Source organism: Lepeophtheirus salmonis, chromosome 5 (genome assembly GCF_016086655.4).
Source record: "Lepeophtheirus salmonis chromosome 5, UVic_Lsal_1.4, whole genome shotgun sequence".
Lineage (NCBI taxonomy): Eukaryota > Metazoa > Arthropoda > Copepoda > Siphonostomatoida > Caligidae > Lepeophtheirus > Lepeophtheirus salmonis.
In genome coordinates this window covers 18,049,600-18,337,957 of record NC_052135.2, presented here as the reverse complement: position 1 = coordinate 18,337,957, position 288,358 = coordinate 18,049,600, and the positions used below count along the sequence as shown (strand labels likewise).

Below are 288,358 nucleotides of genomic sequence, written 5' to 3'. Positions count from 1 at the left end.
TTTTTTCAATAGATTGCTTTGCTTAATCCCGCCAGTACCTGGAAAATAAGTCACCTCAAAGTAGCCTTCAAAATTACAGATGGGGTGTAATTGATCAAAAATTTAAGGCATCATGGACATTAATACATTTATTTATCTAGTATCTTGTAAAGTTATCAATCAATTTGTGGATGGGAAGTACATCAATTTTAACCCGACATTATCAGGTTGAAAATCTTTATTTCCGAGCAATATGAAAGTACTTTGTATATATATATTTTTCAATTGTAGGTATTTAAAATATCAACTTTTGTACTTTAGTGTATTATGTAAGTCCTAAAAATTTTATAGAATTCTTTTGATTTTTGGGAAAGTTGTGTTGTTTTATTGAAATATCATCATATTAGATTACAGATTTTGCTGTAGGTAAAAACATAAACATTAGGAATTAATTATAAAATTGGTCATAACTCCCTTAATATTGAACTTAGAGACATGATTTTGGTATCATAATGGTTTTTTTACTATCAACTATGATATAAAACAGTTTTAAAAGGAAAATATTGAATTTGATTTTGACATACCTATATAATATATATATCTATAATTTATTAATCAAAGAATCAAAGTTATTTCCAGACTACCTAGACACATTATAAATCATGTCTCAATCACGATCCTTTCATGTCATATTATATAGATATGTATTATTTTAGGTTTATCCTAGTGGAATGGAACGTTTTCCCGTCCTTGACATTCAAAATGCCATCCATGTATGACTACAAGGTCCTTGAACTCTTGGGCGGGAAGATTCATTAGCCTTTTTTTTCTCTATCTATCTTCAGTTTCATGAATTTATTATAATTTATTCCATTTCGAGTAATCTCCAAGATCAAGAAAAGTATTTATGGAGGTATGCACTGTGTACTAAGGATTTTTGTTGCGAGGTGTGACGTTTTATGTGATATATTATGAACTTTTAAAAAACACGACAGGTCTTTGAACTTCATCGGAAAGACAAGGCCGATCGAAGCATTTATCCCTTTTTACAGATATTTTAATCTATATAATGGTAATTCGTAATTAAAATGCTCAGTGCATATTTTTGAAAATATGTATACCACATATTATAAAGCTCTTGACGTGAGTCAACACTCTCTTGTGGCTGATCTTTGAATAGAGATTATGCTATTTATTCACGATCCCATTGAAGTTTTTGAAATAAAAAAAGCCATAGTGTAATTTCCATGTCGAGATGAAGTTGACACTAGTGGTGGGTTTCGGTCTGGAAATCCTAGACCGGTCTGAGACCGTTACATTTTTTGTTGGACCGAATTAGTTCGGCCCAGTCCATTTTTAACATCGGTCCTTAGGATTGTTAATCTTTGGGACCTGTCCTTAAGACCACCGGTCCTTGGAATTTTTCATAAAAATGTCCATGGTTTATTAAGACAAATATGATGTATGAAATATGTATTAAGATTATTGCACATATCATGCAAAAAATATTATTTTTTTATTATTATACGAATATATTATATTATTACTTGGTCATATCATTTATTCTATTACGTGACAGAATAATTAAAAAAAAGGTAAAATACTCTCATTGACGTCACGAGGGATCGATTTTACCAACAAATAGGTCTGGACTGGACTGGAACGCGGACCTCGGTACTAAATAACGACCAACACAACACTTGTCTGGACTGGTCTCCTAGAAAAATTCAGTCTAAATCGGTACGAAGGAAAATTTCGGTCTAGATTGGTCCAAAGGAAAAATTCTGACGAGTTCAGTCCTAAAAAAATCGGTCTAGATTAAACTTTTTATAACATGACATCATATGTACACTATCAAGTTCAATGGCGTCATACGAATTTTAAACAGAGATTATTCGGATGATTTTTAATCCCATTGTCTCGTATAGGTATGTATACAGTATTTGTTCAAGAACATATCGTGTAGTTTTCATATTTTGTTGAAAAAATTAATGACGGTTGATCCAAAGAAAAACAAAATTTGGTCTCTCATAATGTATGAAACCGAAAATATCGGTCCACAGGGTAAGACCGAAAAAAATCAGTGCGCGGTATAGACCGAAAAATACCATTTTATTCAATTTGCATGCCTTAAAAGAAGTGTAATTTGCTTGCATGCAAGACCCCTTTTAGATCCTTTAATTATACATTTAATAAACACAACTATAGAGTCTTATTTTTGTGCAATTATTTAAGGAGTAATTAGAAAAGGTTAAAATATTTGGGGAGGATGATTAACAGAGCAAAATATATATATATATATACATACACGCAAAAAAGAGATGTTGAAATATCTAAATTGGCAATTATTAGAAAAAAGAATTCAACTCTTTCATTTCTCTTTGTCTTTTTTAAAAAATCATGGGAGAAATCCTTGACATCCCGATTTGAGCCTCCGATAAGAAGAGTGTGTAAGAAGCAAAATCAATCCGTATGAGAATATAAAAAAACGAGCAAACGTGGTCGCCACGTTCAAAATCCATTTTATTTCTATATTAATAGTATATTTGGCTTTCAGTCTCAAAATACCAACTCAGGGGCGTCCACAGGATTATATTTTGTTTGGTCCAGGGGGTTGGTATATGGATTTTTTTTTGAAAAAAAATCCAAAAATTTAAATTTTTCGGAAAAAATTTCAAATATTAATTTTATTCGAAAAAATATTCTCAAATCTACAGCTGTAAACAAAAATTATTTTCTTTAGAAAAAAACTTCAAAAATTCAATTTCAAATAAAATTTCACATATGTTCACAAAAAATGGCACAAAGTTAAATTTCAATAATCTATAACTAGTCACAGAAAATTAATTTTTTTGAAAAAAAAATTCAAAAATTAACAGCTGTTCAATTTAATTTCAAAGACTAACTTCTTTTTTTGTCCCCTGCAGACGTTACAACTTTTAGTAGATCGAACTCAATTGTTCCTTTCAAGAAGTTTGGTCTGAATCAGTCTCATTTAAAATTCGGTATGGACCAATTATATTAATGAACCGTTAATGACGTCACTTTCCTTCATAATTATGAATATAGGTACAATAACGTAATATGCTTTTGAATGTGTTGTATAAATTATATTTGTACAACTCATAAATCAGAATAGGGGAAAAAATTTCTCCGAAATTTGAAACCAAAAGTTGATTAAAAATGATTACATTTGGAGCGAAATATTGGCCTATAATAAATCAACTAAGATTGAACAGGTAAAAAATTGGTCTCGAATCGAGTTTGAACTCTAATAAATACTGTAAAAACTGGGAACAAGTCATCTATAGAATTTTAAATGAGACCGGTTTTTTTGTAAGACCGAACTGAATCTAAAAATACCGGTGTTATACCAGTCTAGGATTTTCAGACCGAACCCCAACACTAACATTGTTTATGAAATGTTGTATAAAGAGGTTAACGTTAGGGTAAAAACTTGATGGATGGGAATGAATTAATTCATTTTAAGATATTTTTAGGGGGGAAATGGATTCAGAACTTGACACACTCCTTCGAGAAAGGATTGTTAATCGAGTTCCGGGGTTCTACTCAATTAAATAATTATTAATTAGATCTATGATGATGATCTTATTACAATGTGAAGCATCATATTGCTGATTTAAGTAGGAGAGGAGATAGAAGAGATGATGATGGTTAAAGCCAAAGGATGTGCCTAGATGTAAGAGGAGTGATGATGACTCCATTTCCTTTCATTGTTTTCATAAGAAGACACACGAAGACATCTTACGTAATAATCCACTTTAATTCACATCATGACAGAAAGAGATTGAGGAATAAATAATTTGGATCTAATTCATGATCCATACAATTCTAATTCATAAACATTGCGTGATGAACTAGAGGTAGGATAGGATGTATTGTGGACTCATGATTCATAAAACAAACGTCAACATAATAATATGAAGGGTGTTCTTAGAACATTGCTAGACCCTTTGTCTTATTTATTATGTACGTCATGAATTATTATTTTGGTCAAATTGAGTCCAAGAACGTAATTACCTCTCCCCCCCCCCTCTATCATTATATAGAGACACTTAAATCCCCGATGGATTACATAATGATATATATAATTCATTTCAAATCCATAGGAAACTTTAACTCAGTCATGGATTGATTTATAGCTATTGTGCACAATTTGATTGCTTGTACAAGTAACAAATTGTACGTTTCATATTACAACACATTCAATATATAAACACCAGTTATTGTAACTACCCTAAAAAATTCAATTCTCAACGCTAACATATAGCTAGCTTAAATATGCCGAGCTTTTAAAAATTAATCTGTTGATATCTACTTTCAAGCATTCAAATGCTCACCAAAAAAACTACTAAATGTATGGCGAACATACGCGAAATAATGCTTGCATAAAGTTGTCAAAACGGAGTGCTAATTCATAACCAAAGAATATAGTTACTCAGCTATATACCAAAGAAAGGTTTTCTGGCTACCATCAATGACTTGATGCAATCATTCCATTATGATCTATTAAAACTACTGACATAATTTGCAAGGTTGTTCCCTTATTGGTCTAGAGGAAAAGCGGTTCCGGTTCCAGAACCGGAACCAACAAAGGTGAACCGAGACTGCAATATACTGCTTATCGGTTTCGGTTTTTGTGTTTTTGTTCCTATATAGAATAGATAAAGAAAATACAATATATATTATAAAAAATAAATTAGCTTTAATCAATACGTCATTTTTTTTATTTTTTTTTTAAAGGACATTCTCAAAAATTACTTCGATGTAAGTCCTCAATCCTCCTGTGAGTCCAACAAGGACCTACAATTATAATTCCACAGTAACCCCTCAAGTTTACTCTCCGTACAACCAAGAATGTTCAATCAGTTTTTAAATATAATTGAATGTAATTGAAAAGAAAGTTGATTACTCAAGATAAACCATGATGACAACAGCTTAAGAAAAAATATTCATTCCTTGGATTATCAATTCTAATAAAAAACAGGGAAATAAAATAATATACAAGATTTTCATTACTCTCTATGACCATTGAGAAAGAAAAAAATAGAGTCGATAAGTATTAGTACTTATCTGCTTGGCTTAATTAGACACATAGAGAATAAATATGTTGATCTCGGAAATTTAATACAGCTGTCTAATATTTTTATGAAAGTCTGGAGGGGGAAAATCCGGCAATTAATTTATGGTTATTTCGGCAAAATACTATTACTAAAGCGCATTGAAGTGAAGGCAATGTATCAGTTTTCACATACTTTGTCTCTTCTATATTTTTCTTTATCTATGGTGTCTTCATATAAGTAAGCTTATAGTCCATTTGTTTCTAAGAAAATAGTTTTTATAATCTTCAAATCTCAAGAACTCTCTCTTTCAAAATGAAAAGGTTCTGTAGTTTAAAATTTGTCTTGTTTGTAGGAGTGAAAATACCAGGATATATGTATATTAAAAACGTAGGCCCTCTACGTTTTTACAAAAAAAAAAAAAATTCAGAGTCGGATTAAGTATTTCTACCATATGATTATTTTCAAAGCAGTTATTCAGTGATTTTTTTTATTATTTAGTCACACATTGTTTATATTTTTAGACTTCCGAGTCTCTCTGGTTGATCTGAGGAATATTTGAATATATTTTAACTATATAGTGGTCAAATTTAATCCAGTTAGAATGAATTGCAATAGTCTTAGTGTCAACTGCAAGATATATTTTTTAGTATTAGTGGTGTTCTGTCAATGTTTTGAAATTCGATGCGCCATCTAGTGTGCAAATGGACTAAACAGCCAAATAGTCATGAAAGGTGTGACGATTAAGGGAATTGAAAGGTTTTAATTTTTTCCCAAGAAAAATTGTTATTACTCCCTGTATATCCAACCAGGTAAGTTAATTTTGGCATCATTGCATTTTTCAGCTAAAATTAAAAATATACATACATATTATATACAAAATTATGATTTTTTGTCAACATACCTATGACATTATAATATGTATATATCTGATATTTTGGAACCACGAAAATTACACATAAGACATTTTCTCTACTCCAAACAGGAACAATTCTAAATCACAGAACCTCTTAATTTTTCATTTTCATTTAGGAAGATCCAATTATTATTGTATTATCCCTCATCACAATTATACTCTAAATTCTTTATTTGAAATGATGTATCTCATTTTTTGGTTGCAACTTGTACACAGCATATATAAAGAAAAACTCCCGTAACACCTTGTAATACCAACAATACTTTCATATATGTATTGTTTCAAATTGATTTAATAGTCGTGATGAATTGATTACTCTGTATATATCAACCACAATTCATGAAATTAGACTGATGGTTCTGCTAATAATTGAATTAGTCTTTTCTAAGGACATAACACATGCATAGATAGATAGATAATTGTATCCTCCAAACATAATACGAAGAAGAGCAAAGCTTTTATTACTACGTCCTAGATTAATCGGACTTAGTTGTTCTCGGTTTGCTGGGTCCGGAAAACTCTTGTGGAATATAAAAAGAGTTAAATGTTTGATAAGTGAGAACACATTGTATGACAGGGGCGTCCGCAGGATTATATTTTTGGGGGACTTGGTTTTAGGATTTTTTTTTTTTGTAATCTAAACAAATTCAAAATTTTACATAAAATAAATTAAGTTTTTCGTTTGAAAAACTTGAAAAGTCCATAGCTATTCTCAAAAAATTAAATTTTTTCGCAAAAAAATTCAAAAATTATATTTTAGATATAAAATTTTTGGTAGAAAAATTTCAAAAATGCATAGCTACTCAAAGAAAATTAAATTTTTTGGGCAAAAATTCAAATTTTAAATATTTTTGTAAACAGAAAAAAATCCTTAATTTGGGGGAGGGCTACAGCCCCTCCAACCAACCCTTGTGTATGCCCCTAGATCATTGGTGACGGAACCATGGGGCCATAAGACTTTCTACTTTTTTAGACTAAATATAATAGTTATATAATAAACTTTTAAGGTTAATGAACTATGACGTCACCATTATATAATTTGCCTCTCCCCAGTACTAATGCAATTGTATCTTCAAAATTAACTGTTAGCTATCCTTTTCAGGTGACGTTAGCATTATTGACTAATTTCAATCCTTTTAGGAACATTAGCAATCAAATTTGATAAGTATAAAAACCTTTTTTTTTATATTAAGATAAGAGAAAATTACTCCCGTGTAATTGGATGGCAAAATGGGACTGGCAAATAAAAGAACATCTAAAAAAAAAACCTGAAAATCAACATGGTAACCCTGACAATTTAAAGATTGTTTCGGAAAAGAGCAGCCTGACTTTCTATTGAAAATATATCCCTCTAATGCCTATATTTACTATATGTCAGAAGGTATTAAAATTATGTTATTAAATCGTTATACAATTATATTTCCTTAGTGCAAACATAAATTACCTATTACAAGGGAAATAATAAGATATTTTTCTCCACCTATTCTTCTTTAATCAAATAGATTAGCAGTAACTATTACTTTGATTCAATTCAAAATACACTTTGGCTTAAAGTAATATTCAATTTGGTGTTAGCCCCTTAAGCCCGTATGTGACTAATTCGTCATACAATAAGAAAAACATATATCAAGAATAAACAAAAAAGTAAAGCGTAAAGCTAACAAACAGAAGGAGGCTGGTAGATAAAAGGTTCTGTTTACGTTCAAGTTAGTGATTTTAGAAGAGAAGATAAGTTTTAAAATGCTCAGAAATTAGGCTGGCTTCATGATGAAGCCTAATTTTAGAATATGTCAAAATAATACGTTTTTGTAATTTAAGGATATGGTAATTTAATGGTGAGCTGTCAAGACTATGAGATTCAAGTTCCTTAAATATCTAGGATTTATAATTGCATATTTGTAGGACACGGCTGGTAATAGTGTTTTGTATCACAGTAGCTTTGGTCTTGAGAGCTCCTTGAATTTTGAGTCTCAAGAGACATTTTTCAGTTTCTATACATATTTCCAATACACTTTTTGATGGATAAAGAAGGCCTCCATTGCATTTCCTCGCAATTAAAGAATTGCATTAGTTACATGGATTACATGGAAGCCACAGTAAAGAGCTTCTAAGCACTCAGGGAAACTGACCTTACTACATATCCACTGGTGTAAGCAACCACGTATTTTTTGAATTGTGTAAGGCTTTGCACAAAAGGAGGCACATCGCAATAGTCGTGGTCTTGGAAAAGTAAATGTTTTTCTTCGAGACCATATTTTTTAATCAGGGATAAATCTTCATCATCCAGGTATGATATGACTTCTGATTCTGTCCTCTTGTTCTTAGATGTAGTAAAGAGTGCAACAGTACCATCGAACCTTATGCAATTTCCTCTGCCGTCGGAAACATGATGTCTGACTAATAGCCACTTATATACAATGGAAAAGTTGGGTTATTATTATTCCCTCAATGCGATTGTATGGCACAGAAGAAGAATTCGATATGATCCAGAAAAATAATTACGAATAAATAGGGTTTAAAGTGAAATTAATATGTATAAATAGGATGAGCCGACCGTACCGAGTATTATAAAAACGAAAATGTATTTAATTTAAATACCGGAACTTTACAACGTCCAGAGTCCGATTGAATGATTCCAGAGAAAAATGTTCTGAACTGTGTTCTGCGACTTGGTTTTTAGACATAACCCGTCCTACATGTTTTGTGTATAGGCCTGAAGAATTAAAATCCGGGTTAAAATAATAATGAATCAAGAAACACGTACCTAAAATATGATAACTCCCTCGATCAAAAAATGTCTAGAGATGGGACATATTTGTAAAATGTGGAGGGAATAAAATTGTAATATTTATCTACATATATCCCATCCCTAACAATATGACGAGTCAAAAGATGTGTAAGTAGATAATTTTAAACGGCTATCAGTATTCAAGGTGATATTTTTTTCCTTTGATATTAGATTTCCTTAGATTCTCTTACATGTTGACATCTCTTTGATAATTTTAACACAAGACCTTTTTTTCGTATTGTGAATTAAAAAAATTACCAACAAACTTTCATAGCTTTTTACTCTGAGCCATTTTACTCGGAGGGTGTACTCATTAGCAGTTAGAGACAAAAGTAATTCGATGTTGCTAATTGATTATAACTATATTGTATTCCTTTCATGGTATCGATATCGACGGATTTTAGACGTATGAAATTAGAGTCAGCATCGGAATTAAGGAATCAAAAGCAGTAACATATATTTAAAAATGATTTTCCCAAGTAATTGTATCCAAGGCGGGTGCCATGGATACAATTGGAATAATTAAAAATGGAATCTTAGGATTAGTTTTGCAATGACTTAGAGTTATTTAACCATTTTGCGCGTTTGAAGAAAAATTTTAAGCAGTTTTTGAGGAAATCGATATTTTCTGTCCCATTTATTCAATAGTTCAAAAAAACAAGAAAAAAAAGTTTGAGATGCAATAAGTCGTCGATGACTACTCAAAGTTTGAGAAATGTTTATATAATCAATAATGTAGAGCTGCTTTATTACTCAGGGGCGTCTGCGGGATTATATATATATATTTTTTTTTTGGTTTTTCCAATATTTTTTTCAAAAATATTCAGAAATTTATATTTTTTGGAAATTTTTAAAAAAATTGAAAGCCATTATTTTCACAAGTACGACAGTCGTTTGAAAAGTCTTGCAAAATCCAAAAGATGGCACCACTGGTAACTATGTATGGAGGTTATGTTTAGTTTGTAGCATCTCTTGGAAGAACATGCATCAACTTTCGGCCAGATCGGTTTGGCATTTGTTTGAATCCAGGAAGTGGAGTGATTTTTAAAAAAAAGGATGAAAAATAATTTCGTGTGTTGATTGAACGTTACTTTATGAAAGGCAAATCGCCCCAGGAGACTAAAAAGAAGCTTGATAAACATTATAGGACTGTGTACTTTCGGTGAGAACAGTTTATAAGTGGATCAAAATTTTTGGAATGACCATATGGGCATAAGTTACGCTGAACGTTCTGTACGCCCTTTTGAGGTTACTACTCCAGGAATCATTGATAAAATCCATGATATGTTGTTAGATGACAGAAGAGATAAGGTGCATGAGATTGCTAGTGCTGTGGGTATCCCGAGTTGGAACTTTATTTCCATTAATGTTGTGACTACAACTGCTGAGGTGTAAACTGGTGCATTGCCGCGATGGAAAAATACTTTTTTGTTGGCCAATCGTTGGCTTTTTTCTTGTAGCTCGGTTTTTAAACAATGAAAAATATGCTCTTGTAATAGTTTTACCCTTTTCCGGATAGTCAATGATGATTGACTATTACGAATCCAAAAGACAGTCACCATAATCTTTTCAGCCGATCCCTTGATTCAAACAAATGCCAAACAGAAAGAAATAGACGGCTGTGGCTGAAAGTTGGTCTGTGCTCTTCCAAGAGATGCTACTAACAAAACATAACCACGATACGCGCCAGTAGTGTCATCTCTTTGACTTTGCACGGTATTTTCAAACGACCCTCCTACCTAATTGGTATTTTTTATTTTCTAAAATGATATAGAAATGAAAAATACTGTTGTAAAAAAAAACCGGACTGATCAAATCGAGAATATATATAGTATTGTTATATAATTTGCTGCTTAAATTCTCAATAATTGCATTATTTCAATAATATGTGGTCAAATAATGTTGGGCTATAAAAGCTTGAAACATGAGAAGAGTGGAATACTCTGCAATTTCATTTTCCGTTCATTGGTTACTGCAATGATTATTTGCTCTAATAATACACATTGGGATTAAAGAATCCAGGAACTATATGTATGTACATTGTACGTAGATAATATTATAAAATCTACAACATGCAACTGGCAGGATTTTGTTTTGTAAGAATGACCTTTTCAAGTGAATAATATAATCTTTTTATTTAATCATTTTACTCATTATTTGCTGAATTTAATAGTCTACATTTATCGGATTGGGACTTCCTAAATAGCCAAGATAATTGCATTGATGACAAGGTATCAGTTAGAATAAAGAACTCAATAATTATATGTACACTTATTATCTAACAGGGGCTTCCGCAGGATTATAAAGGTGTGCGCGTCCAGAACTGAACACTCCTTCAAATTTTACGCCATGCACATATTCTTGATTTTATTGAGTTGAAACCAGTTTATACTTCGAGGCAAGGGTCTTGACTAGTAACTCCAGCAAAATCTAAATAACAGCAGTGAAACAACAGCCGATAATATGGAGAGACGTCGAGTCGCAATTTTGGAACTTTCCGCGCGGGGAAAAGCTCCCACTGAAATTGCCAAGGTTCTGAACTGCAACCGCACCACCGTTTACAGTATATTGCCAAGGGACTCCTGAGGCGACCACAAGATCAAGGCCTCGAAGGTCGGACGAAATAGTTGCTGCCGTGAAAAAGTCTGTCGATGACAAAAGAGGCAAGGTCACCCTCAGCAGCCTCTCCAGGGAGTTCAACGAAAGCAAAAGGACCATGGACCGGCTAGTTAAGAAAGATCTTGTCCTTACGGTCTACAAGAGAACCCCTCGTCAAGCCCTCAAGCCGTAAAATTTAAAGGAGGGTTCAGTTTTTGACGCGCACACCTGTATATATATATATTTGGGGGAGGAATCCCAAAAATATAATTTCCAATATTAAATTTTTTGGAAGAAAATTTCAAAAATTCACATTTCTTCATAAAAAATAAAAAAGTCTTCGAAAAAATTTGAAAAATCCACATATGCTAAAAAAAAATTGAAAAAAAATTAAATTATTTGGAGAAAAAACTCAAAAATTCATAGCTATTTACAGATGATTTAATTTTATGGCAAAAAAATTGAAAAGTTAAAATTGGTTGGGAAAAAAAAATTGAAAAATTAAATTACATTTCAAATTTTCTAGTAAAAAGCAAAAATTCCTTTATATATTTGGGAGGAGGCTACAGACCCTCCAGCCTACCCCCTGCGGACGCCCCTGCCTAAGAAGTAGACATCTATGTTATTCATATAATAATTAACCAGAAGTAAATCATATGAGTGTTCTATTCAGGCGTACTGAATTATGATGAATTCGCTGAAGGCCCTGATTTGACGACTCGTACCCATTCAATGATATATTATGATCTCATTTTTCCCTTACTTCTTCGTATTGTCCTTGATATACATACATACCTACGTAGTCTATGATTCTATGACTTGGTTTGTATTTTGGGAGTTGAAGGCAATAAAAATGACTTCAATTGAACATTGTGGGTAACATATTGTGAAATTACATATTGTGTGGTAACATTGTGTGGGGTATGAATATGATGATGATTTCCTGATATTTCCTCAAAGGTAATATATATATAACTTAGCATTACTTCAATAACACAACATTTTAGAGTATTTTGTTGTCAGCTATCGATATATATGTTTCTTTCCCATTAATCAGTAATTTAAACGAGCTCTTGTTAAGCTGTGAACAATTGTTGGATAATCATTTAATAGTTGGAAATAATTGACTTAGAACTACCAACTGATTTTGGGCCTTTTCCTCCTGTTTGTTTTAGGATTAAAGGTTGCGTTATTTTAAAGGTAACGAAGTGAATACACATGGGATACACCATTAATAGTGATTAAAATCGTGTGTATTTTGGGCATGTTAAAAAAATAATCGGAAATCAACATGGTAACTTTGACAATTTAAAGAATATTTTTCATGAAAGCATGACATTTTATTGGATCAACTACAAGCAACTGTGACGAGGAGGGGGAGAAGGAAATAAACAAGCACAAGAATTACTCTCATGTCGATCCTCAATTATTTTCTTACTTACAATTATAACTCTGCAACACATCCTCAAACTTACTTTCTGTCTTTTATATGGACACAGGAATGTTGAATCAGGTTTTAAATATAATTGAATGCAGTAAAAAAGGAAGTTAACTTCTCAGAAGTTGAATTAATAACAGCTGAGGAAAAGACAATTAATTAATTCTTCAGATTACCAATTTAAAAAAAAAATGGACGAGCTCAAAAATATACCGGATTTTCATCCCAAACTATTAACATATTGTGTAATCCATTTCAATACTCGTACATAATATTGTTTTGACTCCGCCCAGCGTTATCTCGCAAACACAAAAATACCCTATGTATTTCGTTATCAGCTGTCAATTGCCCCTTCTCCCTTGATACATCATGGCTATTTCATAATTTATTATTTTTCATAACTACAAGAAGTAATAATTTATTCTATACATATTCTCCGTTTCCAAGAGAACAGGAATACAATTTCTTGTTGATCCCTTGTTGTTTATATAAAATAAATATTTTGCCATTTTATTATTTCTTTGAAGAAATTTTGGCTATTTCTTTATAGAAATAATATAAGATTACTCTTTTAATCAAATATTACTAAGTTAAATTATAGTACAGTATCAATACTATGTAGATTTTTAATAATATCTAATTTATTTTAAAAATTGGGAAGAAATAAATTGACCGTGATAGTCTACGAGTATACACGATATAAATAGTGGTTGGTACAACTGACTTATTTGACTAACTACCAAATGATTTTCAGCCTTTTTTCGGTTTCTTTTTGGAGGAAAGGATGTGTGATACAATAAAGATAACGACGTGTCGGTTGTTTCTTTACTTTTTTCTCCATATTTTTTAATTAATTAATCTTAATAAATAGCTCTGCGTTCTGCCTTACAACAAAAATGAAATTTCTAATAGCAATTATCAAATGTAAATAAACATGATGTGTCAATTTTAATATTATATTATGAATTAGAAAAAGTATTTGATAAATCAGCTGTACATCATGAATTATAAGATCTCTAACAAATAGGGATTTGAATCTTAAATATCATTCATAGTTACAAATGATTGGAAAAGGATATTTATAAAAACGTACATATATATTATATGTAATTAAATAATGTTGGTAGGAATTACATCTGGAAGATGATGGAGTATTTAAATCCATCAAGTTAAATAATGAGATATGATTGATCAATGTAATGACTACCTTAATTACAAGTAACAAACAATAAAGAATATACACTGAATCCATCAAGATGCGATAAAAGATCATGTTGTTCTTCTACCTCTAACTACAGCCCTCTTCCTTCATCATGAGATCTCGAGCAGTCCTAAGGTCCTTCAAAAGGGAATGAAAGGCATGAGGAGTGAGGGAAACGGGTAGGGAGGGCTCATGAGGGTCTAGTCCAATTATGGCAACTTCTCCACTTTTAATTAGCTCAACATCAAATACATAGCGATTGAATAAAAGGGAATCATTATCTGTGGTTTGTAATAATTGCCGGATCTCAGATCCTTTTTGGCTATAAATTTCAAGAATGATGGAGGAATGTTCCTTTGGAAGACCTAGCTGTTGAAGCTCTGTCATGAGAATGGAGCCGTTGACTTGAAACTATATAGAGGACAATCGGGTTGAGTCAAAATCATATAATAATATACAAAGTAATTTATACCTTCGATGCTGAAAATAGTATGTAGGTTAAAGCAGCAGAGATGGCTTTGACATTATCTTCTTCCATTTCTTCATCCTTGTTAATAATGGATTGTAATTTAGACCAGGCTTCTTCTCTTGAAATGTTTTTATCATTGATTTGCAGTTCAATGAGGCCGTGAGCCATGGAAGAAATTTTTTGCGCAGAAAACTTACTCATTGCATTGATTTCTCCAAGAAGCCAATCCGGGCAGTCCTTCCCACCACGAAAACGGAACTTCATCTATAAATAAGGGTGTTTATAAGTAGAGGATTTACTAACAACTCATTTTTAACATTTGATCCAAAGTATACAAATATATTGAGGATCTTAAACATATTGAATGGAAACTTTTGAATCATAATCTAGATAGAGCTCTTTCTCGCCCTTGATGTGGAATACTCCAGTTAGTATACAAAAGAAATACGGAAGTAAATAGGAGGGTCGATGAGGATGGAAAATAATAAGTTGTTTTCGACTTCCCCCTCCCATGGTTCTATTTTTTCATTCAGAAAGAAAAGAAGAAAAAGGATTATAGAGTTAATTTGACCTTCAATTTTGACTCCCCAACATATTTTGTGTAGACAAAATAGACTTAAGATTCATCCAATCTCAAGAACAAAGTCGATAAGGCAAAAAAAAAAAAATAATAATAATAACTAAAACAATTCAATTTAAAAATATATGAAATGAATCATGATAAAAAAAGGATTTGAAGTTATTTTTCGAAATGCTTTGTTCAAGGCTCGTTTGACACATTCAATGTATTCGAGATTCATGTAATAATATCCTTTACTTTAGTACCAATTTACCAATAGGTAAGAGATGATATTATACACATAATATTTTATAGTTCATCATTTGATTTTGATACATATTCTCATCCACTCGAAAAATTAAAAAAAAACAAATAAATTCACTATGGACACATAAAAATGAAAGAATATTCATTCATATAAGTTATAACTAATTCGATAAGACTTCATTTGGACATATGATTGCATTAAATTTTGGACCACACAGTATCTATGTTAGGGGGCATACATTTATGACATCCAGTTAACGGGGGGTACCGAATAAATATTTTTTTAGGTTGGGGCGAGGGAAGGGTTGTTGCCATTGGATAGTTTGGAGTCCACTACGTTGAGAACGGATCACTGTTTCACTGATCAACAAAACCTTTTCAATATGAAGTATATCAGTGGTTTTCAAGATAACCAAATTATTTTATTTACAAAAAGAATAACTTAAGTCAGTATGAATTTGATCAAAATTGATGGAAGTGTACTATCGAACTCATCCCCATTTAGAAAAGCAATAATGCAACAGGAGGAGTGGAACCGAGAGAAAGGGTCTCCCAAGGAGTGCCAGAACTTTGAACTAAGCTGGTGGTTTATTAACTATGAAAATACTACAGCCAATTTAAGTAGAGGTAATATCAAACATTAAAAGGTGGCTGGGGGCTAAAAATTTAGGACATCCAATCGGGGGGAGGGTATTAAGTTCTGAACAAACCCAGACAGGTGGGAGGGGGTGTCTAAAATTTTATATTTTTTTGGACGACATAAATGACCTCGGATGTTATTTATATATGTATCAATATGGACATAGGACGTGCAAAATACAAATACCTACTCGGAACATTTTGAAACAACAATATTAAAAACCTTTTTTCACTTTTTTTATAATATACATATATAAATACCCGCCTCAAATAAAAAAAATTTATTCGTTTAAATAACTAATATACATACATATTATATTAAATATATTATTCAAACTTCTTCATAAATCTTACTTTGAATTTTAAAAATCTCGAGAATAGCGAAAAGGAGCCGCAAAACGGAGATCTTCCAAAATTTTAGGTACAGTCACAACTCCTTCCCTACTAAAATTCTTGTGGAGGCGTGTTTGACATACGCACATACGTAAAGGGGAAAATAAAGAATGGATAGCTAAAATTAGTGATGATGCCTGTCCTTTTTTGTAAAAAGCTTTATATAAAAATCAATAATGTACTCTGACATATTATTGAGATTATATGAATCTATCTATCAATAATTAATAGTAGATTCTGGCTATGGAAAAAGAGCAATTAATAATTATCAGCATAGTATAATGTAAATAAAAAGACAGCTAGGTAGTAATAGTAGTAGAAATGTCGTGTTGGAGTTTAAGGGACTAGCTGCATCCAAAAAAATCTTTATTATGAATACGTACAAGTTGTCAAAGAAGTTTGTACAAAAAGTCACGTGACTTGTATGATGTAAATAAAGTTATAGCTGCTCTGTAATTTGTAGCCCATTATGTACAGTATGTATACTAACCAGCTATTTTCCTTTTCCTTTATTTTAGCTGCATAGCTAGTGGAAACCCGACTCCGTCACTATCAGCCGTCACACGACTAAAAACTGTCTCTAATCGGTTCCAAACTCTTCCATTATCAATTTTCACTGCTTGAAAGTTGACACAGATCATGATGTTAATGGAAGAGATTCCCAAGAAAGAGGAAGATGAGGTTGTTGGGGAGTCCTTGGTGATGAAGCCCATGAGGTTGGAGCTGTTGAAGCTAATAAAAGATGCACAACAGAAGCACGGGCTTCGTCACAATGACTATCAGCGCTATCGGAGCTACTGTGGACGACGGATAGCTCGACTCCGCAAGGCACTGAATTTTGTGCAAATAGAGAAGAAGAAATTCGTGAAGAAGGATGTGGATGGAGAGAGCCTCAAAGTCTCTGAAAAGTTTCTGTTAATTCCTCTGATGGATGCGGAGCGTGCCTGGTCTTATGGTCTTCAACTCAAGTTTGAAATGCAGTCTGAGCCTCGGAAGAAGTATCATATGATTGGACGACTCCGAAAGGCCGTTGAGCATGCCAATTTCCTCAAAGAGCTCGGAAAAGAGTCGTGCGATGCCCGTAGCAAGTTGGAGATTGAGGCCTACTCTGCACTTCTCTCAGGGACTCTTTACTTTGAAACAAGTGAATGGGAAAAGGCAGTGGAGGCCTACACCTCCGCTCGCACCCTCTATCATAACTTGTCTCTCACTCTAGATGAGGAAGAGTCTCGTATCTACAAAAAGAAGGTGGAAGAGATTGTGCCCAATCTAAGATTCTGTGCCTATAACATTGGAGATGACTCTGCTAGAAAGGATATTCTCTCCATGCCTCGTGCCGGAAGAGAGTTGGATGAACTCATCCATCAAACACTCCAATCATCCAAGCTCATTGACATTGAATGGAAAGGAAGAAAAATGACAATCAAACATGAAAAAGTTCGTGTCTTCTTTTCCAGAGAACAGCAATTTAAAGAGGAACTCTCAAATATATCTAGTAATGAAGAAAAGATTTCTGCTTATGAATCCCTTATGATTGATTGCAAGGATGCTATCCAAGTTCTTAAGGAGGATTTAAGTCAGGATCCACAGTTCCGTAATCGACAAACAACGAATACTGGGCCCGTGTCTCCGTCCCACTTCCTCTATACTTATCTCAATTATATTAAGTATGTTCAGTTACTCATTTTAAGAGATAGATATCTTCAATTCTTTTTTCTCCAATTTTCAGACATACGAAAGTAATTGAGAGAAATATCATTATGATTAACTCAATGAAGGACGTTATTGATGGAAAAGTTTCTCAAGCGAAGGGAAAAAGCCTATTAAGCCACAGGATCTTATTCGTATGTACGAGAACATCCTTTCTAATCTTAGTGAACTCCCTCAACTTGCGGGTCTAGAAGAGGATTCAGAGTTGAAAACAAAAATAGAGTCTGAGACCTTGTTTTACAAAGGATCCCGTTGCTTTTACATCGCCCTGAGCTTCTTAGGAGCAAAGAAGTGGCCTGAAGCCATGGCTTTGTTTCAACGCTCTGTTACTTATGCAAGCAAAGCTAAACAACTCAACAGTTCTACGGGTAAAGATACAATTAGTGTTGTTGTTTTTTTGCAAATTTTATAAAGAGATTCGTTTCTAATTCGCAGATGAAATACGCAAATCAGCTACTGACCTAATTTTGTCGGTCGAAAGGAAACAGTTTGTTGCTCATGCTAACTCAATACTTGATAAGGAAAAACTGACTGAGAGTCTTGATAGTCAAAGTCTAGACAAAACTCTGCCTCTTATTGAGCGTTTAGATCATTACTATGATGATCCTAGCCTCACATCAGGTGCGCATTTAAAATAATTAATTGTTGATGATGATGATTTAATGCCTCTGTTGTTTTCTCTTCGTCAGGTCATCCAAATTTGATAAATTTCCCTCCCGAGTATCAGTCCATTCCATGCAAGCCCCTCTTTTTTGATCTTGCTTTGGATCATGTTACCTTTCCATCATTTGATTCCAAGTTTGGTCAGACGGGTGATGGAAGCGGTCAAAAGGCGGGATGGTTTGGAGGTTGGCTTGGAGGCTGGGGTGGATCCAAGAAATAATATGTTGATCATGCATCTAAATAGTTGATGGCGTTAATTAAGTTTTATACTCTAGTTTTAAAACTTTTGATATTCCTTATTAATAATTATTATTGTTGTATTTATATTTATCCCAAAATACAAAATCAAGTTTACTACATAGAGAACATGTACATTTATTCCATATAAATGGTTATAAATACAAAAGAAAGTTTTAACATAAATAACATTCAGTAATTTTCTTTAAAAAAAAAAAGAAATAATATAAATAGCTGCACAGTATACATAACAACAAATAGACTTGCTTAAGGATTTGCAATTAGAATAAACAACATAATTATCTGATAAAGCTATCGGCTTCCGCCCAGAGTTCTTGTATTTTATTAAATTGCTGCATAAGAGGAAAATTAGAAATTTTTAAAAAAATATTTTGAAATATTATAATCAGACTCACTTGATCAAGCCAATCATCATTGGCTAAAAGCTCATTTAATAACAGAGTGGTATCCTTATTGGGGTTACTCCTGCTATTAACTTCCACCAATTTAGAGCAGACTTGAAACATTTTCTGCTTGTTATGCGATAGTCTATGATAGAGAGAGGCTAAACGACTGCAGGAGTTGCATATAGAGAAGTTCTATAATGAAAAAATATAGGAATCATGAATAATTTGGAGGAATATATTTTAATTACCCTATGCAGTCGAGCCTCTTCTTTTGGTAGAACAGGGTTTAATGAATTTTGATTATAGGGCTGGCCAAACATTTGGATCATTGTCTTCGCAGGCTCAACTTCACAAGAACCACAACGAACATCTCCAACTGCAGATGATCCGAGGTCATTAAAGCATGGCCATGTCATTATACCAGTAAGAAACCTTGAAGTAACCCTCACACCCGATGTTATTTTGTCCTTTCTCGAAGACGTGACCGAGTCGATTTTCTGGATATTTGAAACAAAATAATCATCTGAAATATTAGAAAAAGATTAGAAAACGTTACTTAAACCTTAGAATTAAGCATTACCATTTTCAGTGTATACTTCATTTAGAAAATTTGCGTCCAAGGATTGGGAAAGCAGAGCTTGCATAAATACTTCAAAATTATCCTGAAATTTACTAGTTTCTCCAATTGACCGTTTATGAAGCTCTCTAAAAAAACAACAATATCGAATGAGGAATACTACGCGTAGTAAGGAATAACTTACGGGTCCGATGGGCCCCTTGGTCTATAAATGACTTTCACAACATCTAATTTACCATCATGGATACATTCAACTACAATAGTGTTGTACATATCCTCAAGTTCCAGCTCTATAAAGGATCCTGTAGATCTATACATCCAATTATCATAATCATCTTTTCTTTCAGGAGAATATCTTTCAATTGATTTCTTAGGGCTGACTCGAAATATTGGAGGGATTTTTTGATCGAAGTCACCCTTCAGCATCAAAAAGTCACCTTCCCTGAACATACTACTCTCTATGAAATCGTTTCCCCTTTGTTTTTTTATTTTGTAAGAATATGATGAGGAGTTCCCTCCTTCATGCTCGAAAGACATTCTTTTCCCTCTTTTTCCATTTTTATCACTATAAGGAGTCCAAGAAACATCCTCATCCGATTCACTAACTCCTAATTCCATGCCTTCCTCATTCTCATCCAATAAAATTTTTTCCTGGATGAGTCTTTTTGAAAAGGAAATATCTTTGGCTCTTCTTGCTTTAGTCCCTCTTGTGGGATGATGTTGAGTCTCTAATAGGGAAAGGAACTTGCATAGAAGTGAATGCCTCTATAATATCAATCAATTAATTACCTCTATCTAAAGATTTTCCTCTTTTCTTCTTCTTTTTTGTTGATGGCGGCTTTGGTACTAAATTGTTATTAATATTATTACTACTGTTATTGTTATTTGATGTGGGAATGATTTGACTAGTATCGACAATTATTGGCAACTCCTCATTGGGGTTCAATAATTCATCTTTCCTCATATATAAGTATGCACTTGATATATTTTTACTCTTCGGAGTATACGGAGGTACATATGCTTTCTTTCCGGGTAGTTGAGCAACAGATTCATGGTCAGGAGTTGTGATTTGTTCAGAATTTGATTGATGTTCACCTAGATAGCCAAACGAGAAAAATGAAATAGAATGAAATTGTTTTTAGGAATAGCTATCAAGAAGAAGAAGATCAAAACCTTTTAAAAATTTAAGAAATGCAATTTGAAAGGGTGAGTCAGGTATCTTTCCTGACAAACCAATGCTGGAGGGCTGAAGTATCACATTACATGAGGGAGGTAAGTCCACTAGAAATCCCATTTCATCATCCGGTGGTTTACTAATCACTCTTTGACAATAATTCTTGTACTCTTGAGTTTTTGTGCAGAGTACACTGGAGGGATCTGACATACTTGTATGCCCATCATCCCCACCACAACTTGGAATAGCTGTGATATTTGGCCATTGCTGTGAATATGCGTTGGGCACTGCATTTTCTGAAGGAGTTAAAGTTATGCCAGAGTCCGACGCAGAACTGTTATCCCAAGGATGCATCACAATTTGAGGAACATATCCACTGTTATCAATATCGAAAGTAAGAATGGCTTTAGTAGGACTATTAACCGTCTTTAGGGTATCCAATACTCCACTCATTGGGGTAGAGTTTCCTTTGGGGAATAATCTAGAGCTACAGGTATCAGATGAGCCCAAATTTTTACTCTCACTGCCTTTATAGGTATTTTCTCTTTTAGATACATTCTCTATTCTTTTGAGTTTAGAATGATTATAATTGCTCGGATAGTCGAGTAGTTTTGAAGAGCCCTCCAACATATAAATATTGCCACTTGAATTACTATCCAAAGCTGACATGGCTGGTCCTCTCTGATGCCCATAGATATGAGCTTCTTGTTGAGCATATGTTTTCTGAAATGGACGAGGCAGTACAGTATTAGGAGTAGACTGTGCATAATGACAAAGAACTGGATTAGGTTTGAGGTTGGAGGTAGTAATGTGACTACTGACTTGCTTGTGTTTGCCATTTGGATGCGCCAGGGTTGAAGTGATGGAAGAAAGACTTTGTGATGAATAACGTGATGCGGATGAACGCGTTAGAGACGAGAGTTCCTTCTGATGATCAGGATGCGGGTATTCTCCTCTTTTTCCATAATGTTGAGGAAAAGATGGACTTTGATAGTAGATTTGAGATGGTGAAGCCGTGGAGACTAGGGGTATTTGAGAACTATTGTAACCCTGTATCTCAAAGCCAGAGTAGCCTTGGAATAGAGAACTACCCGTGCCTTCTAAATAGGGGTGTGAGCCATGCAAAAGAGGTAGTGAATGACTTGACTTGAGCTCAAGAAGATCTTTGGATCCTTCTGGATTCAGCTTGCTATCTAATAAAGGTCTACTCATCTCGTGATTGGCGAGTAAGAGTTGTGCCGCAGAGGTTGCAGAGACGGTGGCCGGATGGTAAGAGGCATCCTTGACAGGATAAAAAATGGAATTCTTTTTTCTCTCTGGGGCGATGACTGTGTCCTTGAGACTCAGAGTGGAGGAGAGGGGCATATCCTGGAGAGACTTGGCCTCTGTATTCATAACATCCCTGAGTTAAAAATAAATATGGATATCAATGACTATTTAGTATTTATGGGGTTGCGGCTCAAGTTATTATTATTTACTGTATTTCGTGTTTGAACCTGATTTGCTGATTTGCGAAAAGAAAAGTTCGTGAACTATCAGTAGCAGCAACATTAGTATTAGTATGAAATGAAGAAGTGGATGAGAAGGATGCGCGAGAGGAAGACCTAGAGGGGTCCTCCATTGGCGCAGTAGTAGGTTGAATTGAGTTGTAGAAGTTCCAGGGATCCATCATATTAGCAGCTGAGGCTATAAACTCCGTCAAGGAGAAACTCCACCTCCATTGATGATGAATTAATTCCAAGAAGAATTCTCATAATAGTCCTGGCTCTGAGCTCCGTCTCAGACACCAACACCATTCCGCTCCCGAGTTAGTTATCAAGAAAATATAAAGGAAGAGTAATCATTTCATTCTCTACACAAGCCCTTGCGCTTCTATCAAATTTCTTAATTCGCACGCTTTCATTAGGGGACAAAAAAAGAAGAAAAAAATCCTCTCACATAGTTAGTAGTTGCTTATTATTACAATCGTATTTATGCTGCCTATGAGGCTATAAAGGATGCAGTCTCTACCCACAGCATTATATTCTCCTATTAATGATAAATTTGATGATATACTTTTTATTATTATGACTATTTTCCATGTCTGATGGATCGATCGAGTCCTTAACGCGCACTCCTTCTCATCTTCGCTCCAAAAACTGTAAAAAGAGATAAAAGGGCTCAACAAGCTTCTTCCTTAAAAATATTGCACATACTAAATAGGAAGAGTACGGAAAATAAACTCATCCTTTCCTCTTTATAGCTAAGCTAAAAATAATTAAATATTTTCCCGTATTACTTATGTCAATGTGATATGTCCCTGTTAAGTCTAAGATCAATCATGAAATATAAGTGTGGCGCATCAATATAAAACTAATCTTGAACAAAAATCAAGAAAAAATGAAGTAAATCTTCATCTTTTCTTGATTTTTTATTTAATTTACAGTACAATATTTTATATTGATAGCCATTTTATTCCAATTTGTGGGATGTGTGAAAATAACAAAGAATGTTGCCTTGTTTATAAACTTTATTTGATTTAAGCAAGGGTGTCCGCAGGATTATATTTTGGAAGGGGTCTGATTTTTGTAGAAAAAAAAATTTTTTTTTTTTTGTAAATTAAAATTTTTTGAAAAAAAACTTCAAAATTAAATGTAAAAATTCATAATTAAATTTAGAATTTTAAATTTTTAGGAAAAAAATGTAAAAGTTCACAACTATTCATCAAAAATTTTAAAAAAATCTATTTTTTTTCCAAAATTCACAAATATTAACAAAAAATAAAAATTTTGAAAAAAAAAATCAAACATTAAATTTTTCAGAAAAAAACTTCAAAAATCAACAGCTATTCAGAAAAAATATTTTTTTATGACAAAAAAATTCATAATTAAATTTAGAATTTTAAATTTTTTTTGAAAAATTTCCAAAATCAAGACCTATTCACGAAAAATTAAGTTTTTGGGGAAAAAAAATCAAATATAGAAATTTCCTAGTAAAAAGCAACAATTTCTTGATACAGCCCCTTCAGCTACCCCCATGCGGACGCCCCTGTTAAGATACTTATATTAACCCCGACAACACCCCATTCAAACACATAAAATCTCTCAATTTCTCATTCATTTATAGTGACGATCAATTTTGGGCAATTAAAGTTCAATTTGCTCCGCTCCCAAAAAATTAATAAGAATTAACTTGATAGAAATCGACGATAATTATTCGTCCAAGATTACAAATGTAATCCAAACTCAATTTTGTACAAAATCCTTCTAGATTGTTTGTGTGTTGACGGACAGGATATGAAGTCTAGTCGACGTATTTTGTTATGTAAGTTACAGTAAATAGTAAATACATGCATGAATATTATAATATTGTGGACATTGATCACGTCTTCATATTTTCTCTTTCTTTTTTTCTATTTGAGAAAATGTAATTTGGACTATACGTCTTTTTGTTACTTACTTACTTATTTTCTATAATTATTATCTATTTATTATTTTAATAGACTGAGTTGTATGTTTAGGGATTATATCTAATGTATAGATACACACATATAATAAATAGTGTTGTTCTTAAGTGATCATTACTCAAATAATGATATTATCCCTTTAAAGTATGCACATAGATAGTGTAGTTTCTTATTTTTCGATGTATTTATTGAAGGATAATAAGTGGCCCGTCAACACAAAAGTAAGATAGAAGGATTTTTAACAAAATTGAATACAGATTACATTTCTATCCTTTGAGGAATCAGGGGCGTCCGCAGGGGTTCTATCCCCTCCAACCCAAATTAAGGAGCTCCTGCTTTTTACTGAAAAATTTAATTTTTGAAATTTTTTCACAAAAATTTAATTTTTTGTGAACAGGTGGGAATTTTCGATTTTTTTTCCCAAGTAATTTAATGTTTGAAACTTTATTTTTAAATTTTTTTCCTTAAAATTTAATTTTCTGTAAATAGCTATAGATTTTTTTTAATTTTCTCGAAAAATTTAATATTTCAAAGTTAATTATTGAAATTTTTTACAAAATATTTTAGTTTTAATAACAGCAGTGGATTTTTGAATTTTTTTTTCCAGAAAATTGAATATTTGAAATTAAATTTTCTGTAAACAGCTACGGATTTTTTCAATAAAAAAATCTGTAACTTGTTTTTCAGAAAACTTTAATTTATCATATTTTTTCCGCCATTTTTTTTTCTACAAAAATCCAAAACTAGGCCCCTTCTAAAATATATTTCTGCTGATACCCCGCTTAAATCAAATAAATGGTCTAAACTATAGCTAAATACTTTGTTATTTTCACACATCCCACAAATTTAAATACAAGGCCTATCAATATGAAATATTGTACTGTAAATTAAAATAATTAAATTTTTCATCTTTTCTTGATTTTTGTTCAAGATTAATTTTATGTTGACGCGCCACATTTATATTTTAGGATTGATCTTGGACTTGACAGGGACATATCACATAAATAGTAGGAGATTTAATTATTTTTAGTTTCGCTATAGGGAGAAAGGATGAGTTTATTTTTCGTACTCTTCCAAAACCAAGCCCCCCAAAAAAAAAAAAAAAAAAATATATATATAAATACGCAAAATAAACAATACGTCACAATAAACGAAAGATCCATTTTTATATGAAATGGACCATAATAATACCTCAATATACGTCTCTTAAATCAAATAAAGGTATGAAACTATAGCTAAGATTCTTAGGTCTCATAACTCATTCCACAAATTTGAATATAAATCTTAGAATTGACTTAAATATGTTAATGAAATATTGGGTTTTGTTAATAACTAGATGATCAACCATATATAATAACAGGGAGACTCGCTCTTCAGCTGTCGGCAGCCATTTTATGTATTCATCTATATCTGTTTATATTAATATATCTATCTAGAAAAATTTTCTATATAAACTTCATTTTGATCATAAGTGTTTTTATTAAGTATAATTATAATTTTGTTTCAATTACTTTTATAGATAATATTTAAAGCTTTTGAATCACTGATTCTTGAAAAGGATTTGCATTGAAAGGGACTTCCGGATAAGATCTGTTTTGAATTGTTCCGAGGTGTTGTTTGCTTCATTATTCAATCGAATTTTAGAGTAAATTAATTTATTTTGTAATTTTAGAACGTGGTTATTTAAATGTGAAAATTTAAAGTGTGCGGTTTAAGATCCTTAAATATCTATGACTTTTCATTACATTTTGTAATACGCAGCTGGTAATAGCGTTTTGAATGAATGTTGCCTTGGTTTTTAGAACTCCTTACATTTTTAGTCTCAAAAGGCTCTCTGTTTCTTTGCATATTTCTATTACGTCTTTTGATGGAAACAAAAGACCATCATTAGATTTTTTTGCTATCAAAGAATAATTATGGCTGTCCGTTACATAGCTGTAAAGAGATTCCAAGCACTCAGGACATACTAAATGCGTGGAGACTGATATGATAATATATCCACCAATATAAACAACAACACATTCTTTCAATTGAGAAAGACTTGGGACGAAAGGAGGCACATCGAAGTGACCATGGTCACAAATTAGTAAATTTTTTTCATCTAGGCCATACTCCTTGATCAATGGCAAATCTTCATCATCAAAGAATCGGAAAACTACTGATGGTTTCCTCTTGTTCTTTGAGGTAGTGAAGAGCGACACTGTATCATCCAGCCTTCTGCAATTACCACCGCTATCAGAGACATGGTGCCTAACTAATAGCCGCTTATAAATGGAGGAAAACTGGGACATGTTGGATTATTATTGCTTCCCAAATGAGACCTTATGGCACAAAAGAATAACTATATGATCCTGAAAAAGAATTAAAAATTGGAACAATATTAAAGTAGAATTCACATACACTAGGTAATATGTATAAATATCTACCTGAGATAGTTTGTAAGTTAGAAGATCCTTTTAGATTTAACTAGAGAGTCAAATATGCCGCAAATTGAAGTAATTGATTCAATGAATCCAACAAAAGCAGTTCTTTTACGCGTTTTGACCAAAGGCTTACCAAATTCATCCTTCAATTCAGAAAGATATAAAACCATATCTTGAACGATTGGTTTACAAAAGTCTTCATTTCCAATTCTCAGAGGAGATTTGAATCCTTTGGCCAATGGATTTTCGCTGTTGGTGAAATCAAAAAGTCTATCAAATCTTCTAAGAAACTCAACTGTTCCTTCAAGAATTTCTAAACTCCGGTAAATGAAGATCCTTTTTACAGAACTCGATCCCATCTGCTACAGATGAACTAATGAGTTGAGTAGCAAAGTTTACCTGTTGATATAAACAAATTAATTATTAAACATTTTTTCGTTTAACATTTTTCACATACCTTCATTTTTATATTATGGAAGTTAGTGTGATTTTTCCTTAGTTTATTTGCAGCTAGTAGTCCTTTTGACGTTTGAAGTTTTCCAATTCTTGTAGGTACTTCCATTCAACTCTTCTGCCGTCTTTATCAACCATAACTTTGCAAATGTATTCCTAACTAACTTTATAATGGCATGTGTCTAGTAGCATAAATACTTTTTGGTGGCGATCACTGGGGTGAAGGAAATAGGTCTGAAATCTCTTTCCCGGTTCCAAATTACCTCCCAATTCTTTCAACATTGCTTGGTGACAGAATAGGCCCGTCAAAAGTTAATGAAGTCCCTTTTATATTAATAGTATGGAGTCTCCTAAGACATTATTTTACAAGATTGGCTTTTTCGGACACAGTGAATGAAAAAATGAGCCACCGGAACTTTCCAATTCGAGTTTAAAGAAACAACCATGAATACAAGAACCTCAGATGCCGTCACAGTTTGACCAATTTCTTCTTCGTTAAGCCTCATGTTGATATATCCATTAAAGCCTTTCCTATTCCATTGAATTTTGACATTTCATCTAAGGTCAAATTTACAAAAAAATTCTTCTTCAGATTGATGGGCTTTATTGGCCTTACATTGTAGGATATCAAAAGAAGATTGAGTAAATCCTGGGTTACTATCTACATTAGAATACCAGTTTCTAATTGTACTGAGACTTAGTAAGCGAAAGTCGAATGTCTTCCTTACATAATTATAGGTTTTAGTCTAATAAAATGACAATGTCAAAGCGAACGCTCAAAGGTCATGAGAGTAGCTGCTACGACTTCCCTTTCCATTATTTCCGATTTGTCTCCTCTTCAAAAGATTTTTAGGTCCGTCCGACATTGTTTCAAGAATAGATGTCGCCTCTTCGGACATCCACCTCTTGGACTTCAATTCATTGACTACGTCAACTAAGGTTGATAACTCCTTACCTAACTTTTTTTTCCCCCATCTGGCCTTTTTTTATCTCGATGTGAGGTAGGAAATCATATTTCTCTGCCATTGGAGTTTCTTCTTGATGTTTTGATCTGATTAAAAGACAGTAGGGATGAACCAAACCTACATTATTTTGAGCTTGTAGGAACCTAATATCTAGCGCTGGCTCAGGAGACGTTTCACAACTTTGGTATATGAGGAATTGGTTCTAGCTAAATCTTCTTGAAGATAAGACGGAAATGCTTTGAATATCGTAGGCACATCCATAGTTCTATTAAAATACTCAGGATCAAAATGTTGGCAACAAATCCTTGAATACTCCTTTGGAGTAAAGTTCTTCAACTTGAGGTTCCTTACCCATTTCCGGCACTTCTCTGAATCCTTCAGAAATTGATAAAATGAAAATCCACTCCTAGCAACACATTCTATGCTATGATGCTATGTCATGTCAGAATAATTAATGATTCTGAGTTCTTGCACCCAAACGCAACACAAGACATAATTTGCAATTTCACTTTAAAGCTTAGCTATGAATAACTTAAGAATACATAAAATGCCTGCCGACAGCTGAGGGGCGAGACTCCTTTTTATTATTTGAGTTGTGCATCCAGTTATTACTTATTAATTATTATATAGGCCGGTGGTTGTATGTTTATGAAGGAACTTGACTCGAGAAAGTTAAAACATAAAACGACTTGATTGAGAGTTCTTTAATATCGCCAGACTAGAACAATGAACATGTACTATCTAGTTTTTATAGCTCATAATTATAATAATAAATAATATACTAGATCCCACCTAAAGAGACTATAATAGAAAAAGGCATCAAGAACGTTTTTTTCTTATTTTTAATTCTGATTCGTCTATAATTCAGTATATGCGCTTTATCATCTCTTGCGCAGTTCATTGTTATGTAACATAATTTGACTAAGATAAATTTAATGTAATTTGATAGAAGTTTTCTACGCTTCCGACAGGGTTTTGTATTTTTCTTTAGAATAAACCAGAAACATAAACTATTAATTAAAACTATAGTTTATAGTATCTGAATCATAATTATGCTCATGAAGGCCGGGTATTTATATTCCATATTTTTTTAATAGAAGTTACGTGAATCCTGAACATGCCTAGAGTCCTTCAGACTCCTTTATCCTTTTTTAGTCTTTTTAATCCCACCAGTATATGAAGTAAAAAAATAAACGTGGATTTTCTTGAATTGTGTTCAATATTATTTTTATGTTGATTGGCAAGGGTAATGAATCAATATCCTAGTATTTAATCCTGTTTTTGCTTTGCTGTCTATGCTATGATGCTATGTCATGTCAGAATAATTAAATGATTCCGAGTCGTGTACGATAAAAACAACTTAATACATCTTTTAGCTTTTTCCCCTCTAAACATTATACAATATTTTATGAACAAAAATCACTCAAATGTCAATTTTGAATATCACTTTATTGGCGTGTCTACATATTGTTATACAGAAAAAAATAAATAGTATCAATTATCATCATCAACAAACAGATTTTGTAGGATATATTTTCTATTATATAATGCTACTCCCTACAAATATATTTGAAAATGGATTTGGTAGTAGTAGTTGGTGTGTGTGTGTGAAAAGTATAATAATTAATTACTTAATTGTATAATTTATTATAGAGAAGGATAGGTTCTTTTTATTTTTTATAATATATATATAAATATATTTTTTTGGACAATCTTTCACTACAAAATTAATGTCTTTTCAAATATATACATACTATATGTATTTATGTTATTACTAACGAATAAAATTTTACTTTTTTAATAATATATAAAATTAACAGCTGAATGAAAACTTATTTTTTGATGGTTTCATTTAATTAATTGATAATAAACAAATGGAAAACAGAAACTAACAATTGAACAATCAAATTAAATCTTTTGGAATAAATTAACGTATTTTTTTTTTGTTTTGTTTGGATAATGATTAAATAATTATAATATATGTATATATTCTATAATAATATATATACAAAGAACTTGTATATTATTGACCTATGAAATAATAATTAATTAATTTTGGCATGATCATCACAAAATATATATGTAAAGTAATAACACTATTATTACGAAAAAATACAACGCAAGTCTTTGAGTAGTAAATAATAACTAATTGATTATAATAGTATATTAATTATAATTATAAGGTGCACTATGAATGTACTTTTCAACCGTAATTAAATTTCACAAAAATAAATAAAGGCTTTCTTCCAACAACTTTGATTCTATTTTTTTTTTTTTTTTTTTTTTTTTTGAAATCTTCCCATATAACAACATCAATAATAATAATTAATTAACTATCATTATTATCATCATCGTCATCATTATTATATTCATTCAAATCCGTCGTCTTGAAAGAAGAATAATAAAATCAAGAATAATCAGTCTTTTTGGATAAAAGCGGCATAGGATGACCTCTTTGAGTAAGGACCTCAAAACGTTTGAAAGTATAATTTATGAAAACCCAATCCTTGTAGCCAGTGTTACCCTCTTGAGGTGGATAAGCCGTAGGAATTTTAAGATCCACGTCTGGAAAGTCGTCAAAGTTTGATGTATCATCAATTGATTTTACTTCGACTTGTATAGCTGCAGGGCGCTCGCGAACATGTTCCCAATCCGTGCCTAGAAACACATAAATAATGAATACAAAAGAGAAATTAACAAACAGTAAAGAAAATATATATGTAAAAAAAAAAAGAAACGAATAAGATTAATTATTGCAGGTAAAACAATTACCTTTAAAAAAAGGTAAGGCTTTTATATCGTCAAGATTTTTCACTCTACGATCCGCTTCGTTACAAAACCTATCATACACAAATAAAAATTATACTCTCTCTCTCATGTTTTTTATGTATGTCATACTTGAGAATGGTTTCCTTGGCCTGCTCAGAAATGGGAACTTCGGGTGGAAATACGAGGGTGTCTTTCCAATGCATGATTTTTCTATAGGTATCTTGGGGATTTTCACTACAAAATGGTGGATATCCTATTAACATCTCATACATAATCACACCAAGACTCCACCAATCACAGCTTGAATTGTATCCCGTCTGAAATAATAAATAAATAAAGTATACAGTATATAAATATACTCAATATCTAGGATATAATATAAAGAGATATGTGCGGAAGTTTTTTCCCCCGCTGGATAGAAAATTTTCAGCTTTAAAAGCACGGTAATTAATTCACATTTCAATATTTTTTTTAAATAAGAGGAATAGCATCAATATCTTCTATTAGTATTATAATATACTTTTATCTACAAAAACTCGATTATTTCCACAAATAATACGCTAATTAAATAGCATGTTTAACAATAAAAAGTGCATATTAAATAATAAACATGGAAAAACCAGACAAGAAGCTATCAAACTAAGATGATACAAATTTAATGCATCACTCATCTTAAATTAAATCCCAAGCTACAGTTTAATTCATTATTAACTCACAACACTGGGTTGTGATGCTTTCAGTAAGTATGTTATGCCTTGTAATATCAAATATACAATTTTTTTAAATAAACATTGAAGTCTTGAATGATAGATAAAAAATCCTGTATTATAATGAATACCCTTGATGACATCTTGTTCGAGAATATCCTCAATTTGCGATATATATTAACAAGAAAATGTGGGATCTTCGATTCCGTTATGATTTTTTTTTTTAATTTGATGATTCAAATATATTTTGTCTGTAGTCTATATGTTTTTGATACAATAATATTTGATGGTTTTTTCAAGCCTATCTGCAAAAATCAATCACACTGTTTTTTTTATCGTTCCCTCTTTATTATATCCCAGTGTATGTATATAGAAAGACGATTGTACATAGATACATACATCCGTGAGTATGATGGTAACTAATATTATTATTATGCTTATAACTAGTATAAACATACATATACAAAAGGTATTTAGAACTAAAAGTACCTGTAAAAACACTTCCGGTGCGATATAATCGGGAGTGCCAACTGTCGAATAAGCCAACTGTCTACGGTTACGTTTCCAACTTTCTGCTCTTCTTTTAGAATCCATAGGATTACAAGAATTAAAGTCGGAGGCCCTCACTTGTGAAAGATCCCTGTAAAACTCTGTGCGGTGAGATTTTTTAAGGCCTGTACATAGACCAAAGTCAGAAAGTTTTATATGTCCTCTTGAGTCTAATAATAAGTTGTCTGGTTTGATATCCCTAATGAAAGATAGAAATGTATTAATAGACATTTCAAAATCATTTACAAAGATGAATGAGAACTTTAAGCTTGACAATCTTAGTGGCAATGATGATAAAATTGCTATTTAAAAGCCTAACAAAAACAAAACTAACCTATGAATGAAGCCTAATTTGTGAATGGATTCAATGGCAATAGCAGTTTCAGAGACGTAAAACTGAGCACACTCTTCTGACAATGTATCTTTTTTCATGAGGAGAGTCATCATATCGCCTGTAAGAAGACATTAGTATTATTAATTAGTTAAAGTATAATTATAATTAGCTTCGTTAAATCATATTTTAAAAAAAATGAATGCCTCAATAAATTATTCAATTCGTTAAAAAAAAGAAGGAGATTTGTTGAGATTTATTTTCTCTTATTATATTATTGTAACGATGATTATAATTCTTTGATTCATAAAAACCCGTAACAGATGTGTGCACAGCACATCTACAAGTTAATTTTTTGAATGAATAATAATCACTCACCCCCTGGCAGGAATTCCATAATAAGATAAAGGTTCACAGGATCTTGAAAGGAGTAGTACATTTTTACAACCCATTGATGATCCGCTTCGACTAAAATATCTCTTTCAGCTCGCACATGAGCAACTTGTTCTTTTTCAACCATATCCGCTTTCCTTAGAACCTTCATGGCGTATACATGTCCCGTATCCCGCTTTTGAACAAGTCTCACTTCACCAAAAGCTCCTCTTCCAATGACTTTGATGGGATCAAAGTCATCCACTCCCAGGCGCGATCGTTTAAGTCTCAAAAACTCTGTTTCTTTTACTGCATGTTGCTGTCGTTTCTCGGTTTTTTGAGCTTCTGGGATTGCATCATCTTTTAAAGACTCTTCTAATCGTTGAAGACTGGAATATAAATATAAATAAATATGTATTTAATCATTCGTTTTTAATCAGAGCGTGTGTAGCGTATGAGGAAGTAAAATTATACGGATATCATGTGTTTAATACATATTACAAATTATGTGGCACCTCAATATAAAAAAATCTTGAAAAAAAATCGAGAAAAGGAAAACACATCCCATATATATTTCATCTTCATATTATATTTACAGACAAACATCCCAATATTTCATGGACTTACCCAGGAATGTTTAGAACCTGTATTTGACTTAAGATACTAAATTTAGTCCCTTCAAATACAATTTTTCAAAATATAATTCTTTAATTGTGAGAATGAATTTTTTCAACTCTTAAGTATTGATACTTTCGACGCACCCAAAGGATTAGGTGCTCAGAATAATTTGTTGGTAGATATAAAGGATTATTAATTATTCGTCAAAGAATACAAAACATGTACCATCCCTATTCAACTATAGCTTGTTTTTGTGTTGATAGGCCACATGACATAATATGTATTAGCACTAGGCAGATATATTTATTTATATTAACGATTTATGACAAAATATAATTACATACATACCGATGTTTTCTTTCTTTGTGCTGAGAAATGAGATTACTATAATAATTTTCTAGGGTTACTTTGGCTTGTGTGGCTTTGTCAAGCGTATGGCCGGAAAATCTGATACTCATATTATCAGGAGTAGATATTGGACTAAGAACACCTAGAAGAAGGAAGAAAATATGCCATATGATTAAAAAAATAAATAAGTATGACTGATTGGAACTACACATACATAAATATAATAATCTTTCTCTCATCTTATTTATACATATAATGTGTTGTATAGCATAAGAAAAACATATGATATGAGAACAATCCTGAATTTGCTCCCTTTCTAAACATTTAGATAAAACTTTTCACTGACGTCATAGATTGCATCATAATTGAAGAAAACGCAATCTTGGGGTCTCAAGCTTGATATTTTTAGTACATCAAATGGACAAACTTCCAATAAATCATCATTTAACTCCTTTTAACGGCTTTAAGAATAAAAAAGACTTAATATCTTCTTGTAATAATACTTTGGGGCAATGATAAAAAGTGAAATATGGATATACTTCAGAGTAAATATACTAAAAATCCCTATCAAATGGTTAGATTCATCCGATTAATATTATTTTGATCGATTAGGGACGAGAAAAGTACGATAATTAGAGAAACATATCTTATCATTTCCTCTTTAATTGTCAACAATACTATGGAAATAAGATTGTATAACGACGCTATTCGAAATATTTAATAGATATTATTCTCTGATATGAAATAAAATTTGGCAATAGAGGGATACTTTTTTGATAAAAAGTTAAAGTTTAATTCCTTTTTCAAAAAATTGGTTTTTTAGTCCAATTTCGATCTCCAATGGTTTACTATTTTCCTTAATATTAATGAAAACAAAACAAAAATTGATTGTTATAAAACTAGGCCCTCGAAATGGCAGACATTCAAAATACTAACGTTACATGAATTGCTGTATAGACAGTAGTAGTACAAAGGGTATTAAAAATTTATTTGTATACGTTTCTCTTTCTTTTTCTACGTCTAAATAGACAGATTTTATTATTAGTTAGAATATATTTGAATTTATATCATCGCCAAATGGGTTTGTTCCCTTTCTAAGACGCATAAGGGTGATTGCGCAAAAAGAAAAGAATGAAGGAGGGAGAGAGGGGGGAGAAATATTGCAAAAATGGTTACTACATACATACAAAGATAATTGAACTACTTGCCCTGGATATTATTATTTTTATATATTTCTTCTTTCTTTCAGTTTCGTAGATAATGAATTATTAATTTAATCGAATGAATATGATCGCAAACAAAATTTAATAAGAGACACATGTATGGTCGAATAAAAAAGAAGTATCATTTAAATGGTTGTTTTTTTTTAAATATATATAAATATTTACCAATATTTTTTATTTATTTCCCCCAAAAAAAAAAAAGCATTATGATTTTTTTTTGTTCCTTAATTATGACATTTAGAAAGCTTTACATTCATAATGTATAATATATGCTTTAGAAAGGCGAATATGTAACTCAAAAAAGAAAAAGAAGCACCAAGAGAATGAATTCAGGTGGTAACTACTAACTACTTTATAAAAATAAGTAAAAATAATAAGAACCTTGGATATCACAATCTTCCACACTTCTTCCCCCCTGAGGGATCGACCGAATAACAGACGGAACTTGTAAGGATTGCGTTACGCGATTCCCTCTAATAGGAGATCCTCCTCCAGACGAACGACTTGGAGACTTTGAGGATCCAACTTGACTCTGTTTGGGCTTACGATGAAAGCTCATCTTACCCCAAGATGTCAAATGAGTTGTCATGACTTGTTATTCGATGATGAAAAAGGCAAACAAATGAACGCAAGGAGAGCTGAGAGATTCAAGGTCCCCCCTATTTGAATGCCGTTCTGTGGTTTTTTCTCTTTCACAAGAGTCTGTTATGATCCGTGCACAATTAATTAACTGATGAAAGCCGCTAAAGCGGAGGTAGTGGAAGAATAGCCATGAATATGTACTACTAGTAACAAAAACAACAGCAACATCAGGTCGTGAACCTTTTTTTGGAGGAGTTCCATCTAAGGGATTGTGTCTAGTGGATTCATACGGTGACGTTAGTTTAGTTTTGGGTAGACAAACGACAATAATAAAAACACATATTAACAAACTAAGGGGGACGATAATAATAACAACGGCACCAAGAACCAAGGCCGGAGGGAGAATGACGAAACAGAGAAAAACAACTACTAAGGAGAACACGAGAAGCAGACGTCATAAGAGAGAGAGAGAAAGAACGATAGAGAACTCTTTCTAGCTCCTTTCACTTTGAAAATCACAAGGAAAAGAGAGAGCTGAGCGCTGGAGAAAACTTCTTTTACTCTCTCTCTCTCTTTTCAAATAACGAAATCATTTCCATTCTGTAGATAGCTGGCTGACAAAGAGTTATGCACGTCTATACATACATAAATATTTTATTTACAATACAACCATGTCAGTCCATTCTCGAAAGTCGTAGTAGTGAATAACGATAAGGTAGATAGAGATCAGTTCCCTCTTTCTTCCTTTTTAAATGAATATACATAAAGTATGACAAGAATATTGAAAATCATCCCGGCTTTCCTTGAAGCGAGAAAAAAGAAAGGCCCTTTAAGCCCGAAACTTCCTTCATGACTATTATTATATATATTATTCTTATTATTATAAAAGGAAGAAAGTGCCAAGCGGCAACGTAACCTCAGCAGCTACGACACACATCCTTAGCTTATCGTTGTTATTTGATAGCATCCCTGTATGTATTGGAGATGATACTCTCATATTGTAGTAACATCTCTCTTGTACCATCCAATATGAGACGACAATGTAATGTAACCTTGATCTTTCTTATAATAGCAAAAATATCCTACCAAGGCACTTACATATTATGTATTATATAAATATATTCTTTCATAAAGAATAATTTGGCCTGTCTTTCCCAAGTCACGCATTAATGCTTCCTTACTACTATACATACTACATATTATAAGGTTCTTTGCCAAAATACATTTATATTTAATTACTAAAAGCATGAATGCTTTAAAGTAAGTTAAAATGTATATATAAAAGTATAATATTCATATGCGAGTTCAGGTGCGGGAGGGTATGGCCTATGCCAGGGAACACAATTCATTTCAGTGAATGCACTATAAGAGAGAGAGAGAGGGGGAAGAGAAATTTTAAGAAGAGGAAAAAAAAAAAAAGAGTCAAATGACGTACGTCGAGCTCTGAGGATAGTCGTATGATGACTATTGAATGTCACGTGATGATGAAACATTTGCAGAAAACACGAATTACATCCTCTTATTTAGAAAATAGAATAAATAATAACGTATTATAACTAAGTAGGTAGTATATCAATATATGTATACAAAATCATACTTATGATGTACACATATTAGCTATAAACTTTTATTACCAGTACGTACAAACCAGATTTTGAAGGTTAAAAGGAGAGAGAGAAAGAGAAGAAGAAAATAGAAAGAAAAGAAAGAAATTAATTTTTACTTGCAATGCCCTTTCTGCTACCACCGCAACTACTATTTTTCCTCTCTTCGCTCCCACCATTTTGTAATTTGGTCTTTTCTGACGAATGGGGGGACTCAGTGGTCATCAGTATGTTGTCAAGCATTCTATATACAAAAGAGGAGCAAGAGGTAGAGTCCTCTTGTCGGTAGTGATGGCGACGACAACGAGGGCGACTTCCTTCGTCTTCATTGAGAGTCACGAAATTAACTTTTCGTCCTTTTCCGATGGTCCCTCCACTAGGGTTGCAACTACCGCCTTGTTTCAGCATTGCTATTATGACAGACGCTTTTCTTCCTCCTCCTCAGAGTCGCACACACACACACATCCATGAAACAAAGCAAAGCTAAAAATTGCAAATGAAACAAAGGAACTACTAATTTATCTTCAACATCAGGTTTATTACAAAACACTGATAATAATAATAAGGACTGAAAATAGTACATGTTATTTTCTCCAATGTAGTATAATAAGGCACCTTTATTGATATTAAAAACTACATACATAGTTATTGATAAGGACTCCTTCCCTTCCTTCATGTTATAATAAATATAAAACGTAGCCCATAGGTTAGGTAGTGAGTTGAAATACGACAATATATTTAAAAGGAACGAAGAAGGGAACAGGCAAAAGGCGTAAGCGCTTACTTACTTACATACATGAAGAAACATGGATGATTTTTTTTAAATTTTTTTTTTGAAAAATTGAATCCCTACTATTAATGAGATCCCTAAAATGAGGAGCCTTTTTGCGAAATAAATAAACAGATAAAAATCCAACAGATGTCACTTATTCAATACGCAGTTACTAATTAGTAGTTACTCTACACACAGAATGTGTACGGGAAAATGGGTCATCCTAAGCAAACAAACGACTAAAAAGCTTGTAAATAAAATATGCATTCCTCAATATCATAATTCATAATGTATATAAACATATAGCAGGGCATAGGCACACAGATAGAATGAAGTAAAAAGTGAATGAAAAAACAATTACCGTTATAATGAACCAGGAATGGTTCAAAGAGTACTACAAGGGATAATAACGGATTTTTGTGTTTTTATGACTGAGTGTATAATTAATAATAATAATATATATTATTAAAAAGGAGTTCTAATAGTATTTTGACTCGTTATAATATTAAAACGTTTTTTTTATCACTTGTATGTTTTTGGTTACAGATGTTGTTCAATCAATGTGTTGATTTTCCTCTAACCAAATCATTTTGCAAAGAAAAAAACAGACCATGATAGAAAAAGATAATAATAAAGTGTAGTAAAAAATGGACCACAAAGAAATGGCGTTTTGCTCAGTACTACAAAAATACAATGCTATACGACCGCAATGAACGAGTGAATCAGAGAGAGAGAAACGATTCATAATTATCAGTGTACATACTACATATGAGGTATATAAAAACATACTTAATTACTACTTCGTAACATCCGTAGATGGAACGAATGTCATATGTTGTTCTTGTTGCTTCAACTGTTTCTACTTAGTAATGTAATCACGTTCACAAATGACGAACAATCTCTCTCTCTCTCCCTCTTATATACGTACATAGTACCAGACTTATTAAGAGTTTTTTTTTACTCAATGGATATCAAGGCCAACGGATATATTATGTATATGTCTTACTACTTAATAAAGCTCTAATTACTTCTACTGTCTTTAATTCTTTCCCTTAGAATGATATAAAATCATGTCTGAAGTTTACTCAACCATAAAACTTGTATGTTTGACAATCTTAATGACTTGTTGAATATTATCAACATCTATTTCATTGTAGATATCCTTACGCTATATAATTACAAATACATATATCATATGAAATCCTTTTCTATCATTTAGTCAACTCCCATATAGTATGTAATATGTGGGGTGTCAACATAAATACAATCTTGGACGAAAAAAAAGAGAAAATCCTAATTAATTTTTGTTTTTATAAATACAGCCCAATATTCCTTCGACATATTTGAGTCAATTGTAGAATTTGTATTCAAATCTGCGGGATGAGTTAAGATGTAAAAGAATGTTAGCTATAGTTTGAAACTTTTATTTGATTAAATATTGGCCCGGATATGGCCTATCAACCATAAAATTTCATTCTTTTATAGTAACGATCCTTTTTTGACTACTATAAGTGGAATTTGCGACGCCTCCAAACTAAGAATAATTTGTTGATAGAAATTGAGGAAATATCGTCCAAGAAAGAATAAAAATGTAATCCACGTTCAATTTCTATAAAATTGAAAATTTTAGCTTGATTCACATATTTACAAAAAACGAGAGCTATGGCATTATGATAATGACATAATGATGACAATGCTAATAATTAAAGGGATGATGATACCACTCTAATAAAGTGAAAATGATACAAAACCATGTCTGAAATTTACTCAACCATAAAACTTGTATCTCTGACAATCATAATGACTTGTTGAATATTATCAATCTCTCTTTTATTGTAGTTATAGATATATTCTACAATTACAAATACAATGTATATATCATATGAAATCCTTTCTATCAATTAATCAACCCTTCTCCAATACAGTATGTAATATGTTGTACGTCAATATAAAAACAATTTTGAACAAAAATAAAAAAAAAGAGAAAATCCTAATTTTTTTTTTTTTACTTTATAAAGACATACAGCCGAATATTCCATAGATATATCTGAGTCAATTATTTATAGGCTATATATTGTAATTTGTGGTATGATACCTAAGAATTTTAGCTATACCTTATTTTGAGGATCAATTTTGGCAACTCTAATTGCAATTTGAGGCGTACCGTAAGGGTTAACAATAATAGATTATTGATAGAAATTTAAAATAATTCGTTTAAGAATACAAGTGTAACCGAAACTCAATTTTGAGCCTTCTAGCTTAGCCACATATAAAAATATCTTCTCTTACTTGAAATAGGATCCGAAGAGGACGAAGAATAGGACTCATGAAGTGAGCAAAAGTTCTCTTTATCCTTAGAAGGTCCACCTCCGCCGTTGCTATGCTTCCGACGTTTGAGTTCATAAAATTTCATGACGGATACAAACTTCTTCAAAGTTATTATGATGCTAAAGAGTTTCTTTATAATATTATGTGTAGAATGTTGATCCGTGTTGTCGATGGTTGTTCCCGTCTTGGAACAATAGGTATTTTCTCAATTAATTAGACAAATATAACGTTTATAACCTCTATATAGTCACATGTGTATTATAACAGAGGCAAATTTTCTAATAAAAATCACATATCACTTATATAATATCACTGCTATTCCTTGTTGATAGAAAATTGTACGTAACTTCTTCCACGAAATCCAAAAGTTCGTTGATACATATATAATATAATATTATGTGCAGTTATATATTATATATATTCTAATAACCTGGAAGAGAGAGAAAAAACAGGATTTTCACTTTCTATATTAAATAGTACATTTTGAACCGGAAAATTGTCAAGAATCACATCGTGTAGAACGTTTGAATACAATATACTACATAAAAAATAGTCATAAGTGTAACATAAAATGAATCAATAATAATCCCTTGTGCTGTAGTCTGTATTATTCATAAGTAGTAATAAGGATCTTTGGAAATCCGATTGGCACAATTTTTTTTTCTTCCTCAAATTAATGCGCGACTCTCTCTTTTTGTATTTTATAATATTTATCCATAATGAATTCGTTATTTTGCTTGTTTTCTTGCTCTAAAAAGAAAACTTATTCAAGGTCTTTAACCCAAAAAGATGTGAAAAACAAGTTCAAGGAGCAAGCAAGCATTGGAAAACCTTTCTTTCCTTCAAAAATCTATAGAATAGTAGCGAAGGAAAAACTGTTCCTTATATATATTAGGGTGGTTCGCTCTTAAAAAAATAAATGAACTTTTATTTTCATTCTCTCACCCTCTCAATAGTGAAAATAATATTAACTTCCTGTGCCAAAAGTTGTAAGGTTTGAGCAACATTTATTCGTGACCTCTCATGCCTCATAAACTTTTTAATAAAACATTCAATTTTTCAGCATTTGCGTACGTTTTTATTTTCAAACACAAATGAAACGTAGAATAAATTAAAATTTTACATCCACCGAGAAGAAACGAGTGCACCAAATAATTGTTCGTTATGTGGATAAGTATTTTTTGATAGCATACATAGTAAATAATCTAATTGATCTTTTAATAGGAGTGGAATATCGGGATAAAATTTATTTGTGCTTATAGACAAAGATAGTATTGTAATTTTATTAGGAAAAAATAGGAGATATCAAATTGTACGGCTAATTTTTCAAAATAGAGCAAGGCACTAAGAAACATTAAATATCAATTTAAGTGAAAATTTTCCTCACAACGTAGTTTTATTATCTAAGGAACAAAATGGAAGGGCGAGACAAGGGTAAAATTAAAACATTAATTTTTAAGAGCCACCCTAATATATATTATGTATGTATAGAAAAGGCCTAATAGTAGCCTCAAGTTATTATTGCATGCATAGACAAAAAGTAAGTATCATAGGTATGTATTATAGTATTGTATATCGATGTAAGGAAGACACATAAAACAAGCTCCTGTCAAACTAGTCTCAAACATCCAAGACTGATAATACTTATAGAAAGTGAAATGCATATTTTATTTGTGAATCAACTATTATTATATTATACTTTTTTTTAAGTTGTGATGAAAAGGAAGAAGGATTCCATTCCAAGGGCTTGAGCATGGAGAAGGACGGGTTTGCATATACGGGGGCTCAGACATGAGCATGACTATCATAACTTAAAATCACTTCACAAGGGTTGTTTCACACAACAATGACACAAACATTGATATAAGTAACTGACTTAACTAATTAAATATGATGTAGTACGTATATACACAAACTAAATCAGTTGCTATATTAAACTGAGGAGTAATATAAATAATATTATTCTTATGATGTGTAGTAGTATCAGCTATCAAGTATGTCGTATGTAGTACTTAGTTATTCTGCATTATTATAAAATACACACACGTAAATTGGAAAGAAGTCTGCTGTAGACTGTAGTACTAGCTATCGTCTATGGAGGATTGCCGTGACTTGAATGTCCACCACGGCAGGGAGTGCGGAACAGTCATCATCATGATCCTTCATTCCGCTTCCTCTCTTAACTCTCTTTTTCCCAGCGAGCAAAGCACGACGTCGTTACAGCAGCACTAGCACCTGAAGAAGCCAGCACTCCGCTAGCTGTATACCTTCTCACTCCTCCACTATAATAATAAATACACGATAAATACTAATTTATATACTGTATGTGATTAATACTACACTTTCTTCTTCCGAGTTTATATAAATAGACAGCTCACAATACATACGTACATGTTACAATAATAAGACGAGGATCAGACCTCACTATCGAAAGACTTTTTCGTAGTAGTTATTCCTCTTCCTCACTCCTCCTGTAGGTCCCTCATTCTCTGAAAAAGAAAGAAAAATACATTCATCGTCATTACGACTCTGCAATTCTTTTTATTTTTTCTAGCTGCGTCTTCTCATAATATATCATTTTATAGATCCGTATTGTTAGCAACGTGGAAGATGTGTCAAACCTCTTTTTTTATTTCCCAGCAGCTCCGCTGAGGGAGCTTCACAGGAGATGTTCTGAAGGAAAAAGTTAAAAAACAAACAAACATTTAAATACTTTTTTATATTACTGTCCCCAGCATGGTCTCAGTAGTAGTTTGGCTACATGAGTCACACGTTGGTGTGCAAAAAATATAGGATGCCCTACTTATTATTTATTAATTATTATCCCCCTGCCTGACTGCAAATTTTAAAGAAATGTACTCACACACTTAACCTAAAGGACTCTAAGCACCTTTAACTTAACCTAACTTATTAGTAGCTAGGTGTATACAACAAAAAAATGTACTTTTCCTTTGTTCTCGACCTTTGTCCTTTGATTTCAAAAAATAAGACTTAGTAGAAGATAACGGCAAAGTATTTTGAAGAAGAGCTTGTAACTTAAGTAATAAGTAACAAACAATGGTTATTGTAGTGTAGTTAAAAGGAGGGTGTGATGCGATGTTTCCTTACTATTTACGCACATACACAACACAAGCTGTGGATCAACCTTTGTTTGGTACTTAAGTACATGGATTGAGCTAAATAATAACCAAAAAATACGTTCCTATCTTTACGTATTATAATTTTCTTTCTTGTTCCTTTAAGTGTATTATGTTATATGTATAACTCCACGTGCTGTGTCGGATAGAGGGGTAATAAAAAGGATATAATTTTGAAATGGTTTTCGCCTCCTGAATAATGGTGACATCATATCACGAAATAACTAGTTTCTAAAGTTCCTTTTTAAAGCTATCTGAGAGTTGTTTTTTTGATATTCTATACTAAGGAACATGTTACATGATCCCAATATATTCTAATCACTCCTCTACCCCACTAAATAATAATTAAAGCAGTATAAACTGCTTTATCAACCTATTATAAACAAAAATAGGTTAGATATTCATATACAATTTCATAGGTACTTATCAAGAACATATCAACTGAGTTAGTAACTAATAACTTAGTCAATAAGAAAATTTCACCTATATATTTTATGTAGGTTGACTTTGTATTTACTATTTCGCCTCTACTTCATCGACCAATGAAAATACATCAATAGCTTACTAACAACTAGAATACTATCCATGCCTTTGTTAAACTTGACAAAAAGTCCATAAAATGCCATGAATTCTTGGGCTGATTTCTTTCTTTTACTTCGTTGTAGTTTGTTTACAAGGGCTGTCCACAGGATTATATATATATATTTTTTTTGGGGGGGCTGATTTTTGGATTTTTTTCCTAATAATATCCAAAAATTAAATTTTTGTGCAAAAATATTTCAAAAATTAAATTTATAATATTTAATTTTGTTCAAAAACATTTCTAAAATGTACAACTCTACACAAAAAAATAAATTTAATGTAAATCATATTCAAAAATTATTCCTCAAATATAATTTTTTTTTCGAAAAAAAAGTCAAAAATCCACAGCCATTCACAAAATTTTAAATTTTTTCCAAAAAAAATGAAATTTTGAAATATTTGGAAAAAATTACAAAATCCATTGCTATTTTCAAAAAAAAATCAAAAATCCACTGCTGTTTATTACGATAACTTACTTCAAAGGAGCGTTTTCACATAGCGTCAGCATTGTTGGGGGCCTAAACAAGAGTTTTTTATTTTAAAAAAATCCAATAATGTAAACTATTGGATATTAACCACTAAATTTTAGGTAAGTTAAACGATAACCAAAAAAGTTATTTTTAAAGTAAATAATTAACGCTATTCGATGGTGCCCTTTCTACTGATTTCACTGATACCAATATTTCCTTAATTTATTCGATAGTGACGTAGTAATTTGAATTTTTCGACAAAAACTATGACTTCCTTTTCTCCGCTTCTTTTATTATATTGTAGGATTTTTCGGGATACAATATTCAAGGTCGTGCCCGGTTCAGTGGTTCTATCAGTCCCGATCTCGGTTCTTTCGTTTCAACGGTTTCGGCATAGATTAAACTTTAGCGGGCTTGGTTCAACTTTATCGATCTCGGTTCTAGTCTTCTTTCTCGGTTATTTTTTTATACAGGTTCAATTTGGTAACAGGCACATAAAACAAGAGGTGACAAAAGAAAATTCCGTCCACGAAATGATATTAGAGACAAACAGGGCCACAGCTACCTTATACGCAGAGTACGTATGTACTACCTCAAAAACTAAGGTTGATTAAGGGAATGGTTTTCAATGGGGGCCATGAGGGAGGCTAGGGAAAGGAAGATGGTTTACAAATTTGGCTAACTACCAGATGATTTTGGGCTTTTTTCTGTTTCTTTTAGGGATGAATGGTTGCATGATACAGTAAAAGTAAACAGGTGTTTCATTTACATAAAATTAGGTAAATTGAATATTAAGAGGTAATAAATATACCAAAAAATACAACTAACGAAAATAAGCACAAGAACCGAGACCGATAAGGAAAATGTTGCAGTCAGGTTCTACTGTGACGTTTCGGTTCTAGCGGTTCCTGTTCTTGAACCGCTAGACACATAAAGGTACCACCTTTCATCGGTCGGAGAATATGGATAAATTACCCCCTAAAAAATAAAGGAATTTTTGGTGGATGAAATTTTTTTATACTAAATTAGGATTAAACTTTAATTTTTTCTGAATAGCTATGGATTTTTGAATTGTTTCCCCCCAAAATTAAATATTTTAAATTTTTCTCCAATATTTAACTTTATGTGAAAAGCTATGAATTTTTGAATTTTTTTTCCAAAAAATTAAATTTTTCACATTAAATTTTTTTCCAAAAAATTAAATTTTCTGTAAATAGTTATGGATTTTTGAATTTTTTTTCAAAAAAAAATCATATATTGCTTTTTTTCAAAAAATTTAATATATGAAATATAATTTTGTATTTTTTTTTAAATAAATTAATATATTAAAGTTAATTTTTTGAATTTTGTTTCCAAACTTTGTTTTGTGAATCGCTGTAGATATTCGAAATTTTTTTCCAGAAAAAGTAATTTTTCTTAATAGCTATAGATTTTTGAATTTTTTTTTTTTTTTAAATCCAAAACCAAGCTCCCCCTCAAAAAAAATATTCTCCTGTGGGCGCCCCTGAACTAGTTTAGGGTAAATTAATTTTACTACAAGTTCCTTTGGGTTAACATTAAAAAAGTTACCTGACCTCTGGTATAGATGGTTAATATTAGCTCATTAAATTTTGTCCAAGTATAGTTGAAACATTTGTGTATGTGTACAAATTTCAATGAATAAATTACTTTAAAAAATGATAAAAATATTTAATATTATTTCAATCTTGAAATTTATAGAAAACACTTCCCTCTCCTTCAACAGGAAAAATTCTCTCCATGTTGGTAACATACTTAATGTTTACAAGGTCTTAAACTTTAATATCTATGAAAAATCTATCCTTCTTCTAATTCCTAGTTGAAGGGAATGCTTTTTAAAATTGCATTTAGAGGTTTTGTTGTTAAATAAATTTTCCCCCGAAAATACAAGTAAACAAAAAATTAAATTTTGATAATTGCCCTGGAATATAAAATTTTTTGAAAAAATGGAAAAACCCCAAAGGTGTTATCATAACTCTATTATAAGCTAGGCACACTTTCAAGGTCAATTGGCGATTGGAGGATGGAATTGAGTCTGATCGGGGGTCAGGGAGTTGAACAAGCAAAACAGTGAGAACTCCATGATTGGTCAAGGCTTTTTGGGAAAAAAATTGACGAAATCTACGAAGATCCTTACAAAAGCTGGTCCAGGATCACAATGTAAGTAAAACCACCATGACCAAGATTGTTAAAGATGTATTGGGAGTCAACTCTAACAAAATGCAGTATCGCAATCTATGGTCAAAGGATGCCATTTCAAAGAGAAAAAACAGATGTAAAGTTTGCTCATCTAGGATGCAGTATATAACATTTGTCATGATTTGTATGATGACATTCTTATATACTGCATCTAGGATGCAGTATATAAAAAAGTTATCATAACTTGTTGTGACAAAAAGTTATTTACTGTGAGCAAGAAATTCAACAAGTCAAATGACAGAGTCTTGGCAAAGACATATGACAGCATTTATTCCCGCCAAAAGCTTGCTTACAAAGTGCCAAAACCAAAGTCAATCATGGGTGAAGCGCTTTGGCTTCAAATGTGGCAAAATCACCTATATTCTGAATGCCCGATGGGGTAAGAATTAATCAAAAAGTTTATTTATACATTTTGAAGACAGAAGTGAAGCCTTGGATTGAAACAACATTTCCACGTCAAGAAATTTGCTTCACACAGGGTTCAGCTCCAGCTCATTGTGCCCCACTCAGTTCAAAACTGGCGTAAAACAAATCAAGCATTTTTGGGACAAGTCTATGTGGCCTCCTTCTTCACCTGGTTTAAATCCCCTGGACTTTTTTCATTTAGAGACTGTCGGAGAGGAGGTAAATGCTTATCCTTCAAGAAATAAAGACACTCTCATGGCAACCATTGAGAAGAAATGGTAACAAATTTCAGATGATGCAGTAAGTACCATTTGAAATGCGGGTTGAAAGAGTTTGGTTTATCTAAAAAATTGAATAAATTCATATTTTTAATATTTGTAATATTTAAATTAAATGTTTATTAAGATTTCAATAAATTTGGTTCTTGATTTAGAGCCAATTATTTATGGAATGATTTTAAAAAGCAACCCGGAATATCATACTCCAAAATGTATTAAAATTTAAGAATATATGTTATTGCATCGTTATACAATCTTATTTCCATATTGAAGATAAACATTGACTATTTCAATTGAAAGGATAAGATATTTTTTCATAATTATTCCACGATTCTCGCCCCTAATAAATCAAATAATAAATATAAAAAATGGTAGAAATTTAGATATTTCATAGGAATTTTCGGAATATAATTCAAAAATGACTGTTGATCATTGACATCAAGTCGTATTCAATGCAAGTGTTAAATTTTTATTTATTTTTTAGCTATTTGATGGAGTATAATCAAGATTTATTGGACATTTATGATATTTTATGTAGGAAAAATATCAACTTTGAGTCCCCAAGATTGTGTCTCCTTCAATTATAATGCAATTTGTCACATCAGTGAAAACGCTCTATTAAGCCATTTTGGGGATATGGATGTCTCGAATTGCTTGCGCTTAACCATTACTAAAATTACAAAATCATTTTAAAATACCAAATATTAATATGTAATTTGTGGGGGAGGAAGAATTTTTAGATAAGGAGAAAGACATATGTTATCAGTATTTATCAGTTGCCTGCTTTATTATGATTTTTGAGGGTATAACGAAAGTATTTATTAGTAAAATGTTTAATAAAGATATACTACTTATAATTGACTTTGACGGTTTTTACCTGTTACAGTAGATTTGAAAATGTCACACTCCATGAAATTGTATTCTCAGAATAATAACTAACTAAACGACAAAGTAAGATTTTTTCGAAATATATTTGAAGTTCTAAGTTTAAAAATGAAGGCTTTAATTAAATATAATCTACATAATAAAAAATATACCATCATACATTTATCTTAAATATACAAAATTAAACAATTAGAATCATATAACTAGTAATAACAATAAATTATAAGTACAGAATATTGAAATAATAGATTGATCCATATAATATTTTCTTGTTCTGACATCGGAATTCAGTTCAATATGTCATAAGCTAGGTTGCAAAACACAAGCCAGACATGGAGTTTAATCAAAAATATCATCATCCTTTTTTCCTCATGTGCAAGTTGCATATACAATTGTGCACAGGATAGATATATCTCTACCGATGATATCTTAATAATTATTAATAATAAAGTAAATGTCAAAATCATAAAATAATGTTAGATTTAAATCCATATCTTCTTCCAATCTTAGTACGAACAGCTTTTTGAATCCCACCTTCATTTATTTCATGTTTATCTAAAAAAAGAAAAGTTAATCCATGCAGTCAAATTTTAAGCCTTAATTACTTATCTTAGATATAAAAATAAGACTCTTTTATAACTGATAAGACAATTCAGGTAACCATTTTTGACTTAATGTAGTTTTGTAACATGACATCGTAAAGATTTAGAGCAAAAGCTAATTATGTAGTAATGTCCGGCAATATTACTCCTTATTAAGAGCATCAAAAAAGGATTTTGCCCTGGTTATTTATGCTTGTATAACAACATACTATTATCATGAAGGATACCCACAATTACTAATTATAAGGCTACACCCAATGCAACTATCCCTGTTGTTGTGACCATTTAAGCCGTTGTTTTTGCCTTTTTATGAGTTTTCTGAACACCATTTCTTGGAGCTTATGAACCATTGCTAATCCTTAAGTGACAAAAAAAGTAATACTTATTGCCTATGTAATATTAGAAAACCTAATGATCATACCCAAGTCTTTAAGTGAAGAAACTAGTGTCAGACAAACTAGTTGCAAACCATCCCAAGCTACTACCCCCGTTGTTGTGACTATTTAAACAGTTGTTTTTGTCATTTAATGAGTTGTGTATTATAATTCTTGATATGTTTAGCTAAAATATTCACCCATTTTACGGTTAGATTTAAAGAAAATTGAATACTTACTGTTAGATAGTCCAAATTTCAGAGTTCCATTTCGAAATTAGTAAATATTTTATACTTTTTACTGACAACTTGATCGTAATTTGGTGTGGATGACTCAAAAAAATGAAGAGAAATTAGCTAAGGTGAATGCCTGATTATTCCATGTGTCTATAATTCCCGTATTTTCTTCAATCTATGGTGTGAATTGTTTAAAAATGCGGAATAAAATAAATATATGTGAAGTAAATAGAATTACAATATTTTCTATGGACCATCTTGCTATTTTATATAGCAAGATGGTTCTCCTCTTCATATGTGTAATTCATTTTCTCCCTCCAAAGTCATATAACAAGCAGCTGATATTAACAATGGTCTTAATTACTTAATTAATAGTAGTACCATTTGTTTCGCTCCCTCCTTGCTCTCTTCTTTTCCTTACAAAAAAAATTCAACGCTTGTTATCACTACTGCTTCACCAAGGTTAATAGAAATACAATGTTTTACCATAAGGCGTGCGCGTGCGAATGATGTATGAGTTCAACCACACTTTTAATATTGACGTCATAGTGAATGAGTGGTGCCATTCTTTATCAAAATCTGTTTTTCTTGCCCAGCAGTCGGTACGATAAATTAAATTAAAAATTCTAGCAACAGTGATCATTGACTATGAGTGGTTGTGTGTTCTGTCAAAATCTGCCTATCTTGCCCAGCAGTCGGTATGATACATCAAAAGGAAAATTCTAGCAAGGCTGATTACATGATGGTCTAACATTGTATTTCTATTAACCTTGAGTTGGACAAGAGGAAAGAGTAACCTAACAATAGTTTATCCTTTTCTAGTTTCTAAACTTAGTTTTTTCTTTACAAAAATGTCAACTCATACGGCATAAATTCAAATAATATGAAATTCTGCCATGTTACAAAAAAAAGAAGAACCGTGTTCACCCTCACAATTTCAAGAATGTCTGGTAGGAGAGAAGCTTAGCAGCTGTCATGATGTTTGATTAAATTAGCTGGGAGAAGGTCTGAGATGAGACAAATAGGCAATAATCCCACTTTGTATCTAGCAATGATAGATATAGGTAGGAATCACTACAATGCCGATCCTCAATTCTACTCCGAGTCCAGCAACTCCAAAAGATATACTCAGCCTTATTCTTAGTTTTTGAAGCACTAATGATTACTTTAAACTTTAAAGTTCTCTGTTCAATAATAACATTTTGAAAAATTAAAAGATCTTTTTTATTTTGAAATTATAAAAAGAGCGCGATCTTCAATTTTTTATATTTTTTAACCTTTACAGATTGTTCATGCGATGAATTATTTAAATTAAATACAAATTGATGATTGATCCGTCTTTGTTTTTGAATTAGACTGATACAAAGACATTTCTTCGTACAGACTATCAATTATAATGATGATTACCTCAACAATATTTATTATGACCATTTCTTTTCAAATATAATTTAATTCTTTTTACGTAATGTCGTGGTTATTATGGAGGTTATGATGATTTACTAGGAATCATATTATTTATAAAATTAGCTAGTGGCAGATATTCACATTGATAAGGCATGTTCATTTGGGTGGTTCTGATTGTGTATTTAAAAAAAAAACTATGCTATTATTTTCATTCTCTCGCCCTCTCAATCGGTTCTTTCGATATGGCAATTTTTTTAGGGTATTTTTGACTTTTATTTCTTTCATGATTTTTAATTTTTCGAAAATAAATTTAGAGTATCTTGAAAAAAAAAAAAAAAAAACCCACTTAATTATCTATTTTTTTGTGAAAAGAGGACATTTTAATTTTTCAAATAACCTTTTTTGATAATATTTATTGAGTTTTCTTTTAACTTTTTGAAGTTCTGGTCTTTCTCATATTTCCCGGCTGTTAAAATATTCTTTGGTGGAGGGAAAAGCCCCACTGGCCCCTCTGACACTGCCCTTGATCCCAAAAAAAGGAATCAAAGGAATACTCCTAATTCTGAAAATGGGATAGTGAAATATTATTGACTGTTGGACATACATAGTTAGAGTTGTACAAAATATGAGTTTAAATAAGTGAAATTAAAATAGGTTTATATAAAATTCTACACAAATAACTAGTGATTAAAATCGCGTGTATTTCGGGCTTAGCTACCATAATGTTTTATTTGATTATAGGCAAGAATTACTGCGATGCCAATCTTCAATTATACCCTGATCTCAACAAGGACTTACAGTCCCGTACCAATCACCAGGGTTAATCTCTGTCACTTTATAGGTGGCAAATAATATAATGTAGACGTTATAGTTAGAGATGAGGTTTGTGTAATAGCGCAAACAGAAGGCGGGAGAAAAAATATATTATTATTGAAAATCCATTGTTCTTTTTAGCTGGCCCGTTAATTTAGTATTGGTAGTTTGAAGAAGGAATTTTCTTTTCCTTAGGACTTGTCATTATTATTTCTTTCTTGAGTAGTGAACATCCTTCATAAATAAATTCAATTATGTTAAAAACCTGATTGAACGTTCATGTGTGCTCATAAAAGACAGAGCGTCACCCTGAGGATTTGTTGCAGAGTTATTATTATAAGTTCTTGTTGAACTCAGAGTTGAATTGATCATCGACATAGGAGTAATTATAGCAAATGCCCTTGTTGATATCCTTTTCGCCTTCCTCCCTAGATAGAGCTCATTGAAGGTCATCTAATGAAACTTCATGAGCATTATACTTTCCACCCTCCAAAACATCTTCAAAATGTGAGGGTTAATATGTTGATTTTCAGTTTCTTTTTTTAACATGTCAATTCTACATTGGATTTTCATCATTGATTATTAATATCAGGTGCCTATTATGTTAATTTGGGGGAATGAATGACTGCTGTAAAGAAGATAACCTTCTACATTTAAAATAGCATTAGTGTATTAGTGTAGATAAAATATTATAATTATTTTTAAATTCATATACAGGGGTTGGTAGCAGAACGTGGACTGTTAATAAATGCTAATTATGTAATTAAAATTGGAAGGTTTAATTATTTTTCTTGCATATTCCAAATCTCCTGTCCTTTTTGTATAAGAAAACAATAATAAACATTTCTCAAATATTTCATCATAAGTGATCAAGAAGCAAAAAGGCAGAGGATCTCAGACCTTCTGTATGCCAAAATTGAGATGGCAGAGATTATGGACATTGTGAAGTGCTCCAAAAGCCTCATTTTCAAGGTGATCAAGATGAAAAATACTTCTCAAGGAAAGGAGGAAGTGGGAGACACAACATGAAAAGAGATTCTGAGTTTCTGGGGGACCTGAAGAAGAAGATTCAGGAGGACCGCACAAAATCCATGAATCGCCTCTCTAACGAGTTTGACGTGGACGAGGGGACAATCAGGAGGGCTGTGAAGGATAACTTGGAGTTGTCCTCTTACGCAAGGACCCCACACCACCAATTGACAGACACTCAGAAGGAAAGGACACTGCAGAGGGGCAAGAAAGTTCGTACATGGATCAAGGCAAATGAATCCACAGTAAAAAAATTATCTGACAACAAGATTTTCACTGTGGACCAGGTCCAAAACCATCGGACCAACCGTTGGCTTGGAAGATCACCAGAGGAGGTCAAGGGGGTGTTTTGTACAAAACATCCGGCCCAAACAATGGTCCTGGGTCGTGGTGTCCGACGGCAAGAAGATGCCTCCCTTGTTTTTTAAGGCTGGGTGAAAGTCTGTCATGAGGGCAACTATAAGGTAGTGAGGTTCACTATCCTGCTTGGCTCAAGGCCACCTACCCAGAGGATAACTAGGTGGGGACCCAAGATGGTGCACTCTCATACACCTCGGCCAAATGCTAGAAGTTCTGCGCCAACAACATGGCTGATTTTTGCCCTAAGGTCATCATATTCGCCGGATTTAAATCCGTTTGACTTTACTGTGTGGGGCACTTTGGAGCGGGAGACTAGCCGGACATCTCACCCGAACGTGGATTCCCTGAAGGCCACCATTGTGAAGGAGTGGAACAACTTGTCCGAGAAGTTCATCATCAACTCCTGCAAGGCTTTCCACCGCCGTGTGGAGGCGGTGATTGCTGCTAAGGGCTGTCATATTTAGTGAACATGTTTACAAAGGTTGTGTCTCAATTTTTTTCTTAAAAAAACTTTCAAAATTATTTATCAAAAAATAAAATTATGGATATTTTTCTAAAATCAGCATTCAGTCCACGTTTTACTTCGGAACCCTGTATAATTATATTATTATGCATTTTATATCAATTTTCACCAAAGATAGGCGAGGATTCTTCTTTTAGACAACTCTTGAAAATAAAAAAACCTTGCACAGATTCCAACGACAAAAAGTATCGCTCTTGTCAAAGATCATATTCTTTAATAGCATATATAGTAAATAACATATACCTATATTAGTGATGCGACGATTAATCGGAATCAGGCATTGGAGAATAGGGGGCTTTATCTGGAATCGGAATCGGCATCGGTAATTCTGATACTTATTTATTACTTTTCCAAGATTTGAGGGGGAAAAATAGCCCTCCCATTAACATTTAAAAGTTTTTTGCTTTTTACTAGAAAAGTTAATATTTGAAAATTGTTTTCCAAAATTTTAATTTAATTTTTCATATTATGTTTCTAAAAACTTCATTTTCTGTAAAAAATTATGTAATTTGAAATTTTTATGGAAAAAATTTTAAATTAAAAATTTAATTTCTGAATAATTTTTTTTTAATTCATTTTTTTTGAAGAACATATAGGAATTTTTGAAATTTTTTCCAAAAAACTTTTATTTTTTGAAAACACCTGCAGATTTTGGGAAAAAATTATTTTTTGTGTATAGTTCTTTATGTAAAAAAAAAAGATTAATATCAAATTGTATGTTTGAAATTTTTTTCAAAAATTAATATTTAAAATAAAAAATAAAAAAAATTAACAAATGTATTTCTGGTAAAAAAAATTAGTTAGACTCAAGACATATATATATATAATCCTGTGGACTCCCCTGATAGCAAAATGGTATTTTTAACTATTATTTAAAATATTAAAGAATTGTCATCGGGAATTTTTACTAGAATTGCATCGGAATCAGCATTGGATTTTTTTTTTTTTTGGAATCGCCCCATCACTAATATATATGTACAAGAGGAACCCTATTGCATAATGTCAAGGTCTTATTATGATGAGTAGAGTCATCATTATCATCGTACTCATACATATTATAACCGAGATAAGGTTTTTATAAATGAAGAGTAAAACCTTTAGATGATAAAATTCATTCTATACAGGAGAAATACTTGATTTTGAACTTTATTTATGAAAAAGCAGATTATTTATAATTTGAAAAAATGATTTTTTGAAGAAAAAGAATAATTAATTAAATTTTGAATATGAAAGTTTTTCAAAAAAAAAAAATTCAAAAATCCACAATACTTCACGCCCCTGAAAAGCCACAATTATCTCACTAATGAATTATTGGAGAGCATATGTGATTGTCAATATTAAAGCAAGCTGGAATGAAATATAAGAAATTCAGAAAAAATATTTACTTCGTAGGTGTGCCCCCCCCCCTCATTTCCATTGAATTATCTATGAAAATAAATTTATCAGCAGCCATTTTTGAGTTGAAAATAGATAGAGGTTTTTAAATTTAACTTTCACATTAAATGATAAAAAGTGCTGCTTTAACTCAATAAATAGAAAAAAACTTAGTAAAATACTACATAAAGACTGAATTTAATCCACCATTTTAGAGTATAGATTGATTCGTCCAAAAATAGTTCGAGCCTGATTTTATGTTGACAAGTCACATATGTACTTAATAGTTAATATATGTATGTATGGTCATGATACAATGAAAGCTTCTTGACTGATTCAGGGCTTCTTTCAATATTATTACGTCATTGTTCACGCGTAATTTAGTCTTCAGTTTCTATTTATAGTTTTTCATATATAGTTACTTAGTTATTAGATATAAGACCAAATACATATATTATATTAATTAATGATATAGCAGGGGGGGGCGTCTGAAGGATTATATAATATATATTTTTTTTTTGGGGGGGGGGGGAATATTTTGAAAAAAAAAATCAAAAATTATATTTTTCTTAATAAAAAATTTAATTATTTACGTAATAATTTCAAACATTAAATATGGATTTTTTTTTAAATCCAAGCTATTCAGAAAAAATTAATTTTTATGGGGAAAAAAATTCTAAACATGAGTTTAAAATATAATCTTAAAGGAAAAACTTTTCATATGTAAAATTTTTCGCTATTCAGAAGAAATAGCCTCTCCAGCCCTCACCTGCGGACGCCCCTGTATACATAAGTAATTGCATAGTGATTAATTCTTCACATGTGCCTATGACGTTCGCACTGAATCCAAATTTGATATCATTTTAACCTATACTCAATACATATTATAATAGTAATAAATAAAACTGGAACAGAGTTACTCATATCTATTGCGGGGCCCTATGCAAAAGGGGCATCCCTATTGGAAATACTGGCTGTACTCCCTCCCAAAAATTATATATTTGAAATTTATTTCAGTTTTTTATTTTTTTTACCAAAAAAATTAAATTGTCTGTGAATAGCCATGAATTTAATTTTAGAAATTTTTTATAAAAAATTTAAATTTTTGAGAATGGCTATGGATTTTCGAAATTTTTTCTGAAAAATGTAATATTTGAAAAAAATTTCCAAAAATTTCTAATTTTTGATTTTTTTTTTTTTTGCAGAAAACCTGAGAACCCCACCAAATTTTTGGGGTACAATTGGGAGGTTGTGAGTAGCTGTTAATTGTTTTTTAAAGTTTTGTCAGAAAGTTGCATCCCATTTTGGTACCCAGCAGTACCCGAAAACACCCCTAACATTCGGGGTACAATTGGAGGGGTTGTGATGGGCTCTTAGTTGTTACTCAAGAATAGACAGTACCCGAAAACACCCTAACATTCGGGGTACAAAATGATAATTCATAAAGTCTATTAAAGTTTCCTCATAAATTTATACAAAATGGTTTTATACGAAATGTCCTTATATGGAAATGCTTTATATGAATATGTTTTATACGAACTTACCGCACACCATTTTATAATTCACAGCACTACCCTGGACTGCAAAAGAAAAGAAACACACGCCGGATCCAAAGTGCGGCTGTACTTATTTACCGCTCTATTTTTTTTTTTTTTTTTTTTTTTTTGTATAAAAATATATTCATATAAAGTCTTGATTATAGTGATATTTACGGAAGTTCTGTGCCTCTGGATAGTGTTGTTTTGTCTGTCCCTATTTATTCCTTCTAGTCTTAGTGCTGGTGTTATTGGTCATTAGGACCGTTCCTTAAGTGGCCTTAAAATGTTTTCTAAAAATGTCGATGGTTTATTAAGCTAAATAATAAATATGAGAGATCTATTAGGAGCATTGCACATATCATGCAAAAATATTCCTGTTTCATTATAATGCAATATTACAATCAACTTAGTTATATAATTTATACAATTATATAACATAATAATTTAAAAAAGGAAAAACGTGACTTCGCGAGAAATCCATTTTAATATCTTTAAGGACTGACAAGTGGGACTGGATGTGACCGGACTGAACTGGACTGGGCTACGTGTTCATAAATAAAAACCGGCAAAACACCTGTCTCTACACTCAAACTCTATTCACCTCCATGACTACTACCATACAGAAAGAAAAGAACTGCCTGGTTGATAATATTAGACAAGAGAGCCGAACGGGAACGTCAACTGAAAGCATCCCAGCTTCAGTCAAGAAAGAGTGTCAATTTGTTTCCATTCTAATAATTATTGTGCAGTTTCATACTATTTTAATTCTTGAAACCACTGCTATTATCATACTATCATTTTTTAACTTTAGCACAATATACTTGGGATACCAATAAAATATATCCTTGTTGATGAAAAATAATTTTTATTATAACTTTTTTCACATTCTATATGGCGATAAATAAAAAATTGAGTTTAAGTATATTAATAATAGTGGTGGGTCTGAGACCGTTGTATTTTTTTTGTTGGACCGAACTAATTCGGTCCAACAAAAAAGCTCGGTTTGGACCAGTCTCATAGAAAATTCGGTCTAGATCAAGCAAAAGGAAAAGTTTGTTCTAGATCGGTCCAAATGAAAAATTCGGTCTAACTCTCTCCCAAAAAAATCGGTCTAGACCGATTTCAAAGATAAATTATTTATGACATGACATATATATATATATTTTCAAGTAAAATGACGTCATAGGATGTTTAAGCAGAGATAGATTGTTTGAATTTTAATCCCGTCGTCTCTCATGGAATACGGAATTCTGAATTTGAACATCTCTTGACTTGGATGATTAAGTTATAAGTATCTTCCTAGCATTCCCTCTATCTTTTGTTCGTCCTAACTCTTGAAGAACATAAAAGTCCACTTCTTCCGATCTTATTGCATATTGGGTACTTTTGAGATTTTTTAGAAAAATCAATTAATGAAGATCTAGAAATAGAAGAAATTTGTTCTCTCATATTATATGAGAACAAAAAAAAATTGGTCTAGAGGGCAAGACCGAAAAAATGGGTCCATAAATTGATAGCAAAAAAATAAGTCCATGATCTGAGACTGCAGTCTAGATAGAAGAATGGGTCCAATCGGTATAGAAAAAATCGTTTAAGACCGAACCGAAAAAAAAATAAATATCGGTGCTGGACCGAGTCTCATAACTAATTAATATGTACTGAAATTGTTGACTGCTCTATCGTACTTTGGAGCACGCGTATTTTTAGTATACTTTCCATGCAAAGCATAGAGAAGTTGATATATACCATTGTTCATAATTAGGGGTTGTAAAAATATGTTTGGTTTTTTTAGCAAAATATGTTGTCAACATGCTAAGGAAATACCCAATTCTTTGAAGAAAAGTGCCGAAATATAAGTTTTTGTGTACTCTATTTCATACATAACATTTTGAATTTATAAACTTCGACTAGGAACGATTTTACTTTTCCTTTCCAGATTTAATCTTGTGAATTCAATTAAACCTCTATGACCCAAATTATGTTTGAATTAGATTTTTAAATTTTTCTCGATTATATGCTGTATATTCTGTGTAACTAACACATATTTAGCATAAAAATAAAACATTTTAAAATAAATTTGGTACATCAGGCACATAGACATGTTTAATGATATGGTCAAATATGTCAGATTGGGCATAAAAATACAACATGTCATCATAATATGCACTTATTAGTCGATAATTCTTAAAATAATGATTACATGAGCATATAACTCATTGGATTCATAGCACAAAATTGTTAAAAGGATTAGGAACAATCAAAATACGTGCGCACCTATTAATTTTTAGTTGTAACTGAAATACCAAGTGTGTTTTTGCGCAATACACATGTCAGTGTGTATTGCTGTAAACGTGTAATTAACCTGTATGATAATTTTCTAATAGATGGATTCACAGTTATTTGATTTATAAGTAATTTTCCATATGTACCAAATTTGGCAGATTGGGTCATAAAGGGTTAAAATGGTAAATTCTTGAAGGTTGCAAGGTTATTCATGGTGCCCTTAGTATCCCTAGTGGACAAAAAGTACTATCGTAAATTTAGACAAAAATTCTACCTGATATCTTTGTTTAGCCCCTTTGGTTTTATAGTTTAGGTCAAGAGTGAAGTGAGGCAGCCTGTGTAGACTGGGTTAGTACAGTCACAAAATTATCCTTTCTAAATTAAATGTTTACAAATTTACTATGAAGGTCTAAATCAAATATTTTCTCCTCCAAAAGTGGAAAACATGTTTATTTTTTCCCTTAAAAGGAGAAAATATCTTCTGAAATATGGGCATTGGAATAACATATTTTTCTGGGGCTTACAGACGCATGATCAGTGATATCCAAATTATGCAAATAAGATTTTTCGCATTTAGTGCTCTTACTTGTATTTTTTTGCATTTTGGATATTTATTTGCATTTTTCCCGCCATTTTTATGTAAAAAAATATAGAGATATTTCAAGTAAAGGAAAGATTGAGTACAATTATTGGAGGAGGAAGAGAAGAAGAAGAAGAGTCCATTGGCACCATGAACTATAAAGGGTAAAGTACTCGGATATTCAAAAATATATTTTATCCTTCTTGCCACCCAACCTATTTCGATATTTTACAATCCGTTTTTTCTCTATAAATATAAGCAGGCATCCAGTAGAATTTATTTTCAATATATTTACATTCATTCGAAGTGAAAGACCAACTTTTTAAATTGACCATGCCCAAGATAGTGGACTCCTCAGTGCTCATTAAGGAGCTCAGTGTCACTGAATCCTGGACTTGTGTGACTGATACAAAGTATTTTCTATGCAAGCTTTGCAACATTAGCACTAAAGCCAACAGGAAGTGTGTCCTAGATAGTGCACCAGCCACTAAAAGAATGTAGATTTAAAGAACATGGGAGACAAAGGTACACAAAAGATGCTCAACGTCATCCCCTCCTACGATAACAGCAATGGCGTCTTCAATACTGAGCTATTGAAGGCATTGGTCACTGCATATATCCCCTTACCAAGATAAAAAAAAAAAGGGAGTTCAAATACTTCTTGGAGAAGTAAGCTAAGAAGACGATTCCTAGCCGCACCAGATGATAATTGAATGGAATATGGATTGAGAAATTTTAGTTATATATTTATTTTATTTTCTACCAGGATACATCCTATTTTACCAGATTTATTTCCATTTTAAATTTTGTGTTTTTATCAGCATTTTATTTGCATATTTAGCTTCATTTTTTTTTGTATTATTTGGACATCACTACTCTTAACTAATTCATAATCAATGAATTACAAACATCAATATACTATCATTTATCTTATAATATTAGCATGTATTATATGTGGGCAATGTCAACGACCAAGAAAACACCTTTTTACATCGGAGTGTCTCCGAAGCAATTATGATAAAATAAACACCTAAATATATCAATAGGTATACTAAAATATATATAGCCTAGTACACCGCTTCAACAAGTAAGTCGACGATATATTAAACTAGAATGTTCAATATTTTAGCATCTAATAAATTAAAGACATATAGCGGTTACGATAACATAGCTTCCTATATTATAATGCCTGGCAATCAGGCTGTAAAAGTAATAGCTGGTGGCCATGGTTTCAATATAGAGCTATGATTCTAAAGTTTTCTTGGAAATACAGTCAGTTGCTATAATGCTCTTGAGTTTTTATTGGTGCGATTTATGAAAATCAGTTATGGGGTTGAATTTCTAATAGTGATGGGGCGATTCTAGTAAAAAGTCCCGATGCCGATTCTTTAATATTTTAAATAATAGTTAAAAAATACTATTTTACAATCAGGGGCGTCAACAGAATTATATTTATACACATTATTATTATTTCATAATTCGGGGGGGGGGCATGATTATTTCAAAAATCTATATTTTTTCACATAAAAAATAGAAAGAATTAAATTTTCTAGTAAAAAGGAAAAATTCCTTTATTTTGGGAGGGGGGCTTCTATTTTTTTTTTTCATAACTTAGAAATGTAATAAATAGTTTTATTTTATTTTTATAGATATGATGCATTTATTAAATCTTATTAGGCATAATATGTGGTTAGTGGTATGTCTCCGGCTGAGAAGGTGTCCATGATTTTAATGAAGGTGGACACGAAGCTTTGAATTCTGGGTGGAATAATACCGTTTGTTTGCTTTGCCGTGTAGAGCATTTCCTGAACTTTGGAAATACTATTATCTATTTTTAGACACTCCGTATATGAAGGTGACGTGACGACAAGCCAATCCAGCTGGATGAGTCTCAATTTGAAGTGACGTCCTCCACCACTCTCAACATGGGTACAACCATTTGGCAAAATTAAAGAACATGAAATGAAGGCTCCATCTCCTTCTTACAGAATGAACACTTTCTATCCTCCGGACTCACTCCCGATTTATTGGTAACAAGAGAGGACGTTCATAACCTATAACATGCCATTTTTGGAGAGAATCGCCCAAGAGATTTTTCAAAATTACTAATGGGTCTACTTTTTTTCTTTCTTGGTCAAGTTTATTCATTCAACTCTTAACTAAAGTGGAGGGGTGCATGGCCGTTGCAAAATGATTATTTTATTATTTTAATAGAAACCGTTTCTATTAGTATATATGCCGGAGTTGGAGGCCCTGAACGATTCTTAAACGCTTTTTAAATCCGGAACAGTGACAGTCCCCATACAAGGTCTCGATCACTTTTTATAAGCAATAAATAATTAAATACCAGTAATAAATAAGAATCGGAATTGCAAATTAATCTTTATTTTCCGGATTCATTTTCATAGTTTGACATTTGCAAAATTCTGTGAATTCAAATAAATCTCCAGATAATAATGTTAAAGAACTAAAACTGGTACTATCAAATTCTTTGTTGTGCAAGAAATCAAACACTAGTACTCATTTTGGGAATTCTAAATCAGTTTTCAGAAATTTAGGACGTATACGACACCTTAGTCCCTGTCCAATGAAGAACTGATTGATCTAATGCTTGAAATATTTTGATAAAAAAAAAAATCAAAGGGAACATCAATTACAACCAAAAATAAACAATAACAACGTATAAGCATAATTCATTTATATATTTAGGGGTAAGACAATAAGTACCTCATTTATATATATTAAGGGGCAATATCCTTGAGGCAAAATGGATTTAAGGCGAAATTTCCTAAGAGTATATGGCTTAAGGTAAAATGTCCTGATGGAATCGCCATAGCTCATGGACAGCACGTTCGATAGTTATTTTCTTGAACTTGATGTGTGTGCGTTCGTGCTCCGGTGATTCCTAGAGAAGGAAATATACTTTATGGATATGGATTCCACCAAAAGATCCCTAGGTTAGATGGAGTAATTGTAATACTATAATGTTTACTTATACTTAATCACTGCAACTCCATCTAACCAATTAGATGTCCTGAGGTTAAATAGTTTAAGGCAAAAGTACAGGACACCCTTTGGAAGAAGAGCAGCTTAGCTGTCATTATGTTTCATTAAATTAGCTGCACGCAACTATGAGATGAAGGATATAAACACAAACCCCAGTCTGTATCTAGGAATGATATAAGCAGGAATTATAGTGATATCTATCCCTAATTCCTCTACGAATCCAACGAGGGATTACGCTTATAACTACGCCACAAATCCTGAGTTTCTCTTCGTTTTCCAAGTACTAGGGAATATTTTATACTTATTGATCTCTCTTCAAGTTTTGGAAAATAAAAAAATATCATTTTAGGTAGCAATTACAAAAAGAGCGCGACCTTCAAATTACATACTTTTTTAGACTCTGGACTGAGCTGTATAAAATATGTCTTAGAAAGCGGGAGCGGCTTTTTTTGTTGACAAGCTGAACTACGTTTTTTATTTTCTAAAGTTGTTTTCATTATGTTTAAGTTCTTGAGAATTGAACATAATGCGTAGGCTCATGAAAGACGGAGAGTAACAAAGTGGGTTATTATTGTGTTATTTTCTTCCTTTTTGGGCTACGTGCAGCGCATCTAATGAAACGGAGCTAAGCTCCACTCTTCCTTTTGAACTTGGAGTAGAATTGAAGATGGAAATTCGAATAATTCCAGCCTATATATCACTGGGTATAGATAGAGAGACACGTTCATTGGCATTGAATGTTATATCTTTTAATTATTCATTATATGTATTATTAGAGGTATTTATATTTTCTCAGAGTATAATAAATGTCTAAGGCAATTAATATATTCAGCTTTGTGTAACAGTATAATATTGAATATACATATTATTGGCTAATATTTTGCGTAGGGCGCAAAATTGAATCGGCTCGGCCCTGTTCGACTGCATGGTTGATCACAATACCATATAAATGAGATTTAAATACAAGAAGCAAGAGTAGGGAGAAGCGTCAAACGTCATCCATTACACTTTTTTTTTTTTTGATTTTTCAACTGGCTTTACCTGAAGCCCACAAATGAGTAACTAATTCTAAATAACTCGAAGATACAGCTATAAAATGAACTAGAATTATGTACTCAAAGACTCGCAACTGCGAAACTGTTTATGCTACCGGGTCTTTAAAACATATATCTCTCTCAAATTTTATTAAATAATTATCGGTGGGTAATTTCCCAAATATGTATATGAGGGTTTTATTTTATAGTGTTTTGGAGCTTCAGTAAATTAATTACCTTGGATTGGAGTTCACAATAAAAAATCTATATGTAAATGTAAATACTAAATTACATATAAAGTCTTCCCCAAGAATAGAGCAAATAAGGTAGGTATGTTTAGGGTTGTTGGAATCGTTGAAAAAGAACGATAGTATTGTATTAGTATTGTACTAATCATCAGCAAAGCAACTTCCCCTTACTGCTCTCTCGCGTACGTTCAAGATCATCATGCCGAAGAAAACTTACATTTTTTCATGGGTTTCTAACAACGGAGGTACTGATGAGTGGAATTATGATTTGGAAAATAAAAGTATATCTTACATTTTTGCTTGTTTCTCGTGCCCATCTCGTTCTTTATGGTAAGTAATCCGCCACTCCAAAACCTCCCATCACATCAAAAACTTAAAAAGTCTTCAAGGAGCACAAGATTCAAGGAGACGAAGGAAAATTAAACGCTTCATCATTCAATTTGGACGTAGTAAAGTTATTTGTGTCGGTTAATATCCCTTTAAATGTTCTGGATCATTCCAAAGAGAGTATTTACTGCTTCGTACGAAATTCCCCTCCCTCCATTACCAATTATAACAAGATAGGGAACTTGGTTAAAAGCAGTGGAGTACTACTACCATCACTTCGAGGTCTTCAGAGGATATTTAAACAGCCTTGATGAAGATTTGGCAGCAACCAGAAGAGCACAAAAAGTAATTAATAATGATTCCTTAAGAGAAGAAGTCGTATTGATACAGGAAAATTTTCGTCAAATACCTTTGGCAATAACTGCACTTGAGGAAAGATTGCCTCTTCTTACCAGCCTAACCATAGTAGAAAATCTGACTCAAGATTTGAAGGAAGAGATATTTAAGACCAAGTTAAATGAAGTGCTTCAAAAGAATCTTGGCTGTGACCAAGTGACAACCTTGTATCTATACAAAAATATTGTCAATTGTGATGCTGAGAGAGTTTTTAGTATGATGAATATCATCAATACGAAAAGGATGTCACAACTAAGTACTAAGAAATTGAGGGAATTGTTGATCACCAAATGGAATGAATGTTTCGTTGTCATTTAATTGTCAACACGTAAATATGAAAAATATTTTTTAAATAATTTGTTACTTAATTGCCTCATTTCTATTCTTTAGATTTCAAGCCAAAGTTATCTATTCATCCTTTATGGTCTGTGGTTACAAAGAAGTTACGAGTACACTTCCTGTAATGATGGGTTTATACAACAATCCCTCTTCCTTCATGTGTAAAGATATATTTTAAACGATACTCTTTTAATTGGGTTGGAATCCCTATCTACTTTGAACTCTTGATCCAGCGACAGATACAATTACACCGCTGTCATATATAGTTATTATATTTTTGAAGTAATTTCCTTGGACATTCAATGTATCGATGAGTAATTTATTCAGTTCAAATTTTTGAATAGACTTGATGATCGAAATAGAGCTTCCTTTTAGACAGCTGCATACTCTACAAATATTAAGACATTTTCTGGATAATATTATTTTGATTAAAATGTACCAAGTAAAGCTATATTTTGGTGAAGGAAAGATTCTATATGTAGTAAACTTTCAGATAAGTTGTAATGTTAAAAAAAAAAATCATAATTGAGATATCTTATAAGTATGTTCGAAATTACCCATCGGCCATCAAGTATGATTTATGAATAAAGGTTTGTTTATGTCCGAAAGAAAACAGAGGAGCCAGATAGTTGAAGTTGTATTTGCGGGCGCGCTTGCGCAAAACAATATTCCCACAAACCTAGGTATGTAAGAAAATGCCGATTAACGGAGAGAAAAAAAATTGTAGGAGGCGTGCACGGAAGTATAGAAGTGTTTTGGGGATCCCCATAGAAATACTGGATTTTCATTACATACTTAAAACGGGGAAATCAAATTCATGTAATTTATATTTAATTTCGATTAATGTTTAATATTTTTCCAATTCATTGCTTGGTTGAATTGCACCATTCACTGGAAAATAAGTCATGTCAAGATAGCCTTCAAAATCACAAATAGGTTGTAATGGATCAAATAAAATGTATAATGGATGTAAATGGATTTATTTATATAGTGTGTTGTAAGGTTTTTATTCAATCTGTCTGTGCGAAGTACATAAATTTTAACATGATATTAGCACCTTCAATCTTTATTACTGTGCCATATGAAAGTACTTTGTCTTAATTTTTAACCTCTCCATTTTTTTTTTCAATAACTATCATTAATTGTCTGGAGAGCGTGGGAAGATATTCATATACTCGAATTTCATATTATACAATTCAATTGTAGGTATTTAAAAATATCATCATTTGCAGAATACTGTACTCTGTACATAATTTCTGAAAATGTAATTCAATTTTCATCATATTTAAGAAAGTTGTGATGTTTTATTGAAATATCATAGTTTATTAAATCACAGATTTTTGGTTGTGTGAAATTTGAGTATGCTCTTTAGACAATAAATGATGATTATTTAAATAAAAAAGGAGAGGTTAAAAATTATAGAATGCATTTCTAAATTTATCTCTCGAGTCCACGTTTTCCTGCTCAACTATCCTGCAAGTTTATAACGTTTCATTAAACTAGCTGCGAGAAACTCTGAGATGAAGGAAATAAAGACACCTCTCCGACGATTGGGTTCCAAATACAGGAATAATTGATTACGCTAAATTTAATGTTAAAAATAAGGAATGAATTGAACATTCAAAGTTTAATTACTCGTCTTCAAAGTTTTTACATATCTTTCTATCCTTTTTATCAACTTTGTAATGAATAAAATAGAGGTGTGAGATATAAAATTTAAAAAAAAATCTTAAATTTATAATTTTAATGAATATATTGAATCAACGATAACGAGGAGACATTATATTATTTTTGTGATGCAAAAAGATAACTTTATTGTTCAATAGAACAAATATTTGATTTGAACAAATAAAACATTGTTTATTCTATTTCGCATTAATGATATTCTTGTTCATTGTATAAGTTTAATTAATATATTAAGGCAGGGTTGCAAAGAGGGCCAACTCTTTTAGCGTTACCTCAAAAAACTTGTAGTAAAATTAATTTACCCCAAACTAGTGGGAGTGTGTTAATTTTTTTATATAATTTAATACTAGAAACACTTTTTATTCGTTTCCCTCACTTGAAACATCCACTCATCTTACCCCCAACATTTTCTACCTCTGTCCCCAACCAGTGGCCTACATGATATATTTAGTATAACTGATGTATTAATTGTAATTCTTTAAAATAGTTAAGTACTATTTAATATGAGAACAACTTTCTGAACTAGACTTACAGAAATATATTGCAAATGACTTCAATAATCCAGTAGTTATCAACCAACTTCATATCTAAGGGTTAATTAGAAAACTGTCTTCTGGTTCATGGATGAATGAATTTAGGACCTACAAATAAAGTAGGTCTGTAAGAAAATGCCGATTAACGGAGAGAAAAAAAATTGAAGGAGGAATACAATGAAGTATAGAAGTGTTTTGGGGATCCCCATAGAAATACTGGATTTTCATTACTTAAAAGGGGGAAATCAAATTCATGTAATTTAGATTTAATTTCGATTAATGTTTAGTATTTTTCCAATTCATTGCTTCGTTGAATTGCACCATTCACTGAAAAATAACTCATGTCAAGATAGCCTTCAAAATCACAAATAGGTTGTAATGGATCAAATATAAGTTATAATGAACTTTGAAGTTTCTATTTAATCTGTTGATGAAACATACATCAATTTGCCACCATCAAAGATAATAATCATAATTATACCCATATTCAGAAAAAAAGATGTAGTAATCTTTGGAAAAAATAGTCAACAAGCTATTTCTTATAGATAATAAGAAAATGTACACCGTTCATATTTATATATAAATATATATTTACATTAATTAAACAGGATTTCGGCCAATTGTCCGCTCACGTTATTAAACAAATTAATTAATTAATGGAATTAAACATTGACAAAGGAAAGAAACATTAATATTAGTTATACACGTAATAAAGTTGGAGCCGGATTCTCATTCTGAATTGGAATGAATGAATATATAAAGTTGTATTAAACATATTGTTAGATAAGTATCACTGAAGTTTACTACATTCAAATGGCATTGTATCATATTATGAAATACTCTCAAAAATTCGTTGAAGGAGTAAATAATTCACTTGTTAAGGTCTCATAACTTGTTTTGAGATCCATTGGAGGTATGAATTCCCAGTTTTAGATATATAACTCCGGTGATTCAAGTCCCTTGAGGGACTACGTAGTGCAGCCTGCTTCGTATTCTTCAAATAAGAAAGACAATTAATAAAGAGACGAAGAACATTGTTCTCATCTCTCTAGATTTCAATTCTAGGTTGCTCCGAATGTACTGAGCTGTACATTTTTCCTCGCTTATGTCTTTCATTTCTTCGTGCTCTTCTACGATCCGACCTTTGAGTGCTTCCCCATACCCTATATGATTTGCATCACCACATCCAACCGCCTCTTCTTTCGACACATCCTGGCTCATAACGAAGTGGAAATCACTGCTTTTGCATAATCTAATGGCATGCTTGTTCGTCCATCCATGAGTATTTTGCAATATGAAAAAGACATCATGTCTAAAGTCTAATGATAATTGATAAATAAGTGATTAGCACTTCTTCCATTGGAATTATTATCGTGTTCGTTTATTTTTCTTTAATCATATATTTATTCTAAGAAGGCTAGATATATGTATCTAGCCTTCCTTGGTGAGATTATTATTTACCAAGGAAGGCGATACCCTTCTTATTTACATTAAATAAAAGAAGGCGAGTTTTCGGGGGAGCTTTATCCTATACGAATTTTCTCAGTGTGAGTAATCCGAGTAGAAACTTTCCCAATACAAATTTTCCGTAGGTGAGCTTTCCTAGATCGTTTATTTATATATTAAGGCGAACTATCCTTGAGGCAAAATGGCGTTAATAACAAATGTACTGAGTCATATCAGTTTAAGGGGAAAGTAAAGGTCAAATTTTTAATTGATATAACGGCGCGGTTTACAAATTTATTTTTTCTTGCCATTTTCTCTTCTAGTTATATTTTAAACCCCATAATCTCGCTGTTTTGAAAATAAGAATTGAGGTTTGAAGATTATAACAATATTTAGAGTTTAGGTCGTAGCATCCTTGCTTTAGTGATAAGTTAATTTGAATGCTTACTTTTTATCGTGTTCTCAAGAGGATGGTGTTCTATTTTTAAATATTTTCAATGGAACGATGTTCCGGCTCATTTTGACCACTGGGTATAAACATCATAAAAAAATGTAATATCAAACGTGTATCTAATAACTAATTAAACTCGTATTATTCTAGATTTTACAGCACATTTATTCTGTGGAGTGACAGTTTTAGAGGAGGGAATTTGCCTTGGCCCCATACTTGATTAAATATATACATATATATTTGGGCCCTGCACATAGTACTTTTTTTTTAGTAACAAAACATAAATTTATATCGAATAAATATTCCGCTTCCTAAAAACTCATTAAAAAAATAAGAAAATAACACCTTTAACTTTTCCTAAATGAAATATCCAGTTTTTAATTTGATTTTTAACCTTGACCTTGGATTTCCACAGGATTATATTTAATATTAAATATCAAAAATCCACAACAATTCAATTTACAAAAAATTATTTTTTTTTGGAAAAAATACAAATATTGCATTTTTTGGGGGAAAAAATCTTAATTAAATTTCAAATATTAAATTGTTTGAAATTTTTTTCAAAAATCCACTGCTATAAAAAAAAAAAAATTTTTTTGTAAATTTTTTTCAAATATTAAATTTTTGGTATTTTTTATTCAAAAAATCATTAATTTGGGGATCCCTATAGCCCCCTCCAACCCATCCCCTGGGGACCCCTGCTATAGCTCAATATTTTACAAAGCTATGATCAATCACGTATTTATAGCGTTTTGTACTACCTTGACCTCTCAAAATTTATTGGCTTCTTACTATGACCAATCTTTGTATCAAGCTTCATCAAAATTCATCTGTAACTTTTGCCGCAATCCTTGTTAGAAGTAACTAAAATATTACAGACTCATGGATGACACAATTTTTTCCGTGTTGCAGGATGGGTGCCATATTTTTCTTTTTTTAAAAGAATTTTCGATAATTTATATGCGATATATGAGAACAATCAACCTTCTATGTAATTTAACATGAAGGCTATTTGTTTCGTGGCCTCTGTATAATAAAACGCTAATAAATTAGTTTAAATTGTATTGATTAGAAAATAGTTTAATAATTTTGCTAGTTTTTTTACAATATATTTTTTTGTTGACTGAGATCACCATTAAGCTTTCTTGAACATTTTTTACCCATAATATTTAGTAATTGAATAGAAGAATGATACAATAAACTTTTCAAGGAATTATTATATGCACAATGACGACCTAAGTGATTATCGAGATTGTAAATTTTTACGAATGAAATACCAAGAATAGTTGTCGTTTATTTTGCCATTGGAAAATAATTCTTTAGATTTTTGAATTGTATACAAAGTTGATACACAATGTACATTTTCATAACCAGAGGAAAATATAAGTCTGTAGGAGAGTAGAGATCTCTTCTATTTATTTCCTCAGCAAGTTGGGCATTGGTATTGTTTTTACCAGATTCAGCGAAAGTAACTGAAAAACATTTTTTTGAAGATACAAAAGAATCCAAAACAATAATAGCATTTGAGCCTTGATATTTGTAACCTGGCAAAATATTTAGAAATTACAAAAAGAAGACTTTTTCACTTTTTTCTTGCTCATAAATCATTTCAAGTTCATCTATGAATGCCGATTTTTTTTAAATTGAACGGGTAATCTTGAAAATGTTATACTTCAATACTAACTGAATGAATGCCCCATATTAAGTCCTTCAAATTTTTGAAGGGAAATTATCATTATTTTCTTGTCAACACCAAGTACTTGTCTTACAAAAGTATAATAGTTGGCTCCAGAGAGCTGACAATACCAGCTAAAACTTGATTTAATAAAATCACTTTGTACTTCCTTAAGAAGTACGTATTTTAAGTCGCACTTTATTAAGAGATATTCATCAAGACTGAATGCTGCACTAAGTAGACTGTTTCACTGTAGTAGTACTCGTTTCTATTGTGAGACCCGTTTCGGGATTTTCTGTTTCTTCCTGCCAAGGCTTCAAACAGGTATTAACTTTGAAAGATACTCAAAATTTTCAAAGTATTTATTTGTCTAATTCCTGCTGAAGGTGTCTTGCATTTGACGATGTTCCAATAAGTTCTTACAGCAGAGATAAAGTTAACAGTTATTTACCATGTAGGATTTGATGTGGAGTAATAGTGAAGCGTAGCAATTGTACTTTCGCTGAAAATGCTTCAGCCAGTAAAACTTTGGTTTTTTGAATAGATGTTAGATACACTGATTTTGAGGTTATCATGTGAATAATTTTGAGGGCTTTATAATTTTCCATCTCATACAAGTCAATGTTAATGCGTTGAAATTTTCTTGATGAGAGGTGAAGCTCATCGAAATGAAGACATCTGAATATTATTCCTTCGGAAACGGTTATACGAGTAAAAGTTATTGGAGTTGAGTTATTACATTAAATCAGATTTTAAAAAGCACGAGTTGATTTGTAGCATTAAATCATAAAGATATCTTAGTTTAGGTTAACAATGGGATAAAGTGCACCTGTGTTTTCATAATTTGAAACATGTTAATTTTATAATGAAAACAAGCAAAGTGTTCGTTTTTTGACCTCTTCCCTATCCCATCAATCCTTCTTCAAAATACTCGACTCTTTGAGTAGTAAAAACTTTATCCACTAAGAGAACAACTCTCTTTTAGACATCTGATAATGTGTTTTCAGTCACTTCTCTGTACAAGATAACAGCATTTATACCAGCAAATTATTATAAAAAACTTGAAAAGGCCATCAGCTAAAATACATTTTGGTTGCATAAAGTCTTACCATTTGATCCAGAATATCAATTCCATACTCAGTTTTATTATAATACTGAATTGATTTTGGTAACCATCATTTTTTGTCCATCTGAAACTTTGACACTTTTTTGAACAGAGCTCAAAATTAAAACATTTATTTTCCTTTTCCTTCATAAAAAGTCAATTTTTTACCACAATTCACAAAAATTTGCTTGAGTTTAGTTCTTGTTTGGTAACTTTTATTTGAGGATGTATGTCTTTGCGAAACGATTCATACTTCCTAAAATACTCGTCCTATTTTTCTGATGTTCATTTGCATTTGTAAATAAATTATCTGTTGTAACATTCCTTCCAAATACGATTACATTAGCTTCATTACGACATATTTGGATAAATATTTAATAGATGGTATTTGAAAATATTTTCCCAAGTAAGGAAATCAATTTACCAAGTATTTGGACCATGCATCATATAGCAATTAGTTGTAGTATTTCTCGTTTGCTGGTCGTCCATACATCATTCTAAAGCATGGAACAAGCCTCAACTTTTGTATATTTTACAATGTGATCAATTATATAATTATCGATCAAGAGTTCAAAGCTGATAAATTTTATATATAAGGATGTTACAATTTGAAAATGATTATGGACTTCTTTCAAAATGATTTTTTTTCTTTTCTAAAAGGGTAAGAGTTGTTAATTCATGTATAAATTTGCTTGAGCCTGTTCATCCATTATTTGAAATGATTGAATAGCAATTATGATACCCACGTCTTTCTAGGTAGTTTTTACTACATATATCAACGAAAATATTACTAATTTTAATTTTGTTTTTTGTGGTTAATAAAATGAACTATGAAAATTCAAGAGCTTATTTACAAATCCAATCAAGAATTGTCTCACAATATTTCATTGAATCCCAAATTATTATCAAAAATGACCCTTCCTTTGATTCCAGTCTTGGCTGTATTAGGTTCTTGAAATAATCTTCGAATATTTTGTAATATTGAGTAAATAATTGAGGATTTGGTGAAAATGATACAAATGAGGAACAATAATGAATTTCGCTGCTACTCATAAGGAAATAATATAATGTGCAATTAAAAAAGCGTGCGAATAAGGGCTTCAGTTTTCCAATTGTCTAGAATTCCGTGAATAGGGCATTTAAATTTATTTGCCATAGACCCCGTTTACGGTCAAACCAGCACTGATTCTATGCACTGTGTAGACAACACAACTTTACATCGCTAACACAAAAATATCCTATTTATTTTGTTGTCAGCTGTGGATTATATCGTCTCACTTGATACCTGATGTCTATTTCTTAATTGAACAGGGAGTTCAAAGACTTCTTGGAGCAGTTCTCTAAGAAGACGATGCCTAGCTGCACAACTATGAACGAGACAATAGAGAAAACAAGCAAGGAGGTAATCTGACAAGACCATCTAAGGGATCAGATGATAATTCAATGGATAAATGACCTGTTTGATTGAGAAATTTTAACGAGAATACATCCTATTTTACTGGATTTATTTGCATTTTTGGGCTTTTTATACATTTTAATTTTTGAGTATTTTATTCGTGGACGAAAGTTATGCCCTGTGCAGTTTCACCTGCGGAAGTTTCCCTCTCATATACATATATTATAGGCAGCATAAATCTATCTTCCACATATAATTTAAGGTCTTCCTTACTTCAACTTGAAGTACATTGTAATTAATTATGAAATTATGGCATTTGAGATATGAAATAATTTTTTTTTATTATAATGAATTGAAACTGTTTGATCTGTTTTATTTTAAAATATATTAAAATTGAATTAAATGCACTCATTTTACAATACTGAATGCAAAAATATATGACAAATGACTTCAATTGGTGTATGTAGATGCATGTAGAAGATATATTTATGCTATAATATATGTATGAGGCGAAAGTTCTGCAGGGCGAAACTTCCCAGGGCAGAACTTCCCAGGGCAGAAACTACTCAGGTGTAACATCCTAGAACCTATTTTATTAGCATTTTTATTTGCATATTTTGCTCAATTTATATGCATTATTTGGACATCATTAGTTATAACATATATATATATATACCTATATTGACAATCCTATGATTTCCATTAAAATATTTTGGCTATCATATAGAAATAAAAATATAAAGCTACACTTTAAATAAAATATTACTATCCAATATCGAGTAAAATACAATGTAGGATTTTTAATATTATGAACTACTAGGATGCATCCATTTCGAATTATTTTATTATACACATGCTAAGAATACTAAAACAAACTCGATAATTCTCTTCTTTACCTTTATTACGAATTATCCTATTATGCATACGCTAAAACAAACTTGCTAATCATTCATACACACACCTACTATAATATAATATTATCGTAGGTATTAATAATTCATTTTAAAAATTGTGGAGAAATAATATGAGAATGATAAGTCTGGGTGTACTTAAGAGATAAATAACACTTATTATGATGGACTTATTTGGCTAACTAACAAATGATTTCATGTCTTTTTTCTGCTTATTTCTGGAAGAAAGGTTGCGTGATACAAATGAAGGTTATGATGACGTTACGGCATATAATTAAATCGAGGAACATAGAAGTGAACAGGGATGCATAAAATATTTCTTCCCAGTTTCTAATAATAAAAGAAACCGAAAATGAACGTCCATTTGAAGAATGTCTTGGAAGGAGAGCAGCTAAGCTGTGATGACATTGTATTAAATCATCTGCAAGCAGCCGTAGGATAAAGGAAATAAACACAAATCCCCCTCCGTATATAGCAAGGACATATAGCTTGTAATTACTCACATGTCGATCCTCAATTCTACTCCAAGTGTAACAAGGACTTGCACTTATACCATGTGGTACATTAAAATCTGAACACTTTGAATTTTAAACTTCAACAAGATATAATTTATTAATTAACAATAGAATTTCAACAAAATTAATGCTATGTGTATTATGTGTGTCTGAGCTCTCTTAATCATAAATATAGCCCCCCTTAAAGACAATGATGGATTCCAGGTGGCTGCAGAAGGCCTGGCTCCACTACGGATGTAGTCCTCTGTCATGGTGTCCCAATGCTTGGTGTAGTAGCTTTGATGCCTTGGTGTTTGGATGACAGACACTGGAGGCCTTCCCTCAACATACATTCAAAATGTGTAATCGGGGGGGGGGGTTGGCATCAGAGGCGCAAGGGAGCCAGAAGTGTCAAAAAAGACTCAAAAGACTCTTTCAAAACAGTCTTGCAACTGAGGAAATGGGATTATTTCATTGTTGGTGTCAAAATTGGCCTCTACACCCTCACAAGGCTTTTTCCATCCTCCTTTTTGATAGTTCTCTGGACAGTATCCTGTGAAATCCCGAGATCTCTTGCATGGACCCTCATGGACTTGAGAGGATTGGCCTAGGCTGTTTTTTTTTAAACTCCTCCTGAGCCAGTTTGGCTTTTTCGACAGAACCCTTTTTCCTCTCCAACGTTTCGGACCTGCTGACGGCGTACACAGTGGTCTTGCAGATGTTCAACTGCTTGGAGTGCAGGGTTGAACATTTGTCGATCACTTTCAAGGGTCATTTTTGTTTTGTAACTAATTACTTATGCTTTAATATATGGAAATATGAATTAATTTCAATCACTTCACCTTCATTAATTGAATTAGCAATTGTTTAGATTTCAATGGACTACATGGAACTTCCGAGAAACCCCTCATTATTACTCTGCGTCTTTCATAAGTATAAACACTTGTTATTACATTATACCTAGATGATCTGTCTTCAAGAATTAAATAAAAATGAAAACAGCTTTGGAAAGTAAAAACGCCAGATCAGATTGCCAACTAAAAAAAACCACTCCCACTTTCTAAGGGATATTTTATACACCTCTAGAAATGAATATTGAACAATATTTTCATTTGGCGTGCGTTTATTTTGAGATATGTGCAAAAAAAAAAAAAAAAAAAAATCACATTAATAAAGTAATTATGGATACCAGAAGATTTGAATTAGGTAAGCTGTTAATGTTGTTCTACAATTGACCAACATATTGTTTAAAACTGATTGACTTTGTTCTCAACAACCTGGCGTTATCATATTTACTTTATTATTAAATGAAAATTATTTACACTTCCGTCAATCACAAAAAAAAGTGCGTTCTATATTCTTTTGATTGTTCTCTGCTTAATGAATAATACTCCTTGTTATTTATATCAAATATTACAAACGATAATGCATTCTAACCAGTCTTGTAAACAGAATACAAAATTGAACAACGTTCCATGGAACGTGCTTTTAATGAACGGAACATAATATTTTTGAACGCTAAAAATGAGATTTGAGCGTTCTGTTCTAATTGTACTTACAAAAAATTCAAGAAATCAAAGTTTATATATTTTTTTAAATACTTTTTGAAGGCTCTTATCGAAAATGAAAGTTCTAGTGCTCTACCATAACTCGAACATATGAACTTGACCAGTTCCATAATTATGAATCATGGGGGCAAGGCGCATCATTTGTCCGTGAATGTAAGCAAATGGACCACTAAATTTAATAAATTCTACTGTTTGGTGTTACTAAGGTAGCAGTATAGTCCTGCTGGAACACATAGTGCCCCTTTGGGTAGTTGAACTTCACCCAGAGCAAGACCTCCTCCTTGACGACGTCCTGGTACTCCTTTAACCCGACTTTCAGACCTTTCGTGAACCTATACAGGAACATCCTTTTCCCGTTTGATGCCACGATTCCCAGGATCATCGCTGAGACCGAGAACTTAGTCTGGTTATCTTAGTTATCAAATACAGCTTCCCTGACACTATCAAAGTGAAAGTCCCAATTTGCTGTCGTACAGTGTATATCGTACTATCGCGGAACGGAACAAAAATAATGGCGGAATAATGATCGCTGAACGAATTAAAAAAATAGAACGGAACACTCATTAGGCCGATCTAACCTTTTTTACTTTTCTGATCGTAGAACTGTAATTTTTCTCTGCGTTTTGCCCATTCACTTACCTTAATCAGGAGAACCTTGTGACTAAGTAATTCATAGAATGTGACGAGTATTTTAAATTTCTTGAAATTTAATTCATGACATAACGTTTTATCAAAATGATTTGTGATTAAATTTACGTATGCCATTTATTTTTTGTTGCAACCATAGTTAAAAAGAGAATCACATGGAAATGTGATGAGATAAATGACTTTCCTATCTCAAAAGAATTGAAATGCATTCCTTTTTTCGAAATAATTAATTTCATTGTACACATCAATCTATCATATTATAATACATTATTTAATTATTTTTACATTTGTGAAATTGTAATTTAGTTGGATGATTCATAAAATACAAATTATAATCAAGCTTATGTAATTTTAAATCAGTATTATGAAACATTCTATTATGGTTGTAGCTTTGTTTTTTGAAGCTATCTTCATTCATTCAGAGTATTTAAATTAAAAATGTAATACTGGTCAACAAATACCTATGTATATATAGTTTAAAACCATAAATAAATTTAAAAGTTAATTTTATATTTCAATAGGTCATACATCAATTAATTAGTACATAGAAATATCATTACAATTTCTTTTTTTTCTTCTTCTTGAGGGATAGTGTGCAAAGATCATTTACAACGTCAATCACGTCTTTGGCATAAGACTCGATATCCACATTTTTAATGTCCTGTAAGCTACCGTCCTTTCCATTACATTCTGATGTAATACTATAGAATATATATAAAGAGAGTAATTAATTCCATCACAAAAACAGTCAGTTGTTTTTAGGTATAAAATGACTTCTTACTTTCCCAACAATCCCGTCAAAAATGGTGCTTTGTATTTTTCCCTCGTCCAACAGATAGGATGGTCCAAACAGCACCTCCACTGAGATCCTTGCAGTTATGATTTGAGTATGATTTCATATTTTTCTTGATGTCTTCAAAGATCTTCATTTGTCCAAAAGATGTACTACTGTCTTCTACGTATTTATGATTGTCATCTTCCTCTAAGGAAAAACGAAGCATTACATTTTATAGAGATAAATTTGGAATAGAATAGAAAAAATATTAATAATAATATGAATCTTGATTTTACTCATGGTAATCGAATTTCCTTCAAATAAAATATCCATTACACAAATATTTTTTTTTTCACCACAATTATCTTTATTCTGTACTGTATTCGCTATCCCTTCTACAATGGGATATTTGGGAGTATTCAATTCAGATAAAAACTCACAATTGCGTGAACAGTAGCTACGAGAGAAATTAACAGAATATCATAAGTTTGCAACATGGGATTCTGAATTTAATACAATTAAATATTAATACTCACCCCCAATCCTCACAATTGTTTGGAAGCCCGGATGAACATGTATAACACCATTTATCAAGACTTTGAACATCCGGATATTTTTCATACTTTTTCTTAATGTCAAATTTGGGATCTGGGCAAACGGCACCATCATCATAATTCACAATAAATTTGTCCTGATTTAATTTGGTAAATTCAATTTATACATTTATGTACAGTATAGGTACTTATTTAATTAGTAGGAATTACCTTGATTGTATTAGCATCCTTCACACTATTTTTATTGATATCACATGTTGAGTTTACTTTTTTGATTTTTTTTCATAGGGTCACCATCCTGGCATTTTTCACTTCCTTTATCGAAAAGACATGCTGCAAATGGTTTCATACCAAGTCCATTGGTTGCACATGTTTTCTCAAGTGGAACCCTTTGGATTCCAGTATAATGATAGTTCAGATCATCCCTTTCACAGTCCAGTTTCCCAGTCTTGATTTTACAGTTGGCAGACACAACTTTTTTTGCTTTAAACATATCCGGTGTTGGAAAGCAAATCGATTTATGGTTGGAATCTTTGGAAAAGTCGTCATCTTTTTTTTAATTTTAAGAGTCCAACATCATCTTGAAAATTGGACGTTTTAAAATTCTTATGGATGTAAAGTTTTTCTATTGTCAACTTTTTGTCTTCAGAATACGTTGGTATTATTACTGAGAGTTTAGTTGGGTCTTTTGAATAAAAATTTCCCATGGGTCCATCAGTACTTTTTAAAGGACAAAATCCCTTCATAAGATTGCACATACAGCTTGCAGATGTGATCAGAAACGTTGGACTTATGATGGAGGCTGAGCATGATTTCGTATCACCAGCAGTTGCTGTATCTTCATTTTGTACTAATCCTATCCAGGCTCTATTTTTTCCAGTCAAATCGGAATAGACACAGGGACATCTTTTGGTAGTTTTTTTTAGCAATTTCTGATATTCACTTCTTGTAAAAATGGGATGATGTATTTCTGGTAATGATGATCCATTTTGCATGATAACTCTTACATAATGACACCCTGGTGTTGTTGGTATAATGCAAAAAACAATAAATATTACAGATATTATAGGATAAAACTTTTTTAAATCTTTGCTCCTTTGCATTTTGATTCCGAATGAATATGAATATTGAGAGAAATAAAAGAAAACAATGATATTACTAGGAATCTTATTGTTCAAATTCATGATCCTCTTTAGAAATGCTATATTTTGCGAAAACAATGACAATTAATTATGAATGTTTATTTCAAAAAGAGACAAGCCTTTCAAGAAGTCAGTAATCATGAACAACCCATGGCTTCATTTCATTTGGATTGCTTTATTTTACGTTGGAAATGGAGAAACATGCCATTGGACAACACTAATTGTGCAGAACGGATCCATTTTTGATATAACAGGCATGGATCAATTTCAAGGGGATAATTCCAATGGCCAAAGATGTCCCTGTGTCTATTCCGATTTGACTGGAAAAAATAGAGCCTGGATAGGATTAGTACAAAATGAAGATACAGCAACTGCTGGTGATACGAAATCATGCTCAGCCTCCATCATAAGTCCAACGTTTCTGATCACATCTGCAAGCTGTATGTGCAATCTTATGAAGGGATTTTGTCCTTTAAAAAGTACTGATGGACCCATGGGAAATTTTTATTCAAAAGACCCAACTAAACTCTCAGTAATAATACCAACGTATTCTGAAGACAAAAAGTTGACAATAGAAAAACTTTACATCCATAAGAATTTTAAAACGTCCAATTTTCAAGATGATGTTGGACTCTTAAAATTAAAAAAAAGATGACGACTTTTCCAAAGATTCCAACCATAAATCGATTTGCTTTCCAACACCGGATATGTTTAAAGCAAAAAAAGTTGTGTCTGCCAACTGTAAAATCAAGACTGGGAAACTGGACTGTGAAAGGGATGATCTGAACTATCATTATACTGGAATCCAAAGGGTTCCACTTGAGAAAACATGTGCAACCAATGGACTTGGTATGAAACCATTTGCAGCATGTCTTTTCGATAAAGGAAGTGAAAAATGCCAGGATGGTGACCCTATGAAAAAAAGTAAACTCAACATGTGATATCAATAAAAATAGTGTGAAGGATGCTAATACAATCAAGGTAATTCCTACTAATTAAATAAGTACCTATACTGTACATAAATGTATAAATTGAATTTACCAAATTAAATCAGGACAAATTTATTGTGAATTATGATGATGGTGCCGTTTGCCCAGATCCCAAATTTGACATTAAGAAAAAGTATGAAAAATATCCGGATGTTCAAAGTCTTGATAAATGGTGTTATACATGTTCATCCGGGCTTCCAAACAATTGTGAGGATTGGGGGTGAGTATTAATATTTAATTGTATTAAATTCAGAATCCCATGTTGCAAACTTATGATATTCTGTTAATTTCTCTCGTAGCTACTGTTCACGCAATTGTGAGTTTTTATCTGAATTGAATACTCCCAAATATCCCATTGTAGAAGGGATAGCGAATACAGTACAGAATAAAGATAATTGTGGTGATGAAAAAAAAAATATTTGTGTAATGGATATTTTATTTGAAGGAAATTCGATTACCATGAGTAAAATCAAGATTCATATTATTATTAATATTTTTTCTATTCTATTCCAAATTTATCTCTATAAAATGTAATGCTTCGTTTTTCCTTAGAGGAAGATGACAATCATAAATACGTAGAAGACAGTAGTACATCTTTTGGACAAATGAAGATCTTTGAAGACATCAAGAAAAATATGAAATCATACTCAAATCATAACTGCAAGGATCTCAGTGGAGGTGCTGTTTGGACCATCCTATCTGTTGGACGAGGGAAAAAATACAAAGCACCATTTTTGACGGGATTGTTGGGAAAGTAAGAAGTCATTTTATACCTAAAAACAACTGACTGTTTTTGTGATGGAATTAATTACTCTCTTTATATATATTCTATAGTATTACATCAGAATGTAATGGAAAGGACGGTAGCTTACAGGACATTAAAAATGTGGATATCGAGTCTTATGCCAAAGACGTGATTGACGTTGTAAATGATCTTTGCACACTATCCCTCAAGAAGAAGAAAAAAAAGAAATTGTAATGATATTTCTATGTACTAATTAATTGATGTATGACCTATTGAAATATAAAATTAACTTTTAAATTTATTTATGGTTTTAAACTATATATACATAGGTATTTGTTGACCAGTATTACATTTTTAATTTAAATACTCTGAATGAATGAAGATAGCTTCAAAAAACAAAGCTACAACCATAATAGGATGTTTCATAATACTGATTTAAAATTGTTTGACAATTAATTGAGTGCCCTAAGATAAAATAAGAGGTACATAATATATTAAACATATTTATATAGACTTAACATATAAATATATATAATGTCCAAATCAAAATGTATCAACCTATTATGGGAAGTTTATCGAAAAAGGATTTAACTCCAGTTTGTATGCTTGTTAAAGGATTGGGTAAGCCAAAAAGTCCAGTATTTGAGTCTTCAGTGGAACTCTCTGAGTCTCCTGCCTTTTCATCAGATGATTTATTAGTATCTCCTTGATTAGATAATTTGATTGATAGTGGTTCACCGAATAGAGTAACATTTAACAGAGTTGGATTCTGTTCAACAATGGCAAATTGAACCTCTCGCGGTTGATACCCAGGAGCAAATATTTCCATTGTATATATTCCAGGTAGTAATATCCTCCAAAATTCTCCTTCTTTAGTAGTTTGAAAACCGACATCTCTTCCTTTAACTTTCATAGAAGCACCTTCAATAGCAGATCCCGATTCATCTTTAACGAAGCCTTTTACTCCCTTATGTGCTTCGCCTATAAATCTCAATAGTGAATTACGATTATCTTCCCAAAATTGAGGTAATTCGACAGAGGGAGGAAATTTACAGCATGAGAGCTCCAAAGTAATTTCCATGCATCCATGCCAGATGTAATTATAGTCTTGCATTCCACCTATGAGAAAAATAATTCAGTTAAAATTTGTAAATTTATTTAGAATGATTATCAACAGCATAACTAACCCGTGAGAGGATACCAAGCAGCACCGTTGGTTGTTCCATTACTAAACTTTGGTGCTCCAAACTTACAAGATTCACCTGAAAATTTCATGGTACTAATTTTATGAAATTATATTAATTCAAGTGCTCATATACCCAGGTACATTCTTCCGTGACTTATTGAGTAAGTTGTGGCGAGATGTTTAAATACATCATTGTCTGGTGCTAAAGAAGGGGAGCTAAGTAGTGAACTGAAAATAGAATTCGGGGTATTATCAAACGGATAAGAAGCTACCAGAGCTCCTCCATGAATATTTCCAGATAGTACAAATTGTATTTTTGAAATCCATTCTTTTACAGCTTCAGTTTCAGGTTGAGGGCGTTTGTTGTTGTGTTTAAAATAGTCTGGGAAGTTTCTATTAATATCAAATCCTCTAGCATTATATCTTGAAGAAATAGATTGAAAAAGAAATGAAACTTGAATATAAGTAATTCCAATGTTTAGAGTGGCGTCTATTCTTACCTGCCTTGTCCTCCCTCACAAGCTCCTTCACTTGCTACTTCGAATCCATCAGGATTCATAGATGGCATAATATGAATTCGCGTATTATCAAGAAGCCACCTAACATAATAATCTGATTCATATTGTTGAACTAAATATAAAATGAGATGAAGCATTAGCTCGCGTCCCACGGCTTCATTTCCGTGCATGTTGGCGACATATCTAATATCGAAAAGGATATTTTTAAATGATGAAACGGAAAACATATTCTAGTAAATTAAAATTACTTTACGTTGGGCTTCCCTATCATATGCTCATAAGGAGATCGTGAAACTACCATTACCCATAGTTCCCTTCCTTGAACCGACTGTCCGATAGAATAAAGAGCTGTTAAATTGGAATATATCGTAGAAATGTGCCTTAAGTAATTCGTCATTTCAGTGTGGTTATGATAATTAAAGGCAAGTCTTGGAGGCACTGGTTGATGGTTGTTCTGAGTCCGCCGTCGGTTCCATAAATCATTAGTTCTTCTATTAAAAAGAGCTGGATCCTCTCCTCGTACTCCACGGATATAATTGACTGCGTATACATAGAAATACACAAATGCCACTACAAAGCCACAGACGTACCACGTTCCCGTCTTCATTTTTACTTTAAACTGAAAGCGTCTTTAAAATCATTGGGAGAATATATAGAAACTATTGAGAGATTACGTATATTAATATATATAACGGTGCATTCATAATACGTATATGTTAGTAAAGGAAAAATTTACCTGGTGAAATGGTCGACAAGCAAGGAGACTGGAGAAGTGAAAACGGGCCTGTCACAAGGATAAAAGTGAAAGAAGAAGGAATTCTTATGGACTCACATGTAGGTAAAAATATCTAAGTATTAGTAGGTATTTACCAAACACTTTCTTCCAGTCTAGCTGAACGCACCATATTTTATACATGAATAGTCCCTTCGCTTTTACTCATGATGCAATATTCTTGGAGGAATAGTAGATAATTCATTATTATTAAGTAGTATAAGTAATTATTACTATAATCATCATATTATTTTCCACAAATACATCTAGTACTAACTCATAACGATACTCTTCATTTGTGGTCAAAGATGAGCAAATTTATTCATTTCAAAGATTTACATATATTTAAAGATTTTATTTACCAACCATAACTCCATCCATGGTGAAAACAATGCAATGAGCAAAGGTTGGATAATATTACTTCGTTGAGTAATAAGTTACTTATTACATAATACTTCCGTGTAAAAGTAATTTAGTTATACTACTTATCTATTACATAGAATCAAAAATCGCTTATTATTCGATATCCTCCCTTAAGAAATGAAAAATGCTATAATCATTTCAAAAGCGTCCGCAGAATCTTATTTGGGATTTTGAGCTACAGCCTAACCCCTACAAATAGGGGAGTTTCTTACATTGAGCAATGATGAGATGAATATTTTGTATACTTCATGAACGAATTTCTGCACTAGCATTTTTAAGTCATGTATCTTTTATTGTTCTGGATACTCTGAATAAAACTAAAAAATATAGTTTTTGTACTCGATTCCCTATTGAATAAAAACTTATTGTTTTTGGAAAACCTTTCTGATAAATTTTTTCTATGATACTAATTCAATCAGAGAATGAATTGCTTCGACTTTTTTGTTGCTCGTCTTCCGATTAGATTCAGTAATGATATATTAAATGAAGTAATATATAATAAGTTATTACATAGTGCTCAATTCAAAAGAAATATCGTTATACTTATAGTTACTAGAAAGGCAATGTTATTACTACCAAATACTGGTACCATCAATAAATAAATTACTTGTATTAGTAGCTTAAAAAATATATTATGTATTTCAGAAAGTTGAAGAAAGAAGGGGTATGAACGAAGACATATATGTACTTCTTAAAATTAGATTGATTAGGTGCCTATTACTATTGATAACATTCTCTAAAAGAATTCACAGCTTGCATAATCAATAGGTACTGATGGTTACATAGTCCATTAGAATGATGCCAATCCTTGTTGTTAGCTAATATTTCACTAGTTATATTCTCAATCCTGTCTTGGAAGTCATTCAAAGTAATTTCGTACTCAGTATTTTTCTGAGCCCTAGACTCTACCATTTTAGAATATAACTCTAATTCCTCCTAATTGAAATATGAATAATTATGGTATTATTAATGCATGTGTCTACAAATAAATTCAAGGGTTACACAAACCATTTTCATCTGTTTCTTCTTATTCCATTTGATTTCCTCATTCTTCAACTTTAAAATGTTTTCCTCCTTCTTTCGTTTCTTGAGAGCGATTTCCGAAAACACATCTTCTTTATTAGACCTTTTTTCTTTGACAGTCATTTGATATTGTTTTTTCTCTTGAACAGTTTTCTTGAGTTCTCGAGTCACATCTAAAAGCTGTTTAATAAGATGTATTTCGAACGTTGATAGCTTATCTTCTATCGTTTGTAAATTAACACTCAAGGTGGCCTTCCGACTACGATTCACAGACTGTACATCCCTGTAGTAAAAACATACTTAGAATTAGGTTGAAATAGTCTAAAACGGTTCTAGGTATTTTTCGCTGTATAATTGTTTGTCTCTTGGAGATTTTGCCGCATGACATATTCACCACGTTTCTATATTATATGCTCAAACTTTAATTTTAGTCTTTTTTGTTAATTCTCTCCCTTCTTTATATAGATTGAGTTTTTTTTGCATTTCTTCAGGTCTCAACTAAGATGACGATTATGAGTAAGGTGCCACTAGTCCTTTCAAAATATACTCATGATCCCGGATCTATTAGTCCTTTAAAACACTATTTTTTCTTTATTTCCTCATTACGATCCATTTTTCCTTCCCATATCTATAGCTGAGATATAACAGTAAAAAACACTAAAGGTATCTAACCTATAATGTAAAATGACGGCTAATATGTCATGGAGCAAAATCTCCAATAGGAGAAAACTTATGCGGCAAAATTACCAGTCACGTTCTACAACTCGTTGTATTATCTATATATATATGTAACACATTACCGAAGAGTATCAATTTTATCTTGAAGGGAAATGAAAGATTTTTTCAAATTTAAATTGCTCAATTCCTGTGACTTATTCTCATATTTGAGGTTTTCCTCTTTGATTTCATTCAAAATGTGATCGTTTTGTTTAGTAATTTCATTCGTTTCGTCAGATAATCGTTGAAGAATTTCACCTAATTCCTTAATATCCTCGTTCTCCCTCGCCATTTCGTGCTTTTCGATTCCTCTAGAGACACGCTTTGCCTATAAAAAAGAATATATATGCATATAAAATAATGACTAATGAGACATTTGAGCCAAGAGTGAGAAGGCACCTGAATGTCTGACTGATAACTATCAATCTCTAAGCCAAGATGTCTTTTTTCCTCTAGTGCCTTGTCAATAGTGACTTGAATGAGATTATCATGTTGAAAGATGTTGTTGGAATGAATGAAGTAGTTGCAGAGGGCCCAAAGGAATTTGGAGGTTCTACAAAAGAAAATGAGGAGAGAAAGACGGAATTATTGCTGCTAATGACTGAGTCACAATCTCTACCTATGAAGTGAGGGAGCAATCAAGTCGTTCAACTGAAATTCCAAATCTTCGGACTCGTGGCAAATCAAGGAAAGTAGGCAGTTGATTCCACTCAGTATATCCAGAACCTGGGGCTTAACGTTGAAAAGAGGATCTAAAGGGATCTCCCGAAATGAAAAGTTGAAATCTATAAGGAAGAGAGTGTAAATCTCCTTCACGCCATTGGGATGTCGGAGTGACTCTTTAGTGAAACGACGATTGTCAAAGATCTCCGTCAGCTTCTCCAGGATTTCCTGTAAAGACATCTTTGCCTCCAGCTAGTCAAGGAGGGAAATAACGACTTAATCACAATTGAACTTGATCACAAAAGAGATTTGAATTCAACTCAAAATTCAAAGGGAGGAAAGCAAAAGGCGGAGAGTTCCAGTAAGGGACGCAGACCAGTTAATTCACGCAACCTCGATATAACCATAGATGCGCATTTTGTAGGGATCAGCAGTCACGGATGATGGATTACTTTCTTTCTTACTTACTTACTCTCTTTCTTTCTCTCACACACACGAAGTCAGTGCAAAATAATTAGGACACGTAAATAATATCCTCGTAAATCTATTCTTTTCTTCTTTTTACACGTACAGTATTTATATGAATAATGAATTAATAATAATGATGATTATATAGTTCTTCTTCGGTCTAGTTGAAAGTGAATACAGTAGGGATTGAAATAGCTCTTTACAAGTCCTTTCTTGAACGGTGAGACGTAGGGAGAGGGAAAGAATAGTACAGAGAAAAACTAGGAAAGCAAAAAATACATAATCCTCAATAATGAAGACTCCTCACTCAAAGAAATAGTGAACTTCTACAATGTGCTAAGAGTAGGTGGGGATTTGAAGGATCGCGCAAAGCACAGGCAAACAAGAGAGATGAGAATGATTTAGTTGAGATGAAATGAGTTTCCGGAGTAGAGAAGAACAGGAGTTCCCTGTTGATCCGTGGTAATGGAAGGGAGTGCATTGGCTAGAACATCATCCGGGACATCCTCAAAGGTCTCTGGATGTGGTTTGTCCCCTTTGACAGCCTCTCTGTATTTTTGAAGGTACATTTTGAGTGGATCCACGTAGTTATCAAAGCCTAGAGTGGACATGGCAAAGAGGATGTCCTCTCCATTGATGGTTTTCCTCTTTTCTGCCTGACACCGGTCCGAAGCCTCGGAAGTGATGAAGGAGATGAACTCGGACACGCATTCCTGGACGCACTCTCGAGCGTCTTTCGCGATCTTCCCTTGAGTGGGAATTACTTTCTTCATAAGGCGAGCTACATTAGCGATGGGAAGGAAGCGATCCTGCTCACGCAGTGCGTTTCCGTCATCCCCGTCATCGTCCATCATTCCGCCGCGACCATCTACACCCACAAATTCACCACCCGCGCCCTCCATCGTAAATCCAGATAAATCCGTGTCGCGATCGCCATCCATAGCTACACTTGCACTAACTTACTACTCCACCTAGTCCAAGATTCCTAGTCCTGGAAGAATCTCTCCAAAACAAACAAACAAACAAACAATGATGAGCTGATGAGGATCCGGTCCGGCCTGGTCTGCAGCTAGCACCACTTCACTTATCTTTAATTCACTTCTTCCAATTTACTACCTACTAGCTACATACATATAGAGAAACAAGAGAAGAAAAACGATTCAAAAAGTAAGCTGCTCCAACAATTCTCTCTCCCAACCTCGACCCTCACATTTGCGACGTACTCTGCCATCCAGCTTTTCTCCTAGGGTCCTACGTTAAAATGTTAAAATATCCCAAACTTTTAGTATCGATGGCAATACGTTATCAATAATTCCGATTAATTATTTTATCAGCATCAGTACTTCATTTAATTTAATATAAAAATGATGGAAAATATGTAAATATTTTTATGTTATTGATTCATTTTTATTATCAGTCTTGGGTAGAAGCGTGTAGTTACTACTTAGTAATATAATGTATTACTCAACAGTAATCAAATTACTTTACTAAAGAAGTATTTGGACGATATTATTTTTGGATTGAGTAACTTATTATATATTAATTCATTTATTATGTCATTACTTACGTTATTAATCAAATGTTATAATATGATCGGACGACCAGCAACAAAAAAGTCAAGGCAAATCATTCTGTGATTGAAGTAGTATCATAGAAAACATTTGTTTTCAGAAAAGTTTTCGAAAAACAATTAAGTTTTTATTCAATGGGGAATCGAGTACAAAAACTATATTTTCTAGTTTTATTAAGAGGATCCTGGACCAAAATGATCGATGACTTTAAAAAATGTTCACCTCCTCAAAACTCAGTGAAAGAAACTTGCTGAATTGATTGTAGATAGCCTTGTTCATCATTTAAGGGGATATCGAAAAATAAGTAATATAAACTGAAAAATACTACTATTCTTGATTCTTAGTAATATACCTAACTAAATTATTTTTCCACGCAGTAATATGTAATAAATACCTAACTTATTACTCAAATAAGTAATATTGTCAAACTATTAGTTATTATTATACTAGTTGGTTGAATGCTTATTTTCTTATGATTAAACTTCAGTCATTATAATGGGCAGTAAACAACCTAATACCTTCAATTCAGTAAGTACAACAAATCAATAATAAATAAACCCTCAAATTGAAATTTTAAATTCCAGAATAACTATTTTAAAAGTATATTATTGTTTTTTTATTGCAAGTTAAAAATATTTAATTGTAACTTTATTCAAACTCAAAGTTCAGTAGAATCCAAATTTAATTAGGATAAGTAGATTTATCAGTCATAAAAATAGCATTTTATAGAAAGAAGATTAATAAAATAGCTAACTACATAATTCAAAACTAACTATAATTTGTATTAAAACGGTAATAGGTAACTTCGTATAAAACATATTCGTATGAGGACAATTCGTATTAGGATATTTCGTATAAATTTATGAGGAAACGCGGCATAGACTTTAAGAATTGTAATTTTATACCCCGAATGTTGGGAGGTGTTTTCGGGTAAAAGCGATGCTTAAGTAACTACTGAGAGTCCCTTACAACCCCCCCCCCAATCGTACCCAGAATGTTGGAGGTGTTTTGGGTACCGCCAGGTCTCAAAACGGGATGCCAACCCCCGCCGATACTTGAATAAAACTACTAAGAGTCCCTCACAACCCCCCAATTGTACATCCAACATATAGGAGGGGCTGCGAGGGTTCAATTTTTAAAATAGACAACGTGTTTTAAAACGATCGGGTACATTACTCATTCGTGCAAAAATTCTGAAAACGTGTATAACAGGATGGTGATGACCCACTGACGATGATTAACGAGAATCCTTGTGACTTGGAAGCGGACAAAATTTTCTTAAGTTCTGTTTTGTTGAGGAAAATAGACCAAAAAGTTTAGAAGAATCCCGGCCAATCGATGAATGCAATCACTGACAACATTGACTTAGAGTCCCGTTCAGGTGTGTCATCAATGAAAGACATACAGAATCACTGCTATGTTCGTCGCAAGACAGCCTCTAACCCTGACAAACAGGGAACCGTCCATAAATTAAGTCGGATTTTTTTTTCTTTCATTTTTTAACCTTCCCCTCCCCATGTCGTGGTATAACATCGTTTTCCAGGGCTCCCCCCTCTCAAAAACGATGTCGTTTTTTGTTAGATCTACCTCCCCCCTTTTTTGAAGCAATCATTATAATTAAATATTTTTCAAACCTTTAAGAAATTTGAATGTATAAAATAATTGATAAGATACAGGAGAGAAAATAAAAATCTATGTAGATTTCCAAGTTGATTGGAAATACGAAGTATAATGAATTTTTGTAGAAAACGAGTAATTTATATTTTTAATAAAACTGAAAGACGGTTTAAAATCTTTCCATCATAAATTCCCTAATTAAGAGTTGATCAAGGGTTTTATTTTAAATTGCGTTCTTTATAAATATTATATACATCAAAAAAGTCATAAAAAGGTTTTTAGGTACTGTACGAACTTTATTTCGACATTTACCACTATATATGAAAATCAATTAATTTTCTTATTAAGCTAATATTATCTATATTATTAAAGCAAAGTCTGTCTATACCCATCTGTGTATGTATGTATCTATGCTGAAAGTAAGTCATTGACGAGTGTAGGTACTTGGTCTAAGAAATAAAACTAGAAAATGAGCGTGCGCGTCATATTAAAAAGAAAAAAGAGAGTATTTGTATACAAACAATATGTAAAAATGAATGGAATCTCGCAGGTGTTTAGCTCAACTCATATTAAAAGAAAAAAGGAAGTACTTTATAAAAAACAAAAAATGAATATGACTTTAGATGAGGTTTAGTAGGGAAATAAAGTTCTTCCTGGACTCATCACGTCAATTACTTTTCTTTCAAGCTGTTATTCTTCTTTTTTAATTTTTGAGGAGAGAACATCTAAGTTTTGAGTAACATCGTGTGAGTGTGCTCATGAAAAACGGAGAGTAACATTGAGGATTTGTTGGGCAGTTATCTTCCATATTATTATCAAACTGTTCTTCGATGCCTGAAAACTCCAGGTAATGACGGATAGTAACGCTAGTACTAGATATAATCATATTAAAAAAAATAAAAAATTAATACATTTTCCGGGGCCATGCAACAGGAAGGGGGGGAAGATGATATTTTTTTCGAATAATAAAATCAATATGAAAACTTTAGGACCAATGTGATAGATTTAAACATTTCTTGGTTGTGCTCAAATTTTGTAGTTCCTATATGTTGAACAAAAGCAATGTTTTTGAGACATTAAGTATACTACTTTTCCCAAAAAAGTGTTGGAAGGACCACTCTAATATATATAGTGATAATTGCATCCAGGTGTACACTTTTTTTTTATGTAAATATAATTAATTTTTGATATACAGGGTGTGGAAATTTTAGGATAATGTATATTACACTTTATTGCCTAAAATTAATTCAGAAATTCACAAATCTTTTGCCCTTACATGTAAGGGTTCATAATAAAGTCAATCACTCAAACCAACCACCTCCATCTTCAACCACAGCCTCTAACCTGGACCTGGCACAGGTCTTGATGAGGAACTCCTTATCCCAGTTGTCCACTGACTAGAAAATGGAAGCTCACAAGAAGTCAACAGTGTTATGTGCACGTTTATTGGCCCTCCAAGGCATCACAGAAATAGTAGTACAAGGGGTTCAGATCTAGTGAGCTAAGAGACCACATTTCCTTCGAGAAAATGTATTACTGCTATAGAGAGAGGAAAAATTACATTTGACGATATATATAATTATTTTATTATGCATTTCAATTAGATAACACAAAAAGTAGACGGGAATCCATCATTCAGAGCGAGATATTAGCACCAACACGATCGATTAAAGAATGAACATATAGAAAATAGGACGAAACGGATATTTTTATCTACCTATTGTCCATCCCTAACTATATGATATTAGACAAAAGTTGCCTAATTGTATAACCAAGATAGTTCTACCAGATAGTGAATAAGTCTTGCACCACCTCTTTAAATGTATTTTTGAGGGGTACAGAGAGTTTCAATCATAAAGTTGCCCACATTAATAAAAAGCTGTTGTTTTTATCTTTTAAACGAGATAGATCGAACATCGTCAAGCAGCTTAAGGTCAACTACCACACCATCTACCGCGTTCACAAGGGCTTGGAAGATGGGCCCAGCCTCAAGGATTGTCGTCGAAGCGGTATGCCAGTCAAGCTAACCTTCAAAGCTGAATACACTTTTTTATACAAGTGTATGAGTGAGTCATTAAGTATTTCAAGATCTTAAGTGAACACAGTGTTACGACTTACCATCTTAAGATCAGTATTTGTTTCATCGACAACCTTTTTTTGGAGGAGTTTTTACCATGGAAGATAGATCGTATTTGGAGGTTGAGTGAGCATTGGTAAGGAAAACTTACGACATTTATATATCAATATGAGCTTGTCATCTGATGGAAACCCTCCCCGCTCAATATATTTACAAGCTCTGAACAAAAAATTAGGCATTAAGACTGTTAAAAGTAGACTTATTATTGAATATATTGATATTATCTGAAAAACAAGGACTCTCCATGAACCTATATGGAGACAAAAGGGAAGCTCCCTGCTGTTCTAACACACGCTAGAATATCTTTGATCCCTAAAAAAGGTGATAGGAAAAGAATAGACCATTGGAGGTCATTAACAATTATAAACAAATCAAATAAAATATTGGCCGGAGTATTGGCTAAGTCAATCGAACCTTTATTAAATTGGAAGCAACAAAAATGATTTCTAAGAAATAGACACATTTCTTACATTTCCCGGAATATGCAGGCTGTTATTGACTGAACAAGATTGAGGAACAAGTTCGGAGAAATTATTGCACTAGATTTCAGTAAAGAGTTTGATTTGATCAGTCATAAGTTTATCCTACAGGCTGTAAAAAAAAGTTACCAATACGTTACGTTTTCTTAATCCTATCCCTGCAGTTTTGTTCAATGAGATTTTTCTTGTTTACTGGAATCCAGAGTAGTCCCATAAAGTTGGGAAAAAGCTGCAGACAAAGGTGTCCTGTCCCCCGTCCCCCCCTTCTCTTTGTAACTGGAATGGGGAATTTAAACCATTACTTGAATCGTAAATACAGGGGGTTTGGGGTTCGTTTTGGTGTTATATGCAACTTGGTCGATTAAAACACAATAAACACATCTCTTAGTAGTTATAAGTGTAGTGTTCTACGAACGATGCCTAATATACAGAAGTACCGGACTGGAGGAAAAGCTAATAAAGGAGACGATTGGATTGGGAGTACAATCATACACTGAATTATATTTGTAAGGGATTACTTGTTTAAAAGGATGTTCATAGACTCTGATAATAAAATATATATACAAGTTGACTCTTTTTGATAAAAGGTACATACATGTATTCACTATTGTTAAGAACTAATCCCTACGTCATGTAAACAAAAATAAATAAAAAGACGCTAATACATAACAATAAGTGATTTATAGCCAATACAGTGGAACCAAAGAGGTTTGAGGAAAGGCTATTCTCAACTCAAAAACATCAACAATTCCGTATCTTCTTGATGAATTCAAATATCATGAAACTATGAATTTATTTGATAATAAACATTACTAGGTTTAAGAAAAAAATAAGGAAGTTAAGGATTTATAAAAAAATCGCCCTTTATTGTCAAAAAAACAAAAAATAATAATTTATGCTTAAGGACATTTAAATTTGTAGGTGAGGTTCTGGATAAGATTAATAAAGTACACTATCCAACCCAGTTTCTTTATTCTACGCAGCTACCTGGAATGCTTCAACACTAAAAGTTGTCATTAAACAACTGATTAAAAGTCGGTGTTTCAATAATTTTCTTAAGAAATATATATAGATGTTCATAAACTTTGTTAAGAAGAGGACATCTTCTGCTTGAGAAGTAACTATAACACTGGCCAACACAATTTTCCTTGCATGGGTTTTTTATAAAGAATTTAACTGTATTTTGGCTTCTGATTCTAAATGTGTCATTAGTTTTGTCTCTGACATCAAGTTTTTGAACAACAGGGTGATGAAAAAATACTAAAACACATAGCAAAAATCCTTAATTTACGAGTGAAAAATAATACATAATTATTATGTGAGGTTTTTGAAAAGGTTTTATTTTATTCCATTCTATTCCAGTGATCCTTGTCAGCTCTACTATCCCAGTAGCAAAGGAAACAAGGGTATTTTGTGTAACCTCCTTGTTGACCCAAAAGGAAGTTCACCATTTTTAAATTCATAAAGATTAACCACTGGTGATCGTGGTATTTCAATCGTTCAAGTACTATTTTGAGGCTTCCATACTCCTCCTTCATAGAGACTGAGTGTCCAATAGGGATACATCCATATATGTTACCATTGTGAAGTAAAACAGACTTTAAACTTATTTTTGAGCTATCAATAAAGAGTCTCCACTCACTTGAATGATACGCAGGTAATCCCACAGCCTTAAGAAGCCCTTAAATGTCACTCCAGTATACATAGTGATTGTCGGAATCAAAGAACTTCCTCAGTTCTGCATCTCTGTTACGATAAAATGTGATTCTTGTGCCGTGAGTCAGCATGTTTCGCTCTTGCTGTCTGGAAGCCAACAACTCAGCAGATTGTTTAGATAAATTCAAATCTCGAATCACCTCATTCAATTCAGGTTTACTATACAGAGAAGGTTGACAATGAACCTAATGCTGTGCAATTTGTATCTGCATCTTATTCATCATCATCATCGACTGAAATATGTGCTTCCTCATCAATATCTCTAACTTGGTAAAAACAGGTACAGGTGTTTCGTCGGAATGAGGAACTGGATGTATGGCAGAGGAGATGCTAGGGTATGAATATATTATATTTATGATATATGTATTCAGTTTTCTAGGCCAGAGTATAACGCGCTATCTCTTGAATTATTTTGAATCACGTTGTTTACATCTCACACCCCATTATTATAAACTGCCATGTCCTCAAAATATCGAAATCATAATATCTTCTTAATTACAAAATTATTATTGACCAGAATCGGATTCAATATTATGTAGGACGTCAAAGAACAATTTCATCGTCATCATCAAAACCCAAAAAAGACAACTCAAATTGTTTAAATGTATAATTGTGATGGATATTAACAAAGTTTGATTAAAAATTAAATAAAAATTATGTCAAATTTAAAAATAAAAGCTTATATTATTTTATAGGATGTCCTCCTTAATGTAAGATATAATTTATACACACTTCCATAAAATATAACGCGTATATTATACATAGGTAGTTTAATTTTTTTAAGTATATTTATTCTGAGATGCATTGGACATACAATTTCAATGTTACATACTTTTCTTATGAAGAATTCTAACGTGTAGTAAATATAATAAGATTATGAATGTAACAATGTAATTGAATCCAGTCCTGATACTTATAATTTAATGTCAGGTATGAACAAGATGCATGTCTCCTGCAACGTCTCACTCCATAATGATATCCATTGGAATCTTGTAAAATTTATGAAACTTTATACTGGCAAAGCTATTCTTTCTCGCTACACCATCACAAAGTAATTGGAGTCCATAAGTAAAGTAGTGTTGTCAAAGATTACGAAAGAACGTTTGGGAAATGATAATCTTCTTGTCTTGGACGAAACTATGATCAATGACTGCAGTATTGATTGGTCCTCTGTATCATCATTTTTAGGTTGCCCTTATTCAATAAACTTGAGAGATGTTAAAAGGGCTGACAATATAACAATTGAAGTTTAAAGTCTTGAAATCATTTTTGACTCAGATTTATGTGGCAAGAGACAAAAGTTTTTTATTATCAATGAGTAATGACACAGCTTACTGTATAAAATCAGTCAAAACCCTTAAGCAAATTTTCCAAATTATATTGAAGTTCACTTGTCTCGCTCATGGTCTGAACAGAATAGGAATAAATTTTTTGTTTCTTAATTCTGGTGATCGAAAAGGATTGATTACTACGCCTGGCACTTCAATTCATTCTCAATGGTATGGAGAAAAACAATGATGGAATCAATAAATCAACAGCAATAACATTTCCATTCAAAAGGCCTTTTCTATAGTGAAACTTGTACACACAGCTTAAATGTGTACTGATGAATGAGGCCTCTACAATTTTCGTTGAGGTTATCACCAATAAAACCTACATAGTACAATCAATATAAGAATCTAAATATTAAGATATAATAACTCGTATACTCCTATCTACCTAAATCTTCATAATTCCCATTAGTTATTTTGCATCTTCATTATAGATTCTCTTCATACTCCATAAATAATTATTAATTACTCATTCTAAATAGTACTAAATATAATTAAAGAAAAAAGTATAGATCCAATATTCAGAGCTGTAATAAAGTCTTTCTTTTCCGTATTCTGGTCAAGTCCGAGTCATCATGCTGTGGGGTTTTCTGGTTCCAAGTACATGTTCTCATGCTCCTTGTTCATGGAAAAATAAATAATGTCTGGATCTACCTGTAGTCTCGTCTATGACAAGATATCCTTATTTCCACAAGTCAAAGAGTAAGGCCTTAATCTAGGGCTTACTCTTATCGAGTAAAATACTATGTAGATTTTAATAAAATGTAATTAACTTTAAAAATGGCTAAGAAGTAATATGACAGTAATAGTACGAAAGTACATAAGAAATAAATAGCAGTTGGTATGATTGAATTATTTGGTAATCTACCAAGCGATTTATGGTATTTTTTCCTTTTTCTATATGAAAGAAAGGTTGCGTGATACATTGAACGTTAAGACGTGCTGTACGTAGACGGGTTGAATTCGAATTAGTCCTTGTTCAGCCGTGAAAAATTGCTTACAATTATCAATGAATAACAATTATACAGAGGGAAAGATTAATTTTCTCACCAGCAACTTACTTTAGACCTTTTCTTTGCACATTTTTGGAGGAAATGTTGCAAGATACAATTAAGATAACAATTTGATCACAGATCCCCTTTCAATAAAATCCAAAATTATATTATTGCCTGTATTGAATAATTAATTCGAGATTTTGCTCCTACTAATTGGTCAAAATCATGATCTCTAACGTGCAATGATGATATGTCCCAACATATTTTACATTTATGATAATAATTAATAATATCCGATTCATCAGATAATTAAATCTTAAATACTTACATATTTATTTCAATAGTTGTTTTATTTATTAAATTCAAATCATATTAAAAACAAAATGACAATTTTTAATTTAATTTGTTTAATTGTTCAAAATAGTATAATAAAGATAATTTTATAATTTTTACAATATTGATTTTGTAAATGTATTTGGTACAAACAGTCTCTTAGTGAATTAAATTCCATAACTCTCATTAATGGGATTGAAGTATATTATTGATAAGTTGATTGATGATTGGTTCAATACAGGGGTGACATTTAAGTGTTCCCAAACCATCAGAGTTAGACAAACAGTCACACACCTGACATTCTTGTGGATGTGCAGACTCTGCAACTCGACTCGCAAAATGGTTAAGATCCTGCTTCTTAAAGGAATTTGAGTCAAATACAATGCCTCCACTCTCAACTGCAAGTGTGGATATATAGTCTTTGTTCATCTTCAAGAATCGTCGAAGGGATTTATTGGAATTATCCCAGGAGAATATGACTGAATCCCTGTTGTAACCTAGGATACCTTTTTTCGTTTTACAATAGTCTTTATTTTTTATACAAAATTCCCCTGGAACGAGTCGATGAGCAACAATGCCATTACTTTTGAGTGAAATCAGAGCATTACTAAAAAAGGATCCATCCATATTGGGCTGATGGTCATCACAGTGTAACATGATGATTGATTTACTAGAGACTGGACTATAATTAAGATATTTAATAGCAAATTTGAGTCCTTCATAGAGTCCCGTATTTGTTCTTGGCATAATACGAGTGTTATAATTCTGTTTTAGCTTTACATTTTTAAAAGCTTTAGCAATGTGTTTATAAGTAGTAAATATTTTACCACTGGATGTATATGGAATGGGTATGTTCAAATCATTTTTTCCACCATAACCCACAATCGAGTATCTATTTTGTGTTATATTCAAAGAGGTGAGTGAGCTTTCAAGCAGATTTGGAAGATTTTTGAAAAGAAGAGGATTACATTTTTGACCAATGTCGATCAGGAAAACAATATCAGCACCGTAGTTTCGTTGGCTTGTTTTTTGAACTATTCGAGAAGATTCGCCAACTTGCATAATTTGAGCATCCTCTGCAGTTAAACAAGTTGAACAAGACGAGGGTATCCAAAGAGCTATTCCTTTGTTTTTACAATGTATTGCGTATGCTGAGGCGGATGGACAATATCCCCTTGTTTTATCTATTGAATTTTTATATTTCCTCATACTATGAACGCAGAGATCATGATACGGCGTTGTTTCCACATACTCAAAACAAGGAAATAAGGCGGATGTAGAAGAATGAAACAAGTTCCAGCATTGCTCATCTTCTACAGAACCATTGGTCGGCTGTTTCTTCATATCAATTAGCACATCATGTCCATGACATTTCGGGCCTGAACTCCAAGAATTCATGAAGCCCTTACCATCTTTTGATACTTGTCTATTTCTTTTCATCCAATCATTGGCAGGTTCGTTGTCATAGACTCCAAACAAGCCACCTACTCTTGCAAAATACCATCCAGATACAGTCGTAGAACAATAATCGTACTCTCCGTTACATTCAATTTTGAACCCTTTATTGTTGCGTAGAAGGATTCTTTTTTCAGAGATTTGGCTAATGAATGAATTTGCTCCAAGTGTAAGTGGAAGTTCCACGGTTCTTCCATTTAAGGTAACCTAAAGATAAATAATAAATAAATGAATGAATTAGAAGATAAAATAGGAATTTGAATGGGTTCTACATACTTTTTCAAAGCTGAGTGTATTGATGTTGATTTCATTGTTCTCTGTATAAACAGTCAAGGAAGTTCTTCGGCCGTTGACGTAATTAACAATAACTTCAAACCTTCCATATAAAAAATCACTTATGAGAATATAAGAACATGTTTGTGGGAATATTTCATATCTCTTTTTATCGAATGTCATGATCCCACCATTTCCAATAATAAGAGCAGAACTTGAAAAAGGTGGAATTAAGGAGTAAGGATCCGTAGAGAGAATGTTTCTAATGGCTTGAGACGTTTCAATGATGGTGTTTTGAAGTATCATCATGTTCCTATTCACTTTCTCTTGGTCCCTTCCCAATAGAAAATCAATAATCTCGGGTGTCTTTTTGAATGATTTCCAAGTAAAAGGTAAGTTCTGAGTTAGTTTAAAGGATCTATTATCATATGTAAAGCTATGCAACAAAAAATCATCAATATTTGCCAAATTTGATAAAATGGATGCAAGTATTTCAATTCGGCCCGTAAGGGAACCAATTATTTGCCCTGGATTTAATTCTACAATATTGGGCCCTATAACTCTTCTTACAGCATGCCCAAAGTTGGATACTATATATCCAATAACAGGAAAGTTATTTTCGATAGATGATACTGTTTTCCTCACATATGAATAAATTGTGGACGTCCACTTTTCATATATAGTTTGAAACTTGGTGATTTGATATGAAATAATGTTGACGTATCTAAACACAATGTACATAATATCAGCTCACTTTAACTGAAGATAGTTTCAGGTAGAAAAAAACACTTACCTCTTCAAATCACCATAGAGCTCTTTGATTCTTCCAGAAAATTCAATCTCTTCGAGCCAACTACGATAATCCAAATACAAATTTAATATCTCCTCAACAATACCCAATCTACGAAGAAAGATTAATGTGTCAGACAAATCTTCCTGGATTCCTTTGCTCATGTCTTTGAAGAGAGTTTGAACTTCTTTCCACGTTCCATTCAACCAGGCTTTGTATACTTGTATATATTTGTTAGTAATATGAATGCTCTTGCCCAAAAAACTTTTTAAACTTTGAAAGTACGAAGCAAAATGTATCTTTTGGAATGAACTTATCACAAACTTTGGAAATTCATATGAAATATTGACAACTCCAACCTCAATTAATTCAATAACTGCCTTGTTAAAATCAATGGCAATGTCTTTGAGGCTCTCCGCTATTATATCAAAATCCCGAATCCAGGTTTTACTATACAAAACGAATAGATACAATAATATAATTAAAAAAAGTATTTTGAAATCCATAATTTAAATATAGTTGAAGTGTATATATTATGTAGCATTTAATCATTAAAGCATCTTCAGTCTCTAAGGCAGTCGAACATGATAATGTAGGTAATGATATATATATTCGGTTTAGTAATCAAACTTGTGAGCTAGTCCTTCACAAACAAAAATCTTGCAGATGCTCCTATATATTATACACAATCATACGATATACACATTTATGCTGTCCCTCTCTAAGATAAAACATCCAATCTCTGGGAAAAAATTGTTTCACTCAATCACAGCAAGATAACTGGGATTTTATAAAAAAATTACAAAGCATTTATTTTTATCCTAAAAGTAAGATGTTCTAAGCAAAATTTATTTCCAAAATATAATACAATTAGGTAATTAGAAGCAACAATTATGTTTTGTATGAAAAAATAATTATTTTATTATCAACTAATCTGCTATATTTGAAAATTTCGTGATATAAAAACTTTTAGAATAATGGATTAGTTTTATCTTGAAATCTTATCCGTGAAGATTACTTAGAATTGATCTTTTTTGTTTCAATTTTATAAATAAAATAATCACACCATGTCCTCAATTGATAACACAGAAAGTAAAAAAACAAACAAACATAAAACACCCACGTAGCAAAAAAGCCTTGCATCTTGAGAGAACAATTGCATTTTTGCAAAAGCTCTAGTAATCATGTCGAGTTATTCTTATTTCAAGCTACTCAAAAGCCGTCAAAGTATGGTAAAATTAAAAAATCTAGATATACCAATGCTATTTAAATATTTAAATTACAGAGCTTAGAATAGGTGACCGGATGTTACATTACACAACATCATACGAAGAACCAGAATAATCTGGTTTTGATTAAATAAAAGTTTAAGTAAGTATTCATATTCAACCATTATAAACTGCTCCAAAAGGAGTTTATTTAATAAAGTAATAAAATTTATGTGTAGTTGGACAAGCAAAAATATATGTGGAAATAGATCCTATATCTAATTCTAATTATTTAATCTATAATGATTAATAAAGAAAAATATCTTGGATTGCCTGAAAATTCAACACTATTAATAACTATTCAACACAGCTATTTAATTAAAATTTATCTGGTGATTTAAAAGCTCTTAGCTATCAAAATTTTCAAATATGACAGATTTGTTGATCATTAGAAATCCATGAAGTTGTTATTTTCTCTTAGAAAACATAAACATAGTTTAATCTAATTACAGGGTATTTTACAATGAAATTTTCTTTAGAAAATGGTACTTAAATGACAAATATATATAGTAAAATCCTATTATTATGCTGTGGCTAAGTAATACAATTTTGTAAACAGAGATAACATCCTTTCATCAGACAAGGACAACTTATGTATCCTCATCCCTTCAATTTCGATCAACGAAATAGAATATTCTAGCCATTCCTTCTACACGTCGTTACCTTTATTCTATCTTGCAGCCTTTGCTCCAAAAAGAAAAGAGGAAAAAAGGGACAAAATCAGTTGGTAGCAGTTAGTTTCTAACTATGGAATTATAATTATTTAATAATTGTTGTGAATTGTTCACAGCAAGCTTAATAAGAGCTCATTCAAATTCAATCCATCAACGCTGTTCCGAACACTGATAATGGAGAAAAGAAGCAGAAAAAATACAGCTAACAGTAAAATACTGAGTAAACTTTTATGTTAGTGAGGTAACGCCGTGCCTAAGGAATTAAATTAGTAATAAAAATCGGAGATAGTAAGGAATCAAAATTTAATCAGTCTTGTTGATGACTGTTTTATCATCGCCATCCCAAAATAATTTGACAAACAAAATTTTTATTTTTGTTCGATTGACATTTTATTTCCTTACAACAGTATTAATAAATAACATTTTTTTAAATTAAAAGATAATGAGAAAGATACAGAGATAGAGAGAAACAGAATCATCATGAATGCATAATTAATTAATCTATTCCTTATAAATATCTATTAGTAACCTTGAACTCACCACAAGGACTCAATATAATTCAATTGTTTCAAAGTAAAGCTTCTCATTTTCTCATTAGGGATTCTCTGGCATGTATGTTTAAATGTTTCGTATAAATCCTTAACCCCCACCGGCTTAGTTGCATAAAGTATTTGATCCAATGACTCTTCGAAAAATCCTATCCATCTTTGCTTAAGTGCATGTCCGAAATCTCGTACATAATGTGTATCAAAATCAATTTGATGATAAGGTATATTGAAAAAGGAATCCCGGAGGTTGAGATCACTCAGAGATCCACTCATAGAAAGCTCTGTGCCGGTATGATCCAGAGTTGACATAGCAGTGAGGATTTGTCCAACGTCAAAGACAACTTTTTTATCATCCAAGAGCCCAATGGTGGCGTTTAATGGATCATTATTGATAATAAACAATTCATGGATCAGAATAAGATTGTATGGCTGTACTTCCATTTGTAGACTCACTAATTTGTCCTCAAACTTTGTGATGATAAAGTCTGTTCGATGGCGACCGTCTTCAAGAAGATGGGTGGTACTCTGAATGCATAATATATTTCACATGTACATAATTGTGTATTAAAATTATAATTAATAACTTACGAGTAGTTCATAGCTTGCTTCAGGAGACAAAACATTGATTCTAGACATTGACATTGTTTTCTTCGATAAAAATGAGAATTTCACATGGAAATCCTTCTTTGTGTGACCATTTTGAGTTTCGATGCTAAAGTGGCCAACGTCTTCCAAAAGAAGATTAATCTGAATAAAGGATCAAAATTTGAATAATGTGAATGTAAGAATATTTCTCATGATGATCCCTTACCTCTAATTTTAGATTTTCAGTTGGTTCATAAGTATTTTTAAATTTAATTCCAAGGGTTTTATGACTTCGTTTATGAATAATGAACGCTTCAAAATCATCCCAGATGTCATTTCCCTTGTGCTCTATCTTGATTTTCTTTGTTTCAAGCTCTTTGAAAATTGTGATACTCATTTCTCCAAATTTGTAGTCGGGAAGATCTCTATTATCCTCCCAAAAAAGGGATATTCCAAAACTACTATCATCCATGCTTACGGTGTGTTTCAAGTGTCCTTTTGACATCGAAATAATTATTGAATATACTTTAATATGTTCCTTGAATAAACTCTCAACTCTGAATAGCTCTTGAGATCCTTGAGAGAATGCAAAGTGAAAATCCATCAATCCATTAAATTTATAGGATACTAAAATCCCATTTCCACTTGCCTCTTCCCAATTAAAAAGAAGGCTGTTTGGTCGAATATTTAATTGACATGCGTAGTCGTTACCAAAGCTGAATTTGCCATCAAATCCATCAAAGTTTTGTGTGAATGCCACATCGAATGAAAGATTAAAGAAAGATACTTCTTTGAACGTAATGGCATTGAAATCAGGATTCCATTTCAAATGTAGGAATCTTTTGGAGTTTTGATTTAATAATAATTCTAAAACTCCATTTTTCTTTTTAAATTCTCCCTCAGCAATCACCATAACTTTGTTCTGATCCCTGCTTCTAAACCATTTACTTTTTACAGCATCAAAACCGTTATTTTTGAAAAAAAATTCCATGATTTGATTTGAGGAGTACTCAAGCCGGGTATGTAAATCTAAGGAGATTCCCGTTCGCTTAAAATCTAATTTTAAATTTAGTGACTCTTCATCGCTTAAAGAAATGCCAAAACCACCTTTGACTGATGAAAATGGTTGAAATTCCTGCACATACACCATTAGTTTTTTAATTGGCGAATAATTGACAATTAAATTGTTCGTTTGAAACTCGTAGAGGATTGAGAAGTTGGTATAAGACTGAATAAAGTACTCAAATTGAAAGCCAAGTTTCAAATTCGGAATATTAGTATATAATTTCAACCTTTTCCGATCCCCCCAATCGTATCCAGTCTTTATTTCAAATCTTCTGCTAAACGTAAATGTTGTCGTGATCTCAGCGTCGATCAAGAGTTGATACAAATTGTAGGACACATCTATATTGATTAAATCATCTCCATACCGAATCAATCCTTTTACTCCACTTTGGAGAATCTCCTTTATATCCAGAACAATATCAATTTCTGTGTCCTTTAAGTACATAATATTGCTTTTGAGAATTGCTTTAAAATGTATTTGAGGTGTTCCCAGTCCTTCGTAGACAATGTTAGCCCGAGCAGTTTGAAAATTTGGTCCATTTAATCGAACGTTGATAGAGTTATTGTAATATTCAAAGTCCACTTCGTATTTTCCAGCAAATGAATTAATTGTTAAATGTGCAGATTCTGTGGATAAGGAATGATTCCCTTGAATGAATTCATAATTTTTGAAAGGTGTTATGGCTTCAAAATTAAAATCCTTTCCATTAATGTTGAATACTTTGAGGGATAATTCTGCAAATCTATCAAAATTTGTTTGTGTTTTAATGCTCCACCAATCTTTCTTGCTTCCTCTGAGAATCTCTGACTTGATTTGTATACCATAAATAAATAGGGATCCGCTTGCAGTTAGCTCATTTAAGGACCATTTCAAATCAACTTGGTTTCCATTATACTCTAATACAAAAAATGATTTTAAAAGAGTAGAAATCATGATGTTTCCAAAGAGTCCTGATTTCATTTGAATATTAAATTCCCTGTCAAAATACAGGGTCTTTGGTAATGTCATCCAAAGTTCATGAGATTCACCATTAGTTTCCAGAGCCATATTCAGAGAAAAGTCATCATTGTTTTCATTTCCTTTCAAAGAGAGAGAAAGTGTTGAAAATTGATAGTCCAAATTCTGATAATTCATTTCGAAAGCCCAGGATTGCTCTAGTCCTTTAATATAATTTAAAGCGGATACAGAGATAGAAATAGGACCATAGGAAAGACGCCCAGAATATTCATCATTATAATTTACATGAACTGTGACATGACCATGGGATAGATATGGGCTTTCAAAGCTAAATATACCTGTTGAAGCGGGAGATAAAGAGTATGAAGCCTTATGGATTCCATTTCCAGTCATGAATACCAAGATTCCACTTGATAACCAGTCCGTATTAGTTTTTCTTAGTTCTATACCAAATATATCGCGCTTATTTCTTCTTGTTAGGATTCTTGCATCGTCTCCCTGCATTGTCATTTCAATGCCGCTATCACCGTGCATCAAGGATATCTCGAACTTCCCTTTGGGTCGAAGGTCCATCATAAAGTTGAGCCTTTTTACAAATTGTATTTCTCTTGCATCAATGAACAATGTTCCACTAATGATTTGATTAATCCAAGATACATTTGTTTCAAACTTTCCATCTTTGCTCGTAAAAAATAGGATTTTTAAACCAGTCTCTTTATCAAAATTAATTTTAAGTTGAATATTTTCTGATCCTCCGAAATAATCCAATGTTGAAGGAGTAGCATTCAAGTCAATTTCAACATCGTATACATAATGATGATTGTCAAATTTCACTTTAAAATTGTTATCATAAACGTGGCCACTGATGAGACTGCTATTTGGACCACTCTTAAATTGCCCTCCAAAGGGAATTTCAAGATTTGCAATTTGACTAACCTTAATGATAATCCTTCCCTCCATTTCTCCATCATCACTGATTTTATAACGGAATGAAACCGCATTAATTTTATTTTCCATGTTTAGTGAGAACGTAAGATCAAAGTCCTTCTTTTGTGTCTTAATTACGGCAACGGCTTCAAATAGTTTTTCGAGGTATGTTGGGATGCTGATTTTAGTCTGAACTTGGAAATTATCTTCTACTTGGATAGATGAAGAAACATCATAAAGTACATTGGTTACAACTGCCTTTGACACAAAAACATAAGACTTTTGGGACTCTTTTTGGCCAACTTTCAAACTCAATTCAATGGGATCATCATTAATATTTGTTTTAATAGTCCCTTCAAAATATCTTGCTTGTAGTGTATAATGCATTTCTAACTCTAGAGGATCTGAAAAAGATGATTCGAATTTCGATTCAAAACAAACACCACCATTTTTCTTTTTAAATTGTACATGCAAATCTGCAAAAACACTTTCATCGAGAGACTTGAGTTGCACATCAAGTTCAGCATGCTCATTTTGGTTATGAACCATTTTAGTGCGTAGAGTATACTTCTTCCCCTCAGTATTAAACTTTCCTTCAAATTCCTTACTATCCTCAGTCATGGAGATCAGTTTAACATCCATTTCAATATTTTGAAAGCCCTGAATGGGTAAATGTATCTCTACTTCAACGTGTTCATCGTCCTCAAACTCAATTTTAAATTTCATTTCCTTACCAACAGCTCCAGCCTCTAAATGAACACTCTTTTCATCATCACTCATTTCAACTTCAAACTCGAGATGAATGGCCTTTTCCGTTTGAGTATGGACCTCAAAGTCGAATGCAAGATGGGATACATCGAAATGGAGATGAGAACCTATTTTGATTTCATTCTCATCCGTTCCAATGCGTGTGTGTAATTCTGTCTTTGAATCCGTCAAAAAGAGGAGTTCAAATTCATTTGTCTCAAATCCGGCATAAGGAGTGCTCACGTGGAGAAGAAGTCTCTTCTTGGCATTCAATTCCGAGTCTATTCTATATTCATCATTATTCACGACTACTTTAATATCTCCTTTCCTTGTCCCTTCTCCATTATTAGTTTTTTTCCCAACGACTAAGAGTTTTTTTAGTGGCGCCAAATTTGACTCCAGTGCTAGTTCAAAGTCAACTTCGTTCATATTTAACTTTTTAATGCCGCCCTTCAACTTAATTTGTGAATCCATTTTTTCATATAATGCCTTAAAAGTTTTTTTGTCCTTATTAATAGCGACCTTCAAAATAGCCTTTCCATTTTTGGATAAACTACTCTCAAGCTGTCCATCAATAGCAAGCATTCCGGGATTATTTTTTATCTTCATTTTAGCATGAAGTAAAGAGTCATATTTTACATCTAAGAGGACAGTATCTCCTAACTGCTGAACAAAAAGATTGAAAATCTCACCATCTGAAGATGTAGGTATAAAACCTATCTTAAAATTTTCCAACCCATCAAGTTTAATTGTCCCCTTTCCTAAGTCTCTATCATCCATTTTAAATGAGCATTCCAAGGATAAATCATAACCCTTTGATAGTTTTTTGAAGCGTAGCTCTGTGTTTAAAATTAAAAAATGAGGACCTGAGCTTATGTAGCCAAAGGGTGGAATATCCAAGATCGTTTTCATTTTAATGGTGTCTTCCTCTTTGGTAGATGAAAGTTTTTCATGATGGAACGAAGCTTGTTTCTCTTCATTTCGAAATAATTCATAGTTGATAAAATCAAGAGCATCTCTCTTCCCTTTGAATACAAACATACTTTTGTCATCCTTTGAAAGTTTTAAGAAAAATTCAGACTTCTTGGCATGAATGTTGAAATTGGCGTCTAAGCTGTAGCGAGATTTGTCGAAATGAAAATCAAAGTCTGTGTAGTAAGTGGGTGGTAATCCAGGAGATAAAGATTTTTTTGTAATAACTTGACCATTGAAATCAATAAGTGGGAAAGTTTGATCATCGAAGATGTCAATTATGATATTTGTACCCTTTTTACTATCGAGGGACGTGAGAAGAAGACGAAGATGTACCGTTCTGGAAATAGGAAGGTGCAGAAGGAAATCAAGAAGAAGTTTAGATTTTTCGATAAAAACAAAATCAAAAATAAGTCTCCAGTCGTTATTAAATTTTCCTTCAAGATTGTAGCCACCCTCTGTAGATTTGAGCTTAATCTCAATCTGGCCATTAATCTTTCCTTCCATATTTGCAATTAAATGTTTATCCTCAGAGACTTCAAATTCAATTATGAGATCTTGCTTTACAACATCAAAGGCATCAATACTGATATTCAGGGATTTCCATTGCAAGAGTGAAAAGGAAAAATGTCCTAGTTTATGTGCAAGAATCTCCAGTTTGAGCGGGACAGGAATAACAGATTTTTGAGACAACATCCAAGCAAAATTTAATTCAAAGTCTTTTTCATCTGGTAAATGAAGGGTAATTTGGGCATCATTTTCATTAAGAACATAGGTTCCTTTTGCATCTTGATCAAGCACTTTGATTTTTACATTCCCTTCTTTGGAAGTAAAAGAGATTTCCCCTTCAGCTAGTTTATTGACCTCATCAATCATTTTTACAAAAACATCAAAGCTAAGAGTTTTCTCTTGATCCATAGATATCTTTATTTCAAATTCTTTGATATCATTCTTGATACCCTTATAGAATATAGAAGACTTTTCTTCTCCATAATGAATAACTAAGTTCTCATCAAATACTCGTTTGTAACCGAAAAAATTGTGGGTTAATATCCCATGATAATTCAATACAAAATGGCTCCAATTCACTTCAGTATTAAATTCTATGAATTTTCCACTTTCGCCCTTTCCAACTGACTTGAAAGTAAATTTTAATTTATCAGGAATATACTCAGACTCAATGTCGAATGAGAAAACACCCTGTAATGAGGAATCCGCTTTCAGCTTATAATTTTCGTAATCCAGATTGAAATTAAAGGCTTGACCTTTTTTACCGTCCTGCTCGACTCTATAGTCCCCGAAGAGTAAATGAACTTGAACAAGTGAATTTGGATTCTCAAAGTCGAAGGATGCACCAAATCCAAAGTCAACATCGTTTCCTTTGGATTCAAAGGAGAAGGTTTTTTGAGCTGGGCCATCAGACATAAATTCCATATTCATAGACTCTAAGGCTTCGAACGGAGTTTGAACAGACAATTTTAGATTCTTGTTCTCATCCACACTGTAGGATCCTCCAAGAGAACGCTTGGATCGAGGAGATGAAGACACAAATGGACTTGAGACGTAAAGAGAATACTCTCCATCGTTGGAGTAAGAAAGAGAGTGTAAGTCTCCCGAGGAATCTTTGAATGCCAGCAAATTTCCATCAAGGTCCATGCTATAGGTTCCAAAATTATCGTTTGACACAAAGCCTTGAACGTTGCCATTCTTCATTGTATTAAATCCAAGTATTGGGCCGTCCTCATTGCTAACACTCAATTTAAGTGTTCCTTTTTCCATATAATCCATGGATAATGAAACAAGAGTATGAGGGAATGCAAAACTTTCCACATGGAATTCACTCCTTAACTCTGATTGACTTGATATGGAATAATTTCCTTTAAATTGAACATAAGGACTGAAATTGAGACCCATGCTCAAGGCATTGGGATGATTTTCTTCTAAATTAAATGAGTATTTCTCCAAACCAATTGCTGTCAAATCCAAATGCATATCCACTTCCAAATGAGATTTTGAGGATTTTTTGACAAACACATGATTGTTTAAAAAGAGTGCATTGAACTCATTATGTGTCATTTTAAATGAAAATGGAGCCTTTATGTCATTAATAGGTAGAAGCATTGTTTTAATGGCAATGTTTCCTTCCATTTCCTTGGGGTTTTTAAATTTATAAGAGAACTTCATGAAATGTTCTTCATTGAAAAGCCTTCCTTTCAAGGAAATATCAATGTGACTAGTATCCAGGGAGAGAGAATCAAAATGGAAAGAAATTTCCTTACCCCAATGTTGAAATAATGGAGAACTTACATGAGCATCCAATTTAAGGGATCCTCCAGAGTTTTTAAAAGTGATTCTACCAATGAAGATATTCTGATTTGATCTCTTGCTCACGTTAATGTCTACATCAAATCCAGATGACAAACTATTTAGTTTAACAACAACGTTACCAATATTACTCTTAATATCCCCCACAAAACCTCCTGGTCCATCTTTTTTAAAGTCGATCTCACCAAATCTCTCAGTAAGCCAATCACCCGTGGATGAATATGATAATTTTATTCCATCACTAGAATATTCCCAGGATCCTTTAAGAGTATTACTAGATCCGATATGGATTTGAAAGTCTCCGTCTTTTTCAGAAAAGGTCCCGGTTCCCTTTGCTTTCATTACTTCATTGCCATTGGCATCCTTGATATGTCCATCAAATTCTAAGGACTTGCCATTCTTAAGCATTATGTTGAGATCAAAGTTCTTACCCAAGAGTACTCCATTCAACTCAAGCTTTCCATTTTGTTTCTTTATCAATCCCATAACAGTGACATCTACCAGGTTTCCAAAAATGGATCTTGGTGCTGATATTTCCATCTTTTTGAGCAAACTTTATCTCCAATTTCTCAAAATTGTGTAGAGGTGTGGCAATACTCAATAAGAACTTTTGGAAATTATCGTTTGCATATTTTATAGAGTATTCTCTGTCATTGCGTTTGAGCTTTAATGTAAACTTCCCAGGGCCAGAGGAAAGCCCTACTTCAACTTTCTTTGCCAATTGAAATGTTGTTACAATATGAGCCATGAACTTTAGTTCCTTGGATGATAAGTCAGAGAGTTGATGACTATATTTGATTTTTTCTGCATCAAAATTTAACTCAAATTTCAAATCCTTGTATCCATCTATTTTCATTTTTCCATTGGTATTACTCATTGCATTCACAATTTTCTGTTTAACTTTGAATTCAGCCATGATGACATCTCTTTCACTCTTAACACTTCCATGAATCTCCAAATACTGTGGATAGAGGAGCTCAAAGGTTGAACTACCCAGATTGTATTGGATTTTAAAGTCGTCACTGAGGTAAGATGAAGTAACGACAAGTGACATATCTGAGCCTTCATTCCTGGCCTTTACTTCGACAAACTCCTTTTTCATCACGAATTTAGAGTGGATATTTTTGAAGCCAGGAGTATACTTGATTGAGCTCTTCAGAATATTTTGACCCAAAAAGTCCAAATTAACATCATAGACAATAAAATTAGATGAGTCATTTGACTTAGTAATTGAGAACTCAATATTCTGCTCCATACATAATATTTTTACCTCTAAGAAATCCAGGAAGCCTTTGCTTGTAGCGGATAGCTCAAAAAGTTTAAGACTATCAAGTGAGGCATTGACAAATAATTTTGGATTCTGTTTATTCCAATCAAGTTCTATTTTAAATTTTGATGCTTCATCACTCATACCAGCTTCTCCAGATACGAGGAAATATTTATCTTTTATAACAAAGTCTGCTTTTGCAAAAATCTTTAGTATATCTTCGTTGTCTTCAGACATGGATGCTTCAAAAAAAATGTTTGTTTTGCTTAGTTTGAACTTTATTTCAAACTTATTTGAATTGGAGTCCCCAGACGTAAAAGTTGAATCGTCAAATTTAATACCAATATCAATTTTATCCTTCTTTTCAGCTTGGATGGAAAAGAATTCCTGCTTTTGGATTCCCTTCAAGGAAAACAACCAATCACTTGCATGGATCTTATAATTTCCATTTATGGTGACTTTGGATTTTTTCAAATCAACATTAAATGTACCATCAGAGTCTGAAATATCGTGAGACACATGAATATTTTCATAAATTTCACCTCGATATTTCATGGTCAAGTCCAGGTTTTTAAAGGGGAAAGAGTCGAAGGTACCAAAGGTCTCATAAAGTATCCCATCTGTCACACTGTTTATTTTGATTTCATTTTTGAAAGAGCCATTTGAATCAGATATCCTTTTCCATGTAACTTGAGTATTTGAATCAAAGCCCTTACTCACTAGTTTGAAAGAGACAAAGTCTTCTTTGAACTCTCCATTCACAGTTAATATCTCTGCTTCTGTTGCTTTTAAGACTCCATGGATTTCGTTATTCTTTAGCTCAAGTGAGCCACTTAATGACTCTGGGTGTTTGCCTGTCTTCATATAAATATCACCCTTCCATTCAGATAACTTTTTGAAATCCAACCCTACCGTAAATGCATAGTCAAATCTAGAGTCCTCAGTCTTATACTCAAATTTGAAAGCAGATTTGTCAAAGAATGTGATTTTGTACTCACTCATTGAATTCTTCTCCTCAACTTTTTTACCTAAGAAATTAGTTTTATATACTAACTCTTCTTTGCTATAAATCTCATTTTCCCTATAATAGGAACTCTCCTTACGAGAAAGTTCAAAAATATTCTTTTTGTCATTGTACTTTAAACTGGTCTCATGCTCGTTAATGCCATCTGATGATTGTGCATACTTGTGTTTGAGGAAGAAATTACGAACTGGACTTTTGATTTCTAAAAGTCCTTCCTTATTCAGGTTTGCCTTAAAATTCAAATTGAATTCGTTTTCTTCATGTTTCAACATGGGTATAATGACTTGTGAAGTGAGTTCTAATGCTTTCAATGGGTTTCTCAGATCATATTTGATTCCTAAAGCCAAAAGCAATTTACCCTGGGATTTGAAACCAAATTGGAAAGGGCCTTCATTATCTCTTTTGACACGGAGTGACATTTTTTTCAAGTCTTCAAAAGGTGTATTGATACTATAGTTCTCAACTCCATCTTCATCCATCATAGACTCCATGCTAATTTCTCTCTTAGAATTATCGTGTCCAAATTGGATTCCCATGGATTTTGCTGAAGGTTTTTCAAGGTTCTTGGATATTTTGGAGAAAAGCTGCAACTTTCCGGAAGGCAAATATGGACTCTCTACACTTACATCACCAACATAATCTGGAGAGATTGAATATTGTACTCGGTGTACTCCAGCATCCGTACTTAAAGATGCTACTCCACTTCTTAAATCATTTTTATTCCATTCGAAAGAAGTTTCTCTCTTTCCTCGATTAAGTTTTAAATGGCCAGCCTCCTCTTCTAATAGTAGATTAACTGAATTTTTGTTATTGAAGAGAGTAAATTCAAACTTTCCTTTGGGCTTAAAATCTGCATGGAAGGACGCAGACTTTTTGTAATTGGATTGATAGATCTCAAAGCCTGCCTTTCCTCTGGCAATTTCATTTTCATAAAATAATGCACTCTGTACTTCTCCTAGAATGTTGGAGCTAGCAAAGACCTTAGCCCCAACCTTGTTATTAAAGAAGAGTTCAAACTTCAAATCAGGTGAATTTGATTTTGAGGAAAGTATTTTAGGAACCTTGACATATGAGTGAATAGACAAAATGTAAAAGCCTTTAGATGGGTTCTTTGTGTGAGTAGGAGGATATGAGAGTTCCAGGGATCTTTGACGATGAAGTGTCATATTCATGATGTTTTCATTATTCATAACCAAAACTGACTTTAAAATCAAGTTTCCAGGGGAAGGTTTCTGCAATGCAAGACTTAACTCATTCCTGATGCCTTCAAAATCTAACACAAAAGTTGCTTCGGACTTCTTTCGATCGTCCACAATGACAAAGTCTAATTCAAATCCCTTGAAAAAAGAGGGAATCGAGACTTTAGAAGTGAATTGAAGATTACCCTCAAATTTAAATGAGAATGCAATATCAAAATAAGTTTTCTTTCCAATTGCCTTTGCTTCTGCAACAAAAGTTTTATCCTCGTCAATACCTAACTTGTATACAACTTCCATATGTGGTAAAGGAGCATAAGACAACTTGGCCTTCCCTTCAAAGTATCTGTTGTTGAGTTTGTAATGCACATTTCCTTTAGCTGGATCCATGAATGAAGATGAGAGTGAGAAGTCAGCATCCAATCCTTGAGCCAAATTTTCATGTTTAATATCAAGGTGTAGATCGGCAAAGTCATTTCCTCCGTCAAGAGACTTGAGCTTAATATCCAATTTAGTGTTCTTATTTTGTTTGCTCATCATTTTGGAGTGTAAAGAATACTGCTTACTACCAGTTGTAAACTTCCCCTCAAATTCCTTATTGTCTCCAGTCATGGAAATCAACTTCAAATTCATTTCCAAATTTTCAAAGCCTTTAATGGGTAAGTGCATCTCTACCTCCACGTGTTCATCATCTTCGAATTCGATTCTCAACTTCATTTCCTTACCAACAGCTCCAACCTCCAAGTGGAAAGATTTTTCATTCTGTCCCATCTCAATCTCAAATTCAATATGAACGGCTTTCTCGGCATGTGTGTAGACATCCAAGTCAAATGCAATGCGAGGAAGGTTTAATGAGAAATGAGAGCCTACTTTAATTTCATTTACTCCTTCTCCGATCCTTGTATGCAATTCAGCCTTATTATTCTCAAATAATATTTCAAATTGATTGTGTTGATATCCCAGGAATGGAGTGTCTACACTTAAGATTGTTTTCTTATTTTTAACGTGTTCAGCTTCAAGTAAGAATTTTTGTTGATTGAAATTAGCCTTCAATGATATCTTGGACTCAGAAGGTGATTTTTTGATATAACTACCATGAAAGGAAATTACTTTTAAGGACGGGAATGTGGACTCCATTGCAAAGCCGAAATCCGTGGATTCTCCTAGTTTCTTAACTTCTCCTTTGACTTTGATGTTATCTTTGCCCAGGTCAACGAGTGCTTTGATTGTTTTTGTATCTAAATTAATTTGTATCTTTGAGACAACGAGATTAGGTTTTTGTAATTGGTTCTCCAATTTGGATTCAAGGAGAAGAACGTTGTTTTTAAATACTAGTTTTGAGACAAACTTTATCAAGGATCCATACTCAATGCTCATGGATTTTTTTGCATCATGTTCTATCCTAACAATGAGTTCCTTGTTATCTTTTAGAAGAGGACTTGACATAGTTAATGAGGTACTTCCAGGATTTCTATTCAGCTTAACTTTGGCATATTCATTATTATCCGCAGAAAGGATGAGCTCAATGGCTCCTCTCAGTTCTGGATAGGAAAACTCGTTTTGTTTCTTTATTGCAATATTAATTGATTGGTATTTAGTAGCTGAGGAATGAGGGATCTCCAATTTTGAATGGTATAAACTTCCATCTTTACCATCGATGATTGAAGATTCCTTGCTGTATGTAAAAACAAATATTGTCTTGTTCCTTACAGTGAGCTCATATTTTATTTGGGAGAATCCACTTCGCTTACCTTTCAAGACGAATACAGTTTCTCCATTTTTCAAGCCTTTAATATTGAAATCAGATTCTTCAATTGTCAATTTGATGTCAGAGTGCAATTGATACTGTACACCCAAAACAGAAGAGTTTAAAGATAAATGATACTTGTTTTTTTCGGCAGCATTTAGTTCGGCTTTTAGGGTTACGGTTTTAAAGTTATTGTCAAGGATGTCCATCTCAATATTTCCATTGTATATCTGATTTTTTCTCTTTAGGTCGATCGTAATCTTTTGAGGAGGGTACCATGAGGGATTAGCTTGGATATCGAATAAAAGATTATTCTGGTTCATTTTCCCCAAAACAGAACCAGATAGATCAGGATGAGTAAGTTTACCTTCAACATTCCAATCAGAATCAGTATGTTTGGAATGAAGGGTTAGCTTTAGATTTACAGTTCCCTCCAGTTTAATTGCTATGTTTGTATCTCCTGGTGCTTGAGCTAAGGAGGCATCTAATTTTTTGGTCAACAATTGTCATTGTAGGAGACTTGAGGAATACAGAAGCGGTCAAATGTTTATTAAGTGTGGCATCGATGGAAAAGTCAAGCTCAAAGTTTGACTTCATAGAGATCTTATACACATAGTGTTGGTTTGATCCATGTGCCCATTCAAATTTCAAATTCATGGGTTTATTATCAGGAATATCAAAGGTAATAGATAAATCCTTGTCTGTCAATTTATACTTTCCGTTGCTTTTCTTTCCCAAAACTTTCATAAGAAAATTCCCTTCCTTTGAAGCAAAGGTTACGTCACCCTCAATAACCTTTTTAGGTTTAAATTCGTCCACAAACCAATCTAGCTTAAGATGACCCCCACCATTTGAGAGGGGCTCAAAGAGAGAGAATATCTTAATAATATCAATTCCGTTGTAGTGATGATTAAAATGAATCGAGTATTTGTCTTGAAAATTCAAACTCAACTTGTTTGATATTTCTTTTTGTATTCAGGTAAGGCAAAGGAATATTTTCCTTCATAATCAATGGATCCTGCATTCAGTATAAGTTGAGCAGATGCATCTACTAGCTGACGTGCGTTTTCCGTGGCTTTTACCTTGAGAACTCTCAATCCCTTGCTTGGAATATGCTCTCCTAGAAGCTCAAAGCTGTAAATATCTCCATAGGAGTAACTCAATGATAACTTGTGAATATTGACATCTAAATCAAACTTGATTAGTGATGGCTTGAATCTATAGTCCCCGAAGAGTAAATGAACTTGAACAAGTGAATTTGGATTCTCAAAGTCGAAGGATGCACCAAATCCAAAGTCAACATCGTTTCCTTTGGATTCAAAGGAGAAGGTTTTTTGAGCTGGGCCATCAGACATAAATTCCATATTCATAGACTCTAAGGCTTCGAACGGAGTTTGAACAGACAATTTTAGATTCTTGTTCTCATCCACACTGTAGGATCCTCCAAGAGAACGCTTGGATCGAGGAGATGAAGACACAAATGGACTTGAGACGTAAAGAGAATACTCTCCATCGTTGGAGTAAGAAAGAGAGTGTAAGTCTCCCGAGGAATCTTTGAATGCCAGCAAATTTCCATCAAGGTCCATGCTATAGGTTCCAAAATTATCGTTTGACACAAAGCCTTGAACGTTGCCATTCTTCATTGTATTAAATCCAAGTATTGGGCCGTCCTCATTGCTAACACTCAATTTAAGTGTTCCTTTTTCCATATAATCCATGGATAATGAAACAAGAGTATGAGGGAATGCAAAACTTTCCACATGGAATTCACTCCTTAACTCTGATTGACTTGATATGGAATAATTTCCTTTAAATTGAACATAAGGACTGAAATTGAGACCCATGCTCAAGGCATTGGGATGATTTTCTTCTAAATTAAATGAGTATTTCTCCAAACCAATTGCTGTCAAATCCAAATGCATATCCACTTCCAAATGAGATTTTGAGGATTTTTGACAAACACATGATTGTTTAAAAAGAGTGCATTGAACTCATTATGTGTCATTTTAAATGAAAATGGAGCCTTTATGTCATTAATAGGTAGAAGCATTGTTTTAATGGCAATGTTTCCTTCCATTTCCTTGGGGTTTTTAAATTTATAAGAGAACTTCATGAAATGTTCTTCATTGAAAAGCCTTCCTTTCAAGGAAATATCAATGTGACTAGTATCCAGGGAGAGAGAATCAAAATGGAAAGAAATTTCCTTACCCCAATGTTGAAATAATGGAGAACTTACATGAGCATCCAATTTAAGGGATCCTCCAGAGTTTTTAAAAGTGATTCTACCAATGAAGATATTCTGATTTGATCTCTTGCTCACGTTAATGTCTACATCAAATCCAGATGACAAACTATTTAGTTTAACAACAACGTTACCAATATTACTCTTAATATCCCCCACAAAACCTCCTGGTCCATCTTTTTTAAAGTCGATCTCACCAAATCTCTCAGTAAGCCAATCACCCGTGGATGAATATGATAATTTTATTCCATCACTAGAATATTCCCAGGATCCTTTAAGAGTATTACTAGATCCGATATGGATTTGAAAGTCTCCGTCTTTTTCAGAAAAGGTCCCGGTTCCCTTTGCTTTCATTACTTCATTGCCATTGGCATCCTTGATATGTCCATCAAATTCTAAGGACTTGCCATTCTTAAGCATTATGTTGAGATCAAAGTTCTTACCCAAGAGTACTCCATTCAACTCAAGCTTTCCATTTTGTTTCTTTATCAATCCCATAACAGTGACATCTACCAGGTTTCCAAAAATGATCTTGGTGCTGATATTTCCATCTTTTTGAGCAAACTTTATGTCCAATTTCTCAAAATTGTGTAGAGGTGTGGCAATACTCAATAAGAACTTTTGGAAATTATCGTTTGCATATTTTATAGAGTATTCTCTGTCATTGCGTTTGAGCTTTAATGTAAACTTCCCAGGGCCAGAGGAAAGCCCTACTTCAACTTTCTTTGCCAATTGAAATGTTGTTACAATATGAGCCATGAACTTTAGTTCCTTGGATGATAAGTCAGAGAGTTGATGACTATATTTGATTTTTTCTGCATCAAAATTTAACTCAAATTTCAAATCCTTGTATCCATCTATTTTCATTTTTCCATTGGTATTACTCATTGCATTCACAATTTTCTGTTTAACTTTGAATTCAGCCATGATGACATCTCTTTCACTCTTAACACTTCCATGAATCTCCAAATACTGTGGATAGAGGAGCTCAAAGGTTGAACTACCCAGATTGTATTGGATTTTAAAGTCGTCACTGAGGTAAGATGAAGTAACGACAAGTGACATATCTGAGCCTTCATTCCTGGCCTTTACTTCGACAAACTCCTTTTTCATCACGAATTTAGAGTGGATATTTTTGAAGCCAGGAGTATACTTGATTGAGCTCTTCAGAATATTTTGACCCAAAAAGTCCAAATTAACATCATAGACAATAAAATTAGATGAGTCATTTGACTTAGTAATTGAGAACTCAATATTCTGCTCCATACATAATATTTTTACCTCTAAGAAATCCAGGAAGCCTTTGCTTGTAGCGGATAGCTCAAAAGTTTAAGACTATCAAGTGAGGCATTGACAAATAATTTTGGATTCTGTTTATTCCAATCAAGTTCTATTTTAAATTTTGATGCTTCATCACTCATACCAGCTTCTCCAGATACGAGGAAATATTTATCTTTTATAACAAAGTCTGCTTTTGCAAAAATCTTTAGTATATCTTCGTTGTCTTCAGACATGGATGCTTCAAAAAAAATGTTTGTTTTGCTTAGTTTGAACTTTATTTCAAACTTATTTGAATTGGAGTCCCCAGACGTAAAAGTTGAATCGTCAAATTTAATACCAATATCAATTTTATCCTTCTTTTCAGCTTGGATGGAAAAGAATTCCTGCTTTTGGATTCCCTTCAAGGAAAACAACCAATCACTTGCATGGATCTTATAATTTCCATTTATGGTGACTTTGGATTTTTTCAAATCAACATTAAATGTACCATCAGAGTCTGAAATATCGTGAGACACATGAATATTTTCATAAATTTCACCTCGATATTTCATGGTCAAGTCCAGGTTTTTAAAGGGGAAAGAGTCGAAGGTACCAAAGGTCTCATAAAGTATCCCATCTGTCACACTGTTTATTTTGATTTCATTTTTGAAAGAGCCATTTGAATCAGATATCCTTTTCCATGTAACTTGAGTATTTGAATCAAAGCCCTTACTCACTAGTTTGAAAGAGACAAAGTCTTCTTTGAACTCTCCATTCACAGTTAATATCTCTGCTTCTGTTGCTTTTAAGACTCCATGGATTTCGTTATTCTTTAGCTCAAGTGAGCCACTTAATGACTCTGGGTGTTTGCCTGTCTTCATATAAATATCACCCTTCCATTCAGATAACTTTTTGAAATCCAACCCTACCGTAAATGCATAGTCAAATCTAGAGTCCTCAGTCTTATACTCAAATTTGAAAGCAGATTTGTCAAAGAATGTGATTTTGTACTCACTCATTGAATTCTTCTCCTCAACTTTTTTACCTAAGAAATTAGTTTTATATACTAACTCTTCTTTGCTATAAATCTCATTTTCCCTATAATAGGAACTCTCCTTACGAGAAAGTTCAAAAATATTCTTTCTTGTCATTGTACTTTAAACTGGTCTCATGCTCGTTAATGCCATCTGATGATTGTGCATACTTGTGTTTGAGGAAGAAATTACGAACTGGACTTTTGATTTCTAAAAGTCCTTCCTTATTCAGGTTTGCCTTAAAATTCAAATTGAATTCGTTTTCTTCATGTTTCAACATGGGTATAATGACTTGTGAAGTGAGTTCTAATGCTTTCAATGGGTTTCTCAGATCATATTTGATTCCTAAAGCCAAAAGCAATTTACCCTGGGATTTGAAACCAAATTGGAAAGGGCCTTCATTATCTCTTTTGACACGGAGTGACATTTTTTTCAAGTCTTCAAAAGGTGTATTGATACTATAGTTCTCAACTCCATCTTCATCCATCATAGACTCCATGCTAATTTCTCTCTTAGAATTATCGTGTCCAAATTGGATTCCCATGGATTTTGCTGAAGGTTTTTCAAGGTTCTTGGATATTTTGGAGAAAAGCTGCAACTTTCCGGAAGGCAAATATGGACTCTCTACACTTACATCACCAACATAATCTGGAGAGATTGAATATTGTACTCGGTGTACTCCAGCATCCGTACTTAAAGATGCTACTCCACTTCTTAAATCATTTTTATTCCATTCGAAAGAAGTTTCTCTCTTTCCTCGATTAAGTTTTAAATGGCCAGCCTCCTCTTCTAATAGTAGATTAACTGAATTTTTGTTATTGAAGAGAGTAAATTCAAACTTTCCTTTGGGCTTAAAATCTGCATGGAAGGACGCAGACTTTTTGTAATTGGATTGATAGATCTCAAAGCCTGCCTTTCCTCTGGCAATTTCATTTTCATAAAATAATGCACTCTGTACTTCTCCTAGAATGTTGGAGCTAGCAAAGACCTTAGCCCCAACCTTGTTATTAAAGAAGAGTTCAAACTTCAAATCAGGTGAATTTGATTTTGAGGAAAGTATTTTAGGAACCTTGACATATGAGTGAATAGACAAAATGTAAAAGCCTTTAGATGGGTTCTTTGTGTGAGTAGGAGGATATGAGAGTTCCAGGGATCTTTGACGATGAAGTGTCATATTCATGATGTTTTCATTATTCATAACCAAAACTGACTTTAAAATCAAGTTTCCAGGGGAAGGTTTCTGCAATGCAAGACTTAACTCATTCCTGATGCCTTCAAAATCTAACACAAAAGTTGCTTCGGACTTCTTTCGATCGTCCACAATGACAAAGTCTAATTCAAATCCCTTGAAAAAGAGGGAATCGAGACTTTAGAAGTGAATTGAAGATTACCCTCAAATTTAAATGAGAATGCAATATCAAAATAAGTTTTCTTTCCAATTGCCTTTGCTTCTGCAACAAAAGTTTTATCCTCGTCAATACCTAACTTGTATACAACTTCCATATGTGGTAAAGGAGCATAAGACAACTTGGCCTTCCCTTCAAAGTATCTGTTGTTGAGTTTGTAATGCACATTTCCTTTAGCTGGATCCATGAATGAAGATGAGAGTGAGAAGTCAGCATCCAATCCTTGAGCCAAATTTTCATGTTTAATATCAAGGTGTAGATCGGCAAAGTCATTTCCTCCGTCAAGAGACTTGAGCTTAATATCCAATTTAGTGTTCTTATTTTGTTTGCTCATCATTTTGGAGTGTAAAGAATACTGCTTACTACCAGTTGTAAACTTCCCCTCAAATTCCTTATTGTCTCCAGTCATGGAAATCAACTTCAAATTCATTTCCAAATTTTCAAAGCCTTTAATGGGTAAGTGCATCTCTACCTCCACGTGTTCATCATCTTCGAATTCGATTCTCAACTTCATTTCCTTACCAACAGCTCCAACCTCCAAGTGGAAAGATTTTTCATTCTGTCCCATCTCAATCTCAAATTCAATATGAACGGCTTTCTCGGCATGTGTGTAGACATCCAAGTCAAATGCAATGCGAGGAAGGTTTAATGAGAAATGAGAGCCTACTTTAATTTCATTTACTCCTTCTCCGATCCTTGTATGCAATTCAGCCTTATTATTCTCAAATAATATTTCAAATTGATTGTGTTGATATCCCAGGAATGGAGTGTCTACACTTAAGATTGTTTTCTTATTTTTAACGTGTTCAGCTTCAAGTAAGAATTTTTGTTGATTGAAATTAGCCTTCAATGATATCTTGGACTCAGAAGGTGATTTTTTGATATAACTACCATGAAAGGAAATTACTTTTAAGGACGGGAATGTGGACTCCATTGCAAAGCCGAAATCCGTGGATTCTCCTAGTTTCTTAACTTCTCCTTTGACTTTGATGTTATCTTTGCCCAGGTCAACGAGTGCTTTGATTGTTTTTGTATCTAAATTAATTTGTATCTTTGAGACAACGAGATTAGGTTTTTGTAATTGGTTCTCCAATTTGGATTCAAGGAGAAGAACGTTGTTTTTAAATACTAGTTTTGAGACAAACTTTATCAAGGATCCATACTCAATGCTCATGGATTTTTTTGTATCATGTTCTATCCTAACAATGAGTTCCTTGTTATCTTTTAGAAGAGGACTTGACATAGTTAATGAGGTACTTCCAGGATTTCTATTCAGCTTAACTTTGGCATATTCATTATTATCCGCAGAAAGGATGAGCTCAATGGCTCCTCTCAGTTCTGGATAGGAAAACTCGTTTTGTTTCTTTATTGCAATATTAATTGATTGGTATTTAGTAGCTGAGGAATGAGGGATCTCCAATTTTGAATGGTATAAACTTCCATCTTTACCATCGATGATTGAAGATTCCTTGCTGTATGTAAAAACAAATATTGTCTTGTTCCTTACAGTGAGCTCATATTTTATTTGGGAGAATCCACTTCGCTTACCTTTCAAGACGAATACAGTTTCTCCATTTTTCAAGCCTTTAATATTGAAATCAGATTCTTCAATTGTCAATTTGATGTCAGAGTGCAATTGATACTGTACACCCAAAACAGAAGAGTTTAAAGATAAATGATACTTGTTTTTTTCGGCAGCATTTAGTTCGGCTTTTAGGGTTACGGTTTTAAAGTTATTGTCAAGGATGTCCATCTCAATATTTCCATTGTATATCTGATTTTTTCTCTTTAGGTCGATCGTAATCTTTTGAGGAGGGTACCATGAGGGATTAGCTTGGATATCGAATAAAAGATTATTCTGGTTCATTTTCCCAAAACAGAACCAGATAGATCAGGATGAGTAAGTTTACCTTCAACATTCCAATCAGAATCAGTATGTTTGGAATGAAGGGTTAGCTTTAGATTTACAGTTCCCTCCAGTTTAATTGCTATGTTTGTATCTCCTGGTGCTTGAGCTAAGGAGGCATCTAATTTTTGGTCAACAATTGTCATTGTAGGAGACTTGAGGAATACAGAAGCGGTCAAATGTTTATTAAGTGTGGCATCGATGGAAAAGTCAAGCTCAAAGTTTGACTTCATAGAGATCTTATACACATAGTGTTGGTTTGATCCATGTGCCCATTCAAATTTCAAATTCATGGGTTTATTATCAGGAATATCAAAGGTAATAGATAAATCCTTGTCTGTCAATTTATACTTTCCGTTGCTTTTCTTTCCCAAAACTTTCATAAGAAAATTCCCTTCCTTTGAAGCAAAGGTTACGTCACCCTCAATAACCTTTTTAGGTTTAAATTCGTCCACAAACCAATCTAGCTTAAGATGACCCCCACCATTTGAGAGGGGCTCAAAGAGAGAGAATATCTTAATAATATCAATTCCGTTGTAGTGATGATTAAAATGAATCGAGTATTTGTCTTGAAAATTCAAACTCAACTTGTTTGATATTTCTTTTTTGTATTCAGGTAAGGCAAAGGAATATTTTCCTTCATAATCAATGGATCCTGCATTCAGTATAAGTTGAGCAGATGCATCTACTAGCTGACGTGCGTTTTCCGTGGCTTTTACCTTGAGAACTCTCAATCCCTTGCTTGGAATATGCTCTCCTAGAAGCTCAAAGCTGTAAATATCTCCATAGGAGTAACTCAATGATAACTTGTGAATATTGACATCTAAATCAAACTTGATTAGTGATGGCTTGAATCTATAGTCCCCGAAGAGTAAATGAACTTGAACAAGTGAATTTGGATTCTCAAAGTCGAAGGATGCACCAAATCCAAAGTCAACATCGTTTCCTTTGGATTCAAAGGAGAAGGTTTTTTGAGCTGGGCCATCAGACATAAATTCCATATTCATAGACTCTAAGGCTTCGAACGGAGTTTGAACAGACAATTTTAGATTCTTGTTCTCATCCACACTGTAGGATCCTCCAAGAGAACGCTTGGATCGAGGAGATGAAGACACAAATGGACTTGAGACGTAAAGAATACTCTCCATCGTTGGAGTAAGAAAGAGAGTGTAAGTCTCCCGAGGAATCTTTGAATGCCAGCAAATTTCCATCAAGGTCCATGCTATAGGTTCCAAAATTATCGTTTGACACAAAGCCTTGAACGTTGCCATTCTTCATTGTATTAAATCCAAGTATTGGGCCGTCCTCATTGCTAACACTCAATTTAAGTGTTCCTTTTTCCATATAATCCATGGATAATGAAACAAGAGTATGAGGGAATGCAAAACTTTCCACATGGAATTCACTCCTTAACTCTGATTGACTTGATATGGAATAATTTCCTTTAAATTGAACATAAGGACTGAAATTGAGACCCATGCTCAAGGCATTGGGATAATTTTCTTCTAAATTAAATGAGTATTTCTCCAAACCAATTGCTGTCAAATCCAAATGCATATCCACTTCCAAATGAGATTTTGAGGATTTTTTGACAAACACATGATTGTTTAAAAAGAGTGCATTGAACTCATTATGTGTCATTTTAAATGAAAATGGAGCCTTTATGTCATTAATAGGTAGAAGCATTGTTTTAATGGCAATGTTTCCTTCCATTTCCTTGGGGTTTTTAAATTTATAAGAGAACTTCATGAAATGTTCTTCATTGAAAAGCCTTCCTTTCAAGGAAATATCAATGTGACTAGTATCCAGGGAGAGAGAATCAAAATGGAAAGAAATTTCCTTACCCCAATGTTGAAATAATGGAGAACTTACATGAGCATCCAATTTAAGGGATCCTCCAGAGTTTTTAAAAGTGATTCTACCAATGAAGATATTCTGATTTGATCTCTTGCTCACGTTAATGTCTACATCAAATCCAGATGACAAACTATTTAGTTTAACAACAACGTTACCAATATTACTCTTAATATCCCCCACAAAACCTCCTGGTCCATCTTTTTTAAAGTCGATCTCACCAAATCTCTCAGTAAGCCAATCACCCGTGGATGAATATGATAATTTTATTCCATCACTAGAATATTCCCAGGATCCTTTAAGAGTATTACTAGATCCGATATGGATTTGAAAGTCTCCGTCTTTTTCAGAAAAGGTCCCGGTTCCCTTTGCTTTCATTACTTCATTGCCATTGGCATCCTTGATATGTCCATCAAATTCTAAGGACTTGCCATTCTTAAGCATTATGTTGAGATCAAAGTTCTTACCCAAGAGTACTCCATTCAACTCAAGCTTTCCATTTTGTTTCTTTATCAATCCCATAACAGTGACATCTACCAGGTTTCCAAAAATGATCTTGGTGCTGATATTTCCATCTTTTGAGCAAACTTTATGTCCAATTTCTCAAAATTGTGTAGAGGTGTGGCAATACTCAATAAGAACTTTTGGAAATTATCGTTTGCATATTTTATAGAGTATTCTCTGTCATTGCGTTTGAGCTTTAATGTAAACTTCCCAGGGCCAGAGGAAAGCCCTACTTCAACTTTCTTTGCCAATTGAAATGTTGTTACAATATGAGCCATGAACTTTAGTTCCTTGGATGATAAGTCAGAGAGTTGATGACTATATTTGATTTTTTCTGCATCAAAATTTAACTCAAATTTCAAATCCTTGTATCCATCTATTTTCATTTTTCCATTGGTATTACTCATTGCATTCACAATTTTCTGTTTAACTTTGAATTCAGCCATGATGACATCTCTTTCACTCTTAACACTTCCATGAATCTCCAAATACTGTGGATAGAGGAGCTCAAAGGTTGAACTACCCAGATTGTATTGGATTTTAAAGTCGTCACTGAGGTAAGATGAAGTAACGACAAGTGACATATCTGAGCCTTCATTCCTGGCCTTTACTTCGACAAACTCCTTTTTCATCACGAATTTAGAGTGGATATTTTTGAAGCCAGGAGTATACTTGATTGAGCTCTTCAGAATATTTTGACCCAAAAAGTCCAAATTAACATCATAGACAATAAAATTAGATGAGTCATTTGACTTAGTAATTGAGAACTCAATATTCTGCTCCATACATAATATTTTTACCTCTAAGAAATCCAGGAAGCCTTTGCTTGTAGCGGATAGCTCAAAAAGTTTAAGACTATCAAGTGAGGCATTGACAAATAATTTTGGATTCTGTTTATTCCAATCAAGTTCTATTTTAAATTTTGATGCTTCATCACTCATACCAGCTTCTCCAGATACGAGGAAATATTTATCTTTTATAACAAAGTCTGCTTTTGCAAAAATCTTTAGTATATCTTCGTTGTCTTCAGACATGGATGCTTCAAAAAAAATGTTTGTTTTGCTTAGTTTGAACTTTATTTCAAACTTATTTGAATTGGAGTCCCCAGACGTAAAAGTTGAATCGTCAAATTTAATACCAATATCAATTTTATCCTTCTTTTCAGCTTGGATGGAAAAGAATTCCTGCTTTTGGATTCCCTTCAAGGAAAACAACCAATCACTTGCATGGATCTTATAATTTCCATTTATGGTGACTTTGGATTTTTTCAAATCAACATTAAATGTACCATCAGAGTCTGAAATATCGTGAGACACATGAATATTTTCATAAATTTCACCTCGATATTTCATGGTCAAGTCCAGGTTTTTAAAGGGGAAAGAGTCGAAGGTACCAAAGGTCTCATAAAGTATCCCATCTGTCACACTGTTTATTTTGATTTCATTTTTGAAAGAGCCATTTGAATCAGATATCCTTTTCCATGTAACTTGAGTATTTGAATCAAAGCCCTTACTCACTAGTTTGAAAGAGACAAAGTCTTCTTTGAACTCTCCATTCACAGTTAATATCTCTGCTTCTGTTGCTTTTAAGACTCCATGGATTTCGTTATTCTTTAGCTCAAGTGAGCCACTTAATGACTCTGGGTGTTCGCCTGTCTTCATATAAATATCACCCTTCCATTCAGATAACTTTTTGAAATCCAACCCTACCGTAAATGCATAGTCAAATCTAGAGTCCTCAGTCTTATACTCAAATTTGAAAGCAGATTTGTCAAAGAATGTGATTTTGTACTCACTCATTGAATTCTTCTCCTCAACTTTTTTACCTAAGAAATTAGTTTTATATACTAACTCTTCTTTGCTATAAATCTCGTTTTCCCTATAATAGGAACTCTCCTTACGAGAAAGTTCAAAAATATTCTTTTTGTCATTGTACTTTAAACTGGTCTCATGCTCGTTAATGCCATCTGATGATTGTGCATACTTGTGTTTGAGGAAGAAATTACGAACTGGACTTTTGATTTCTAAAAGTCCTTCCTTATTCAGGTTTGCCTTAAAATTCAAATTGAATTCGTTTTCTTCATGTTTCAACATGGGTATAATGACTTGTGAAGTGAGTTCTAATGCTTTCAATGGGTTTCTCAGATCATATTTGATTCCTAAAGCCAAAAGCAATTTACCCTGGGATTTGAAACCAAATTGGAAAGGGCCTTCATTATCTCTTTTGACACGGAGTGACATTTTTTTCAAGTCTTCAAAAGGTGTATTGATACTATAGTTCTCAACTCCATCTTCATCCATCATAGACTCCATGCTAATTTCTCTCTTAGAACGATTGTGTCCAAATTGGATTCCCATGGATTTTCCAATGGATGTGGTTCCTGTTTTCCCTATAAGACTTATCTTTTCGTAATTTTTGAAAGGCGTCTCCAATATTATTTCAAATGAGTGTTTCTCAATGTCAACAATCATGGAAAGAGAAACGTTTGTTGCGTCCTTAGTTACTAAAGCGTTGAAAGAATATACATTGATCCTGGTCTTCATATCCCAATTCACACTTAATTCAAGAGGTGTTTCTAAATATTCCCCAACTAATGAAGAGGTAAATGCAAATTTGTTTAAATTAAACGCGTCTCTCTCTTTATATTTTAATGTCCAATTCAACCATTCTTTTTTATTCTTTAAAACTCTTATTTCATAGATATTCGAATTATCACTTGTCTTTTTCATTTGATCTTTAATTATAATTTTTTCGTATCCAAAAAATGTTGTACTTAGAAAGATTGTTGGAAAGAGATCATCAAACTTGATTTTGATATCAATTTCATCTTTTTTCTCCATAGTATTGTCATTTCTTTTTATTGATAGATGGGCCGTAGGATACGCAGTGATGACATAAGTACCATCTAGTTTTACAGATTCCCATTTAGGAATGCTACTTTCTAATAGTGCTTGTCCATTAAAGGAGTCATTAGTTAGTTTAAACTTTAATTTAACATCCATAAATGATTCTTCTTGGCTAGATACGCGATATCGGATCATATATTCATCATTATGGCTTCTCAAGTCATAAGAAAGAATATTTTTAATATTCAAAGTAGGGGTCATCAAATTTAATTGCATATTTCCCACAAAATTTTTGCTGAAATCCCAAAATAATTTTGTACCATATTTGTGATGTTGAGAGAATAATTCAAGCTCAATAGAATCGCTTCTATCAAATAATACTTTAAAGTTATAAATGTTCAGACATGAGCTTTGAATTGAGTAAAAATTATCTTCGATTTTCACTTTGAGCATTAACAGTTGTTTAGCACCATTTATTTGAATGGATATTTCAGTTTTTTCATTTAAGTCATAAGTAGATTTAAGTTCATGAAACTCATAACCAAAATATGGAAGAACGTACTCAATATTCAATAGCCCTTTGGTCATGTTTTCATTAATAGATCCGTTCAAAGATAAATGATTATCAAAGGCATGGAACACACTATTTACTCCTGATTTGCTAATATCAAAATAAGCTTTATAGTAAATGTCATTTGGAAGACCGACTTCGAGATAGAATGCATCATTATACAAATAATTTGCATAATACGTGTCACCTGTAATTGTCTCAATAGATGCATTGACCTGTCCTGAGCTCGTTCTAATTATATTTATACTGGATATATTACCTAGTGTACTTGATACATGGAGATTACTCAATTGATGATTGTATGATACCCTGAAATCTTTGTCATTGAATTTAGATTCAAGGAGATATATTCCTTCATTGGAAGTCTCAATGTTCACATTGGATCTAATAGGAAACACATGGAAGTTAGATTCAATTTCTATGCCCGCCTTTATGCCTGAGGTCATATCCCAATTACTACTTAATTTGAACATAGAATCATCACCATAATGAATAGTTGTTTTAATTGACTCGTTTGGCTTGTATGACCCTTCCCAGCTCCATAAACTCTCAGTTTCATCAAATTGTAGGCTAAGTTTAATATTTCTATCCTGAGAGGCAATTTCTCCGTTGAATGCAAATACCTGGCTCTCTCTATTAACTAGTCTGGAAGTCCATATTTTGTAATTATTTTCTATTTCTAAATCAAAGCGAAATTTTCCATCACTTGCTTGGATTAAACTACTTAAACTATCTTTTTTTACAATTAACTGAATTAAAAGTATCTCTGATTTTTCTTTGAGATTTATAAGTTGGATATCTCCAGATAAAAGGATATCTGACTCTCTTTTCAGCTCTAACTCGAGATTCGTTTCACCAAACCAAAGAGTATTAATGTCTGAGTTAACGTAGACTCGATCTGTAGAAATTTGAATATCTGCCTTAAGTTTGATGTAGTGTTGATCTGGATTTTTAAAATAAAATTCTATATTTTTGACAGGATCTCCTAAATTAGAGTTGAGAAACACTTCATACTTTGAAATTCCCCATTTGGCCAAGTCGACTTCCAATGCCATCATACCTTGACTAAATTTACCTTTAAGAATAAATATTTCTTCTTCATTTGAGACGAGTTGAAGAGAGCAATCATTAGCTCCTTCAATGCATTCACCATTCATGGCATACTTCTTCAACAAATTTCCCTCATGAGGAAATTTAAAAAATCCCTTGAGATTTTTCTTTTTCAGATTAACCTTAATTTCACCTTCAATAGGAGAGATCTGTAGCTCATTCGAGGAGAGTTTCCACATGATTTCCCCACCTTCCATGTCCTTTCCTTTTTTACACATTAACACAAAGTCAAAGATTTGGGAACCTTCGTCAACTCTATTCCCTACAACTTTAGCGTCGAGTTTATTCTCATTCCAGACAAAATCACTATGGATTTGGAGACTTTTGTTAATTATGATCTCAATTTTCCCATTCTGACCCTTCAAATCAATTTTTCCAGACATATCACTTGACTCAAGCAGAGCAATGTTGAATAAAAATGTGGGAAGAACATTGTGATCGTAGCTTGCCTTGCCCTCTCCCATTGGTGTAATAACAATATATTCCTTTCGTCCAGGAGAATTCTGATGCATCGTCAAGGAGGCCAATTTATCATTTACTCCGACAGAATAAAAGGTTCGTTTATCTCCTTCAGATATTAGATTTACAAGAATTTTATGAAAACTTAGGGATGGGGACGACACATTCCAAATGAGGTCATTTTTGTTGTGCTTATAATTGAAAACATGAGTTTCTTCCCCACTATTGTCTTTCTTGGAAGCCGATGCCTCAAAAATGTACTCTTTTGAATCCATGGTGAATCTATTCTCACTTGAGAATTCAGAGTCAAACCATACTATTTGCCCAATAAATTTTCCTTTCAACGGATTATTTCTACTTAGATAACCTTCCATACTCAAATGTCGTTTTTCACCCAATGATGTAAGGAAAATCAATTGATTTTCAGAGTAAGAGGCATTGAATGCCAGTCTTTCAGTGTAAGGAGAATGAGACAGCAATTCAAGACCATGGGGATGAATGATTGACTTTATCATAATGAATTCCTTTTCATTATGATACATGTTGAATTCAATTTTTTTGTGGATCATGGTGGAATCGTTAATAATGATGTAGTTGCCTCTTAGCCTCTCTGATAAAGACGAACTATGGATCTTGAATTCCCCTTCAATTTCCTTTAAATTCCATTTCTGCTTCCATTCCAGAGCTGATTCAAAAGACTTGTACAGGGTTACAAATTTCAAATGGAGATTTTCTACTGAGTCTACATGAGCTATATCAATTTTAAGGCCATCTAGAAGGGACTCAGAGGATGTGGATCTGATTTTAAGGGTACGATTATAATTTTCCAAAGAGCCAATTCCATTTAATGACACCTCCTTTTCATTCCATCGCCCAACAATCTAAGGGAACAAGTTATATATGTATAATACAACACATGGTCATATACCCTTTGTCAACACAAAATAAGCTGGAATAATTTGTCTCAATATTGACTTGGATTCATTGGCGTCCCCAAGATTATATATATATATTTTTTTTTTTTGGGCCTTGTTTTTTAGAGTTTTTTGAAATCAAAAATACATAGCTATTCTCAATAAATTATTTTCTTGGAAAAAAATTTCAAATATTAAAATTTTTTCAAAAATCCAAAGCTATTCAGAAAAAAAAAAAAAATCTGAAAAAAACTTTAAAAATCCATAGTTGCTCACAAAAAGATTGAAAATTTCAAATATAAGGTTTTTGAAAAAAGATCTCAAGAATCCACAGACGTTGACAAAATTATAAGATTTCAATTATAAAATTTTTTGAAAAAAAAAAATTATAATTTTCAATTTTTTGTAGAAAAATTTCAAAAATGAATTTTTGGGAAAATAAATTGAAAATTTAACTTTTTTGGAATACAAAATTAAATAAAACTTATAATTTTTTATAATATTAAATTTTCTAGTGAAAATTTCTATATAGATATGCTATAGACCTTCTAGCCCACCCCTGCGGATGCCCCTGGGATTACATTTTATTTTTTCAGATGTTCCTTGAAATTGTCAGGTGGAGTTGCAGTGATGAAGTGTAAAAAACATCAAAGATTTAGAATCTGAGCTAAGAATTGCATTTACATGATGTACATGATTCTCTAGGAGCAAGCGGGTATCGAACCTACACACATTGAGTTCAATATAATAATTTCTCCCTAGCTCGTTACCCATTTACCCCATGGTCTCGCTCCTTTTACATTTCTACTCTTTGAAAAATATTCGTCAACTTCTAGTAGCAAATTATTCTTATTATCACAATGGAGGAGCCGCAAATTATACTTGAATTAGCCAAAATTGATTGTCACAATAACAAAAGAATAAATTGGCAGATGTATTAAAATATCGGGACCAATATAAGTATTTTAAAACAAATAAAGGTTCTAAAGTATAGTTAATATCCTTGGTTATTTTAAATCATTCTACAAATTGGAATGGAAAGCCTATAATTGACTCAAATATGTCAAAGAAATATATATATATATATATGAAGTAAAAAATAATTAATTAGGAGTTTTTCCTTTTATTGAAAATTGACGTACTACATGTACATATTGTAAAATGTAAATAGGATAAAGATGTGAAAAGTGTGGAATTCTAGCAACCGTAATATATATATATATTTTGAATAATACCTATATGTTGGTCACCTACAGGATATTTGTATTTTTCTCATTATTCCTACCCATTTTGAAAATTCGAACGTATTGGCAAACAAGGTGCGCCATGGTTTATAGTTATGACTGTAAATCGTAAGCATTTTCGAGTCTGAAAATTAACATGGTAAACCTAAATGTTTAAGAGGATAGTAGTTTTTCATGACGTTTCATTTGGTCATCTGTTAGCAGGTAAATGGTGAAAGAAATGAATTCTCATTTTACAAGGACATAGACAGGAATAACACCTGGAGGGCCCACAGGGGGTGGATGGACGCCCTGTACCCCCCAAAAAACAACTACAACATATATATATTATTTTTAATAGAGGACTCTTGAGGAGTATTTACCCATTTTGTAATGAAGCAAAAGAGACTACTGACCATCTCTTTTAGAACTTTTTAAGTGTAACATATGAGCATATCTCATGAGGAATTTTTAGGACACTATTGTGGGAAGGAAGAAGGCCAGGTCAACGCCATTAGGTATTACAAAAACACAACAATTAATATATGCAAAAAGGACTCAGAAGGACTTAAACCTTACAGACGTATTCCCCATTATTAAGTTACTTATCAAAGTAATAAAAGATATGGACTTTTTTTGAATACAATATTTTATTAATAAAATTCGACATTTTTGCTGTTTTTTGCGAAAAATATATCAGATTTTGATTGTATTGCATCAAACTTTCTGACTGATATCTCATTTTCCCATCTGTCATTCCCTCTAGGAAGGGAGGAACAAAAATGAGCCAATTGTTGTCCTTTAAATTCAATTTAAATGCACAATGCTGAACTTTTTTGCATTGTATGGTGTAATGTGTATTAGTGTTGAGACTCGGTTCCGACTGCGGTCTCAGACCGTAGACCAAAATTAGTTTTTCAAGTAAATGAAGACTATGCCACCAACGTTATTTTAATTTTTAATTGTTCTTCTGTTTGTTTTTGACCTTTATTTTTAGTTTGATAATGTTCTTGTTTTTACCGTATTTTTTGTATTTTTTTTAACTTTGAAATTTTATGCTTTATGCAATGTGCTAAGCCTTTAGTTAATTTCGTTTCTGAATAAAGTAACGCCATGTGCGAAAAAAAAAAAAAAAATATTTTTAATAGATTTTATTTTCGTCATTCGGGCAAATTATGAAGGAGAGTAAAAATAGTAATAATTGAAATTTTTTTCCAAAAAAATTAATTTTTTTTGATTTTGTAATGTTCTTTTAATTGGTTGGATAGAGTTGCACTGATTAAATATAAGTAAACATTTTAGTATTACATTTGCTCCTTTTAACCTAGGAATCTTTACGGAAATTTAAAAAAAAATTGTTTAAAAAAAATTTTAGATTTCAAATTTAATATATAAATTTTTTTTACAAAAATTTAATTTTCTGTTAATAACTATTATATTTGTGTATTTTTTTTCTTCAAAAAAGTTAGTTATTTGTGAATTGCTATAGATTTTGAGATTAAAAAAATCAAAAAACCGCCTCCCCCCTCAAAATATAATCCTGCAGACACCCCTGTACACCGATATCGTTCATCAATTCTACCCTAAGTCAAAGAAGGAGTTACACTTACTATCTCCTAACAAATCCACAGCGTTACCCTCCGATATTCATGAGTGCACACAATCATGCCCAAGGCCGTCGCCACGGGGAGAATTGGAAAATTTGAATGTCATTCGGAAAATTTGAATTATTTATGCAATGATTGGAAAAAATTGAAATGTCATTTAATTTATTAATCGGAAGAAAGAAAAAATGGGGTGGTCTGCCCACATTTAAAATGGATCTATATTTCTATAGATGAATGATTGATGACGTCAGTTTTGTTTCATAATTTTGAACATTGGCAGAATAACGTTGCATGAAGTTAAATGTGTGCATCAATCATATTTTCACAACTCATAAATCAGGCTGAGAAAAAATTTCGGAATAAGACCAAAAAAGATTGATCGGTTTACCATTTGAAGCCATTAAATTTTGGTCTACGGTCTGAGATCGCACTCAACACTAATACACATTACACCATAGAATGCAAAAAAATTCAGCATTGTGCATCTAAATTGAATTAAAAGGACAACGATTGGCTCATTTTTGTTCCTCCCTTCCTAGAGGGAATGACAGATGGGAAAATGAGATATCAGTCAGAAAGTTTGATGCAATACAATCAAAATCTGATATATGTTTTGCAAAAAACAGCAAAAATTTCGAATTTTATTAATAAAATATTGTATTCAAAAAAAGATAAAAAAAATTAATGACGCTCAAAATATACAAACAGTTTCATTTGTCTATCAATACTTTGAGTGAAACAGAGAGAATAGTACGGAATAGTAAGATTTTTGTTAAAAATAAAGACTATCCCTGTCTTTGATAAATAAAAGTCAACTGTTTTTTTATTTAAAATAGGCATCCCAAAATTTTAAATTCCCCCTCTCCCCCCCCCCTCATCTAAAAAAATCATAGGCACGATCCCGAGCACCAGTCCTACAAGAGGCGGACATTCCGCTAATTAGTGGAATAAAAATATTTAGTACTTATCGGAATACAAAATTTGTAAGAATGCTTTCATTCTGGAAATAAATGTTATTCTTCAGGAGGATATCAAGAGAATATATTTCCCCTTTGTGCTCAGAAGTTTGATCTACAGAGAGAGAACATTGACAGCACCGAGGAACCCAAGAATTCACCAATCAATAGAGATCATTAGAGTAAAAGACCCGAGTGCTTTAAGAACGTATCAATCTGTTGGCAAAGTCAGGCATACAAGTACCACATACACTGCATATCAAACGTTTCTTAATTCTACATAGCTACTTGGAATGCCTCCACATACGTAGTCAAAAAGTAGGACTTCCATTGGTTTTATTTATAAGTCCCTTTGTGGAGGTACACAATTAACTGTTAAGAGGATGGTGCTTTATATTTTGAAGCAACTATTATTACAGGCCCCTTTGTTGTAGACTAGGATCTTATCCCATTCTGGTCTTCAAATACGCCGACAAATTTTAAGAAACTTTAGTTTCCTTTGAAATTGAGATTTGCTATGATAATTAATAAGGTCCAAGGTAAGACATTTCAAGTTGTGTGCCTGGATTTTCAAATTTATGTTTGTCTCTTGTCACTTATAAGTTGGATGCTCAAGAGTGGGGAGTGAAAAGGGTTTATATATCTTAACACAAGACGGTAGAATAAAAAACATTGTTTAAAAAGAAATCCAAAGTATCCGTGTTTGCAATTTTGAGTAGTTTTTTTTAGCATTTTATATTAAATATTGTTTGAATTTTACTGTAAAATAATTATAGTTTGTTATTTTGTATATACGAGTATATAATAGGGGTTAAGTGGGTATGCCCTTAATGGGTATCCGCCTTGTTGGAGCTGGGGGGCTGAAATTTTGCGTGGGTGCCTCTTTTGAACCTGGTCAGGCTAAAATGGGCGTCCGAATTTTTTTGGGGTCATATATTGGGTACACCCTATCTAGTCTCCTTGAGCTCCATTGAGATATGTTTCAAGATAAAAAATCACTATACGAATTCGTAAGTTTTCTAAATTTATAGAAAATTAATACAGTTATGGGCAAAAAAAAAAAAAAAAGGAATCTGTGGAAATTCCCTGTATTTTTTTTTTTTTTTTTTTTTTTTTTTTTCGTAACCAAGATTTGTTTCAAATATTTTGAAATACGGGAAACATATTAGAGAATGCTAAAATAGGTTATAAAAACATATAAAACACACACAAATATTAATCAAAATATTCAAGAACTAAGCTTAATAATATTTAAAATGGCAATATAGTTTCTTAAAATATTTATCACACCCCCGTCAAGCGTTTTTGTTTTTGCAAGGACAAAAATTCTTGGTAGGTTTGTGTTCCTCTTTGCAATTCTAATAAATGTTATTTACTACTTTTTCTTAATTAGTGCAAAAAAATAAAAAATAATTTTCTTTGTGAATTACGATTGGGTATTTTTTTTGAAAAAAATCAAAGATGGACTTTTATTTTTTATATAACTCATAATAATACGTATATTATTATGCTGGCCTGCACCAAAGGGGTCTAAACATGAAGAAGAAACAACATTGACCATTGTCTGAGCAACACTGAGTAACAACCCATTGCTAGTCCATACATAGTTATAAACTTGGGTACATTTATTCTTTGATTAAAAAAAATGATTTTTTCAATTGGACTAGACGATGAATGTGGGTAACAAAAGTGTTGAAAAACTTTGTGTTATTGCTTAATAGACAACTCTGAATAATATCAAGTACTACTGCTAATCTATATGAATAAAAAAAATCTTCATGTCTGTGAAGGACTCATTTTTGAGTGTCCCTTTAATATCTGAGAAGTGGTGACTACTTTTTCTAAGAAATAAAAATGGAGCAACGAGCGTGTGTTGTTAAAGCTCAGCGTGTCATATTAAAAAAGGAAAGGGGGGGGGGGTAAATGTCTATATAATTAATTTATTGGTTCTGGCTACGTAATTCCAAAAAGTGGGACCCGTGGAGTATAAAAAACAACCCGATTGCTATTAGTTGAAATGGAATGAAGAAAACATAAGTAAGATTAAGGTTATATATAATACTTTTCCCACTAATGTTTGATTTCTACCACAGTTTTTTATAGTGACGTCAGGTGTTAATCAAATAATTTATTGAATTATATTAGGTATGTTACAAAAAATTTAAAATTTTTTTTTACCTCTTTTTTACATTAAAAACAATTGTATATATTAAAAAAAAAAGTTCTAAATAAGCTGCTTCCTAAATACACTGTACAAAAGTTTTAGTAGCCCCAAAATATTTTATGTGTACTTTAATTATATTTGGAGTAACTTCATTACTTGTAAAAAGTAGTAGCTAAATCCGCCCAAGTCATATGGCACGAACTCCTTATTCAAGTAAAAGAAAATATATATTGTTTGAAATTGACTAAATTCAGGGATAAACCTATACATAGTCCAAGGAATCCTTGCCTGGTCAACCTCCGAAGAGTCTAAGTAATTAGCTCTGCAGATATATCGAACTCTTCGAGATAGATTCTGTGCAAAAGGCCTGCAAACTAACTTTTTTATTTGGCATGTAAATACTGGATTGAAAGAAACACTTTAGTAAAGAGAAACCTGGAAGAATAATCGAATCTGGACTAATCAGAGCTAAACAGTTTTGACATTTTGAGATTATAAGAAAACTCAGTCAAAGGATTTTATTTAGAAGGGATTTTGAGGTTCAGTACGTAAAAAAAAATAATTATTGATAAGTATTGAGCATTGATCAGCTGAACATGAGTCATATGTGGTGTATCAACATACAAATCATCTTGAACAAAAATCTAGAAAAGGAGAAAATCCTAAACTATTTTTTTACTTCAATCATAAATAGTACAGCCCAAGATTTTATGCCAATATTTGAGTCACTTATAGGCTTTGTATTTAAATTTGAGGGATGAGATTAAATACAGAAAAAAATTAAGTATAGTTTAAAACCTTTATTTGATTAAGGAGAATGATATTGATCCCGATATGGCCTTTCAAATAAATTCTCTGAACTTATCCTTCTTTCATAGTAATGATTAATTTTGGCTACTTTGAGTGGAATTTGCAGCAGACTCAATGAGTTAATCAGACTAATTTGTTGATAGATATTTCGTATAATTCTACAAGGAATACGAATGTAATCCATACTCAATTTTTTGTGTTGACGGTCTACATTTGGAGTGAAGATCCTACTATTCAATAACAAATTGTTTAATAGTTGGGGGAATATGACACTATGTATTAGTTGTTAACTACCATTTGATTATGAACCTTTTTCTTTAATTCTCTTTTTAGAGGAAAGATTAATGAATGATAACCCCCGAACCCTCTTTCAATGAATTAAGAACAAAATGAAGACCCTACCTGTCCTTTGAATGCATTTGGTTCTATTTTGTACTTCAAAACTGTAGTGATGTGCTTCAATCGTCTCCATGGGGATTTGAGATCTATGCTAATTACAAAATCCTTCGGATTCAAGTTGTATTTGGCTTTTAAGTAATGCTCAGCATCATTCCACTTGACTTGGGCTTCCAATCCCTTTGTCTCTAATTGAGCCAGTAACATACCGTTATAACCATTCGCACGAATAGAGCCTGATAATTTATTTTGCAATATTTTAGTACTGAGAGTCCAGTCCTCATGGTACTTATCATCCCATTTGAGAAGACCATCAATCTCTTTCAATTGATTGGCCGTCTACAAATAAAGTTATTCATTTTATGAACACAAAACAACTCATTTCAACATAGATATCTGTTTTACCTGAATAGTGAGTTCACCAATGGATGTAACTTTTACATTGAATAGAATATCTCCCTCTCTTTTCAAATATTTAGCTTTACCCCCATAAATGATATCATCATACTGAAGTTGTGCATTCATACTCATATCATCATTACTTGTTCGATGGAGATTCAGCTCCGCATTGTATTGATAGCCTTTAATGTCATCAAAGCTCAATCTTAAAGCAGATTGCTCTGGAGAGAGCAAAATGGTCCCATTAATGCCCAACTTATTTCTTCCTGGAATGTTCACATCTGCAGTCACAATATAGTCTATAGTTGAACGTTTTTGACGTAAGAAAAACATCGTGGTTTCATATTTCTCATTCGGTTTCCACTGAATATGTGCATTCCCATTGATATTACCAGATCCTTGCTCTTCTAGAAGAGCAACTCTTGCTCCATATTTGTATAAATTTGAAAACTCTAACCCTACATCCCAAAGGTAATTAAGAGGCTTGAAGCTTACAGCCCAATTGTAAAAAACGTTAAATCTAAGATATTGGCCCATTGCTACTTCAAACTGATTTTGAATCTTGGTTTGGGATACCTATGGATACCAATGGTTCAAAATTTATCCTCTGAAGTCCAGATAAAAACTTACGTGATGAATAAAAGTAAGGCCATATCTTTTGTCTGAGGGACTATTGTTGGTCATAACTTTAAATATAAATTCCTCCAATTCTTCATTGGAACGAGAAGAAAAGAGCTGTTCGATGGTGGAACTAGACTCCCCAATTCTAACCTTTATTTTGTTCTCTGCATAATTATCTGAGAGCTGAATGGCCCAGGACATCTCAGAGTCATAGTTAGGGAACTGTGTAGGCTAAAAATATTTTTTAAAGAAAACGGTGATATATGTTAATTAATTATCTATAATTTCATTAATATTGTCTTACATTAGCGGAGAGGGAAATATCGTGCTTCTGTAATGCACCCAAATTGGAATGTTTATAAGTTCCAACCAATGTGATGAGATGTTCAGGCTGATCAAAGAGACGATAGGATATATTACTGTCAAGTTTGATACTGGAATTACTTGATGAGGAAGAGGCTGTAAGTTTTGTAGAAAATGGATTTGAGTTAAGGTCAATACTCAAAGCCTGGAGACCATTTGATGACTTGTAGTTTCCAGAAACTTTTATGGGTTCATGATACATACTCTCCAAATTGCCATCAAAAGACATTTTGTTGTTCTTAAACGCAGCTGCTCCCCAAATATCAACTAGCCTGTTGTTCATGTAAGTTATTTTAGTGGAGACATTGAGTGTAATATCTCCATGGTCAGTAGTTCTCTCAAGAGTATGCTTTAACCCTATCAAGGTTTGCTTATCATAGTGTAATTGCCCATCCAGGGTGATTAGGTCATTTCCTCCAAAGTAGTTTGCAACTACTCGAGTTGATTTATAAGGTACAGCTAAATCCATGGAAAATGTCTTTTTATTTTCATCCAAAAGAAGTGTCAAGTTTGATAAACGATCCCTCCGAACAGATCCGGGAGTATCAAAGGCAAACATAAATTTTTTTGAGTGATCCTCCACATCCATTTCATAGTCTAAGATATATTTATCAAAAATATCCGTCTTTTGGTAGCCAATGCTGAAATTGGAGGGTCCAGCAAAGTAGATCCCCATATCACTCCAACGACTTCCCTCAACATAATGGTAGCTAGATTCTCCACAAAATTTGACTCCAAATACAACATCAAATACTGATGGAGTACAACGAACAAACTCAGACTTTGGGTTCTCTGAAATAAGTGGTAAGTAGCCAGTTTCTTTGTCTTTGAGCAAATAAAAGTCAACATCAACATCAATGAACCTGACATTATCCTTTGGAACATTCATGGTTGCTTTAATTCCTTTCATTTTGTCCACATCAATTTCACTGTCAAAATGAGTCGTTATGTGCAAATGAGACGTGGATTTCATTCCAGTTTGATCGAAATGTCCATCAACGGACATGATACCATTTACTTGAATACTTGCTGTTGGATAGATTTGAGCTTTGAGATGAGCTTTTCCTGTTGACCAATAGTCGTTTAATTGTAAATCCATTTGTGATTTTAAACTGAATGTTGTTGAGCCATTAACGGAAAGGGAAAGCGGTAATCCGGATGCCAATGGAACAATGATTTTCCCATCCAAAAATATAGAGGAATGAGAGTAGTCAATGTTCTGACCGTTAAGGAATTCATGTTTGTTAGAGAGTGAATATAGCTGAGAGATTTTATTGACAAGAGATGGAAGAGAGCTGAAAGAGCCATAGTAATTGTCTCTTCCAAATATTTTAATAAAATATCTTCCCTTAGGATCATCCATCAAGGAGTTTGTAAAAGTGGCATCATCTTCTGTGTCTCTCTTATTCCGAAGTCCTCGGAGGAGCTTATGGATAGAATCCTCCTTGAAATATCCTTTGGAGCTAAACAGCTCCTCAATAAAAGGCTCAAACCCCTCGACTCGCCCATCCAATCGCAATAAATCAAAATCCTGGCCAAAAATGTTAGCTGATAAATTCATCATGGCAGACCGTGGGACATAGCTATCTTGGGAAAACACAACACTTCCATCAACGGTGGCTCTAGAGTTATCGAATAGCTTGGTCATTTCAAAATAACGTGAAAATTTTCGAACATCTGTCTTCCATTTATTATCGAGGAATTCGTCTCCAATTAATTTCTTAAGAGCGATTCGATCTTCACTTTGACTCTCTTGAATATTGGTCAAATGGGTCCAAATGAAAGATCCAACTAGTTTAGAGATAGCACATCATTGTTAAAAATGTATTATAGTTAATTTATATATCATCTTACCCTGGTTTACGGGCTCTGAGACCAAGATTTCCTTAATGTAGGCAATGACATCTGAGGAAGGGCACTTCATAACAGCCATGTATGCCTCGATTCGGATTTCAGAATCTTCATCAATGTTGGAAAAGACGAGTTTCAAATGATTAGAGTCTTCAGGTACGCAAGACAATGCCTGGTAGGCTTTAAGTGCTGCAACACGAATAAACATGGAATTTGTTTTCTCTTCGTAGCACTCTCTTAGATTAGATCTTGGACCAGTTAGAAAGCCTATGTTAGAAATCCCTCTCAAGGCTAGGATGACCAAATCTTCCTCGGAGTTCATGCATCTATTTTGAATAAAATCTTCAAATTTTTTTACGACTGACTGAATAGGAAGCATTTCAAAGCATTTCTTTTCGGATTCACAAAAAGTTTGAACCATTGTGGAGATCCCAATGAGAGCAGCATTCCGCGGCTCTTCATTGAGTAATGACTAAAAATCAAAGGTTATTTGAAGACTTTGTATAAACTAATCGGGCTTTATTATCGTATGAAAGTAACTTACGGTTATTGTTGATATCATTCCAATGGTTGGATTTTTATAACTTGAAAATGAGAAAAACCATTTATCAAGCATTTTCGGAGGTAGCTGATTACTTTGAATAATGTCCCGCATTAAAGTTATTCCAGACTCTGTTTTCAATAGAGGAATGGCGTCCATCATAATAGTGCGTTGAGAATCATCCTGGATTTCATAGAAAATATGAACCAATTTGGAATATTCGATTTGACGAAGAAGATGAACTAATTGAGCAAAGCGTTCAGGTTTCTCATACTCTTCTAAAGAAGCTATTTCTTTTAACTTGGAGCGAGCATCTTGTTCCAAGAAAATGGTCTCTGTTTCTGAATAGTCTTGATGATGATAGAGCAGATTTGTGTTTTTGTCAAAGGTTCCTATAAATAAACCAGGATATTTGTATAATGTACCTATAGTTTATATGTGAAGCGCCAACATGAAAACAATCTTTTTTTTGTATTGTTTTGTTAAAAAAGTCCAAAAATTAAATTTCTTTGGAAAAAAGAAATTGAAAAATTAAATTTTTTTGCTTTAAATTTCAAAAATCTAAAGCTATTGACATAAGTGCATAGTATCATGAGATGAATGAATAATAATAGAACCTCGAATCATTGCATTGTCATGCGCGTGGATTGTTTTAACATGCTTGAAAAGTGTATTTTCTTCAGTGATAGCTCCGCCATTGCTGGATTGAAAGGGTTGAAATTTATGACGAACATTACAAATATTCTGTTCCAAAACACCATTCTCACCAATCTGTATTTTACATTCAGATTTTGAACTATAATTGTAAGGATAAAATAAATATGTATAGCGGATATTGTTCTTAGATGTGAAAGAGTCTTTCCCACTTACGAAATAAGAGGCAACTTTTGTGTTGAAATGTCTGGTAAATTAAGAGCGTATTGATAGAGTTTGTGATTGTTTTGACAATTCTGACTCTCTTTGGTCTTAAGGTAAGACTTTTTATTTTCCCAGCTAGAGCTCTCAGGAGTGTAAAGAGTTAAGCAATCTCCCATGACGTCTCTCTCATTCACTTCCTTCCTGTCCAAATGTTGAAAGGAGGACAGAATTCCTCTCTTGATATTAAGGACCCATTCAGGCTCATCTACTGAAGTGCACAGCTGACTCACTTTTCCATCAACATAGGAAAATTTGAGATCATTTACGGAGACGGCAGATCCCATTTCCTCAGTGTGAGCTCCTACAATGGAGAGATCAAACTTGCAAGAGGAGAGGGGTCTGATGTTAACATCAAACTCCATCCTAAGTGTTGATGTCTGCTTGCTTGTCCCTTCCATCATTGTTCGAACATCTGATTCATAGCGATACGAATAGACTTGTCCCACTTCATAGAGGGGAAGAGCCTCCTCCGGAGGACATACTATATTGCATCCATCATTTGGATCAGAGCCCTCTACAAAAAATAAAAATACGAGGGACTACACAAAAAATAATAATTATTGATTTCTTACTGTGGACAACAAAGGCCAAATTTTTTTCAAATAGTAATATTTGAAATAATATTCCTATTACAACTGTCTTCATGATTAATCCTTTAATTTCAGACTACACACAATATTATCATAGTTAATAAAGCTCTTTCACTGTTTCAAGCCCTCCAAGTTTTAAACAAGGACTGAATTGAGTTTTTAAGTAATGCGTTCATTGTAAACTTTAAAGAAATTTAAACCTTTGAACCTTAATTTTCCACCCTCGCAAATGCGGAAAAAATATATTTACTTCTTCAAATTAAAATGTTATCCAGATTTGTCTTTAAAAAAGAAAGAAAAATGTTATTTTTGTTCAACAACTAATGTATGTAGTCCAATTACTTAGAAATCAACAAACACAGACACTCAAACACTTCAAAAAAAATGTCATCAATGGCTGAATCCAAATGACAACATTTGGAGAACTTTGATGTCCAAATATTATATAGCAAATATGCAAAAAAAAAAAAAGGTGTGAGGAGATAGATTTCCTACTCTCCATATTTTAAGACTTACCTAATTGAGACGTCAAAAAGTGGACACTCTCTTTGAAACTCATGAAAGAACTCTTTCATGAAATAATAATAATAATGTCAGGGCTTAGGCCTAATTTGAAAGAAATATAATTTGCTTAAATCTTTTGTATATACATTTCATTAGTAATCATCTACATAATACTTTTTCAGAGATGTTCATTTCAATATCTAATCAACACAAAAAAAATATTAATTGCAAAACTTTGAAAGCTGTAAATATGAGAGGTTTCATTGATGCGCTGTTGATATGAAATAAAGAACACTCAAATTCAGTCATCTTTTTTACTACAAAACACACAATTAATTTCTTCACTATGAAGTTGTGACACCAGAACTGGGAGGACTCTTTGATGTAGTGTTATGTCGGTCCTTATTTAGGACTGAAGACTCCAGTCCTATTTTTGTACTCTCTGAAAAATAATAAACAATTAAATATTACAATAGTATTGTGTCATCAATATTTGACACCATAATCCCGACTTTCTACTTTGATAGTCTTAGGGAGGCCTCATTTGAGAACTAGGTTTCAAGATCTTTCTATGAAATTATCCGGTGAATATTAGCGTTCAAATGAGCTACACCACACTAAAATCAGCGCATTCATCGTCGAGATGGAGACCATAAAGTAAAGTATATCCAATTTCATTCGCTCCAAGAACAGCCACAATATAAGAAAAACTGGACAATGGACTAGTCGAGAAACTCCAGGAACGACTGCTACCTCACCAACGGGGTTGATGAGGTTCCACTGGTAAATCAGACTAAGTTCCCAGCCTCCATGATGATTTTGGGAATCGTGGCCTTCAGAGGGGAAGAGGATGACACCGTATTGTTTCCTGAAAGACTGAAAATCGGGGTCAATGAGTAACTGGACGTCCTCGTGGAGGTGGTCTTTCCCTGGGGGAAGTTCAATTACCCTGAAGGAAACTATATGTATCTGAGGCCTTTGCAACACACGGGAGCCGAATTTATTAGTGTTTTTGTTGCCCATTTGCTCATATTCACGGCCAAATGACGAGCCTCAGCCCCATGATTCAAAATTATTGAACTGGTCAAGTTGATATGTTTGAGTTAAAGTAGAGTACTAGAAACTTTCATGTTGGATAAGAGCCTTCAAAAAGGGGCCCTTGTAACAAAATAAGTACCCCAAGTCTGTGTCTTTCTTTGCTTTATCACCCCTTTAAATCATATTTAAAAAACTAAAATAATATAGAAACTGTGATTTCGTGAATTTTGTATAACTACTATTGGAAAAGAACGCTAAAATCTGAATTTTAGAGTACAACGTTGAATAAAAAATTCAATTCCGTTCATTGCACACACGTTCCATGGAATGCCAGTCAATTTTGCGTTCAGTTCAGAGCCCTGCATAGGGCTTTATCTTGCAACTAGCCTGAAATGCAGATCGATATTTATAAAATACCTTCAAAAGTTTTTTTCATAAAGAAATTTGGTCACTTCGATTTACATCCAAAGAAGAAAAGTCCTCAATAATCGTCATTATATTAATTGTGATGTGTAAGAGGGTAAAGTAAGAAAGGACTGTATCAACCTAACCGTGTTTCAATTTTTCCCGGTCTCCCCCTACATACGAGTATGTAATTATACAGATGTGTAATACATCGTATCTATTTATGTAACAAGATTTGAATTAACTAATCCTGCTTTGATTGGCTGTAAGTAAGTAACAAAGTAGCAGACCGACCAAAAACAACTACTTATTTCACTCATTAATATTAATTATTCTTGTTTGTATGTTTCTTCATCTTCTTAAGAATATCGCATTACACTTTGCCACAGCACATCTTTTGACCTTTGTTTTTCAAAGTCGTGTTTTTTTCGTCTTTTTGTCGTCAATAGGAAATGCTTGTGCATTTTATTACAGCATGTGAAAAAATTTACTTAAATAAATACATTATAGCCTCCTAACAACAATATCATCAACGACATTATCCTCGTCCTTAATTTTAAAGTATCTTGATACCCCTTCTCCAAAAAGGAACAGATAAAGGGCCTTTCGTTTAGTAGACATTCACAAAATATATGGCCACTTAGGGGAGGAAGTTGAGTAAAAAACTAACTACATGAAGGCATAAATGACGTCAAAGGGAAATGAAACAAAAATTTAAAAAACCAGAAAAAATATTTTAGAAATACAAATAAATATTTGTTTTTAAAAAAAATCTCATTAGAATACATTCTTACAAGAAGGCCTAAAGTTCAGATAAACGAAACCTTTTTAAAAGTCTTTTTATATTTCTACTCACAACTGAATACTGAACTGATATTTGTGGCACAAAAGGTGGTGGTAATCAATCAAATGGATAAATATGACTCTGATCTCCTCATTTTTTTATGAATACAAGTGGATTTTTGAATTTTTTTTTTTCAAAAAATTTAAGATTTGAAAGTTAATTTTTGAAATTTATTTCCAAAAAATTTAATTTTTGAATTTATTTGATTTATATATATATATACATTTATGATCCTGCGGACACCCAGCCAATGAGGAAGACAAAAATATCAATATAAGTAAAAATAGATTTTTTGGTCAGAAGTTTTCTACTCACAAGTGAAATCTGAACTGATATTTAATCAATCAAATGGATGATATGACGTTGATTTCCTCATTCATACACATCCGCTTCAGGAGCCTAGGTAAAATATGAGAAAAACTGCAAGAAATGCACCAATAATAATAGTTTATTTCTTAACGAAATAACATTTGTATTGCTGAACTACTTATATAATTTGTCTGGCTACCTTAATACAGGGTTTTTCATTAACAGCGCTCACTGTTTAAATAAAAATATAACAAAAACGGTTTGAGATATCGACGATTTCTTTATTTGCCGGGAAAATACATTCAAGTTAACATATGAATAAAATTCGATGTCGTTTGAATGGCCACCACATGCACGTTTTACGAAGTCTAATCGTTGAACCCAATTTTCGACTACCTTTCCTCATAAATTGGCTGAAACTGCAGCAATTTCGGGTTGAATATTTATTCTGAGCTCTTCTAACGTCGATGGATTATTGGTGTAGACCAGGGCTTTCACGTGACCTCAAAGAAAATAGTCCAGAGTCGTTAAATCCCACGAGCGAGGGGGCCAATTGACTGGTCCATTTCTGGAGATAAGACGCTCACCAAACTTACTCTTCAATAAATCGATTGTAACATTTGATGTGTGTGAAGTGGGACCGTCTTGTTGAAACCACATATCGTCCAAGTCCATATCTTCCAATTCAGGCCAATAAAAACCGGTTATCATGTCGCGGTAACGATTTCCATTCACAGTAAGTTGGCGATTGTCATCGTCGACGAAAAAGTACGGCCCAATGACATCGCCAGCATGCAATCCACACCAAACAGTAATTTTTTTGGGGATGTAAGTGCGCCTCATGAATCCCGTGTGGGGGTTTTCCGGCCCAATAGCGCATATTTTGCTTGCTAACAAAGCCATTGAGCCAAAAATGTGCCTCCTCGCTGAAAATGATTTTATGTTACAAATCAGGATAATTTTCTAATTTTCTTTCAGTCCATTTTACAAAATCCCGACGTTTGAAGTGGTCAAACGGCTTCAGTTCTTGTGTCAACTTGATCTTATACGGGTGTAGGCCAAGATCTTTTCGCAAAATTCGCTACAACAATGTCACAGAGATGCCCAACGATTGAGAAAGAGACAAATTTGGGTCATATTGAATTGATGCGCTTGCGGCAGCAATATTTTTTACACTTCGTGCATTTCTTTGTCTCACAGGCTCAGGAACATTATGTAGCGTGTATGTGGACTCAAATTTTTTCACCAAACGTTGATTTGTTGATTTTGCAGGTCGATTACGTTGACCATAAATTGGCTTTAACGCTCTTAAAGTTTGGATCAAAGACTCACCACTTTTGTAATAAATTTTAATAACTTGCAAGGGTTGCTCGAGTGTGACAAAACTACAATTATTTTTGATCTCAGCTGTTAAAGAGAAAAAATAACAAATATGATGTCGTTTTTGAAACCTATCAACGTAAAATGTGAGCGTTCCTATTGAAAAACCCTTTATAAATATATATTTAGAGTGACAGTAGTTTTTGAGGAACATTATTTTTGAAATAGTGCAGTCAATTTTTCATTGTTTTTCCTGTACTTAATATAACTTGAATTATAAATTATTTTACTATCATTTCAACAAAATTATTAAAAACTCACTCAATCATGAGAAATTTGAGACAGTCTCAACAAGTCCTGTAATTTTCTTTCAATTGGTACTACTTCTTTATTAGTAGTGGTATCAGAAGTTATTAGGCCTCCACAAACATGAAAACTTTTCTCTAATAACATGAAAGCAAGCTCGAAAAAAAAACAAAAAAAAACTTGGTGTTTCCTTCGGGGTAATTGAACTTCCCCCAGGGAAAGACCACCTCCACGAGGACGTCCAGTTATTCATTGGCCCCGATTTTCAGTCTTTCAGGAAACAATACGGTGGTATCCTCTTCCCCTTTGAAGGCCACGATTCCCAACATCATCATGGAGTAAAAAAAATTATATTTTATTATCAGAGTCTATGTACATCCTTTTAAATAAGAAATCCACTACAAATATAATTCAGTGTGTGATTGTAACCCCAATCTAATCATCTCCTTCATTAGCCTTTCCTCCGGGTCGAGTACTTCCGTATTAGGTAGCGTCCTTGGAACATTACATTAGTGATGGAATCGGATAGAAGAACCCGGTGTTTTTCTGGAATCGGGAAAATAATGTTTAATTTGCGATTCCCATTCTTATTTATTAATGGTATTTATCTATTTATTACTTTTCAAGGTTATTTGAATTTTTTTCTTCTGAAAATTAAATTAAATTTTTCAATTTTTTTTTCGAAAAATTTAATTTTGTATAAATAATTAAGTATTTTGGAAATTTAATTTTTGGAAATTGTTACTGAAATATTTTAATTTATCCAAAAACCAATCTGTGGACCCTCCTGATAGCAAAATGATATTTTAAAACTATTATTTAAAAATTAAAGAATTGGAATCAGATCCGGCATCGAGGTTCTTTATTGGAACCGCATCGGAATCAACATTGGGTTTTTTTTTTTTTTGTAATCGACCCATTACTGTTGTATATTATACTAGCCTTTTTTCTTTATACTATATTGGTATATAATATACATCAGGAAGCATTATACACAATGCGCCCGCTGACATCTTTTCATACATACAGAAAAACTTTGCTTTATTAATATATATATATGTATATATAATTAAACTTCACATCCAACATATTTTTAAGCAAGACCTGAATAGAACTTTGAGACTGAATTTCTCTAATCGATAACACTGATCAGTGATATAAAATGTAATGTAAATCTTATTATATCTTAATATACTATAATACGTTAAAGGTTAAACCTTTCAAAAGGGCAAGTTGTTTATTCCTTTCAAAATATGATTACCTTAATTTTTTAAATTTATAGCTCAAAATCGATATTTTTTAAAATGTTACAGGGACTGTTGTTATATTTTTATACTTACAACTTGCATTTAAATGCAAGTTGTGCAAAAACCATAGACTAGTATAATCTCTGAATATATTGGATAATAGCAAACATATGTAGGGATGTTGTGCTAAAAATTATGAAGTTTAGGGGGTAATTGAGCCTACTTTTCTCTGTCTGTCCTCATTATTGTTTTGATCTCTCTTTTTCTTTATGTGAGGACGTAATCTATGTAATTATTATTAGGGGTAGGGGGATGTTGATTAATGAAATTGAGAAAATCAAATTTTATCCAAATTTTTTGGATGCAAAAGCATCTTTTAAGTACTCTGGAATTTAAAAAATTCTGGCCAAAATTACTTTTTTACCCATGAGTGTGTACACCTTAATAAAACTTTTGAAATTCATACTTCTGAAATTCAGCAACAAGACTTTATAATTCAAACTTCTGAATCTCGTTACAAATAGTGAATGTTATTTAAAAAAAAAAGTCATTTTCAAATGGCTATAGAGGTCAAAAAAAAACCTTTGAAGACTGAAACTTTAAAAAAACTACTTTTTCATTAAAATACAACAGAAGATTTAATTAGAAGATCACTCTCAAATTTGTGCATACCCTAAAATAAAAATGTAGCATTTTTTGACCTTTTTTGTTACCTTAAAACTGTACTTTATAAACTTAAAATATTATATAACTATTGATTTAAGCATAAAAAGGCTTTAATGATCACGACATTTGTTAGTTTTTTCTTATTACTTTGAAAATCTATTAAAAATACGCATTCATGAGTGAAACGTAATTTTTGGGGTAGGGGGGGCGGGGTGCTTTTCAATGGAAATTAAAAACTATTTTCCCTTGAGATCTTAGAAGATGCTTTTACATCCGAAAAGTTGGACTAAAATTGAATTTTATTTTAACATTTCTAGGTATATCTCATTCAACTTTATTTAAATGATTAAAAAATAGCTTCCGTAGTCAATGTAATTACCAACTAGATAATGATGTCAACATTTTATTTTGATTGATTAAAGTTACACATTTATACTATGTATTTACTAGTGTTGAGACTCGGTCCGACGCCTCAGTTCGGTCTTAAGTAATTTTTTCTAAGCCGATCAAGTCCGATTGAATCTATAACGAAATTTTAAATATGACGGATCCCAAGGCGTTACCTCACTAACACAAAAACGGCATGTTGTTGTAGTCTATTGATGTTTCTGCGCCTATCTTCAAAGTGTAATAAGATAGAAAAAGAAATATATATAGGTTACATGTTTGGAAATATCTTAAAATAAATTTTAGCTGTTCATAAACAGCGGTCTAGAAGAAAGTTGCTGTTGATTCTTATACTATTGAGATAATATTCAAATATTGAAAGTTAAATGTAAGTCCATTTTCTAAGAGAGTCACAATATTAACAAGTTATTTTATTCTCTTACTTTTGGGCCATTGTTTTGCCCAATCATTTAATTAATTTCATTAACTCAGCTGATAGCTTCGCTATGGATTATTGTATTGCATTTACATGGGTATCAAATCAAAGCCAATAAACTGTGCTTCATTTTATATCATTATGTTATTAACTTTTTTTTTGCCCATGGGTAAATTTTACCCCAGATATTAAAAAAAATGTTTGTTTCATATATTTTTTCTCCTGTCTTTTTAGATATTCTCCTAAGTTACTATTATCTTGACGTATATGTATACAAAAATAGAATACAATATAAAAATATATTATACCCTTGAACAAAGTTATGAACAAGATAAGGACAATCCCAAAAATTTAGCCAATGTTGAAAAATATTTGGACCCCATGAAGAAAAAATTAATTAATGCCATAAACAACTTTCTAGAGAATACATCTCTAAGGGAAGTCATCAGAGAAGGAGCAGAGCTCTACTTGAAAATGTTCATGTTTTCAAATGTACTCAAATACATCATTAAACTAGAAAAAATAAATCAATTTCTGGTTTTACACTGAATAACAGCAAAATTTGCCACCGATGCTCCTTCCCACGATCTGCAATTGATTAAGAACATGCTTCAATATCAACTTATTGATAATCAACTTATAACCTCTGTTCTGAAGAAAATGAGGAATCACGGCTTGTATCTGTCTCAGGAATGAGTACACTTCACCTTCGTCAGTTCATATAAGAGCATGAACACACCAATAAAGCAAAAACTGGCAATCAAGCTATCAAAAACCGAAAAGCCGGAGTGTTATAGAAAAGGAAAGCCAGTTTTTCCAGTTATTACTCAAGCTACATCTCTTACAGAATTAGTAGGACCTGAGTCGCTTCTTTTTTTTTTACCGCTCTCGGATTGAAAAGTGACTGAATTATTACAGCGATTGATACCTGGGAAAATAATTCATACTATAGAGGAGCATGGGAGTTTATTAAGTCATTAACAGTGACCAATGATGTTGCTGAAGGAGGTGTAAAACTCATGAGTGACTATGCATCTAGTATTACTACCCACCAAGAGCAAGGAAACTGTTGTGGACTACCACAGAAAAAAAAAAAAAAAAATTAGTTTCAAGAAATCTAATTTAAACCATTAAGAATCAATGTATTTCTAGTATGTTACATTTTATTGTTTTTTAGTGTAGAGTTTTTTGGTTTATTGAAGGGAAAAATGTATTTTTTTGAATTTTATTTTGTTGTATTCTATTTTTGTATGCATATATGTCAAGATAATAATAACTTGGGAGAATACCTAACAAGACAAGAGGGGGGAATGGAAAAAAATTATAAAACAAGCATTTTTTGATATCTGGGGTAAAATTTACCCATGGGCACAGATAAAGGGCTAATAAAATATTTATGAAAATAGAAGCACAGTTTATTGGCTTTGATTTGATAGCCATATCTATGCAATACAATAAGTCATTGGGAATCTATAATAAAAATAATACAAACAATCACGTTTTTTTGCCTTTTTTTTAGAGCAACCAACAATAAATTTTCAAGGGTTTTGCAGTAGGCATAGCCACGGTTCAAAATCCGCATGACTTGTATATTTAGTTTCTATAGACATTGGAAAACGGAAAAAAGTCAAATATTGAAAGGTTTGGAAAAAAAGTTAAAATTTGAAAATTGTCTTCAATTCATTTGTACAAAATTTTCTCGCCCCTTAATTGTTCCCCTGTGTCATTGATTGTGAATGTATAAAGTTGAAATTACTTACGACAAAAGTACTATTAAGAGGATAAACTTTATTGTTTTACTAATCTTGAACCTTTTCATTTTTTTTCATCCAATTAACGAGTTAGACTCATGTTTACCCTAACAATAGTTGAAGAATAGAAATAATAACAAGTTTGGAGAGAGCATGCATGCCTGCAAGACAATCCTAACCCACCCATTCTGACTTATAAAAACCTAATTTTTTGATAGTCATGTTATTTCTAAAGGCTGTAAGGATTTGCCAAGTGTTAATTGATTGATTATTTTGATGAATAGTATGTATTGATTTATAAAGTTTGCAAGTAATTATGCACGTACATTGTACATATGTATATTAAGAGAGTCTGAAGTTGGCAAAAAAAACGTGTTTTAAAAAGTGGATTAAAATAAATATTTTTACAGCCAAACATTTAACAAAAAGTAATGTTGATAATATCATAAACAGACAGTTACTTTTTTCGTCAAAGTAGTTGTAATTTATGGTAATTTAGGTCTCTCGTCTTAACTTACCAACCATTAGAATAAGTACTCAAATATCCTCTTTGTGAATAGCTATGGAATTGAAATTTTTACCCTAAAAATTTAATATTTGAAATTTTTCTTTTCTTGTGAGCAGCTCTGGATTTTTGAAATTTTTGTGAATAGCTATGGACTTTTGATTATTTTTTCCAAAAAATTCAATATTTGAAATATTTTCTTTTTTTGTTAATAATTGTGAATTTTTGAATTTTTTTAAGAAAAAAGTAATTTTTTGTGAATACAAAATTAATATTTGAATTTTTTGTAAAAATTTAAATTTTGGATTTTTTTTTCAAAAAAATTTTAACTATTAGATTTTTAAAAAAATCATAAATCTATAAAAAAATTAATGCATATACATGTGTGCGCTTCTAAAACTGAACACTTAGAAATTTTTAAAAATAGTTGAATAATTCTGTAATTTTTAAAGTAGTCGACGAATTAATTTATTTAGCATGAAAGATAAGAGTCTTAGACACATGTCTATTCAATGTGGTCGCCTCAGGAGTCCCTTTGGCTACCACGCTGTAAACGGTGGTGCAGCTTGCCTCGAAGTATAAATCGGTTTCAAGGCGTAAACTTTAAAAGAGTGTTCAGTTTTAGACGCGCAGACCTATATATATATAATCTTGTGAAAGCCCTTGTCTACAAATTATTACTACTAACCCATCACATAGGCACCTACAATTGTATTACAAAAAAAAACACAAATGTATTTTCCTTATAAAATAATCGGAAACTGATAGATTATATTTGAAAGTGGTAAAATATCGAGACCGTAATGTTTTTTCGTCTGCCAAACTTATTTGGTTCTTTAAATAAGCTTAGCAAATACATCGGTTCCAAAGAATAAAATTTTTTTGGATTGTTCTTACAAAAGAATCGCTATGGATCTTTCTGATTCAAAAACATACAATAACGGACGGGCGTCCGTTGTAGCCCCTCCCCCTCCCCCCAAATTAAGGATTTTTTTATTCTTCACTAGAAACTTTTTTCCACAAATTTCAATATAGGAAATTTTTTCACAAAAATTTCTTTTTTGTAAAGCGCTATGATTTTTTGAATTTTTTTTCAACAAAAAAATAATATTTGAAATTTCATTTTTCCAAAAAAATATTTTTTTGTTAATAGCTTGGGATAGTTGAATTTTTTTTTCTAAAAATTTAATATATTAATTGTTTTTTCCAAAAATTAAATTTTTTGGGAATAGCTATGAATATATAATTTTTTTTTTAATATTTGAATTTTTATCTATCACTTATTTTTCAAAAAAATTTAATTTTCAAAAAAAAAAAATTCACAAAATTTAATATTTGAAATTTAAGTCAAAAAATTAAATTTTTTGTGACTAGTATGTATTTTCGAATTTTTTTAAAACTTTTTTATGATTTTGTAAAAACTATAAATTAAAAAAACCAACCCCTCAATAAAATCACCCCCTTTTAACGGCAAATGAAGTTAACTGTATTCCATCATATTTTTACAACTCATAAATGATGAGGAGGGAGATATTTCTTGTTAGGACAGAGTCTCAACACTATTAAAAAGTGAATCAATGCATCTCCATTCTCCAAGTATTGAAAACATTAAATTGATCAAGAGCAAAGTTTAATTTTGTGTAATGATAATTATTAATACTAATAAATTGTTTTTGATTGTACGGATTCAACCTAAGTAATGTACTCGTATTAAAGTGTTATTTCTTTAACTTCCTCTTAATCATGCAATGGGCATTATTCCAGTTATTACAATCAAAAGACTTTGATCAATAATTTGTGTAGAAAAGTAGAATATATTGATTAAGAGAGAATCTTGTTCATCTCAACAAAACTTGCTTTTCTTTTATAAAATCAGGGGCGTCTACACGACTATATTCTGGGGGGATCTTGATTTTTGGAAAACAAAATTGAAAAATCCAAAGTTGTTAACAAAAAATTACATTTTTGGAAAAAAAAAATTCAAAAATCAATAAATATTCTTAAAAATTTAATTTTTTTGGAAAAAAAAAATTCAAATTCTACTACTATTCACAAAAATTAAATTTCTTGAGAAAAAATTTTCAAAATCTGCAGCTTTTTGTAAAAAATTAAATTATTTCGAAAATTCTTTTCAAAAATCCCTGGCTGTTTACAGAAAATTAAATTTGATAGAAAAATGTTCAAATAATGTATTTTAACAAAAAAGTATTTCAAATGTTAAATTTTTGGAAAAAAAAGTCAAATATTAATTTTTCTAGTAAAAAGCAAAAATTCCTTATTTTTGCAAAAAAATTACTAATGCTCTGAATCAATTGTTATATTTTTTTCACTAATGAATAAAAAATGTTCAAGCTTCTTTACGTTAGAAAAAAAAAGAATTTCTCTATTAATTAGAAGAAGAATTTTTGGTCCAAAATGTCGAGGCTAATTTAAAGATAAAGAGATAGTCCTATTATTTATTAGCGACAACAAACTTCTTAATCTATAAAAACGGATTCCGTCAATCAATTTTAAATTTTTTCCCCTAATGAATAGATAAATATTCAAGCTTTGTTAGGTGTTTTAAAAAAAAAAGTATGTGTTAACTAGAATGTGGGATTTTTTGACCAAAACTGCATTGCAAATCTGCAGTCCATTAAATCCTTTATTCATTAGCGACTACAAACTATTTCATCTTATAAAAACTGATACTCTCAACCAATTTATATATTTTTTCACTAATGAAAAGAAAAATGTTCAAGCTTTCTTGCATTTAAAAAAAATATCTATTTAATAGAAGGGTCATTTTTGGTCCAAACCGTCGAAGCCCATTCGGATTTTTTGCAATGTCAATATAGTTTAAGCCCTCATCAACATAATTAAGGTAAATTTTTTGTAATTTCTTTAGGAAGAAGTCATCACAAAATTTATGATGTAAAGCTATTCCTTCTCTTCCATTCCCCTTAGCTACCTGTGGTACTACATACGTATATGAGCACGCTTGTATTCTTAGTCGTATTGAGCGAGTAGGAACAAGGATCTGGATTTTATTAGATAATTATTGTTATATTATCATTTTAAATGTTACTCATTTCCTTGAGTGCGGAGAAGAGGAAAGGAGAGAGAAATCGGGATGTTACATTATTACGAGTCACTCATTAGTAATAATCAGCTATGAACCATAGTTCGTTCTTTTAAATCATTTATGTTTGAGTTTTATATCATCCATAAAAATTGATGAAAATTGATTGTTATGTGAAAAAAAAAAATGTTAATCTATGTTTGTATACTTACGTATTGTTTTTCTTAGAAAATTTAGTTTGAATTCAATCACGTGTAAAGTGGTATTTATAAATAAAGTTCTGTTGATTAAAAACAAAAAGTGATCAAATTTATGGGGAAAAAAAAGATGTACATATTTATGGCGTTTCATGCGTAACGAAACTTCTTATCGATCACCTGTTTGAGCAACTTAATTCGTGGGGGAGAAAAAAGATTAGAGCACCTTCTTTTTTGTAATATACCTATATTATATATTATGAAAACATAGATTTAGTGTCGTTTAGCTACTGCATACTTCTCAAATTTTATCATTTGTTTACTTATTACTTTTATCAACATTTTAATTTCAATACACAACCTGGACTAATATAATCTAGAATTTGTATATGGAATACTGATAAATTTTGCCAATACCCTTTAAGTGATAACTTATCAAAAATATATAAACAATAAAAAAGTAACTTGACTTGAAATATCAATTTAGACTTTGTATCTATGAGTTTGAGGGAACATGGATTCATCAGAAAAAAAACATAATGAAAATATCGAAAAAACTTTGTCAAAGCATTTGGAGTGGCAATTGAATAAGAAAAATATGACGGAAAGATTAAAATTTCTCTACCTCAACTCAGTCGATTCCGATGTCACGTTCCATGTTGGATCAAAAGGAACAAGAAGGAATTTGCCTCAAATAGAATAGAATTTCATTGGCTATTTAGTTGAACCAAAGAGGACTCATATATGGAATGCGCACTCTTTTTTTTTTTCTCTCTTCCTTATTCTGACTTACTAAGGGTATTCTAGCTATTAAATGAAATGGAAATCGTGCAATAAATGTCCTAAGGAACGAAAAGAATTTCTTATTATTTATCTAAATATAATATATCCTTAGAATAATAATTAATAAATAAAGTTCTTTGAATTCCGTAAGGCATATATTAATTCAATCCTTTCTTTCATTTCAAAAACCTTTAACTAATGTTAAGATAGAATAGATAGCCCTTAATAGGTCAAAAAACGAAGGAATGGAAATCAAGAGTCCGCATTCTATGCATAGAGTCGAAAATTGGTGTTGAATATATTTCTGAAAAGGAATTAAATAGAGCCCAACATAAGCCAAACTGAGACTATTTTAATTGATGCACTATTTTTTAATCGAATCTGTAGATCCCCAAACGATTTATGCACATAAATTTATTCTGTGTATTGCAAGTCCCGTATTTCATAAGATGTTCAACTCTGCTTTCATGGAGTCAAATGATCCTGAGATGAAGATTGAAGTTCCAGATGTGGAGCCCGATACTTTTGAGGACCTGTTAGCATATATCTACCTTGATAGGATTACCTTCAACAAAAGAAATGTTTTACCGCTCTTGTATTGTTCTAAAAAGTATATGATAGAATATCTAGTTGATAAGTGTGTTGACTATTTGTGCAGCATCGTAGAAACAAGCAATGCAATTTACTTGATAAGCAGAATTCGAGTGTATGATACTCCTAAGCTCTTAGATAAATGCTGGGATGTCATTTCAAAAGATCCAAAGTCTGCCTTTGAATCCGATCACATTGCAGAGATTGATTTTCCTACACTTAATGAAGTTCTTAGTAAAAAGGAATTAAAGTATTCCGAGATTGACGCGTTCATTGCTGCTCTCAAATGGGCAACTGCTCAATTAGGAGTCGATGATAATGCCGAAGACGACGAAGAATCAAAGGTTCGAGGATCTAAGAAGAGAGAAGTACTTGGAGAAGCCTTTTATAAGATTTGTTTCGATCAAATGAGTATTGAGGACGTATCAGAGCATGTTGTTCCTTCGGGTGTCTTGAGCTCCGACGAAACTGTAGAAATATTTGTGAATATATCCTCATTACAAAAAAATCAAATTAAAGGTGAATCAATGTGCTTCTTTAGAGTGTTGATTAAGATTGAATATTTATTTACATTGTAGGAAAATACTTACCTTGGATATCTCATGACTATGTTCTATACGACGAAAATGTAACACTTTGTCCTGCCGATAAGCGTTATGCCAGTTCAATTAAGATAAAAGTTACTGACGTTGTAATTTTAGGCGATATCACATTACTTCCATCCTATGATAATGTGACAATAGATATTTGGGAGGAAGGGATACACATATTGCGCTTTTGTAAATTCTGGAATAGAAAGTATTATTATCAAAATATAAATCAGAAGGCTTACGCTGAAGTCCTTCTTAAGCCAGAGAGCGAATATAAATTATTCGTGTCAACTAATTGTTTTCGACATTTTATAGCTAATGAGCCCCCTTCATCTTCTTCTATATTTAAAATCGAACCGGATGTTTATAATTGTATTACAGCTATAGAGTATTTTGTTTTTAAAGAATAAATGTATACATTAGGGTCTTAGTTATTGCACTTCTTACAAAAAAAAATATACAAAAAAAGCTTTTTCTCAACCTCGACTATCAAAAGGATAAAGGACAAATTTGAAAAAAAAAAAAAAATGTTATATGATGGCCTTCTGTAGTTTCTTTGTTGCCAACTCTTGCCAATGATCATTAAGGAATGGTTATGATGCAGATTGAATTGATAATCTATTCAATGACTGAGTATGAAATGACACGAATTTTAAACGAAGCCCCTTGATTGATATTAATTAATGTAAAAATAAAAATCCTAAGTAAGACCCAATTCTCCGATTCTGATTACTTGTCTCATCACTAGTAATTATTTTTAAATTCATGTATATTTATCTTATTATGGATTTTTAAAACAAATTACAGATAGGTAATAATGCATATTTCAGAGTAGGCATGGGCTTTGAACGGATAAAAGAACGGCGTTCAGGCTTTCAGTTCATTTTTTGAACGAATGAGCAATGAACAGAGAAAAAAACTGAAGAATGAATGGGAAAAAAAATATGAACAGCGTTCATTTTGATGTTCATTCTCTTATTGTCTATAGGAGGTAGCCTTTTGACTATTTTTTCCGAAGATTACTGCATCTTTTTTTTTTTCCAGGATTATGGGTATAATTATAATTATTATCTTTGATGCTGGCTAAAACATAGTTTTGTATGTATATTGAAAACTTATAGATCTGATTTTGTGTGTAAAACTTTGAATTACTTTGGTATGAAATGTCTAACCACACAAATTGAAATTTATTGACCAGTTGTCAAAGCGGGATCATTTTTATTGTCCAATTTGGATGGAAAGGCTTGCATATGACTGAAGAAATCACTTGCAGACATCACAGGATGAATAAACGAAGTAAATAAAATTGGCTCAAGTTATTGATAGTTGAATGGAAAGGGATATAAATTCATTAAAATTGGAAGACGCTCCCTCATCTATTCACTGAAATGGCCCAAAAAATAGGGGATTCGCAGATCTGTACTTGTAGCGCCTATGTACATAAGGTCAAATCATTACAACCAAAGTGTAGATTTTTCAACATGGTTATTTATACCAGTTTAAACATGTAATATCTCCATGAATATTTAATTTATTTGAATTTTTGTTTTTGCTAAGGAATCTCATGATAATTGAGATAATAATACCTTATTTTAATACTTTTCAGATATGAAGTACTTTCAATAAGAAGAAAAGAGAAAATTGCTCGAGAAAGATTCTGCAGGAGAAAATTTCCATGGAGAAAAATTATCAATTTGGAAAATTGCCCGTATTTTGTTCAAGCTTTATGATGAATGATAATAGCACATTATAAATTCGCTTAATATTATTTATTACAAATATCTGAACATACACCATGGGAGGGAGTACCCTCAAATGTGAAGTGGGAATTATTACAATACAATTCCCCTGCAATTTTTTAAAATTCAATCCAATCTTCTAAGAAGTTGATTGAGTGGATTGTTAAGGAGGGCCCCTTAAAATATTGTTGAATTTAGTTAACCCCGCGAGCTTGGAACTATTTTTGGTATTATAGGGATTCCTTGGATGAATTGGGGGTGGTTTTTAGCAATCCCAGACTAGCCCAAGGTCAATCCGAGGGCGGAGGGTATTCAACCATATTTTAAGAGTTTCTAAGCAATTATTCCCCCTTCCAGCCAATCTTCCTGATCCATTTTTGAGAAGATTGGATTGAATTTAAATAATATTAAGCAAATTTATTGTGTTATTATTCATCATGAAGTTTTACCCCTGGTAATTATCTCCAGGGCAATCTTCCACGGGCAATTTTCTCCAGGCAGGGTATTTGTAGCTATTTTCATAAGAACAAGTGCAAAAATGGCGCGCCTCACGTTTTGAACATAGTGTAACGACACTTTGTACTTTCTTTAGACATAGTTTTATTTTATACGATACTGCATAACTTAGAAGAATAAAAAAGGGATATATTTACAAATTTGGAGACTCGTAAATTCATTTTTTTTTATTTAAAAAGTATCCTTTCGATATGAGGAAGGCTTTATCAAATTTTCTCCTGTTTGGAAAACAATTAAAAGAGTTTCTTCCGTAAACTTTTTTTAAGAATACCTTTTTTTCGTGTCCGGAAAACTGCCCTTGGGAAAATTGCCAGTTAGGTAAATTGCCGGTATTTTGTTCAAACTTCATGATGAATAATAACACATTATAAATTCCCATTATATTATATATGACAATTATATAAACATAGTTGTTTATTTCATTCCCCAAGGGAGTACCACCTTCAAGTGTGAGTAATATAATTGCAATACAATTTCCTTGCATTATTTTAAAATCAATCCAATTTTTTAAGAAGATGATCGTATGATTGGTAAGAAGGATGAGGGGGGTAATAAATAAAAGGGCATGTACTGACGTAATACCAGAGCGATCTTATGGATTGTAAAAATATATAATACTGTCCTTACTCCACCAATAACGATTTTAATCTTTAAAAAAATCCCATTTTGATTATATTGCATATGCTATGAAGGAGTGTTCAAAAAAAAATGTTCAACAACATGTGCTCGATGAAGTTATATTACAGAAGTATACATTGAACTAGCATGCCCTATAAGATTATAAAAATTTTAGCGAACTATTTTAATGGTATTAGAAGGGTTCCTTGGATGTATGTGACACTTTGGGGGTAGTTTTTAAGGATCCAGCCAATACATCCAAGGACCCCCACTAATACCAAAAAATAATTCCAAGCCCTTGAGTTGGAGTACTTGGGAGTTCCCCTGGATCCTTCAAAATTACCAGCAACTCATCCAAGGAACCCCTCTAGGCTCACAAACTAAATTGGCCGGGATACTGGGGGTAGTGTGAGATAGTTAAAAACCACTTCCAAAGCATCATATACATCCAAAGAATCCCTGTAGTATCAAAAAATAGTCTCAAGCCCACAGGTTACGTGGGGCATTTGAGGTTACTCCTAGATCCTTCAACAATACCTCCAAAGGGGCAAATACATCTAAGGAACCCTTGTAATACCCAAAAATAATTCACTAATTTTTTTTAAATATTCTTATAGGCCTTTTATAATGTGTTATTATTCATCAAGAAGTTTGAACAAAATACAGGGAATTTCCCTCTGTCTTTTTTTCTCTCTAACTCTAAGGGGTAACGTCCCCATTTTATTGAAATATTTAGCAATTATAGTGAGTAAATATTATGCAATTATATTTTAAGGAGGATTATGTATTATGATGGAACGTAAAATAGATATGAATAAAAAGGGAGACTTGAAGGATTATGTAGAAAAAGGGTATATTCTCGAGATAAGAGCAATTCAGTACTAAAAGGTAAAAAGATTACGTACTTATATAAAAGGATAAAACTAACTACATTTATAAAAACAAGGAAATCTAAAACCGGGGTAATCATCCCACCCATCTAATCAAGGAAACAAATAAAATACATGACAGGGAGGCTCGGTTTTTGGAATTTTTCCTCCGCTCCATACTTTACTATATAAAATTTTTTCTATAAGCCCACCCCTGCGGACTCCCTAGTGGTTATTTTATTTTGCTATTACAAATCTTAAGTCTACAATTGGAAAGTTTGACTTCAACATTTTTGTATGTACAATGTACATACTCCAACCACTTTAAAAGATAGTATTTTGTTAATCAATCCACTCTTGAGTTTTCTGGGAATTTCTCTGGAATCATTAAAATAACATTTACGTACATTTTTCAACTTTAGACTTGTATGTTTATATACGCATACATAAACATATTACATTAATAGATGTTCATTAGACTGTCTCGTTTTCGGCTTCATATTCCCTTCCACCACAACGCATGCATCCCCCCAGGGACGTTCTCAGGAGTATATTTTTGGGGGACTTAGTTTTTGTGAATAGTTGTAGACTTTTGAAAAAAGGTATATATCAAATCGTATATTTGATTTTTTTTTTAAATCCAAATCCTGTGGACACCCCCGATAGTGAAATGGTATTTTTAACTATTATTTAATATATTAAAGAATCTGGATTAGATTTTTTTTAAATCCTCCCATGGCTAGTGACGAGGGATCAACTTAATATTCTATGAGGACCGACAAGTGTAATAGGAAAGTTAAAAAAACTAATTTTTGGTTCAAAATTGGTCATTCTTTTGGTCATTTTTTTGGTCATTCTTGTACTATGTCAAATACGATGATGCTATGAGTCAAAAGTTGTACTTAGTATACTTTTAATATTTGGTTTATCAAACAAAAATATTGTACAATATGTATGTTTCTAAACATTTAAGGGGTCGTCTACGCTGTGCTTCATGATTTTTGGTGCTATGTAATTGATCAGCTCAATTTAACCCTAGTTGAATTGTGATAGTTGTTGAAAAAAGGAGGAATAATATCTTTGATAAAACAGGGAAATTCTAAATCTTTGAGCACATTCTAGATCAGAGGTCAAGGAACTTTTTCTTTTCATTACCTCAAAAATACTTGGAGTAAAATTAATTTACTCCAAACTAATGCAGAGGTATCGGCAGGCTTATATTATTATTGTTTTGTTTCTTTTTTTTGATTTTTTGGGAGGAAGGGAATGAGGATTTTTTTTCTTCAAAAATCCACATATTTTCACAAAAACTTAATTTTTTCGGAAATAAATTTCAAATATTAAATTTTTTGGAAAAAAAATTAAAATCGATACCTCTTCATAGAAAATTTCATTTTTGCAAAAAAATTGGAAAAATTAAATATTTTGGGAACGTTATCTCAAAAGAACTTTTAGTAAAATTAATTTACCGCAATCTAGTGTAAGGGCGTCCACAGGATTATTTACATTATATATATATTTTTTTTTTTTGAGGGGGTGGTATTTGGAACTTTTTTCAAAAAAAAATCCAAAAATATTTAAAAAAAAAAAAAAAACGCTAATAGCTATTGACAATAATAATTTTTTTTTTTTAAAAATCCCAAAGTTCATAGATTTATAAAAATATAATTTTTGTGATTAAATTTCCGAGAAAAAAATTTAAAAAATTAAATTTCGCAGAAAAAAAATTTAAACATTGTATTTTTTGGAAAAAAAATCAAAAATCCATAGCTATATACAAAAAAATTAAATTTTACACCTAATTTAGCTAGTAAAATTCTTGTACAGAAAATTTATAGTAAAAAGCAAAAAAATCCTTTCGAGGGGGGGGGTTACAGCCCCTGTGGACGCCCCTGTTACCCCATTTGGGGTAATTTACCATTGTCCTAGTTTGACCAAATACTAAAAAATATAAAAAGTACAATTTTTGAGTCAAAAATCCATTTTTCCTAACTTAAAAAACCTGCTTGCAATTTTGTCGAACTCAGTTTTTGATTGTTTGGCTTTTGTGCTTGGGGAGAAAAGTATTCAGGCAAAAATGGGACAGTCTAATTTACATATACATATATAATTTGCTTTTCCATCACTAATAAATTAATCAATTAGTGTTGATATCATAAACTAAATGGGGATTTCCAAAAACAAAACAAAAAAGATACAAGCATAATAATTATGTCTTCATATTTTTGTGTTAGGTTTGGGAAATCTTTGTGCTCAGCACTTTTTTATTGGCTAAATTTTTGAATTTTTATTATGTATATGTATTTTTTTTTGTGTAATATATTGTGTACAAATTAGGATTTTGTACATGTTGCAACTTTTATGTCTCATAACTACTCCTATTTTAATTCATCATTAGTTGTTATATTAATCCATCTATTTCTTATATAAAATGTTACAATTTCTACGTCAAATTCTGCTTAAATTTAATGTTGACTTCAATCATTTTAATTACCAACTATTTATTGATGTTATTGTTTCATGTTAATCTATTAACATTATGCATTAATTATGTATTTACGAGAAAAATATCAATTGTGGACATTTGAACTTTTTAATTTACTGTAAAATTCAATTAAGAACTTTTCAAGTAGTCCGTCGAGCGTGAGCTGGAGGGCTTTAATTAAGGAATTTTTGCTTTTATTAGAAAATTTAATATTTGAAAAGTTAATTGGACATATTTTTTTCGTAAAAATTTATGTATTTGAAAATAGCTATAGGTTTTTTAAAAAAAAAAATTGCAAAAATATAATAGTTGAAATTTAACTTTCCAAATTTTATTCCAAAAACTTAATTTTTGGATAAATTAAAATTTAAAAAATCACAAAACCTTGATATTAAATAAAAGGGGAAAACATCATTAATAATTAATATAACGATCAACCGTGGAATACTCAATTACTACGCATTATGAGTCCAAAATTATGCTTGTGCAAATGAAACATAAACATTTCGTCATTGGGCCAAAGTATGCAGCAAAGTAAAAAATTTAATTTCTCTCTTTTTTTTTCAAAAAATTAATTTTCTGTGAATAACTATGGATTTTTTTTTTTTTTTTTTTTTTAAGAAATAATAATATTTTCAATTTAATTTATGGATTTTGTTTAAAAAAAATTCCATAACCAAGCACCATTTAAGAACAATTTAATTTTTGAAATTGTTTTACAAACAATTTGTATTTCAAATATTTTTTCAAAAAATTGTAATTTTTTGTGAATAGTTATGGATTTTAAAAATAATAATATTCGATGTTTTTATTAAATTTTTCTAAAAATTTTATATTTATTATCCTTTTTTAAATTGATTTTTTTAAGTACTTACTTATTTAAAAATTGTCTTCCAAAAAATTAAATATTGAATTTTTATACCAAAAATGTAATATATATTTAATTTCTCAATTTTTTTTCTTCAAAAAAATTTTTTTTTTTTTGAATGCTTGGACTTTTTAAATATTTTCAATAAATTTTAATTTTTCAAATTAAAAAAAAATTAAATAGTCACGATAAAATAATTAAAAATAGAGAGATTTTATTGGAAATTCCATATTTGGACCATCATAAATCGCTTAAATAAGATAAAGTTTCTAAACTTTATCTAAAATTCTTTGGTATCAAACACATCTTATAAATTAGACTACAAGGCATATAGTTGACACAAATATGCCAAAGAAATATTTATATTAAGTAAAAAAATACACTGGGATTGTCTCTTTTTATTGATTTTTGTTCAAGATTGTTTTTATGTTTACGCATACATATGTTTGGAGATATTGAATTACTATAAGAGGGAATTGTATAATAAAAATAAAAATTATAGCTGCATTTTGAGGACCCATACATATGAATTACTATTGACATTAATACCAGAGATGCATCATTATATAAACTCAGATGTTACATAAATAATGCCAGCATCGGAGACATTGAATAATCTTTTAAAATATATAATCATACATTTCATAAGTTATATTCCATGTGTTTGAGAGAGAGAAATATTAAATAAGACTAGGGGTTTTGTTTTAAAACAACCTGCTATTATAAAAAGATCCCCCCCCCCCATATTATTCAAAAAATTACTATTATTACAAATTAGGCTTAACCCTTATATGACGTTCCTCCGCATATCGCTAGATGGAGCTGGTGCTCCACAATTTATGAACCATTATGGGACTAGATGACCAAATGAAACCATTTTCTCTTCATCGGGATGACCTCTTCCGACATTTTGCTGAAGAACAATTTTCTGAAGGAATATTTCGACGAAAGACTATTTGGGAAAATTGGCCGAAAAATGATATTAAATTTGTTGATATATACGATTGCGTATTTTAATTGAATTTAAAGTGATATTGTGATAAATATGTATTGTTCATATGCTGTATATGTCATACATGTAAATTAATGAGGTATCCTTTGCAGAAAAATATTTTTATATTAAATATATTCATCTATTTTTACACAAGTAGTCTGTACTTTTTTGTGCAGTGTTTATGTGATGTATGGTGGTTAATAGAAAGGTATATATTACGAAATCTGCGACAATGGAATTTGATCTCCCTTGGGGGGCCAGGCGTTCACCTACACAACCTGTGGTTCAGAGTGTGTTATAGTATATTATAAAAGGGTCATAAATGCTTAGAAACGCGGTGGAGCTTAAAGTACTTTGGGGCTTAGCGCTTCACTTTTATAATCTGGAGTCTGGGGATATTTAATGGGGTATTTCATAGCAAGTTTCTTCATCTTTCAATATTTTTATTGACCGAATATAATATAAATTGGAACGAAATTACACACGATAATAATGTCTTGCAAAGTAATCATTCACAATCATATTGCTTACATTGATGTTGCTTCACGATGATATTATCCACCACAATTTTGTCTGACAATGATAATGTACTTTACAATTTTCCCACGCAACTGTTTTGTCTGCAATCTTTTTACCACAATCATTTTACAATGAACCACTACTGCCTTGTGTTTTTATAATGTTCATTAATGAATATAATATTTTTTTTCTGCAAAAGAACACTCAATAATTTACATACATGACATATATAGCATATGAACAATACCAATTTATCATAAAATAATATCATTTTAAATTGAATTAAAATATACAATCGTTTATATAAATAAATTTAATATAAGTTTCCGGTCAAATGTTCTAAATTGTCCTTCAGCGAAATGTACGTTCGACAAATTGTCCTTCGGCTAAAATGTGTTCGGCCAAAAGTTCACTCACGGTTTATTATATATCTGACTCTAAATTTTTTTACAAATATACATCTTATTACAATCTTATTTCCATATTGTAAAAAAAAATTAAAAATTGTATAAATCTAGCTATTTTAGAGATTTATAGAAGATATTACTTTGATTTAATTCAAATATCAGTGTTTATCTTTTGCATTAAGTAATATTCAATATATTTATTAAGTCTTTTTTATTCTTATAGCCGTTTGATCAAGTTCAATCAAGATTTATTGGAAATTTGTCCATTTTATCTAATACAAATATCAACTAGCTTTGAGCTCTTAAGATAGTACGATGCAATTTATGACGTCAGTGAAAATTTTCAAAACTTTATTAATTTAAGAGCCTCCCTCTTTTTTAAAAGACACAGATTAAGCCCGGCCACGTGTACTTTTATTTTTTTAATCAAGAGAATATCGCCATTGACTCATTGTATTGCACTACTGATTTTAATTACAATCTAAAGACCCTTTCTAGCTTTATAAAGTATAAGATTGAACCACAAAGTTTCATATTTTACAAAAAAACCAAAAAATATCTACTATTTAGTTATCTTAAGGGGCGAAATTGGAAGGAAAATACGTCTATGTATCATACCAAAGGAGCATGAGAATGTGAACTTGTCTTTTAATTCTATGTTAGAAAAATAATTAATGATATTTATTAACAACATTGAAATCCGCTTCATTGGAACTGAAAAATAAGTAACATTACTTATAGTTATTTTGCTAATTATTGCTACCAATAATAAAAAATAATGTTCTTTATTTTTCCTCTATTCTCAATTCTCATCGCCTCTTCTATGACTCGTCGTCTTGCTTGCTGTTTCATCGACAGTCAATATACAATAATATTAAGAATAAATTAGAAAGAGAGAAGAGATAGAAAAGAAAATGTAACATACGTCTGGAGTCTGGAACTATATAATTGGAGGATTTACAACTTCTTTTTGATTCACGAAACCTTTGGACACGTCTAACTATGACTTCGAATTCCATTTACTCAGTAGAAGTAATGAGGGATGGAAATAGTTGGAACTGAGTGGAAAGATATTCAATTCATGGTCATTCGGATAGATCTTTCTTCGAGGCAATCGGCAATCTGTATCTACTTATCGTTCCTAGGGTATCATGTTTTTCCTTTTGGATATCTTAGCTACACGCCCTCTGATCTTTAACTTCATGTTTCTGCAAGGGATCTTGCCTCTTTGCACCTCACTCAGTGGATCTCATCTCCTTTAAGTTTCATGGAAATACTCCTTCATTCTAGAGGAGCTCTTTAATGTCAAGGTCTGTGATAGTTACTTCTGACCTCGTGATCTCCATACTCAAGAATAAATCAATTGTACTTGATCTTCAACAGAACCATCGTATACTTCTATAAGAAGTCTATGAGGATACAGGATATCACTTGAAAACTTCAAGCTCGCCTCTGAGTTCCTTATTACTTATGTCTCTCTTTTGTCATTGGAAGATGATTCTAGACTCTTAAAGATAATGTATCTCTCTTTTCTGGAACTTTTTTTCTGCAAACTGTGTTTTAATTCTATTTTGCAATAACAAATAAATAGTTATTGGCAGCTGTTGAGTGATTATGTGTTTAAAAAATATATATAGTTAAGCTCTTAACTCATGTAAACTTATATTAGACTATTGGAATATCTTAATGTCATTACAATTCCCAAATTTATTGAGTCGGGAATCCTCTTCTAAACCACCCAATTGCTTGTCACCATATTATAATATTACTTTCACAAAGATCAAGGATCTCCACACAAATGAATTAATTTCATATAATTACTAAATATTTGCCATACAAGTTAGTTATGTTAAAAGGACTCCCTTGCTTAATGTTTTTTAATTCTTGTTTTCGTATCTAATACATAATATCCACTTAATTCAATATATTTTATTATATTATATAGATTTCTTCGCTGTACTGGTAGTTTTTATTACAAAAATATACCTAATATTAAGACAATGAGATATATTCCCTATCTAAATAAAATATATTGAAAGATACTAATAAATGAATTGGATACAGTCATTTAAAGTTACAATATAAGACTTATAACTAATAGTAGTCCACCGTATTAATAAACGTCAATAATAATATATGAAGTAAGTTCTCCTTTTTTTCTTTTTTATACCTACAGGCGTATAATATGAAAATACGATATTCAGCCCCCAGCATACTGGGCAATTCATGACGCAGTTGGACTGCTTATATTTATTTAGATATTTCTAGTTAGCTATATATAAATCCTTACTAACTTCGTAGCAGATTTGAGATTCCTACAAGATATTATATGAGGTATGTATGAATGATATGCCTCATTTAGATGAACGTAATAGCATATATTGAATGTGATCTGTCATATCATTGATTGCTTGACAGATTAAAAAGGCTGAGAAAGAGATAATAACAGTAATAGTAGGTACATATTATTAAGTGGTGGCAGGCGTTTTTGATTTTGTGTATTCGAGAGAAGTAGTAGTAGAGCTCTAATGATAATAATAATTGAATTGATAATTATCTGAAAAGATAGAAATTAAAAATAAAAGCTACATAAATAAATATCTTTATAACATCTTAATGGAAGAAGTGAAGGTGCATGAGAAGGAAGGTTGCGTGGGTTGTCTGGAAGGAATGCACTTGTTTTGCGGCATTCCTATTGATTTGGATAGAAATATTCTATTTATTTCTACATATTAGAATCTATGTCTATGTATTCCTTTGGTCCCTAGCTATTAACTTGGCGTCTCTTTGATCGAATCCATCCCGGTCCATTCGGCCTTACAGCTTGAGCAGCAGACTTTTTGAATGTGGAGATTAGAATAGTGGGCATGGCAAGTGGATATTATTATCCACCGGGTCGTACTAATGGAGGTGGGCGACTCTATTGCGGTAAACGAGGCAACCCGAATTTGAGGGCTCGATTCCTGGAGAATAACAACGAAGACGATGAGTTGGATTTGTCTGAGGGGAGTTGTGTTGGGGAGAACGTGATTGAGGCTCTCAAGTACCTGTCCTCCAAAGGAGGGTCCAAGGGAAAGAAACTGGCCTATCTGAACGCACTCGTCAAAGTTCTCTTGGAACAGCGGAAGGATTCCTTGGAGGAGGATCTGTCTCTGGGCTTGAGGCTCAAGGAAATCATGCTTTGGTAAAGAGGGGAGTCACTGATTCAGTCATGGAGGGGATTCATTCCTTTGATTTCATTGCAGTCTCCGTATTCCTTTGACCCATGAAGCGGCAGAAGTGCGAGCTGCGACTCTTCGTGTGTTTCGATACATTGTGGATCGTCCTTGCAGAGTCCAGGATTTCCTTCAAATCAATGCTCACCTCCTTGTTTCAAGATGCATCGACATCGACCTGGACAATCGAGTAGAAAGACTGCAAGCCCTGCGGTTCATCCGTAAACTCTTATTTTCTTGCCCCGAGTCCTTCCCTTCCTCTCTGTGCCGGAGTCTTATAGCCATTGCAGAGGGTGGGGTTAAAGAAAATGACCGTTTACTCAGGATCTCTTTAGCCATTCTTTGCGAAATAAGTAAGTTCATTCATTTTATAGAGAAATTTATATAGATAGTATCCATTGCTTTTTTCCCCCAGGTGTTTTGAACAGTACAGTGTTTATACTTTGTCAGGGTGTCAGAGCTTTAACAAATTCCTTACTTGATTGCTCAATGCCTCGAATGGCAGAGGCCATGATTGGATGTCTTTTACGCTTATTTAATAATCCTAAAACAAGGTCTATGGCTAATATTAATCTCGGAGTTGTGATCACCCCATTTACAGAGTTTCGCTACATTCATAATTGGTTTAGTCAAAAAGTGCCCACGCCCTCTGAAGCGCTTGAGGATAAGCAAATGAGGTTTCAATGTAGTCAACAAGCCATTCTGTCCTTACTTCGTTCATGGCCTGGTCTTCTACAACTCTGTAATCTAAGTTCGAAAAATTCTCCATTAAAGGCCTTGATTGATATATTGTATTTGTCAAATTCGGAAGTTCGCGTGAGGAGATAATGAATATTTAATGCAATAAAATAGTGTATTGATTCGTTTAATATTTACAGAATTTATTGATTGATTTAATATATGAGATGCTTTATCTGAGAGTTCCTAAGTCTTCGTCTAACGTGAAAGAGGTTCTTGAAGACATTGATCCCTCTTCTCCTCGAGAGAATTGGCAGTTGAAGGAAGGATTCGTTGCTTCGGAAGGCTTTGATATTCTTCCTAGATTGTCGAAAGCTAGGTAATTGAATTCATTTACTTCTTACCTCTATTTGCTCATATCTTAACTTTTTCCTTTTCAGACCAAATATTAGAGAAAATCATCTTAGTATTTTGCTTACTTGCCTTATGGAGCTAAACTTACCTGAAGCTCTGGTTAATGTTTTAGTATCATCCAGCCTTGTTCTCTCAATTAAAGCGACTGTTCTTCTTGGAGAATTACTTCATAAAACTTTTATATTGTTGCCACACGAAACTAATTACTCAAATCATTGTCTTCCTACTTTATTTGCTGAAGTTGCATCCTCAGATCCTGAAAGGTATAATAATCCTATTTGAGCATCAGGTTGAAAAATATTTATATTTTTATAACATTTTGTAGGGCTAATCGAGCGTCTCAAGCTGTTTCTACTCTAAATCGTATTCATTCTATTAAAAAGAGGGGGCCAACGGCTTCTAGTTTATTTTTTTATGAAATATTATCTGTAAGTGAGCGCTTTCCTAATGGGGAAGGCTTTATCGGAGTTAAGCTTCAAAATCCCGGAGCTTGGAGTCAATTGTTAAACAAATCTGCAGATGATCGTGTTAACACTGCTATCAAAGAGTCAGGGGTTTTGTCTCCTAGACTTAATTGGGTAGATTGGCAATGGGATCAAATAACAGTCGTTTTTCAATGCCCCAGTGATAATTTTTTGAAAAATTTGGAGAGTTCCACTAATAAGCAATTTCTGAGGAAAATATTTGATTTTTTTAAACCTTCAAATGGAAAGTTTTCTAAAGTTGAGTTGAGTAGACGAGAGTCGAAAGAGTATGGTTGGGTGGGCATTGTGTTTTTAGATTTCCTACTCAAATGTGGTTCTGGCGAAGGATCAAGGATACTTGATGAACTCCTCTCGGACATTCATTACTATTTTAAAGCCGTCATCTCAGCAGAGTCTGCACATGATTGTTTAATTTCCCCTACTAAAATCGCTAGTACAGCATGTCAATATTACTTTTTATTTATTGGGCATCTTTCTCGTACCCAAAGTGGACAAGGCCATCTTTTTCGACATTTGTTCTTACCAAGGTTTGTTTATATTATGAGAATACACAAAAATACACATTTTTTTATATTTAACTTTTATGTACCTATTCTAGTTTAGCAGAGCTATTAGGGATGCGAAGTGAGTTGTATATGAAATTAATTATTTCTTCCCTGGATTATTCGAGGGAATGGGGGTCAAGGGCCCTACTGCAAAGAGCTCTGGTAGATCTTCCTGAAGAAACTCCCCGTTTATATGCTACCAGATTTCTAGGAATTTTAATTAGGAGCAAAAGTGCCAACGTTGCCCAATGGGGAATTAGTTTACTGGTGAGTCTTTTAAAACTTATTTAATGTACTACACACTGTTTTCTTTCTTGGAAATTATTTGAGATATTGATATAAAAAATTTGTTCCTGCAATTATAGGTTCAACAGCTCTACGATCCATCTCCAATAATTTATTCTACTGCCCTGGAATTATTAGACGAAGCCTGTGATGACAAAATGAATTTAGAAGCCGTCATATGTAGCTTTGCATCTCAAAAGAATAAATTTAAGGAGCGTATAAGTAAAGCAAAAAGCCTTAGATGGAGCCTCATTTTAACTCGTTTTGTTGGTTCATCAAATGGATTCAAATTGTTAAGTCATATAAATTTAGTTGAAGATGAAATAAAAAAGTGGGGGAGCGAGTATAATCTTCAGTACGTGAAACTTGTTGAAGAACTTCTTAATGAATCCTTTACACTGCATCAAAGAGACGAAGATGGAACATATGGGAGAAGAAAGTATGGACCCCACACTGTGAAGGATCTCTTTATACCGCCTCATTTATATGGACAGTTGGCTATCTCTGAGGAGGGTCTTGAAATCCTTCAGCGAAAAGACTCCGCATTTTGGCCCATGCTTCAAACAATAAGATTAGCCCGTATGCCAGACGAAGATAAGGCCATATGCACATTTAAGTCAGCCATATGGGGAATATGTCATGTTGCAAGTTCACCTGGAGGAGCCAGGATTGTTGAGCAACATGGTGGTATCAGGCGTATTGTGGACATTGCTTTGTCAAATGAAATTTATTCTCTCAGGGGCACAGCTTACTACGCCTTAAGCCTTGTTGCTACAAACAGAGTTGGAGCAAATGCGTTGTCTAGTCTAAATTGGTTTAGTCTTCGGTTTGGAAGAGAAGAAAATTGGCCTGTACTAGAGGATTGGTTTGCCAATCAATTGTACCTTCTTAAGGAAAGAGCTAGAACTGAGAGCGAGGATGTATCCAATGAGGACGATGATGATTCTTCAAGCAATTATGATGATGATAATCAAAAAACTCTTACTCCAGCAAATATTGATTCTTATTTTGGCTCCACGTCATTTGGAAATACCTCTTCTGGGAAAAGCAAACTGACCTCTCTTTTTCGAAGTCTAAGTTTGAGTGATTCGAGTGGGGAACGTGTGCTGAGTCGTTTAAGTGAAGGAAGACAATCATTGTCTAAAAAAATTAAAAAAAGTTTGAGTAGACGCTCTTCTACAAAATCTAGAAGAGATTCTAATGTTAGTGGGAAAACAACTTCATCAGTTGATACGGAGCTTCTTCAGGCTCAGTCCTCAAGTAAGAGACTTAGCTTTAGTTCTGAAGTCTGTGATGAAGATGGATATTCTCTCACTGATCATTCCCCTGTCAAAGCCGAATCATCGTCAGTAAACGCAGGGTTAGAAAATATTGACGAAGAAGATCCTCCAGGAGCTGCAGCTGCTACTCTTTCATTCTTCAGTGAATTTCAGCCTCCCTCATCTGAAGCAAAGAATAGTAGCTTTATTATAGATTCTGCTTCCACAAGTGGCATAAGTTCCGAAGACTCCTGCAAATTGGTTGTCACAGCACCGATAGTAGCAAATATCTCTTCTGCTAAGTTATCTCCCATACCCTCATTGATTGATAATAGCTCGAATGATGGTTTTATACAGCCCCACGCACGGTCCGGTCAGAGAGCTTTCAGCGAAAGTGAAGCCCTTCCAATTGATGTTATCACCATGAAAAGTACGGATCTTCAATTGGGTGGTGGATCCGTTTCCTCTGTTTGCAGTATCGGATCTTGGACTACTGAAAATTCGGGTTACCGAACAATTCGTGGAATTCATAGTCGAAGGCGCCCTCTTCTCAGCGAGTCAGAAGTAGATACAGAGACCAACTCACAAAATGCTGAATTAACAGGATCAACCAATTCTGATACATACAGACGTTCCTCAGGTGGTCTAATCAGGAGGAAAGACTCATGGACTCACAAGTCTAAAAGTCTTGATTATAGACTTACTCGTCTACGTAAAAATAATTCCTCGTGTGTAAATCATCTTATCTCACCGGATAATCAGCCTATATCTATACTTACACCAACTGTTCAGCAGCAAACCTCACCTGTGGAACTAGTGGGGGGTCAAGAACCTCAGTATCGAGGGATTGCAGTTCCTTCTCAAATCACGGCCTTATTTCCATTTATTGTTGAGCAAGATTCAAGTGACGTTGGTGATCATTTTCCTACGTCTGTGACCTTGAGTTCAATAAGCACAAGAGACAGTTCTAACGCGTTCTTTGGACTCGAGTTACATACTCCTTATAATTGCCTTTCATGTTACCGATTAACGTATCCTTGTAAATCTCAGAGTAGAAGTAGATCTCGAACCAGTTCATTAACGAATCCAGCATCAGAAAGAGTGTCCACAGAGTCTTCCACTGTGAGCACAGGAGGCTCTCCTTCAAATTTGAGAAAAATTGTTGTTACTAAGGGCGTTATTGTTGATAGTACGGACTCCATTATATCTGCTATGAGCAGTGACCAGGAAACTGCAACCGGAAAAATGAGAGATAATTCAGTTTTAGGCAAGGTCTTTCAACGTAAAGAGGTTTTGAAACTGATTGATTCCATGATGCATTTTAGTACCAAAACTCATGAGCAGGGATTACTAAAGTAAGTCTTTGGTTTTTTTATTTTTTTAAATCTTTGTTAACGTGTTTTTATAATTAATTATTATGGAATATTTTAATTGATATTAATTTCATTTTAGAATGAAACAAAAGTTCCCAAATCTCTTCAACGATCTGTGCCTCTACTCTGAAGTGTCATTACTTTTGAGCAAATATGCTTATCGTTTAACCTCTCGACGTTTTATTCAAGAGTTATTTATCGACCTCCATTATGACGATCTCTACGAAGAACCAGCTAAAATTCTCAAAATAGAAGACTTGGAAAATGTACGAGAAATGATGGATGATCCTGGAACATCCTCTGATAGCAAAATCAACTCATGAATATACCATCAAGATCGCGCGTCCATTCTCTATTTACTATTATTAAATATATATATACACACACACTTCTTTTTATACATAATTACTATAATTATCTTCTTCATCATCATTACTACTTTATTACCATTAGTTTTTTTTTTTAATAATTCCATTTTTAAATTTTTAACATATTACTATTACTATTTATGAATATTAGCCAGAGAGAAATGTTAATAGAGTATCCGTTCTATTATTCCCTTCTCCTTTATATAATACCAACCCTTTTTCATCAATCACTTTAGTCTCATTTACCATAGTAATTGCTGCCATAAAAGAAAATTTTTAATAACAACATTTAGTAATTTTAATTCAATTGAATGCACTGCCAATTTAAATATATTTATATACCTTTAATTACAGAAAAAAGAAGTTTATTATGTTGATATACTATACCTATTCAGTTGATATTTTAAAAGTTATTTCTCTTTTTGTTATAATTATTATTACCTTATCATCTTATTATTAATATTAACAAGCACTAAATATATTAAAATGTGATTCCTATTACTGTGATTTATTTTTTCATAATGATAATTAAATATTATCTCTTTATATTTTAGAGAATTACAAAAATATACATCATCAACAAACAAACAAGGAGTCAATTGTCCAGATTTATTTCATTCTTTACCCTTTGCTTCCTTCGTTATAATTATATATAATTAAATAACATCTCATAATTAATTATGAACGCCCCAGGTGATAAATAATGACTAAGCTACAGGAGTCTTGAGCTTTAAAACAAAGTAGTGAAACGCGCCTGTTGGTTTGCTTAAGGAGATACACGGTTACAGTAATCAGGTAACGTGGACCATGGTACTGTGCCGATACATGATCATTTTTTTTCATGCAGGATGTCGTTTTTCATGATACAACAGATGACGTCACTATATAATTTTTTGGTATATGCAACTTTTTATTTCCTTCGGAAAATTTATCTTGTTAATTAACAAGATTGGAAGGGTGAATTATTTCATGGAGGCGGTTAAGTTAGTTAATTAATTAATGCTTCTAGTGGGCAAAAAAAAAAAAAAATGTCGTTACGTCTACTACTATGTAAAATATCGATCCTGTCGTTTTCGTTTCCCCAAATTTATTTTTTCAGCTTATAGAAAGCCGAGACTAATTTAAAAGTGTATAATAAAAAGGACGTCACAAATTTAGAATCAGTGTAAAGAAAGTATAGAAAAGGAAAAAAGGTTTATGTGTGTCCTATTTATTCTTTTTTGTCAGCGCTAACATATTTTTCTAGAACAATGTTTCTTAACCTGTACGAAATTCCCTACAGGTGGAAAATGGTGGAGTTACCATGTGTGGAATGACCGTTCAGACAGAAGAACCATTGTTTCAAAATTTACCCAGTTTCAATTTCAACCAATTTTTCCAAATTTTCAACCAAATTTCAAATCCCAACCATTTACAGATTGTTTTAATTACAAAAAAAACCAAAAAAAACCCGAATATATTGGGTACTCTAAGTCGTGTTTGGGTAAAAGTAACGAGACTCTTGGGTTAGAAATGTCAACATCAGCTCCCCTCAAACTCACTCCTTTGTGTAACAGGTGGATAACAGAGTTCCCATAATAAAGGAATTACTCAAACGCAGTGCCGTATGTCAGGAAGATTTTTCGGTCCGCTTTACAAGGGTGAACGGTTGATTTTCAGTGGTGAACGTGGGATATTTAAACAGGGCAAATGCTACAGCATAGATTAAATCTTGCAAGAATATCGTCCAATGGACTGTCTGACCATTATTTTCTTCAGGCAAACATTGGGAAAAATAAAATGAAAAGGAAAAACTCTAGACGGAAAGTCAATGCCGACCTATTCATAAAGGAAGGAGTATAATGGAGTATAAAATGCACGGTGCAAGAATGAGAGAAAATTTTTGAACTATACAATTAAGTCAAACAATTTAAACCTCCTTAAATATTTTTAAAATAATAATGGATGAAGATAATGAACGAGATTATAATATACCATGAAACGGTTACATCGACAAAAAATAAATTATGTTCACAAGTCTTGATGTTCTTAACTCGCATGTATACGTGGTGATGTGTTTGAAAAAATGAAGAAAAAAATGCATGTGTTCTTTATCATGATTAGAAGAAGAAGTTTTTCCTCTCTTTCCTTGACGCAAAGGTGTCAATCAAACTGTCCATGTCTTCATGGAGCACCTTGTCCACCATCACCCTGTCCATGTTCAAGAGGGTGAGGGAGGAGAGCCTCTCCTGGTCCATGGTGGTCCTCATGTGGTTCTTGAGCCTTCTGAGACAGGAGAATGACCGCTCTGCCTCACAGCTGCTGATGGGCATTGAGGCCAGGATAACGATCACCTTGTATAGCTCCGGCATCAGGCGGAACACTCCCGAGCTTATTAACTCCGCAGCAATTTGTGACGAAACCATGTCTTCTGTGTCAATATCTGCCTAGAGAAACATAAATTTTAAACATATAATGCAAAATGAAACATTATAATATTAACCTTGAATTGCTGGAAGATTGCATGGTCTGACTGGAGCTGCTCGAGTTCAAGTCTGTAGTGCTTGGCGACACGCTCAATGACACAGGTCTCCACTTCACTGTCATTGACGATTGCAATGAGATCCATTGTGATGTTTGTATCGTCGGTGGCAAATCTGCTCTCAAGCTCTAATACAATCTTATTGATTGCAACATCGAAATGTGTTTCACAGAAGTAGGATTCAGTTGTTCCTTTCCACTTTATTCTCCTTGGAATCTTCGCCTCCTTGAATTCCAAATCAATTGAGTCCTCCTGGTCAAATACTGATTTCATCTCAGACGACTTCAACTCAGCAAGTTTCCAGATTGATTCAAAGATTTTCTCATTCTTAAGATCTTCAAGAGTCCTAATCACTAGGTTGACGTGTTTCCGGGCCTTTGTTAGGTCAACCTTTCTGCCTTGAAGTTCATCTGACAAGCTAGATGTGTGTCTGAGGAGTGTCTTCAACAGTTCAATGCCGAAAACAAATTCGTGACTAAAGATGCTGTTGAGCAGAGAAGTTGCTGTTGAACTCGACAATGTATCTTTATCTTTTCTCATTATTATGAGGGTCTTCATGATTCTGACCATCCCTAGAGATACAGCGTGTACAGCATCGTAGCGGAGACTCCAGTGGGTAGCAGACTGGTTCTTCAGGGTCATCACCTTGGCATGCTCCTCATCTTTACTTGTTATCTTCACCGACTTGTAGATTGCTGACCTCTTTGGTGACCCTTCAATGAAGTTGTATAAAATTTGTACTGTCCCCATTGTATTTCTCAACAGGGTTATATCTGAGAGAAGATCCTTGACTACAAGATTGAGGACATGGGCGTAGCAGTGGATGTAGACACACAGTGGGGCTGCTTCCTTCCACCTGGCGGCAAGACCCTTCTTGATGCCGGATATGTTGGAGGCACCGTCCGCGGCCAGGGAGACAGTGCGGGCGGGGTTAAAGCCGAGATCCTTGACAGCCTCGTGAAGCTTCTCTAACAAATATTTGCCGCCAGTCTGGGTAACTTTTACAAACTTGAGGAAGCTCTCTTTCTTGATGCCTTCACTCGTCAGATATCCCAGTGACAGACTGAACTGCTCCGTGTTTGACATATCTGATGTCTCATCAACAATCCCAGAGAACCAGTAGTCATCATCGCCGGCACAAGTCTTGATATCTTCAATTATATTTTCCGTCACTTTGGATGCTATAATCTCTATCAGCTCATTTTGGATGTCAGGTGAAGTCCATTTGGCAAAACCTGCCCCAGCTGAACCAAATTTTTGACTTCGGCCTCCAGTTTATCTTTGAGAATATGATTGTCGTGTGAACGCAGGGACAAAAGCTCCAAGAAGTTTCCTCGATTGTTTTCATTAGATTCCGTCAACTTTTCTCTTGTTTCGGAATCCCCCCCTAAAAGCCAATCCTTGCTTTGCGAGGAACCCAACAGTTTGGAAAAGATACCTCAAATAAGCTCGCCACTTCACGACTTCCTCAGCATGTTGAGACTGAACATGGCCGAGAACTGAGGTATTCTTTCTCTTTGATGTGAGGATATTGATCCACTTTTCCATCGACAGTTTGTGTTTTTTGTTGTTAGAATGAACTTTCAACGAGGAACTTTTTTTCCATGTTTTGAACTCAAATTTCCCAAGGTTGGAAATGGAAAATTTGGAACAGGCGAAACACTTGGCTGACTTTTCAACCTCGTCATATTCTAGCCACGGGAACTTACGGAACCAATCATATTGAAAGTCTCTGGAGTATTTGTCATCTATCTGAGGACTGTATGCTTGTAACTTGGGCTGTAGAGGATGATCTCTCTCGACTTTAGGCACAGTTTCCCGCTCAGTCTCCACTCTGGTTCTGGTCTGGATATCCTTCCGCTTTGGCTCCCGCCCGGTAAGTATCGGGTCACCCAGCTGGCTCGTGAAGACGACAGGGTACTCTGGGTCTCCGTCCACAAACTCCATCTCCTCAGTCTTGCTCTTCTCACCTCCCTGTACATTGTCGCTAGTCTCAGAGTCATCTGCAGTGGGAATATTGTTGTTGTTGACTACAGAGAGCTGCTCGGGAGAGAAGATTGGTCCGATATCGAGATTAGGTAGTCTTATCCCTTGAGAAATCTGCCCGCTGGGGTAATTTGAATTCAAATTTCTGCGATGAATTGAGATACCCGTGATTGTTAAGTGTAGTTTAAAACCTCCGTTTTATCTATCTGACTTAATTTGGCCCCAATATTGTCTTATAGATATAATTTATTAATTCTATAAATGTACCGGTGAATTTTTGGCTACTTTAAGTACAATTTGTGGTGCCTCCAAAGGATTCATCAGAATCATTTTTTCATTTAAATGAACTATAACTTGTTGGAAAATGTATTCCATGTTCAATTTTGAGAAAAATTATCTAGCTTCCTTTTGGGTGGACGTGCTACAAATATGTAATTTTATTATAATGAATCAGTACTATTATGAGTTGGTCATAAGTTACATATATATAATAGATTTTAATAATTAATTATGACTTAATTCATCTATATTTACATACCTATATGATTGGTGGACGGTTGAGTAAGGTTTTTTTTTTTTGGTCCGCTGAAGCGGACAAAGCGCAATACTGACGTACGGCCCTGCTCAAACGTATATATTTTATTGTCATTTTACTTAGTGTGTGTGTGTTGTTGTGATATTCTATGTTAAGGGTTAAGATTTGTGAATGCGTGGGAAAAGCGAGGCAATTTCGAGACTGGTTCCAGCGCAACTGCTATTCCAACGTTAGCACGAATCAGCGAGACAAATTGCGAAACTGCCTTATTGATCTTAAATCTGATTTATGCTGTACCATTTCAAAAGTGGAACCGAACATTGAGCCACTCATCAAGGCAAAAATAATTCAAAAGTCTCATTACCCTGTATGGGTCTACTGTTGCATTTTTTTAGGTTTTTTATGGGCCAAATAAATTAGGGGGAAAAATCTTAACGAATCTTTTCATATGTATTTTATTTCCATTGCTTGGTTTTTGGAATTTTTTTGGAAAAAAAGATTTGGCTACTTTAATGAGATTGCATTATCTTTCAAGTCTGTCATCTTTCCTCTAAATTTAATTATTTAAATTATTTTCCTCTAAATCTAATTTTTTTTTGTGAACAACAGTGGATTTTTGAATTTTTGTATATTTTTTCAAAAAAAAAAATCCAAAAACCAGAAGCCTTCCCCCCCCCCTCCTAAAAAAAAATAAATAAAAGAAAGATATGTGATGAGTGATGACTAATGACTAATTTGATACGCTGTTAATTTTTTTATTTTTACAGCTGAGTATTGAATTATATGTTTTTTATCCGAATTTGTTGGATGAGTTAAGATACCCAAGAAAAATGTTAACTTATAGAATCTTCATTTGATTTATGAGGTTTAATTTGACTCCAATCATATGGCATTTTCAAATAAAACTTATCAATTTCTAAATCTTTAATTGTGAAAATTAATTTTTGCTACTTCTTTAAATACAATTTACCTCTAAATGATTGATCAGTAGACAATAATAATTCGACTCAAAACTCAAAGATTTAAGTTTGGTGAACAAAAAAAAGTCACACGGAACTAAATCATGTGAATATGTTGGTTGATCAATGGTATTTATTGCGTTTTTGGCTTTGAATTTGCTCTCTGTGCGATGGAGACCTGCGTTCTAGAGTTGTTCTTCCATAGTTCTAGCCGTTTTAAACGGATTTCCTCACGCAAACGCCTTTGGAACAGATTCATGATGCACGAGACAGCAGATATCAAAGAAAACAATGGCATGACTACGACGATCTCACGGCCCTCCTTGAACGCTTTGTACCACTCATATGCACGGGTTTTGGAAAAAACTGATTCACCAAAAGATTTTTCTACCATTTTCAACGGTTCAGCACATGAAATTTCGTTCGCAATACTAAATTTAAGTTAAAGTCTTTGTTCAATAATTTATTTCATTCTAAAAATTGTGGAGGACTAGTGAGGCAGACTGGCTTATACAGCTGTTGCAAACAAACTGGTTACAGATCGCGCTCAGTCTTGGCATCATAACGAAAGACAGAAAAAAAAAATGTTTTTCAATCCCTTCTGTGCGGGCAATTTAAATTAACAATTCCAGTACTTTTTTGACAGAATGTCTATTTATGACTAATAATACAAGTTAACGAAACTTAAATTATTCAAAAATCTTTTGAATTCCAAATGATATTCAATTATAATAGTACTTAACACGTTGATCACGAGTCCTAAAAGTAATTAATTTTTTTGTATCAAATTCTGGTTTTTAAGAAAAAATGATTTGTCGTCAAAAAAAAGTTTGATTTTGATTGATCTTTTTGCGTTTAACTTTTTATTTTCTTATAGAATATTCAATAAAAATGTAAGGTAAAAGGTCGCGTTAATTGTTTTCATAATGAAATAATATTAAGTGAATAATTATTTGACTAATTGTAGGAACTAATGAATATTTTAGAGTCAATTAAACTTCACAAATTAAATATAATCAAGTCAATTAGATTACTTACATTTAATCAATAAATACTAAACAAATACATTGAATATCAAAAATATTTAAATTTTAAATCTTCCTGCCTCGAAAATATCTATTACTTACTCCAACTAGTCAAATAATCAATTTAATTATATTAAATTTCGAAACATCTTCATACAACCTTACATTATTACTTAATTAAATATTCTATAAGAAAATTATAAGTTAAACGGAAAAAACCTATCAAAATCAAACTTTTTTTTATGGAAAATCTTTTTAAGTTGTAATTTATTGTTTATTATTTATTTTTAGCTATAATATAAAATATATAATAGATCCTACATTTTACAGGATTTTTGTTTGATGATACACATTTGGTATGATCTGTATTCAAGAGAACAATTAATAATGTGTCTTTTGAATTCTTGAATGTTTTTATTAATTGATATTATTATAAAATTTCATCTATATAGTTATTTCATTTCAAAATATGGCTCTGAACTGAAATTATACTCAAAAACGTGATTAAAAAAAAAAAGTTTTAAATTTTAATGGTAATTTTGGGTTTTGGAGGTGGACAAAATGTTGTAGCGAAGTGAGATTCAATTTCAATGGATTTTAAAATAGGAGTACTTTACCTTAATCAATTTCTCCTTTAAAAAATATAAAATAAATTCAAATCAATATTACAGCTAAACTAATTTTTTAAAAACAAAATACTCTTTTGTAAATGAACCTCTAATTATTCATGTTTCAAATAAACTCCTTTGGTCTAAAAACGAATTAAATACCGAAACGTTATTTCTGGTATTTTAAATAAAACCTTTTAAATATGCTTGTTTTTTTAACTTTTATAACTTATAACTTTAAATTACATTTTCTTTGGAGTGGATATAAAATATAAGCATACAATTTTGCAATGAATAACTTAATTTATATGTGGTTTACTGATTTTTCATACTCACAAGTTGTCTCAAACCTATATCAAGTGTAAAAATATTCCAAAAAATTCAAATCTAACATTCTCATAATATCAGATTTGATACGAAATAATTAATTACGGATACATTCTCCCCTGGTGAAGTGCTAGTCCATAGTTAAATATGGAATTGAAAAGAAAATTTGTTCTTGGTTCAGATTCAGAGGTTCCATCTGTTACAGGTTCTTTCATTTCAACTGTTTTGGCCTCGGCTTAGCTTTATCGGCCTCGGTTTTTTTATAAAAGCTCAGTTTGTTAAAGTGCACTTATAACTAATGGATTCGCTAGAAAATTCGGGTCCAGGAAATGACATTAGATACAAACAGAACCGCAGCTACCTTATACGCAGAGTACGTAGTTCCTCAAGTTCCAGCAGAGGCCCTAATACTAAGGTTGCTTAAGATAAAGGTTCTCCAAGTGGGAGCCGTGAGAGGAGGTCAGGGGGGGGGGCGCAGGAAGATGGAGAATGTATTTCAGTCTACACATCTTTTGTATAAATGGGCCTCAGTTAAAAATGTATAAGTGGAGGGGCCTTAGCATAGTAAAGTTTGGTAAAATCTGCCTTAATAAATATTATAGTTACCATATTATAGAGCCCGGGCAAGCTTAGTTGCAGACCTGGATCCATAATCTACTGATTCGAGAACAGGTACCGCTTGAACCGCTACACAGATAAGGGCACAACCTTGTTGAAAAGGTTTGGTTGGCTTTTATAATAAGAATGAAAGATAATTAATTAAAGAGTAAGGATCTTTAAATAGGTTACTAAATTTGTAGGGGAAATAAATTATAACTTATTTTATGTTTGTTCCTCACATATGTTGATAATAATAATATACAATCGGAAGGGAGATAGTTTATATATAAATATATATATATAGAAAGGCTTTCTAGCTCTTTCACTCTACGTGTATATTCCTATAGAGAGAGCACATCACCTCCTCCTCTTCCATGGGGAATACTTACTTACGTGCGGAAGGGGAATGCCTACTAAATACATAGATAGATAGTGTACAGTGCAATGTGCATATCATAGTACTATTTATTAATATGTCCGTCCCGTATTGTTTTGCTCTTATCGATATTATAATATGTATACCTAGAGAGGAACTTGAAGGAACAGGTGCGCACCTGCCTTTTTTATTTACTATATACCTAGAAAAATAACAAAAATAATAATAAAATGGTTGTTCATCCGCTTCGTTACTTAACCATTAACTCCCAGTTCCTCATGAGAGTCCTCATCCTTTGTAGCATTTCTATCCTTAGTATACATATAAATATACATATATAGTTCCTGAAAGTATGAAGTTGTTGTTTCAAAATGTGGATATCTGATTGGACTAGTGGACAACCAATCCTACTTTTTCTTGAACTCATTATACTATCACCTACTGTGGAATGTAAGTCCTTCCTTTTATATATTTAAATCAATTGACACTAACGAACATTTTGACGTAGACGTGGTCTTGCAGACGTCTCAATCCCTCAAAGCCTAGATTCTGGTCTTTGTATCGATCCTTAAAAGTGTTGATTTCGGTGTCATAATAATAAAGAAGAATACAATAAGATATTATTTAAATTTTATTTTGTGAAAACAAAAACAAGAAGCAAGATTTTTTTTTTACATTAATCCCTCAAAATTTCAAAACTATCAGTTTTTTTTTTTTTTTTTTTTTTGGGGGAGGTTATTGGCTGCAGTTAAGTGCGGCTCTTGGTATTTTTCAATAAGTCACCCCAAAATCTGTCGCAGGCCGTAGTATGATGTTACTAGTGAGATGATCATAATTGCCTATATGTACATAATTGTGGATCATGAGATTCATAGATGCGTAACAAAAGTCCATCTTAGAAATTGAAATACAAAACATATTTGATTGAATGCGTACGCACGACCATATGAAGAAATTAAAACATTTCCGTTTTGAACACACATACAATATATAGTCAGTCATAATATTGTGTATGGTATACCTATGTCGCCGGAAGTCTATTCAAGGGGTACTGAGGGGTACGGCATTTAGTTTTTTCATGGGTATTGTATCCATGAAAATGATTTAAAATTTTTTTTTTTTTACTTAATGTATTAAAACAGAATGCATTGACTTGTAAGGTATTATAATCAATGCAAACAAGTGTTGTCTAAGGATTTATAAAGGTATTTTGGAGTGAATATGATATCTATGTAAGTTCTTTCTTATTATTGTGGGACTGTTCTTCAATTACAATAAGAAATTGTTCACAGCTTAACCAGAGCAAACAACCAGAGCAAACTTTGGACCTGTTCACACTTTTTCTGTTCAGGCGCCCATTTGTTATTATACTTATTTCCGTTCATTCCTTACTTCATTTATAACACGAAAACAAGGACTTTGTCATCAATTTTTTGTACAAGTTTAGTTAACTTCGAAAAAAAACTTCCCTCCTCCAGATGACCCTTTTGAGGTTTCCCGGAGATCCCTTATCATTACTTTATTACGTATACAATTTTTACATCCCATCGCAGAATTCAACTTAGGAATTTAAAGATATTACGTAATTAGTTTAACGTCCGGCACGACGTGTCTGCAGATGCTCGGGGCTAGTATCGCAGGGCTAGTATCGCAGGAAAACTAAATAGGATTTTAAACCATAATTATGACTGAAAACATTGTGGAATGTGAAAAATCCGAGCTCAATGCAAAATATCTTTAATGAAAAAATAATACCACGGAGTAATTTTAACTTTTGGACAGAAATTTGACTTATTCTTATTATATAAAATCTGAGATCCTATCAGGTTTTGATTGAATAGAAGCTACCCTAGGTAATATTCTTTTACATCAAACAGCCTCTATAGAGTAATTGATGACAGCCTCAGCCCCCTAGCGGACCTATAAATATGTATTCTAGTGGGCAACTACATTTAGAGAAAAGTGGATCAGATGCTAGTGTTTCTCGCCACTTGCCGCTTGGTTTTAGTTTTAATGGTGGAATAAGAGGTTTTGGAGAACAATAAAAATGTTACAAAAAATGAACGATTATATTAACTCTCTTCATCGACCCAAGTTCATTTGAGTTCAACCATTAAAAAAATACACTTTAATATACGTAATATGTGTTATAAATAAAGTTTAAGTATATCAATAACACTATAAAGGGGCGTTTGCAGGATTATATATGTATATGCATTATTTTTTTTAGGGGGTTAGAATTTAGAAAAAAAAAAAAAAATGCTCTGCAGCATAATTGGGTTGATTTTTTCCCCTGTTTGTTCTTTAATTTTTTTCTTTCAACACGGTACTACAATTGCATGGTCTTGGACAGCCCACTATATTTCTTATTGTCTACGGTTTAAATACTTCTAATCAATGTAAGTTTCCAACGGCGAGAAAAAAAATGATGTGATGTAGCACAATAATTAAAGGGGAAGAATAGTAGAAAATCAACGGCTGACAAAAAATACTGTGTAATTTTTAGTACGATATAAAAATCCAAGCCACAATATTTTATACATAATATATTTGCACAATTTACTTTTTATTATTCTTATAATTAAGCAATCATAATACCTTATGTTGTAGATACCTAGGACTATATTTATTTATGTAACCCTTGGGAATGAATATTGTATGTACCTACATATAATATTTAAGTAATTGGCGTTGATAGCTAGTCACAGTGCTTATATGGTTTGTCTCTCCATGTCACAAACAATTACAGTACTCCTGAGAAAATAGAAGACATTATATAAGTATATACATACGTAGTTGGTTAATGACCAAACGGTCTTTAAACTACTCTCTTCAATTAGAATGATTGATTTGCTGCGAAAATAAAGTGCCTTTGATATAGGACAAAAAAAGATTCTTTGTTGCTATTAATTACTGTGTGTTGAGCTCCTTCACACTGTTACAAAAAGCTACGTATAATTAAATCCTAATCAATAAATTAAAATAGTCGAAACTTGAGCAGTGGTTCTCAAACTGTCGTACACGAGCTCCCTCGGGGAGAACATAGGTAAAAAAGAGCATATTCGTTTGCCACGAGGATGTCGAAATGAAAAAGAAACAAAACAAATTAAAAAAAAAAAAATTATATCAACTGTAGTGTTGGGATGATTAAAAAAACGATTCTGATTCAATTCTAGAAAAAATTCCCGATGCCGATTCTTTAATATTTTAAATGATAGTAAAAAAATAGCATTTTACTGTCCGGAGCGTCTACAAGATTATATAATTATATATTTTTTTTTGGCTGGTTATTAGAATTTTTTTGAAAAAAATCTAAAAGTTAATTTTTTTTGGGAAAAAATTTCAAATATTTAATTTAAAAAAATCAAATATACAATTTGATAAATAAATTTTCTTCAAAAATCCACAACTATTGACAAAAAATAATTTTTTGGGAAATTTTTTTCAAAAACCCAATGTTTTAGTTATCAAAAATTAAATTTTTGGGAAAAAAAAATCAAAAATTCACAGCTTTTCACGAAATAAATAGAAAAATTCAAAGTTATTCACAAAAAACTACCAAAATCCACATCTGTTCACAAAAATAAACATTTTTATAGGAAAAATTAATTTCAAATATTATTTTTTTTGTTTTGTTTTGGAAAAAAAATTTCAATAATCAAATACACAATTAAAAGAAAATTCAAATATTAATGTTTTTGCTGAAATAATAAAAAAATACACCGTAATGTACCAAAAAATAAATTTTAGGGAAAAATATTTATAAATACATTGCATTTCACAGAAAATTAGATTTTTGTAAAATTGAATTAAATTTTGAGAATTAAAATTTTTGAAAAAAAAAATTCAAATATTAAATTTTCGATTAAAAAAAAAAAATTCTTTAATAAGGGCGGGACAGCTATTTTTTTCAGTTCTTAGAAAAATAATAAATAGTTGAATACCAGTAATAAATATTAACTTTTTTCAACAAAATTCAAAAATCCTTTAAAAAAAGACTATAGTCCTGCGGACGCCCATGTATATCCTTTCTATATGCAGAGTGGGATCTAGGTTTATTTCCTTCCTCCCACGACTACTTGCATCTGATCCAATTAAAGCTAATGCCAGCTAAGCTGCTCTCGTCCCAAACATTCTTCCCATGGCAAGTCTTCCACAGGGGGAGTAATCTAATCTCAAATTTTCCAGCGTCAAACTTTTCTAGATCCTTAGTGTGTGTTTACGGTTATTTGTTAAAATAAATTAAGAAAATGGTTCATTAAACCTTTCTATAAATTTCTAAATAATTTTGTTGGCAAATTGACTGGTTTACCCTGTTTCAAAGTTCGAAAAATACCCGATTATCTCATGGTACGTCATCTCACCATCAATTATTAATATACTCTTTTTTGAAACATAAAAATATAAACAATATATTAGATCACTTTCCAACTCAATTTTTAGTAATGATAATCTACTTAACTTGTCAAAGAGTGACATAGACAAATGTTTAAACACGCATATCTATTCCTATTCCAAAAAGAATAAAATACCTAAATATGAAATCCCAAATGATGTAAAGTCCCGTAATTTCCCGCTTCCATGTAAAAGCAGGTGGAGATATGTACCTTCGTATACCTTTTTAATGGATTCCCCCCTTCTCCTGTTTTGCAAAAGCACATAACGTAAAACTAATAATTAGTGTCCTTTGTTACAATTTGTTCAACGACGTATGTAGTACACCCATAAGCATAAAGGAAAATAATACTATCCAACAGTATGTTAAAAAAATAAACCGAAAAGTAACGTGGTAGCCCTGTAAATTTGAATAATGTTTTGTAGGAGAAGAAAAGCTTAGAGGTTTTGAGGTTTCATTAAATTTGATTAAAGATATACAACAACAAAAACCCACTTCATATTTAGGCAGGAATTCACCCGATGTCAATAGTCAATTAACTCGGAGTCCGAAAAGGATATATACTTATCACTCCCCAACGTTACTCTCCGTCATTTATGAGCAAACAAGTTCTTGGTTAGACTTTATAGTTTAATCGTATATGTTCTCTCTTCAAGAATGAAATTTAAAACAGTTTTTGAAAAAAAGGAAAAAAGTACATATACTCAGAAAGCGGCGTAACCCTCTTTCATTATGGCATTATTTTCATCTCCGGCCTTCTCCTCCTACTCTACAAAATGTTCATCCCTACATGTTGAATACATACATGTCGTGCAATTTTCATAGGGAAGGCCATATACAAATTTTACCCCCCTACGCTATAATTTACCAAATTTTCCTGTTTATCGAGAAAAAATGATATTTTTTATGAGGAGTTTTTATCTGGAACTTCAAAAACTTATCTTTTTTCGATTAGACGCCAATTTAAGAATATATATATTTTACCGCTCCCAGGACAATTTTTTTCCATTATTGTTTTTTTTTAGAGAAAATAATTTCGGACTTTGGAGTATCCTTTAAGTTTCAGTGCAGGAAGCCATTGACTGATTTGAGGACTTTTGAACTTTATAATGTGTCACAAAATACGACTTAAATATTTGTAAATTTTTCACTCAAAATATTTCCTTTATTTTTAGTTGGTACACAAAATATGTTAATTACTTTTGTATATATTGAGATTATGCCAATATTTAATGTTTACTAATTGGTTTATTGCATGTTGAGTCACTATATATACACAGGTAGGCTGCAATCCTTGTTCGTAAGGCATTTCAAATTGTAATGTATTTATTAATTATCTATGTATATAAGACTATAGAATTAGATAAATCGAATTCATTTAATTGTTCTTCTTTTATCATGAATATTTCATTATCATTGACGTAAAATAAACCTTTGCTTTCTAACAAAATAGATTTGTATACCTTTCAAATATCGTCCCATCATTTAATGTCGAAATTAAGGAAACTTCTGGAACATGTTCCTCCTTCTTCATTATACAAAATAGTTGAAATAATTATAATTCTACTTAATTATGCTAGTCAATAATACCTTTTCGTCCTTGGTTTGAGATGAATAACACTTAATTGTTTTTACTTAAGTAAATAAACTTTTATAACCCCAAGTTTGAGACTTGATAGTTTAATATTTATACAAAAATATTTTTTTCAGAAACAAATAACTTTTAAATATATTAATTTTTTAGGATACACTTGTATAAAAAATGAAGTTGTATTCTTTATTAGTCTTAGGATGTTTGTCATTCTGATTCAAAATGAAACATTTATTTCGAATTCCAATTACTCCAGGTAGGGATGATTCCTCGGAGGTAACAACATCCTTGTTGAGAGGAAAATGTGATAATTCTTTATTCTTCCAAGTGGAATAGAATGATTATGTTATTTGAATTCGTGATTCCAAGTTATTTCAGTGTAACCATGTAAAGGCATGATTTTTATTGGAATAAGTTCGAATCTACTCTTCCCTTATTACCGGAATATTACCAAGAAACGAAAAAGGAGGAAGTGAGGTGCAACTCTCAGAAGAAAAAACAGTCACACCCCTTCACTTCTTCTTATGACGTATTCTGCATTTTTTCAATTCTCTTCTCCCCCCCTTCATTTTTCTTCTTTACAATTAAAAGGTTTCTTTGAATATGTATATACAAAAAACGGTAACAAAAAAACTGTACGCATCAAAAAGAGGAGAAGTGCAAACTTCATTGCACCCATCAGTGAGCCGTCTTTTAGACTTCCAATGAGGGGATACATTTGTCATTCTTTTCTGTATATCAAAAGCATTTTTTCTGATTCTGAAAAAAAAAAAAAGTATTTGAGTAGTGTTTAAATCTACAAAGATGTAGATCTACAAACTTTTGCCTTTAATTTTAATTCTTCAAGGTGAAGAATTACACTAAATTCTGAAGGCCTTGAAGAAAAAGAATTTCTACAGAAGCAGAAATTTTGCGTTATAAAAGTAATTTTCATTCTTTTGAGGTAAAAGTATTGAGAAAAGGATCATGATCTTAATAGAATGACAATCCCAAGTTGAGTTTTTGTCCACTATTTTATCAGAAATCAAGAGTATTTTATGTCAAACTTATACTCCAACGTAAGTTCGAGCTACGTATATAGCATGACTGCATAATTTAACCCTACATTTTTGAGGTGATTGCCCTCTTTACTTTTTTGCATTTATAGGACAATAGAGACTTTTATGTCTTTTGGAGTAAGTTTAAGAGAAACAAAACGTGCTTTTAAATTCTATATCTATAACAAAAACTAATTATGAATTATTAATGTCTTTGACTGTCTGATTTTTTTATTTGCTTTTTTTTAATAGTTGGTGGATTGGATGTGGAGAAAAAAACCCACAGATATATTGATAGATGTGAAAAAAATACACTGTATGTATTTGTGTTAGTGAGGTAACGCTGATAAAATAATTATAATATTTTGGAATAGAGACTTCATTGGCTTGCGGTATCATTTGCACCAATGTCCGTTCTAATACATAGATATGTAGAACAAATCACTCTTGATATAATATATGTACAATGTTGTACATAATATGAGTCATGCAACTTTAAGCAAAATGACTCAATGAAATGAATAAAAAGAAGGTATGAAGAATGGAAATAAAGAGTATCTTTCTCTATGAATGAATCTATGTAATGGCTGTACCATGCTTGATTGTTCTTTTTTTTTATATTCCAGCCGAATGCACCATCATGCACAACTTTTTTCTATCTTGCAACCTTTCTTTCTTAAAGAAAGAGGAAAAATTGTCTAAAAACTGTTCAAATTAGTGATGAGACGATTAAAAAAAAATGTGATTCGTGTAAAAATTCCCGATTCCAGTTCGGATTCTTTAATATTTTAAATAATAGTTTGAAAAATACAGTTTTGCTATAACGGGCGTCCACGTATTAATTTATTGGTTTTAGGATTTTTTCCAAAAACAATTCAAAAAATATTATTATTTTTTTATTTGAAAAGTTATATTTTAGGAAAAAGTTTCAAATATTAAATTTTTTGAAATTGTTTTAAAGTATATAATTTGATATTTAAGTTTTTTTGTAAATTCAGAAACTATTCACAAAATTACAAAATTTTCGGAATCAAATTTCAAAAATCTCCAGCTGTTCTCAAAAAAATTAAATTTCTAATAAAAAATTTTTTGGAAAAAAAGATCCAATATTACATATTTTGTATAAAAATTTCAAAAAAGACATAGTTATTTACAGAAAATTAAATTTTTTGAATAAAAATAAAATATTAATTTTTTTGAAATTTAAAAAAATATATGCAATTTGATATTTCCAATTTTTTCAAAAATCTAATAATACATTTTTTCTATAAAAATTAAAAAAACATAGTTATAGACAGAAAATTAAATTTTTTGGGAATAAAATTTAAAAAATAAAATTGTCTAGTTAAAAGGCAAACATTCCTTAATATTTTTTTTTTTTTTGTAGGGGCTATTTTTTTTTCTTCATATCTTTGAAAAGTAATAAATATTTAAATACGAGTTATAAATAAGAATTGGAATCGCAAATTAAACATTATTTTCCCGATAGTGATCCCGATTCCAATTCCGGTTAATCATCCCATCACTCGTTGAAACCATAGAAGTATTATTAAATAGCTGTTAGGAAATTGATTCACAAAATCAGATGGGAATTCATTCAATCAACTGAAGATGAGAAGACTGATAAAGTGAAAGAAACAGAAAAATCGACAACTGCCAACAAAATACATTGTAAATTTAGTTGATGTTAGTGAAATAACACCCTGTTCCAAATCAATTGGTAATTAGCCAATTCCTCCCAAATCTGAAATTATTCTTCATTTAATAGTAGGGATTTTTCACAATTTAACAAGAATTAATTGGAGTTGAACCAATCAATGATTAAATTACTGATGAGTAGAAAAATCGACAGATGACAATAAAATACAATCTAAATTTGTATGTATGTAAATGACGTAATAACTTTGTGTTCCAGTCATTACCTATATTTTAAACCGCACTCTTTACTCCTAAAAGAAACTGAAAAAAGGCAGAAAAGCCAACTCTGTCTAACTAAGGAATTGTTATTGGATAACTGATGGGGATTGGCCAGGGCTAATTTGAGTTAAACCAATCAGCAACGTCGAGATAACAAAATACTGGGTAATTTTTATGTATCTAATGTCGTGCTATAATAATGGTTCCCTTATCATCATGATAATATATTATAATTACGCTTGTCGTCTTGGTCAACTCACTCATAGCTAAAAAACATGCAAGGAGGGACAAATCCTATATATATGTATATGATGATGGATAAGTATGAATTACGTACTTGACATCATTAATAATGCAGTATTTACCAATACATTTGTTCATCGACATGACGTTGTCTCCTGTATAATCGATTACTCCTTCCCTAGTATGTACATAGTTGAATGCTTATGTACATAGACCGTAGTTACTTATTATATTCCTCCCCCACTTCAATATCGATTTAATTCCTTTAGCCTCTTTCTCCCAATTCTTTACATTTATTATTTAACTACTGCAATAGTATAAATCCTATGGTGTTCCTCCACCATTGACCTGATTATTACATCATAGACGAAGAAAAACATGGCAGTTTTTGCTAATGTCCACTTAACACTTCTCTCACCCACTCTCCTTATTCTCACAAGGAGTACACTTTGTACCTACTATAAAACTAAAGTTACAAGGAAAACTATACCTTTTCTTATTAATTATTTATTATTTGGCATGAAGGAAGAGGGGGGGGGGGGTTGTCTATATAAGAGTGTAATGAAAGCTTATGGATTAGGGGATATTTTTGACAAAAAACAAAAGAAAAATGATTGACGAAACCGCAAAAGTAGCAAATCATAGCTATAACATTTATATATTTATATTTCTTGCGGTATTCTGGATATACAGGGTCCACGGAAAGTTCTGTTAAATGTTTATTAAAGTACAAATTATATAACTAATAATAATGATTTGCATATAATTATAGACATAGGTCGACACAAGTTCCAAAAATATGTGACATCACTTTCATTCGAAATGATCACCCTTAGCCTTGACCACAGCCGGAATTCTCTCTGGAAAGGACTGGCATGCTGCATGCACCATTTCCACGAGTATAGTGTCCCACCAGCCACCAGTTTGGCCTTCAGGTCGTCCAAATTCTTGCTGTGGGTCACACAGGCTCTGTTCGCAAGAATGGGCCACATGGAGTAATCCATGACGTTTAGGTGGGGACGGGAGGGGGCCAGACTGTCTTGTCTTTGAAGCCACTCAAATTGCCCTCACACCACCGCTGCGTCTCTCTAGATGTGTGGGAGGGGCACCGTCCTGTTGGAAGGTCTATGGCCCATCTTGGTTGTGCTGTTTGGGCCAGGAAACTTTCTCCAGGATGGTGCTGATGTACTCCTTGGTATTGATCTTCACTCCAACTGGCACAAACACCAAGGGGGACTTCCTGTCTCAGTCACCGCCACCCAAACCATCACAGATTGATGCTTCTGCACTCTGTTGACTCCATAGTCACCCAACTCACCTTTTTTGGCTAGAATACAATCATTTTGAGGGTTAAAAACCTGTTCCACCGTAAAAATTACTGAATACAATGTTGGGAGCCGTGCCAGTCTACTGCTTCCGAAGAATAACATTGCTTTTCTAAAGTATTTTAGCCTTGACAGGTGCTGTTGTAGTCTTCAATTTGTAGAGATACATCCCAAGGTCACTTTGGATAATGTCTCTCATAGTTGTTGAACCTATGTTGAAATCCTTCTTCATCTTGGTGAGATTCCTCCTGGAATTTCTTGCAATCCTTACCTTGACGACTCTGGGCTTTCTTTTTTACCTTGGTCTGCCTGATTTGGGTATGTCCTTGATAGATTGAGTCTCTTCGTATCTCTCAATGGTTCTCTTGATGAGCATAGGGTTGACCTTCAGGCTCTTTAGGTTCCTCAAGATGGCTGGTCGAGATTTTCCCTTCAGGTACTCCTTGATTATAGTCGCTCTCGTGGATTCCATTGTGTTTAACATAACTATTATTTTATTCGAAACTGTTTGTTTTGATCTAGTTTCGACCCAACTAGAGTTTGAACATAATATCTGGCAATCTTATATATAATTGTATTTCATAAAGTTAATTTAACAGAACTTTCCGTGGACCCTGTATATTTTTATGTATTACCTAATAAAAATGATTATTTAAGAGAACGGTTACGTGACTATGAAAAATGACAAATCCAAGATTTTTACTAACTTTAACCATGAAATGAAAGTTTTGATCATAGTACAACATATATATTCATCTAATGACCATTTATGTCTTTACTTAATTGCTTTATGAGGGAAAATCTCATTAACCATAAATATCATAATTACATATTATTATGTATTAGTTTATGAGCCTACAACATTAAATATTTTTTTCCTCTATCAAAACCACATTCTCACGTCATGTCCCATGGAATAAACATCAATCTTACCATATTTGGACATGAATTAAAATTGCATTTTTAATTCATAAATTAGATATTTTGTCGTTCTTGTAAAGACTAGACCGAAAGAGTCAATTGTAGAGTGAGGAACTCTTTTTCTCGAATATCAAAAATCTACAGACCCCAGTTGGGATCGCCACCCACAAATCGGGAACCACAGCTCTAGAGTGTTAACTGTCTGAGCTTTATTCCAATCGAATTTGGTGGAGAAATATTGACTAATATAATAGATTTTAAAAATTTGAAGATATTTGGTTCGAAAAGTGTTTACAAATCAAGGCTCTCAATAGAAAGGAAGTTTATGTACTGTAAAAAAAATAATTGTGTGCTTGTAAACGGTTAATTTTATGTTCCTCCCATTTAAATTCATAATTCAAATTTTATCTTAATAGGTGCTCAAAACACTTGCTCAACAGGCCTAGGCTTAGAAGACGGCTCAATTACTTCATCACAAATCAAAGTAACTCCTCACACAACAACTCCAGAACATGGTCGACTAAATCAAGCTAATGGTTCCTGGTGTTTCAACTACAATAACATTACAGAATCCAGGGTGGAATTTCAAGTTGATTTGGAACAGATCCGTCTAATTTCTGGTTTTCAGAGTCAAGGACCACCAGAATCTCATTATAGCAAAGAATATACGCGCTATGTTGGCCTTGGAATAGATCTTAGTCTCGATGGAATATACTGGACTCGCATTCCTTCTCAAGTAAGAATTTAAATGTTCATTATAAATACTTTTACATGGCAAAATTTGGTTATTAGTTTTATGCAAGCGACGAACCAGGTTCTGTTGATGTGATTCAAACCCATATCTTTGAAACCATTCAAACCGCCAGACACATAAGAATATCCGTTTCTTCGGATGTACGATGGATTGGACATTCTAACAAGTGCTTTCGATTTGAAATCCTTGGCTGCCCATTAAATATTTCTTTAGATGTTAATCTCCAGCATACACTTCATCCTGAGGGCCTCATCACTGCCAATTGGAGATATCCACACGTCTACGTTACTTATGACCGCAATGTCCCAATTCCATGTCCTTATTACATAGTTGGGATTACAATCAAAGGGTCCAATGAGAAATGGGACTATAAAAATGTTAGCAGTGATGCTTCTATGATTCTGGATAGACCCCTATGGGACTCAACCTATCATTTCAAGATATCATGTGTTCATCAAAACATATCCATTGATTGTGGTAAATATGAGATTGAAACTTCTTCATTACGAAGCCGATCAACGGGTGAGACATTCATTTATATTCAAAGTGCCTTATAATAGTTGGTTTATTGTTGATTGCATGTTACTCTAAAAAAAATGAAATAAAATATGCTCTCTTCCTTAAATTAATGATCCCCTTCAGAGCTTTGTAAAACTTTCAAGGTTCAGTAATCATAATAATATGTATAAACGATCTAATAATTTGACACAATTGAAGTAAAACATTTATTTGAAAATTGTTTGATATATCAATTAGGGACTATTAATTTATATTTTAGTAATAACATGTATGTTAATTATCACTTTAATTTATTCATTTTCCTTAAAAGAAATTGTATTTGATAAACCGACGTCCTTACAAGCCATCATTCACGAGAATGGAACTCTTTTTATCGATTGGAATACTTCCCTCAATGGTTGGAGATCATCTACTAAAGTAATCAAACTATTAAATCAAAATAGTGAAAAACTATTGGATGCCATAACAGAAGATAGCACAGTATATTTTCATGATATTTCAATAGGAGACTATTATGTGTCGTTTGAGCCTGGAGGCTCAAACATTCCTAAGAATACGGAGCTACTTACTGTTCATTTAATTATAGGTAATTTTAATTTATTTTTCTAAGGAATTATGGGACTAAATTTGGACTTTAAAATCGTCCCGTCTATGTTATCGATCATAGAAAAATGTCCACTATTATAAAACCCTCATGGCTTCATTATCAAAAATTTTAAATTTAAATACTTACATACGTCAAAAACCAATGACGCATATTTTATGCACGATATTAATGGTATTGGATGCTAATAATACCAACATACAGGGGCTTTCGCAAGATTTTTTTCTGTGGGGGATGGTTTGGGTTTTTTTCTACTTTTTTAAGAAATATAATTAAAAAAAACAAAATTTCCTCGAGGAACGTTCTTTTTTTTTTTTGGGTAATCTTTTTTATAAAATTGATTTATTTTTATATCTCCATTTTTGGGAGGGGGCGGGAGGCTACAGCCCCCACCATACGGACGCCCCTGAGATAGAGTAGGTTAACTGATGATGTAGTCATTGCCTCGTATCTAATAAATAAATTTTTGGATGTTTTTTTGAAAACCTTAAGCTATTCACAAAAATTATAATTATTTTTTTTTAAACTTCCAAAGTCCAAGACTATTTACAGAAAATTAAATTTTTTGGGAAAAAAATTTGAAAATTAAATTTGAAATATTTATTTTTGGGAAAAAAATCCAAAATCCATATTTACTAAATTTTGTAGAATAAAAATTTCAAAAATAAATTTTAAATTTGTTCGAAAAAAAAATTATAATAAAGGGCAAAAAATATTCTTAAATTGGGGGAGGGGAGCCTACAGATTTTCCAGCCCCCCCCCCCTACGGACGCCCCTTTTATATGACATCATTTAACAAAAGATATTTAATATAGAACCTCTTTTGCGTCAGATTCCAGTGTGCCCTTAAGGTTTAGAGCAGGATTAGACAGGACGTCAAAATTTTGGGATCGTTACATCCCAATCTTTTTCTATGTAGACCTCTTTTTAAATATACCCTTTCATTTCTAGTTTCTAACGAATTCAATGAGATCTACGCCTTCCTTGGATCTACTGATTTAACTCTCAAAATAATTTGGTCTGGATCTCTTCACGCATCATGGTCTATGTGTAAAGGAAGAGGCGTCTCATCTAAAAAAGCTTCAATCATTGATGTAGATGAATATCGTATCTTTCTCCTCAATGGATCCTCCTCTGTTATTTATTCAGAGGGGCGACTATCTCCTCATAAAGATAATGCCTCGTTTATCTTTCCTGGAATGAGTCTCAATGTAGAATATATTGTTAAAATACAGTGTATGTTCAGGAACAAAGTTTTTAGTTGTGGGGAGGATCGGATCTTTACAAATACTTCTCATTATTCTGCACTTTATAAAAACAAAACTGAAATCTATGTTCCCACGGGATTTCCTAGTATATGGAGTCATTTAAATGATCACTGTTTAATGTCAAGAGGCCATTTAGTGAGTTTGGATCGTTCGGGATTAGATGGATCCCTGTGGGATTTATCTTCATTTCAAGATTTTTGGACTGGTGGAAATATTTGCCGTAATAGTCCTGCTCCAAGTTATAGCATGTGGAGTGATGGGTCTCTGAATGCAAGGATTAATTTTGCTCCGGACTCGGAATTGGATGGGTCACATTGCTGTGTTAAGAGCTCAAGAAATGAACAAAATCAGTCCCTTTGGAAAGGAGAAAGTTGTGATACTATTCTATATGGAATTTGTGAATACGTTTTTGCTGGTTGAATACATTTTTAGTTTATTTAAGGAAATCTCATTAAGCCCTTCTTTATATTTGCAGAAATTATGGATGACTTATCTGATTTAAGGGGAGAGAGTGGGTCTTCAAATTCAATCTCTCTCAGTTGGAACACACAAGGACTCTTCTGGCAGCCAACGAGTTACTCAATACAAGCCTGTTTAAATCGTACTTTGTATAGTTCTACAATAATAGCTGGTTCCTCGGAAAACTGCTCAAGAATATTGATAAACTCTACTCAGACATCTGTTTCAATAAATGACCTAGATGAATTTTCAGAGTATGACTTGAAAATCACAGCTTCTTTGAATCCTTATTTCTTAGTAAATAAAACATCATACGTCAAATCTCGAACACGTGAGTTGATGATGAGAGCAGCAACATGTTCAAATTGGAAACTTTTTATTGTTTATTAATATTTTCAGAGTCGTCAAAGAGTGTCGAGTTTACAATTTCATCTAATGGAATCTTTCAAACGACATGGTTGAGAAAAGTGGCTTTATTTAAGGAGGAAGAGAGTATTCGCCTCAATGTGAGTTCTGATGGATTTAATAGTTATCAATATCTTAATGGAACAGCCTCTGGAACGGAGCTATCGTCACTTAAGTTGGGTGAAAGCTATACTTATTACTTAGAGGATGAATTAGGTGGAAGACTTGGCCCATTAGAATTTGAGGCTTGTATGTAATTACAACTTTTAAATGATTTGACTTTTCTAAATGTTTCTTTTTCTTCCAGATCCAAATTGTACGAATGGGATTCGTAATTATACATTTTGCATGTTCATACTTGATAAAAACCTAAGCTATGGGGATCGAAATGAGGAATGTAGAAGCCTTGGATTTAATTCAGACTCTATTCTAAGTGAATCTCAACTTATTCACTTTCATTTGTGGGATGTTGTTCATGAAAGTCTTCTTTTTTGGATTCAGAGCAATGGATCAAGTCTCGATAGCAAAAATAGAACGCTATGTCGAGCATGGTCCCGATCCTTGAAATTATATACTTTTACGGAATGTAATGAAAAGCTACCAGTCCTCTGTTTCGGAGACATTCAGAGTAAGTCGCTAATTATAGTCCATCCTTTCAAGCCGTTCATGAATGGGATTAATTCCATTTTATTCTTATTATAATTAGTCAATATCACGACACCAACAAGGAAAGACTTAAAAATTGCATCAGGGCCAACCCATATTACAATTGATTGGAGTACACCTAGGAATGGATGGTATGTCAACTACACAGTAAGTTACATGGATGAAATGATCTTTCACAACCGCTCCAAAAGAACAACACAGATAGAGTCCCAAATACGGGTTCATGGACCTCCAATAAACATCACTGGACTGCTTCCGCGACGAAGTTACTCAGTAACTGTAATGACGGCCCTTAATAATAATACAGTTCGATCCCTCACTGTAGAGGGTCTCTCAACGACGTCAGATCGGAGAATGTCTAGAGAAATTGCAGTACGTTTGAACTATATCTAAAAAATGTATAAAGGACCATTATTTTTTTCATTTTACAGATCCTTACAAATCCAAAGAGGGACGTTCTCTACGCTCAAATATCTCTTATTTCAATATGCGCGTTATTAACATTCATCGCCATTGTTCTTTTAGCTTGGTCACGAACCCTGTAAGTCCAATGTTTTTGTAAATTAACATTATTAATCTTGTTTTATATATTTCTTGTATAAACAGGAGTCTATATCCCGAGAATTTGGTTCAACTTTGCTTTCAAATCTCTACACTCTGCTTTTACATTTCATTTATGCTCTTCACGAAGGACGGGCCCCTTGCCATGGATTCGGAGGTAGGGTCACGATTAATCATTTATGGAAAAATAATGAAGCATGATATAAGATATTTGATTGCATGTCATTAAGGAGTTCACCCCTCCCCCAGGGAATTATCCCTGTCAAAAAAAACCCCCAAAAAAAACACTATTTATACTTTGTGTACAGGTGTATTCCTTAAACCCTATATACTTGTATGTCGTCAAAGAAGCCTTTTGCTTATAGTTGTAATGAGTAAGGGAGGAAGGGGATCTTCCAGAAATGGTTGTATTAGCCAGGTCTGGATTTTCAAGGGTTAAGCTATACCTATAAATGTGATAAAGAGTGTAAAATTCACGTACTGAAATGATGTTAAAAAATATATGGTAACCCTAAAAGACATCAGCTCAGCTGATAAATGGAAGAGTCTTCAATAAGAGATGGAATGAAGAAGCTGTTATTAGTTTGCTTTTTTCTATCCTAAAGCAACTTTTTGAAATCCATTTAAAACATATCCCTACAATGTGAACCAAAGTCATTCTCCCTCTCTTAAAAAAAGGCATTTTTTAAACTAATTTCTGATGCCAAAACATATTTATTTAGAAGATGTGTCACCTAGGTGAATCAACAAAGAATGATGACAGCTCTTAAAAAACCAAGTATTTGCTATGTCAACATAAAAACAATCTTAAAAATGAGAAAATCTCAATATATCTTATTACTTCATATATAGGTACTGGCCAATATGTCATAAACATATTTTTAGCTATAGTTATAGCCATGATTTGATTTTAGAGAGTTATATTGATCTCATATGGCCTTTCAAATGCATACATATACTCAGTAGCTTCCTATTATTTTATTGGGACGATCATTTTCCGCTACATTAAGTACAATTTGTAACATAAATGGTACAAAGCAAATTAAATAAATAATGATTTACTTTTGATGATAATAATTATAATTTACAATGATTGAATTTCCATTGGATTTTGGTATATTAATTAGTTAACTAAATAATTTATAGTAAAAAATATTAATTGATATATATTCTGTCGTAGATAAGATCGTCCAAATGCCAAAATTTCCATCAATAATCAACTATGCATAGTATAAAAAAGAAATATTAAATGGTAAAAATGAAATGATAGAATCAGTTAATTTAATGGAGGTTATTATACTGAATGGTTTGCACATAGGCGGTATAGTAATGTAGTTAGTGTGTGTGTTTACCTAACTGAGAGTTAAAAAGAGCAATACAATTTGATTTTTTGTCTTTAAATCTTAATCCGATTTCATCAATATGCTAAATTAAATTGCTTAAATTATTCTTTAAAAACAAATGATAATTTCATAATACGAAGTCAAAAAGATTAAGTTAGGAATAATACTTTTCAGTCGATCACAATGCAACTCTTCTTCATTTTCGATGTTTCCTACGTTTAAATACAAAATGGTTGCTTGCCACTCAGAGGTAATACTAATATATGGAAAAGTTGAGTTTGTAGCGTCACATACATACCAGGGGCGTCCGCAGGGATATGATAGAGAAAAATAGTTCTACAATTTTTTTTCCAAAAAAAATAAATTTGTAGGAATAAATGTGGATTTTTGAAAGTAATTTCGGAAAAAATTATTATTTTAGACTTCATTTTTTGAAAAATTTTTGAAGTATTATTGTAAATTTCATTTTGTGTGAATAACTGTGGATTTTTTAAAGTATTTTCGAGAAAAATTATTATTTTAAATTTCATTTTTTGCGAATAACTGTGGAATTTTGAAAATATTTTCAAAAAATGTATTATTTTAAAATTCATTATTGAAATTTTTTTTCCAATAAATTCAATTTTTCAAGTTTGAATCTTTTTTCAATTTTTTTCTTTTTAACATTTGAATTTTTGAATTTTTTTCAAAAATGTTTAGTTTCTGGATTTTTTATCAAAAAAATCCAAAGCCCAGTATATTCCTGCGGACGCTCCTGCATACCCTAAATTAAATGGAATAACCAATTTACCAATATATATATTTGAAGAGATTGTTTTCTTCGCTCAAAAAATTCAACAGCTTATGAATAATGGTGAGAGTTTGCAAATGGGAGAAGACACATATGTATTTATACTTTATTTTCCACCCTAAAATACTTTATGATATACGTACATACATATTATAATATATTAATTACAAGAGCTTTTTCTGACGTCATTTGTTGGTGTGTCACATGATTTCTCACCATTAGTGGTATGGAAAAAAAAAAGGGGTGAAAAATATTAAATAATTTAAACGTTATTTCCCCCCCCCCCTTTTCCATTTTTTTTGTTTTTTTGTTTAACCATGAGTAAAATTTATTTTTAACACTTGAATGTGACTTTTTCCCCCTTTTTTTCTTATAGTGAATGTTCTTAAGAATAACAAAAAAAAAAAAAACGAGTAAAAATTCCTTTAAATTAATAAATTAATGAAGATACATTACTTAAGCTCTATATTGTATGTACAATGTACATTAGGGTGCCCCTAAAATATCATTTTTTTAATTTTTGCTAGCATTCCCCTTCCATTTTCTTCCCTTAATAATCAAACTTCGTTTTGCAATTTTTTTAAATTTAAATTAATATTTAATGATGGCCTATTAATGTTTCTTCTATATTCAAAATTTATGTGGGGAAAAATATGATGAGTCCATTTTTTTTTCTAACAACATAAAGTTAGGAACAATACCCACTTTCTTTGTAGAAATTAATCAATTTTAAACCAATACCTTTACCGGCTGGCTTAGTAAATTTTGTAGTTACAATATGTAATTTTTTCTAACATCCATTAAATTATTTCAAAAATCAATACCTTTGACAGAAAAATACATTAGTTGGAAAAAAAAATTGAATTATTTATTATTTTGTAAAAAAAAAAATTTAAAAAATCCATAACTGTTCATAAAAATTAATTTTTTTTGATAAAAAATTCTAAAATATATAGCAATTCATAGTAAATTCTTATGAATTTTTCTTTTTTTAAAATTGAAAAATTCATAATGTTTCGTATTTAGCGGAGCAAAAAATTCAATATTTTATTTTTTTTCGAAAAAAACTTAATATAAAAGTAAAAGTTTTTGTCAAAAATTAAATTTTTTGCTCTGCTTCATACTTATGACCTTTTTTTTAAGAAAACAAATCTTAAAAAAAAATATATCTATTTTCGAGTAAATTTTTTTCATTCTGACCAACAAAATTTATATTAAAAAGAAAAAAATTCCTTAAATTGGGGGTTACAGGCCCCCAAGCCCACCTCTTGCGGACGCCCCTACTTGTAAGCCACAAAAAAAAAATTCGGTTTGTAAAGGGGATTATCATACTTTTGCAGAGAAAATCAGTCAGGAGAGACACCTTCTCAATCCAAGATGGAAATGTTTTGCTGACTGATTTTAGCAACAAATTAACCATTATTTGGGGCACTCTTCTCTTTTTGGTAGTGTATAAATTTTAGTTTATTCCATTTTTGATTCCTGCTTAAAGATAAAATAATACGCAAATCTTGATAAATTGACAATTTTAGGCAAAAATTGTTGTCCTTGGATGTCGCTCAAATGTTACAATTTGTGGGACATCAATATATTATTTTTACTATTAGAAGCGATTGAGAGGTGGGTGAAAAAATTATTAAAAAAAACTTTGGTTTTTCCCATTAGGGCCACCCTAATATATATATATATAATAGCTCTATTGTGGCTGTCATAACTTAACTTTTCTTCTTCTCCAGGATGTCGTGCATATCCTATTCATAATTTTTTTGCTCAAGCTAAATGAATACAAGATCCTATGTAAATAATATTTTTCTTTTTTCCTCCCATTCTCTTCATACAGAGTCAGGTGAATTGTCTAATAGGGATATTTGTATTCAACTATCTCTACATGTGCATGTCAATGTTCCTATTCCTGGAGTCAATGATCATCATGCATCAACTCGTCGACTCCGTTGTCCTTCCTTATTTGTCGCAGAACGTTAGCGTTTTTGCTTTTTTGGGATTTGGATTGCCATTCGTTTACGTGCTCGCTGGAGTTCTATCACTCGCCAACTTTCTCGTACCCATCAATGCAGCCCCGATGTAAGTTTTTAATAAAAAAATTGAAACATTGATTTATTTAATAATCAGGGGCATCTGCAGAAGGGTTTTATATTTGGAAAGAAATTTTAAAATTATGTTTCAAAAATTAATTTTTTATAAATTTTTAAAAAAATTATGTTTCAAAAATTAATTTTTTTATAAAAATTTTTTAAAAATTATGTTTCAAAAATTAATTTTTTATAAAAATTTTTACCAAAAATTTAATTTTTTCAAAAATTCATATTTATTCTCAAAAAGTTAAATTTCAAATATCAATTTTTTACACCAAATTGCAAAATGAAGACCCCTTCAATAATTGTTTGGCCCAAGTAGTGATATACAACATTCCTTTTGACCATAAAAAGAGACATATTCTGTTTGTGTGCAGAAATAATAGTTGAATTTCACCACTTGGCTTATAGCTTTGGTCATAAAGAAGATTTAAAATTGTAAACTCCTTTAATTAAAGAAACCTGAGCATCTTTCTTTGACCATGCCTCTCATATTCTGAAACCGGCGCTCCAACCCTAGAAAAATATGAGTTTTTGTTAAACAAAGACAATTTGTCACACTTTGATATATTATTTCTCTTTGTAAAGTTAAATAAAAAAGGTTGACAGGGTCAAAGCTATCCCCTATACTGTACAATACTTTTTATAATCGTACGAACGAGCCAAGGGAGAGTTAGCTACTACCCATTCCTTACATAATTATTTATACACATTGTCATCAATAGCAAACTAAAATTACTTTTTCTCGAGTTTTAAATATATTTATGTGCTACATATGCGTCATTTACATTGTAGAAAATATGTTTAAAGATTTTATATATAAATACAACAATTGTTAAATGGTTTACAATTATCTTTACAGATGTTGGATGAATTTAGATGTCATGGAATCCAGTGTATTCTATGCTCCAATGGCTTTATTAATCCTTTTAACACTTTTCTTCTCCCTCGTATCCCTTTGCGGTTCATCAAAGGAGCGACGGATCCAACTATCACCAGCGGAAGCTACAAGAAGACGGTAAAAAGAGAATACTAATATCACCTCTGTTTTTCTCATCAAGGAGTTATTTATTTTTATATTTCATAGCACACTCTACTCCATTCGTCATGCTACTTTTTTCATCGCCGTATTTGAGGGTTCCACGTGGATAACTGGGATTACATTTGCACATTATGACAGAATTGAATTGTTTTTCCTATTTCTGGCGATCCATTTCCTTCTCTCCTTCGTTCTTTTGTTCTTTCGTATATTCTATGATCGAGAAGTAATCTAATAGCCATTGCAAATGAGCCACACATTTATTTCCTTTCATTTTACAGGTCATGACTCGGATCAAACGAACTCGGATGACTCCAAGTGAAGTTGAGGAACAATATGTGAAGGAGGGTAATGGAGGAGGACTCAGTCGAATGGCCTCTGGCGTATCTAAAAAGTCTATTCGAAATCATAGTCGATCCCTTTCCAATAATAGTATTATAACCCCTGTAGAAAGCAGTGACATGGCTCCTCTTCAGTCCATTTCTCTTACCTCTGCCTCATCCCGCCCTCGTCCTATGAGTAAGTTTCCTCATTTTACTTTACTTTTTGATATTGTATTACAACGTGTGTCCGGTTTTTAAAAAAATGTCCATTCCTTGACTTTTTTTACACATGATTATTGTTCATTATATTTGTTAGATCACTCGAGTGTAAGTATTGGAATTATTATTTTTCTATGTCACGAATATCCCCTTTCTATATACATAATTTATTGCATCCTTTTATACTAGTATATATCCTTCTATAAAGCTTCCGTAATGCATGGTCTAAATTATAAATATATTGCACCTCGCTGGATTTTAGATGACCTCTGTAATTAAACAAATAAATAGTATAACACCTATAGCTAGATTATGGGGTATGAGCGTTGTTACCTTATCTTAGAGAAGGGATTCTCAACCTTTTTTTTTAGTGATGTACCACTTGTAAAATATTTATCTAATCCAAGCACTACCTTAGCAACAATAAGCACATTAAACTTCAGTGACAGCTAAGCTTTGACGTACAAAATAGTAATATCTACATATCTGAATTCTTAATATATTATATCCATTTAACTATTAAATTAGTCATACATAATTATATTTTCATAAAATGTAAAGATTTTAAGAATTAAAACTATTGAGTTTTAGAAGAAAAACGCAGTAAACATGAACAAAATTGAGAAAACCTTCACTAGCTCACAGGGGCATCCTTATGGGACCGGATTAGAGTACTGTAAATTTATTTTTCCAAGAAATATAATTGTTTGTGAATAGCTATAGATTTTTGAAAAATATTTAATATTTATAATATAATTTTTGAAGTTTTATTTCAAATAATTTTATTTTTAGTATAAAACTATGGATTTTGAAATGGTTTTTTGAAGTATTTCATTTTTTGTGAATAGTAGTCGATGTTAGAACTTTTTTTCCCGAAAAATTTAATAATTGAAATTTCTTTTTTGAAATGATTTTTTCAAAAAATCTAATTTTTTGAACTGTTTTCAATAAATTACTTTGTTTTATAAATTTTAGTTTTTGGATTTGTTTAAAAAAATCCAAATTCACCCCTCCCCCAAAAAAAAAAAAAAATATATATATATATATTCCTATGGATGCCTCTGGATCATGTTTGGTTAGTTTACAAATGTAGTTTTCAACCTCAAAAAGTCGTATTTACTGCAATAACAATAGGGGGTTATTCCACAAAAGTGATGGAACACAATTACAAGAAACTCCTAAAAAATTAACCCTCTATGATTTTCTATTGCTTATATACTCCTGCAATTTCATAGCACGATAAACCAACTTTCTTTCCGTTAATACAACATAGTTATAAATGAATATGGCATAAGTGGGCAGTGTTGGATAATGTTACTTTGCTGAGTTATAAGTTACTTATTAGATATTAATCCATAGAAAAGTAATTTAGTTATATTACCAGTAGTTAAACTATTAATATTACTCATTTTTTCGATACCCTCTTAAGGTATGGAACATTGCAAATCAATTCGGAGAGTTTTTTTTTACATTGAATCATGATTGGGTACATTAATATTCAGTTCTACCATTCAAAAACTAATTTTTAATACACATACGCTCTTATTATGCTTGCAAATATGCAATTAGAGGATGAGCTGCTTTGACATTTTGTTACTAGTCCTCTGATCCGATTAACACATTTTATTAATTACTTAAGTAATGACAGATTCAATGAAGTAATATGTAATAAGTTATTACTCAATTAAAAAGTAATATTATTATATTATTATTAACTAACGCTAAGGGGAGTCCGCAGAGGGTGGGCTGAAAGGGCTGTAGCCCCATCCCTTAATGAAGGAATTGGTCGGATTAAAAAATTTACGCGACAATAGGCCTTAAAAGATTTTTAAAGCTTTATTTTCTTAAAGTAAGGTCATTCCGGTAAATTATGTAGCGAAGCAAAAATTTTAATATTTAGAATTTTTTTCCCTCAAAATTTAATTGTTTTGAGAAAACCTATGGATTTATGAATTTTTTTTCCGAAAATTTAAATTTTTGTTAACAACTGTAGATTTTCGATTTTTTGCGAATAAATTTCATATTTAATTTTTTTTTTTTTAATTGTTTATTTGAAATTTAAAAATAAAAATTTATTATTTGAAGTTTAATATTTTATGAGCGGCTGTGGATTTTTGAAATTTTAGTTAATAGCTATGGCTTTTTGAAATTTTTCTTGTCAAAAATTCAATTTTATGTGAATAGCAATGGATTTTTGAAATTTTTTTGATTATTTTTTTTTTTTTAAATTCCAAAAATCAAGCCCCAAAAATATAATCCTGCGGACCCCCCTAAACGCCATACTACCCAATACTTTTAGTAAACATAATATTATATTCACTTTTTGTTACAAACATATTTATATATAATAATTTTATTTCTTGTTAAGGTGTGGCATCCATATCAGAGCGTATATCCGAGGAAGATGGATGAACCGATCCATGAAGAGAACTTTTCTCCTCGTAGTAATCCAATATCTCCTCCTCCTACTGCTAAGTACCTGAGTCCATTTGAAGAGAAGGGATCACTGCCAGAATTATCTTCCCAAGAGATCTTCAGAATATCTTCTTTCCTTGAATTAATATTATCAAAAAAATATTTCAAATTATGACATTTTTTTTAGTCTTAGTTTTTATCATTTTACTACTTTTTAAATATAAAACTTATGTTCTCGCTTTTTACTTTTTGACAAGGCATGAATTACTTACTTACTTTATGGTTGATATGTATATGTTGTTTATCAGTCTTAACAACGTCTTATCTTATTACTCCTTTAAATATGTACGTAGATAAATCTACTCTATATGTACAACATATATTTATAAGAAATTAAGTAGGAATTTCAATCAAGCCATTTTTTTAATGCTTGAAAATATGTGACCTTCTGTTACCATGGATAAATGTCATTTGATATTCCATTTTGAAATTAATATTCATTAGTGATGCAACATGTTTCTAATGGTAAAAGCGGGACACCCTCTCAAAAAATCCAGGGGTTTGCAATACCTAAATATGAAGTTATTTTGAGGCAATGGAACATTAAAAAAAATAAAAAATTTCCCCTATCTCCTACTCTTATTCAAATTTAAGATAGTAAGACAGAGATTCAGTACTGTAGCCATGCCTATATACAAGGAGAGACATATATTTAATTTCTTTGGGGAATTGATATCATAATGGGGACATTCATCTTGGATTATGTGTTTCAAAACCATCTTATCCGGTATAAAACCATACAAAGATTGAGGGATTCAGATCAAGACAAATACATTACAGTAATATTCGATAAAGATATAAAGAGGCTTCGCCGTAACAACAGGGGCATTAAGGGTTCGTGTTTCTTCCCTTACAAATTAAATGAGTATATAAACACACACTATTTCAATGTTTTTATAATAAAACTGCAGAATTTGAACTACATTCTAATTTCTTGGGCTTAACAATCGTTTAATTTTAAATGTGCATCCCAGGCCTGGAACTACTACTGAAGGGTGCAATGTTATCACAATACCTTAAATGCAAGGTTATACCAGTTCAAGTTCAGCGGTTTCGGTATTGATTCAGCTTTATCGGTCTCGGTTCCAGTCTTCAGTCTAAGTTCCTTTTTATACAAGCACATTTTGGGTAAGAACAACATAAAAAACGGAGTGCCTCTAAAAAAAATTGGGCACAGGAAAAGATACAAACAGAGCCGCAGCTACCTTATATGCAGAGTTTGTAATGCCCTAAGTTCTAACAGGGGGACCGGAAATTAAGGTTGCTTAAGAGAATGATTTTACAGTGGGCCGTGAAGGGAGGCTACAGGGAGGGGTTCAAGAATCGGAACCGCTTGAACCACTAGACAGATCAGGGCACAACCTAGAATAAATAGCAAATAAATTGTCCATTCTAAAAAAGTATATAACAATTTCAATTTTGGGATTTATAAAAAATGATCATAAACAGATTTCCTCAATAAATAAAAATGTCCTCTCAAGCTAGTCAATCTACAAAGAACAATCCATCATAGAATTTAAAGAATCTATTACTGGATAAAGGTCTGGCCATGGGACTCTATAAAGATCTAAACAATAGGAAAAAGTATCACAAAAGTTATTAAGTATGTATATATTCAGGTTTTAGTTGTCAGCGGTCAATTTTTCTACTCCCCCCCTATTCAGTGTTATGAATGTTGATTGTTTCAATTCCAATCAGCTCTCGTTCAGCACCTGTGAACAATTATCGTCAATTATTAAAAAAATTGATCATTCCATTGTTGGAAAGACCGCTAACAACTGATTTTGTAGGCCATTTTGTTCTTGTTATAAAAAAAGAATAATAGAAATGCATACCCCAACACTAGAACGATGGTGAAATAGCACCCCTGCCCCCCTCCCTCCCCCTTCGCGGAGTATTGGATTCAAAAATAGTTATACCTGTTTATAAGCAATGCAAATTAGTAAATTTGTCAACAAAATATTACAAAATTTTAAATAGATTTAATGAATATTCAGATGTGTTTTTAATAAGTAACAATAAGTGCATAGTAGATTAATACTCAGAGGGATATAGCACCACCTTTCACAGACTGTTGGTATCAAAAATGATCCTAGCAAAGGTTCAAATCTATGCTGGCCAACAAAAGACTAATATTTGTGTCTCTTTTGATTAATATAGTTACAATTAACTTGCTTCTAAACATCAAATGAATGAATTCTGGATATGGCTGAGTATATGTCCACTGAGGTAGCATAAACTATTTTAGGATATATAAAAAGACTATGGCTTCGAAACATAGGGTTCACATGCTTAATAAAGTACCATTTTTTTTTGGAAGGCTATGTTTTGAATATTAGATGGCAGGGGTGTACGCAGGGTGTGGGCTGGAGGAGCTGTATCCTCCCCCCCCCCCAAATTAAGGAATTTTGGCTTTTTAATAGAACATTTAATATTTGACTTTTATTTAATATTTCCAATTTTTTTATAAAAACTATATTTTCTGTAAATGAATATGGATTTTTGAAATTTATCTCCAAAAAAATTTGTTTAAATTTTTTTTCAAGAAATGTAATATTTGAAATATAATTTTTAAAATTTTTTTCGAAAAAATTTAATTTTTTCGAAAAAAATTATAAACTATTAAAAAAAATTCCTAAGAAATGTAATCTTTCAATTTTTTTTCAAAACATTTTATATTGGAAATTTAATTTGTGAATCTTTATTCGAAAAAATTTAATTTTCTTGTCAATAATGTAAATTATTAAAAAAAAATTTATATTTTAGAATTAATTTTTGAAATTTTTTTACAAAAAATTTAATTTTTAGTAAACAGCTATGGATTTTTGACGTTTTTTCCCAAAAAATATTAATTTTATGTGAATAACAGTGGATTTTTGAAATATTTTTGAAAAATTTGAATATCTGAATATGTATTTTTGAAATGTTTTTGAAAAACAATTATCCTGCGGACGCCCCTCCAAAATATTAAAGGCAAAAGCAAAATGATACCATCATGGTTCTACATAGATTTTAAGTTAAGACGGTTGATAATTAGTCATTTGAGAGCATCATAAAAAGAGTGGAATAAGGATTATCAGGGTCATAAGTGTGATGATAGCTGTAGTGAGTTAACAATTACCTACAAAAGAATTTGGAATTTTGTATGTGGTAAAAATAATGACAGCTCCTCTATATCTAATTAAATGTAATGTTGTAACAAAGTTCTTAGCCGCCATATTTCATTGTTTTATGGGAGGGGAAATAGTGTGTTAAAGTGATTCAACTGAGTAAATAAGTTTTTCCGTGAAAAAAATAATGCTAGCAAATTAGATAATTAATATTGTATATGATGAGCATAGAGAGTCATAAAGACAGAGTAGAAGAGATTATAAATTGTTATGAGAGACTCTTAATCCAAATAGTTTGTAAGAACAGCTGTTTTAATTGCGAGTCTAACTAAGCTGTTATATTTATACAAAAAATATGCTTTAATCATTCCTTCTCCTTGTGAGAAAAATTAAGTGTTTTGGAAATTCTTTTTAATTACTCCATTATTTATTGTCATATAATATCTCCCCACATCCGCAATGCCTTTGTTTTGTACTTGAAGTCTTCGTTTCGACTTTAAACAATGAAGAGAAAGAAAAACAGAAATATTATTTATGTTTGGGTAAAATGTCAAAACATGAAGAGCGCTTCTTTTCTTGCTTTTTCCTAAATCATTCTGATAACAACCATAAATTACATACCATTATTAGAGAGCTGTATAAAGTATGCTTTAGAACGCATGCTAGACTTTTTGTAGTTGCAATCTGAACATCCATCTATGTAAGTATAAATTTATAACTAGTACATGTGTTCATGAAAGACAGGGAGTAATAAGGAGGATTGACTTGGGGATCATAAGTATAAGTCCTTGAGTGCCTCGGAGCAAAGGTTGAAGATTAAAAAATTAGAATCCTCTTCGAGTACATCGAGCCTCAGTTCTAAAAGTCTAATACTCGTCTATACTTTAATGTTAGTTTTGTTTTTGTGGCATCAAAATGCCCGAGTAACAAGAAAAACAGCAGAGGGTGTGCGATCTCCTCCTCTCATAAGTCAATCTTCGACAAGAAGATCTTCATAGTGGACCCTGTTTGAACAGGAGATATGATCACTTCTTGGCTAAATCAAAAGTTCAGGTCGAGGAATCCTTCAGGACTAAAAATCCTGCTAAGATCATGGTCCTAGGCTTCGTGGCGTATCAGTCCAGCAAGTTACCTCCCTTCTTCTTTAAGTCTAACGAGAAAGTTAACACAGACGTTTACTACAAGTTCCTAAGGGTACCATGTCTTGAAGTGGTTGAAGAGCACGTTCCCCAGATACAACTATGCGTTTACCCAAGACGATACCACGGCACACACGTCCAAGAAGGTGCAGTTTTTCAGCTGTGAGGACATGGCTGCCTTCTAGCCGGCAGACTTTTGGCTCTGATCCTCACCCGACGTGAACCCCCTGGACTTCTCTGCTTGGTGTGTCTTGAAGGGCACGCCTTACAAGACTTTTCATCTGAATATCAATGCCCTGAAGGCCGTGATGTTGGATGAGTGGAAAAACTTGTCTTCGGACTTCATCTAGGCCAGCTGTGCTTCTATTCTTCGCCATATTGAAGCCATCATTCAAAATGGAGGGGTATATATTGAATAAAAAGTGTAGAAAATGGTTAAATTACCAACTTTTGTTTCAAAAGTTTGCCAATAAAATGGCACAAAATAAAAACATGTAGAAGAGAAAATTGCTTTTTAAATTTTTGAGTCCTCACCCTTTGGAATTGTGGATCAATATTGGAGTAAGTAATTCCAGCCTACTTTTCCTTAGTGGACACCAAGAGGAATTTGTGTTTATTACCTTCCTCTCAGGCCTACTAAATTAAAAAACCAGGATACCTAAGCGGCTTTTAAGACAACAAAGCAAACATTGTTCAAATTGTCAGGATTACCACATTCATTTTCAAAGGATTTTATTATAACATAGACGCTTGTTATATTTTATGCAATTGTTGTTATTATAAATATAGGCAGGCCCGTGACTATGGGAGAGGTGTCTAACAGCTTATTGTCAAATCTGTTGAAACTAACAAATTTTGTATCAATTCTTTTTCGTTGTTGTTACAATTTTGCAATTGATAATTTTATGAATTCAAAATTCATTTTTTGTTGAATTTTTTTTTGTGTCCAAATGATCCAAATAGCTACCACCATAACAAAAAAAAACCTTTTGCCAAAAAGTTAAAAAAAAAAAAAAAAGTTATTAATCAAATTTTGTCTTTCGTCCCTTTAAAAAAATTTTATCAGTCCAATTTGGAATTTATAAAAAAAATCGGTCTAAATTATAAAAAGTTTAAAAGAAAAACAAAAATCATATTCATCGTCCTGGATATAGGTTCGAAATCCAGACTCCATGAAAATGCCTTGTAATAAGAATGCCTTATTTTGATTTTGTTCGGTCAATAAGTTATATAATGCCTAAAATAGTAAGTAATACATTAACGACTTAAAGCGAGAAACACAACTCTCATAGGGTTAAGGGTTCTCTTTTCGATGGAAATAGTTCTTCAGCGAGATCCCCGGTAATTTATTTGTAAATTTCCGGGCCCCATGAAATTCCAGGATGACAAAAAAAAAAAATAATAATAATTGGTCCATTATTACAAACAGTTAATTCATTATTTCTACGCTATAAGGTGAAGTTAGAATCATTAATTATTTTCTAGGTTTGTTATATCGGGTGTAACGAGGCAAAATAATACTTTATGACGAACAACAAGTTGTAGAAAATACATAAATAAAAACGGAAATGTTTAAAAAATATAAATATTTTAAATTTAAGAGAAATATTTTTTCAGACATGGCATTTGATGTAGGAACAGCTTCTAATCTCCTCCAGTAGTCCATGCATGCACTCTTGATATAGATTTTAAACATAATAGCTTATTGAATAACCAAAATATACAGATATTCTTCTCAATTTGGGAACAAAAGGTATACTCCAGAGTGTTGAGATCCCGCCTGTAGAGTGTGTCCCATTAGCTTTTTTTAATGCTCCAAAAAGGCACATTGTTATCCAATAACATCAGGGGCACTTTTGAGATGTAGGATGGGAATGCCAGACCTTTCATCTGTTTTGAGGGTTATGGACATTGTCGTCTAGGGGAAATTGAAGTAAACCACATGAGACTCCACAAGGATAATAGAAATACAGGTTTATACCATAGCAGATATACGACTGATGTTTGACTTCCACCACACTTTTAATAGTGCCGTTATAGAATATGATTGGTTGCGTGTTTTTGTCATAATCGTTCTGTTTTGCCCAGCAGTCGGTACACTACATCAAATTAAAAATTCTAGCAAGCCTGATTACATGATGGTCTAACTTTGTATTATCTATTAAATGGTGGGGCAGCCTTGACAAATATTTTCAGAAAATTGGGGTGTGATTTAGGCTTCCTACCAGAGCCATGATGTATATTCATGCCTTTATATTCTTCCATATTCGTTTTGACATTGTAGTTGGTCCCCCTGGTTGTTCCTATCCACCTTCTGAAGGTGTTTATTCCTTGTAGAGAAATGTTTGAATACGAATTAGTTTCTTATATGTCTCATCCTACAAACTTTGCTTGAATAATATAAAAGGCAACTCCACAATGTTACTCTCCGTTTTTTTATGGTTACTTAATACTGAGATGTTCTCTTTTCAATAATAAAAATAAAATGAGCTCAAATAAGGACAGGATGTCATTTACGTTATACAAATTCAAAAAATTATTTACAACTTACTTATATCCCTAGAAGAAAAAAAGAGGATCAACGAAAATGAGATCATTAAAGGTGGATGAGATGGAGGAATTGCACAAATTTATTTTTTTTGCAAAGTACGTGCAGTAATATTTTAAGGGCCATGTATATCAAAGAGATCGTACTTTCATCAGAAGGTTGAGAAAAACCATATTGACATAAAAGATGGAAAAACGCTTACAAAATTATTCGCAGCGAAAGAAGTATGGGACTACGTTAGAACAAAGTTAAAGAAAGAAAAATCCCCTGGAGTGTCAGGGCTCACTGGAGATTTCTACAAGCTCTGCTAGAGCTGTTGGGCATTTTAACAGAACTATTCAACGAAAACTTCGAAGCTCAAAAGAGGGGAAGGATATTTTTGTTTCCGAAGAAACATAAGAATATTAAAAACTGGAGACTCGTAACAATCCTGGAAGTACAATACAAAATATACTCTGCGATCCTAACAGAACGACTGAGGACAGTCTTAGATAAAAGTATTTCACGATGAGTGGAGCCTCTGTACTAATGAGACAAAGATATTGCAGCAAGACTTCAGGGAGTACAAAATAATAGAGAAAGCGGTGGGAGGTCTGGCACCAACGCAACAGGAACAACTATACGGCTTCTTGACGAACAACTAAAATGTGGCTTTGAGGATAGTGTCCATGGCAGTAGCCAAGTTTCTGATAATGTTGACAAAGAGGGCATGCAATATCTCAAGAAAAGTGGCCCAGACTGCAATAGGTGAATTAAATTTTGAAGGAGTCCATTACCGGCGAAAGTATTGGTAATCATGGACAGGTGTGTTTATATAATTTGTGATATTATTTATTTATACAATTAGTTCAATAATTAATTTCTGGGAACATCTTTTTAGAAATCGACGAAACCTCGAATCTATGAATTGTATTTATAAATATTTTATTACTCCTTGTGTGGTTTTTATTTGTTTTAACGGACTTTAAGTAATTTTATGTGTGGTCATTATTGATCCTATTTTTCTTTAATAATCATTTACGAGTAATGTTGGTTTGGAAGTGAAAAATAATAATAATAATAACATTTCGAGAAAAATAAACATTGTTCAGATTGGCAACAACAATCAAACTCACAAGCCTAAAAATGCTTCGAATTTAAAAATTTCAGCATATAAATATATATATATTAATATGAAGCCCTTATTGTTAAATATGAGTTCTCACCAAGACAATCAAACAAATAAACAAACATACAAGCAAATGTGCTCTATTGATAGTCAATATACAAAAGTGAAATTATGTTGTCGAAATTGGATTTAAGAAAAATTTATTCAAAATTTCTAAGAATATATATAAATAAACAAAAAACTTCCTCTATAGAAAATAAAAATGAAAATACTTTTATACCATGGTTGTAACACCTTATGACAAATGGAAGTTTCTATGACTCTATTTTTTCAAAAAATATTTTGACGGATTTTTTCAAAAACAAATCGAAGTTATTGCTGTGTTAATTTTGTCATTTTCGTAACATTTCCTTTCATTGTAATTAGTTTTGTCTTTAGTTCGTAAAAAATAAAAAGATTAGTCATAATCAAATGAAAAACTAAATAAATTTGTTTTATTTTGTCTTCTATCTTGCTATTCCCATATAAAGATAGAATACTCTTTGACAAATATACTTCTTCTATTCATAGCTGACTAAATTACCATTGGGTTACAGGGTTGTATCTACCAATAGTAGAATCTAGAACTTTATTAATCAGCAACCAGATTTTATCCAATAAAAAGAGTAACTTGAGATTAAACAGCCCTTGGTATGACTTTTTCAAAATTTAATTTAATTGTCCATTGCAACCTTTCCTCCTTAAAAAACAAACGGAGAAAGGTCCTTAATTAATTTGACTTTCCAATTATTTCCAACTATGGAACTTTTCTTCTATAATCATAGGGAATTAATTCAACCAGTATCAATTCAAATTCAAACAATCAACGTTCAGAATCACGAATAAGGGGAAAAAAGAATATAAATTATAGCTAACAGAAAATACATTGTATTTTTTTAGTTTTTTTTTTTACATTTACCAAATAACGTGTTGGTAAACATAATCATCCTATATTTTATTAATAGAAAACGTAAATGAGCTTACAACTCTTGTGGTTCCTGTAATAGTTTAATCAGTAAAATTGCACCAATGAAGATATACAAATTAACTTGGTGCGTTGATCATGAATCTGTAATTAGTTTTTTCGTATCAAATCTGATTTTCCAAAACTGTCAATTTGTATTTTTTTACCCTTGTTATAAGTTTGAGTAAGAAAAAAAGATAGAACAGTAAACCCACTTAGAAACAGTTAATTCTTTGCAAAATTTAATGTTAATTCCAAATATACGCTTATATTTTAAATGTGGGCATTTAATCTTGAAAAATGTGGATTGTATTTGAAAAGAAATGGCGCCTCAGTTTTTTGATTGTTTTTACGCCAAAGGAAAAATTTGAAGTATAAACGAATAAGGTGTCATTTACAAATAAGGGTTTTTGGAATTTAAAAAAAAATCAAATTCTGAAACAAATTTCAAAAATTCAGGCCATCCATAAAAAATTTCAAAGATCCATAACTATTCACAAAAGTAGAATTTTTGGAACAAAAATTCAAAAATTTTCAAATATGAAACTTTTTCCAAAAAAAAAATCAAACTGAATTTTCAGCCCATTGGATTTCTGATACCATCTTTATGAACGATACAAATTCCAATTCCTTATCAAGGAATTAAATAAAAAAATTGTTTACTTTTTATAATGTTTAAGAAAAAAAAAAAGAATTTACCAATTAGAATTATTTTTCAAGAGATTTTAATTTAAAAAAGTTAATTACTCTCCCTGCTCAGAAGTCAATTTATTTCTGGTTGGCTCATATTAGGGACTCTATTATTTTGTTAGATATTAAAAATTACCCTCTGATCTAGTTTCAAATGCCTCAATGCATAAAAAAAAAAAAGAAAAAAACTTGCGACACTAACTAACTAAAGGATATTTCATATTATTTCACTGTTTGAGTGCACATGAGATCAAATGGTCTTGAACGGATATTGAGGACTCGTACTTCACTCAGAAAAAATGGACTTGACTTCAGTTATGTTATAAACAATATTATTCATCAAATATATATAAAAAAAGAACTATTAAGAGAAAACGGCTCAACCCAACTCCTACCTTTAAAGAATTTTTGAACGACTCTTGATACAATTCAAACGTATGAAGCAAAAAAATTTAGTTATTTCTAAATTGTTATTTTCAAATAAATTTCCTGCACAAACCTGCAAATTTGTACAATCTTGTTATGCACTACGCCCCCTACCTTATGTTCTATTTCTTTGAATTTGTCTGAAGAACGTCGTCTTGTTTAGCAATTTTATTGATTTATAACCGTAATTTTGTTTCCAAAAATGTGTTCAAATAAGTAATATTCTCCAAATAAATAATTGAGGAGATTCATATAATTGATTCTGATACTTCAAAAAAGGCCGATTCTTACCTATTACGATGCATTGCAGACCCCTAGTAGAAACATATTGGGACAAAATATAAATTTATAACTATTATGCTAAATAAGTATGGGATCATATCAACAACCCCTTAGCTATACAAAAACGTAATGAAAATGTATCATTGTACATTTATGAGTTAAACAATTAACAAAGGAGATATTATCTGAAAAAATATTTTTTTTCCAGGTTTTACTCTCATTTAATTTTTTTAAATGTTTTACTTTTTAATGTAAAAATATGTTATTATGATATAAATCCTCAACTGCTTTTTAAATACTTATACATATATATTGTATATATGAAAGATGACATTTTTCTCGAGGTAGGAGACAATTTTTGACCCCCAACAGGGTATTATAGTTATAGAAGTACATACATATTAGTGTTAGGTTTCGGTCTGAAAATCTTAGACCCGTTCTTTACTTTAAAGAAGTTTTGTCTAAATCAGTTTCAAAGAAAAATTCGGTCTAGATTGATTCTAAGGACGAAATGTTGGAGACATCAGTAGTATTTCAAAATATTGAACAATGACCAGGGGTATCCGTAGGGATTGAACTGTAGAGCTGTAGCCTCCTTCCCCCCCAATTTAGGAATGTTTGCTTTTTTCTTGAAAATTTAATATTTGATTTTTTTTTATAAATGAATATTTGAAATTTAATCTAATTTTTCAATTTTTTTTTCCAAAAAAAAATATTTTCTGTTAATAGCTATTGCTTTTTTATATATTTTTTTCCCCAACAATTTAATATTTGAAATTTAATTTTCAAAATTTTTTCTCCAAAAATATATTTTTTTTGTAACCAGGGTTGGATTTTGGGAAAAAAAATAATTGTTTGAGAATAGGTATAAATTAAAAAAAAAAAAATCGGCAAAAGTAGATTTTTCAATAGCAGTGAATTTTTGTTATTTTTTCACAAAAGAAATAATTTTTTCAGAAAAGCTACGTCTTTTAGAATTTGTTTTCCAAAAACCTTTAATTTTTTCAAAAAAATAACAAAAAACCATTCTCCTGATGACGTTACATATATGACGTTCATTTCTTTGCATAAATGGTTACTTTACAGCTCATAATTCAGGAGTGGGGAGTTAAATCGGGTCATAGATTGAAATTTTAAAAAATCGGTCCACGATTTAAAAACAACTTAATTTCAGTCTACGGTCTCAAATCACGGTTTGGATTGAAATATCAGTCCAAATCTTTTTAGAAAACTAAGAACCCGACCGAAAAAAAATTCGGGCTTGGACCGAGTCTCAACACTAATATATGTACATCAGTAGATAGAGTCGATAGGTGTGTATTATATACGCATAATTAATATATCAAGAATAATGAATAATAAAAAAAATAGTTTTTTTTTCTTTACCTAATAAATATACCTAGAAGTAATTGAAGATACAAAATTCATAGTTGAAGTAAATATCTGTATTCATATATTTCTAAGGATTTGTACATTTGCGTCATCATTGATTCGATTTTTTAAATATAAAATTTGATTAAGTCGGTAAAAAGTTATAATGATATAAAAAATCTACGTCGTCGTTGTCGTTTTCGTCCAGCGATCAAAGCCATATTCATCATATACGTCACCATGAGAATATAATAAGCCACAAATACGTCACAGTTGCGTGCCTATACATAAATGCCACTAAATATATATATATTTTTTTTTAGGTAATCAAAATTATTATTAGTTATTTTTGGTCATTGAAAGAGGAATCTGGAATTGAGTATTTTTTGGTTGAGCTGAGTGGATTCATCCTAGATGAGGAGGTATCTATTTTTTACTATATATATATATATATATGTGTGTGTGTGTTCACAATGAGAGATAAAGAAGAAGAAAGATGGGGGCAGGATTCTTCAAGAGCACCAATTTTGAGAATGGAGATCATAACTACCGCAGTCCACTACTAGAAATAATGAAAATAAAATAATATTAATTGTATTGAGAGTTCTCTAAAAAGCTCAACAAGAGATAATAAATGCCCTTACCTTGATTATCATAGCGGAAAGATAGGGGATCAAAGGAATGACATTTGATGTCTTCCTCCATCATAGAGTCCTGTCTCCGAATATTTTGAGCAACGGAGGTTGTGGTAGTGTACATGATGGCATCTGAAGATAAAATGGATTCAGGGGTTGTGTTATTGAGCGTGGATGGGTTCATTTCGGAGGTGAACTTGGGGAATATCATTTCTGATGAAGGAGAGGAGGCTTGTTGATTCATGGATTGTTGTTGTTGCTGCTGAAAGACCTTGGAGTCCATGAATATAGACTCTGTGGGCAAACTGCTCCCACTTGTGGGAGTATTCCAAGAGATGGGACTTTGTGAAGGAAGGATAACTCCACCCATGGATTTATTAGAGGGGCTTGCTGTTCGTTTTGCAGCATTGGCGAGATCCTTTGCTTTGCGATATTGAACTTGTTCTTCCTGGCTGTGACTCTTTACGTGCTTACGAAGGGAACTTGGATCCGTGTAGCGCTTACAGCATCCAACAACTTCACAGCGGTAGGGCTTCTATATAGATAGATGTAACATTCAATAAGAATAGTTATAAGATATAATTAATAAAATATGCAAAACTTACAGGGTCCTTGTGTGTTTGCTCATGTTTGGCACGATCCGAAGAATTGGAAAACTTTTTGGTGCAGTTAAATTCTTTGGAGTATTTGCAGTTAAAGGGTTTTTGGCCCGTATGGGATCGGAAGTGGATTTTTTTGTTCTCCAATCGCGCGAAAGCTCTATCGCAATTTTCAAACTATAGAGATAAAAAAAAAACACCTCAAATTAGCATCAACCATGTAATTGAATATCTTAGACATTGCAAATAGAAACATATGTACATACAAAATACTATAAACACCGTCAATTTGATAAAGTATAAGCAGTTGTAGTAGTGTGCTTTTAAAGCTTGGACGAAAAAAAAAAAAATTATATATATATAAAAAAGTGAAGGAATGTTGTAATAGGAGTGGATTTGAGTAATTAATTCTACATTTAAGATAAACATATATATATATATATATATATGGTGATACAAATGTAATGTATTTATTAAAATATAAGTAGCTTTTCTTGTAGTGCGAGGGTGTTGTTTACTGGAGTAGAGTAATAACCCTTTCTCTCTCTGGCAATGACCCGCTAAAAAAGTGAATGATTTTTGTCACCTATAATTTCTAACACTTTTTCTTAAGAATAATTAATATATTATATGTATATAATGACAAACTGTTTTTATTTTTTACCCTATTTTTTTCTTTTTTTTTTTTCAAAAAAAGAAATATTTATTGCTTTGTGGAAGGATATCAAATATCAGTACATACATATTTGAAGAAGAACCACTGAAACATATGTTTTTATTAAGCAAGTATGCGTATAATAATATGTACATCATATGATTAGTGATGCTACTGGTTACTATTAGATACTTACATTGCATTTATAAGGTTTTTCACGGGTATGAACTCTCATGTGAGTAAGGAGTTTATATTTGGCATTGAAGGGCTTTAATTGTCGAGGACAGTCCTGGAATGGAAATGATTCAATTATTAATTACCTTGAAGATATTAATATGAAGGAATAAAGAAGAAATTACCTTCCAGAGACAAGGGAGTTCCTCGCATCCTTTTTTGGTTTCCATATGTATACCGTTAACATGATCCACAAGCCGCTCTTGATTCTCAAACTCTTCCCCACAGTCAATCCAGTAGCAGGTGTATACTCCTGAGTCTTCTTGACTTGCAATGGGCTCAAGAAGTTCCTCTTTAATGGTGGAGTCTGGGGATCCTGGAAGTTGAGATCCAAGAGAGTCTGTCATTTCCTCGAGGATCTCTGGTGGATGATCACTCATCATTCTTCCCATATGTGGATCTGACTTAGTAAGGGGATAGTACTCATAGGCAGATTCTTGAGGTTCTTGGGGATCCTCTGGAACTGGAAGGAAGTAGGGATCAAAGGAGGATGAGGAATGGATGTAGTCATTGCCGTTGGAGGAAGTGGATGTTGGATTTATGGCAATGGCCGGAGAGCTGTATCCAGAGCGTGGAGGACTTGGGAAAGAGTCAAGAGGATATTGATCAAAGTTGCTTTGGAGACCATCCGTGAAAGCATTGAAAAAGGCTTCATCGAAGGTGTTCATGATTTCCTGGGGCTGAGATCTCTGGAGTGGTATATGCTGTTGTTGTGCATGGTGAATTTGTTGTTGTTGCATGGAAGAGGAGTTGGATGAGTGGTGGTGGTTGTGGTGAGAATGTGTGGAGCCATTCGTGGTGGAGGGTGCGTTTGCAATGATGAGTTGTGATGGAAGAGTGTCCATGTTGGATGATGGAGGGAAATACTGGATAAAGTCTTGCGACCATTCTTCCTCTTTGGGATGCATAGCAGGGAATTGAAATTTGGAGGATGGATGTTGCGATGTCTCAATGATATGTGGAGAGCATAATGGGGATATGGATGCGTTTTGATCACCAGGGGGCACGGCGTCATTCAAATAAGGCAATTGCATTAATGCCTCAAGATGCATTTTGGAAGTGTCTTTGGGACGATGTGAGTCTATAATATATAAGAGGGTGAGGAAGGAATGATTCAGAGGACTGAACAAGTTGGATTTCAAAAGTGTACTGAATTCATTTCAATACCCAGTTGGATTATAAAAATATTTGTGGCTCAAACAACCTATGTATGTACGAGTATGTATGTGTATAATAATTTTGAATAAGAAAATTGATAGAGGAGGAGCTTTTACCTACGAGGACATGTATTATAGAATTTCCCCCATTTCTCCAATGGTTATAGGAGGGGGATCTGTAAAGAAGAAGAAGGAGGAGGAGCTATAAGGGATGGGGGAATCTTGAGTTTGAAGATGAGGGCGAGCGTAGGACTAAGTAAGCTTCTGCTTCTTAGTCGAGAAGCACCCTATATACGCTATATTATTATTATTATCATATCAAGGCAATTTGTCGTGCTCTCTCTCTCTCTCGTATTTATCAGAGTGCTAAGATGCTAGTTCTTTATTATTGTTATTATTGATAAAGATGATTAAAAAGTCGTTAAAAATGATGAATGACAGTGACACATTCGCACCTTTCAATAGAAATTCTTACAAATCTACATCAAACCTTATATGATGATGTTCATGATTACCTTAAGACGCAATAAAAGGAGGGGGATAGGTAATCAAAACAAAAGGGTCTCTCAGCCAATAGCAATCTTCCTTTCTTAACACTGCATCATCTATGCTTGTCTACAAACATAAATATAATCTGCAAACAAGATTTGCAGATTAGCCAGTGTTGACGTTAAATGACGCAATCTTCAAAATGTATCTATGTACTCCAGCCGTGTAGGAACATATCACTTTACTAAGTGTTCTAATCATCAGGGGCGTCTCCAGGATTATATATATATATATTTTGAGGAAATTTTTTGAAAAAATTTAATTGAAAAATATAAATTAAATTTCAAATAGTAAGTTTCCTATTAAAAAGCAAAGAATCCTTAATCAGAGGGAGTGGACTGGAGGGTGCTACATCCCTCCAGTCCACTCCCTGCAGGTGCCCCTGATCATTTATCCATTACATATGAGCAGTTTTGGGTAATTTTACTTATTACTCCATGGAAAAGTAATTTAGTTACATTCCTTATTACTTGTAACCAGACTTATTTCATTACTTAACTTTATATTACTTATTTTTCCGACATCTTCCCTCAAGAGATAAGCAAGGCCACAATCAATTTGGGGATTGAACAATGATTAGGTCAATTAATATATTGTCTTATCTTTCAAAAACTAATTTTTACTACATTTTTTCTATTATCCCTTTTTTATTCCTCTGAATAAACCTAGAAAAAAACATTCTTTTAATGCATTAAATATATTGAAGCATGAAGCAGTAGTTTTTCACTTTGCATCGTTGAACTTACAATCTTACCTTACTCTTCACCAAACTTCCAAACTTCTTTAGTTTGCAGACAATTTTTAATTTAGTATTTTTATAAATAATAAAACAAATCAAGCTATTTATTTTTTAACTTAAGTTTTTATTTTATTTTAAAGACTGGCTACCTCAAGACTTTTATTTTATATTAGAAATAAACTTAGAGCTCCAATAAATTACATAGTGACAGTGGGATTATTGCTCATCTTCTTATCGAAATAAAACATAGTATTCAATCCTTAAGTAATGCCATGTTCATTGACGTAATATTTAATAAGTTTTAATCAATTAAAAAGTAATTTCCTTAAATTACTTATTACTTCTTTAGCAAATTAATATCGATATAATTTATTTGCTAGAAAAATAATATTTTTCTAGGAATATATTAGAAAATAAGGTATATCTACCCAACCCTGCATAATAATTATTTAGTTATATTACTTACTTCTTACTTTAGAAGCCAATGTAACTTTAATTTATATACCTTCATTATTATTTTTATAAATTTATGATTTATAATAGCTCAAACACCCTCAAATTATGTGATAATTCTCTGAAAAACTAAAATATAAGTTCATCAAAATTACATTAACATCTATTAAAAAAACCCATAAGTTTTTTTTCGATATGTGTTGTTTATAAATATTGAAATGTGATTTTATTGACAATGATTGGTTTCTCTACGTTGTTCAAAATCCGCCAAGAAATTGCAATTGTAATGCCTTGTTTTTGATAATTATATGTAGAAATGACATAAATATATATTTATTATGCTGAAGGTTTTGATTAATTCTTAATAAAAGTATATATATATATAGAATTATATAATAATATTACTCGTTACACGGTAGAGTTACACTTTATTCATATATAACAAAGTAACGTGTTACTTCAAATCACTGCATCCGAATACATAACATCTGTTATTGATTATTTATCGTAAAATATGCATGCAGTAGTAAGACACAAATAACAGTGATAGATTATAAAAATATTAATAATATGAATCTGAAATACGATACTTTCTTCTTACTAAATATATTTTGCACCATCGCGCTGAATTTGCAACAATGATGAACATGCAATAATACTCTAGATAAGATAATATAACACATTTAAATAATAAATGAGTCTACATACTGTGAGTAGTAGCCTTTAAAATGGTTCTCAAATTTGTCGAAAAGAATATGTGTTATTTTTTGTTGCAGCAATAGATTTGAATTTTCTTTTCTTTATTTAAAAAATTTGCTCAAGTCTCTTCCAAAAAAATTTCAATTTTTTTTTTGTCAAATTCTGTCTTTTATCACTTTACAAAAATTTCATTTATAAAAAAAACAAAATTATCAAAGATTTATCAAAAAAAAAAAAAAAAAAAAGTCCTAAAGAAGAATCCTCATACAAAAAAATTCGTCACAACTCTTCTAAGCATGACTTTTTTCATAACTTTGTGTCTCTATGCCATTAAATCCGTGTTTTTCAAAACTTATTATCCCATAGCGTATTAATAAGATAACCAAAGGCTTGGGCGTTACAACGAGAGTAGAAATGTTGTTTAGGGTGGATTTTACAAATCAATGTTTCAGTTTGATTTATCGCACCTTCACATCATGTTCCGTTTATTATTAAACTTTGCTGTGACAAATATTTTTCACTTTTGTTCTTAATATTGTCTCCTTTTTTAAATAATTAGGGGGGGGGGGAATAGATTTGTCAATTTTTTTTCAATAAGATAAAGTTATAATACCGTCTCACTCTCTGAGCACAAATAAATTATACTGAATGAGTAGTTTTTGTAGTTTGGCTATTAAATCCTTCTTTACATGAATGAGATTATTCAATATTTTTTGGTATTAAAAAGTACTGTAGCAACAAAATGAACACCTCTTCTCACTCCTTGATAAATTTTTGTGTTTATCCTATGTTTTATTTATGTTTAAAAGTAAAAACGTCAGGAAATGTAGAGATATTTACAATTATATTCAAAAGTTTATTATTCAAGGGCGGTCACCTCTGAATTTTGCACAAATGTTACATTTTCTTGGCAAAGGAATATATATTTTATTTTATTAAAACCGAATTTTATAACTTTTTTTTATGATTTTTTGAAACATATTTTTGAAAAACTAAAAAACCTCACAGAGTCCTGTTTAGGAACCGCTTGTCTACGCCAGGACAATTTATATTATGAAAAATGTAATTGCAGTTTTTTTCAAAACTTTAGTTTTGTGGCGAATGTACCTTTTTGTACGGAGATTTTTAAGAAGACATGTTTTCTTATAACCATATTTAAACCCTTCTACAGCCTCACAGTTAGCAATTCCTTAAATAATAGTTAATTCAGGCTTTTTAATATTAAGATAATGTATAAAAAATAAAAAGTAATCCCTTCCACCCAATATTCCTACTCCTACAAGTTTTTGGTGGTAAAGGATTTAGTGACATATGAATTTGCTTATATCCATAAATTATTCAACATCATTTTGATGTAATAAATGTTGTAATAAAATGATGTATTTGAGCCTTAGTCTTCATAATAGACATGGTTCTGAGTCTGAGATAAATCCAAGCCCACGAAAAAATGTTTCAAGTCCAAGTACATAGTCGATTACTAGATACAGCTCTGCTATGAAGTAAGGTAAAGAGGATGATGGACTCAGATTCCTGATCCCTTTGAACCTGAGTTTGTTCAATCATTTAGAAAAGTGATATATTTTGAAAAACCTTATGTTTTTCAGAGTTGGGAAACGTGTTAAAAGTAGATCAATTTCTTGAACTGTCTATGTGGAATCTACAAATTAATATATGTACGTCCGTAGACACATAGCTATCATTTTTAGTTACGTAACTAAGGACATGTTCGACAATAGATAGGCTGTAGCCCCCTAATATCGGTCAGAACAAAAGCAGCCTTTCTTTTGTGTGTTATAATTCACAAATTTGTTTATACAAAAATTTAAGACAGTCGAATAAGTAAGAAAAGTCATGACAGTATACGATAGGCATGTACACGTAACGACTAAGGAAATATATGTATGATTTCCTTCTAATGAGAGAATAAGGGCAATAAACAGTAAGTAGCAATATGTAGATGTAACGTCGTTCTGCACTGTATATTCATTATCTCATAGCATAAGAAATGAAGCAGTTTATTGATAAAAAACAAAATATCAAAAAATATGTAATTTTTTAAACAATGACATTCCACCTCAAGTAAAGTACATTGAAGAATATCATGTACTTGGTTTTCTATTCTCTTTTCCATCCACAAACACCTTTTCTGGTGGTAACCATATAAAAAACTACACAAAGTTTATGGCCTCTCAGGCCATATCAATTTGAAGCTAGAATGGATACTCGATAGAGTACAAAACCTCCGCCTAAAATGAAATTGAGTTATGTAATTCAATTTGATCCAAAGTTATGGTAGATGATGATGCATTTTTAATTAACGTTTTGTGTTACTTTGACCTTTACCTCTCAAAGTTTAATGGCCTTTTACTCTGACTATATATAATCTTCGTACAACGTTTGAGCAAGATATATCTTTAATTTTTTCTGTGATACTAGGGGCTTCCACAAGATAATATACATATATATATATATTTTTTTTTTTTTTTGGGGGGCTTGGTTTTGGATTTTTTGGAAAAAAATTTCAAAAATCCACAGCTTTTCACAAAAAATAAATTTATTTGGAAAAAAAAAATTCAAAAATTCATAGCTGCTCATAAAAAAATTTAATTTTTGGCATAAAAAATTCTAGAATTTAATTTCAAATATAAAATATTTTGAAAAAAAAAAATCAAATATTAAATTTTTCGGAGAGAAAACTCAAAAACTCATGACTATTCACAGCCAAGAAAATTATTTGTAATTTTTTTTTTTTGGAAAATTTAATTAAATTTTAAATATTAATTTAAAAAAAAAGTTTAAATTTTACATTTTCTTGTAAAAATTTAAAAAAATCTTTAACTGGGGGATGGGGTGCTCCAGCCCTCCCCCTGCAGACACCCCTGAATACTGGTGTCTAACAAACAAAAAGAGGCCAAAAACACCTCGTTGGCGGTATTTACAAATGGTACTTTTGAGTCGAACTTGTTTTGTACTGTTCCAAATATGATGATGCTATAACTTTTTTTTATTATTATCATTATAATGTTTATCCGTTAAAAACCCATTTTTTCAAATCAAAATGATCTGTACAATGCTGAAAACGGGCTTGCCAAAGTCAGTTTATTTATTGTCCATAGCAGAAAATAATTTTATAGTAACCCAAAACGGAACATACTAATAATAATGTACACATATTGAAGGAATAAGGGTTAATTTTCCGGACCTTGCAACAAAATTCGTTCGACCTTTCAACCCTTATAATAATAGTTCGTACGTAACTGCAATTTATTATAGTCTTCTCAAGTCGCTTGACATTCAGGAGTTAAGTACAGTCTATACATATTCAAAGGATATAAATTAGGCTTTGATTTTTGTTATTATTTTTTGTAATGTTTGTAAGGAATAATAATAATAAAAAGTAGAAGAAGAAGATGATGTAGAAGTAGCTGAAAAGTCCCCTGCCGTAGAAAGGGAGAAAAAAGAAGTAAAACGAAACACGTGGCATTTTAAAGTATCAACAACGGCTTGCTCCAAAGTTTTGTTTGTGAGGAGCTTCTTACAGCAAATAAGTAGTCCGACGGGAGTCTTGCAAATATTGAGTATTAACGAATATTTCTACATCTTTTTAAATAATGTTTGCGAGGATGAACTATTTGCTGCTTTCTATGTAGGAAGAATGTTCCTCGTTGGAAATCACATGTTGTTTCATTGGAGAAACCAATGAAAAAAAAAAAAAAAAAAAAAAAGAGAAAAGACACAATTAATTTGACTACCTACAGTAGTAATAACTATTATTTTTTCTTGTCAAAAAGTGCCATAAATTTATGGGTCTCCATAATTTTAAACCTTCTTCCCCCTTACACTTACTTATTACTTATGTACACTACATCTTCTTCATTGCCAGAGAAGAAAGAACTAAAAAGTACACATTGACTAGTATGCAATATGATTTATGGTGTGAATTTAAAGTTTTCTTCATCCAGAGTCTGCACCTGTTTTCTATGTCTGAGGAAGATTATTTTCCATCATATAGTTATGTACGTAATACTGAGTGTTGCATGTAAATTAGGACACTCCTCTTAATTCTTAGAGCAGCTCGAGGTTGTATCGAACAATTTCAAAGCTTGGAGTTGCATCATAAACTCCTGAGTGTATATTTACTTTCCAGCAGCCCACGTCAACCTCATTGTAAGAATTAGCTCAGAAAGAGACATTCGTGATCCCCAAAGTTTTGGACCAGCTCAAGGTGTACAGAAACAAAACAAAATGCCCAATTTCTATGAATATAACGATTGTCCTATATATATATATATATATGTAAACATGTTACATAAAGTACGAAAAAAACAAAATGATTTGAAATAATCGATGCGTGAGATTTCCAATAATTTCAAAGAAGTGTGAGAAGAACAGAAGTAATTCGAAACTTTATTCTGAATAATAAAAACATCAACAATTATTATATGATAAACTATTTTTTAACCTATGGAATTGATATGTTTATATATATATAGGTATTGGTCGAGCCTTCTCATTTGTACCTTTTGAAAGTACCCACCAGTTGCGCCGGATCAGGTTCTTGGATAATGATGGTTCTTTTTGGGCAACAGAGGGTTGATACACTTTCCTTGATTCGCTCATAGGCCAACTCTACTCCAATATTGAGCATGAATAGAAGTCCCACCATGAAAGCAACTGCCACCTATGTTTTAAGATGAGAGAGGGAGAATTCACTAGGTAGATACGAAATCACAGTTCTATGTGACCAATAAAAAAACAAAGAAAGGAACAGAAATAGCTCACTCACCAAAACCCCAAATTGAAGAATGGCCTGAATGGTTTGCTCTGCTATTGTTTTTTTATCTTCCTTTTTAGTCACTTTTAGGGGTTTTGTCTCTATGACTTGATAGGGGATGTCTCGGCCATAGCCTTGCTTGTTTTGGGGATTTAAGATATTTGGATCCTGATCTCGGAGGAGATCGTCATTGCCACCATCCTGGGAATTTTCGTCCGCAACATCAAGTCCTTCCTGCCCACTCACTCTCCCAGGAAGGATTGTACTTAGGAATAATGCTAGAATCAGGACTCGCATATCGGGCTCACTCACAAAATATTCATATTGATCAAGAAATTCAACCCATGTATGTATGGTGTAGGTAGATGTCTTTTAGAAATGTGAGTTACTCCATTTCTTTTGATCAAAAAATAAAACTATTTGTCACACTATGTATGTATATTAAAGGTATCCAATGCCTTACTGCAAAAATATCGTTCCTTCGGTCTCAATGGAATACGAGCATGACAATCATTGCGCGGTATGTTCATATTTTTTTGGCAAAAACTAAGTAATTTAGAAAGTCGTAAGAGAGCGATCCCGTCTTTCTTCTCTCTCATTTCAAATGACAATTAAACAAGTTATGTGCATATTAGGTGTGTCAGCATAAAACAAATCTTGAACACAAATCAAGAAAAGGAGACAATCCAATTTTAATTTCTTACTTCATATACATGCACATACTTAACAATATTGTATAGACATGTTTGCGTCAAAAAATTATAGACTTTGAACTAACTCAAATTTGTGGAATGAGTTAAGATACTCTAGAATTTAAGTACATATTTAATTAATTTACCAATAAAATCCAACAATTTATCATTCTTTTATTGTATAAATGATTTTTACCTCATTTCAGTGGAGTTTGTTCTCCTTTGGAGGGCAGATGAAAATAATTTGTTTATACCAATTGAGGATAGTTCGTCGTTAAAGAATATAAATGTTATCCATAGTTAATTTTGAAAACATCATCCTAGCTTGTTTTTGTGTTGACTTGCACATATGTACATTACAAATAATTGTTCAAATCCCGGATTTGGAGGTATTTTACGGGGTCAGTCTACAGTTACAAAGGTTCATAGTTAGACATGACCTAAAGAGATAAATTAAAGGAAAAACACTGAGATAGGGAAACAGGGGCGTCCGCAGAGGGTAGGCTGCTGGGGATGTGGCCCCCACCACAATTAAAGCATGTTTCCTTTTTAATAGAAAATTTAGTTTTAAAAATTTAATTTTTCAAATTGTTTGTGAACAGCTGTGGATTTTTAAGATGTTTTCTAAAAAATTTAATTGTATAAGAATAGTTGTAAATTTTTTCAAAAATCTAATTTTATGAGAATAGCTTTGGATTTTTAGATCGTGTTTCCAAAAAAATCTAATATTTGACATTTTTCCAAAAAAATAAATTTTTGATATTATTTTCTTAAAAAATTAAAGCCTCCCCTGTCCCATATAATCCTGCAGACGCCCCTGGGAAACTAAAGTGCGTATACAAATATCTCAAATTTACTTAAAATATTTCCAAGAGAACATTGGCAAACTAACCTAATTAGAAATCCTTTACGAAAAGGGATTATACCACGTATATAAAGAATAATAAAATGATGGGATTTAAAAAGAACGTGGTGTTTATCCAATGAAGAAATTCACACGGAGTTTTTACATATTATATGTAATTAATTATCCAGGAAGTTAAAGGTCATTAAAACGATGTTCCTTGAAGAAAGTACTCCTTCTAAATATAGGCATACGTAAAAAGTTAATAGATCATATTTTACACATTAAGGAACAATGTATACATTACTTATAACTACAACACTATAAAACACTTTAACCAACCAATATTTGGATCAATTTACTAAACAACACTTTTTTTGTGACTTCTAACACTTTTTGGATAAACGATAGTATAAAACACAGAGGAAAATATGCTAATGATTCATGTAGTAAAAAAAATAATAAAATAAAATTTACGGAGTTGTCATAAACATTTCGAAATTCCAGAGAGTCGAAATACATCATACATAACTGTTGAGTCTCTACGTAGATTATATTCAGAGCAAATTATATATTATCAAACAGATGGGGGGTTTTGTTAATAGTTGTATATATGTAAGATACTACTCCTCGATCATATTTCAGTCTTGGATCATAATTTGTAGACACATTAAGATTATGAATAGCATATGTTTTCATCAATTATAAGTAATACCTACGACTAATTAGCAGAGGTAGGGCTTTAGATACAAAATATATTCTTCATATTATAGGTATAATTGACATTGTTTTCTTTTTTTTAATGGACTTCTACACAAAACAGTAAGCTTTAACACAATTAACTTTATTAGTATTAAAATGTAAATTAGAGTCTTTAATTGGGAATAAGTTATTCAAATAACTCAAAAATTATAGTAATACACGAAAAAGTCTGATACGCCCATTTGACCCCACATATAAAGGTAACTTGACTTTTTTTCTTTAATAATTTAAAAAAAAATTATTTTTAACCACATAGTAATGCTACTTAATTGAAATTGTTAGCTAAGACATGTAATAACAAATATTTGATAAGTTCGACCAATTTCTTTGGAGAACCTTCCAAACGGAAAAATATGATGTAAATAACAAAGGAATTGATTGGACTTCTGACTAAAGAATTGATACTTGACTATGTATAAGTAGTCTTGTGTTGGTCTTAAATTATTTGGTCGAGTCCAATCTAAGGAAAGGTACGTAGAGGACTTGGTTTTTTGGTTTTTTTTTTTTTTGAAAGTCTATAGATAAATTAAATTTTTTGAAAAAAAATTTAAAAAACCCACAGCTGTTCATCAAAAAATTATATATTTTGGGAAAAATTTTAAATATTAAATCTTTTGGGAAAAAAATTTAAAAATCGACTAATGTTCACAAAAAATGACTAAGAATTTGTAAAAGTTTTGAAAAATTAAATAATATTTCAAATATTAAATTTTCTAGTAAAAACAGGAAAAAATCTTTAGTTTGGGAGGGGGCTACAGCCCTTCCAGCCCACTCCCTGTGGTCTCCCCCTAGAAATATATAAGTTTTAAGGACTGATATGTAAGAGTGAACTTTGACTCAACGGCACATAATATGAACCGACATAACCCTAGGTATGAGGACTTTTCACCAACTGAACTTATTAGTATAATGTCGTTTCATAATGGCAAGAGGGAGTAGTTATTTGGGGGTGATTAATATAACTCTAACGGTTTGAATTTTATTGCCGCTATTAGTTGAATGAATTATTTACATATATTTTTTTTAAACATCACGAATTTGTTTGTTTATTTTTTGTACACTCTACATAATATGTAAGTAAGTAAGTAAGTACCTCCACGTGCCATGAAAATCAATTTTCTGGATAAATGCCCCCAGCATGGACCTAGTATTTATTAAAACACATACATACATACATATATTTGTAATTTGATGAAACAAACATGATCGAGTTAGTGACTAGCCCAAGCCAAAATATTAATAATAAAAAATAGAAATAGGATAACGTATTTGTATACCTTGTTTAGGGGTCTGATGTCGTTGAACCCTCTGCGGTAGCTCCAACTCCAACTCCTCTTCTACTTCCTTACATCTCTCAGCCTTTGCCACAATCATTTTAATCTCCTCATCCAATTGCTCATCAATGTTCCTCTCAGAGCTCTTCCCCAAAAATCCATTGAAGCTCTCTGGGAAAGAGGGAAGGGACGTGGACTTTTGAACAGAGTTCCCCCCTCCCTCACGCTGAATTCGAAGAAGCTCATTCAGTTCCCGTTTGGCTACTTCCACAGGGCTTACAACACTCCGATCCTCGGATTTCAGATCCAGAGAACTTCCCGTGTTTTCTGAATCAAGGGAGTTTTGTGGTCTTCGTCTCTTTCCGTCAAAGGATGACCCTTTTTGAACTAATACGGAGTATCGGGGAAGGGAAAAGAAGGGATGAAAATCATGGCAGGTCAAGGCTAACTGTATTTCATTCCTTGCTCTACCCGTATTACGTCATTAAGGAAATGCTGCTGTCCAAAAATATGATGCAAATAAATGTTTCATCATTTTACATTATATATCAAATGATGTATTATTTTAAAAAAAAGACCATTAAAACTAATTAACTACACAGAAGTATAATAATATATGTGGTCCCTCAACACGAAAGCAAGCTAGAATGATTTTTCTCAAAATTAAACGTGGATTTCATTTGTATTCTTAACCAAATGAAATCCACATTGTTTATCAACAAATGATTCTTATTAAGCATTTGGATCTATCACAAATTGCACTTGAAGTAGTCAACATTAATTGTCACAATAAAAGAACAAAAAATTGATAGATTTGATTTCAAAGGCCATATTGGCGCAAATCATATAGAGGATCGACATTATAACTTAACTCATCCTACAAATTTGAATGCAAAGAGTAGAATTGACTCATATATGCCTATGAAATATTGGGCTCTATGTATATATTTATCTAGTAAGAAAATACATTGAGATTTTCTCGATTTTTGTTCAAGATTGTTTTAATATTGATGCAACATATATGTGACGTTCACACATATATACACATTATGTAATGTCTTTTGCTTTCAAACTATGAGATCCAAGACTTATGAACAAAATAACCTTGCTATTTAAGTACATATATTTTATATTATGTATTTATAAAATTCCATAAAAATATCCGACAGCTACAAGCACTTCGTCATATACGTGGTGTATTCATAATTTTCCGTTAAACTTTACACTCATATTTTATTTCCTCGTTCCTTAGTAAGGATATACGTATGCTACTTTAATTAAGGAAAGTATTTGTGAGCCTCAATTCAATACAATTGAATATAAATCTTTAAAAAAACACCAATAATGTCAGTCATAGGTATTTGGTTAGGAGGGGGGTAAGCAAATATTACAAAAGAAAGAGCTTTTTTTTTAAATGCAATGATTTTCATACCGAAAACGCTTTACTAATCCTCACTTTCGAAACCTTTAAAGGCAGCTCTTCGATTCGAAACACTCAACTGCTGAAAGTTCCGTGAGACGATGACGTCAGTAAGGGAGTTATTGGAGCTTTTACAGTAAAGTGTGCTGGAGCTGTTATTGTGACTACTACATATGGGATAGTAGATGTTTGAAGAAGGAGGTCTAGAATTCGTGGCCGAACTTCCGGGTCGGCTCGTTGTCGAATGTCGACTATTAGAACGGATCTCGGGATTGTTTCTCCAACATCCGTAGAGTTTGGTTTGTCGCACTGGGGACGTGACACTATTTCGGAGAACAATGTCTGGAGAGTCCGTTATTGGACGGAAGACGTAGGGAGAGGTCTCCATTGTTATGGTATTGTATAGTATTCCACGTGAGAGTGATATGGGGAATATGTATGTAAACTTATGCGATTTTTTCTTTCAGTAAAAACAAACAAATTACTTAGAACATGTTAGAGCACTGAAGTATTTGCTGTTCAGCATCTCGTCATCACAAGTTTTAAACATGCACTATCAGGAAATAGTAAAAAAAAAAAAAAAAAAAAAAATATCTATTTTTTTCTTCACTCCTTTCTTGAACAAAGTTCAAGATTATTCATTTATAGGTGGATGTATATACGTACGTATTTAATGATATATGAAGATATAGATGCATACATAAAGGCCGAATCTTGGCAAATTTTTCTTGCAGGAAGCTTTTCCCACTCTCTCAGGGAATGAAAGCGGTCGGTGTGTTATAGGTATTAACACACCAACTGCCTAGGCTGCTTCTTAATTCTAGGTGGGACAAACGTTGTTTTGTTGTTGGGCTAGGGCCATACATACAGAAGTATAGCAGAAAAATCCCAAAAATCATCGAGCCGGGGAAATATTGCGGATAAAATGACGTATATCTTTCACTTTTACAAACATAAGGAAAATGTGAAAAGAACTTGTGAAAGTCAGAGAGATTTATTATAAATTCCCTCGCTCCTGCTTTCCAAATACGTATCAAAGTATGTACCCATATACGAGTAATAGAAGACGTGTAAGTGTAAAATGGGGATAAAATGATGATTATATTAATATCAGTGACAGAGAAACAGCTTTTCCTTCCTTCCCCTGTTCCTCATTTCTAAGAATTACATTGTAGTTTTCATAATTAGTCATTCAAAATCTTATTTTGTATTCTCTCTTTAGAAAGATATTAGATGAGACGATGAGAATAGCGAATCACTAAATATAAATTGACTGTGGCCTTGAAGCCGTTTTGTCTCCTATTTTTCCTCCTTTAAATGTTGTTTACAGGTTGTAACATTTTATAAGCAAATTGATCAAGTTGCAACTAACAAAATGAGATGAATAATTTTAAATGAAGGATTTAGAGTACTTTGGATGATAATATTGCAATAGGAGATGAACATTGTTTCCTTATATTAGTTTTAAAAAAGGCAACAGAGAGGGACGCCGTATTGCAACAAAATAATACAACTCTCTGAATAATGATTATCATTATCACATAGAGGAACACAGTGGTAGATTTTTGAATCTTTTTTCCGAAAAAATTAATTTTTTGTGAAAAGTAAAGGATTTTGCAAAAGTTTTTTTGTTAATAATTGTATATTTTTGAATTGTTTTTGGAAAAAATTAATATTTGAATTTTTTGGCAAAAAAATTATTTTTCAGTGGATATTTGAATTTTTTTTTTTCACAAAAAAAATATTTTTTGTGAGCAACGGTGTATTTTTGATTTTTCTTTTTTGAAAAAATTAATTTTTTCTAAAAAGTAAAGGATTTTGGAAATATTTTTAATAAAAAACTTAATTTTTTGTTAATAGTTCTGTATTTTTGGAATTTCATTTCTAGAATTTGTTTCCAAAAAATTTTTTTTTGTGAATACCTTTGGATTATAGAATATTTTGTCGAAAAAAATTAATTTTTGAATTTTTGTTATATAAACAGATTTTACAATTTTTTTTAAGAAAAGATTAAAAAAACCAAGACCCCTCCCAAAAAAAAAAAAAAATATATATATATATATATATTTATATCTATATATAATCCTGAATTATTTTTTTAGGTTTAAAGTTGTGGATTTAAAAAAAAAAAAAATCAATATCAAATTGTGTATTTGAAAGATATTATAAATTCCTCTCCCTAATACTGTCCTATGGACATTCCTGTTAGTAAAATGGTATTTTTTCAATATTATTTAAAATATTACAGAGTGGCTATCGGGATTTATTTTTAATGGTCCCGTCACTAATAATTATATAATATGTGATATGTGCCCCTCAACACAAAAGCAAGCTGGAAATGTTTTTCACATAATTATGTTTGGATTACATATTTTTTATTCTTCGACGAATTATCCTCAATTTCTATCAGAAATAGTCAAAGTATCTTAGAAATTTGAATACAAAGCATTTGTTTGACTCAAATATGTACATATATTTGAAATAAAAAATAATATTGGGATTTATCTCCTTTTCTTCACTTTTATTCAAGATTGTTTTTAATGCTGACGTACCACATATCAAGGCTCATTTGTTTATCTATTTATTAATCTCGAATAAAACGTAGAAATGTTCACAAACACACATTCACACAAAGGAAAGTGTTCGTGAGAGTTAAACGCATTACATTTCGGAATATTATGGCCTATCAGACTCTCATTCATTTCAATCTACGTGCTCTATCCTTCTCCATGGTTAGACTACTCCCCCTACCAAATAGATTAAATTTATAAGTGTTAAAAATCAACATAAAAAAAGTAGTCATTTAGGCGCCTATAGTTAGGCAGCTGCCTCAGAGTAGGGGTGTTTTCTGATGCAAAAGAATCTTTTAAGCACTCTGGATTTTTTTCCAGACAACTAGTGTAGAGAAGGGGGGTTCCCTACCCCCAAAATTACTTTTCTACCCATGAATACCCATGAACTGCATTTTTTAATCTTTTTTCAAAGTAATAAGAAAAAAAATTTCAAATCCCGCGACTAGTAAAGCCTTTTTATGCTTAAAGCAAACATTTTAAGCTTATAAAGTACAGTTTTAAGATCATATATAAGGTCAGGGTCACAAAAAAGGTCAACTTCTTCTAAATTTTTATTTTAGCGTTACCTGTAGATTTGATCTTCGGTTTTATTTTAATGAAAAAGTTATGTTTGTAAAGTTTCAGTTTTGAAAGGTTTTTTTTTTTACCTCTATATCCATTTGAAAATGACATTTTTTAAACGCTATTCTTTATTGAGTGATTCTGAAGTTTTAAAGCTAGTCTGTTGAATTTCAAAAGCTTAATTAATGTTCCTTTTCTCAAAGGATACATAAGGATATAATCCTTATTTTGAAGAAAAAGACAATGTAGCCTAATAAAATTCTTCCGATACTCAACCGATCAAAACCACTTTACTGACCTCCAAATCAAATCAAATAAGTATCAGAGCTCACCCTTAAATTTTATTGAAAGTGCCTAAAGTAATTAAATTGCTGTTAAGTGCTAAAAATAAACAACGGATACTAAGTGAAACTGTAGGAGAATAAATAATTAATTATTGTCTTGGGGAAATAATTCAATACTGCTGAAGGGTAAAATTGAATTTGATTTTAATAACCCCCAGAATAATATACAACTGATAACAAAACACAATGTCGAGTTTTGTGTTTGGACACTATTGACTTAATAAATAATACCCTTGTTAACATTAGCTGCCCGTTATACTCGTATAATTTTGGAAGGATACATTAAAGCTATGGACCACAGACGTCTGTAAAATATGAGTTGTGTCGAGGTACCAACAAATGCTTCCAATAGTACTTAGAAAAAAGTTCATTTTTTTTTACTTTTTAAATATGATGTAAAGAGCTTATAGAGCAAAGAAGAATGCTTGGGATACCTATTTTGTGGCTGTGGGACAGCAGGGGGGGGGCACTTTTTAAAAGCTCTTATGCAACATGAAAGTTTATAGTACTTTTCTTTAACTCGAACATATAAACTTGGCCTGACCAATAATTCTGAGACTCATCATTTAATCGTTAATATAAGCAATTGGGGCACTAAAATTTAATAAATTCTGCTCTCGTGTGTTGCAAGGGCCGCTGTATATTTTTCCCCCAATTATTGTTTAATTATAATAGCTATGTCGCCGGAAGTAATTTTCCTCCAAGAGAGCTGCATAATTGTATTAATAGAGAAATATGATTTTTTCTGTACTATGAAAGAGAATTGTGGGTGGCTCTTTCGAGGTGGGTTGTGGTTGCCTCACTTCTCCTTATATTATGAGTAGGGTTGTACCTGAAGCAGTCTTAGCGATTCTTGAACCGTTAGAATAGGATCTAATGTAATAGAACAAGGACGCAGCATAAATTTTTTGTCAGTTTAGATTCGAAATCCCCCTTTCTCTGATTTCAAAGCTATTTTCGATATGGAAACACTTTGGTTCCACCATGGCATCAAGCCTGGAACAGAAGGCTGTGCAAACCTTGCCGACGTGGCCCTCGGACTTGGTCGCTCACTGCCTATCGGTGGAGTTCTTAGCGTGTTAACACTGCGATGGGGGACGGCACAGACCCTACTTTTGACATAGCCCCAGATATCATAATCGAGTGGATTACTTTCGGGTGAGGAAGGAGGAAACAAATCATGTTTCCAGAAATGGGAAAAATTTTCTTCCACCCATTACTGCGTTATTTTGGCCTTGTGCCCCGGGGAGGAGTCCTGCTAGAACACATAGTTTCTTTTTGGGCAGTTGGACTTCACCCAGGGTAAGACCGCCTCCTTGAGGACGTCCTGGTACTCCTTGGGCACGATTTTCAGTCCTTTCGGTAACCTATATGGGGCCATCCTCTTCTTGTCTGATGCCACCATTCCCCACATCATCGCGGAGGCTTGGAGCTTAGTCTGGTTGACTGGCAGAACCTCATCGACGGCGTAGGAGAGTTAGAGGTCGTTCTTGTAGATTCTCGACTAGTCCACGGTCCTGTTTTTACCGTCTTGTAGTTGTGCTGGATGCGAATCAAATCGGCTATACTTTGTCTTCCATCTTGACAATTAATAAACCGATTTTAGGCAGCTGCAGCTCATTTGAGCCCTTTATATTCGCCAAATTATTGTGTTAAAAAATTTTGTGACCTAGTTCTCAAATGAAACTTCCTTGACAATATCAAAGTGAAAGTCGAGATTTACATCGTGAATACAGTGTTGTACAAAATATTGCTTTGTCGGTATGATAAAAATGTTTTACCTATAAGTAAGGGGGATAATTTTGGTAAGAATAGAGAAGCGTGCGAGGAGGAAGGAATACATACGCATGGCATTATTGTTTAAATCGTATATGCCTTCTTCTATCAAGAACGTTATCATTCCCTCCTATATTATTCAATATTAATATAACATTAGATGCTGATAATCGATAGAGAACTGAATAAAATGCCTAAAATAAATTCGCCTTCTGTCTGGATTTCTGAAAATGGAGGCCCAGGAATTTGGAAATACTTACCGGCTTGTTGGATTTGTCGATATAAATGTGCCTTTAGTCCCCTGTCTAGAATTAAACGGCACTTATTATCCTCATCTCATATCAAGAGCATGGATATTCATCTAAAAAATCAAGTTAATGATGAATACATCAAGTTAGACTTTAACTTTGATCACACAAAGATGTTTATTGCATGTAATATACCCCTATCCATTGCTAATCATCCGACGTTCAAGTTGTCGAGAGTATTCAAGTTACTATTGGAACCGACTTTAATGCTACTCGCCTGAAGGTGTTTATTACAGATGGAGCTTCTTATTGCAAAAAAGCTGGCGAAGACCTAAAAAGATACTACCCTCAGTTGAAACATATTATCTGCGTGGCTCATGGGCTCCATAACGTTGCTGAACTTGCTCGTAAAGAGTTCCTAGAACAAATGAATTAATATCCGAAATCAAAAAAATATTTTTGAACGCTGGACTATGAAAACGTAGATTCGCTGCTTCTTACCAAATTCCCTTACCCCCAGCTCCAGTCATTACACGTTAGGCAACTTGGTTAAAAGCAGCAGCTTACTATTTCAAGCACTTCATAGTAATCAGGGAATATTTAAGTAGCGTCCATGAAAAAATGCCTTCTATAATTCAAGCAAAGGAGATTATTACTGAAGAATATATATTTGAAGAGTTGACCACTATTCATAATAATCTCAATAAAATTTCTGGGGCCATCACAGCTTTAGAAGGACGATTACCCTTACTTGTCGGCATTACCATCGTTCAACTGCTACGAAGGTGATACTAAGCTAGAGCCATTACGATCTAAATTGACCAATTTCCTATCAGAAAATCCACCTTACAATGAATTGCGAGACCTAGACTGTGTTGAAGATTCAATTTATAGAAATACCCCCATTGTAAATTGTGAAGTTCAGAGAATTTTCAGCATGTTTAGAGTCATCCACACCAAATTACGATCAAAGTTATCAGTAAAAAGTATAAAATATTTACTGATTTCGAAATGGAACTCTGAATTTTGTAACATCTAACAGTAAGTATTCCTTTTTTTAAATCTAATCATAAAATATGATTATATTTTAGCTACAAATATAAAGAATTGTGATATGCAACTCATAAAAGGAAAAACAACTGCTTAAATGGTCACAACAACAGGGGGTAGTAGTCTTGGATGGTTTGCAACTAGTTTGTGTGACACTAGTTTCTTCACTTAAAGACTTGGGTATGATCTTTAGGTTTTCCAATATTACATAGTCAATAAATATTACTTTTTTGTCACTTAAGGATTAGCTATGGTTCATAAGCTCCAAGAAAAGGTGTTCAGAAAACTCATAAAAGGCAAAAACAACTGCTTAAATGGTAACAACAACGGGGGTAGTAGCTTTGGATGTTTCAAGACTAGTTTGTCTGACATTAGTTTCTTCAATAAAAGACTTGGGTATGATCATTAGGTTTGCTAATATTACATAGTCAATAAATATTACTTTTTTGTAACTTATGGATTAGCTATGGTTCATAAGCTCCAAGAAAGGTTTTCAGAAAACTCATAACAAGTAAAAACAACTGCTTAAATGGTCACAACAACGGGGGTAGTTGAATTGGGTGTAGCATCATAATTAGCAATTGTGTATATCCTTCATGATAATAGTTTGCTGTTATACAAGCTTAAATAACGAAAGGGAAATATTTTTTTGATGCTCTTAATAAGGAGTAATATCGCCGGACATTACTACATAATTAGCTTTTGCTCTAAATCTTTACGATGTCATGTTAGAAAACTACATTAAGTCAAGAATGGTTCCCTGAATTGTGTTATCAGTCATAAAGTAGTCTTATTTTTATATCTAAGATAAGTAATTAAGGTTTAAAATTTGTATGCATGTATTAACTTTTCTTTTTTTAGATAAACATTAAATAAATGAAATTGGGATTCTAAAAGCTGTTCGTACTAAGATTGGTAGATATATGGATTTAAATCTAACATTATTTTATGATTTTGGCATTTACTTTATTATTAATAATTATTAAGATCTCATCGGTAGAGATATATCTAGCCTGTGCACAATTGTATATGTAACTTGCACATGAGGAATAAAGGGTGATGATATTTTTGATTAAATTCCACGTCTGGCTTGTGTTTTGCAACCTAAAGTTATGACATATTTAACTGAATTTTGATGTTAGAACAAGATAATATTATTTGGATCAATCTATTATTTCAACATTCTGTATTTATAATTTATGGCTATTGTTAGTTATATGATTCTAATTCTTTAATTTTGTATATTTAACTTTAATGTATGATGGTTTATTTTTTATTTTTTAGTATGTAGATTATGTTTAATTTAGGCCTTGTATTTTAAACTTGGAACTTCAAATATATTTTGAAATACTCTTACTTTGTTCCACATTAACCATTTTGAAATGAGAATATTATAGTATATGGTTAAATTGATATGGAAAGTAACGCTTAACATTCATTTTTGCTTTTTTCAAGAATTATTTGTTTAGTATTATTATTTTTAACGTGTCCTTTCCCAGAATTACATTGTTTTATTTTCAGTTTGTAAGATATATATTGTTCTTAATTGAGAATTATTGCTTTAATGGCTTAAAAGAGCCAAGAAAGTGAAATTGCTTCACTTCAGTAGGATTCAAAACTTATGGGTACTTTGACATATATGAATGTTATTGAAGAAAGGCTGACTGTTGCGATCGGTGATGTCAACGAAATTAATCTCGTTGGGATTCCATCTTACAAAACAGGCACTGACCGAAGGTCAAGAAAAATTATAACTGAAAAAAAGCATGGATATGTAAAAAATCAGTTGTTCAATGATGTTTGACACAAATGCCTCTAAGCTATGTTTCTGCTCCTTATATTTGTCTTTAATAGGAATTAGGACAGCCGTATCTCTGAGCAGAATGTCGTAATCCCATTTGTGTGATGATGCTGACATAGATATTTGAAAACCTGAAAATATAAAAGTCAAAGTCACCTGAAGTATCTGCCTTTAAATGTTTATAAGACATATTTGAATGTGTGAGGTGACTCAGTAAAGAAAAGCTGAAACTCACATTCTCATGACATTAAGACTGTTGTACAAGAATGGAGAATTGAAGCAATTCAGTTTGCCAAAATCTACACAACTTCAGTGTGATGATAACAAGGAATTCTCGGAACTGTGCTTGTTGTATTTAAACAGCCTCAGCAGCAAAGATTTTAGCTTCAAGCGTCATGGTGCAGTGCACAAGGCCTGCTGGATGGTGAAATTACTGTATTCAATCAAAAATCTTCGTTTACAACACAATATCTTATCTTTGCTACCAAGAACCATTGCTACTAATGATCAAAGTCCGAAGTTACATTTCTTTTTCAGTTTTGTATGGTTGATCTACAATTCATGATGGAATACATGTACCACAGTCGTGGATGTTCCTTGCAGTGATTTGTGTATGTACAAGAAATATCTGCAATATAAGGTAATCAATCCAACCCTGTTTTAGAGTGACATATCTTCTCTATCTCGTCATCAGTGGTATTTAACCATGCTAAAACTTGCGCTCTTCGATTTAACTCCGTCAAGTAAGGGACATAACTTGGCTAAGAGGCTCTTAACAATAAAATATGAACCCAATGACAGACAAGACATACCTTCATATTGCTATGGTATTGGTTTGGGAAATCACATTTTCCAATTGACATAAAACAGTCTACGACACTTGCAGATCTAGTTTCATGCAACTCCTGGCTCATCTTTGGAGTGCTTGTGTAAGAGATTGATTTCTTGACCAAAAAAGTCACAGAGTGGATAAATCTGTCGTCTTACATCAATTCCATTAACGTCATTAATGACTCTGCAGTAAGATGCGTAAAACTAAAATCGAAATTTATTGGTGTTCATAATTAGAATACCATTTTCAGAATGGCTACAAGTTGTAGAAATAGATAGGAAGAAGATACCAAACCAATGTAGGATACAGGTTATGTAATAGTGAGTAAATATGGGTATCTGTGAAGATTATCACTTTGTAAATTATATATTTAACCTTAATTTGTTTATTTTGGTCTTTCGCCATCTAAAAACAAAATTTACACCTGGAAAAAAAATCATTCTATTTAATTTCTTTTTTTATTGTACCTGAAACTATAAATGAAAAATAAATTTCTTATGATTTAAATACTTTTGTCGCATTTATTTAGTTTATGGATATAAATCTAGTAATATTTCCATTTTTTACCATTGATGTGACCGGTAAATTTTAACCAAGCTATTTATGAATTATCCTCAAAATGTTTTTTTTAAATTTCATGAGGTGAAACTATATTTTTCTATCGCCGTAACTAAATAAAAATATTTTGAAAAGTATGGAGGGTTTTATACACCCTACGGAAAGTCCTGTTAAATTAACTTTATATAATATTTTAAGTTGCAAGATATTATGTTTAAACTCTAGTGCGTCGAAACAAGATAAAAAAACAATTATGAATAAAATAACAGTTTTGTTAAACACAATGGAATCCACGAGAGAGACTATAATCAAGGAGTACCTCAAGGGAAAATATCAACCAGCCACCTTGAGGAACCTAAAGAGCCTGAAGGTCAACCCTATGCTCATCAAGAGAACCATTGAGAGATACAAAGAGACTCAATCTATCAAGGACAGACCCAAATCAGGCAGACCAAGGTAAAAAAGAAAGCCCAGAGTCGTCAAGGTAAGGATTGCAAGAAATTCCAGGAGGAATCTCACCAAGATGAAGAAGGATTTCAACATAGGTTCAACAACTATGAGAGACATTATCCAAAGTGACCTTGGGATGTATCTCTACAAATTGAAGACTACAACAGCACCTGTCAAGGCTAAAATACTTGAGAAAAGCAATTTTATCCTTTGGAACCAGTGAACTGACACGGCTCCCAACATTGTATTAAGTGATTTTTACGGTGGAACAGGTTTTTAACCCCCAAAATGATTGTATTCTAGCCAAAAAAGGTGAGTTGGGTCAACAGAGTGTAAACACCATAGTCTGTGATGGTTTGAACGGCCGTGACTGCGACAGGGAAGTCTCCCTTGGTGTTTGTGCCGGTTGGGCTGAATATTAACACCAAGGAGTACATCTGCACCATCCTGGAGGAAAGTATTCTACCTTGTCCCAACAGCGCTTCCGGAATGAGCCCTAGACCTTCCAACAGGATGGTGCCCCCTTACACACATCCAGAGAGACGCAGCTGTTGTGTGAGGGCAATTTCAAAGACAAGATATTCTGGCTTTCCTCCAGCCCCGACCTAAACATTATGGATTACTCCAAGTGGCCCATTCTTGCGAACAGAGCCTGTATGACCCCGAGCAAGAATATTGGCGACCTGAAGGACAAACTAGTGGCTGCCTGGGACTCCATCCCTGTTGACATGGAGCGTGCAGCTTTCAAGTCTTTTTCAGAGAGACTTCGATGTGTGGTCAAGGCTAAGGGTTGCATTTTCGAATGAAAGTTATGTCACATGTTTTTGTAACTTGTGTCGACTTATGTATGTTTAGTTATATCATTAGTACTTTAATAAGCATTTAACAAAATTTTCTGCGGAACCTGTATACTCACTGTATATGAACCCTTATGAATGGAACAAGGAACGGAACTCCGAATGTAACGAAGATAATGGGTGAACGTTGACTGGAAAAAACAAACAAATTGTGCGGAACACTTACAAGCGTGAACAAATGTTATAATCGCTTATCAGGCGCTTTTAACTAAAGATATACATGTGTATATTAGTACTAATATTGATATAAGAGGTCTGATAAAAAAGAAACCGTTATTGTATAATTCCTAATTCAATTTTCATTCGATTTTTAAATTTATTTTGTGTCAAATTGATACACATGTACAAAACGCTTGCATTAACATTATTTTTTTATATATAAAAAGATTACACGTTGTTTGGTGTCCCCGTGATTTTCTAATATTGAAAAAAAAATCGAAGGAAAAGCTCAACTAGTGGGTTTTTTTTTTTCAAACTCTAGAAGGATTGTTTATTCTTCAAAATTTAGTATTTAGCTTTTTATAAGAAAATTTAATATTTTTAATTTTTTTTCATAAAATATCATTTCATGTGAATAGCTGTGGATTTGTGTTTTTCGATTTGAAATTATATATTTATCCAAAAAAATTTGAAAAAAAAATTGATAAATTAAATTTGAAATATTAATTTTTTTAGGGGGAAAAAATCAATAATGTATCTCAAAAAGCTAAATTTTTTGGGAAAAAATTTCAAATAGAAAATTTTTTTGGAAAAAATTTCAAAATTCATTGACATACACAGAGAATTAAATTTTATGGGAAAAATTTGGAGAAAAAAATTGTTTGGATAAAAAATTTGAAAAGTTGAATTAAATTTAAAAATTTTATATATTTTTTATTAATGTTCCTTTAATTAGTAAAATTGAATTATAATGATTAAGTATAATTTAACCTTACACTATTAAAATTACTCCAACCAACCTAGGAATCTTGTGTGAATTCCATATTAATTCAGAATATTTTTTTCCCTAGGAATCACCTCGGCGCGTACCTACGTACATTGAGTTCACGAGAACTATTTTTCCTGAGTGCATTGTCTATAAATATTAAAATACTAAATTTTCAAAGTTAAAAAATCATTTTAGGGAAGGGGGCTACGGCCCCCTCAGACAAAATTCTGCAGACGTCCCTGTTTTTTTCCAGAAAGTTTGGCTTTTTTGCTTTGTATCCGGAGGCTGTTCTTGAGGAATACATTAATGTTAGTCTTTCATTTTTTAAAGAAAAGAACATAACAAATTATATATTTAAAAAAAAAAATAAACAATATTTTAAAAATTAGAACTAAAAAAAACCCAGACGATTCCAAATTCAATTTTTAATAAAGAAAGAGGAACATTAATAAAGCAGGAGCGTTGTTTACTAACTATTTTTTTCTTTACATACCAAAGGATAACGGCGCCATCTTGCGTTTGTTATTGTTTATAATCAGTTTTTACTGCTATTTGTTTAATACGATAATTTAGTTAATCATCGCCATCTTGTAGAAAATGATATTTTTGTCTCTTTTAATTTGATCACTCTTTACCATCTCTTCAGGTCCTACGTAGGGTAAAACCGTCTTAGCTTGTAAAGTTAAACATTTTATGTTTACTAGGGATGTCACGGGTTGGATATAGTTCCAGTGCCACGATATTTAGTTATTTTTTCAACTAAATGGAATGGTAAATTTTAATTGATGCTGGTGAAAAATCCCTAAAGTTAAATAAAGGAGAAATATGGGAATCCTCATATAAAAATTTTAAATTGGAAGCCATCTATGATAGTATTAGACGTGTGACAAAATTGTATATACATATTTGGAATAAAAATGAGGTTCTACTTTACAAGTTGAACATCGACATTGCCTCTTGCAAGATGAACACTTGAATTTTGGAACTACATTAATTAAATCACGAGAAAAATAGGAAAGAATTGAGTTTTGCTTTCCTGTGTCATGTATTTGAGTTCTGTTACTGTCTTTTTTTTATGTTAAGAACATTGGGCAACATTTTTCGATTATATATATGTTATGATGTGAAACGTCGATTATTTGATTGTTTTGTATTTTTCGGTCTTTTAGAAGGAAATTATTTTTTAACTATAATGTTAAATAATTTTTTTATACAAACGCAAATTTCCTTTTATGTATTTATTTTTATTTTGTACATCCTAATATTTATAAATAAAGACCTTGGGGTCGAGAAAAAAAACCAAAAAGGAAAAATAACTGAAATAACAAATGGAGAAGATCAAAACAATGGGGGAAAAAAAGTAACTATAGGGCTTATTATTAGACTTTTTAACAGCTTGCTAAATGGTTCCTTTATCACGAGCATGTTCATAGCCAAATGGATCAAGTTTGCAATCCCGGAATTCCTTGCACAAACCCTTTTCCATTGATATTTTCCCCGCACACTTCTTTCCTCAAAACTCTTGGTCCATGTTCCTCTTTTGGAGAGAAATGCACAACATAAAACAAATTAGTCAGGAACAAGATGAAATAGTAGAATTTTAGAAGACAAAATCTCTAAAAAAAAAAGGGTTTGCACAGAGTCTCAGCAATAGTTAATATTACTTTTGGACAGCTTTCTTTTTTTTTTTTTAAATAACTATAAAAATAATTCCTCCTTCTTTCGAAGGCAAAATAAAAACGTGCATTTAAGATCTTCTCATGATTATTGTTAGTTGCATGTATCATTTACTAATGACGGATCAATATTTTACGTAGGTACCGAATCAGGGCCACGATTTGGGTTAATTTAAAAATAAGGGCAAAATTGGGTCCCCTGAAATTGTTGCATTATACCTGCAATAACCCTTGAAAAACTATGCAAAGGTTAATCGAGCTACAAGTTTGGACTCAGAAATTGTAACAGTCCTACTTTTACAAATAAATAGTTAGTTATGACTGTCATATTTTAAAACGTGTTTGATAAGTTGATAATTATCCTTACAAATTTAATCTTTAAAGCTCAATAATTTCCCTAAGGATGAAGAAATACTCTATGAAAAAATGTGATTTACTTGTAGAAGGGAAAAATTCCAAATATTAAATTTTTTCATCCGTAACAAAAAAAAACCTAGTAAGAAGCAAAAAATCGTTAAATTGGGGGTGATGTGTTACATCTTCTCGAGCCTACCCCCGCGGACGCCCCTGCGTTCTGACGGTTTTAAATCAGGAAAATCATCATTTTAGAGAGGATTGAGAATTCTCCTTGTCATTAGTGTTGTGTTGATCCTTATTTCGACCGAAGACTGCAGTTCCGTCCAGTTAGATCGTAAGAATTTTAAAGTCCGGTCCTTGATGACGTCAAGATATATATATATATATATACTTTTCTAAATGAGTTCCAATACTGAAAGTCGAAGAACCGGTCTAGGACTCCATTGTACTGCGCCTTGCATCTGTAGGTAGGTTGTGCCGGAGGTTAAACAGTCCTTCTTGCTGTACTCTCTGTAAAAACAATTACTATGAAAATGTATTACCGACAAGGACTGATTGGACGGGTCTTAAGACTGGACAAGACCAAATAAATAAGGACTGACCCAACACTAGTTGTCATTATTATTCCTGACATTGTAGGATTTTAAAGTGAAAAAGAAGTTGTTGGTTTCAGGAGTACAAGTATCTATTGTAATGAAGGGATTATTTCTTCATTTTAAAAATCAAGGGACAGGTGGGCTTAAAAGTGTTTAGATATTACTTAAAAATAGTGTCAAAGGAACTCATTTGTTAGCTTGTATGTACATACCTACCTAGTAATAGCATGTCAAATTCAAAAACAAAACATAAATTACTCATACTTGATGACTCAAAAAGACTCAACTTTTCCTTATTAATTTGTGCATTCATACCTTTAAATAGTCATACATACCTAGTTTTTGACTTACTAATTATGATGTATGAGTCATCGCTGATATAAATCTTATCTGTGCTAAAGAGATTCTAAGGAAAGAGGGTACAAGACAGTTTAAATAATAAGGGGAAAAAATCATGCATTCACGTTATTTAGATAAAAAAAAGAATAACAATGACCAGGAGTGGGACTTTGGTAGAGCACAAGAAAAATAAATAAACCATAATTCATATGCAAAAATCCTGTTTCTAACAATAACGCCAGACAAAAACTTGTGAAAAAAAAGTGATACCCAAGTCCTTGAAGGCCCAATTCATCTTAATAGTACTTACTGAGCGGTCCCTTGACAGTGTATTTGTTGGAATCACCTCAATTGGCCTCTTCAGGACGGGCAGGAATGTCTTCTTTTTGTCGTTTCAGGGCTTTTGAAGCCTCCTAGGGGCGTTGCTTGGCTAGTTTAAGGACTTTAGGACCTGTGGTATCCTGTGGCTGAGTACTTTCCTGAGAGAGCAAATTCTGTAATAGTCGATCTTTGCATTGCTTCCTTGAATAGTATTGATCTTTTTGTGGCAAAATTGAAACCAAATGTTTGCTAAGACTCTCAACCTCTCAAATATGGACGTTAACTTGACTCTTTATTTATCTTGCTGAAAATGTGGAATTACTCCAGTGTATTTAGATGTTCTAATTCTATCAAAAACCTGCTTTCTAAAATCTAGTTTAATTATATATGTCAAACTCTAATATGTACCTATTAAATAGATAAAAAATTAAGACTAAGAAGGCTCTTCCAATCTCAATTTAACTCTAAACTACACTAAGTTATGTAAACCCAATAATAACACGACCCTAAGAACCATAAAATAATCAAATATATTGAACAAACTAAGCAGAGAATGTTTAAATATTATGGATAATATCTGCAATGTTCTAAATTATTTATGTCTTTTTTTTTAAATTACACTTTAAACTATTTTCTTCTATTAAACAACTTTAATATATCCTTAAAAAACTGTAACAGGAAACATTTAATTGTAGTTGGTAAGTATTAGTTTACTTATGTGGAAATACAAGGGTAATATTCCTAATCAGTTATTAGCATTTTAATAATTGATTAGAAGATAACAATTCACAAGTTTTGAAATTGCAATGAGATTCAGAATTTCCAAGTCTACGTAAGTGGTTACATATATTTTATATCACACATAATCATGTAACAGTTCCCAAAAACTTATATGGATAAAAATATCAAGAAACAGGTTCACATGATTATTGAGAGTCCAGGATCATCCTACACTTTTTTCAATGACAGGAGATATTTAAAAGTAAAAAAGAAAAGAAATCGGGAGTCAAGCTAGAAGTGAGCAGTCCATGAACCTCAATCATTCTTAAATAAAGTTTGATAAAAATGGCCAGAGGTTTATAAGTTTTGATGAAAATTGTGTGTGTTTTGGCCATGTTAAAGAAAAGAAACCGAAAATCAAGATAGTTACCCTCACAATTTGAAGAATGTTTTGGTGGAGAGCAGATAAACTATTAAAACATGCTGCTTTCCTCACAAAAATTCTTCAAATTGTAATGATTACCATGTTGATTTTCGGGTTCTTTTATTTTTAAATACCGGTGTAAGATTTTGTATCCAACACTGAAGATACCCAAAATTAACAATGCCGATGTCATTTGGATATACTCTACAGGGGTGTCCGCAGGATTATATTTTGAGGGGGCTTAGTTTTTGATTTTTTTGAAAAAATTCAAAAATCCACAGTTGTTCTAAAAAATTAAATTTTATACAACAAATTTCAAAAATCCAGAGCTGTTTAAATAAAATTAAATTTTTGGGAAGAAACTGTTATAAATTAATTTAAAAATATGACATTTGTCGGTGAGAAATTAAAAAAAATTCACAAATATATATATTCACAAAGAATATACAATTTTTTGAAAAATTAAATTAGATTTCAAAGATTCAATTTTATAGTAAAAAGCAAAATTATTTTTTTTGGGGGCTACAGCCCCTCTCGCCTGCCCTGTACGGACGCCTCTGCTCTATACAATTAGATTCAAATAATGATGAGACTATTAACACGTTTTTTCTTTCTTTTTCTAATCTAACAAAATGAGGTGACAATCTTCTCACACTCACTCTCCTTGATGTGAAGATTTGTAGTAGTACTAGTAGTAGAGGGGTTGAATAAGGTTCAACAGAACATCATAAATAATCCTAATAGTAATAATAGGAAACCCCGGGAATCTCTTTGTACCTCATCAACAATAAACAACATATTTTTATTTTTTTTACTTCTATGATGAGCTATTATTAATAACTAATGATATCAATGAGTCAAAGTATCTCGTATTTCAACCGACAATCTACTTTTATTTTACATGTTCATTAACACCCCCTTAAAAAAAAAAAAAAAAAAAACCGTTTCCATGAAAAGAAAATCTACAGATAATTATATCCCTAATAGTCTTGATACTCGGTCCGTGAATTATTTTTTCCCGGTTCGTTCTTAAGTGCTTTTTGTATTACAGCTATTTTTTCCCCTCAAAATATTTTTTTAAATATGATATTGTTCTACGAAATCGATCCAGAACAAAAGTTGGACCGAATTAGTTAAAACTATAACGGTTGTAGACAGTTTAAAGATTTCCATAACAAAGAACAACACTAATATTTGCTTGTCATATGTAGGGCATAAAAATATAAATGTATGCAAAATGTAAGAGAAAGTATGAGCGACATTTTGGAGTAAAAAGTGAACAACATTTGATGTTCTATAGCTGCTATCATTATTAATTAATTATTGAGAAGGGATCATTCACGTACATATTAGTATTGATACTCGGTCAAGGACCGATTTTTTTTTGGCTCGGTCTTAAATGATTTTTTCTAAACCGATTTTTTTTTGTTTCAATTGTTGGAACGATTTTTTTCGGGCTCACTTTATCGCCCAATTTTTTCCGGTCTCAATTTATGGACCGTTTTTTTCGGTCTCATATATTATGAGATACCTTTTTTTTCCTAGATCAACTGTCATTCATTTTTTTCAACAAAATCTCTATAATACAGGATAAGTTCTAGAACAAATACTGTATAAATATAAGAGACGGCGGGATCAAAAGTATGCCGAACTATCTCTTTTTAAACTTTGTATAACGTCATTGTACTTGAAAAAACATATGATATCATGTTATAAACAATTTATCGGTAAATCAGTCTAGATGGATTTTTTTGGGACTAAAGTAGACCGAATTTTTCCTTCGGACCGATCTAGACCGAATTTTTATATGAGACCGGCTCAGACCGAGCTTTTTTGTTGGACCGATTTAGCGTTAAAATTTAACAGTGTCAGAGTGGTCTAGGATTTCCAGACCGAACACTAGTAAATATAAAGTAATAACTTAAGTGTGTGCTCATGAAAGACAGAGAGTAGCATTGAGGGATTCCTTTAAATTGAATATATGTACAGATCGACATTGGAGTAATTTGGCAGCTAAACTGCGCTCCACCCAAACATTCTTCAAACTATCAGTATGAATACATTCATTTTAGGTTTCTTATATTTGTAGATAGCTGCAGGTCATATTTTATGCAACTCTAAGAATATGGTCTAAATTGAATGGACCGTAACAGACACACCTGAGGGAATGTTATACAAATATACCAAATTTAAGAGACCAAAAATCCGCTGACAACCATCATAATAAACTATAGTGCTCGTAGATTGCTGATACGTTAGGAATTTAATAATAGGGGGAAAAAATAATAAAAACCAAATGATGAAAGAAAAACCACGTGATAAATTTTGGTACTAGTGTCGTAACCACCTTTTTTTGTCTACTAGGAGCTTTAAATATTACACCATAACTAACTATGCAACCTAATTAGTTCACCCTTCTTACTGAATTAAAAAAGTAAATTCTGTAAAGGAGGAGAAAAGTTGCATATGGCATAGTCAAGTCATCTCTTGCATTATAAAAGCGACCTCTTGCGTGGGGAAAAAGATGTAGCGACAACGATGCATCTCCTCTAGCCAATAGGCACGTTTCGTTAATTTCGATTAAAGCTTTAGGAAGGAATAAAATTTTAAACCAAGTAAGGAAACGAGGACAAAACAATGCCGTGGTCAGAATTTACTTTTTTTGTTCACCAGAGGCAGTATTTTGTTGTTATTCCTAATAGCAAACCTACCTTTAAACTAAAATATATTCGTGTATTTATAAAAAATAACTAGATTTGAGTAACAAAGTGTAGAAAGTAGAATAAAGTAGATATATATACATAAAATTTTATAAAAACTAGTAACTATAGCTTGATAATTCTAATGAGAAATTAAGTGAAATGACATGATGAATGTATGGGAGTCTTTCGAGAATGCTTGGCTTTGACAGCTCTGCAACTTGTCCATCAGGGAGCCGATGAGCTTTTTGACCATATCAAGAATAAATTTCTAATTTTACAGAGGAACTCTGCTAGTCAACGGATTCCCACAACTATTGTATAGCTTCACTGCCCATTGTCGGATGATACCTTCTGGAACATTCCCGTCTCCATGTTTTGGAGGAGTTCCATTCTAAAATTGACCAAGAGGTCCTTTAGGAGAATAAATTGAGCTTTTCTTTCTCTGACGAGGCTTCAAACTTCAAGGCTCTGTCTTTAAATCCTTCATGCAATAATTGCTTAGGGTCTTTCCGGAGGTGAAGAAACTGATGGATATTCATGAGGTTATAAAGGAAGTTGGCAGAGCTTAATATGGGTCTGCTTTTTTTAGACAGAAAAGAGGGCAAATAGATCCCGGAATACAGGTGACAGATATTAAATAGAACCTTCGAAAGGAGACTACAGAAGAGGCAGTTGTTGAATTCGGAAATTATAAAGTTTTTAGAATTTACATCAGACGAAGAATACATATTCCATAATTAATTAAAAGAAATAAAGTCTATAAATTATGCTTGAATTTGTGTTCCTTTTTTTCAACTTGTTTGCTGTTAAGTTTTAGATTCATTTATGGGAATATACTAATTTCACTCATATATCACCACCGGAGAGGATATTTTCATGAAGAATCCCCCCTACAATATATAAAATGTATAACTAATTAGTCTAGAATGATAATATAAAATAATTAAAACAATATATCAACAATCGGCAATTTTAATTCATTTATTAAGTAGTTTGCTATTAATGGTGTGTTCCTTTAGTTTTTATCAGCTTAGATATCTCTTTCATGACTATTTGCTGTATCTATTAGTAATTTAAATTTATATTAAAACGTTATATGGTCATATCATCTATCTCTAGTTCCTTGTATAAGAGCACATTTAAAATCAATTTTCCTTGAAAAAAATTTATAGCCTGTAAGATGATCTTTGTGCACACCATTTATCAAATTCCGTGGGAAAACTTTTTATGGAAAGATCCAGAAGATATATTGGAGGACAATGGGAGCGAGTGGATCACTTCAAAGAAACACAGAGTTCACATTTCACTTATCTAAGGAGATACAAAGGGTTCGAGGCTTTAAATATATATGTGATTGAACTGCATTGTAACTACTCATCCTGCAATAGCGATGCTCAAATGAGGATTTCATGTTCTCCTTATTTCATCTCTGTAGGTATACAATTGTATTCTTCAAAGACGGTACTGGTAAATTTGCGAATAATTTGGGCAAAAGTTACGCATTTAGGCATATTGATGCGTAATTTTATCGCTTTTGGAGACAATTCTCAAAGTTGAACCCTTCCCTCCGAAAAACAGATGACAAACCCGGACGTTAAATCATTAGTATGAAAGTCTCAATATTGATTGGATTTCCAGAGAATATGACAGCTCGAGTCTCTTTAATTTTACCATCATTTTTATAAAGGACGACTTCGAGGGAAAAGTGGCTACAGACATATCTCCTTCCTCAACTTCATTCTATTCATCTTCCTCAGGGACCTCCTGATAGGAATCCAACTCTTCCAAAACTTCCAACAGTCAGCAGTGACGTCTTACAATCCTTGCAGGTGAAATGATCGGAAGATATCGATTTACGAAGATTTTGAAGAATTTTTATTACATTCAAAATGTGTCTTAGCATGGTCAAAAAGCTTGTCTGCTCCCTTTAAGGACAGGATGCGAAGCTCACAGACTAAACCATGGTTAGAAGACTCCGATAGATTAATCTTAATATCTGACATAATTAATTTCTAACAAAGAAGTCAAATAGTTAACTCAAATTAACTCTATAAACATTTCTCAAGACTAGAAATAGAAAAACCTCTGTTATCTTCTTCAGTAAAAATAAATGAATGACGTCATAGGAAAAGCGACATCTTGTGAAAAATGCGAGAAATACTGACTATACTATTTCCTCAGGCTAATGGTCGTGTTTTGCTACTTAGTTTAAAGCTGCAGGGAGAAATAATTTATAAGAATTATGCAAATCTGCATTGTTTTCTAGCTGGCTGTTAATTTGTAATTGGGAATATAACAAAGGTATTTTCTTTTCCTTAGCAGTTGTGATTGTTATACAAATCCTTTCGTAAATAGATTCAATTATATTCAAAACTTGATTGAACATTCGCGTATGGTCATAAAAGTAACCCTAAGGATTTTTTGCGAGGTTATAATTGTAATCCTTTTTGGACTCAAAGTAGAATGGGGATCGACATTGGAGTAATTTTAGCAGATGTCATTGTTTAATTACGTTTTTCCTTCCTCTCTTGTCACAGCTGATTTAATGATACGTCATGAGCATTATTCTTTATTTTATCCAAAACATTCTTCAAATTGTCAGGGTTACCATCTTGATTTTTGGTTTCTTTTTTTTTAACATTCCCAATCTACACTGGATTTTAGTCATTTAGTCAATATTGACATACCTAGACACATATATTTTAGGGACAAATACTGCTTTGCTAATGTTTGATTTAAATTTATAAAGTATCATTATTAGTAGAAACGATAGATACAACGTATAATCAATATGTTTTCTTACATAACTAATGACTTCTTTTTTTTTTGTACATCGGTCAAAAATGTCTTTGAAAAAAATGTGAAAGGTCGAAATTAATCTTGTATAAGTCAATAATTGTCTACACGTTTATGAGAGCGATGTCAGAAAAATTACGACTGATTATTATCATTTTTATATAAAACGACATTTCTATCTACATACTTTGTTTTAAAAAGGGTGATTTTGGATTTTATTTCTACGTAAAATATGTGCCTATGAGCTGCAATTTCAAATGACGTAGCTAGAAATCAAATTATTAAGCAGTTTGATAAAAAAAACAGGAATGAAGGAAATTTGTCGAGGTGTTAGAAATATTAATAAATCGTTCAGCATCAGGATGCCATATTTTCCGGACTATAGGGGGGAATTTTTTTAAAGTTTTATATGAAGTTATAGAGTATACTGTTCATCATGTTCAGCAGGATTTATATCCGTTTAATCTGTTAATATATTATTTATGAATGTGATAATCCTGTGTATTTTGGGCATGTTAAAAAAATCAATATAGTACCCCTGACAATTTGAAGAATAGTTTAGAGGAGAGGAGCTTAGTTGTCATGACGTTTCATTAGATCAGCTGTGACAAGGGAGGAGGGGAAAAGGAAATAAACATGGACATTTGCTTGAATTAATCCGATTTCGATCTCCAGTCCAACAAGGATTTGTAATGATACCTCTGCAACAAATCCTAAAGGATACTCCCCTTGTTTTGCGAGCACACACGCATGTTCAATCATGTATTGAATATAATTCAATTAGTAGAAAAAGAATTTCACTATTTAGGAGTTAAATAATAATGACAACACCTAAGGAAACAAAAATTCCCTCTTCAGATTACCCATTCCAAATAAAGTGAAATTTTAATGGAAAACACATTGGTGTGTCTTCTATTTTTGAATGCAGCGTTTTCATGTTGATATCGGCCATTTTTGGGCCTAAACAACCATGTTTTATGAGAACAAAAAACCCTCTTTCATTAATTTTAAGGGAAAAAGGGAATTATTCGATGAAAAAATGGGACCAACAAATAAAAGGACCTAAAGCCGGAATGCAAGGCCGTCCATATGATTATATATATATATTTTTTTTATGAAAAAAAAATATAAAAATTAAAAAGTTTTGAAATTTTTTTTTAAAAATCCACAGCTGTTTACAAAAAATTTCATATATAAAATTTTTGGAATTTCTAATATACAAAAGAAGAAGAAAAAAATACATTTCCATTATATATAATTTGCAAAATTATTTGAAAGTAAATAACTCCAATCTTAATTATATTTATTTCTTTCCCAAAAAATTATTTTTTTAAAATTTTTTTTCAAGAAATTTAATTGTCTGCAAGTAGCTTTGGATTTTTTGAAATTTTCTCAAAAAAAATAAAACTTTTTTAGCAGGTATGGATTTTTTCAATTTTTTGAGAATAGCTATAGAAATTTTTCCCCAAATAATTTAATTTATTGTGAATTTTTGATTTTTTTTTTAAATTTAATTTTGCAAAAAAAATTCAAAAACCAATTCTCCTCACTGAAAAAAAAAATATATATATAGTCCTGCGGACGCCCTGAAGTTTAAATCTAAAATAGTTCAATTGCTCTACTGAAAAACTTTTCCACTACAAATATTACTGAAATTATGGCTTTTAGAGGGCACTTTAAAATTTGGGATTTCTTTCAAGTATCTACAACAGAAATGGGACGAGATCGATTTTATATCCCATATTAAGGACCAATACAAAGACCCTGAGGATTTTCAATATTGAGCACATTTGAATGATGAAGAATATAGTACGGGCTTTCCAATAAAAGGTGTTACTTTATATTGAAAGCAAAATGGTATTTTTATTGGATGTTTATTTCAATGTAAAGAGAAAAATCTTCCATTAATAATGGAAAACAATATCAGCAACATGGTTACCATAGGTACGCTTACAAGACTGTATCTTTTATGAAAATTTTCATCCTCAAATCGTAAAGTGGCTGTTGTATGCCGTCGATAGCTTCACGAATTCCATCTTTGAGGTCTTAAATCGGCACTGGGCTGTTGCGTAGACATTACCTTTCATGTGGTCATCAACATAAAAAATCTACAAAATTTATAAGCCTAAAATTAGTCAAAAGAATTTATCTTGTCAAAGAGGCTTGGGAAATACTCTCTCATTTCATAACATTTATCAACTTTGATAAATCCTGGGAAAAGAAAATTGTACACTCTTTGAAAATAAATGATAGGGAGAAATTTACGGCACAATTCTTGATAATGGCAAAGCTGTTAAAGTTTTCAAGTCCTTGCAAAGACTGTGGAATAATTTTTAATAATAGTGTCCACGATTCTGTTGACTGGAGAGTTCATTCAATAATTAAGCAGTTTATTGTGCTTAATCAAATATTTATCAAGCACTATAAAGAAGAAATTCCTCAAGAACAAAAGTCAATATACGCGTATCTAAGTAATTATAAGTCATTTATTGCACAGAACATTACTGTATACCGGGTTGTTAATCTTAATTACATACATAATATCTATACCACTGCTTCAAGGTACGCTACATTTTCTTTGAAGATACCTACCTCAGATGGGGCTACGTGTAATTATGTATCCAATTTAATCAAATACTTCCCACAGATTTCTGTACGACATGAAAAGTCTCTTCAGTTAATTATTCGTCAATATAAAAACCCCATTAGTTGATGTTGCTATCCCTTAGCGGGTGTTTTATGTTATTTTTTATTATTTTATGTTAGTAGTTGAAGTTTTGACAACTTTTGTTTTTATTTTTTCCAATGAGCATTTTCCTGAATTTTTGTTATGAATAATGAGGTTAGATTTAAAGATATTAATTTTAAAGTATAATTAGGTTTTTTTATATGAGCACAAATTTTTTTGAAATAAAAACCTTGGTGCTGAGGGGGAAAAAATATTAAAGAAAAATTGGAATCGCCAATTTTTACAGGAAACGCATCAGGATTTATTTTTGGAATCGTCCTATTATTAGTTGTAATAATCTGTACAAAATGAACAATGCTACTATTAGCGAGCAAGAATTAATTAATAAAATCAATAAACTTATATTAAATACTATAACTATAATCATATCAAAATAAACTCCTCTATTACCGGAGAAGAAGAGTCTTGAAACCTCAACTGCGATCCATTGGCATGTTTAAAGCTAATGCATATCCCACCCTACAAATGAACATTCTATATAAATTACCTAAACAAACTTATCCTATAGGAGTAGAAAATTTGCAATTTTCTTTTTTATTATCTAAAAGCTTGACTGACAGCCATAAGAGAATAAGAAATTCTCTCCAAAGAGCTTTAAAGAGAAGGATAGCTATAAATAGATTATGAGTCTATCAGCTTTTTTAGCTTATCTCTTTACAAAAAATATAATTTTATTAAAATAATCCCAACTCTACCGACGCATAAGCAAAAAACTACATTTCAGTTCACTTCTTCTGCTTGAGAAACAATTACTCCCTAATAATAAAAAGTAGAAACCTTAAGGAAAACATTATTAGTACTATTTCTTAATAAAGGAAAGGCAAGAATTCTTCTTGTAGAGGGCGATGTTACCACAGACATTAGTGGTAAAAAAAGAAAAAGACAGAGCACACGTTCTTCCGTTTTGACCGCTATACGTAAATTTTTCGTTGCGCACATCCCATCTTAAAATTTCAAATAAGGAACAAGAAAGAAGAAAAACTCGTAAATTGGTACTCGAGTATGATGAAGTAAATAAAAAAAGACACAAAAAACTCGGCTCATGGGCATAAAAAACAGAGTGTTACTCGGAACTTGTCAAAGCTTCGGATTCTTTTTTTTTTCTTTTTTGAGCCCATTATAACATGCCCATCTTCCAAGACTGACTTCCTTTCTCTGCAAAATTTAGTTTTAACACAGGTAGAAATGTGTTGACTTTCAACAATGTGTACTCATAATCCCAGTTTGTTTTAAAGACTTGCGGGAGTACTCGACACTGCTTGGAATTACTTAGACGCCTAAAAACTTTTATTTTTCTATATATTACCATTAATATGCATTCATATTAAATAACATCATTGCCACTAAAAACATATTACTTACAAGTTATAACCAGACTATAATAAAATATTAATTTATTGATTATATAAAACTTATTGAATAACGCTTATGATCAGGATTAAATTAAGTTACACTAATTTTTAGATTAATCTGTGGAACATAAATTACGAAAATAATTTTGTGTGGGCATCAGTATCTTATATTAGGTGTATTGTAGTCCTTCTGGGATACTAGTATTATTGCTATTATAATATATGTACATATATAATATATTCAATAACAAATACAGAGTCCTCTGGAGAACTTTACAAATTTTTAAATTTCAAGTTTAAATAGTTCATAAAAAAAACTGATTTTTTTGACATATGAAATTTGTAAGGAGCAAAAAGTGGAAAGGGTGAGTATATCGTATTGAAGCAAGCAACGAGTATTCTAGCGAGTATCGATTATTTAAACAAGTAAGGAGATAAGCTCGTAATTCCTCGAGTATTTTTTTTTATAAACTCAAAAATACTCAATTAGTCAAATTCAGCTACTAATTGCTATATTTACTTTTTTCTTTACACATATCCCTTCTTTAATTTATAGGCAACCCATATTAACAAGGGTTTTAATCAGTGTTGGGCAAGTTACCTCCAAAATGTAATATATTTCATATTACTGGTTACTTGCATTTGAAAGTAATACGTTTCTTTACAATATTACCTTCTCTGGAGAGTAATAAGTTACTTATTACGTGGCTTCCCACCAGCACATAAACGTCACCTTACTGTGAGGTTCTTGTCTATTTCTCTGATAAATTGAAAATAGTGCGAGTATAACCACTTAGAAAATGCTGAATTATCATTCGTTGTTGCCATCTTGAAATCTCTAAACCAAATTCTCTTCTTCTTCTTGTGTTTATTTAAAACCGTCTTCTTCTCTTCTTTATTTACGGTTGTTACGCCTGTGTTGTTTTTTCGAAAACACCTCACCTGATAGGCAGCTCGGGGCGTAACACTTGTTACCGGACTCAGTAACGTGTATAACATTACATATATAATATATTTAGTAGCACTTTAAATTACTCAGTTACTGCTTAATGTAATATATTAGAGTAACGCATTAATTGATTTGGTAACACTTTACGCCCAACACTGGTCTTCATTCATAAGTATCGCTCCTTGCGCGCGCTCCTTTTGCCATCAATTCTTATAGTAAACTAAATCCTACTTATCAAGAGTCAATAATGCCTTAAAATATCTATATCAAATCTCAATAATATGTATTTTAATTGCGTTGATAGAAAACTGTCAGACTTGCGAAATAAACATTCGCAATATGCCTATAGATTTCAAATCTTAGCATCATAGACTTTATAAAAATAATAAACATATTATAGTGATATTATCTTTGTATAGTCATCTTAATTATATCAAAAGATACATGACTTTATGTCCTCTTATGATGATGACACAATGTAACAACATTTTCGCCCTCCGGCTAAAACCCACATTTATTATTGTTATTTAAGCCATAGAACACGAAAATAACCATAAAAACCTCCTTCAAAGGTTCTCCGTTTAAAGTATTTTTTTAAAATTGCGTTTATAGAATTTAAACTTGAAACAGATTTGCCGTCAAAAAAAAAAGTTTGAATTTGAGTCATTTTTTCTCTTAAACTTTTAACGTACACTTGGAATACAAAATAACTATGCATTCTAAGGTTGTGTGACAAAATGTTCCGAAATTAAAGCAAATTAAGTTGATAATTTGTCTCGTTTAATAATTAATTAATATTGAAGAGGCAAGTTGATGAAAAATCACTTAAATATTTTTCATATCCAATGAATTCGATAAGTATTTATTTGAGATTAAGTCATTTAATCTACTCTGTTATTTTTTGATTTCTAACCTTTCCAAGCGGCTTTTTTTATTGATTACTTATAAAATATTCCATGAGAAAGTTAAAAATTGAACTAAAAAAATCCATCAAAATCAACTTTTATTTTTTGAAGTTGCATTATAAGGTTTATTCTGTAGTTTTAGCCTTAATATAATTCAATTAAAATAAATATGCAAAAAATATTACTTTTCAAATATGATCCTTCATTTTACTTGATTTTCGTATGATTAAACTGATTTTGTAGGAACTATCTTCAAGATTACTTAATTGATCATTTATCTTTCGAATGATTAAATGTTTTTATCAATTCTTATTACTAATTTTAATTTTCTCCTATATAGTTATTTCACGTCTCTAATAGCCAAATTTTTGATAGTCATTTTTGTGTTCTATGGCGGAAATATCAATAATTTGTTACATACTGGATGTTGCAGTGAAATTAGGACACTCCTGTAGTAAACCCTTATAACTCGAGGTTGTGTGAACTAATTTCTAAGCTTGAAATTGCGTCATTATCTGCTGATTTTGGGTTTTTTGTACCGCATCTCAGGATAAACATGAGTTTAGAAAGAGACTGTCCAATCCAGATTTCTGCACTTCTCCGGTCGAAAATAACTCTCACAGAGCTTTCTAACCTGCTAAAGGTGTCTAAGAACAGAGTCTAACTCATCAATCAGCGACTTGCCGCCAACAATGAGAATAAAGAGAAAACTCTCAGAGGCAAGACATGAAGTGTGGCTAAGTTAAAAACTTCTGGCTCTAGTAGATGTGGCCCCTCTACAGGGGGGCTATATAATTAGTACATATCTTTGCGAGGATCATATATTGCTACATGTTAGCTTGTCTATAGCCTCTATAGATAGGCTTGCATATGTACATATATACCATTAGCTCCTGATCTAAGTAAACAATGTTTTCCTACTTTTGGAAAGTTATAACGATGGAAAGTTGCGTATTTTTTGATGTGTCAACACTAAAAGTGTGTGTCTTGTTTTGTTTATTCGAGATGTAAACATGATTTATATTGTTGATTTGGTTCTTTGTAAAGGACTCTTGAGTCCTTTATTTCTTGGTACCTCTGGTAAGCATGGATTTTTTAACTACAGGGAACACGCAACATATATTCATAATTTAATTTCATGAGTATAAATTATTTGGTATCAAAAAATGAATCTTTTGTTTTTATTTTCCAAAAAATGAAATTTTTTCTGAATAACTATGGATTTTTGCAATTTTTCAAAAAAATTGAACGTAAGTTCTCAAAAAGGTTGGGAAATACTTATACAGGAAGAACTTTAGAATATGTATTTTTTGTATTACATTTGAGTACCTACTCTAGACGCAAACAGAATTTAGCATGAAGATAATTAGAATTGCCAACATCTTAGAAAAAAATAATCATTTTCGAAGGAAATTGTGTTACTTCAAAACTCTTTCATGTTATTTAGAGGGGGCTCACGTTCGCAAATTTAAAGTACCGTAAAATATTATTGTGGCAATTTTAGGCCTTTTGATTATAAAAAAATTAATTCAGATGAGGGGGCTTGATCATCAAAACATTCTTGAACAAAAATCAAGAAAAGGAAAAATCCCAACTTATCGTTCTACTTTATCCATATCAGTATGCTATATAAGCCAATAATTTATAGACATATTTGTGTTAATTATATATTTTGTATTCGAATTTTGAGATTAGTTAAGATACCCAAGAGTTTTAGAATTAGTTTAGAACCTTTATTTGATTTATTAGGCTTACATTAACCCCGACATTACCTATCAAATAAATAAAATCAATCAATTTTTCATTCTTTTATTACAATGATCAATTGTGGCTACTTTAAATGGAATTTGCGACGCACCCAATGGGGTAATAAAAATAATTTGTTGATAGAAATTGGCAAGGTAGAGTAGGAAAACGTCGACTCGAGAGATGGATTTAGAAATACAAAAATGTTATTTTATATTTTCAATAAATGGCAAAAAAAAATATGTTCACAATACATGTAGACAAGGTTTTCGCAAAACTTTTTTCCCTCAATATGGCTACCTTCATTATCAATCACAACCTTTACACGTCACCTGGGGCCATGCAGAAGTTGATGACAGATTCCTCTAACAAGTTGTCCCATGCAACCACTATGGAGAACTTCAGTGAGTCCAGATATGGGTGTGAGGTCCTGTTGGTTTCTCTCTCCAAAGTGCCCTATATAGAAAAGTCCATTGGGTACCAATCTAGTGAGAAAGGACCAGAATTGAGCCATTTTATCTGCACATAACTTTTGGCATTTGGGAGACGTGTGAGAGGGGGTGCCGTACTGAATCCAAACGTATTATTTGATTTCTAAGAATAATAAATGAGAATCATACTGTTAATTCAAGTCACAAATAATCGTTTTTATTTTCAAAGTGGTACTTCCAGTTCATTTTTCTTTTTTTTTAGTTTAATAGCCTTGATATTTAAGATATTATTTATCACCCACAAAATTTGATAAAACTAGCATTAACCGTAATATCTCAATTGATATACAGAATACATCTAGCCCGAATTTTCAATGAGACGGATCCAGTTTGATTTTTTCTTTGGGACCGAATAGATCAATTTTTTCTTTGAGACTGGTTACGACGGAACTTTTTTGAGTAACCAAACATATTCGTCCCGCAAAAAAATTATAAAGGACTGAAACCCAATACTAATTGCAACTGCCTGCTCAAGGTCTCTCCCTACATACGTAAAGTACTCAAGGGAAAGAGCGGACAGACAAAAATCTAAAACAACAAAAATATAAGGAAAAGAAGTAAGGTCTTCATCTACAGATATTCCACCGACTGATATATATGACTCATGATGTAAAATGGTAATTTTTATAAAATAGTTGTGAATATTTTGTTATACATTTAATCTTTATTAAAGAATTCTATTAGAAATTTAATTTTTTTAAATAAATATAAATGCATATAAGATTCTGTATTTTTGCAGATAAAGATTTACTTGTCTCTACTAAATTGATATAATTAGAGCATGGTACCCTTGAGTCCTTTATACATACCTAGCTATTAGCTAATCAAATGACGTATATATTATAGTATGATACACTGACATGCGTGATTTTATTGTGTGTACATGTGTTTATTTTCTGAAGAAAGTTCTCACTTGTATGTACATATTATATTATATTATATTATGTATTTTGTCTTTTTATGAGCGGTCATAGATAAGAATCTCAGTGATCCATGACGTTAGAATATCATTAAAATCATAATTTAAATAGAAAATATTCAATTGACATATTCATAAAAAATAATAAGTATGTATTTTTTAAGAGTTATGTTTGAAAGGAAAAGACGCTATGAGGTTCTTATTAGGGTTGGGATTCGGTGCGAATATCCAAGACCAGTCTGAGGGTGTTATAGAACTAATTCCGTCCTTTAAATAAGTTGTTGGGCATGGATGTGTTTCATTTGCAATTCGGTATAGACTGACACTATAGATGATTTGTTGATGACGTCTTGCGTTTTTCGAAAATGTGATATGAAGTTAAATGTGTTGGATATATCATGCTTGTGTAACTCATAATTGAGGAGTGGGGAAAAAATATGAAATTCGCTCTTGGACCGAGTCTCAACACTATTTTTTTAAAACTATTATTCATTTGATTTAAAAATGAGTTGGTTAGTGGATTCTTCGTTCATATATACATTTTTAGGATTTTTCTGGTGAAACAAAAAGGACAAGAAGAATCATTATCCCTCTTCATTCATATTCATAAATACTATGATTATGAATGAGGATGAGCGCTATCGAGTCAAATTTCAAAGCCATGTGTGAATATCAATCTAGAATATATTTTTATATCATACCTAAAAAACAAAATATCTAGGAAATGTTATATTATGTTAAATACTATAAATGAAATAAATTCCAAAGATACGTATTACATCGTACATGGTGAAGATTTGTTTTATGGATTCGAAGATTCGGATCCCGATCCGATGTCTAAAACCATTTTTAGAAAATGTCTGCATCATACTTTTAACTCGAATTATTTTTGTTTAAAGTGGAAAATAGGTGCTTTTTATTCAGAGGCACATAGCTTCAAGACGAATAGATTCAAAAAGTTTATAAGTATGTCATTGGATAGCTGATAATATGAACTTTGATTGAAAAAAAATGAGTCTCTCCAAAAAACACTATATCGTTGTCAATTTGAGATAAGGCCACAACAATATTTCAAGGAAAAAACTCATTTTTGAATTGATTTCATGTATTTTCTAAGCCTCATTACCTTCACTTTGTCCATAAATATTCGTATGCCCAACTACAAGAGATAGAATCAAATATGAAACACCCTGCCCTTACCTAAGAAAACTTTTGTTGATATTTTAAAGATGCTCATCAATATAATTTAGTATAACCCACAAAAATAGACTTGTATACCATAAAAAAAAACTATTAGTTTTTAAAAATTGCATGTTTGTTAACGTTTTCATACTTTATATAATCGACTAATTGCAATTGATGTACTGAAATAAAAATACAACTACTACTTACTAATGATACATAACAATGATTTCATGGAAAAAATGATTTGAAAGAATTATAAATAAAAATACTGGATTCGAGTACTTTAACTCAAAAAACATCTAATGTAATACATCAATAGTTAAAAAGGTTCTCTGTGATGTATCTACAATCCATTAAAAAATATTAAAAAATATCAAAAACTATCACTAAATGATATATCTTATAGCGATATAGTAATAAATATAATTATTATTATATAACTACAGATCTTGATATAGTTTGTTCAAGGAAAAAAGGACGGCGGAAACAGAATATCAAAAAATAATAACTAAACCTTTCCATAATAATGAGAAAATCAAAATTAATTAACTATCCATGTTTTGCTGCCCTACCCTGTACTAATATTAGAAGAACTTATTGACAACTGCTTTTCAGCTAAAAATTGAAGGAATAAAGAAATTTGTCATTTAAGATCAAGCAGATTCCGTTTGATGCCTAATTTGGAATTCTCATTGATTCCATTACTTTATCTTATAGGTATAATTGTTTGTGAAAGTTTCAATTGAAAGTTTTTCTTAATCATATTTTACCAATTTCTGAATATAGGTGTCATAATCTCAACCTGTGATTTTCTATAAAATAACTTACTTATTTTGGTGATCAATTTTATTAATCTTTCTTTATTAAATACATAATATAATATATATCAAAGTAAGTATGAATGATTAGAAAATGTTAGTTATTAAGTTCAGTCATATATCTAAACATTTTTATTTTATATGAGAGGAATCATCTTTTGGTTTTCAGCAAACTTAAGGTATACCCAACGGTATTTTATTATTAGTCCATTAATTAAAGACTTTGTGAGGTAGCCAAGATTGATCTTGATAGTCTATTTATATTTTAAAATAGGCCAAGTAAGGTTTTTTAGTTAAATAATTTATGTCACTGTTCTGATATGAACTGATGAACCAACTATATAGCAAAATAAGTTTGGATTATTTAAGCATATACGTAGAGAAACATTTGTTGAAGATATTCTGCAAAACTAAAGTGAATTTATTCTGATCTTATGAAAAGGATGAGAAAATTAGGAGAAAGTTAAACCCAGATCATCAAAAAATATATTTATATAAATTGATTTAATTAATAACTACTAAAGAGGTTAATACTAATAGGCAGAGATGAGTAACTGGACTCGAGACTTGCGACTTTACATGCAATCCAGTGCATATTTTATAGACTTGTGACTCAAAATTATTTAAAAATGATAGACTCGCAACTAGAACACGAAAGTTAAGACTCAATACCTTATAATATTTTCTTTTTTTGAACATGACAGGTAAGTTAAATCCTAAAACATGAAATGGACTCAAACAAAGTATATCAAACCTGCTCTTTGATCAACTTTAAGTGTATGTGTTTTTATTTGTAGAAGTACTTGGTTAGAGCTACATATGTATATATATATTGTACATACCCAGATAGGGCCCATGGGTAATAGGTATATAATAAATCATATACGAGTATGTATATAAATCTGATCTCCTTTAAAACATGTCTTCTTAAATAGCCATTCTAATATAATGTACCTAAGTATTACAAAATAACATGTAAAAAAATTGAAAATTATAATTTGTAGAAAATGAAATAAAAATAATATTTAATTTATGAATATCTTCAATTATTAAGAAGCAGTCAAGCTCTTGGATCACTTTCATCTGAATGGAGGGTGTTGTGACTTTGAGTTAAGTTAGAAGGTACTTCACACGTTCAATAACTATTTTAAGAATGAATGTATTTAGTATTTAATGACATAGCGTAGCTATACATTTGTAATTCCGTTCTACCCTAGCTATTTTAGAAACAGACACCAAAAAATTACAATAAGAATCTGGTCACCCTGAATCTCACACCTCTACGACATGTGTTCCTTTTCTTCTCTGTTTCTACCCATTAAGAGTCAAGACGTAGAAATATAAATAGTCAATAGTTAAATTAAAATTTAATAAACATGAGTGAAAAACCCGTAGAAATAACCAGCTATTGTCCTTCTATACATGCTGCATTAGCGACTCCTTACCATCTTCAGTGGAGGCGTTTGCCATGCACGGGGCGACCCACTCAAAATCTAACGCAAAATTTTAATCCTTTAAGGATGAATTTTATAAATCAACGGAGTCTGTTGATTCACAACTGGCTACTCCGTAATTAAGTGCCTAAATGTAGTACCACAAAATTTCCAGATTGTCTTCTAGACCCATTATGGGGGACTATGAGGAGATATGTGACATTTCTGGAACGTTAATTGCGATCCCTACTTCTGCCGATCTTTTGGACAAAGCAGTAAGCAAGGAAGGAAAACAATTTTTTTTGCCCATGTGATGAAAGAAATGGGAGAATTTCGTTGTTTCCTTCATGGAACCCTTCACTTTTGTGGAAGGGCATTTTTTTTTTTACTCGGGGCAGTGCCTGATGCTCATTAAGAACGCTAGAAGGATACGTTTAGTCTCCTCCTTTAAAGAGCCCCTTAAAACATCAATCCCGGAGGAGGAATCATAAGACTTGGCTCCAAGCCATCTTATATTTGGCCTTTCATGAATCAAGATGATGTTGGATAATGTTTGGAATGACCGAGCTTTTACCTAATGCGATATAGAGGGATTCAGGGTATAGAAAGATACCTTTTGAGTAGACAACGGCTAAAAGCCCTTCGAACCCTTACCCTTCCTTAAGGTCAACACTCTGTTTAAGAATGTTATGGGACCTCCAAGATAGTATGCAATGCCTCCAAGAGAAGGATACAGAAGTACATCTCCTTGAGTTATTCCTCATTTAGGTATTTTTTTTATTTTGAGACTTTAGATAAATCAATCCAAATACTTTCAAATTTGGGGGTGAACTTCTTTTCTGATAACTTTTTCCAGCGACTCAGAGAAGCTTGAACTATGTTAACATAATTGTGCAATTTTAATTTAAAGTAAATATATATTTAATATTTTGAATATGGTTATAAATCACAATTTTTATCTTAAGAGTCTTCTTATTCCTGTGTGGGAGGCAATCCTCCTTTATGCTCTTAAGCTAAACAAGCAATGGATAACAGAGTTTAAGAATTGTTGTTTTCTGGAGCTGTTGAGATAGTTACTGAAAGTGATCAGTCTCCTTTCTTCATTTTCGGAATATTCGCCGTTCCTAAGAAGGATAACTCTCGATGGAGAGTAAAAAGAAATCTCAACACATTTAATAAGTTGATTCTAAATTTAAACTAGAATCAGTTGATTCGTTAAGATTTTGGCTAAACCAGGAATCCATTTTTATGTTCTTTAGATCTGTTTGATACATATCATTTTTTAAAAGATTTTGTCCTGACCACCGTCGTTTTTTTCAAATTTCGATGGAGAAAAAATATTTAGCAATTTAACGTTTTATGTTTTGGTTTGACGTCAACTTCGATAATTTTTACTAATCTTTTGAAACAAGTGATTTCATATCTAAGTTCACAACTTAAGATAAGTTTTAGCATCTATTTAGATAACTAAATTTTGCAGGACAATGCCTTTGTGCATACCTCGCTCTCCTCGTTTTAACCTCGTTGTTATACACAATCCTTGCTTTTAAGGTCAATTTGAATAAGAGCTCTTGGATTCCAAGGACGCAACTTATTCATCTAGGGTTGTTATGAGACTATGTGTCCATGACTCTTACTCCTGAGGAGAAAGCGTAAAAAATCCAAGATTTTGCCGCTAAATTCCGCCATAGGAGAAGGTTGTCGGTCCGAGACCTTCAACACATAAATGAGTAAATTGGAAATGTGGGACAAACGTTTGAGTACCCCCACTCTTTCAGAAAAATCTTTAGTTAAATTAATAAAAGAGAAATTTTGATGACCCTTTCAATTTAGAAATTCAAATCTCCTCCGAGAGCGAGAAAGAAATATGTTATGATGGGAAGAACTATGAATAGCCTTAATACCAGTGACAAGAAATTTAGTACAACGCTGGAAGTTTTTACGAATGCTTCCTTACCAGGTTATGTCATTTCATACGGCTCCTTTGAAGAGGGTTGGGGGACAGGGAATGAGCGAGATCTTCATATTAACGAGGTGAGAATGTGATATGTAGAAAAAGTGTTATTTCGATTTCATATCACTCACAGATATAGTTCATGTGGCTTATACAACCACTCTTTTTAAAGAAGGGTGATACCAAGGTGAAATGTCTAAACGATATCGCTGTGAGAAAATGGAAGCGTTTCATGAAAAGAGGTATTTAGGCAGGTTTTGTTGGATTCCTTTCAAAAGAGAACACGCATCGGACTTTTTATCAAGGGGGTTCCTTCATACTTGGGGGTTCGAATTGAAGGAAGAAGTATTCAACCAAATAGACTCTCCTTTGTTCCAATCCGAGGTGGATTTATTCCTGTCAAGAGATTTCCACGGAAAGTCCAATAACGTATCTTCGATGAGAAACGATCCAGCAGAGATCTTACATGCGTACTCCATCGGGTGGAAGAAGAAAGGTAACTTCTTACCTCTAGTTCCAATGTTTCGGAGAGTTACGAGCAGATGGGAAAAACAAAATTGCACCCCAGCAATTCGGATAACTCCCTAATGAACAGGGACAAAATGGTTGCCTTGGGTTGCAGGAGGTATTGAGGGAGTCACTATCATTGGGGGTAGCGAAGATAATTCTCTCGTGCCAAGACACTCAGAACCTTGCAGAATTAGGGGTTCTGATAGCATGGTTGATTTAGAGAAGCCTTTATTCAATCAAGGTTTCGATTCAAAGGCAATTAATATATTTTTTTCTAATATTCGTCCCTCAAGTAAGAGGACTTACACATCTGGGTTTTAAACTTTCTTTTAAGTTTTATTTAGGAGAGAGTTAATCTCCCTTTAACGTATCAGGGAATGTGATAATTAATTACTTAGCATCCCATCCCACATCTTCCAATAGCGCCCTTGCAACCAGAAAAACGGCTTTAGTAAAGAATAAATTAAGGCCGGAGGTGTTAGACCAGATTCTTGTAAGGCTCATTTAATTTAAATCTTCCGGTACTTAAATATCAAGATACGTTGAATGGTAAAATGATCCTTAATAAATATGGAGATTCAAGGTGTCTGGATCGTTTTATCATATGAAATACTGGCAAAAAAAGTCACTTACTTTACCAGCTTTGGCGAGTATAGCTAGCACAAACTTAGTTCGAAGGGCTTCATCAAGAGTATCCTTTATTGATGTGATGTGGCACGTGACTGCCTCTTGTCGTATTCGGGCTGCCTACTCCTGAATTTTCTCTCTTGGGTTCCTCTTCATATTTTAAAAATACTTGAAACGCTCATGAACAGTAAAAAGTTTTAGGTCAAATTGAGTACTCATGAAAGCTGTAATTTCTTCCATAGTATGAGTATTAATATCTTTCGGGCGGTTCTGCTGCTTCACTAGATTCCCTAAAAGCCTATAAGCATCCCTCAATTGATTATACAGAAATATAGACCGCATTTTATCCTTGGGCACTGAATGTGCTCCAACAAAAGTAAGAAAACGTCCCCAATAATCAGGCCACAACTCATGTGACGAATCAAAATGCTGGAATAAGGGTACCTGAGAGTTTGAATCAATCGTAGACGGACTTGAAATTCCATCCTGCATGATCTTCGTAATCGCTTCCAATTATTTTTGCTGTTGAGCCATCTGTTGCTGCATAAGCAAGATGATCTTCTCCATCTCAGCCATAGTTCTTAAGGAAATCTTTCTAATTTTTCTCTGGCCTTCCCTATTAAACTTTGTGAGTGAAGAAAGATATCCCCAAATTTAATATATATCAATTTAGTTTATTTTATGAAGTTTTTTTCCTCCTGGACCTTCCGTTCGGGGATTTGGATCGAGAGAGTGAAACATTTTGTTTATTCATATCTCATAAACAAAGTTATTTTAGGTACTCCGTTGTGTTGGTGGTTCACAACTCAACACGTCCCACGTTCTACGACAAAATCTGTGTTCTCATTTAAAGACTATAATTCTCATGAATGTGATTAGGCTCAAAAAGTAATTTATTGTTTCATATTTAATAAAATAACATAGAAAAAAGTTTTATTGTGCCAAATAAAACCTTTCACTTAGAATAGCAATTTAACAAACTCAAAAATATGAATGCTTTTTTAAAAACAAAAAAGGAATATCTACCTCTAGGCCACCTCTATCAATTTTATGTAAAAATTCATCTTCTACATCGGAATCGGATTTTTCAAACTTTATCCTTCCCGACGAAGATATAAATTTATGACAGTAGATACATTTTTATTCAATATGGCACGAGTTACATATCCACTGAGGTAATAAACGATACCATTGCGGCTGGATGGTAAATTTAAACCTAAAAAACAATCTCACGGAATAAAGTTAAAAAAATTTTAACATCGTGATCCAGAAAATAGTTGTATGTTTGTGCAATAAACATACAGACATAAATTCAGAAAATATGTGTTCTCATTGATAATAATTTGAAGCGTCTCCCATATCAAGTTATTTGAAGTGCGGTGTCATGTAGTCCTCCAATGATAGTGGTGAATTTTTTTTGGCCCTCTTTATCATGGAAGTTGCGCATCCCTGCCTTAGATTATAAATAACTTTTATTTACATAAGTTATAATAATTTTGTAGCCGGAGTCGGAGCAGGTACTAATTTTCCGACTCTACCAAAAATGGTACAGACTATGTAACCCTGATTAATATTCACTTTTGTATTTACCTATCCTTTGTCATTTAGGTACAGAATTTATCTAATATTAGAGTGTGAACACTGTTCATACTCAACAACAACTTGGGGAGATAATGATTTCCCTAAATATCTTTGAGGAACAAAGTCTAATCAAACTATATTTTTTTAAATCTTTATTTATCAGAGTAAAAATGGATTCGTTATTTCATACTCAGGTATTAGAGGAATTCGATACTAATATACAAGATATTTTTTAAAGCGTCAAACAATCAATTGATAGTAATATACAAAAAAAAAAAAAGAATCCAATTTTCAATTGAGGTGCCTACTGCCTACATACTTAAGTATGAACTAAGTCCGTGGAACTCCTTCTCTCTCAACAATTATGTACTCTATGGTACAATCAAGAATTAATAGAATGGTAAGTTTAAAGTTTATGGATTCACTGAGATACATTTATTACGAGATGATTTTTGTTAATAATATTTTGAGACTTTTAGTAATAGTATCATCCATGATCATTGGACTATAAATAAGTTTAATTTTCCACACTTATATACAACATCATTTGTTTTAATTACAAACTATTAATTGATGCTTTCATTTCATTTTAATCTATTAAAATTACGCATTTATATTGTATTTACGAGTAATATAGAGGGTAGGGCAGCAAAACGTAGACTGTTTATTTATTGTCTCATTACTATGAAAAGGTTTTAGTGCTCATTCTTTGATATTCTGTTTCCGTCGTCCTTTTTACATCAACAAACTAATAGCAGCGTTTTCCAATGATTTTTTACGTTGCCAGAGTTATACAGTTGTATCTGAGTTCCAAATAGCTAAGGGTTTTTATAGATCTGGAAAAGGGATTGTAGGCACTAAATAGTGTAAATACAAGAGGGAAGAGGTTGGGTCGATTATGGATCTAGGTTTGCAACTAAGCTTATCGGGGCCCTATAATAAGATAATTATATTATTTTTTAAGCCAGGGTTTCCCAAACTTCACTATGCCAAACTCCCCCTCTACACTAATACATTTTAAACTGAGGTACATTTTATACAAATTTTCGGAGCCCCTGCTGAACTTGGGGTACTACACACTCAGCGTATAAGGTAGCTACGGCCCTGTTTGTATCGAATATAATTTCCTAGCGACACCCTTTCTTTAAGTTCCAGTTACCAAAATGATCCTGTATAAAAAAGAACCGAGACCGAAGATTGAAAAAAATATATTTATTATTTTACAGATTATATTTACTTATGTACTCATATCAATACTTATAAACGAGACATTAGATTCCTGTTTCTAATTTCTTTTAAAGATTCATTTATTAATAGACTTATTTAGATTCACATATCATCGTCATATGTATGAACTCCGCACAGTCTCTATGTAAAAAAAAAAATTCAACTACGTTCAATTTGAAATTTAAACTGCATTCGATATCCTAACAGAAAGTCATTATCAGGGAATTAAAAGAAAACACTGAATTGCTGCTTTCTCGAAGTCTTTTGTGCAAAAAAAACCACAACAACTGTTAGGCGTTAGCATTGATTTTTATTTAATCCTGTATCTTAATTCACCTTTATATCCTTTGGAATAACATTTCATTCTAGGGCCATATTATATATATAGTTCAAAATTTAAAAATTCAAATGACGAAGGTATCAATGCATTTAAGTAAATGTTCATTTTCTTAAAAGTCTTCATTTTATAATGAGTGGGTGTTAAATTTTATTATCCTTCCTTTTATATAATAAGGATTAGATAATAATTAATAAGGAACACTCATTTTCAGCGTGCAAACTTCACCTATGAGTATTCTGTAGATACCTTGTACTTTTTTCTTACTGCGCCTCCGTACTCTCTTTCTCTGCCCACTTTATTTTCATAAATGTAAATATGAATTCAATCTATTATACTTTTTCGTAATTCTCTATGATAAATATCATGTAAACTATTTTGATCTTTTAAAAAGGCCATTAATGCAACATTTAAAAAAAAATAACTGGCTATTTATTCTTTTATATATTGCTGTTGTTGCCATTTTCCAATAAGTAATATCCATTTATTTTGGATTTAAATTAGTAACTTATGGCTAATTTATGGGCATTGTAATGTATATATGTTAATTTAAAAGTTAACATATTCTTATAAGACTTAATATGGTAATATGTAATTTATATGTACAATTTTAAAGGGGATGCGATGACTGATAAGATGATGGAAGAAAAGGGAGTAAAGGGCCGTGAAGGAGTAGCACATTTGGTACCTATGCGTTTAAAGGTGTTGTAATGGGTAAAGCATTAAAACAAAGTAGCAAACTCGTCTATTAGCTTGGGCAGATATTCGGTTACGGAGTTATACTTTTTTCACGCAAGGTGACGCTTTTTATGATACCACAAATGACGTCACTTTAGCATTTTTCCTTATCCCGAGTATTACTTTTTCCACCTCTCGCAGAACTTACCTTGTTAATTCATGAAAGCTGTGTAGTTATTTATGGAATAACATTCAACGCTCCTAGCGGAAGATTAAAAGTGTCGCTACGACCATTATCTTGTACAAATATTGATCACGTGACCTTCGTATTACTACTTTGTTTTATAATAACTAGAGTAGGAATCAAAATGAAGAAGAAGAAAAAGGAAGAAAAAGAAGAAGATACTAATAGAAAAAAAATATTTGTTAAAAAACATTGCAGGTTTTTTTGGAAGAGAAATGAGCCAAGATCCCTGAAACCCGAAGGTAATGATTTGAGTAGGCTAGGGAAAAAGTTAGTTTTAATAGTGAGATAGGGAATAATAATAACACAACTGGATCGCTTGTCAAGGTGGAATGTTCGTTATTCTATGGCCAAGAAGTGACTTTTGGAAATTTCTGATCCTTAAGAAAAAAGAGACCCAATTGGCAATTGTCAATCACTCTCCTCTTCGGAATTTGGAATGATCATCCACCAATTCCTTTCCCATTCAATCCTTTCATACCTAATTGCTGTATTAATGGATTAATTAAGCTAATTAGTCATTTTCAATCCTAATTTTCACTGTTTTATCTATTTGAATGTTGACTCCCTTAATTATTGATTTTCCATTTCCTTCTAACTCCGTAATTCAGACTCAGCCATTCAGAACCTTTTCACTCATGTCATAAATTTCATCATAATTGAAGGAAACACCGTCTAGGGGCTCAAACTTGATATTTTCACTGGATATAATGCACAAATTTTCAATAAATATTGGTAGAAACTCATCAAATGGCTCTATGAATATTAATAGACTTAACAGCTACATTGAGTACTACTTGATGGGAATGATAAACACTGATATTTGAAATACAATAGAATAATTTGTACTTAAAATCCCTATAAAATGGATATATTCATATTATTAATATTATTTTGGATCTATTAGGGACGAGAAAAGTAGGATAATTAGAGAATATCTTATTCTTTCTATTATAATAGTTAATTGGTTGTTTACAATATGAAAATAAGATTTTATAACGATGTAATAACATATTTATAATATATTTTACGATATGATATATAAGAAACTAGACATAAGAGCGATAAAATTTTGAAAGGTAGTTAGATTTAAGTCCTTTTATTTGTTGGTCCATTTTAAGATCCATTAGTTCACTAATATTTATGAAAAAAACAAATAAATTATTGTTATAAAACTTGAAAACGCTCTATAGTGCACATGACAAAATTAATTGCCTTGATTTTGCTTGTTTTAATTATGTACATATATTTTGTATTGAATATTTCAATTAATCTAAAATCTGGACTCTCTTCTTTCTTTCAGGTGCTCCTTAATTAAAACACAAGTCAAATGAATCCTTCCTCTTCAGGAACTGTCATGGAAGTCAATCGCCGGAGTGTGGGGGGACTCCGGCGACATTCCGGTGCTGTAACACCATTGAGAAGACCCAATAGCCTACCCAAACGACCAAAGTCTGAAATCATTGAATCTCCATCATCTGTTTCTACTTCTTCTAAATCATCAGCCCCTACTCAACCATCACCTCCATCAAAGCATTCTACAGTAACAACTACGACAAATACAAAGATCGAAAAGCAAAAACTCCATCCACCACCACCTGAAATAAAAGATAAATTGAATCTCCAGCCTCCTCCTTCATCTGAAAAATCATCTCCGGATGATGATGATGAGGAAACAGTGGAGTTGAGTCGTCTTCGTTGTACGTCCGTTCGAACAGAAGAGACCCAAGAGAAACAAAAAGAAGAGCGACGTAAAAATCGATGTGCAGACTATCCAGGACTTGCTTTTGGTTCTGCAATGTTTGGTTCGGACACGATGATGAAGTTTAATGTCATCAAAAACGAGCTTCATAATATTATGCGTTCTCAACTACGCCGTGTGGATGGAGAAGTTTCAGCCCTATCCCAGCGGATTAAAGCACTAGACGTCGATCTAGAAAAGTCTGAAAAATACATCAAAGTTGCAACGAGTGCCCTAGTGGAGGTTGTTGAGCAAGAGATGCAAGAAAACTCTAATTATAAAAATGAGGATGAACTATCACTCTTTGATGCTCAAATGTCTCTGCTTGAAGGAAAACTTATTGAAGCTAAGGTCCTTGCAGCTGAGGTAAATGACGATCCATCAGTTAGTTCTCAGTGATTTATTTGTTCCGTCTTCCAATCATTCACTCTCTCACTCACTTCTTACCAACCTTCATTACTCCTTATGATTTCTTCCTTTTCACAGCACAATGACCTAAGCTGCCTTGATTTCAGTTAAGCAAGTAAACATGTATTATTACCATTGCTAAATTTAGAAATTACACAATATACATACATATAGCAAATGTATATTGATTTTGATTTCTTTCAAACTTCTCACATTGAGAAATTTTAGGTTTAAAATTTATTTTTAAATACTTTTGAGTGGTTGACCATATCCCACTTCCTTTATGGAAAAAGAAGTAAATGGAACAACTTGTTTTTTTTTTTGCTTAGTTTTTTTTTTTCTTTTCTTTACTTATACATATTTTATTATACATTATTCAATTCAATCTTTGTTTCTTTTTTGTTTTCTTAATATCAAATATTAGCAGTTCTTACTAAACATGTAAAACGATTTTGTTATAAATTACATAAAAGTGCTTGCAATTTTTCCTCTTTATTTTGACAATTACATTAGTACACAACTCAGCTGAGGAAGTTTTCTAATGTTACATGGAATATGCAGTTTTGACACTTTGAAAGACGGGAAATTTACGTAATTATTATTATTTCAATAATTTGTTAGTTTTCAGTTTTTTCACATAATCGATCTAAATACAAACAGCCATTACTCTTTTTTCTCTTTGATAAAACACAACATTATGTCCAGCTTTTATAACGAAAAAGGAAATTGTCAGATTAATTGAATTAAAATTATTTGTTTCCTCCTTTTGTCCTATTATGAAATAATTAATTAATTAAAATCTTTTCTCTAAAAAAATAAAAACCCCAAACAATCATCACCCCCCTTTCTGCGCTTCTCGATTCTATATATTATATACATATTATATGAAATTTTATTGAAAAATGCAATATATTTTTGTTGTTGGTTGTTTTTTCCCTACAAATTTTTGTTTCCTGCTTGGTTTTATTTTTGGTGGTGCTATAAACATACTTTGTAATTTATACACAAAATACATCTTCGTGAAATCTTTATATACTTAATATATGAATATCAATGTTGTTTATTTTAATAATCAAATAATGATTATTATTACTTTCAATCTACTAATAACTCTCATGTTCCGTCATCTTTGTGTGGAATTTATATATATAAATACATATTATAATATGTACATACATACATACTGTATAAATCAATGTTACCAGATGAATAAAGAAGTTTTGTCTGTTTCAAATACAAATAATATAAAAACTCCAAAGTGATCATCTTTTCTCTAAATTCCTTACTCGATAAATAATATTTTGTTTTGATTTAGATTTTTTTTAACTGTTTTTGTAGTGGAAAATATTACTTGTTGGTATGCTAAAAAAAGAAATCGAAAAACAATGTGGTAATCCTAACTATTTGAAGAGTGTTTGAAAAAGAGCAGCTTAGCTGTGATCACGTTTCATATCATAGAAACGAGTAGCTATGAACAGGTGGGCGCGTCTAAAACTGAACACTCCTTTAGATTTTACGCCATGCACATATTCGTGATTTTATTGAGTTGAAACCGGTTTATACTTCGAGGCAAGGGTCTTGACTAGTTATAAACAAAGCTCCATAAAAATCTAAATAGGAACAGTGAACCAACAGCCGATAATATGGAGAGACGTCGAGTCGCAATTTTGGAACTTTCCACGCGGGGAAAAACTCCCACTGAAAAAGTCTGTCGAGGACAAGAGAGGCAAGGTCACCGTCAGCAGAAGGACCATGGACCGGCTAGTTAAGGAAGATCTTGGCCTTAAGGTCTACCAGAGAACCCTTAGTGAATCCCTCAAGCCTGTAGACAAGGAAAAACGCCTCGCAAGGTCGAAAATTCTTCTCAACAAGCTTAAGAAAAAGACAGCCGATGTCGTCATTTTGTTCAGTGATGAGACACCCTTCAGCCTAGGCAAGATAGTGGCCAACGACACCGGATTTTATCTGGCGGAGTCTCTCGGTGCCAGGGATGATGACGTGGTGCATGTGGGTAAGGAACGGCACTTTGCCAACCTCCACGTCCTGGCTGTTGTTGCGTCCGACGGTCAGTAATGTGATCTCATCTTCTTGAAAGACCACGAGAGGCTTAACTCCGAGACGTACTGCCAATACTTGAAAGACAAAGTGCTCCCTTGGGCCAAGGCTATTTACGGGGACAGGTGGTGGTGGCAGCTATCACATTAGCAACTTTACCCAAGTGTTCCTTCAGATCGAGACTCCAGCCTTCTTCGATCGGAATTCTTGTGAATAGCTATGGATTTTTGAAATTTTTCTCCAAAAAATTTAATGTTTGAAATTTGAAAAAGAATTAACTTTTGCATTTTTTTTTGTGAATAGCTGTAGATTTTGGAATTTTGTGTCCAAAAAATTTGATATTTTGAATTTTTTTTCAAAAATTAAATTTTTTTGAGAATTGCTGTAGATTATTGAAATTTTTTTCCCAAAAAATTTAATTCTTGGTGAATTACTATTGGTTTTTAAATTTTTTTTTTCAAAAAATTTAATATTTGAAATAATTTTTCAAAGAATTTAATATTTCAATCTTTTTTTCTCATTTTGGATTTTTTTTGCAAAAAAAAAAAAAAAAAAAAATCCAGAAACCCAGCCCGTCCCAAATATACTCCTGGGGACAACCCTTGTATGAGACAGGTCTAGGATTTCCAGACCAAACCCCAAAGCTTGTAAATTACTTCTTGAAAAAATCATACTACCCTGAATTAAGATTATAATAATTAATATTAATGGATTATAGAAACTTATGTGGAAGTGAGATACGCCATGATCAAGTATTCTTATAACGGCGATAGATCCTGCTTCGACTAAATATAGGAATACTATAGATTGTAGAATCACTTTATCTTTAGGTGACGGGATTATTATAGTTTTTGATAGGATACGACAATTAAACCCTTTTAGGTTAGAAAGCCTAAACTAGTTGACTTACAAGCTTCTCTATTCTTGCGATGTTTGATAAAAAAAAATATATATGGGTTTAGTTTTAATTATGTACAAAACCATCTTATTGAGCTAAGTAAAATTAAACAAATTATTAGAAAATTTAATGTAAAAGAGCATTGTATAATTGATTTGGATTTACCTGTATTTTGTTGTTTCGGCATTTATGTCATATGTTGTGAATACACCCAAATATAAAACAGGAGAGGATTTAGGTGATACAATTCGTGTAACTTATGTGGCTGCAAGAAATGCTATTTTCTAAAGTTATTCACTGATTATTACCTCTGCCAACGAAGTTGAACGTAGGTTATGTTTTTGCATCTGTTTGTTTGAATGTTGGTCATCAGGATTGTGGGGAAAAAATTAATTTAAATACACTGCTTTATATGGCCGCCGAAAGACTATTTGGGGAATTTGGCCGAAAAACGCTATTTCATATATTGATATATGTGATAACATATTTTAATTTAATTTAAAATGGTAGGTATTATTATAAGTATGTATGGTTTTTGCACTCTTACGTTTACTAATTTAATATTTAAACAGTTAATATGTTAATGTCATATAGGTAAATTGAAAAGCGAGATTTGGGAGAATAATATTTTTAAAACAAGTGGGAGTACCCGGCATGTCCCGTAGTCATTAGGCGACGACGAATGAACATACTTTGGTTTATTAATATACAAGCTAACTTCCCAATAAATTTTCGTTGGTACTTTCCATTAAGTACTTTTCTATTGAGGTACCTATATGGTGTGGGTATTTCTACTTCATTAAGTCATCAACAGCAGAGTTTTCGGGGACCAATCAAATTTTCAATGCCTTTTTATCGCTTATTTAAAAAAAGGAGAATATAAGAGGTTTACCTCAATCTTTGGGTAGCTCTCAGGATAGCTTTAACTCTGCCTGTTATATTTGGCTCTGCAGAAACGAGCTTTTCTATGCTCAAGTAGATTAAAACAGAGGAAAAAAACTGCTCATAGCCTCAATTGGATTGGTCCTACGACTGATTTCCTAAGTACTAGACTTGACTTAGTATTTGTGAACAACCTTTCAAAAATGGCTCACTTTTTTTTTATTTTTTTTGTAAAAACTTATCATTTTGCCCTTGTTTGTGTGAAAATCGCTCATTTTTCTAAACTCATTTGAAATAAATATAGAAAGTATGGGTTTTAGTTAGATAACACTACAGCTTTTGATGAGTATTTCGTAATATTTTTGGAAGGAAATATACCTACCAAAACCTTCCTTCATTAGACTGTCTTTTTGAAGGTAAAATATGTGTATGCAATAATGTAAATCCGGTGTGTTTTTTAGCTGGCAAGTTAATTTGTAATTGGTAGTAAAAAGAAGGAATTTTCTTTTTCCTTAGCAGTTGTCATTATTACTTAATTCAAGAGTAGTGAACATTCTTTAATAAATAGATTCAATTATGTTAAAACCTGATTGAACATTCGTGTGTGCTCATAAAAGACGGAGCGATATCCTGATGATTTGTTGAGGGGTTATAATTGTAAGTACTTGTTAGACTCAGAGTAGTTTTGGTCATCGACTTCGGAGTTACTCTAACAAATTTCCTTCTTTATAAACCTTTTCGCCTTCCCTCCTAGTAAGAGCTGGTTGTAGCTGATCTAATGAAACGTCAGGAACATTATTCCTTCTCTCCTCCTGAACATTCTTCAAATTGTCAGGGTTACCATGTTGATTTTCGGTTTCTTTTTTTTACATGATCATTCTAGACTGTATTTTCATCATTGTGAGTATACGAGGAAGCCAGATTCCGACAACAGCCAATGAAATGGAGGATAAATTTGGTCCAAATGTTGAATAATTCCCATTGCATCTTGCAACAAATGAGATATATATTTATGCCAAATAAATCTTCCATTTATAAAAAAGGTTGTAGGTAATTATCAGTTGCGGTGATGATGCACTGTCTCCATCCAAAACGACTCCTCAAAATCTCGCCAATTTCAAATTTCCTTCAACTACTAATGTGGACGTCTTTTAGTATGGTTTATCCTGCCAATACTGATCGAAGCCAAAAATTAAGAGAAGAAAATCCTTTTAATATTTTGATTTGTCAATATAAAACAGCGAAATGTATGAATAAATTACAATAAATACCTATAAAACTACGCTAATTACTTTAAATTATTCTTATAAAACTGTATTTTTCTTTAAATAAAAATTGTGCAATTTTGGGTGCTCGTTTTTCAATATTTTAGCACTCTTTTTTTGCTCATTTTGGCAAAAAAAAATCCCTCAAAAATCCTAAGTCTACTAATAAGACTCTCTCCTTCCCCCTTTCAATCTTTTTTTTAATGATCCGATCTTTTTTACCATTCAATAGTCTTAAAGACCGATACCTACATTGGTCTTTCAGTCCTACGGTCATAGCTATCTTTTTATTTTCTTCACTCCTAGCTAGGATTGAAGAATATAATTAACTAAAAAAATGAATGATAGCCATGCTTGTACATTGAACGGAAAACCCGTTTTCTGTTCATTTTTTGAACGAATGAACGACAAACGGGGAAAAAAATATGAACGGTGTTCATTTTCTTATTGTCCATAAGGGGTCGCTTATGTATTATTTTTTCCATTGATCTTTTTTTTTTTTGATTATGGGTATAATTATAATTATTATCTTTGATGGTGGCTTAAATATAGTTTTATATGTCATTGAAAAAATATAGATTTGATTTTGTGTGTACAACTAATAACTACTTTGAACATTGATTACTTTCTATTAAATGTCTAAACTCACAATTTGTAGTTTATTGACCATTCGACATAGCGGAGTTTTTGTTATTGTCCAAGTTGGACAGAGAGACTTACATTTGGGTGAAGAGGTCGTTTGCATACGTCACAATATGGATCAACAGAATAAACGAAGTAATAAAAATTGACTTAAGTTATTGATAATTCAATGGAAAGGGATATGAATTCATTGGAATTCTAAGAGGCTTATATTTATTCACTTAAATACCCACAAAAATAGGGGATTAGCAGATTTGTACTTATAACCCCTATATAAAGGGGTTTTCAATAGGGACACTCACATTTCATATTGATAGGTTTCAAAAACGACGTCATATTTGTTATTGTTTCTTTGACAGCTGTGCTCAGAAATAATTGTAGTTTTATCATGGAACACTAAACACTCGAGCAACGCTTGCAAATTATTAAAATTTATTACAAAAGTAGTGAGTCTTTGCTCCAAACTTTAAGAGCGTTAACGCCAATTTATGGTCACCGTAATCGACCTGCAAAATCAACAATTCAACGTTTGGTGAAAAAATTTGAGTCCACATACACGCTACATAATGTTCCTGTGCATGTGAGACAAAGAAATGCACGAAGTGTAAAAAATATTGCTGCCGCAAGCGCATCAATTCAATATGAACCAAATTTGTCTCTTACGAGCCTTCTCAATCGTTGGGCATCTCTGTGACATCGTTGTGGCGAATTTTGCGAAAAGATCTTGGCCTACACCCATATAAAATCAAGTTGACACAAGAACTGAAGCCGCTTGACCACTTCAAACGTCGGGAATTCGTAAATGGGTTGAAGGAAAATTCGAAAATGATCCTGATTTTCAACGTAAAATCATCTTCAGCGATGAGGCACATTTTTGGCTCAATAGCTTTGTTAATAAGCAAAATATGCGCTATTGGGCAAGAAAAACCCACACGTGATTCATGAGGCGCCATTACATCCCCAAAAAATTACTGTTTGGTGTGGATTGCATGCTGGCGGTGTCATTGGGCCGTACTTTTTCGTCGACAATGACAATCGCCAACTTACTGTGAATGGAAATCGTTACCGCGACATGATAACCGGTTTTTATTGGCCTGAATTGGAAGATATGGACTGGGCGATATGTGGTTTCAACTTCACACACAGCAAATGTTACAATCGAGTTATTGAAGAGTAAGTTTGGTGAGCGTCTTATCTCTAGAAATAGACCAGTCAATTGGCCGCCTCGCTCGTGCGATTTAAAACCTCTAGACTATTTTCTTTGGGGTCACGTGAAAGCCCTGGTCTACACCAATAATCCGTCGACGTTAGAAGAGCTCACAACAAATATTCAACGCGAAATTGCTGCAGTTTCAGGCAATTTATGCGGAGAAGTAGTCGAAAATTGGGTTCAACGATTGAACTTTGTAAAACGTGCACGTGGTGGTCATTCAAACGGCATCGAATTTCATTCAGAAATTAACTTGAATGTATTTTAACGGCAAATAAAGAAATCGTCAATATCTCAAACTGTTTTTGGTTTATTTAAAAAAAAGTGTGAGCGTGCTGTTAATGAAACATCCTTTACATAATGTTTAATGTTTGTATCGACAAAAAAATAATGTTATTTTATGTAAGGTTGGCACAACCATACTCTTCTGCGTCCTCCCTTTCACGTTGTGAGAACCTAATAATGTTTCTCAATGAAGGTAATGTCTCCTGTATCAATACAAAGCAAAATATTAAGTTGAACTATGTAAAAATCGAAAACTGTAGACAATTGTTTTAAAA

At 32.2% G+C, this 288,358-nt stretch overlaps 17 protein-coding genes and 5 long non-coding RNA genes across 43 annotated transcripts; 7 read left to right on the top strand and 15 right to left on the bottom strand.

Annotated features, from left to right (window-relative positions):
- Positions 1–13,742: 13,742 nt before the first annotated feature.
- On the bottom strand, positions 13,743–16,440 carry LOC121118718 (COMM domain-containing protein 4). Its single transcript, XM_040713311.2, has 3 exons — positions 16,290–16,440; positions 14,474–14,734; positions 13,743–14,412 (listed from the first exon to the last, which is right to left on the bottom strand). Exons 2-3 carry the CDS (start codon positions 14,732–14,734, stop codon positions 14,089–14,091), a joined length of 585 nt encoding a protein of 194 aa, XP_040569245.1. The 5' UTR covers positions 16,290–16,440; the 3' UTR covers positions 13,743–14,088.
- A 396-nt stretch (positions 16,441–16,836) lies between these two features.
- On the top strand, positions 16,837–19,062 carry Srp68 (signal recognition particle 68). The gene is given in 5 exon segments (XM_040713310.2): positions 16,837–17,995; positions 18,058–18,149; positions 18,152–18,406; positions 18,474–18,659; positions 18,728–19,062. Coding segments are annotated over 5 exon segments (1,755 nt in total). The 5' UTR covers positions 16,837–16,967; the 3' UTR covers positions 18,922–19,062.
- LOC121118716 (uncharacterized) lies at positions 19,061–23,351 on the bottom strand. Of its 8 annotated transcripts, none has more exons than XM_040713308.2 (9): positions 22,575–23,292; positions 21,919–22,498; positions 21,096–21,855; positions 20,712–21,017; positions 20,107–20,650; positions 19,926–20,050; positions 19,594–19,868; positions 19,355–19,537; positions 19,061–19,291 (listed from the first exon to the last, which is right to left on the bottom strand). In XM_040713308.2, exons 1-9 carry the CDS (start codon positions 22,766–22,768, stop codon positions 19,238–19,240), a joined length of 3,021 nt encoding a protein of 1,006 aa, XP_040569242.1. In that variant the 5' UTR covers positions 22,769–23,292; the 3' UTR covers positions 19,061–19,237. The 8 variants fall into 8 exon arrangements, with proteins under 8 accessions (XP_040569242.1, XP_040569243.1, XP_071744444.1 ...); XM_040713309.2 differs by having other exon boundaries at positions 21,096–21,819; XM_071888343.1 differs by having other exon boundaries at positions 22,593–22,987.
- A 6,461-nt stretch (positions 23,352–29,812) lies between these two features.
- Positions 29,813–43,224, bottom strand: LOC121117286 (Serine/threonine-protein kinase tricornered). Of its 12 annotated transcripts, none has more exons than XM_040711661.2 (11): positions 42,977–43,121; positions 42,285–42,867; positions 40,547–41,015; positions 37,605–37,968; positions 34,077–34,218; positions 33,117–33,499; positions 32,742–32,859; positions 32,348–32,606; positions 31,281–31,468; positions 31,155–31,222; positions 29,813–31,040 (listed from the first exon to the last, which is right to left on the bottom strand). In XM_040711661.2, the coding sequence occupies exons 4-11, from the start codon at positions 37,891–37,893 to the stop codon at positions 30,790–30,792; spliced, it is 1,698 nt and encodes a 565-aa protein (XP_040567595.1). In that variant the 5' UTR covers positions 37,894–37,968; positions 40,547–41,015; positions 42,285–42,867; positions 42,977–43,121; the 3' UTR covers positions 29,813–30,789. The 12 variants fall into 12 exon arrangements, with proteins under 12 accessions (XP_040567595.1, XP_040567597.1, XP_040567601.1 ...); XM_040711663.2 differs by having other exon boundaries at positions 42,630–42,867; XM_040711667.2 differs by lacking the exon at positions 37,605–37,968 and having other exon boundaries at positions 42,977–43,209.
- A 34,203-nt stretch (positions 43,225–77,427) lies between these two features.
- On the bottom strand, positions 77,428–79,262 carry LOC121118736 (uncharacterized). Its single transcript, XM_071888967.1, has 5 exons — positions 78,936–79,262; positions 78,250–78,404; positions 78,010–78,170; positions 77,720–77,920; positions 77,428–77,639 (listed from the first exon to the last, which is right to left on the bottom strand). The coding sequence occupies exons 1-4, from the start codon at positions 79,260–79,262 to the stop codon at positions 77,736–77,738; spliced, it is 828 nt and encodes a 275-aa protein (XP_071745068.1). The 3' UTR covers positions 77,428–77,639; positions 77,720–77,735.
- A 1,040-nt stretch (positions 79,263–80,302) lies between these two features.
- On the top strand, positions 80,303–81,444 carry LOC121117866 (uncharacterized). Its single transcript, XM_040712386.2, has 5 exons — positions 80,303–80,390; positions 80,464–80,618; positions 80,698–80,861; positions 80,951–81,152; positions 81,233–81,444. Exons 3-5 carry the CDS (start codon positions 80,825–80,827, stop codon positions 81,375–81,377), a joined length of 384 nt encoding a protein of 127 aa, XP_040568320.1. The 5' UTR covers positions 80,303–80,390; positions 80,464–80,618; positions 80,698–80,824; the 3' UTR covers positions 81,378–81,444.
- Positions 81,424–83,454, bottom strand: LOC121117865 (carboxypeptidase M). Its single transcript, XM_040712384.2, has 5 exons — positions 83,096–83,454; positions 82,830–83,030; positions 82,463–82,752; positions 82,331–82,405; positions 81,424–82,262 (listed from the first exon to the last, which is right to left on the bottom strand). The coding sequence occupies exons 1-5, from the start codon at positions 83,452–83,454 to the stop codon at positions 81,697–81,699; spliced, it is 1,491 nt and encodes a 496-aa protein (XP_040568318.1). The 3' UTR covers positions 81,424–81,696.
- Positions 83,455–83,549: 95 nt separating this feature from the next.
- LOC121117867 (uncharacterized) lies at positions 83,550–83,907 on the top strand. Its single transcript, XR_005864259.1, has 2 exons — positions 83,550–83,681; positions 83,740–83,907. It is a non-coding gene; the product is annotated as an uncharacterized lncRNA (long non-coding RNA).
- Positions 83,908–84,658: 751 nt separating this feature from the next.
- LOC121117427 (uncharacterized) lies at positions 84,659–86,974 on the bottom strand. Its single transcript, XM_040711858.2, has 5 exons — positions 86,402–86,974; positions 86,182–86,335; positions 85,866–86,110; positions 85,051–85,348; positions 84,659–84,978 (listed from the first exon to the last, which is right to left on the bottom strand). The coding sequence occupies exons 1-5, from the start codon at positions 86,683–86,685 to the stop codon at positions 84,763–84,765; spliced, it is 1,197 nt and encodes a 398-aa protein (XP_040567792.1). The 5' UTR covers positions 86,686–86,974; the 3' UTR covers positions 84,659–84,762.
- Nf-YB (nuclear factor Y-box B) lies at positions 86,974–87,854 on the bottom strand. Its single transcript, XM_040711860.2, has one exon. It carries the CDS (start codon positions 87,852–87,854, stop codon positions 87,315–87,317), a length of 540 nt encoding a protein of 179 aa, XP_040567794.1. The 3' UTR covers positions 86,974–87,314.
- Positions 87,855–92,418: 4,564 nt separating this feature from the next.
- On the bottom strand, positions 92,419–92,980 carry LOC139905362 (uncharacterized). The gene is made up of 3 exons (XR_011780033.1): positions 92,847–92,980; positions 92,653–92,777; positions 92,419–92,550 (listed from the first exon to the last, which is right to left on the bottom strand). It is a non-coding gene; the product is annotated as an uncharacterized lncRNA (long non-coding RNA).
- Positions 92,981–97,080: 4,100 nt separating this feature from the next.
- Positions 97,081–114,122, bottom strand: LOC121118592 (uncharacterized). The gene is made up of 6 exons (XM_040713172.2): positions 102,912–114,122; positions 102,689–102,847; positions 102,093–102,625; positions 99,614–100,060; positions 98,824–99,544; positions 97,081–98,754 (listed from the first exon to the last, which is right to left on the bottom strand). Exons 1-6 carry the CDS (start codon positions 110,217–110,219, stop codon positions 97,279–97,281), a joined length of 10,644 nt encoding a protein of 3,547 aa, XP_040569106.1. The 5' UTR covers positions 110,220–114,122; the 3' UTR covers positions 97,081–97,278.
- A 9,237-nt stretch (positions 114,123–123,359) lies between these two features.
- Positions 123,360–143,739, bottom strand: LOC121119094 (uncharacterized). The gene is made up of 10 exons (XM_040713713.2): positions 143,441–143,739; positions 142,821–143,382; positions 142,568–142,746; positions 141,954–142,342; positions 141,413–141,881; positions 139,500–141,349; positions 139,205–139,426; positions 138,581–139,150; positions 138,182–138,514; positions 123,360–130,986 (listed from the first exon to the last, which is right to left on the bottom strand). The coding sequence occupies exons 1-10, from the start codon at positions 143,511–143,513 to the stop codon at positions 125,149–125,151; spliced, it is 10,485 nt and encodes a 3,494-aa protein (XP_040569647.1). The 5' UTR covers positions 143,514–143,739; the 3' UTR covers positions 123,360–125,148.
- Positions 143,740–144,065: 326 nt separating this feature from the next.
- LOC121118828 (uncharacterized) lies at positions 144,066–153,242 on the bottom strand. 2 transcript variants are annotated; one of them, XR_005864580.2, is made up of 3 exons: positions 152,681–153,242; positions 148,200–148,730; positions 144,066–147,965 (listed from the first exon to the last, which is right to left on the bottom strand). It is a non-coding gene; the product is annotated as an uncharacterized lncRNA (long non-coding RNA). The 2 variants fall into 2 exon arrangements; XR_011780032.1 differs by lacking the exon at positions 152,681–153,242 and having other exon boundaries at positions 148,200–152,187.
- A 3,572-nt stretch (positions 153,243–156,814) lies between these two features.
- Positions 156,815–158,828, top strand: LOC121118221 (BTB/POZ domain-containing protein 3). The gene is made up of 2 exons (XM_071888335.1): positions 156,815–158,327; positions 158,387–158,828. Exons 1-2 carry the CDS (start codon positions 157,577–157,579, stop codon positions 158,806–158,808), a joined length of 1,173 nt encoding a protein of 390 aa, XP_071744436.1. The 5' UTR covers positions 156,815–157,576; the 3' UTR covers positions 158,809–158,828.
- Positions 158,829–165,914: 7,086 nt separating this feature from the next.
- Positions 165,915–169,069, bottom strand: LOC121118728 (uncharacterized). The gene is made up of 2 exons (XR_005864551.2): positions 168,339–169,069; positions 165,915–168,256 (listed from the first exon to the last, which is right to left on the bottom strand). It is a non-coding gene; the product is annotated as an uncharacterized lncRNA (long non-coding RNA).
- A 731-nt stretch (positions 169,070–169,800) lies between these two features.
- rictor (rapamycin-insensitive companion of Tor) lies at positions 169,801–176,623 on the top strand. Its single transcript, XM_040711682.2, has 9 exons — positions 169,801–170,597; positions 170,659–170,981; positions 171,044–171,444; positions 171,507–171,685; positions 171,747–171,983; positions 172,046–172,732; positions 172,804–173,017; positions 173,116–175,649; positions 175,747–176,623. The coding sequence occupies exons 1-9, from the start codon at positions 170,281–170,283 to the stop codon at positions 175,988–175,990; spliced, it is 5,136 nt and encodes a 1,711-aa protein (XP_040567616.1). The 5' UTR covers positions 169,801–170,280; the 3' UTR covers positions 175,991–176,623.
- A 1,363-nt stretch (positions 176,624–177,986) lies between these two features.
- On the bottom strand, positions 177,987–180,766 carry LOC139905361 (zinc finger MYM-type protein 1-like). 2 transcript variants are annotated; one of them, XM_071888333.1, is made up of 2 exons: positions 178,518–180,766; positions 177,987–178,461 (listed from the first exon to the last, which is right to left on the bottom strand). In XM_071888333.1, exons 1-2 carry the CDS (start codon positions 179,640–179,642, stop codon positions 178,135–178,137), a joined length of 1,452 nt encoding a protein of 483 aa, XP_071744434.1. In that variant the 5' UTR covers positions 179,643–180,766; the 3' UTR covers positions 177,987–178,134. The 2 variants fall into 2 exon arrangements, with proteins under 2 accessions (XP_071744434.1, XP_071744435.1); XM_071888334.1 differs by having other exon boundaries at positions 177,987–178,457; positions 178,518–180,727.
- A 4,402-nt stretch (positions 180,767–185,168) lies between these two features.
- On the top strand, positions 185,169–210,105 carry LOC121118298 (uncharacterized). The gene is made up of 16 exons (XM_040712874.2): positions 185,169–185,422; positions 196,819–197,138; positions 197,195–197,678; positions 197,986–198,261; positions 199,231–199,962; positions 200,023–200,337; positions 200,406–200,660; positions 200,719–201,039; positions 201,118–201,449; positions 201,509–201,618; positions 201,684–201,795; positions 205,612–205,853; positions 206,727–206,882; positions 206,952–207,129; positions 207,185–207,422; positions 209,814–210,105. Exons 1-16 carry the CDS (start codon positions 185,344–185,346, stop codon positions 209,855–209,857), a joined length of 4,194 nt encoding a protein of 1,397 aa, XP_040568808.1. The 5' UTR covers positions 185,169–185,343; the 3' UTR covers positions 209,858–210,105.
- Positions 210,106–221,649: 11,544 nt separating this feature from the next.
- On the bottom strand, positions 221,650–238,038 carry LOC121117061 (uncharacterized). Of its 2 annotated transcripts, none has more exons than XM_040711359.2 (7): positions 237,120–238,038; positions 235,667–236,050; positions 223,846–224,801; positions 223,683–223,775; positions 222,838–223,008; positions 222,242–222,767; positions 221,650–222,159 (listed from the first exon to the last, which is right to left on the bottom strand). In XM_040711359.2, exons 1-7 carry the CDS (start codon positions 237,469–237,471, stop codon positions 222,110–222,112), a joined length of 2,532 nt encoding a protein of 843 aa, XP_040567293.1. In that variant the 5' UTR covers positions 237,472–238,038; the 3' UTR covers positions 221,650–222,109. The 2 variants fall into 2 exon arrangements, with proteins under 2 accessions (XP_040567293.1, XP_040567294.1); XM_040711360.2 differs by having other exon boundaries at positions 221,650–222,156; positions 237,120–237,765.
- LOC121117062 (uncharacterized) lies at positions 231,696–232,557 on the bottom strand. Its single transcript, XR_011780031.1, has 2 exons — positions 232,104–232,557; positions 231,696–231,998 (listed from the first exon to the last, which is right to left on the bottom strand). It is a non-coding gene; the product is annotated as an uncharacterized lncRNA (long non-coding RNA).
- Positions 238,039–278,604: 40,566 nt separating the features above from the next.
- On the top strand, positions 278,605–282,104 carry LOC121117838 (uncharacterized). Its single transcript, XM_040712347.2, has 2 exons — positions 278,605–278,939; positions 280,001–282,104. The coding sequence occupies exon 2, from the start codon at positions 280,028–280,030 to the stop codon at positions 280,835–280,837; it is 810 nt and encodes a 269-aa protein (XP_040568281.1). The 5' UTR covers positions 278,605–278,939; positions 280,001–280,027; the 3' UTR covers positions 280,838–282,104.
- The last annotated feature ends 6,254 nt before the right edge of the window (positions 282,105–288,358 follow it).

Excerpts from the sequence above, each read along its gene's own strand:
- LOC121118718 (XM_040713311.2), bottom strand. The coding sequence starts at position 14,734 with ATGAAGTTCCGTTTTCGTGGTGGGAAGGACTGCCCGGATTGGCTTCTT. Across the intron at positions 14,413-14,473 it reads TACTATTTTCAGCATCGAAG|TTTCAAGTCAACGGCTCCAT; the intron begins GTATAAATTACT and ends TCCTCTATATAG.
- LOC121118716 (XM_040713305.2), bottom strand. The coding sequence starts at position 22,768 with ATGATGGATCCCTGGAACTTCTACAACTCAATTCAACCTACTACTGCG. Across the intron at positions 20,651-20,711 it reads AGGAAAATCTTTAGATAGAG|AGACTCAACATCATCCCACA; the intron begins GTAATTAATTGA and ends TTTCCCTATTAG. Across the intron at positions 19,538-19,593 it reads AAGAGGCTCGACTGCATAGG|AACTTCTCTATATGCAACTC; the intron begins GTAATTAAAATA and ends TTTTCATTATAG.
- LOC121117286 (XM_040711661.2), bottom strand. The coding sequence starts at position 37,893 with ATGCTGAAACAAGGCGGTAGTTGCAACCCTAGTGGAGGGACCATCGGA. Across the intron at positions 33,500-34,076 it reads CACAAAGAAAGAAAACATCG|TCTTCAACGATTAGAAGAGT; the intron begins GTATGTATGTAA and ends TTTATATTCCAG. Across the intron at positions 32,860-33,116 it reads TATGGAATTCCTGCCAGGGG|GCGATATGATGACTCTCCTC; the intron begins GTGAGTGATTAT and ends GTCTTCTTACAG.
- LOC121118736 (XM_071888967.1), bottom strand. The coding sequence starts at position 79,262 with ATGCAAAATGGATCATCATTACCAGAAATACATCATCCCATTTTTACA. Across the intron at positions 78,405-78,935 it reads AAGACCCAACTAAACTCTCA|GACAAATTTATTGTGAATTA; the intron begins GTAATAATACCA and ends AAATTAAATCAG. Across the intron at positions 78,171-78,249 it reads AACAATTGTGAGGATTGGGG|CTACTGTTCACGCAATTGTG; the intron begins GTGAGTATTAAT and ends TTTCTCTCGTAG.
- LOC121117866 (XM_040712386.2), top strand. The coding sequence starts at position 80,825 with ATGGATATTTTATTTGAAGGAAATTCGATTACCATGA. Across the intron at positions 80,862-80,950 it reads AGGAAATTCGATTACCATGA|AGGAAGATGACAATCATAAA; the intron begins GTAAAATCAAGA and ends GTTTTTCCTTAG. Across the intron at positions 81,153-81,232 it reads TTGACGGGATTGTTGGGAAA|TATTACATCAGAATGTAATG; the intron begins GTAAGAAGTCAT and ends TATATTCTATAG.
- LOC121117865 (XM_040712384.2), bottom strand. The coding sequence starts at position 83,454 with ATGAAGACGGGAACGTGGTACGTCTGTGGCTTTGTAGTGGCATTTGTG. Across the intron at positions 82,753-82,829 it reads TGTGAGGGAGGACAAGGCAG|ATATAATGCTAGAGGATTTG; the intron begins GTAAGAATAGAC and ends TATTTCTTCAAG. Across the intron at positions 82,406-82,462 it reads TCACGGAAGAATGTACCTGG|GTGAATCTTGTAAGTTTGGA; the intron begins GTATATGAGCAC and ends TGAAATTTTCAG.
- LOC121117427 (XM_040711858.2), bottom strand. The coding sequence starts at position 86,685 with ATGTCTTTACAGGAAATCCTGGAGAAGCTGACGGAGATCTTTGACAAT. Across the intron at positions 86,336-86,401 it reads ATTGCTCCCTCACTTCATAG|AACCTCCAAATTCCTTTGGG; the intron begins GTAGAGATTGTG and ends TTTCTTTTGTAG. Across the intron at positions 86,111-86,181 it reads GTTATCAGTCAGACATTCAG|GCAAAGCGTGTCTCTAGAGG; the intron begins GTGCCTTCTCAC and ends TCTTTTTTATAG.
- Nf-YB (XM_040711860.2), bottom strand. The coding sequence starts at position 87,854 with ATGGATGGCGATCGCGACACGGATTTATCTGGATTTACGATGGAGGGC.
- LOC121118592 (XM_040713172.2), bottom strand. The coding sequence starts at position 110,219 with ATGGAAATATCAGCACCAAGATCCATTTTTGGAAACCTGGTAGATGTC. Across the intron at positions 102,848-102,911 it reads CTGAAAATCTAAAATTAGAG|ATTAATCTTCTTTTGGAAGA; the intron begins GTAAGGGATCAT and ends TCCTTTATTCAG. Across the intron at positions 99,545-99,613 it reads CTCTATGGTGATTTGAAGAG|ATACGTCAACATTATTTCAT; the intron begins GTAAGTGTTTTT and ends CATTGTGTTTAG.
- LOC121119094 (XM_040713713.2), bottom strand. The coding sequence starts at position 143,513 with ATGAAGACAGTTGTAATAGGAATATTATTTCAAATATTACTATTTGAA. Across the intron at positions 143,383-143,440 it reads TTTGGCCTTTGTTGTCCACA|AGGGCTCTGATCCAAATGAT; the intron begins GTAAGAAATCAA and ends TATTTTTTGTAG. Across the intron at positions 142,343-142,567 it reads TGACAATGCAATGATTCGAG|GAACCTTTGACAAAAACACA; the intron begins GTTCTATTATTA and ends GTTTATTTATAG.
- LOC121118221 (XM_071888335.1), top strand. The coding sequence starts at position 157,577 with ATGCACTATTTTTTAATCGAATCTGTAGATCCCCAAACGATTTATGCA. Across the intron at positions 158,328-158,386 it reads ACAAAAAAATCAAATTAAAG|GAAAATACTTACCTTGGATA; the intron begins GTGAATCAATGT and ends TTTACATTGTAG.
- rictor (XM_040711682.2), top strand. The coding sequence starts at position 170,281 with ATGGCAAGTGGATATTATTATCCACCGGGTCGTACTAATGGAGGTGGG. Across the intron at positions 173,018-173,115 it reads AATGGGGAATTAGTTTACTG|GTTCAACAGCTCTACGATCC; the intron begins GTGAGTCTTTTA and ends CTGCAATTATAG. Across the intron at positions 175,650-175,746 it reads CATGAGCAGGGATTACTAAA|AATGAAACAAAAGTTCCCAA; the intron begins GTAAGTCTTTGG and ends ATTTCATTTTAG.
- LOC139905361 (XM_071888333.1), bottom strand. The coding sequence starts at position 179,642 with ATGTCAAACACGGAGCAGTTCAGTCTGTCACTGGGATATCTGACGAGT. Across the intron at positions 178,462-178,517 it reads CAATCTTCCAGCAATTCAAG|GCAGATATTGACACAGAAGA; the intron begins GTTAATATTATA and ends ATGTTTCTCTAG.
- LOC121118298 (XM_040712874.2), top strand. The coding sequence starts at position 185,344 with ATGTGGATATCTGATTGGACTAGTGGACAACCAATCCTACTTTTTCTT. Across the intron at positions 198,262-199,230 it reads TACTGTTCATTTAATTATAG|TTTCTAACGAATTCAATGAG; the intron begins GTAATTTTAATT and ends TTTCATTTCTAG. Across the intron at positions 205,854-206,726 it reads CCCATCAATGCAGCCCCGAT|ATGTTGGATGAATTTAGATG; the intron begins GTAAGTTTTTAA and ends TTATCTTTACAG.
- LOC121117061 (XM_040711359.2), bottom strand. The coding sequence starts at position 237,471 with ATGGAGACCTCTCCCTACGTCTTCCGTCCAATAACGGACTCTCCAGAC. Across the intron at positions 223,009-223,682 it reads AAAAACCTTATAAATGCAAT|TTTGAAAATTGCGATAGAGC; the intron begins GTAAGTATCTAA and ends TTATCTCTATAG. Across the intron at positions 222,768-222,837 it reads AGCAAACACACAAGGACCCT|AAGCCCTACCGCTGTGAAGT; the intron begins GTAAGTTTTGCA and ends CTATCTATATAG.
- LOC121117838 (XM_040712347.2), top strand. The coding sequence starts at position 280,028 with ATGAATCCTTCCTCTTCAGGAACTGTCATGGAAGTCAATCGCCGGAGT.